General features: G+C 46.3%; 3 protein-coding genes and 1 long non-coding RNA gene across 18 annotated transcripts in view; 2 read left to right on the top strand and 2 right to left on the bottom strand.

Moving 5' to 3' along the window:
* The window catches only part of SAP130 (Sin3A associated protein 130), an 86380-nt gene extending 61753 nt beyond the window's left edge, over positions 1-24627 (bottom strand). For 6 of the 13 annotated variants that reach the window (XM_003909275.2, XM_009185136.2, XM_009185139.2 and 3 more), the window contains exons 1-7: positions 23616-23819; positions 22704-22821; positions 13569-13804; positions 12285-12443; positions 10691-10802; positions 9023-9147; positions 6548-6672 (exon numbers count right to left, since the gene is read on the bottom strand). In XM_003909275.2, coding sequence (XP_003909324.1) covers positions 6548-6672; positions 9023-9147; positions 10691-10802; positions 12285-12443; positions 13569-13804; positions 22704-22821; positions 23616-23687 — 947 coding nt within the window. In that variant the 5' untranslated portion in view covers positions 23688-23819. Of the gene's footprint in view, positions 1-6547; positions 6673-9022; positions 9148-10690; positions 10803-12284; positions 12444-13568; positions 13805-22703; positions 22822-23615; positions 23851-24451 lie in introns of those variants that run through there. The other 7 variants (XM_017947987.3, XM_021923446.2, XM_021923445.2 and 4 more) reach the window with 3 other exon arrangements.
* A 51144-nt stretch (positions 24628-75771) lies between these two features.
* Positions 75772-182647, top strand: UGGT1 (UDP-glucose glycoprotein glucosyltransferase 1). Of its 3 annotated transcripts, none has more exons than XM_021923442.2 (41): positions 75772-75997; positions 81170-81305; positions 87984-88066; positions 92416-92546; positions 94458-94570; positions 97927-98101; positions 99757-99853; positions 100890-100968; positions 105793-105893; positions 106632-106731; positions 108651-108711; positions 113457-113548; positions 115253-115403; positions 119711-119830; positions 121421-121506; positions 125260-125395; positions 129612-129743; positions 135330-135494; positions 142073-142193; positions 144755-144853; positions 145662-145685; positions 146524-146618; positions 148964-149170; positions 149925-150056; positions 150680-150810; positions 153929-154024; positions 159436-159538; positions 160357-160436; positions 161932-162121; positions 163134-163292; positions 164123-164208; positions 166143-166227; positions 167156-167244; positions 167800-167904; positions 169135-169219; positions 170238-170420; positions 171466-171626; positions 172998-173112; positions 176589-176705; positions 177343-177508; positions 179878-182647. In XM_021923442.2, the coding sequence occupies exons 2-41, from the start codon at positions 81184-81186 to the stop codon at positions 179901-179903; spliced, it is 4599 nt and encodes a 1532-aa protein (XP_021779134.2). In that variant the 5' UTR covers positions 75772-75997; positions 81170-81183; the 3' UTR covers positions 179904-182647. The 3 variants fall into 3 exon arrangements, with proteins under 3 accessions (XP_021779134.2, XP_021779136.2, XP_021779135.2); XM_021923444.2 differs by having other exon boundaries at positions 75857-75964; positions 179878-180732; XM_021923443.2 differs by lacking the exon at positions 75772-75997 and adding an exon at positions 79565-79690 and having other exon boundaries at positions 179878-180732.
* An 18785-nt stretch (positions 182648-201432) lies between these two features.
* LOC108581775 lies at positions 201433-208923 on the top strand. Its single transcript, XR_001894555.3, has 3 exons — positions 201433-201638; positions 205378-205468; positions 207918-208923. It is a non-coding gene; the product is annotated as an uncharacterized LOC108581775 (long non-coding RNA).
* A 35423-nt stretch (positions 208924-244346) lies between these two features.
* On the bottom strand, positions 244347-268236 carry LOC116269135 (heparan-sulfate 6-O-sulfotransferase 1-like). The gene is made up of 2 exons (XM_031651156.1): positions 267299-268236; positions 244347-247714 (listed from the first exon to the last, which is right to left on the bottom strand). The coding sequence occupies exon 2, from the start codon at positions 247612-247614 to the stop codon at positions 247006-247008; it is 609 nt and encodes a 202-aa protein (XP_031507016.1). The 5' UTR covers positions 247615-247714; positions 267299-268236; the 3' UTR covers positions 244347-247005.
* Positions 268237-287078: the final 18842 nt, after the last annotated feature.

The raw sequence follows: 287078 nt of genomic DNA, 5'->3' as shown, positions 1-287078 counted from the left end.
CCATTCTCCGGCCTCAGCCTCCCGAGTAGCTGGGACTACAGGCGCCCGCCACCTCGCCCGGCTAGTTTTTTGTATTTCTTAATAGAGACGGGGTTTCACCGTGTTAGCCAGGATGGTCTTGATCTCCTGACCTCGTGATCCGCCCGTCTCGGCCTCCCTAAGTGCTGGGATTACAGGCTTGAGCCACCGCGCCCGGCCAGCTTTTTTTTTTTTTTTTTTTTTTTGTTAACAGTCTGAAAGGCAACTCCAAGGATAGAGCCCCAATTCAGTGATCTGACATCTACAGAAAATATGGGGGTTAAATGATAAATGGACTTGTGATTATCCTCCAGTGTTCAGATAGGTCCTTGTATGACTGGCTTATTTGGAGGACAAGGGTATCGTAGGCAGAGACTGCCAGTGTGGTATTTTCTCCTTCTCCTCTCAGAACAGTAAAGAAAACAAAAAAGAGAAATATAGAATCCTCCTTTTGCAAAATTAGGAGACATCTGAAATCTCAAACCACAGGACAGAAGAATTGCCAAAGGTAGGGATAACCAGAGACTCAGGAGCCAATGAAGGAAGGATTGCTTTCTTTTTTTCTTTTTTTTTTTTAAAAAAGAGATAGAGTCTCACTATGTTCTCACTATGTTGCTCAGGCTGGTCTTCAACTCCTGGGGCTCAGACGATCCTCCTGCCTCAGCCTCCCAAAGTGCTAGGATTACAGACATAAGCCACCCTCCCCAGCCTGAAGAGAGAATTTCTGGGGCTATAACTCTGGGGATAAAATCCAGTAATGAAGTATAATGCTCCAAAATGAGGAGCACAAACTGACAGAGAAAACCAGAATCTTCGTGTAACAGCGGGAATGGAGCTGGCAGCGGAGCAGCATTTAGAACAGTTCCAAGGGTTAAAAAGCAAAGGATCTAGGGTTAAACCAGGAATCACATAGACACAGAAAAGTCCCATCTATGGGGAATTGCGTGCGGGGGACCTAGGGAAGAGAGGCTTTGCCACTTTAAGTGGTCTATCTGCACTGACAGGAATGAAGTAATGGCCAACAAATTTCAAACGCAGGACACTGAGTCATTTGGAAAATTTCTCCAAACCCGGTAAATAGTTCAGGCTACAGTAAGAACCAATTACAAATAAGGGATCCAGAATAAAGTCAATCCAATCAAAGATGAATACTCAGAAAAGATCCAAAACAGGATCTATTTAAAGATGCTAAAAGACAAAAGGTGGAACGAAACACACCAGAAGTGCTTTTACTACGCAGATGAACACTGTACCATGAATTTAAAACCTTAATGAAGTAACCACTTCTATGAAATAGAAACACAAAGCAAAGACTAAGAGCTCAGTGGAAATGATGAGAGAACAACAGAAGAAGACAAAATATATAGGCAGAGCTCGAGAGGGAAACAGAAGGCAACTGTTCAGCAGTTTCAAGAATGAAGGCAAAATTAGAAGTGGAACATGAGAGACAATGCTGAAAATGCAGTCAAGGATGGAGAAGACTATGAAAACAACGTTAAAGGGAACAGTTAAAAAAATTACATAGGAGTGCAAAAAGATTCAACACTTAGGAATCGCCCGTAATCCCAACACTTTGGGAGGCTGAGGCGTGCAAATCACCTGAGGTCAAGAGTTCGAGACCAGCCTGGCCAACATGGCAAACCTCCGTCTCTACCAAAAATACAAAACTTAGCCGGGGGTGGTGGTGGGTGCCTGTAATCCCAGCTACTCGGGAGGCTGAGGTGCAAGAAACGCTTGAACCCGGGAGGGGGGCGGAGATTGCAGTGGCCGAGACTGTGCCACTGCACTCCAGCCTGGACAACAGAGCAAGACTAGGTCCCAAAAGAAAAAAAAAACATATAACTCACAAAAACTGTTCATAATTACAGTTTTTTTCTTTTTTTCTTTTGAGACGGTGTCTCGCTCTGTTGCCCAGGTTGGAGTGCAGTGGCATGATCTTGGCTCACTGCAACCTCTGCCTCTCGTGTTCAAGTGATTCTCCCGCCTCAGCCTTCCAAGTAGCTGGGATTAAAGGCGTCCGGCCCCATGCCCAGCTGACAGATAAGGTTTCACCATGTTGGCCAGGTTGATCTCAAACTCCTGACCTCAAGTGATCTGCCTGCCTCAGCCTCCCAGAGTGCTGGGATTACAGGCATGAGCCACTGCGCCCGGTCAATAGATACAGTTTTATGCTACAGATTGAAAAGGCACACCATGTTTAGAACAAAACCATAAATAATGGTCATTACAAAATAAATGCCATTAAATTTGCTGATATTCAACGAAAAGAATCAGGCAATGAGGCAAAAAGACTAAGGCCTTTGTAAGGGGTTAAGAAAAAAAAAACAGACTCTGTGTAGTAACATCCAGATCTAGAAGACACGGGAAAAACGACCCCTCAAGTAGTCATGGAAAGAATATAGAAACAATAAAACACTTAATCAGCCAGACTATTGCCTAAGTATAAATGGGAAATGATTCTCAGCATGTAAAATTTCAAAATATTGGTGCTTTAAGATACGCCCTTTTTGAAGAAAGTGATAGAAAATACATTTCTTTCAACCAAGTAATGACTGAAAAGACAAGGGTCAGAGAACTGACAGAATGAATGTATTTAGCAGAAAAATTAAGATATGACTTATATTTTTCTGGAAGTTTACTATTTTCTCTATACCTTGAACCAATTTCTTTATTGCTGGTTTATCTGGCCCTTTGAAGGTTTGGTAGAATTCTATGAAACCAAGGCTGGGTGTGGTGGCTCACAATTGTAATCCCAGCACTTTGGGAGGCCGAGGCAGGTGGATCGCTTGAGCCCAGGAGTTTGATACCAGCCTGGGCAACATAGGGAGACCCTGTCTCTACAAAACATTTTAAAATTTGCCAGGCATGGTGCATGGTGGCACGTGCCCGTAGTCGCAGCTTTGGGAGGCTGAGGTAGAAGGATCACTTGGGCCTAGGAGGTTGAGGCTGCAGTGAGCCGTGACTGAGCCACTGTTCTCCAACCTGGCTGGCAGAGCAAGACCCTGTCTCAAAAAAGAATTCTATGAAACCAGCTGGATCTGGTGCTTCTGTGAGAGACAGTGCTTAAAATTTTTTCTATTTCTTCTATGGAAATTGGTCTGTTGAAAAATTTCTATCTGCAGAATTCAAAAAAAGTTAGACATTAGGAATTTATTGTAATTGTAGATATAAAGAGAAAAATCACCTGATTAGGGTTTTTGTTTTCACTACTTGCAGTATATTGCTAGTGTTATATGAGTGAATGCTAAAAATGCATTCAACAAAATTCAATATCCAGCTTTCTATTAAAACATTCAACACAATGGAAAAGATACTTTGACAATATGATTAAAAATAAAAAGCCAAAAAATAAAAATAAAAAGCCTACCCCTAGTTTTCATCATACAGTTGGCCCTCAGTACCCCCAGGTGCCACATCTATGGATTCAACCAAGCATGGACTGAAAATATTCAAGGGGGAAAACAATTTCCCCAAATTCCAAAAAGCAAAACTTGAATTAGCTGAGCACCAAGTGCTACACAGAATCCACATGAATGAAGTGATGTGTAGGCATCATAATAGGCACTCTAAGTAACCTGGAGATGATTTAATCATCTCCAGGTTACTTAGAGTGCCAGAGTACATGGGAGGAGGTGCGTAGGTTATATGCAAATACTATGCTACTTTATATGAAGGAACTTGAGCATCCTTGGATTTCAGTATCTGCAGGGGCTCCTGGAGCCAAGACCCCATGGATAGAGATGACTGTATATCCATTTATACCTTGTGAATTTCCTCATACCACCTGAATATATTAACTTTTATAAAGTTAAAATGAGCAACAACAAGTAGTCTATTTTATGTTGGGCGGTTCTGTCTCTTTGTACCTCAGGTAATACATTTATTAATAACTGCCACAAAGTAAAGTATCCCTTTTATTGAAGAGAGAACAAAGGATCAGGGGAATTGAAAACCTGCTTAATGTCATACAAGTAAATAATAGAGCTAATGGCTAAAGATAAGTTCCAGGCATTGCTGTTCATTTAAATATAATTTTCTTCAGAATTCTGTTCTAGGTTCTCTTCTCACTCTCTAGTACCCTTGGATAGACACCTGAAGGCTTTCATTGTGGCCCACGCACTGATCACTCCCAAACCCATTATCTCTAGCACAGACCCCTCTTCAACCACATGCTGACAACAGCCACTTGGCTGTTCCACAGATACACTCAGTATCCCAAAGTTCAATCTTTTCTAAAACCTGCTTTCCTTCCCTTGTTTTCCTTTTCATTTACTAGGACAGGTAAGGAGGAAACCAAAGAGGCATCTCCAATTCCTCTTTCTTCCTCACCACTCTGCCCAGCTTCCAGCTGACAGGTCCCAGTGGTGCCTCCCTAGCTTCTAACGGCTCCTCTCTCCAACCTATCCTTGCTTTGATTCAGTGAATCCCTTCTTGTCTGCGCTATTGCCAAAGACTCCCTTCCCTCAATATAACCCATGGCAAGGACCAACTGCTCTCCCCAGCCTCCCTGTAATGTGACTTGGCGATCATGAGGAAAAACAGCATCATGTCATCCCTGATTGTGTCACTCACAAAAAGCCTTTAAGATCATCCCTCACCAACCAGACTTCATTCCTGTATGGCTCTGCAAATCTTTTTTGCTTCTTTTTTTTTAGAGACAGGATCTTGCTCTGTCGCCCAGGCTAGAGAGTAGTGGCACAATCATAGCTCATGTGGTCTCAAACTCCTGTGGTCATATGATCCTCCCACCTCAGCCTCCAAGTACCTAGGGCTAGAGGTACATGCCACCACGCTTATCTTTTTTTTTTTTTTTTTTTTTAATTTGTTGAAATGGGATACCGGTATGTTGCTGAGGCTGGTCTTGAACTCCTGGCCTCAAGTGATTCTCCCACCTTGGCCTCCAAGAGCACCAGCGTTACAGGCACGAGCCACTGCACCCAGCCTAAATCCTTTTTTTTTTTTTTTTTTTTTTGGTGGAGATGGGGTCTCGCTCTGTTGCCCCAGCTGGAATGCAGTGACACGATCACAGCTTGCTATAGACTCAACCTCCAGGGCTTAAGCGATCCTCCCACCTCAGCTTCCCGTGTAGCTGGGACTACAGGTACACACCACCATGCCTGGCTACTTTCTTATTTTTTATAGAGATGGGATCTCCCTATATTGCCCAGACTGGTCTCAAACTCCTGGACTCCAGTGATCCTCCTGCCTCAACCTCCCAAAGTGCTAAGATTACATGCACGAGCCACTATATCTTGCCATCACAACCTTAAAATGCCTAAAATCAAAGTATAAAACTCCTTTTCCAAAAATCCCACTCTCCTCCACCCTGTTAGGTGTATAGGCCAACTAGTACTGGCAAATAAATAATCCTGACTCCCCTCCTTCTCACACTCCCATACCCCCGCCCCCTGCTCCAGTGATTCTCAGAAATCTTCCTGACTCTATCCTTCAAAATCCACCCAGGGCCAGGCATGGTGGCTCATGCTGTAGTCCCAGCACTTATGGAGACAGGAGGATCACTTGAGCTCAGGAGTTCGTGACCAATCTGGGCAACAAAGTGAGAACCTGTCTCTACAAGAAAATAAAAAAATTAGGCATGGTGGTGCACATCTGGAGTTCCAGCTACTTGGGAGGCTGAGGCAAGAGGATCACTTGAGGCTGAGAGTTTAAGGCTGCAGTGAGCCATGATCATGCCACTGTACTCCAGCCTGGATGACAGAGCGAGACCCTCCCTCCAAAAAATATAATCTATCCAGAATCTAACCATGTCTTTCTACATCCATCTTCATCTCTCCTACATGCTGGCTATACCCTTCTACCCAACCTCTGCTTCTAACTTGGCCTCTCCATAGCCTATTCTATCCAGCAACCAGGCTGAACCAAATGAAACTTCAGATCATTGCATTGCTCTGCTGAAAATTCTGCTAAGGCTTTCCATCATGCCCCAGCCGAGTCCATGTCCTTAGCGTGGCTCCTAAGGACCTATGTGATCTGGAGACCCTGCTACCTCCCCAAACCTAACTCTTGCCACCTTGGCCTCATCGGTGCTCCTTGTAAGTGGCAAACAGAATCCTGTCTCGGAGCCTTGCACTTACTAGTATTGCCACTGCCTAGAATACTCTTCTCTCAGATAACCACATAGCTCACTCATTTCATTGTATCTTTTCATTTTCTACTCAAATGTATTATCAACAAAGCTCTCTCCGACCACATTACATGAAACTGTAAGTCCCCTGCACCACCCACCCTGTCACTCCCAATCCCTTTTACCCTTATTTTTTCCAAAGCACTTTTCACCATCTAAAAACCTACATATTTATTGTGTCTCCAGCCCCTAAAAACAGAAGCTCTGTGTGGGCAGGAATTTCTTTGTTCACAGCTTTAGCCCCAGGATTTAGAACACTACATAGCTCATTAAAGAAAAAGCCACTCAACAAATATTCACTTAAATGAAGGAATGAAAGAAAAAAGAGTGGAGGAGGCGGAGGAGGAGGCAGGAAGGTTCAAACTTCATCCTCCCCGTGTATACCTAAGTGCTGAGTCAGTAGCATGTGCCGCTGTCGTAGTGATGACTGGAGACTGAGCTCTGGTGGCTGAGACGGTTGCTACCACAGCAGGAGGGATGGCATTGGAGGTGGTCACAGGTGGCCGAGACTACCAAAAGAGAAAAAACAGTTCATTTAAAACAAAAATAAAATAAAATATAGGAAGCCAAATACTAAATGTGTAATTTGAAACGAGCCTACAGATAAGTATGTTTCTGCCCAAATAAAAATAAATTCTCACCATTCCAATTAAGGAATTCTCTTTTCAGATAGGTTGTCATAAGACCAAGCGCCAGGCCAAGCGCGGTGGCTCACACCTGTAATCCCAGCACTTTGGGACAGTGAGGTGGGCGGATCACCTGAGGTCAGGTGATCCCTTATTAAGACAACATTGACAAATGTTTTGGAAAAAAAATCTCATTTTGATTGAACAGTACATGAGTCCCTCCCGTGCAAATGTGATTGGAGTCAAAATTCTGCCCTACTACTGGTACTACTGGGACCTCACCCTTCAATCTAGAGTTGCCACAGGTCTGTTGTTGGTCCTGGTGTAGACAACTTATGCTGCCATCCAACCCAACACCTCCACAGAGGGCCTACTCAGGTGCTGAATAGAGCTGTTGGCTCTCAGGCCATCTACGTTAGCGAGTACAAGGGCAACTCAGAGTAACAGTATTCTTTTCTAGGTAATGGTTCAGGGTGCCCACATGCTTTCTGGATGTTTTCACATGGACAGAGTGCCCTTATCACACTTATGTGTGAAATCTTCCTCTGAAAAATGAGCTCCACACTGGGCTTCATCCACGTATCCACCATTATTCTTCGAATCACCTGAGTTCTGATTCTTCCCTCGCTCTTAACCCTGAAACATGCATCTAAATGGCCGAGCTCTGCAGCCCTTTTACCTGCTGCTCCTACCAAGTGCAGGTGCGTGTCTTACACTAAGGCTACAGCACCAGCTTCCTCACTCGGGAGCTCCTTGTCTTGATTCTCGTCTCCCTCTATCCCTTCATATGTATCACGTATACTACTAGATGCCTAATACTCCTCCGACTCTGTTTTCTTGACCAGAAAGGTCTTTTATTTTATCTTGAAAGCTGTAGGCTAGAGAGATACTACCCAGTGTCATAATCAAGACTCTTCCTTATTATCTTAAACCCAGTTGTTTCATACATGTGTCTCTCCCCTGAAAGTGCTTAAGGGGACAGACCTCCTGTATGTGATTCAGCTAGATTCATCTTATCTTTCTTCTTTTTTGTGAGATGGAGTCTCACTCTGTCGCCCCAGATGGAGTGCAGTGGCACGATCTTGGCCCACCGCAACCTCTGCCTCTCGGACTCAAGCAATTCTCCCACCTCAGCCTCCCAGGTAGCCAGGATTACAGGCGCGCACCACCATGCCCAGCTAATTTTTTGACATTTTAGTAGAGACGGGGTTTTACCATGTTGTCCAAGGTGGTTTCAAACTCCTGATCTCAGACAATCCGCCCGCCTTGGCCTCCCAAAATACTGGGATTACAGGCATGAGCCACTGTGTCCAGCCTAATCTCATCTTTCAACAATACTACTTCAATGATACACAAAGCCATTGTGTTTAAAAAAAAAAAATGATTTTTGGCCGAGCACAGTGCCTCATGCCTATAATCCCAGCACTTTGGGAGGCCAAGGCAGGCAGATCACTTGAGGCCAGGAGTTTGAGACCAGCCTGGCCCACAGGGTAAAACCCTGTCTCTACTAAAAGTATAAAAATTAGCCGGGCATGGTGGTACACACCTGTAGTCCCAAGCACTTGGGAGGCTAAGGCAGGAGAATCACTTGAACCCAGGAAGCAGAGGTTGCAGTGAGCTGGGATCATACCACTGCACTTCAGCCTGGGCAACAGAGTGAGACTCTGTCTCAAAAAAACAAAAACAAACAAAAAAACGCAGTGGCTCTCTACTGTATATAAAAAGTCTAGTTTATATTCCATATTCTAGAGCACCCAAATTATAGATACTATATTTCCTGCAAATATATTATACTTCAGTAGTAATGAAGCCATAGATTTCCTTAAAAAAAAAAGCTGAACGGCATGGACCACGTTCTTGGAACAAACATACATATATGCATAACTTTTAGGAGTCCACAGATCCCCCCAATCCAAGTTAAAATCCCTCAATCCTAGCCAGCCTTTACTAACTGCCGTCTACAACCATCACTGCCTCCTTGCTGCTGTTCATCTCCCCCTTCACTTCCTCTTCACTTCTCTGATTCCTCATTAGCACAGCCTTTCCAACAGGAAGCCTTCCCACCACCTCTCCTTTGCGTTCTTACAGCTTGCCACATGATACTGTGCATCTTTCAAACTTCCCTATGTCTTGGCAACTCGATGGGAAGTCCCTGAGGTCAAGGATGTGCCTAGTGCCTGGTGGCGTGAATAATTCCCATGCCGCCCTTCATGCACCCCGGGCTCCGACGTGCCTGGATTGGTTGGTGAATGATGTGCTGCACTGCTGGCTGAGCAGTAGCAGCATTTGGCAGCTGCGAGGTCGGCCTCAGGACTGTGGTTACTTTAGAACTGGACATCACGGCAGCAGCAGCTGCACCTGAAAAACAAAAGTGTTTATTATATTTATTCTAGTTATACTCCCTAGGAAAATAATCAATATATTTCCTAAAACTCAGATAGTAAATCAGTAGGGAGCTGAAGAATGGTATGTATACTTCCCATTTCATCACAGAGAAAACAAAGAAAATGTGTATTCAAAAGATTTAATAATTTATATTGCCTCTTCACAGACAATCTTAAGTGAAACCGCTGCTGCTTTTTGTTTCTGGTAACTGCAAGTGTGCACAGCGGTAAAGCACACAGTGAACAGCAGCGTGATGCCACCGCCTCAGCTCTGACGAGGGCTCGGGTACTTTGCCTTCCACTGTCTTTGTTCCATTAGAGCAGACGTCAACATTGCGAAAGGGACACATTATGAACCCTAACCTCAACCCTAACCCGAACCCTGCAGTTTTCACCCAGCAGACCCCCTGTGGGTCTGTGGACCACATTTGGAGAAACACTGAGTTATGCTATAACCAAGCAAACCTGGTCTTGTGTGTGCTAACTTGATTTTGCCAACCATCTCCAACTGTTTCACACTCTCCAATAAAAGGTAAAATTTTCTAGTCAAAACTCATTTATTACCTCACAACCTACTAGAACTTAAGTGTAAAAATAAATTACTCTTAGCCAGTGTGGTGGCTCACACCTGTAGTCCCAGCCACTCAGGAGGCTAAAGCGGGAAGATCGCTTGTGCCCAAGAAGTTTGAGACCAGCCTGGGTAACACAGTGAGACTCCGTCTCAAAAAATAACCATCATCATCATCTTATTGTTACGTAAGTTAAAAAACTTGGTAAAGATCATCTTTGAACTTAAAAAATATTCAGTATTAGTATTTGTGACTTATGTATTAAAAATGAAGACCATGTTGCAGATAAGCAGTCTAATAATAATAAAGACCATGTTGAGATTATCAAAGCTTGGGGAGTTCCTCAATATAAAGGACAATTTTAGACCTTATTAAACATTTTAATTGCCTAAGTATACATACTTGTAATGCAACTATAATAAGCACATATTAAACCATGCTAAAAACATGGATTGCTCTAAGTTTATTTCCACTGTCTTGCAATTTTTTTTTCTTCTTCTTGAGACAGATTCTCACTCTGTCACCCAGGCTGGAGTGCAGCGGCGCAATCTCAACTCATTTCAACCTCTGCCTCCCAGGCTCAAGCCATCCTTCCATCTCAGCCTCCTGATAGCTGGGACTACAGACACTTGCCACCACACCTGGCTAATTTTTTGTATCTTTGCAGAGACAGGGTTTCACCATGTTGCCCAGGCTGGTCTCGAACTCCCGGATTCAAGTGAACCTACCACCTCAGCCTCCCAAAGTGTTGGGTTTATAGACATGAACCACAGCACCTGGCCTTTTTTTCTTTTTAAATAAAAGAGGTTTACTTGGTTCACGATTCTGCAGACTATTGTCCTGCAACTTTAACAAGCTGATTCTAGACACATTCTGTGTGATATATTTTACCAAATGGATATCTGCTACGGCATTTTGAGAGTTTGAACAAAACTTGCAAGTCATTACCTCGAGGTAAATGAGAAGCTCCAATGTGAAGAGGGGGCCCAGGAGCATTGCTGCGGATGATAGACATCTGCACGTTTGTAGTCATGATGTGGTGCAGGTTACTGGGATGTCCCTGAAAGAAAGAGGATAGAATGTTATTTTCACATGTTTGGTCTTAGCCATTGCCTCTAGGAAGTCACCTGCCTCCAAATGTGGGTCAGGTTTTTTCTTTTAGATAGTGAGTATCCCAAGGGAAAGGGCTAAGGACATTTAGCTTGAGCTACTTTTACATGCTGTACTGTATAATGAACTGTGCTAACAGGCATGTGAGAAGTATGAGGACCCCACAACTGCTGCAGGCCCAAATAATAACAGATAACATACTTTGAGGTCTACTTTTAGAAACTCTCATCTGCGATATTACCTTTCACACTTGTTTTTTCTGTCCTGGCCAAATGCTTATTTTTTCCCATTCTCACAATTTCCTTTACATACCACTGCATCCATCCATTCTTTAAGCTTTGTGTTTCTAAGTAAATGTCAGTTAGCATCCAACAGGTGCTCCCCTACCAGTTCTTCAGCTCAACCCTGAAATGTCCCTTACTCACATTCTCCCAAACCACAGAGAACAGTGCTTCTCAGCTTAGGGTTCTGGTACTTCTGAGAGTACTCAGCGTATGACAAAAGGAAAAAACACAGTACACCTCTTTGGAATATAAATTTTTCTTGAAAACGTGAAGGGAAAGTTTTTAGATTTATTTTTTTTCCCCAGGTAAAAAATTTTAAATATTTAATTAATCAAGTACACAGCAGAATAGGATTGCAACATTTCACAAAAAAACCTTAAAACAGAAGACTTCAAAATAAATGTTCGCAACTAAGGCCAGGTGCAGTGGCTCATGCCTGTAACCCTAGCACTTTGGGAGGCCACAGCGGGCGGATCATTTGAGGTCAGGAGTTGGAGAGCAGCCTGGCCAACATGGTGAAACCCCGTCTCTATTAAAATAAAAAAACTAGCCAGGCGTGGTGACGCACGCTTGTAATCCCAGCCACTTGGGAGGCTGAGACAAGAGAATTGCTTGAACACGGGACGTGGAGGTTGCAGTGAGCCAAGATCGCACCACTGCATTCCAGCCTGGGTGACAGCGTAAGACTTTGTCCCAAAAAAAAAAAAAAAGTTTGCAACTAGAGAGCTGCTTGAGGTAACCTACCAGTACCCCAAAAGAGGCACATCTGCTCTCCTCAGAGAAACCACAGAGAAGCACTGCCCACCACTACCCCTGGGAGGCTGTTCTTGACGCTAAAATCAAACACAAACCACACTCCGGACTCAAGGACACGGACTGTTTTATCCAGATTTATACATCACACTGAGGGTCAAATCGAGCAGCTAGTAGCTGCTCAATAAATTCTAGCTAAATGACCACTATGGATACTGGCTTCTACTCCCCCCAGTTATCCTTCTCTCTCAAACCTACTACCTTCCCCTGCAGGTTATCAGTGAGTGTTTAATCTTTTTTTATTACCGTGCCTAATGTACTGCTAGCATTCAATAAATCATGATCAATAGTTTGGCATTTCAGTTGAAAATCAGCAAATTAAAAGGAAGAAAAACCTGTTGTCCACTGATTGTTGCCACAGGAATGGCTGAAGCTTGAGGGATGCTACTCTCCATGGTAACGGTAACCTGCCCTGGAACCTTGGGCGGAAGTGACAGGGTGGAAGGTGGAGCAGGAGCAATGGGACGGCTAGGCATGGTAGGCTTCGGGGGTGGCTGCAAACAGAAAACCACACAAAACATATCAATGGCCTCATACTGGTGATGCGTCTCAATCCAGAATTAAGAGTACACAAATCGAACCTGGAGAGTGCCAGGAAAGATGCCATAAGCTTTATACATTTTATCTATTAGCATCACAGTGTTTCCACTGAAGTACTAGCATTTCTATTTCACAGATAAAGAAACATACAAAGCAAGGCTAACTGACTTGCTCAAAGCCACACACACAGTAAGAAGAACTGGGAACAAAGCCCAGAGCTGTATGGCTCACAGCCCACACCCTTTCTTCTACATGATGCCGCCTCCCAAGTCTGGGTGGATTGAACAAAACTCCCAGTAACTGAAACAGAACCCCCAGGTAACGCACAGGCGATATTCTCAGAAACCCCCAAATTAACCAGTTGCTAAAACAGACCTTAAGGAAGAGTGCTACTCCAGTTGGTCCCATGATACTGGGTTATCAGAACTTACAACATCACTGTCAGCCAGGTGTGGTGGCTCACACCTGTAATCCCAGCACTCTGGGAAGCTAAGGTGGGCAGATCACTCGAGGCCAGGAGTTTGAGACCAGCCTGGCCAACATGGTGACACCCCGTCTCTACTAAAAATACAAAAATTAGCCAGGCGTGGTGGCGTGTGCCTATAATCCCAGCTACTTGGGAGGCTGAGGCGGGAGAACTGCTTGAACCTGGGAGGTGGAGGTTGCAGTGAGCCAAGATTGCACCACTGCACTCCAGCCTGGATGACAGAGAAAGACCCTGTCTCAAAAAGAAAAAAAAAAAAAAAAATTAGTGTCATTAAGCCCCCACTGCTAAATCTGACTGGCTTAAAAAAAAAAAAAAGAGGGTCCCTTATCTAACTTAACATGCCCATAGGTTGAATAGTATCAGTATCAAAATGGATAACAGCAAAGATTCTGTGATGCCAACGGCCCAGCAGCACAAGACGAGGCACTGCAGAAAATCAGGGCTGAGTTACAGAGAGGTGCTGAACTCATAGGTCATAAAGAAAAAATGAAATACGATCCTAAGATACAGCCTAAGATTTTGTACAAATTGTTATAGAGATGAGCCAGTCTTGAGCTCTGGTTCAGTGTGAAGTTTTAACCCTCTCCATTACCTTCATAAGTCCCTCCGAAAATGAAAGTGGCACTGCTGGCGTCAGGTGTGCTGGCGGGGCTGTCACTGCAACAGGTGTGGCTGATGCGACAGCATGGTGTGTAGACAACATCTGCACCTGTGGATAGGGCCTTACCACGACAGGCTCTTGCTTCTCCTCCCGGGACTGGAGGGAGCTGCTGGAACTCATGTGCTCCCTGGCACCGACTTCAGAATCTCGACCAGATTCATCATTGACTAGTAAAGACATTAAACGTGAGACAGTATGTCACAGTCTCCCAATGTAAGATAGCGGCACAAACAAGAGTGGCACCTGAAGTTAAATCTCAGGACTGACCAAGTGGCCACTTCCTTGTGATGTTTTCTTAACAAGGTCAATTTGGGCACTGGATTCTCCTGATGGACATCAGACAGAAGAGCCACAACTGTGGAATGTAGAATTCATTCTGGATATTGTAGCCTTATGAATAAACTACCTGAAAATCATCTAAAATGAGCTGAAATAGTTAAAAGTACAATACAGAGTATAAGACAATTTCATTTAAAACATCTTCTTAAAAAGTTATAAAAGCCTGACATTAAAAAGATATTTTACGCTGTGCTGGCCAACGTGGCAAAACCCTAACTCTACTAAAAATACAAAAATATAAAAAACAAAAAAAACACAAAAAAACACCTTTTTTTGTAATCCCAGCTACTTGGGAGGCTAAGGTGGGAGGATCGCCTGAGCCCAAAACGCAGAGGTTGCAGTGAGCCAAGACTGCGTCACTGCACTCTAGCCTGGGCGAGAGAGGAAGACTGTCTCCAAAAAAAAACAAAACAAAAAATGTATGGCTGGTGCAGTGGCTCGCATCTGCAATCCTAGCATTTTGAGAGTCCAAGGCAAGCAGATCCTTTGAACCCAGGAGTTCAAGACCAGCCTTCGTAACACAGTAAGACTCCATCTCTGTAAAAAATATAAAAATTAAATGGGCATGGAGGCACGCACCCGTAATCCCAGCTACGCTGGAGGCAGAGGGAGGAGGATCACTTAACCCTGGGAGGTCAAGGCTGCAGTGAGTCAAGCCATGATTGTGCCACTGCACTCCAGCTTGGATGACACAGTGAGACTCTGCCTCAAAAAAAAAAAAAAAAAAGGTGGTGGCGGTCTGGGCACGGCAGCTCACGCCTGTAATCCTAGTACTTTGGAAAGCCAAGACGGGCGGATCATTTGAGGTCAGGAGTTCCAGACCAGTCTGACCAACATGGTGAAACCCCGTCTCTACTAAAAATACAAAAAAATGAGCCAGGCGTGGTGGTACACACCTATAATCTTAGCTACTCGGGAAGATGAGGCAGGAGAATCGCTTGAACCCAGGAGATGGGAGGTTGCAGTGAGCCAAGATTGCGCCACTGCACTCCAGCCTGGGTAACAGAGTGAGACTCCGTCTCAAAAAAAAATTTAAAAAAAGATATTTTAAGTACAGTTCCTAACTTTAAGAACATAGAGTTTTTCAAAACTTAAGGACAGAGATAGGAGACATATTTTCCACTGTATGCTCTTTTTCTTTTGGTGTTTTGGACTATCAGAAGACATAACATATTAAACTTTTTTTTTTTTTAATTTTTTTTTTTAAGACGGAGTCTCGCTCTGTCGCCCAGGCCAGAGTGCAGTGGCCGGATCTCAGCTCACTGCAAGCTCCGCCTCCCGGGTTCACGCCATTCTCCTGCCTCAGCCTCCTGAGTAGCTGGGACTACAGGTGCCCGCCACCTCGCCCGGCTAGTTTTTTTTGTATTTTTTTTAGTAGAGATGGGGTTTCACCGTGTTAGCCAGGATGGTCTCCATCTCCTGACCTTGTGATCCGCCCGTCTCGGCCTCCCAAAGTGCTGGGATTACAGGCTTGAGCCATCACGCCCGGCCTTTTTTTTTAATTTTTAAAAAAATTTTTTTGAGACAAGGTCTCACTCTGTCTCCCAGGCTGGAACACAGTGGATATCAGCTCACTGTAGCTTCAAACTCCTGGACTCAAGTGATCTTCTGCCTCAGCTGCCCAAGCAGCTAGACTACAGGCACACGCCACCACCCCTGGCTAATTCTTTTATTTTTTTATGAAGACAGAGTTCCACTGTGCTGCCCAGTCTGGTCTTGAATACCTGGGATCAAGTGTTCCTCCCACCTCTGGCTTCCCAAAGTGCTGAGATTATAAGTGTGAGCCACCGCACCTGGCCTATTTAAAAATTAAATATTTAAAAATTAAGTGGAGGCCAGGCGTGGTGGCACACGCCTGTAATCCCAGTACTTTGGGAGGCCAAGGTGGGGAGATCATTTGAGGTCAGGAGTTCGAGATCAGCCTGGCCAACATGGTGAAACCCTGTCTCTACTAAAAATATAAAAAATAGCCAGGTGTGGTGGTGCACACCTGTAATCCCAGATACTCAGGAGGCCGAGGCCCGAGAATCGCTTGAGCCCGGGAGGCGGAGGTTGGGGATCCCGCCACCGCACTCCAGCCTGGAGAACAAGAGCAAGACTCTGCGTCAAAAAAAAAAATTAAGTGGAAAAAAATCAGAGAACAATACTAATGTAATAAAAGAAGAGCTTGTGAAAATATTAACTCATATTTGTCTATAATTTTTCCAAAATATTAATATTCTTTTTTTCCTGAGTATAAAGATATTTACTGATGTAGAGAATGTAAATTATTTGGAGTACCATAAACAAAGTAAAGTTGTCCCCAAACTCACCCCACAAAGGCACCAACACTTAAAGTTCTGGTGACAGTTCTCGTCTCTTTTAAATTTTGGGTGGGTTTTTATTCATTTGACTTTTTTCCTTGAAGTATGATCTTCACAAAGGTAAGTGCACAAATGTTAGTTGTGCAACTCAATGGACTTTCATAAACTGAATACACCTGAGTAAATAGCACCCCGCTCAAGACAGAAAACATTATTGGTCTCCCCGAGACCCTTAGTTTGGCCCTATTCTAGCCACTATCCTCCCAAGGAAAGCAATCGTCTACCTTGTAACACTATAGATTAGTATTGTCTGTTTTTGAACTTGATATAAACAGACTCATAACAAATACACCCTATTGTGCTTTGCCTCTTTAACTTACAGGTATGAGATTCATCCACGTTAGTGTACACAGCTATAGCTCTTTCATTCTCAAGGCTGTATATAGTATGACGTGTGAGCAACGTACAAATTATCCATTTTACTCTTAAGAGGCACTTCACATAGTTTTCAGTTTTTTCCTATTTTGAATAGTGCTAGTAATGTTCCTGTACATGTCTTCTGGTAAACACATGTATCACTTCTACTCAATATATACCTAGGAGTGGAACGACTGAGTAGAGAATACTGCATTTTTTAAAGGTGAAATGGGAACAGGCACAGTAGCTCCTGTCTATAATCCTAGCACTTTGGGAGGCCGAGGCAGGTGGATTACCTGAGGTCAGGAGTTCAAGACCATCATCCAACATGGTGAAACCCCGTCTCTACAAAAATAAAAAAATTAGCCGGGCATGATGGCAGTTGCCTGTAATCCCACCTACTCAGGAGGCTGAGGCGGAAGAATCGCTTGAACCCAGGAGGCAGAGGTTGTAGTGAGCCAAGATTGTGCACTCCAGCCTGGGCAACAGAGCAAGACTCCGTCTCAAAAAAAAAAAGGTGAAATGGGATTCTATTGTATAGATGTACTATAGCTTTTAAAATCACTGTATCATTGATGGGCTTTTAGGTTATTTCCAAATTTTTGCTTTTATCAACAATCTTGTCCAGAGATCTCTTCAGGAAAACGTTTCTAAAAGTACAAGTGCTGGATGAAAAGACTGATAAGGCTGGGCGCGGTGGCTCAAGCCTGTAATCCCAGCACTTTGGGAGGCCGAGGCGGGCGGATCCCAAGGTCAGGAGTTTGAGACCAGCCTGGCCAATATGGTGAAACCCTATCTCTACTAAAAATATAAAAATTAGCTGGGTGTGGTGGTGGGCGCCTATAGTCCCAACTAATCGGGAGGCTGAGGCAGGAGAATTGCTTGAAACCGGGAGGTGGAGGTTGCAGTGAGCCGAGATGGCACCACTGCACTGCACCCTGGGCGACACAGCGAGACTCCATCTCAAAAAAAAAAAAAAAAAAAAAAACCGAGAGGAAAGAAAAGACTGATATACATTTTCTTTTTCGCTATATATTGACTTTTCTCCCAGGTCATTCAGAATTTTAAAAATTTTCATCTATAAAACCTCTTCATTGGGGAATAAATTACATAGAATAACACCACCGTTTTACAAGAAAAGTTCAATAATTTTTTTACAAATATCCTCAGTAACACCAAAGAGGAGAATGGTTGGGTCAAATGGTAAGTATATGTTTAACTTTGCCAAAGTAATTTCCAAAGCGACTGTAGCACTGTCTGTTCCCATTAGCAGTATACGCGAGTTCCAGCCGCTCCTCTTCCTTACTCACGTTTGATATACAGCCATTCTAGTGGGTTGTAGTGTGTGTCTCCCTGTAGTTTTAATTAGCATTCCCATGACGACTAGTAATGTTGAACATCTTTTTATGTGATCACAGCCCATTCATATATATCTTCTTTAGTGAAGTGCATGTTTATCTTTTGTCCACTTTAATCAATTAGCTTTACTGAGGTACAATTTACACATAAAATTAACTAATTCTTTGTGTAACATTAGATAAATGTTTGCAAAAGTATACAATGGTATAACACAATCATGACACAGATCATTTCCTGTTACTGCAATAAGTTCATTCATACCTCTTTGTAATCAATTCCCTCTCTGCCACCTCTATTCCCCAGAAACCACTGATCTGCTTTCTGTCACTATGGTATATAATCTTTTCCGGAATTTCATATAACACAGTCATACCATCTGGAGTCCTATGTATCCGGAATCTCTCCTTAGTGTAACGTTACTGAGGTTTATCCATAATGTTGTGTGTGTCGGTAGTCTGGTCCTTTTTAGTGCCAAGTAGTATTCCACTGCATGGATGGATACACAACAATTTGCTCATCCAGTCACCATCTGATACACATTTGGTGAGATTCCTGTTTTGGCTATTATGAATACAGTTTCTATGAACATGTGAGTATAAGTCCTTGTACGAACACACGTTTTCATTTACCTTTGATAAACACCTGTAGAATGAGATTGCTCAGTGCTGCGGTAAGTGTATATTTAACTGCATAAGACATTGCCAAACTGTTTCTGGAAGTGGTTTGCCATTTTGCATTTCCAACAATAAAGCGTGAGTTCTATTTGTGCCACAACCACACCAACGCTTGGTATTGTCAGTCTCTGTAATTTCGGTCTTTCTAATGGATGTGCAGTAGTTTCTCAGCAGTTTTAAATTGCACTGCCCGGAGGATTAATAATGGTGAGCACCTTCTCATGTGCTTCTTTGGCACTTATCTAGCTCTTCTGGTGAAGTATCTACTCAAATACTTTCCCATTTAAAAAAAATCAGGTTGTCTGTCTTTCACTACTGAGTTATGAGTTCTTGTTTTTTTTTTTTTCCCTGAAGACAGGATCTTACTCTGTCACCCAGGCTGGGGTGCAGCAGTAAGATCTCAGGTCACTGCAACCTCCGCTTTCCAGGCTCAAGAGATCCTCCCGCCTCAGCCTGTCAAGAAGCTGGGACCACAGGCATAAGCCACCATACCCGGCTATTTTTTTTTTTTTTTTTGAGACGGAGTCTTGCTCTTGTTGCCCAGGCTGAAGTGTAGTGGCACGATCTTGACTCACTGCAACCTCTGCCTCCCAGGTTCAAGTGATTGTCCTGCCTCAGCCTCCCAAGTAGCTAGAATTACAGGCACCCACCACTACGCCCAGCTAATTTTTATATTTTTAGTAGAGACAGGTTTCACCATGTTGGCCAAGCTGGTCTTGAACTCCTGGCCTCAGGTGATCTACCCATCTCAGCCTCCCAAAGTGCTGGGATTACAGGCATGAGCCACTGTAAAATTAGCCTGGCCCCGGCTAATTTTTGTATTTTTTGTAGAAATGGGGATTTGCCATGTTGCCCAGGCTTATCTCAAACTCCTGAGCTCAAAGCGATCCACCTGCCTTGGACTTCCATGTTGCTGGGATAACATGCATGAGCCACTGTGCCCGGCCTTTATCCTCCCATAATGTTGTTGTGATCTTCCAGCACTATTTCACTGAAAAGACTTACAGGGCACGGTGGCTCATGCCTGTAATCCCAGCACTTTGGGAGGCCAAGGCGGGTGGATCACAAGGTCAGGAGATCGAGACCATCCTGGCTAACACGGTGAAACCTCGTCTCTACTAATAATACAAAAAATTAGCCGGGCGCGGTGGCAGGCGCCTGTAGTCCCAGCTACTTGGGAGGCTGAGGCAGGAGAATGGCGTGAACCCGGGAAGCGGAGCTTGCAGTGAGCTGAGATCGCGCCACTACACTCCAGCCTGGGTGACAGAGCGAGACTCCGTCTCAAAAAAAGAAAAGAAAAGACTATCATTTCCCTATTGAATTACTTAGGCACTTTTATCAAAAATCAATTGGCTATATATGTCTGGTTCTATTTCTAGATCCTCCACCTGAGTTATTGTAGAAGATAAAGTCTCTGTTATGCTACAGAATAATAATGATTTTCTTCTAGAGAAAATAACATCTAAGTTGAAACCTGAAAAAAGAAGGAATTAGCCAAATAAGCAACTATATGGAAAGGAAGAAGACAGACTATGGCAAAAGGAAAAAAATGTGCAAAGTCCCCACGTCATGAAATTGGGAACTTTTTAATCATTTATTTAGAAATATGAGTAGATACCATTGAGCAGGAGTCATAAAGTAGCTTAAAGTCACTTCAAGTCTAAAGAGAAAATAAATTTACAACAAAAACTAAGTTGGCGGCCACGTAAGTAGTTCACACCTGTAATCCCAGACATTTTGGGAGGCCTAGGTGGGAGGATTCCTTGAGGCCAGGAGTTTGAGACACGCCTGGTCAACATAGCAAGACTTCAACTCCATTGGGAAAAAAAAAAACTAAGTTGGCAGGAGGAAGGCAAAATAAGAAATAAGGCTGGAACATCAGACAACGGCAGCAGCTCATAAGAAAACGCAGAGCTAGGCCGGGCGCGGTGGCTCAAGCCTGTAATCCCAGCACTTTGGGAGGCCGAGACGGGCGGATCACGAGGTCAGGAGATCGAGACCATCCTGGCTAACACGGTGAAACCCCATCTCTACTAAAAAAATACAAAAAACTAGCTGGGCGAGGTGACGGGCGCCTGTAGTCCCAGCTACTTGGGAGGCTGAGGCAGGAGAATGGCGTAAACCCGGGAGGCGGAGCTTGCAGTGAGCTGAGATCCGGCCACTGTACTCCAGCCCCGGCGACAGAGCAAGACTCCGTCTCCAAAAAAAAAAAAAGAAAACGCAGAGCAATTAAAGATGCCTCCAGCCCCGCACAGTGCCTCACACCTGTGATCCTAACACTTTGGGAGGCTGACAATGGAGGATTACTTGAGTCCAGGAGTTTGAGACCAGCTTGGGCAACATTGTGAGATCCTCTCTTTACAAAAAAGTTTAAAATTAGCTGAACATGTGGCTGGGTGTGGTGGCTCATGCCTGTAATCCCAGCACTTTGGGAGGCCAAGGAAGGTGGATCATTTGAGGTCTGGAGCTCGAGATCAGCCTGGCCAACATGATAAAACCCTGTCTCTACTAAAAATATAAAAAAGAAAAAAAAAAAAATTACCCAGGCATGGTGGCGCATGCCTGTAATCCCAGCTACTCAGAGGCTGAGGCACGAGAATCGCTTAAACCCAGGAGGCAGAGACCGCAGGGACCTGAGATAGAGCCACTGCACTCCAGCCTGGGCCACAGAGTAACACTTTATCTCAAAAAAATAAAATAAAATAAAATAAAATAAGCTGGGGAGCCCAAAAGATCGAGGCTGCAGTGAGCTGTGATTATGCCACTGTACTCCCGCTTGAATGACCGCATGAGACCCTGTTGCAAAAAAGAAAAAAGCCTCAGCTACTGGTTTAAGCGATGAGTAGACAGTGGTATCATTTACCGTAAGGAACACCAGAATCGAGTGGTGAAGAAAAAGGAATAAAAAATAGTTTATTCCACTTTGCAATGTCATATATTTACTTAATACGTAGAGAAAAAGAGTATTTGAAGGAATTCCTCAACTTCAGCGCTGCTGACTAGACTGGATACCTCTCTGTTGTGGGGGCTTCCTGTTATCTTGTAGGATGTGAAGCAGTATCCCTGGCCTCTACCTACCAGATGCCAATAGCACTGTTGAGTTGTCACAACCAAACTGTCTTTAGATATTGCCAAGTATTCCCCTGCAGGAAAAACCACCTCCCCAAACACCCGTCACTGAGAACCACTGATTTCTACCACTCAAAGGGCACGAGACAAAAAACCAAGTCTTATCTGTGTGTATGCAATCAGCCCTCTGTATCCATGGGTTCCCTGATGTGAATGCAACCAACTTTGGATGTTAAATATTCAGGGGGAAAAATAAAATATGGTTGCATCTGTACTAAGCACATACAGACTTTTTTGTCTTCTCATTGTTCTCTTAGCAATACGGTATAACAATTATTTACATACTATTTACGTTGTAGTGGGCATTACAAGTAATCTAGAGATAATTTAAAGTATACTGGAGGATAGATACAGCTAATATGTAAACACTATACCATTTTACATCACAAAGTGGAGCAACATGGATTTTGGTATCTGAGGTGGGTCCTGGAACCAATCCCCCACAGACACCATAGGGAAACCGCATATCCTTTGTTTTCCACTTCTTTTCCTTGATAATAAACTCCTAAAAGGCAAGATCTGTTCCTTAAACAACTCTGGGCTCCCTCACAGCACTAATGCTATACTCTTGGACATTAATTAAACATGAATATATTAATGCATTTCAAAAACAGTTCTTACAGGCACGCTTTGCTATAAGTTGCATGTGTACACTATGTGAATGAAGTGGTTAAAACAGGAAGAAAAAAAGCCTTGTTTAAATTAGAATAGTAATATACCCTTTCTTCAAATTCAAGAAATAAGAATTTACTAAAATCCTAGAAGGAATCTGCTAATTTTTAAGTTAGAAAACTGGCAATATTCCTAAAGTTGGAAGAAATATATTAGAATATTACATATCTCACCTGTAGCAGCTGGGTTTATCAATCCAGCAGTACCACTGTTTGCAATCTGAGAAGGGGCCTGGCTCAGCCCAGTAGAAGGGGCTCCTAATCGAGGAAACTGTTGAGAACTCATTTCCACCTGTAGTACATACAGTTATATGGTTATTACTAGATTCTGAGATCTGAATCAATATTGAGAAATTAAAGCATCTTTAGTACCTAAGAGACAGTCCCTCGGAAAAGCAAATGTTGCATCATCTATTTAAAAACAATACCTTAGGATCAATATAAATGCAGACATTATCTAAACTACCTAAGTTTTCTACCAATATCGTTTATACGGAGCTGGCGTGTACTATAACCCTCCATAAATACTTGTGGATTGCCATGCTAAAAAAATCACCATTGAATCCTGTACAAGCGTCACATGACAGGTATTACCACAATGCATGTGTATTTCTCTGTGTAAAGTTTTATGGAAAATGGCATGTCTCTTCGAAACACTCAAACCTCACACCAAGGTGAACAGAACTGTGATTAGCATGTCATAGGAACATTCGGAGGAAGATACCCAGCCCTAAGAAAGGATCGGATGTTTTACATTCAGACCTGATGCAAAAGGAATTCTCCAATGCTTTTATGCAAAGGCCTCCATTTACGGATTTCCTTTTCTTTCCCTTTCATAGACCCCCCACAGAGCCAGAGGACCCTATACCTTCTCCATCTTCCCTAAAATCGTCCCCCACTTTTCCCCCAGGAGCCAAGCGATCTCCCCTGATTCGCCCGCAACCCCACCCCACCGCGAAGCCCCCGCTGAGATGGGAGGACGCCGGTTTCCAGACACCTCGGAGTGCGAGACCCCCGTCTCCGGGATAGGGGTGCGGACGGGCGTTCTGGGGACCCGACCACAAGGCAAGCACTGTGCCTCTTTACCTGTAGCCGCCGCCCGCCGCCCGCACCGCCCGCTTCTAGCTCGCCGGCCTGGGGGTGCCGCGGAGGGCCCATCTCGGCGGCGGCGATGCGCTCGGGGGGCGCGGGGAGGGATCGCGGCGGCGGCGCCCGGGGCCCGCCGCTGTCCAGCCCCGCTGGCCCCACTCACCCCCAACACCCGGCCGCCGCTGTGCTCGCAGTCCTCTTCCCCCGAACCTGCCCCTGCCTCCCCCGCCCGCCCATTGGCCCCACGCCCGGCGCGTCAGTGGAGGCCCAGGACCAATCCACAGCGACCTACACGGTCAGGACCCGCCCCACCCTCCCGCCGACCGCCAGCCAATCAGGCGCGAGCCTGGCCGGGGCAGCCCAAACCCCTCGAGGCTGAACCAATGGCAGAGGAAGACAGGCGCCCCCGGCGAGGGGGGCGGGGAGCGGGGAGGCCCCGCCTCGGCCAGGGTCTGAAAGCGGCGGGCGCAGGGCCCGGATGTGGAGAGTCACTTTAAACTGCTCCAGGAGCCAAACTCCCTGGGCCGCCCGCCCGCCCGCGCTCCCCCGACCGCTCTGCTTCCCCGCCAAGGCCCACGTCCGCCACGCCCCCACGCCCGGGTCAGCCCACCCCTCCCGGTGCCTCTCCCTTCCTCGCCACAGGACACCCAGCCCCTGTCGCCGGCCCAACTGCCGTGCCCAGCTCGCCAAAGAGCCGCGGTCCGAGCTACAGGAGACGAGGATCCTCTGCCCTTCCCCGGGGAGGCGCAACGGGACGGACGCTGCAGCCCGGCTCGGCCGCCCCGCCCCCTCATCTCCTCCCCTTCCCTCCCGGGCTCCCGTCCCGCCATTACCTGGGTGCTGCGCCGAGTGGCCGCCGCGCCGCCTTGAGCTCGCTCCCGCGCGCTCTCTGTCTGCGGGGCCGACGTCCCCAGGTTCCGGACCTGCAGCCACCGCCGGGGAGCTAGCACTCTGCCCCCCACCCCTCACTCCAGCGCCGCTGCTTCCGCCGCCGTAACGAGCCTCCCGTCTATTGGCTGGCGCAGGCCCCGCCCCCTGCCGAGTCAGCCAGTCGCCGGTGGTCGTGAGCGGGAGAGCGGACGGGCCCGCCCCTCGGAGCCGCGGCGTCCTCTGGGAAATGTAGTCGCGGGAGCCAAGAGGGCGGGCCGCGAGGGAGGTGGAGAGCGCCGGGGCGGGGCCGCAGGCGACCCGGCCAGGGCAACACACCCCTTTGCTGTCTGAAGTCGGTTCTGTCTTTTCTCTTGGCTAAGTGAGAAGACGGTGGATCCCACCCTGTGTCTCAACCTGAGGGCACTAGGTTTCATTTTCCCTGCGGGGAGGCGCGGCGCGGGAAAGGGTAATGGAGGCCAACTGCGGCGGCCAAGGGATCCGCGGGCCGGACCAGTGTCGTGACGGTGCCCGCCTCCCTACGCCGCGAGTGGGACTCGGTGTCCCCACCGGGGACCGCGGTCGGCACAGCCTACGCGCGGCGGGAGCCGCCAGGCGCGGCGCGGGCGCGGCTCTGTTAAAGCAGGCCGGCAGGATGCAGGACTCCGGGCGGCCGGGGCGCACCTGCGCGCACTTTCCAGATTGTGAAGGCGCTGAAGGGGGCAGTTTTATTTTGTCATTTTGTTTGGGGTTCAGGGTTGGAGTTTATGCGCCTGTAGAAGACATAGCCATATCTTTTGAGGCCACATTTGCATCTGATAAGAGATTAAGTCTCCCTCTTCTCTTACCAGATGGTAGTTTAGGCCTGGAGTTTTGTGATTAGGAAATAAATGGGGCTCAACCCCCTCTCTTGCTGTCATGCACAGCTGTGTAAGACAACTGTTTGGTTAGAAGAGAGTAGCTCCTGGCTATAGCCCAGGGATGAGTCTCAGATACTCCTCCTTTTGAAGCCACTTTCCTTTTCCACCTTCTTCCCTTCATTCTCAAACTTCTAAAGAGTGACTGCTGTGATCAGCCTCGTCTCTGCCTAGGCAGTCCTTATCCCTTTTGGAGTTGCCACTCTTCTCAGACTGCTCCCCAAAAGTGGCCAACACCTACTCAACTTCAGACTCATCGGTCCTCGCTTACAGCTCATCTCATTTACTGACCAGTAGTAACTCCTCCTCTTGTCTTCTCTTGGCCTCTAGAACCAGGGTGTCTCCTGCTTCTACTCCTATCTCAAGCTCCGTTATACCTCCTCTTTCTCATAAATACAGCATTCTTCAGGGCTCCAACACTCAAATGCTATACTGCCTTCCTAAATGGTTTAATGTGTTTCCACAGTTTCAAATGTCTTCCTTTTTGTTTTTTGTGTTTTTTTGAGACAGGGTCTCAGTTCAGCCAAAGCTGAAGTCCAGTGGCGTGATCATAGCTCATTGCAGCCTCGACTTCCTGGCCTCAGCTAACCTATTGCCTCAGCCTCCTGAGTAGCCGGGACTGCAGGCGCATGCCACCACACCGTTAGTTTAAAAAAAATATATATATATATATATATGTGTGTGTATATATATATGGATATATATGGAGATATATATATATATGGATATATATATATGGATATATATGCCGGACGTGTGGCTCACACCTGTAATCCCAGCACTTTGGGAGGCCGAGGCAAGTGGATCACCTGAGGTCGGGAGTTTGAGACCAGCCTGACCAACATGGAGAAACCCTGTCTCTACTAAAAATTCAAAATTAGCTGGGCATGGTGGCACATGCCTGTAATCCCAGCTACTCGGGAGGCTGAGACAGGAAAACCACTTGAACCCGGGAGGTGCAGGTTGCTGTGAGCTCAGATCGAGCCATTGCACTCCAGCCTGGGCAACAAGAGCGAAACGCTGTCTCAAAAATATATATATTATATATATGAATATATTTATAGATATTCATATATAATATATATTATATTTATATATATTCATTATATTTATATATTCATATATATAATATATATGTTTTATGTATATATGTTTCATATATGTTTCATATATAATGTTTCAATATATATTCATTATATTTATATATTCATATATAATATATGTTTTATGTATATATGTTTCATATATGTTATAATATATATTTATATATTCATATATATGTTTCATGTTTCATATATAATATATATGTTATATATTCATTATATTTATATATATTCATATATATAATATATGTATTTTTGAGATAGAGTTGTGTGTGTGTCTGTGTATATATATATGTGTATATATACCTATGTGTGTGTGTGTGTGTGTATATATATATATATATATTTTTTTTTTTTTTGTAGAGACAGGGTTCTACCATATACCCAGGCTGGTCTGGAACTCCTGAGCTTAAGTGATTTGCCCACCTTGGCCTCCCAATGTGCTGGCATTATAGGCATGAGCCACTACACCCAGCCTCAAATATCTTTGAAAATGTTACCTGTGCGTAAGTGACTACTCTGAGTTGTATACCTGTATTTCCACCTCATGGGCCAATCCACACAGAAGTCTTACAAGCCCCTCAAAGTTAATGTATTAAACACTTTTATTGATTTGCCTCACCTATGTACTCCCCTTGATACCTGGGTTTACTTACTGGCATCACCATCCTTTCTGTCTTCGGCTTCGTATATGTCGTTTCACACTCTTCCATCTCCCACAGCTGCCATATTACATTGATATGCACCTCTGCCTCCTTTCCTATTGTTTCCATAGCTGTGGCTCAAGCTGTCACTATTTCTTATCTGAATTGCAGCAATGCTGCTGCCCCCACTGAAATCTCTTCCTACACCCAATATGTCCTCCAGAATTCTTTTTCTAAATCACTAATCTGGATCTATCCTTCCCATCCACAATGCTTCCATATCTTCAGAATATATTCCAAATCCCTATGCCCAGTATCCAAAGGCCTTAATAATTTTGTCCTTCCTACCTCTCCAAAAACTGGATACTCTGCCAACAAGAGTTTCTACTAGTTATCTGCGCAGTTTGGCTTCCAGCATTTTGCTCTGGCTTGAAGTGCCTTCTAATAGGCTAGGATGCTCAGCAATCATCTAGAAGAGTTCTGCCAATTCTATAATGCTCAATCGGAAAGAAAATCGTTTCCCTTCTGCAAGAAGCCTTCCTCCAATTCCTCTCCTTTCCCCACCCTTTAGAATACTTCCATAGAACTTCCTCAGTACCTCTCTTACAGCACTGATCTGTGTCTGCCCATATTCCTCCTGGAGTAGGCGGAGAGAGAAATTATTTGTCTTTATATCTCCTGTCAACAGGGTTTTAGATCCAGGAAGCATTCAATAAATGTTTGCTAAATATAATCACAAATACGTCGGTGCTACTATATGATTGAAATCGGAATTTTCCTGAGTTACTTGGGACAGTAGCTACAGCTTTATTCATCCATGTCTCTAGTCTCACACATAGTGGACACTTAAAGGAAAACAGGTGCTTCACCCACCTTTTATCACTAGGGTTTAGAATTCCCATCAATTGAGCTTGTTGTGCAGAAAACACACCTTGTGCCCCAGCCAGACTGAACCTTCCACACTCCTCAAGTATTGAAGCTCTACGCCAGTTTCAGGAGCTTATTAGTATTTGAAAATGGTTCTTGAAAATTGGCCAAGTGTGGTGGCTCACACCTGTAGTCCCAGCACTTCGGGAGGCTGAGGCGGACGAATCACTTGAGGTCAAGAGTTCGAGACCAGCCTGTCTGACATGGTGAAACCCCATCTCTACTAAAAGTACAAAAATTAGCTGGCTGTGGTGGTACATGCCTGTAATCCCAGCTACGTGGGAGGCTGAGGCAGGAGAATCATTTGAACTCGGGAGGTGGAGGTTGCAGTGAACCAAGATTGCACTAGTACACTCCAGCCTGGGCGACAGAGCAAGACTCAGTCTCAAAAAATAAACATAAAAAAAACTGTTGTCCACCGATGATCTTTTGAATAGATTAAGCAAAGATACCATAGGCATCATATCTGCTCAGTGATTTTCTAGAGAAAAGTAAATAACTACTGTTTTCTGCCAACAAAGCAGACAGGTTCTCCATGTGAGTGTTCTGTGGAAGTCAGTCAGATGTCAGCGAATGGTCCGTGAGACTTGGTGATGTGATTGAAACCACTTTTGCAAAATCATGACAGTGAGAGATATCTAACATGGTTGACTCCATCTTACTTCTGACCTCCAAGCCGTCTTTGGTTATTCCTGGGTATAGACCAAGCTACGTTTCAGAATTTAGTTTATAGTTTAACTTGAAAGCAAGGATGATAATAGTCCCTTTCTAAAACTAACCCCCTCCTTGCTTGGGGACCAAAACCACCTTTATAAACCAACGAAAGGCCACAAGAATAGGATTATGAGAGGGGCCTGAACTCCGCTAAAATGTAGTCAGTTTCTATAATCCCTTACTGCTCAGGAGACATGTGGCCAGAGGTCTCAGATTTGTGACTTTCCCAATTGCTCCTGTAGATAGCATCACTGTTGTAAGGATTGTTTTTTTCTGAGGTATCTTTCATACTGATCCTATTTGAACTTGTGACTCATGGCTCCACTGGTCCTGTGGCCCTACCTAGAGGCCGACTCAGCACATAAGAAATGTTTTCCACACCCCTATGATTTCATCCCCAACCAATCAGTAGCACTCATTCCCTATCCCCCTGCTCCCCAATTTGTTCATAAAAACCTTAAGCTCTAAGCCTTCAGGGAGACTGATTTGAGTGATAACTCTAGTTCTTCCGTGTTGCCCGCCTCCTGTCAATTAAACACTTTCTCTGCTGCAATGCCAAAGTCTCAGTGGATTGAGTTTTGTCTGTGCAGCAGACAGGAAGAACCTACTGGGTGATCCAACACTTTGTTGCATTTTTTTTTCTCTTTAAAAAAAATTATTTTTAAGAATTCAAGGGCAAACTGGTGGCGGTAGCCTGCCACTTTTTATTGAACAGTGCTGCTCCTTGTGGAGCAGGGCTAACTCATAGGCAGTGTGCCCAGAGTCAGCCAGGTGATTACACTTTGGTGGGCCTCTTTACCACTGGGCCCAGATGGTTCTCACTTAGTCACTGCATGAGCAGTCTAATGATATTGACTCTTCGCAGTTGCCCTCTGTCCAAATCCTCCCCTTGACTCAACCTCCCAGTCAGGGAAAGCCTAGTGTCTTCCAGGTCACTCGTGTAACAGGAGCATACCCTTACTTATCTCCAGCTTGTTGTATGGATTAAATGAGCTATGCACATAAAGGATGTGTTGCTTTTGAACTTGCCAATATCCATTGTTTTTATAACTTCCATCTGTTTATTACCCCAGGCAAACTCAGCGTCTCTCTCCTCCTGGTATCCCATTCTATACCGCTGTCCCCACCCCAGCAGCACCTATGCCAGGTGTGGCAGAAGACTCTAGGATGGCCCCCGATGATCTCTTCCCAGTGGTCCTACCCTTATGTAGGAACCAAAGCAAAGAGATCATTCCTTTGCCTTGAGTGTGGGTAGGACCTGTGACTTTCTACTAACCAATGGCAAATGGCGGAGGTGGTGGGATGGCATTTCCTGTGCCATGTTAACTTATACAAGCATGTGGTCCATAGCAATGTTTTGGTCAAGGACAGATTGCATATATGACTAGTTTCATGAGATTATAATGGAGCTGAAAACGTCCTGTCATCTAGTGACCTTCTAGCTGTCATAATGTGTAGTGCAAAGCATTACTCATGTATTTGTGGTAATGTTGGTGTAAACAAAACTACTGAGTCAGGTGCGGTAGCTCATGCCTGGAATCCCAGCACTTTGAGAGGCCGAGGCAAGAGGATCACGTGAGCCAAGGAGTTTGAGACCAGCCTGGGCAGCATGGTGAGATGCCATATCTATTTTAATTTTTTTTTCGAGACACAGTCTTACTCTGTCACCCAGGCTGGAGTGCAGTGGCATAATATCGGCTCAACCTCCGCAACCGCTGCAACCTCCGTCTCCTGGGTTCAAGGGATTCTCCTGTCTCAGCCTCCCGAGTAGCTGAGATTACAGGTGCACACCACCACGCCTGGCTAATTTTTGTATTTTTAATAGAGATGGGTTTCACCATGTTGGCCAGGCTGGTCTTGAACTCTGGACCTCAGGTGATCCGCCTGCCCCAGCTTCCCAAAGTGCTGGGATTATAGGCGTGGGCCAGTGTACCCGGCTGCCATATCTATTTTAAAAGACAAAACAACAAACAAAACTACTGCTCTGCCAGTTGTATAAAAGTATAGAATATACAATTATGTATTGTCCATAATACTTGATAATGGTAATAAATGACTATATTGGCTAGGCGCAGTGGCTCACACCTGTAATCCCAGTACTTCAGGAAGACAAGGCTTGCAGATCATTTGAGGAAAGGAGTTCAAGACCAGCCTGGGCAACGTGACGAAACCCCATCTCTACTAAAAATACAAATATTAGTCGGGCATGGTGGCACAGGCCTGTAATCCCAGCTACTTGGGAGGCTGAGGCACAAGAATTGGTTGAACCCAGGAGGCAGAGGTTGCAGTGAGCTGAGATGGTGCCACTGCACTCCAGCCTGGGCAACAGAGAGAGACTCTGTCTCCAAACAAAACAAAGTAAAACAAAACACACGACTATATTATTGGTTTCTGTATTTACTGCATTATACTTTTTATTGTGACCTTAGAGTGTACTCCTACTTAAAAAAGTTAACTGTAGGCCTGGCACAGTAGCTCACACCTATAATCCCAGCACTTTGGGGGGCCAAGGCCGGCAGATCACTTGAGGTCAGGAGTTTGAGACCAGCCTGGCCAACATGGTGAAACCCCATCTCTACTAAAAACATAAAAAATCAGCCCAGTGTGGTGGTGGCGCCTGCAATTCCAGCTACTCGGGAGGCTAAAGCAGGAAAATCACTTGAACCTGGGAGGTGCAGGTTGCAGTGAGCAGAGATTGCACCACTGCACTCCAGCCTGGGCAACACAGTGAGACTCCCTCTCAAAAAAAAAAAAAAAAAAAAAAGTTAACTGTAAAACAGCCTCAGGCAGGTCTTTCAGGAAGTATTCCAGAAGAAGGCGTTGTTATTATTCCTAAAGACCTTCCAGTGGTACAAGATGTAGAGGTGGAAGACAGTGATGTTGATGATCCTGACCCTGTGTAGGTTTAGGTTAATGTGTGTGTTCATGTCTTCGTTTTTAACAAAAAAAGTTGAAAAAAATTTTTTTAATTGAAAAAAAAAAAGGGCTTAGTGAGGTTTGGACTTAAAAAATAATAAATAAAACATTTTAAAAGCTTATAGGTCAGGCACAGTGGCTCATGGCTATATTCCCAGCAACTTTGGGGGGCCGAAGGGAGCGGATTACCTGAGGTTGAGAGTTCAAGACCAGCCTGGCCAACGTGGTGAGGCTCCACTAAAAAAACAAAACCTTGGTCGAGCACGATGGCTCACACCTCTAATCTCAACAGTTTGGGAGGCCGAGCCAAGTGGATTATGAGGTCAAGAGTTCAAGATTAGCCTGGCCAACATGGTGAAACCCCTGTCTCTACTAAAAATACAAAAATTAGCTGGGTGTGGTGGTGGGCGCCTGTAATCCCAGCTACTTGGGAGGCTGAGGCAGAGAACTGCTTGAACTGCTTGAGCCCGAGAGGCAGAGGTTGCAGTGAGCCAATATCGCACCACTGCACTCCAGCCTGGGTGACAGAGCAAGAGTCCATCTCAAAAAAAAAAAAAAAATCTCATCTGTACTAAAAATATAAGAATTAGCCAGGTATGGTGGCAGGCACCTGTAATCCCAGCTACTTGGGAGGCTGAGGCACGAGAATCTCTTGAACCTGGGAGGCAGAGGTTGCAGTGAGCTGAGATTGCGCCACTGCATTCCAGCCTGGGCAACAGGGAAGACTCTGTCTCAAAAAAAAATTTTTTTTTAAGTTTACAGAATAAGGATATAAAGAAAGATGGCCGGGTGTGGTGGCTCATGCCTATAATCCCAACACTTTGGGAGGCCAAGGTGGGTGGATCGCTTGAGGTCAGGAATTCAAGACCAGCCCGGCCAACAGGGCGAAACCCTGTCTCTACTAAAATACAAAAATTAGCTAGGCATGGTGGCTAGTGCCTGTAATCCCAGCTACTTAGGAGGCTGAGGCAGGAGAATCACTTGAACCTGGGAGGTGGAGTTTGCAGTGAGCCAGGATCGTGCCACTACACTCCAGCCTGGGCGACAGCTTAAGGTTCCATCTCAAAAAAATAAAAGAAATAAAATATTTTTGTCCAGCCATACAATGTGTTTGTGTAAAAAAGTTACAGTGAACCTATATTAATTTATTATTGGAGAAATAAATTTTTTTGTAAATTTAGTGCTAAGTGTACAGTGCTTATAAAGCCTACAGCAGTGTTGGGAGGCCAAAATGGGAGGATCACTTGAGGCCAGGAGTTTGAGACCAGCCTGGTCAACATAGCGAGACCCCCCCATCTCTGTTTGGAAAAAAAAAAAAAGCCTACAGTAGTGTACAGTAATATCCTAGGCCTTCACATTCACTCACCACTCACCCACTGACTCACCCAGAGCAACTACAAGCTCCATTCATGGTAAGCGTCTTGTACGGGTGTACTATTTTAAATCTTTTATACCATGTTTTAACTGTACCTTTTCTATGTTTAGTTATGTTTAGATGCACACTTACCATTGTGTTACCATTGCCTACAGTATTCAGTACAGTAATGTGCCGTACAGGTTTGTAGCCTAGGGACAATCAGCTCTATTACGTAGCTTAAATGTGTAGTAGGCTGTACCAGCTAGGTTTGTGTAAGTATACTCTGTGATGCTAGCGCAATGACAAAATCGCCTAATGATCCATTTCTTAGAATGTACGCCTATGGTTAAGCAATGTGTGACTACACACAACTCTGTCTTGCTACCAGACTCTGTCTAGAGACTGTCCTTGCTGGTCTGATGCAACCATGTGGCCTACCTGGCAGTGAACTGCAGGTAGCCTGCAGGAACTACAGCAACCTCTAGGAACTGAGGGCAGCCTCCAGCCACACACCTACAAGAAGCTGGGGCCCTCAGTTCTACACACCGAGGAAATGAATTCTGCCATAACCTGAATGATCTTGGACGCTGATTCTTCCTTAGTCGAGCTTCCAGATGGTAACACAGCCCAGTGGATACCTTAGTTGCAGCCTCATGAGATCCTAAGCAGAGGACCTGCTAAGACATGCCTGAACTCCTGACCCACAGCAACTGTGACTTAATAAATATGTATTGTTTTAAGCTGTTGTTGGTGGTAACTTGTTACACAGCAATAGAAAACGAATACACCAAGAGGAGGGTAACATCTGATGATAGGGCAGCTGTTCTGTAGGCTGTAGGTGAGGACCCACAAGGCTCCCCATCAGCAACATGGTCTGGGTGAGCTGGCTGTTCTGGCTTACCAAGAGAAGTTCGTCCATCTCCCACCCACCCCCTGGTGACTTGGCCTCTGTGTGTCAGTTGTTGCAGGCTGCCCCTGACCGCTGGTTGTCCCTGGAAACTCTACACTGCACTTCTGCTTCTTATGGCTTCAGCCAATGCATGGCTTAGCTTTCCTATGGCTGTCATGGGGCTCAGGCTTTTCAGCTTTAGCTCCTTCTGTTCTTCTTTCTATATCATTTTCAAATTCTGGAGAAAACTGGGGAGGCTGGCTAATTGCATTCCTCCTAGCTTGAGTAGAACCTTCCTTGTCGTCAGCCTTTTTCTTCCATCTCATTTCTCTTTTTTTTTTTTTTTTTTTGAGATGGAGTCTCACTCTGTCGCTTGGGTTGGAGGGCAGTGGCTGGATCTCAGCTCACTGCAAGCTCCGCCTCCCGGGTTTACGCCATTCTCCTGCCTCAGCCTCCCGAGTAGCTGGGACTACAGGTGCCCGCCACCACGCCTGGCTAGCTTTTTGTATTTTTTAGTAGAGACGGGGTTTCACCGTGTTAGCCAGGATGGTCTCGATCTCCTGACCTCGAGATCTGCCCGTCTCGGCCTCCCAAAGTGCTGGGATTACAGGCTTGAGCCACCGCGCCTGGCCCCACCTCATTTCTCTTACCCAGCCAGGAAAAGTTCTCTACTTTTAGGGACTCATGATTGAATTGGGCCCACCTGGATAACGTAGACTTGTCTTTCTACCTCAAGGTCCATACCTTCATCACATCTGCAGACGCCCTTTTGCCATGGAAGGTAACACCTCCACAGATTCCATCCAGGGGTTAGGCCGTGGGCATCTTTGCAGGGAGTGTTGTTATACCTACACTCTATGTCTGATTAATCCCTGGGAATTTGGGACCTGGTTTCTCTTCTAATTCTGCTACTAGTTAGCTGTCTGACACTGGGCCAGACACGCTCTGTTTTGGAGCTACCAGGTCACATTAAGACTTCATGTCCTGGGAAGCCATGTTTGAAGAGCCTGCCATATAGGTTGACACTGAGGTGGGATTCATGGGCCCAGGGCAGGTGGAACAGGTCAGCTACCTAGAAACATCAGGGTCCACTGAGCCTGTGAATGAAAAGCAAAGCTGTTCCTGAGGAGGTCAGGCTGGAGAAGAACCATTGGCTGTTACGTGATTGGGCCGAGCCTGGGATAACCTAGAGAGGCACAGCAGAAGCACTGAGGTTGGGGATTTCCAGGAAGGCAGGAAAGGCTGGGCTATCAGAGCTCACCATGCTGAGTGCCAGCCACACCGTGAGTGGTACATCAGTTAGCATCAAGACTCAGCACAGCCCAGACAGGCAGCAGGGCTGGGTCTCACACCCATGCCTGTAGATTCCAGGGACCTTCTCAGCTGCTCAGCCTGGTCCCTTTTGACTCTTGGTGGCCTTGTGGCCTCAGGTACACACAACAGTTGGAATGTGATCCCATTCCTGGACACAGAGGCCCTGCAGTCCTATAGAAGCCCTGTGGACACTTTCCCCAGGCTCAGAGACTTACATCAGGCCTATTCCCTGCTCCTCCTACAAGGCTCTGTATGACAAATCCCCTAATGCTCCCTGCAGCCTGGCTGCTTCTACTGACCATACCTGGGGGCAGCAAAGCCATGAGTTGCAGTCCAGCCCCTTCAGGAACAAGGCCATCCAAAAACACGCTCAGGGGCCACTGCAACCTCCTTTGGATGTGGAATAGGAAATGCCCAGGTAGCCAGCCAGACCATTTACCCTGCCCTGACACACGCCTCCCAGGAAGCTGACCTCCTCTCACAATAGGCTGGGGGCAGACGGGCTCTAGAAATGGCAGTACTGCTTTTTAGTATTTGAGTATACTTTGTTATTTCTCTCTCTTTCTTTTCTTTCTTTCTTTCTTTCTTTCTTCCTTCCTTCCTTCCTTCCTTCCTTCCTTCCTTCCTTCCTTTTCTTTCTTCCTTCCTTCCTTTTTCTTTCTCCTTTCCTTCCTTTCCCTCCCTCCCTCCCTCCCTTTCTTCCTTCCTTCCTTCTTTCCTTCCTTCCTTCCTTCCTTCCTTCCTTTTTTCTTTTTTGAGACAAGGTCTCACTCTGCCCAGGCTGGAGTGCAGTGACATGATCATGGCTCACTGCTGGGCTCAGGTGACCCTCCTACCTCAGCCTCCAAGTAACTGGGACTACAGACATGTGCCACCATGCCTGGCTAATTTTTGTATTTTTTGTAGAGATGAGGTCTTGATATGTTGCCCAATCTGGTCTTGAACTTCTATGCTCAATCAGTCTTCCCACCTCAGCTTCCTGAAATGCTGGGATTACAGGCATGAGCCACTGTGCCTGGCTTGTTTTCTTACCATAATATTTTTATATACCCGAGTACCTATGTTGACAAAAAAAGCCAAACTTGGCCAGGCACAGTGGCTCACGCCTGTAATCCCAGCAACTTGGGAGGCTGCGGCTGGCAGATCACTTGAGGTCAGGAGTTCGAGACCAGTCTGGCCAACATGGTAAAACCCCGTCTCTACTAAAAATACAAAAATTAGCCAGATGTGGCAGCATGGACCTGTAGTCCCAGCTACTGGAGAGGCTGAGGCATAAGAATCCCTTGAACCTGTATGGCAGAGGTTGCAGTGACCCGAGATGGTGCCGCTGCACTCCAGCCTGGGCAACAGAGTGAGACTCGATCTCAAAAAAAAAAAAAAGCCAAACTCTGTAAATTTTTTTATTTTTTTATTTTTTGAGACAAAGTCTCCTCTGTCACCCAGGCTGGAGTGCAGTGGTGCCATCTCAGCTCACTGCAACTTTTGCCTCCTGGGTTCAAGTGATTCTCCTGCCTTAGCCTCCCGAGTAGCTGGGATTGCAGGTGCCTGCCACCACGCCTGGCTAATTTTTGTATTTTTATTTTTATTTTTTTGAGACAGAGTCTTGCTCTGTTGCCCAGGTTGGAGGGCAGTGGTGCAATCTTGGCTCACTGCAAGCTCCGCCTCCTGGGTTCACACCATTCTTCTGCCTCAGCCTCCCAAGTAGCTGGGACTATGGGTGCCTGCCACCACGCCCAGCTAATTTTTTTTTTTTTTTTTTTGGTATTTTTAGTAGAGATGGGGTTTCACCATGTTAGCCAGGATGGTCTCAATCTCCTAACCTCATGATCCACCCACCTCAGCCTCCCAAAGTGCTGGGATTATAGGCGTGAGCCACCTCGCCTGGCCTATTTTTGTATTTTTAGTAGAGACGTGGTTTTACCATGTTGGCCAGACTGGTCTCAAACTCCTGACCTCAGGTGATCTGCCTGCCTTGGCCTCCCAAAGTGCTGGGATTACAGGTGTGAGCCATCGCACCTAGCCCAGACTCTGTGAAGTATTTAACAGGTTTATTCTGAGGAAAATATGAGTAACGATGGCCTGAGGCACAGTCTCAAGTGGTCCTGAGAACATGTGCCCAAGGTGGTTGAGCTATAGCTTGGTTGTATATGTTTTAGGGAGACAGATGACATCAATCAGTACATGTGATGTATACATTAGTTCAGTCTGGAAAGGCAGAAAAACTCGAAGCAGGGGAAGGGGTGCTTACAGGTTACAGGTGTATTCAAAGATTTTCTTTTTGTTGTTGTTGAGGCAGGGTCTTACTCCATTGCCCAGGCTGGAGTGCAGTGATATGATGATGGCTCGCTGCAACCTCAATCTCCTGGACTCAGGTGATCCTCCCACCTCCTCCTCTCTAGTAACTGGGACTGCAGGCACGTGTAACCATGCCTGGCTAATTTTTTGTTGTTGTTGTATTTTCAGTAGAGACAAGCTTCCGCCATGTTGCCAGGCTGGTCTTGAACTCCTGGCCTCAAGTAATCCACCTGCCTCAGCCTCCCAAAGTGCTGGGATTACAGGCATTAACCACTGTGTCCAGCCAGAATAAAAGATTTTCTGATTGGCAGTTGGTTGAAAGAGTTAAGTGATTATCTAGCCAGGCATGTTGGCATATGCCTGTAACTCCAGCACTTTGGGATGCCAAGGTGGAAGGATCCCTAAAGCCCAAGAGATTGAGACCAGGCTGGGCAACATGGTGAAACCCTCTCTACTAAAAAAAAAAAAAAAAAAAAAAATTAGCCCAGCATGGTGCATGTCTATAGTCCTAGCTACTCATGAGGCTGGGGGTGGTGGGGGCTCACCAGAGACCAGGAGATTGAGGCTTCAGTGAGCTATGATCATGCCACTGTACTCCAGTGTGGGCAACATAGCGAGACCCTGTTCCCTCCAACCCCTCTTCCCCAGAAAAAGAAGTGATTATCTAAAGACCTGGAATCAATAGAAAGGACTGTTTGGATTAAGATCAGGGATTGTGGAGAACAAGGTTTTTACTATGTAGATGAAGTCTACATAGGTGGTCACCCTTAAAGAGAGATGGCAAATGGTGTTTTTTAATTTGTTTGTTTGATTTTTGTATTTTTAGTAGAGACGGGGTTTTACCATGTTGGCCAGGTTGGTCTCAAACTCCTGACCTCAAGTGATCCACTTGCCTTGGCCTCCCAGAGTGCTGGGATTACAGGCATGAGCCACCGTGCCTGGCCAAATGCTTCTTATTTAGACCTTTAAAGGGTGCTAAACTCTCAGTTACTCTCTTCAGGATTGGGAGGACCTGCAAGGGGAAAAAATTTAGTTATATTAACAGAGATTCTTCACAGATGCAAATTTCTCCCTGCAAAATATGGCTTTGCAGGGTCATCGCAAAGTATGGCAAAGAAATATATTTTGAGGTAAAATACTTTCATTTCCTTCTTTGTCATGTGATGATATACTAGAGTCAGGTTGGAATTTGCTGTCTTCTTGCTACAAATAATCTGTTTTGTCAGTCTTATGATCTGTGTTTCAATGTTAATGCTGGTCAGTTGTGCCTGAATTGGAAGAGAAGGAGAGTATAATGAGGCAAGTTGAAACCTCCTGTTCCTGTCACAGCCTGAACTAGTTTTTCAGATTTCTTTGGGTCCCCTTGGTGGAGAGGGGACTCCCTTCAGTCAGTTGGAGGACTTAGAATTTTATTTTTGATGTACACCCACATTTCTGTTGTAACATCACTAATGCAGACATTGGTCAACTGCCTTTTGACCTTCCTAGTGTCAGAGATGATAAATTCCTCTTCAAAAGTTTTTAATTCCCTGTTCTTCCAGTTCTTTGTTTCTCTAGTTTCTCTAGTTACCCAGGCTATAAATGACCCATCCTGCCCTTGCTGCACTCTGACATGCCCTGACAAGCTTAGACATGCCTTGCATCATAAAGGATAGTCTTCCCCTTCCCACCTAGATAGCTGTGTTCAATTTCAAACACAAGCCAATCAGGTCAGTTTAGACTGTGGGGTCCAACCCCAGCCAATGAAGAAAGGACACAGCAGTAGGAACCAATTGCATTAGGGATAAAAACCCCTGCCCTACCCCACTCGGTGTGCTCTTGCAATCATGATTGGCACAAGCTGCACACTTCTGTGCTGAGAAAATTTCTGTTCAAGCGCTATTTCTTTTGTGGCACTGAAACTTGTTTCTAACAAATCTGGGGGCTCGTCCGGGATTCCCATTCTCCTCTGGGGAAGGGTTCGGTCCTCTCCTGTGAGGATGTGTGCCCTGCTGCCTCATTGAGGTGGCCTCAGGGGTAAGGAATCGAGACCCACCCAGTGTGATGAATCAACCTGGACTCTCAGCAACGCAGGAAAAAACAGACCAACAACTTGGGGGAAAAAATAAAAAATATCATCATATATCATGGCAACCAGGTAACTCTGTGCACAGACCAAGGTAAGAAATGTTGCTGGGGCCAGGCGGTGGCTCATGCCTGTAACCCCAGCACTTTGGGAGGCTGAGATGGGCAGATCATGAGGCCAGGAGATCAAGACCATCCTGGCTAACATGGTGAAACCCCGTCTGTACTAAAAATACAACAATTAGCCAGGCTTGGTGGCGGGCGCCTGTAGTCCCAGCTACTCGGGAGGCTGAGGCAGGAGAATGGTGTGAACCCAGGAGGCGGAGCTTGCAGTGAGCTGAGATTGCACCACTGCACTCCAGCCTGGGTGACAAAGCGAGAATCTGTCTCTAAAAAAAAAAGAGAAACCTCGCTGGGGTGACAAAATATTTCCTTGGTTGTTGGGAGATCTTGGAGTTTGAAAGCTGAAAGTGTGTGAATAAGCACTACTAGTGTGTGGAGTGAGTGAGTTCAATCTGTGGTTCCATGGTCACCTCATCTGGCGACCTTTTGAGGGTCCTGTCAGGGGTTTAAACTGACCTGCCAATGTTAAGAGGGACCCAACATTCCCTTCAGGGAAGTGGCCAGAGAGGGCGAAATGAAAGGAAAAGAGTGCAAGAAGCCCCCCACTAGCGAGGGTTGAGTCTCTTGAGAAAAGAAAGGCAAGAAATTCCTAATATGAGACATTGAGCCTCTGGAAGAAAGGAATGGGGAGAAATATCCAGTAGGGGGCACTGAGCCTCACACAAACCTACAGTAATAGAGAAGGCAAAAAAATGTCCAGTAGGGGAAGTTAAGCCTCACCCCAAAACCATCAAGATGGGAAATACCCCAAGTAAGACAGAGAGTAAAAAGGATAAACCTAACAGCAATGATATTCCCCTTGATAGTCCCCTAGGTCTCATGTTAAAGTATTGGAAAGATAAAAGGACTAAGCCTAAGAAAAAGCAACAAATGATAAAATACGTAGTTTTATTTGGACCCAGGAACCAGTCCTCAAACCCTCAGTTTTCTGGCCAAAATTTGGGTCAAACGAAGATTGAATTTGTCAATTCTAATAGAACATGTTAATAACAAGAGTCCAGTTTCCCAAGAAGAGATAGATTAAGCCTTGTGTTGGTGACAAGGACCTATTCTTCTCTACCCCATAAAAGCACTAAAAGATAAGCATAAGCCAGAGAATGTCTCCCCTAAGGAAACCGAAACTCTTAACCCCAAGCAATCTACACCTTGGGACCTGCTAAATCACCTTCCCCCACTAAACACCCCTAACTTTCCTCCCTCTCAAGCAGCTGCTGACAGACCCTTCTCCTTCCCCCATTGTTCCCCATCCTTTTAACCCTGCCTCTTGGGAATCATCCCAAGAGCCCACTCACTACCAGTCTGAGTACCCTTCCCTAAAGGGACTTCAATGTGAAATAGAGACATGTAAAAAAATGTAAAAAAAACTCCCCCTTCCCCTCTACCTCAAGGGAATCAGCTCCAGTTCTCTTCCCCTTGAAGGAGGTGCCCCAAGGAGGAGGAGGCATTGGCTTTGTAAATGCTCCTTCAACCAGCTCAAAAGTACAAAACCTAAAAAGAGAGCTTACGCCACTATTAGACAACCCTCATGGGGTAGCAAACCAAATTGACCAATTTCTAGGACCACAGTTATGTACTTAGGCTGAGCTAATGTCCGTGCTAGGCAACCTCTTCTCAGCAGAAGAAAGAAGCATCATCGGTAGAGCTGCTATGGTAGCCTGGGAATGTGAACACCCTCCTGGCCAAAGTGTTCCTGTAGCAGATCCAACATTCCCCTCCCAAGACCCCTGGTGGGACAAGAACAATGCAGCCCACCAAGAAAATATACAAGACCTTAGGGAAATGGTAATAAAAGGGATTAAAAACTCAGTACCCTGAACCCAGAATCTTACCCGAGCATTTGATATACAGCAAGGGAAAGATAAAGGGCCATAGAATTTTCAGACGGATTAAAGGAACGAATGAGAAAGTATGCTGGTCTAGATCTTGAGGATCCTCTTGGGCAGGGAATATTAAAACTTCATTTTGTTACTAACAGTTGGACGGATATTTCAAAGAAATTACAAAAGATGGGAAATTGGAAAGACTGTCCCGTGAGTAAACTTCTTAGGGAGGCTCAAAAGTGTATGTAAGAAGGGAAGAAAAAACCATAAAAAACAAAATCAGAAGGCAAAAATTCTGCTGTCCACCATACAGCAAAGTACTCAGGGGGCAAGAACCTATAAAGAGCCTAGGCCCCCACTTTCCAGGCCATATGAAGAGCACCAAAAAGCGAAGCCTGGGAACTTAAAATTAGAAAAGGAAGAAAGAATCTCTTTGAAGGCTATAATGCTTTGAAAACTGTGTTGGCAGTGTGGCATGACTGTTTAAAGTAGATAAAAGCTTGTCATTTTACCCCATCCCGGCTTGACCGTGAAGCTGGAGAGGAAAGAGAAAGAAGGGCACGTTCGGCTGCAAGCTGGGTGGCTGGCACAGGTTGGCCGAGGGACCACTCTGGAGGGCTGTTCTGCCCGGCATTCCCCACTTCAGCCCTTCAGTGTTTACAGCAACCAGAGTCCCTGCAATGGTGTGGCTGGCTGCAGTCAGGGCCTACTAGGACCATCAGCACACTCCCGCCAGCGGCTCAGCTCCTCTCTGCTAGGCCAACCAATAGTGCTTTGTCCTGGGTAGGACATAGGGTCTGAGAGAGATTGGGGAGACATAACACCCAGGAATGAAAATACGGATTTAGAGAAGGAACCAGTAAGTAGGAGACACAAGTGAAATATAAAAACCAATCAGTTAGTATCAAATTTCTGTTAATTCCAGAAGCAGGGACAAATCTATTAGGAAGGGATTTAATGCTAAAATTAGGCTTAGGCCTCCAAATCAATCATGGAAAATTCTTCCCCTCCCTAAACTTGCTCACCACCGCAGACGAAGAACACATTCATCCCAAGGTATGGTCAAAAGATAGGAATCGAGAAAAGTTACAGATTCCTCTGATTCATGTTAAATTAAAAACCCCTGGGGAAGTAGTAAAGAGAAAGCAATACCCAATTCCTTTAGAAGCCAGGGTAAATTTAAAACCTATAATTAAAGGTGTTCTCTGTGATGGGCTTCTTGAACCCTGTATGTCTCCCTATAACACTCCAATACTGCCTGTAAAGAAGCCAGACGGGTCATATCGGTTAGTGCAAGACCTTAGAGCTATTAATCAGATAGTCCAAACTACACACCCTGTTGTTCCCAATCCTTATACTATTATCAGTAGGATACCATACAGCCACCAGTGGTTTACAGTAATAGATTTTAAAGATGCCTGCTGGGCTTGTCCAGTAGCGGAGGACAGCCGAAACCTATTTGCCTTTGAGTAAGAAAACCCTCACTCAGTTTCTCAAAAACTATATATTAGGTCTGTCTTCTGCCACCTCCTCCCTTGAGACTCAAGGCATTCTAGCCCAGACTCCACCTCTTGAATTTCCAGTTCACCAACACCAGCCTAGAGATCACGTCCTCATCAGAAGTTGGAAAGAAGGGAAGCTCGAGTCCACTTGGGAAGGACCTTATTTAATGCTCTTCACAACTGAGACAGCAGTTCAGACCACCGAGAAGGGCTGGACTCATCACACTCAAGTTAAGCGGGCACCACCCTTCCCAGAATCATGGACCATTGTTCCAGGACCAACTCTTTCCAAACTAAGTCTAAAGCGGGTTAAAACACTCTTATTTTGTATTTCTTTCCTCCCCGCCCCACCATCATCGTTAGTCCCATTATCATTAATGTAACCAAGTCAAGCTTACCCCAAACTATTACCTTTGATGCTTGCCTTGTTATACCCGGCAGAGAGTTGTCAAGTCAAAAGCAACTCTCCTCCACCTCAGAAAAGTGTCTCTGTCCTTCCTGGCTCTCCTCAGACTGGGCATTTGTTAACTGGGATAAGTTAGTTTGGGAAGAGTTTGATAAAGATTCCAGTATGAACTGGGAATCTTGTCCTCCTAGAGCAGAGCTTCTCTGCTGAAGTTGGTCTAATGTTCTATGAAATACTAAAGAACAAGCGTGGACCGCCCCAGCTAGCACTTGCAGTTTCTTAAAACCATATACTCATTTTACTAAAGGAATTACCCTTCCCAACTGTCAGCTGAACCAATGTAATCCAGCGCAGATTACCCTCTCTGCTCCCCAGAGTTCTTCCCCTTCATTAAGCCATTTCTATGATATAGGAGCAGAAGTGTTGGGGAAGGACCCCATAGGATCCTTTGAAATGTGCTTCATTGCTTCCCTACCTCCTGCACCCCCTTCTCCCTCTCCTAAGTTCTCTGCTAACCAAACCTTTTCTCATTATATACCCAATGATAAAACCAAAGTAGCTGTTGCAGTGGTTAAAGATTTAAAATAAATTATAGCAATTGAAACAGGGTATCAGGACGCAAATGCTTGGCTGGAATGGATTAAATATTCTGTTCACACACTAAACAAAAGCGACTGTTATGCTTGTGCGACAGGCAGACCAGAGACCCAAATTGTCCCCTTTCCACTTGGGTGGTCCTTTCCCGACCGGGCGTGAGCTGTACGGTAGCTCTCTTCCAGAATCCCACAGCCAGAGGCGATGAGTCATGCAAGACTCTTTCACTGCTGTTCCCTGAGGTCAAGAGCCCTGTGGGTCAGCCCTGAGGGCCAGCCCTGAGGGCCATCAGACCTCCAGCCCCTGACGTTAACTTCACCTCATGCCTTTCACGGCAGGGGGATATGTTAGAATTCCTTGGAGACTTAACAGGGTTCATTGAAACCAAGCCTTTTCAAGAGCTTACCAATCAGTCTGCCTTTGTTCATCCCCAAGAAAATGTGTGGTGGTATTGCGGGGGACTATTGCTGGGTACTCTGCCAAGTAACTGGAGCAGCACTTATGCTCTAATTCAATTGGCTATCCCTTTCACTTTGGCATTTCATCAACCAAGAAAGTTGAAAACAGAATATTGTAAAAAGAGAGATGTTTCTCACAGATCCTTTGATCCTCATGTTTATATAGATCCTATCAGAGTACCATGAGGGATACCAGATGAATTCAAATCCTGAATTCAACAACACTTTGTTAAATTATACTAGAGATGCTATGAAAGGAATAGTTGAACAATTAGGCCTTACCAGCTAAATGGTCTGGGAAAATAGAATAACACTTGACGTGATATCAGCTGAAAAAGGTGGGGTTTGTGTCATGATTGGAGTCCAATGTTGTACTTTTATTCCTAATAACATCATCCCCAATGGAACAATAACAAAAGCCTTATAAGGCCTTACCTCCTTATCAAATTAGTTAGCTAAAAATTCTAGAATAAATGACCCCTTTACAAGCCTCATGGAAAAATGTTAGGAAAATGGAAAAGAATTATGACCTCAGTACTCACCTCCCTTGTAATCGTTATAGGTGTGCTCATTCTTGTAGGATGCTGTATCATATACTGTATTCGTGGTTTAGTGCAAAGATTATAGAAACGGCTCTCACCAAAACCTCCCTTAGTTCACCCCCACCTTATTCAGATAAACTCTTCCTTCTAGATGCCCAAGAAGAACAACAGAGCCGAGATATGCTAAGGCATTTTGAAGAGAAAAAACTATAAAATCTAGAGGGGAAAATTTGCAGAGATGATAAATTCCTCTTCAAAAGGTTTTAATACCCTGTTCTTCCGGTTCTTTGTTTCTCTAGTTTCTATAGTTACCGGTGCTTAACTAACCCTTCCCACCCTTGCCGTGCCCTGACATGCCCTGAGAAGCCTTGATATGCCTTCGGATATGCCTAGACATGCCTAATGGATAGCCTTCCCCTTCCCACCTGGAAAGCTGTGTTCAATTTCAAACATTAGCCAATTGGGTTAGTTTAGACTGTGCAGTCCAACCTCAGTCAACGAAGAAAGAACACAGCAGTAGGAACCTATTTCATTAGGGATAAAAACGCCTGCCCTGTCCTGCTCCATGTGCTCTTGCGATAGTGACCGATGCAAGCTGCACCCTTCTGCAGAAGTAAATTTGCCTTGCTGAGAAAATTTCTGTTCGAGTGCTATTTCTTTTGTGGCACCAAAACTTGTTTCTAACACTAGCTCAGTCTTAGGCCAGCCCTATAAAAAAACAAAAACTAAGGCTAAGCAGGGACACAGCAGAGGAATCCTCTGGGGAAGATGAGGCATCAGAATATGGGAAAAGTGTTCGTATGCAGAAATGCAGAAATGATTCTCTAAAATATGGCACTTGGGCATGCTGAGTATTTCTGAAAATCTAAATGCCTCAGGAATAAGCCCCAGAATCAAAGACCCTCTAATCTTGTCTCATTCTTTCTCCCCTCCCATCCCCCAAAGCGCACAGAGGGATTCTCTCTGAAATTCTCTTATCTAAACTAAGAAAGCTTCTTATCAAAGGAAACACAATTGCCTTCTAAACCCCTTACTGAATCTCATTTCAGACCTAGGGATGTTTGAATCACTAGGTGCAAAAGTAGTTGCAGTTTTTGCATTGTTGGAATTTGCCATTTGATATTGGAATTCATTCTTAAATAAATGTGGTTATGGGTTGGGCATGGTGGCTCAAGCCTGTAATCCCAGCACATTGGGAGGCCGAGGTGGATGGCCTCTGAGAGGCTGCTGAAGAACTCAACGTCAAACATTCTATGGTCATTCGGCATTTGAAGTAAATTGGAAAGGTGAAAAAGCTCAATAAGTGGGTGCCTCTTGAGCTCAGGGAAAATAAAAAAAAAATTGTTGTTTTGAAGTGCCCTCTTTGCTTATTCTATGCAACAGTGGTGAACCATTTCTCAATCAAATTATGACAGTAAAAATTGGATTTTAGATCACTTGAGGTCAGGAGTTCCAGACCAGCCTGACCAAGATGGAGAAACCTTGTCTTTACTAAAAATACAAAATTAGCCAGGCGTGGTGGCTCATGCTTGTAGTCCCAGCTACTCAAGAGACTGAGGCAGGAGAATCACTTGAACCCAGGAGGTGGAGGTTGCAGTGAGCCCAGATCGAGCCATTGCACTCCAGCCAGCCTGGGCAACAAGAGCGAAACTCCATCTTAAAAAAAAAAAAAGAAAAGAAAAGAAAAGAAAAGGAAGAAAAGAAAAAAGAAAAGAAAAGAAAAGAAAAGTGGATTTTATACAATGACTAGTGATAACTAGCTCAGTGGTTGGACCAAGAAGAAGCTCCAAAGCCCTTCTCAAAGCCAAACTTGCACCAAAAAAAAGGTCATGGTCACTGTTTGGTGGTCTGCTGGCAGTCTGATCCACTACAGCTTTCTTTCTTTCTTTTTAATTTTTTTTTTTTATTTCCATAGGTTATTGGGGAACATGTGGTGTTTGGTCACATGAGTAAGTCTTTGGTGGTGATTTGTGAGATTTTGCTGCACCCATCACCCGAGCAGTATACACTGCACCCAATTTGGGGTCTTTTATCCCTCACTCTCTTCCCACCCTGCCCCCCTGAGCCTGCAAAGTCCATTGTGTCTTTCTTTTATGCCTTTGCATCCTCACAGCTTAGTTTCCACATATGAGTGAGAAGACACAATGTTTGATTTTCCATTCCTGAGTTAATTCACTGAGAATAATAGTCTCCAGAGGCCGGGCGCTGTGGCTTATGCCTCTAATCCCAACATTTTGGGAGGCTGAGGTGGGTGGATAACCTGAGGTTGGGAGTTTGAGACCAGCCTGACCAACAGGGAGAAACCCCATCTCTACTAAAAATACAAAATTAGCCAGGCGTGGTGGCACATTCCTGTAATCCCAGCTACTCGGGAGGCTGAGGCAGGAGAATTGCTTGAACCCGGGAGGTGGAGGTTGCAGTGAGCCAAGATCGCACCACTGCACTCTTGCCTGGGCAACAAGAGCAAAACCCTATCTCAAAAAAAAAAGTCTCCAGTCTCGTCCAGGTCACTGCAAATGCCATTAATTCATTCCTCTTTTTTTTTGGAAACAGAGTCTTGTCTTGCTATGTTGCCTAGGCTGGAGTACAGTGGCACAATCTTGTCTCACTGCAACCTCTGTCTCCCAGGTTTAAGCAATTCTCCTGCCTCAGCCTCCTGAGTAGCTGGGACTACAGGCGTGCACCACCACGCCTGGCTAATTTTCTTTTTTTTTCTTTTGAGACAGAGTCTCGCTCTGTCACCCAGGCTAGAGTGCAGTGGTGCAGTCTCGGCTCACTGCAACCTCCGCCTTCTGTGTTCAAGAGTTTCTCCTGTCTCAGCCTCCCAAGTAGCTGGGATTACAGGCATGCAACACCACACCTGGCTAATTTTCGTATTTTTAGTAGAGACGGGGTTTCACCATGTTGGCCAGGCTGGTCTCAAACTCCTGACCTCAGGTGATCCACCCACCTCGGCCTTCCAAAGTGCCAGAAACACAGGTGTGAGCCACCGAGTCCGGCCCTCTTTGTTTCTTTTAACTGCTGTAGCTTTAAAGTTTGTTTTGTCTGATATAAGAATAACTACCCCTGCTCTCTTTTGCTGTCCATTTCCATGAAGTGCCTTTTCCCGCCCCTTTACTTTAAGTTTATGTGAGTCCTTACGTGTTAGGTGAGTCTTCTGAAGAAAGAAGATAGTTGGTTGGTTCGTTCTTAACCATTCTGCTGTTCTGTACCTTTTTTTCTTTCCTTCTTTTTTTTTTTTTTTGAGATGGAGTTTTGCTCTTGTTGCCCAGGCTGGAGTGCAATGGCATGATTTCGGCTCAGTGTAACCTCTGCCTCCTGGGTTCAAGAGATTCTCCTGCCTCAGCCTCCCAAGTAGCTGAGATTGCAGGTGTGTGCCACCAAGCCTGGCTAATTTTTGTATTTTTAGTAGAGATAGGGTTTCACCATGTTGGTCAGGCTGGTCTTGAACTCCTGACCTCAGGTGTTCAACGTTCTCTCTACCCACCTCAGCCTCCCAAACTGCTGGGATTACAGGTGTGAGCCACCATGCCTGGCCATCTGTATCATTTAAGTGGAGCATTTAGGTCATTTACATTCAAGTTAGTATTGCAATGTGAGGTATCATTGCATTCATCATGCTCTTTGTTGGCCTGCGTACTTAGTTTTGTTTTTTGTTTTTGTTTTTTAACTTGTATTTTTGTTTTACAGGTCCTATGTGATGTATGCTTTAAAGAGATTCTGTTTTGATGTGTTTTCAGGACTTGCTTCAAGATTTAGTGCTCCTTTTAGCAGTTCTTGTAGTGGTGGCTTGGTAATGGCGAATTCTCTCTCAGCATTTGTCTGAAAACAATTGTATCTTCCCTTCATATATGATGCTTAGTTTCACTGGATACAAAATTCTTGGCTGGGCCGGGCGCGGTGGCTCAAGCCTGTAATCCCAGCACTTTGGGAGGCCGAGACGGGCGGATCACGAGGTCAGGAGATCGAGACCATCCTGGCTAACACAGTGAAACCCCGTCTCTACTAAAAATACAAAAACTTAGCTGGGCGAGGTGGCGGGCGCCTGTAGTCCCAGCTACTCGGGAGGCTGAGGCAGGAGAATGGCGTGAACCCGGGAGGTGGAGCTTGCAGTGAGCTGAGATTGCGCCACTGCACTCCAGCCTGGGGGACAGAGCAAGACTCCGTCTCAAAAAAAAAAAAAAAAAAGATTCTTTCCTTCATCTTAACTCTGGGTAACCTGATGACAATGTGCATAGGCGAAGATCTTTTTGCGATGAATTTTCCGGGTGTTCTTTGTGCTTCCTGTATGTGGATGTCTAGGTCTATAGCAAGACTGGGAAAGTTTTCCTCGATTATCCCCCCAAATATGTTTTCTAAGCTTTTAGAATTGCCTCCTTCCTGAGGAACATCGATTTTTCTTAGTTTGGTCATTTAACATAATCCCAGACTTCTTGGAGGCTTTGTTTATATTTTCTTATAATTCTTTGTCCTTGTGGGATTGGGTTAATTGGAAGACCTTGTGTTTGAGCTCTGAATTTCTTCCTTCTACTTGTTCAGTTCTATTGCTGAGACTTTGCAGAGCATTTTGCATTTCTAAAAGTGTGTCCAAAGTTTCCTGAATTTTTTATTGTTTTTTCTTTAAGCGATCTATTTCATTGAATATTTCTCCCTTCACTTCTTGTATCAACTTTTGGATTTCCTTGCATAAGGCTTTGCCTTTCTCTGGTCCCTCCCTGATTAGCTTAACAACTAACCTCCTGAATTATTTTTCAGGCAAATCAGGGATTTATTCTTGGTCTGGAGCCACTGCTGGTGAACTAGTGCAATTTTTGGGGGGTGTTGATGAGCCTTGTTTTATCATATTACCAGGGTTGGTTTTCTGGTTCTGTCTCATTTGGGTAGGCTCTGTCAGAGGGAAGGTCTAGGGCTGAAGGCTGTTGTTCAGATTTTTTTGTCCCACGGGGTGTTCCCTTTAGGTAGTACTCTCCCCCTTTTCCTGTGGATGTGGCTTCCTGTAAGCCGAACTGTAGTGATTGTTGTCTCTCTTCGGGGTCTAGCCTCCCGGCGAGTCTACCAGGCTCCTGGCCTGGTACTGGGGAGTGTCTGCACAGAGTCCTGTGATGTGAACCGTCTATGGGTCTCAGCACGGATACTAGCACCTGTTCCAGTGTAGGTGGCGGGGAAGTGCGGTGGACTCCAGGAGGGTCCTTAGCTTTGGTGGTTTCATGCTCTATTTTTGTGCTGGTTGGCCTCCTGCTAGGAGGTGGCGCTTTCCAGAAAGCATCAACTGTAGCAGTGTGGAGACGGACCAGTGGTAGGCAGCGTCCTGGAACTCCCAGTATTATATGCCCTTTGTGTTCTGCCACCAGGGTGGGTAGGGAAGGACCATCAGGTGGGGTCAAGGCTAGGCACTTCTGAGCTCAGACTCTTCTTGGGCGGTTCTTGCTGCAGCTGCTGTAGGGGTTGGAGGTGGAGTTTCCAGGTCACTGGACTTGTGTACCTAGGAGGATTATGGCCATCTCTGCTGAGCCATGCAGATTGTCAGGGAAGTGGGGAAGACGGGCAATCACAGGCCTCACCCAGCTGCCACGCAAACTGAAGGGCCAGTCTCACTCCCACCGTGTCCCCTGCAATAGCCCCAAGTCTGTTTCCAGGTGGAGGGTAAGATGGGCTTGAAAACTTGCCCATGCCTTCCCACCTCCCAGCTGTGAAAGAATTGGGCTTTAGTTCCTCCTCCGCCTGTGAAGTCGGCCAGATTTGCACCCTACCGCCACCGCATCCGGTTCTGGCCAGGAGGCTTCTCGCCCGGTTCAAATTGTTACTAAGTTCAGCTACAGAATCCCTTCTCCCTGTGGAGTTTTACCCCCTGGGTGTCCGGCGTTGGTTCCTTCCAGCAGGTTCTTGGTCTCGCTGACTTCAAGAATGAAGCCACAGACCTTCTCGGTGAGTGTTACAGCTCTTAAAGGTGGCATGGACCCAAAGAGTGAGCAGCAGTAAGATTTATTGTGAGGACACAAAGCTTCTGCAGCTTGGAAGGGGACCGAGGGGGTTGCTGTTGCTGGTTGGGGTGGTGGGACAGCTTTTACTTCCTTATTTGTCCCCACCCACATCCTACTGATTGGTCCATTTTACAGAGCGCTGATTGGTCCATTTTACAGAGTGCTGATTGGTCCATTTTACATACCTATAGCTAGCTACAGAGCGCTGATTGGTGTGTTCTTACAGAGCACTGATTGGTGCATTTTACAATCCTAGCTACAGAGTGCTGATTGGTCCATTTTACAATCCTCTTGTATGACAAAAAAGTTCTCCAAGTCCCCACTTGACCCAGAAGTCCAGCTGGCTTCACCTCTCACCTGCTCCTCTGGCCACCCTCCTAATGGATCCCTATCGTGCCAGGCAGGAATGGGCTGCTTCGGGACCCAGTGAGCTACCAGGGCCTTTCTGCTCCTTCCTCTTCCCCTGTGTTTCACTGGGCTTGGCTCTAACTTGACTCAGCTCCAGGTAAAGTCGGGAACTTCTCCTGTAAACGGACCTTCAGCTTCTCCAGTGGGGGTGTGTGTTCAGGAGAGGGGGGTCTCCCTTTTCCTCTTCTGCAGTTGGGGCACTCACAGTATTTGGGGTGTCTCCCAGGTCCTGCAGGAGCAGTCCACTTCCTTCAGAGGGTCTGTGGGTTCTCTCAGGATTGCTGGTCTGTTCTTGCAGTGGATCTGGAGCTAAACTTCACAGTGCAAGCCTCCGCACACTGCTCTGTTCAGAGCTGCAATCTAGTCCTGCCTCCCATCCACCATGATCCAGCCCCAGTCAAACATCTATTTTTTTAAATTCATTCCAGCTTTCTGAATCCCGGCAAAACTATTACGTCTGGGAAGTATGCTCACAAAATTGATGAACTGCACCAAAAACTGCAACGCCTACAGCCAGCACTGATCAACAGAAAGGGTCCAATTCTCCATGACAATGCCCGACCACACGTCGCACAACGAACGCTTCAAAAGTTGAACAAATTGGGCTATAAAGTTTTGTTGCATTTACCGCATTACCCTGACTTCTTGCCAACTGACCACCACTTCTTAAAGCATCTCGACAACTTTTTGCAGGGAAAATGCTTCCACAACCAGCAGGATGCAGAAAACGCTTTCTAAGAATCATGGACTTTTTTTTTTTTTTTTTTTTTTGAGATGGAGTTTCGCTCTTGTTGCCCAGACTGGAGTGCAATGATGTGATCTCGGCTCACCGCAACCTCTGCCTCCTGGGTTCAAGCGATTCTCCTGCCTCAGCCTCCCAAGTAGCTGGTATTACAGGCATGCGCCACCACGCCAGGTTAATTTTGTATTTTTAGTAGAGACGAGGTTTCTCCATGTTGGTCGGGCTGGTCTCAATCTCCCAACCTCAGGTGATTCACCCACCTCGGCCTCCGAAAGTGCTGAGATGACAGGCATGAGCCACCGCGCCTGGCCCTGAAGCATGGATTTTTATGCTGCGGAAATAAACAAACTTATTTGTCATTGACAAAAATGTGTTGATTGTAATGGTTCCTATTTTGATTAATAAAGATGTGTTTGGGCGTAGGTATAATGATTTAAAGTTCATGGTCCAAAAACGCAATTACTTTTGCACCAACCTATATCTGGATGAACTTTTACACAAGATTAATGCATGCCTCTGAGGCTCATTCAAAATCCAAACAGAATCATTTGCAAATTAATTTTTATTCCCCTTGTCCACTCATTCTCCCTAATCATCATTTACTGCCCTTCAAAAGAATTGTCTACATTCCCATGTCCTCCCTCCCCTATGAAAAAGGGTAGGTACAGCCAGGCACAGTGGCTCCCGCCTGTAATCCCAGCACTTTGGGAGGCCGAGGCGGGCTGATCACCTGAGGTTGAAAGTTTGAGACCAGCCTGACCAACATGGAGAAACCCTGTCTCTACTAAAAATACAAAATTAGCTAGGTGTGATGGCACATGCCTGTAATCCCAGTTTCTTGGGAGGCTGAGGCAGGAGAATCACTTGAACCCAGCAGGCAGAGGTTGCAGTGAGGCGAGATTGTGCCAGTCCACTGCATCCTGGGTGACAGAGCAAGACTCTGTCTCAAAAAAAAAAAAAAAAAAAGAAAGGAAGAAAGGCTGATCAAAGACTCAAAAGGATGCAGGCACTTGCCTTTTACCTATGCACACCCTTTTAAAAATTACTTCTTCTCTTGGCCGGGCGTGGTGGCTCACGCCTGTAATCCCAGCACTCTGGGAGGCAGAGGTGGGCGGATCATGAGGTCAGGAGATCGAGACCATCCTGGCTAACACGGCGAAACTCCGTCTCTACTAAAAATACAAAAAATTAGCCTGGCGTGGTGGCGGGCACCTGTAGTCCCAGCTACTGGGGAAGCTGAGGCAGGAGAATGGCCTGAACCTGAGAGGCGGAGCTTGCAGTGAACTGAGATCGCGCCACTGCACTCCAGCATGGGCGGCAGAGCAAGACTCCGTCTCAAAAAAAAAAAAATTACTTATTCTCTCTCCAATACCCTCCCTTTTCCCTTTAAATATTGAGACCCCTTAGACTCTCTTTGGAAAAAGCATGGACCACAGTTTTTCCTGTGGACCTAAGGTCTTTCCTGGGAGTGTCCTTAACTTTGGCAAGTAAGCCTCCTCAAACATTGAGACTTACCTCCGTCATTTTCTTTGATTTACAAATGGGAGAAAAAGATTTGTGTGACTAGTTGGGTATAGAGACTCTGGATATTTTTGGTATGAATATTCATATTGTCTGACCCCTTTCCTCCCAGAAATAGTCTTGTCATTTGCCACTGTCTTTCTGTGTTGTCCCGTCATAAAGAGAGATACCAGGAGCGGTAGAACCTGGCCTGAAACCCCCGTAAGCCCGTTGTTGCAGTTGGCGCTGCACGCTGGTCACGCTGGTCAGTTTTGTGGTTCTGACCACACTGGCATCCATTTAGATAAACTTCGTTGTCGGTCCCCAAAATAAAAAGCCTCATCTTGTTTTAGGTCCCTGAGAATTTGACTTGTGACCGAGTGGGAACACTCTCTCTCGCTCTCCACCATCTGAAAGGTGTCATTTTTGGGGCATGTCCGGTGGCCAATCTAAAAATGGCTGAGAACCTGGAGACATGTAAGGTTTTAACCAGCACACTCTTTGTTCCAATCCGTAAGAGTCTTTTGTCATCTCAACTCTTATTTCCTGGTTCGCCCTGGGGAAGTCCAAGCCCAGGAGGACCTACCAGGTGTCATAGATTAATGGGTCCCTGACTGGTGGCCCTCCACAAATTTGTGGGATACTAGAGGTATTGTGTGCACAAGCACCATCCTTAACCTTCTGTGGCAACAAGTCTTTTGCCATCTTAGCCTATTCCTGGGAATGAATGTCTTGAAGTGAGGGGGTTCGATCATCAGGACTGCCTCTTCGATTTCCTCTCCAGGAAACACCCAGTTTACATGGTAAAAAGTTTCACTAAACCAGGAAAACTACCTCTAAGTTTTCCATGAAGAAGCTTATTGAATTGAGTCACTATTGGAATGAGTACAGCATGGGAAATTCTAACCATCAGTGGCCAAAAGATGAATCCTATCAATTAGAAAGACCTTTAAATTGAAGAAAAAAAAAAAAAAAAGATTTTAGAGCGATCTCTTGTTCTAAACAATCGCACTTTTGTTTGTTTGTTTTTTTGAGACAGAATGTCACTCTGCTGCCCAGGCTGGAGTGCAGTAGCGCCATCTCAGCTCCCAAAGTGCTGGGATTATAGGTGAGAGCCAATGGCCCAGCCAAGACCCTGTCCTTTTTCTTTTTTTTTTTTTTTTTTGAGACAGAGTCTCGCTCTGTCGCCCAGGCTACAGTGCAGTGGCCCGATCTCAGCTCACTGCAAGCTCCGCCTCCCGGGTTCACGCCATTCTCCTGCCTCAGCCTCCCAAGTAGCTGGGACTACAGGCGCCCGCCACCTCGCCCAGCTAGTTTTTTGTACTTTTTAGTAGAAACGGGGTTTCACCGTGTTAGCCAGGATGGTCTCGATCTCCTGACCTTGTGATCCGCCCGCCTCGGCCTCCCAAAGTGCTGGGATTACAGGCTTGAGCCACCGCGCCCGGCCTTTTTTTTTTTTTTTTTTAAAGTCTGTTTTTTAAGCCACCCAGTCTTTTTAAGCCGCTGCAGCCTCGGCCTCCTGAGTTCAAACGATTCTCTTGCCTCAGCTTCCAGGTAGCTGGGACTACAGGCACACACCATTGCAACATACCACGTAGGGCGGGGAAGCATGATTTTAGCACATTCAGGATATTTAAGGGCTCAAAGGACATTATTTTTACAGTAAGTTAAAAAATAAAAAGGATGATTGCCTTAGCTACAATATGAAGCAACCATTACAGTGAAGATAGGTTGAATAAACAAAATGGGAGGTATTGTTACATCTCACATTATCTGTCTTACTTTAACTTTTGCTCTTGCGATTCCACAAGAAAAATGTGAAACATTAAAGAAAAATATTGAGATAAAAGTATCCATGTGTTGATAATTGAATTAAATGCGGAGCCTGAAGGACAAGCTGATTTCTTATTTACACTAAGGAATGATTATGAAACATTAAGATGAAAAAATGTAACTATTAAGTAGAAAGATTGTAGTGTTATTATTATCACTGTTTCCAGTGACCTTCCAATGTCAAACACAGAGGCAACCCTGACCTGATTAAAGTCAAAAGCGAGTCCTGGCTCTTGTGCCTCGTGTATTGTCCACGTGTTTCAGGCTGTACTGAATTTATCAAGAAGCAAGGACACTCATTACAAAATATATAGAAAATGTAATATATACATTAATATAATATAAAACTATAAAATATATAAGAGATTTTTTTTCCGAGTGGAAGAGAAAGGATTTGTTGATCTGTTTGTTACATACTGAAGGGTTGTGTGTCTCCTCACATTCCTATGTCCCCATTGTGATGGGATTCGGAGGGGGTCCTTTGGCAGATAATGAGGTCATTAGTGCAGAGCTCTTATTATGGGATTAGTTCCCTTATAAAAGAGTCACAAGACGGATGATCCATCTCTCTCTCTTTACCATTTGAGGATACAAGGAGCAGATGGCGTTCGCAAACCAGGAAGAGCGCCCTTAGGAGACACTGCATTTGCTAACGCCTTGATCCTGGACTTCTAGCCTCCAGAACTGTGAGAAATAAATGTCTGTTGTTAGCCACGTGTAGTGGCATGCACCTGTAGTCTCAAGCTACTGCTGGGACAGGAGTCCAGGAGTTCCAGGCTGCGGTGTGTTACGGTCATGCCTGTGAATAGCCACTGTACCCTAGCCTAGGCAATGTAGAGAGAGCCTGTCTCTTTGTTTTTTTGAGACAGGGTCTCACAATATTGCCCAGGCTGGAGTACAGTGGCAGCATCACAGCTCACCGCAGCCTCAACTTCCCAGGTTCAAGTGATCCTCCCCACTCAGCCTAACGAGTAGCTGGGACTACAGGCACATGGCATCAGCCCGGCTAATTTTTTCGTATTTTTTATAGAGATGGGGTTTTGCCATGTTGGCAAGGCTAGTCTTGAACTCCAAACTCCTGACCTCAAGCAATCCACTCACCTTGGCCTCCCAAAGTGCTGGGATTATAGGTGAGAGCCAATGGCCCAGCCAAGACCCTGTCTTTTTTCTTTTTTTTTTTTTGTCTGTTTTTTAAGCCACCCAGTCTATGGCTTTGTTATAGTGGCCCAAATGGACTAAGACACTGCTGTATTTAAAGAATATTTTGGGCCGGGCACGGTGGCTTATGCCTGTAATCCCAGCACTTTGGGAGGCCAAGGCGGGCAGATCATGAGGTCAGGAGATCAAGATCATCCTGGCTAACATGATGAAAACCTGTCTCTACCAAAAATACAAAAAACATTAGCCGGGTGTGGTGGCAGGCACTTGTAGTCCCAGCCACTTGGGAGGCTGAGGCAGGAGAATGGCGTGAACCCGGGAGGCGGAGCTTGCAGTGAGTGGAGATCGTGCCACTGCACTCCAGCTTGGACGACGCCTGTAATCCTAGCACTTTGGGAGGCTGAGGTGGGCAGATTGCCTGAGCTCAAGAGTTCAAGACCAGCCTGGGCAACAAGGTGAAACTTCGTCTCTACTAAAATACAAAAAATTAGATGGACGTGGCAGCGTATGCCTGTAGTACCAGCTACTTGGGAGGCTGAGGCAGGGGAATTGCTTAAACGCGGGAGGTGGAGGTTGCACTGAGCCAAGATCATGCAACTGCACTCTAGCCTGGGTGACAGAATGTGGCCGGATATGGAGTCTCACGCCTGAAATTCTAGCACTTTGGGAGGCCAAGGAGGGCAGATCACTTGAGGTCAGTAGTTCGAGACCAGTGTGGCCAACATGGTGAAACCCCATCTCTACTAAAAACACAAAAAATTAGCCAGGCGTGGTGGTGGGTACCTGTAATCCCAGCTACTCAGGAGGCTGAGGCAGGAGAATTGTTTGAACCCAGGGGGCAGAGGTTGTAGTGAGCCAAGATCATGCCACTGCACGGCAGCTTGGGCGACAGGGCGAGACTTGGTCTAAAAAAAAAACGAAACAAAGAATATGCTTATGTAAATATAATTGTTTTTCCTTACTGTATATTACGGGTAGGATAATGTTCCCCCTAAATTCATATGTTGAAGTCCTAGCCCCAGGACAACAGAATGTGATCGTATTTGGAGGCAGAGCTTTTAGGTGATTAAGTTAAAATGAGGTCATTAGGGCAGGCCCTAATAGAATCTAACCAGTGTCTTTTTTTTTTATTTTTTGAAACAGAGTTTTGCTCTGGTTGCCCAGGCTGGAGTGCAATGGAGCGATCTCGGCTCACCGCAACCTCCGCCTCCTCGGTTTGACCGGTGTATTTATAGGAAGAGGAAGTTTGGACGCAGAGCAACCTCAGGAGCATCCAACTATGTGGAGGAAAGATCATGCAAGGAAGTGGCTACCACAAGGAGAGAGGCCGGAGAAGAAACCAGCTCTGCTGAGACCTTGATCTTGAACTTCCAGCCTGCAGAACTATGAGAAAACAAATTCTGTTGTTTGAGCCCCTCAGTCTGTGGCATTTTGTCATGAAAACACTAGCAAATTAATGCACTATATGGAGTAGAATATTCTTTTCTGAAATTGCAGTTTCAGCTGTGAGTATGTGTACTGGGTGTTAATACAAGATGCATTTCTTTTTTTCTTTTTCTTCTTTTTTTTTTTTTTGAGATGGAGTCTCACTGTGTCACCCAGGCTGGAGTGCAATGAATGGCACGATCTTGGCTCACTGCAACCTCCGCCACCAGGTTCACGTCATTCTCCTGCCTCAGCCTCCCGAGTAGCTGGGACTACAGGCGCCCGCCACCAGCCTGACTAATTTTTGTACTTTTAGTAGAAACAGGGTTTCACTATGTTGGCCAGGCTGGTCTCAAACTTCTGACCCAAATGATCTGCCTGCCTCGGCCTTCCAAAATGCTGGGATTACTAGATGTGAGCCACCGCGCCCAGCCAAGATGCATTTCTTATTATGGGGTGTAGGTCAAAATGTTTGAAAAATACTGAGCTAGAAACAAGGAAAGCTTTTGCCTCTCCCTCTGAAAGAAGACAGTTGAGGTAGAAACTTCCACAAGGCAAACTTAGAGAGACCCTAGTCCCATATTTCCCAGGAAAGGACTAAGAAGAAGAAACGGCCTCTATGGCTTTGGGTTCTGTAGGTAAAAGACTCTAGAGCACTGTTCTAAAGTGGAGGAGTCGAGATAGGATCTAGTGGGTCCGTGAACTTGGATGGGAAAAAAGTGCATATTAATTTTCATCAGTGTCTCTGAAAATTGCCATTTCCTTCCATTATAAATACAAGAACAGATTTTGGTAATATTAGCAGTACCTGTAATTTTGTCACCAATAGAAGTTACATGTATTTTCAAATCACATTGCACAAACTGTATGTCAAAATACAAATTGCAATCATCACTATCTTGAAGGTATATTGGTTATTAGATTCACTGATAGAGGTTGCTCCTTAATACATTGATAAAGAAGCATAGGTATTACTATGCACAGATTTGCCTTGCCTTGACTTGCCTTGCCTTTCCCTTCCTTTCCTTTCTTTTTTCTTTTCTTTTTCCTTCTTTTCTCTTCTCTTCTCTTCTCTCTTTGAGACAGGGGCTCCCTCTGCCACCCAGGCTGGAGTGCAGTGAGGCAAAATTGGCTCACTGCAACCTCCACCTCCCAGACTCAGACAATCCTCCTGCCTCAGCCTCCCAAGTAGCTGGGTCTACAGGTGTGCACCACCACATCCGACTAACTTTTGTATTTTAGTAGAGACAGGGTTTCACCATGTTGGTCAGGCTGGTCTCGAACTCCTGACCTCATGTGATCCACCTGCCTTGGCCTTTCAAAGTGCTGGGATTACTCACAGTGCCCAGCTAATTTTTAAATGTTTTTGTAGAGATAGGGTCTCACCATGTTGCCCAAACTGATCTTGAACTTCTGGACTCAGGAGATCCTCCCACCTCGGCCTCCCAATGTGCTGGGATTTGTTTTTCATACATTTTGGCAATAAACATGTGTGTATATAATTTGTTCCCTTTGGGGCCCTATGTATTTTATCTTACACACTTAAGGACATTTTTCTTTCTTTCTTTTTTCTTTTTTTTTTTAAATTGAGACAGAATCTCGCTCTGTCGCCCAGGCTGGAGTGCAGTGGCTCGATCTCGGCTCACTGCAACCTCCACCTCTGGGGTTCAAGCGATTCTCCTGCCTGAGCCTTGCGAGTCGCTGGAACTACAGGCGCCCTGCTGTAGAGAGGGGGTTTCACCATGTTGGCCAGGCTGGTCTCGAACTCCTGACCTCATGACCCGCCCACCTCGGCCTCCCAAAGTGCTGAGATTATAGGCGTGAGCCACTGCGCTGGGCTGAGGACGTTTGTCTGAGAAGGATGATTGGGCTTCTTAAGACTGTCAGAGGTGGTCTGTGGCAAATAAAAGGTTAAGGACACCCCTACAGCTCTATTCTTAGAGACTCAGGCCCTGCCTCCTCTGCATTTCACCTTGATTCTTGCCTTATCTGTTTCTTTCAACTTCCATCCTTTTGGCGACTAAGAGAACTCTCCTTCTGACCAGTCTCTTTTAACTGAGGATTTCTTTGGTCCTAACATTGACTTGACATCTTCCTGAGGCTGCCTCTTCATTTTCCATCTCTGCTCTGGCAGTGCAGCTCGAGGGTGGCGGTCCTGCTCTGCACCTGGCCCAGGCAATGACCCACAGTGCTGTGACTTCAGGACTGCCATGCACCAGCCAGAAGATGTTAGCCACCCAAGGCTACGAGGCCACTCGAGAAGCCAATCGCCCTTAGAAAAACAGCTAATAGCATCAGGCTGGGAGTGGTAGCTCATGCCTGCAATTTTAGCAATTTGGGAGGTCGAGGCGGGTGGATCACTTGAGGCCGGGAGTTCGAAACCGGCCTGGCCAACATGGTGAAACTCTGTCTTTACTAAAAAAAAATACACAAGAAATTTAGCCAGGCATGGTGGCAAGAGGGAGGCTGAGGTAGGAGAATCGCTTGAACCCAGGAGGCGGAGGTTGCAGTGAGCTGAGATTGTGCCACTGCACTCCAGCTTGGGGGACACAGAGCGACTCTATCTTTTAAAAAAAAAAAAAAAGAAAAGAAAAGAAAGAAAGAAAAAGAAAAACAGCTAATAGCATCAGCAGTACAGAATGGGAATTCCTGCAGTCCCACATCCCGTGGACCTATTCCTGCCTCCTGAGGGTGTTGGCCCTACTTCTGTGGCTTCCCTGACCATGTCATTTCATATTTTGACACCTGGCTCATGACCTGCATTTGTAGTGCCACACATGGCCTTCTAGTTTGAAGACGTCCGCATTTCCATTGCTCACTTAACCCCGTCAGTGGCCATATGGAACATATCCACCTCCCACAGAGCATCCTTGCATAGCCCGTCTGCCAGTTCGCAGTAATTAGGTTCGCCACTCCCTTGGTTTTCCTTAGCATTTCCACTGTGGCACCTGCTCAGCATTTGGAGGAATTCCACGCTCCCATAAGACCAGAATGATGCCTTCAGGTGGCTGGAAAGAACCACTCCTAAATCTCCAACCAACCAACCCCATTTGTAGGAGAGGTCATCCCAGAGAGAACCCTGTGCAGCTCAGCTCCTGCACTCCCCGTGCGTCAGTGGCACACTCTGGCCTCTAGAGGGATCTCCAAGAACAAGGAAGAGAAGGAGGCTCCGCACTGTCACAGAATGGGGGTTCAGGAGCTTACATCACCAGCTGCCCTGGAAAAGGGGGGTCATGTCCTGACCGTGTCTCTAAAGGCACTGATGTCCTTTGGTATCCTTTGGGCAAGCACGTCCTACTTGATTTACCCTGCCTGGTCCGTTTTTTTCTCTCTGGCCGCTGGCAACATTCATCTGTGACTGCTTAGGCTGAGCCTGGCCTTACCCTCAGTACCCAAGCGCTCCCTTAATGGAGACTCCAGAGTTTGGCCAGGCGCAGTGACTCACTCCTGTAATCCCAGCACTTTGGGAGGCCGACGTGAGTGGATCACCTGAGGTCAGGAGTTTGAGACCAGTCTGGCCAACATGGTGAAACCTTGTCTCCACTAAAAGTACAAAAATTAGCCAGGTGTGGTGGTGCGTGCCTGTAACCCCAGCTACTCAGGAGGCTGAGGCAGGAGAATCACTTGAACCTGGGAGGTGGTTGCAGTGAGCTGAGATCACGCCACTGTACTCCAGTCTGGGCAACAGAGCGAGACTGTCTCAAAAAAAAAGAAAAAAAAAAGTCCAGAGTTTGACAGACAGGTACAGTGGATATATCTAGAAAGCAACATGGGCAAATGTACATATCCAGTCTCATCTAGGCATCTGTCTAGGATGAAACAGTATTCTGCATTATGTTTAGTTTTGACTTTGTCCTTTAAGTTTACTGTCTGAAGTACTTAAAAATATGTTTCTTTTTCCATCTTATTTTGAAATTTCCAAACATCACAGAAGAGATGGAAAAAAAGCATAGTGAGCAGCATATGCTTCCAGCCATTTTTTGTTTGTTTGTTTGTTTTTGAGACAGTTTCTGTTACCCAGGCTAGGCTGGAATGCAGTGGTGCAATCACAGCTCACTACAGCCTCAAACTCCTGGGCTCAAAAGATCCTCCTGTCTCAGCCTCCCAAGTAGCTGGGATTACAGGGTGCATGCCACCACACCTGATTATTTGTCTTTTGTTTTTTGTAGAGATGGGGGTCTCACTTTTTTTTTTTTTTTTTTTTGCCTAGGCTGGTCTCAAACTCCTGGCTTCAAGTGATGCTCCTGCCTCGGCCTCCCAGAGTACTGAGATTCCAGGTGTGAGTCACCACGCCTGGCCGATTCAACCATTTTTAACATTTTGGACAACTGCATTTCTTGTGCCTTCAGTCATCCCCCTATACATGTATATAATTGTGTACATTTGTATACACCCACTTTTTTCCCCTGAACTGAATATACGTTCAGTCGTAGTTGCTTCACTATAAAATACTTCAGTAAGCACCCCCTAAGAAGGATAATTCTCCAACACTGACTTGCTACAATGAGCTCCAGGGTCCCCAGAGAAACTGGGTCCTTTATTATTCAGTTATCCCCGCAGGTGGCTTCTCAGCAGGTGGATCAGTAGGGGCAGGCAGGCACCCAGTGCCAGGCTGTTGCCTCCAGCTGTTCCCAAGGGCCAGCCATTGAGCCTCTCTTTTAATGGTTCGGTGGGGCCTAGTCCTGATTCTAATTAAGAGGCCAGTCATTCAGATTCCAGGCTTCCCAGGAACAAAAAACCCAGTAATCCCTTTATTTTATGTTTCACATTTTATTCTTTTTCAACAGGCCTTGCGGCCGGGTGCTGTGGCTCATGCCTATAATCCCAGCACTTTGGGAGGCCGAGGTGGGTGGATCACTTGAGGTCAGAAGTTTGAAACCAGCCTGGCCAACGTGGTAAAACCTCACCTCTACTAAAAATACAAAAATTAGTTGGGCATGGTGGCGCACGCCTGTAATCCCAGCTACTCGGGAGGCTAAGTAAGGAGAATCGCTTGAACCCAGGAGGCAGAGGTTGTAGTGAACTGAGATCATGCCACTGCACTCCAGCCTAGGTGACAGAGCGAGACTCTGCTTCAAAAAAAAAAAAAGAGAAAAGAAAAGAAGAAAAAAAAAAGTCCAGGCATGATGGCTTACACCTGTAATCCCAGCACATTTTGGGAGGCCAAGGTGGGCGGATTGCCTGAGGTGAGGAGTTCAAGTCCAGCCTGGCCAACATGGTGAAACCCGATCTCTACTAAAAAATAAATTAAAAAATTAGCCAGACAGTGGCTTGCGCCTATAGTCCCAGCTACTTGGGGGGCTGAGGCTGGAGAGTCTCTTGAACCAGGGAGGCAGAGGTTGTGGTGAGCCGAGATTGCACCACTGCACTCTAGCCTGGGTGACAGACTGAGACTCTGTCTCAAAACAAAACAAACAAACGAAAAATAGGCCCTGCATTCACACATTTTAAATGTATGTACATGGCAAAGTCTTCCCACTTCTGTCTCTTGCTTGCTCACTTCCCTCTGGAGGAAACCAAACTTACCAGCTCTAGTGTGTCATTCCCAAGGTTGCCGACATGTTTACAAGCAAATCTGTGTATATATATATGGTCCTTTTTTGTTATAGAAACAGTAGCACATTATATATGCTGTTCTGCACGTTTCCAACAATACTTTAAAAGCATGTAACTAGAATGAGGGTCTAAGTCCACGCAGCCAAAGACCATGGTTAGCAAGATAAAGATGTGCAGATGAGCCGGGCGGGGTGGCTCACACCTGTAATCCCAGCACTTTGGGAGGCTGAGGCAGGTGGAGTACCTGAGATCCAGAGTTGGAGACCAGCCTGGCCAACCAATATGGTGAAACTGGCTACTAAAAATACAAAAATTAGCCGGGTGTGGTGGCGGGCACCTGTAATTCCAGCTACTCGGGAGGCTGAGGTGGGAGAATCACTTGAAGCTGGGAAGCGGAGGTTGCAGTGAGTCAAGATCGAGCCACTGCATTCCAGCCTGGGAGACAGAGCAAGACTCCTTTTCAAAAAGAAAAAAAATAAAAATAAGGTCGGGCATGGTGGCTCATGCCTGTAATCCCAGCACTTTGGAAGGCCGAGGTGGGCAGATCACGAAGTCAGGAGATCGAGACCATCCTGGCTAACATGGTGAAATCCCGTCTCTACTAAAAATACAAAAAGTTAGCCGGGCGTAGTGGCACACGTCTGTAGTCTCAGCTACTTGGGAGGCTGAGGCAGTAGAATTGCTTGAACCCAGGAGGCAGAGGTTGCAGTGAGCAAAGATCACGCCATTGCACTCCAGCCTGGGTGACAGAGCAAGACTCTGTCTCAAAATAAATAAATAACTAACTAACTAACTAAATAAATAAATAAATAGCATGTGACCAGAGTGAAGGTCTAAGTCCAGGCCACCAAAGAGTATGGTTAGCAAGATAAAGATGTGCCGATGAGCTGGTGCAGTGGCTCACACCTGTACTACTAGCACTTTCGGAGGACAAGGTAGGCAGTTCACTTGAGGTCAAGAGTTCGAAACCAGCCTGGCCAACATGGTGAACCCTCATCTCTACTAAAAATACAAAAAATTAGCTCGGCGTGGTTGTGGATGCCTGTAATCCCAGGTCCTTGGGAGGCTGAGACAGGAGAATCACTTGAACCTGGGAGGTGGAGGTTGCAGTGAGCCGAGATTGTGCCGTTGTACTCCAGCTTGGGCAACACAGCAAGACTCCATCTCAAAAAAAAAAAAAGATGTGCAGATAAGAGCAGAAATTAACCAAAAGTCGACAGAAACTGCAGAAAGAAAACACCTCAAAGAGTTGCTGAGAGCTAAATTAATTGAATGTGGCTGGAATTGTAAAAGTAGTTAAAGAGAAAGGACTGGAGCACATTACTATTGATGACTTGGTGGTTGAAATCACTCCAAAAGGCAGAGCCCTGGTACCCGACAGTGTAAAGAAGGAGCTCCTGGCCAGGAGCAGTGGCTCATGCCTGTAATCTCAGCACTTTGGAAGGCCGAGTTAGGTGGATGGCTTGAGCCCAGGAGATCAAGACCAGCCTGAGCAGCATAGCAAAACCTTGTCTCCCCCCGCCACAAAAAAAAAATTAGCTTGACATGGTGGCACATGCCTATAAGTCCCATCTACTTGGGAGGCTGAGATGGGAGGATCACTTGAGCCCAAGAGTTTGAGGCTGCAGTGAGCTATGATCACTGCATTCCAGCCTGGGTGATAGGGCAAGACCCTGTCTCAAAAACACATACACGTAAAACAAAGAGGGCGACTGTGGTTTTGACTGCTGCTAGTTAGTTTCCAAAGTGTCAGAGGCCAAGTACAGGCCAAGCACCATTAGAAATAGGGTCATCTTGCTGGTCCAAGTGCAGTGGTGTTTACAAACAATTGATCACAACCAGTTACAGATTTCTTTGTTCCTTCTCCACTCCCACTGCATCTCTTGACTAGCCAAAAAAAGAAAAAAAAAAAAAAAAAAAAAAGAAATAGGGTCAAATAGGGTCATCATTTTTGTAGTGGACAGTAAGTATGGATGGACAATAATCAGAATGGCTTTACTCAAGGTATTTTCCCCGATGTCTCACTGATTGTGATGTCCCTAGGCATAAAATATACGGGAACTGCACTACAGTCTTGCTTGTTTTCTTTTTCTTTTCTTTTTCTTTCTTTCTTTTTTTTTTTTTTTTTTTGAGATGGAGTCTTTCTCTCTCTGGAGTGCAGTGGCATGATCTCGGCTCACTGTAACCTCTGCCTCCTGAGTTCAAGTGATTCTCCAGTCTCAGCCTCCCGAGTATCTGGGATTACATGTGCGTACCACCATGTCTGGCTAACTTTTGTATTTTTAGTAGAGATGGGGTTTCACCATGTTGGCCAGGCTGGTCTCGAACTCCTGACCTCGGGTGACCCTACTGCCTCAGCCTCCCAAAGTGCTGGGATCACAGGTATGAGCCACCGTGCCTGGCCTTACTTGATATTAAGAAGTACAAATGTTCTTCCCCCACCCCTGACTCCCCACCAATACAGGGTCTCGCTCTGTCACCCAGGCTGGAGTGCAGCAGCATGATCTTGGAACCTCTGTCTCCTGGGCCTCAAGCCATCCTCCTGCCTCGGCCTCCAGAGCAGCTGGGATTACAGGCATGTGTCACCACTCTGAGCTAATTTTTCTATTTTTTCAGTAGAGACAGGGTTTTGCCATGTTGCTCAGGCCTGGTCTCTAACTCTTGAGCTCAAGCAATTCACCCAGCTTGACCTCCCAGAGGGCTTAAATTACAGGCATGAGCCACTGCACCTGGCCGAATAAGTACAACGGTTATAATTATGGAGTCCCCAGACCTGATTGTAGGGTCATTATCCCTCATCCAATTCTCACACCTGAGCCAGTTTATAGACTTAGCGCTTCTTGAATAAAGGGGAGGAAAAGCCCCGGGGAGGATGACCCTGCAGCGTGGCCACACAGACATATGCCCTCTTCTTCCTTGCCTTCCCACGGGGGATCTGTGGCCTTTTACCATAGAGATTGTGCATTGTAGAAAGGAAAATACCCAGAATTGTCAGGGATTGCTGGATGCGGTCTCTTAACTGATGCTGTGTCCTGAGGAACTTTTGTGTGGTGGGCTGAATAATAACCCCCCAAAATGTAGTCCACTTCCTAATCCCTGGAGTGGAAACTGGGAATACGTGGCTTGGCAGATGTCATTAAGCTGAGGATCTTTGATGGGGGCATTATCCTGGATTATCCATGTGGAACCAACGTGATGGCAAAGGTCCTTATGAGAGGGAGTCGGGAAGGTCAGAGAGAGAGAAGGACGTGCGACAACAAAGGAGAGGTTGGAGTATGTGGGGCTACGATCCAAGAAACGCGGACAACTTCTAGAGGCTGGAAAAGGCAAGAAAACAGACTCTCCCCTAGAGCCTCCAAAAAGAATGCAGCTGGTCAACCCATTTTAAACTCCTGACCTCCACAACGGTAAGACTTTGAATTCTAATTGTTTCCTGAAAGGGCTGTAGGCACTGTGCATATTGACTCACGCAGGTAATTCTAGTATTTTGGGAGGCCAAGGTGGGATGACTGCTTGAGCCCAGGAATTCGAGACCAGCCTGGGCAACATAATGAGACCCCATCTCTTAAAAAAAAAAAAAAAATCACTGGTTGGCTGGGCGCAGTGGCTCACGCCTGTAATCCCAGCACTTTGGGAGGCTGAGGCGGGTGGATCACCGGAGGTCGGGTGTTCGAGACCAGCCTGACCAACATGGAGAAACCCCATCTCTACTAAAAATACAAAATTAGTCAGGTATGGTGTCATACGCCTGTATTCCCAGCTACTCGGGAGGCTGAGGCAGGAGAATCACTTGAACCGGGGGTGGGGGGCGGCGGTTGCCGTGAGCCGAGATCGCACCACTGCACTCCAGCCTGGGTGACAGAGCGAGACTCCATCTCAAAAAAAAAAAAGTAAAGGATGGTTGAAGGCAACCCTCCAAGGAGAGTACATGAGTCATGGCCTATAATTTGATAACATCAAGGTTGACACGCTCTTACGCTAAAGACCGTAAATAAAGTGGAAATCCTGGAGGTATTCCCAGGACGCGGGTTAATCAGAAGTCAACACGGAAGATTAGCGTCCAAGATGGAGTCACTAGAGTCTCTACACTAGTCAAAGTGGCGACTTTTGGAGTCATGATAAATGGAGTTATCGTCTAAGTTCATCCCACAGTAAGTCTAGTGTTCTGCGAACCCACTGTGTATTTTTTTTCTATACTCAATAACTGGTAAAATCCTCACAATGGCTCTCTGACCCATGGAAGGAAGGCTGCTGTTATGGTAGGAAGTGCCAAGTGGAAGCCCCGAAATTGCCCCCACACCCCTTCAAAAGCAATACAGCATCCCTTGGGAAACTTCAGAGATTAATATCACCATTAAAGAACACAAAGATGTGGAATTAGTGATTCCCCACTTCATTTACCTATTAGTTCTGTGCAAAAAAATGATTTTGAGGAGGACAATGGATTGTTGTAAATTTAAATCCCAATTGTGGCCGGTCGTGGTGGCTCATGCCTGTAATCCCAGCACTTTGGGAGGTCGAGGCGGGCAGATCACAAGGTCAGCAGATCGAGACCATCCTGGCTAACACGGTGAAACCCCATCTCTACCAAATATACAAAAAATTAGCCGGACATGGTGACGGACACCTGTAGTCCCAGCTACTCGGGAGGCTGAGGCAGGAGAATGGTGTGAACCCGGGAGGCGGAGCTTGCAGTGAGCCAAGATCGCGCCACTGCACTCCAGCCTGGGCAACAGAGCGAAACTCCATCTCAAGGAAAAAAAAAAATCCAATTGCTTGCTTTACTTATTTATTTATTTATTTTAAGATGGAGTCTTGCTCTGTTACCCAGGCTGGAGTGCATTAGTGCAATCTTGACTCATGGAAACCTCTGCCTCCCGGATTCAAGGCATTCTCCTGCCTCAGTCTCCCAAGTAGCTGGGATCACAGGTGCCCACCACCACGCCCGGCTCATTATTTTGGTATTTTTAGAAGAGATGAGGTTTCACCATGTTGGCCAGGCTGGTCTTGAACTCCTGACCTCAGGTGATCTGCCCGCCTTGGCCTCCCAAAGTGCTGGAATTACAGGCGTGAGCCACCACGCCCGGCCGCAAATGCTTTTTTCTAACAACCAATTAAGAAAAACCGTAAGGTGTTATTTGTTTTCACCTAGAAAGAATAGTGGTCCTATTTGCTGGAAAGCATTCAGCTCTTCTAAGGGACTCCACTTCACTAAGACAGACTGTTTGGCCATACTTTTCTCCCTCCTGCTCTGAAGTCTAGGAATTAGAAGGAAAACAACCCCCAAATCTTCTTCTTCTTTTTTTTGGCAGGGGGGATAGGGTCTTGCTCTGTTGTTCAGGCTGGAGGGCAGTGGTGCAATCATGGCTCACTGCAGCCTCGACCTCTTCGGGCTCACATGATCCTCCCATCTGGGCATCCTAAGTAGCTGGGACTACAGACACGAGCCACCATGTCTGCCTAATTTTTTTGTATTATTTTGTGGTGGGGGGTGGTTCACCATGTTGCCCAGGCTGGTCATAAATGCCTGGGCTCAAGCGACCCTCCTGCCTCGTCCTCCCAAAGTGCTGGGATTGCAGGTATGAGCCACCTTGCCCAGCCCCCAAATCTTGATCTCAGTGATTTCCCTCCTGTTCCTCTCTGATGAACTAATCTTCCCCCTCTGGGTTACCCTCTGCTTTTCATGGCTGAACAAGTTTCCCCCGGGATGGGTACTCTATGGAGCATAGTATTTTAGTGACCATAACACTTTTTCTGCATTTTGTCTCACCAACTTGGAGTGCAAGTGATGGCCTTCTCATGTGTCACCTTTTGCACATGTGCAGTCCATCACTATAAATTTTTTTTTTTTTTTAGACACGAGTCTTGCTCTGTCATCCAGGATGGAGTGCAGTGGTGTGACCTCGGCTCACCACAACCTCCACCTCCCAGATTCAAGCGATTCTCCTGCCTGTCTCCCAAGTAGCTGAGATTACAGGCACGTACCACCACACCTGGCTAATTTTTGTATTTTTAGTAGAGACAGGGTTTCACCATATTGGCTAGGCTGGTCTCGAACTCCTGACTTTGTGATCTGCCCACCTTGGCCTCCTAAAGTGCTAGGATTAAAGGCATGAGCCACCACACCCGGCCTCATCACTGTAACTCTCATTGAGTTGCACTCCTTTTCCATCTGGAAATCAAACATTAAACGCCAACTTTGCTTTCCACAATCAATTTATTTGGCTATTGCATTAGGCCACTCTTGCATTGCTATAAAGAAATAACTGGGACTGGGTAATTTAAAAAGAAAACAGGTGTAAGTGGCTCACAGTTCTGTTGGCTCTACAGGGACCATGATGCAGGCATCTGCTTGGCTTCTAGGGAGGCCTCAGGAAGCTTACAATCATGACAGAAGGTGAAGGGGGAACAGGCATGTCACATGGTGAAAGCAGGAGCGAGTAACGGGGGGGATAAGGTGCCACCCACTTTTAAATGACCAGATTTTGAGAGAACGCACTCAGTATCAGGAAGATAGCACCAAGCCTTGAAGGATCTGCCCCACCCCAGACCCCTACACCTCCCACAAGGCCCCACCTCCAGTACTGGGAATTATAGTTCAACATGAGGTTTGGGTGGGAGCTTAGAAACCTAGAGGATTCCATGCTGTGTCTCCAGCAGCTCAAGGGGCATTTACTGATTTCAAGGTGTGTCCTTTGCCCATCAGCCACCTGGATGTGAACAGAATAGCCGGCCAGCTCAGTTGAGTGTATCCTCATGGATAGAGAAGGGAGGTGCAGAGAGAAATGTTCATCCAGTATTGGTTGAGCAATGTCCTAGGGGCTAAGGATGTAGCACTGAACTAAATGATGTCCCTGTCCTCATGGAGTGACACCTACGGGGGGATGCAAACTATCAACATACATAAAATGGAAAAAAATTAAAAAGGTGGAGGAGCGATAGTAAGTTTGAGGACTGAACTTCAAAAAGTCAGGAAAGGTCCTTTGTTTTTGTTTGTTTTTTTGAGATGGAGTCTTGCTCTGTCCCCCAGGCTAGAATACAGTGGCATGATCTCAGCTCACTGCAACCTCTGCCTCCCGGGTTCAAGTGATTCTCCTGCCTTAGCCTCCCGAGTAGCTGGGATTACAGGCTTGTGCCACCACGCCCAGCTCATTTTTGCAGTTTTAGTAGAGATGGGGTTTCACTACATTGGCCAGACTGGTCTGGAACTCCTTTGAGATCAGGTGATCCACCCGCCTCGGCCTCCCAAAGTGTTGGGATTACAGGCGTGAGCCACCGCGCCTGGCTCTGGTGAATAGTTCTTAGACATGTCACTAAAAGCAAGATCCATAAGAGAAAAATGGATAGCCTGCACTTCACCAAAATTAAAAACTTTTGCTCTAAGAAAGATCCTGTTAAAGGCATGAGAAAAGTTATACACAGGGAGAAAGTGTTTCCAAACAACATATCTGTATCTAAAATATATAAAGTACCCTCAAAACTCAATAGTGGAAAACCAAATAATTTAATTAGAGAATAAGCTAGGGCATGACGAGGCATTCCACCGAAGGATATACAGATTGCAAATGACCATGTGAAAATATGTTCATCACCACCAGCCATTAGGGAAGTGCAAATTGAAACCATGATGAGGAATTACTATATGCCTATCAAAATAACAAAAATTTTTAAAAAATGACAGTACCAATTGTGGGTAAGAATGCAGAGAAAATGGATCTCTCATACACTGGTGGTGGGAATGTAAAATGGTACAGCCATTCTAGAAAATAGTTTGGCAGTTCCTTACAAGCAAAATGTACATTTACCATATGATCAAGTAATTGCACTCTTGGTCATTCATCTCAGATAAACAAAAACTTAGGTCTAGGCCAGGCATGGTGGCTCATGCCTATAATCCCTGTATTTTGGGAGGCCAAGGCAGGCAGATCACTCGAGGTCAGGGGTTCGAAAACAGCCTAGCCAACATGGCAAAACTCCATCTGTACTAAAAGTAAAAAAAGTAGCTGGGTGTGGTGGCACACACTTGTAATCCCAGGTACTCGGGAGGCTGAAGCAGGAGAATCGCTTGAATCCAGAGGCGGAGCTTGCAGTGAGCTAGATCACGCCACTGCACTCCAGCCTGGGTGACAGAGCAACACTCCATCCCAACAAAAACAAAAACATACAAAAAACTTGTGTCTATGTAAAAAACCTGTACATAAGGCTGGGCATGGTGGCTCACGGCTATAATCCCAGCACTTTGGGAGACCAAGCGGGGAGGACTGCTTGAGCCCAAGAGTTCAAGACCAGCCTGGGTAACATGGTAAGACCTGATTTATTAAATAAATAAATAAATTTTTTTATTTGAGATGGCGTCTTGGTCCTCACCCAGGCTGGAGTGCAGTGGCGCAATCTCTACTCACTGCAACCTACGCCTCCTGGGTGCAAGCAATTCTCTTGCCTCAGCCTCCTAAGTAGCTGGGATTACAGGCGCCCACCACCACGCTCAGCTGATTTTTGTAATTTTAAATAAATACATAAATAAATACATAAATAAAAATACAAATCTGTACATGAATGTTAATAGGAGCTTTATCTGAAATAGTCCTGAACTGGAAAAAACCCAAATGTCCTTCAACAGGTGATGCTAAAATGAATCAGTGTTTGTACCAGGGAATATTACTCAGTAATAAAAAGGAACAAACTATTGATATCTACAACTTGTATGGCTCCACAGGTGGCTATGCTGAGTAAAATAAATAAATAAATAAATAAGCTACACACTAGATGATTCTATTCATATAACATTGTAGAATTGGAAAATCTTATATTTAGTGATCAAAATGATGGTTGCCACAGTCTAGAGGTCTTGGGGGTGGGAAGGTAGTTCTGACTTCATAAAAGGGTGGCACGAGGGAGATCTTTGTGGTGCTGCAATAGTTGTGGGTCTTCATTTTGGCAGTAGTTACAGAAATGTACAGACACATACAAAACTACTGAAATATCCCTGTCTCCCCCACACAATGTACCAAGTCAATTTCTGGTTTTGATACTGTAACATAGATACTTGAAATGTAATCATCGGGGGAATGGGCTTAAGGGTACAAAATACCTCTGTGGGCCTGGCACGGTGGCTCACGCCTGTAATCCCAGCACTTTGGGAGGCCAAGGTGGGCGGATCACAAGGTCAGGAGATCGAGACCACGGTGAAACCCCGTCTCGTCTCTACTAAAAATACAAAAAATTAGCCGGGCGCGGTGGTGGGCACCTGTAGTCCCAGCTACTCAGGAGGCTGAGGCAGGAGAACGGCGTGAACCCGGGAGGCGGAGCTTGCAGTGCAGCCGAGATCGCGCCACTGCACTCCAGCCTGGGCGACAGAGCAAGACTCCGTCTCAAAAAACCAAAAAAAAACCAAAAAAAAAAAAAACCTCTGTGTACTATCTTTGCAACTTCTTGTCAATTTATAATTATTTCTAAATAAAAAGTTTAAGTTTTTTAAAATCTGTTTTTGTTCAAGTAAGATAGCACTTTTCAGAGAAAGGTTTGGAAAAGGTGAAATTCAACTTTCTTAGAAGCTCTGCACTACCACTTAGTTGTATTTTAAAACTAAGCAAACTTTGGTTTTGTTCATGTATCACATAGCAGAAGATCAAGATAAGGCCAAGAAAAAGTATATAATCAACTTTGTAATATGGTGAATTAACAATTTCCTTTTTATGGAAGCATTAGCTGATGTGATTTCAAGAGGGCTAGAAAGCACACTAAGGAAAGCTAACGCAACAGCTCCCTTGTGAAATAAATTTTAAAATGCTCATTGTTTTTTCTTTTTGTGTGTGTACACATTTAGTTTTATTGTAACAAAGCAACTTGTACACTTTTAACCTTTAAAACTGAGCATGAGCTTTCCTTTCCAGTGAAACAAAATTTAAAACAGGAACAAAATTACAATCGAGAATGTCAATTCCAAATAAGATCCTAGGGGTTCTGCTGATTCTCCCACTGAGTGGCAGGGCTGAAGTCATCATTAGGAGACAATTTATTTTAAAAGTGTCATCTTACGCAAGGATGTCTATCAAACATCACAATTAAACATGCCAAAGGAGGAGCCATGTTGTAAAATGTCCACTGAACCCATCCAAACATCTCAGACTCATTCTTTGCTGACTTCTAGAATCCCATTTTAAAATAGTTTTTCTTTCTTTTTTTAAACAAGAGAAAGTAGACAGAAAGATGTTGGTAAATGCTAACTGTCCATATTAACATAGAGACCCAGTGTACTCTCCGAGCCCAACATACAGAGCCAGCAGGAAGAAAGCTAGAATTGAATGCTCTGCTATGCAGGGGCCTAGAGCCCTCCAGCTTCCAGCAGAGCGAAGGAGGTAGGTTTTTCTTTTTTTCCACAGAGCTGGGTGGTGGTGATTCCATACAGTTTTTGCTCAGACAGGAAGGGATAAAAATGAATTTCGAACTGAAAGCGTTAGAGCCTCTTTTCCCATTGTATTCTGCTCAAGGTATTTCCCCCAAAATAAGTTGAGAACCATAGTGTAGAGAAACCTCAAGAACAGGGAGACTGAGCACAAGTGGGGGGCGGGGGGGAAAGACTGCAACTTGCTCCCAGGGACTGGAGAAAATGTAAAAAAAGAAAAGGAAGGCTGGAATCCATCAGTGTTCTATTACTCATCTCCTTCATCCTCCTCTCCTTCCTCCCCTTCATCATCATCTTGGCTCATGTTTATTTCCTAAAATTATCTTGGGCCGGGTGTGGTGGCTCATGCCTGTAATCCCAGCACTGGGGAGGCCGAGGCGGGTGGATCACCTGAGGTCAAGAGTTCGAGACCAGCCTGGCTAACAGAGTGAAACCCCGTCTCTACTAAAAAGACAAAAATCAGCCCGGTGCGGTGGCAGGCGCCTGTAATCCCAGCTACTGGGGAGGCTGAGGCGGGTGGATCACCTGAGGTCAAGAGTTCGAGACCAGCCTGGCTAACAGAGTGAAACCCCGTCTCTACTGAAAAGACAAAAATCAGCCCGGTGCGGTGGCAGGCGCCTGTAATCCTGGGGAGGCTGAGGCGGGAGAATCGCTTGAATCCGGGGGCGGAGGTTGCAGTGAGCCGAGATTGCGCCACAGCACTCCAGCCTGGGAGACAGAGCCAGACTCCAACTCCAAAAAAATACAAAAGTATTTTTGGCTTTTCATTCACTTTGACTTAATATAGTTAAACACATACCCTCCAAAGAGACATTCATTTCTGGGTGGGTTAAATGCTACCTATTGCAAAACAATTTTAAACTGGTTTACATTAGTTAAAAATAAATAAATAAGGCCGGGCGCGGTGGCTCACGCCTGTAATCCCAGCACTTTGGGAGGCCGAGGCGGGCGGATCACGAGGTCAGGAGATCGAGACCATCCTGGCTAACACAGTGAAACCCCGTCTCTACTAAAAATGCAAAAAATTAGCCGGGCGAGGCGGCGGGCGCCTGTAGTCCCAGCTACTCGGGAGGCTGAGGCAGGAGAATGGCGTGAACCCGGGAGGCGGAGCTTGCAGTGAGCCGAGATCGCGCCACTGCACTCCAGCCTGGGCGACAGTGTGAGACTCTGTCTCAAAAAAAAAATAATAATAAAAATAAATAAATAAATAAATAAATAAAAGGACAAAGCAGTCCCTGCAGACTAAGCTGCCGCTGCCCGAATAAGATAAGCTAAATCGGCTCCTAAAATTTAAAAAGTCTTCCTTTCATCATGCCCCCTGGAAGGTAGCTATCAACATTTTAGGGTTTAGTATAAAGTCGAAGATGCTCAGAAACATTAAGACAAGTGTCCTTACTGTGCCACCGAAACGCTAAAGGGAGTCAGCTTTTAACGAACGTTTAACGGAGTAGGTCCCAGAGTCCAAATTGGATTTCATCGACTGTTAACTTTCGGGTCTCAGCTGCTGGCCCAACGAACCTTCCCAAGACCTTGAGGACTGGCAGCCGACCCGCCACCCTGGAGAGCGGAAGTGCGGAGAGACGCCGGGCGCCCCTGCTCGGAGATAAGACGCCGACCGCCTGACGCTCTGGCCTGCTAGGTCGCGACTCGGTAGCCGGAAGTCCTCTAGCGTTCGCCTTTAGGAAGCGGAAGTAAGAGGGCGGCCGGCAGCCGGGCAATTGCCTTGCGAGGCTGGGTGTTGAGCCGAGCCGCGGGAAAGGCGCGTGTCGGCTTCTCACTGGCGCAGCCTGCACCGCCGCTGCAGCCCCGCCCCGCCCTGGCGTTGTCCCTGGCCCTGTGGCGGACTAACCACGGCCCGGGCATAGGCGGCAAGGGAGACGCGAGCGGTGCGTGTGCCGCGGCTGCGCTGCCGGTGACAGGTACCCAGGGGTGGCGTGAGGAGGCCTCATGGACGGAGAGAGGGTTTGGGGCGCAGGGGGACCCTGTGCCCCCGTCACATTGAGCTTTCGCCTCTACCGTGACTCAGTTTCCCCTCTGGTGTCCCATCCCTTCCCCTTTTCGCGAGCGCCCTGAGTTGCCCTCAGTGGTGGTCTTGGCAAGGTATCGCTTCCGCGGGGGTGGCGGCTGGCTCTGTTCAGAGATCTTGAACCTTTTCTGAAGAGCTTTGGATCCTTGTGCCCAAGTGCAGAAGGAAGTGGGGGAAGTGTCCTACCATGAATTTAGACCAAGCTTGATCCTCAGTGAGTTGAGAACCAGCACTTTGCTGGACCCTGATTGCAGAACGACGTGCCTTTTAAAATAGATTTCTATTTTTCCTAAAATGAATTCGGGTTGATGTGCCTTGGTTGCTGTTTTCGTTTAATACTGTGATCTGTTGGCTGGAAATTGGATGATCCGGTTTCACTTTTAGTGTGGGACCTGCCAGATTGAGATCTGCAGCGTCGCCAATAACTTATAGATGTGAACTGTTTTTGTTCCTTGGCCAGAATCTGCAGTTGTTTTGCATTTCTTGCCAGATTTGAGAAGGAGCATATTTTGTTCGTTTGAAGTCCTGGGGTCTTTTGCCTTATTGTGCCACACTAACTGTTTCGGAAACATTCACTGATGCACTTGCCAGCCAATTTTAGTGTAAAGTGCGCTCTTTCTTTCAATAATCTTACACTTGCAAGCGTTTGAAGACCTTTTAAATAGCTATTTAACAGCACCAAAAAACTTGGAATGATTGTAGCCTTTCACTTTGGTTTTTTTTTTTTAAGCAAGTCGAATTTAGCAACACTTGACTTCCTTTTGATAAACTTAGCTGAAGCTTATTTTTAAAAAATTCTTATTTATTTTTTTGTAGAGATGAGGTCTTGTTATGTCCCAGTCTGATCTTGAACTCCTGGCCACATGAAACTTATTAAAGGAAGTGAGCATAATACTTGTATAGTAGCATAGCACATTTATAATGCACATTGAACTTCAGGGGAATATATTAAACTATGAAGAAAATTCTTTTAGAATTTTCCTGCAGCTGTCTGTGAGCATTTTCTTTTTTAAGTTTCCCTGTAACAATACAAGACAATGTGATAATTTTCTTTTTTCTTTTTTTTTTTTTGAGATGGAGTTTCACTCTTGTCTTCCAGGCTGGAGTGCAATAATGAGGCGATCTCGGCTCACTACAACCTCTGCCTCCGGGGTTCAAGTGATTCTCATGCCTCTGCCTCCCACGTAGCTGGGATTACAGGCACGTGCCACCACGCCCAGCAAATTTTTTGTATTTTTTGTAAAGATGGGGTTTTACCATGTTGGCCAGGCTGGCCTCGAATTCTTGACCTCAGGTGATCCACCCGCCTTGGCCTCCCAAAGTGCTAAGATTATAGCAGGACAAGCCACAGACAAAACCCCTCAGACACCGAGTTAAAGAAGGAAAGGTTTTATTTGGCCGGGAGCTTTGGCAAGACTCACATCTCCAACAATGGAGCTCCCCAAGTGAGCAATTGCTGTCCCACTTTAAGGGGGTCCGCGTGAGAGGATCGTGATCAATTGAACAAGCAAGGGGTACATGACTGGGGGCTGCATGCTCCAGTAAGAACAGAAGAGAACAGGACAGGGATTTTCACAGTGCATTTCTGTAGAATGTCTGTAATCTATAGATAACATAACCCATTAAGTCAGGGGTCCATTTTTAACTACCAGGCCCAGGGTGTGGTGCGGGGCTGTCTGCTTGTGGATTTCATTTCTGCATTTTAGTTTTTACTTCTTTCTTTAGAGGCAGAAATTGGGGATAAGACAATATGAGGGGTGATCTCCTCCCTTAGGATTACAGGTGTGAACCACCACGCCCAGCCTGATGTGATCATTTTCATATCAGATGTATAATAACCACTTCTAGCTGAAATTAGATTTATGTGGTTCACAGGAAATGGTTTTGCTAATAGATACATAGTAAATGTGTGTTATGCTTAATAATTTGAGAAGTTAATTTGTTTCTTTAAAAGGATACTTCCTAATATTTTTCCTTGCTACTATCATATATATAGAATCTCAGATGGCCATGTATAAACTTGCAGATTGCATTTTTTTTTTTTTTTTTGAGACAGCTGTCACCCAGGCTGGAGTGCAGTGGCACGTTCTTGGCACACTGCAGCTTCCGCACCCTCCAGGCTTAAGCAACCACCATACCTGGCTACTTTTTGGTATTTTTAGTAGAGACGGGGTCTCCCAGGCTGGTCTCGAACTCCTGAGCTCAAGCGATCCACCTGCTTTGGCCTCCCACAGTGCTGGAATTACAGGCGTGAGCCACCCTGCTGGGCCTGCATATTGTTTTCTAGGAGTCTGTTTTTTTTTTTTTTTTTTAAACTAAAAAAAACTATTAGTTTAAAAAGGGAGAAGAAAAAGTTGGTGATGACTTAGAATTTTCATGCCTCTCCTGTTTTCCAAAAAGTGTAAAGGGTTTTTTTTTTTTTTTTGAGACAAGATCTCACTGCCCAGCTGGAGTACAGTGGTGCTGTCCCTGCTCATTGCAACTTTAAACAATCCTCTGATTTCAGCCTCCCAAGTAACTAGGACCCCTGCCCTGGTAATTTTTAAGTTTTTTGTAGAGGTGGGATCCGTGTCGCTCAGGCTGGTCTTGAACTGACCTCCAGCAATCCTCCTGGGCTGACCTCCCTAAATGCTGGGATTATAGGTGTGAGCCACCATGCCTGGCTCATAATATTTATTAATATTCCCTATATTTTACTGCAGATAAATAAGCAAGAGATAGTGTTTTAATTTTTTTATTTTTATTTTTTGTTCGTGAGACAGAGTCTTGCTCTGTTGCCCAGGCTGGAGTATAGTGGCATGATCTTGCTCATTGCAACCTCCACCTCCTGGCCTCAGGCGATCCTCCCCGCTCAGCCTCCTACAGATGGTTGCTGATAGTTGGGCCTAGAACTTGTTAAAGAGTGTTTTCTGTTTATTCATCATGCCGCAAGTATAATGCCTATGATCATGCAACACCGCATGGCACATTCTGATGGCCATTATCTCAGACTGTTCGTCTTTATAAGCAACATTTAAGGACCCCTAGGGTCAGAGTGATAAGGGAGCCTATAAAATGAAGACATACTCAAACCAGAGACCGCTCCTCTTCCCATTCCTCTTCCCCTTCTCCTCCTCCTCCTTCTTTCTTCTTTCCTCCTCCTCCTGTCCCGCTCTCCTCCTGTCCCGCTCTCCTCCTATCCCGCTCTGTTGCCCAGATGCAGCATGGACCTCCTGGGCCCAAGCTATCTTTCCACCTCGGCCTCCCAAGTAGCTGGGACCATAGGTGCATGCCACCATGCCTGGCTGATTTATTAATTTTTTTTTGTTTCAAAAGAAGCTGGCAGTGCCTAAACTTAAAATGCTTCTAAGAGCCACTTTTCTATTTGGTGTAGTTTATTTTGCTTTTGCCCATCGTTCTTCAGAGATATTGTGTGTTATATGAAGCAGGATGTTAACACGAATGATGCTTTTTATAAAAGGAAGGTATTGACTGGTCCCCAATGTGGACGGCCTCCCTCAATGATAGATTTTATAAGCAGTACGAAGGAACTGGGATGAGACGGAAGTGAACCTTAGCAGAGCGAACATCCTGAAGCCAAGGACAGGTTAGTGCTTCCCACATAGTCATCCCCCTTTAGCTCTCATTCAAATGGGTAGAGCTTGGATACTGACTTTTCTGTGGCTCAGGGGAGGTCTGATTAGGGTTCTGTTAGGTGGACTTTTGGGATGAAAATCAGAGACATCTGCAGCTGGACACCTTTTTCTGAAATTGTCTGGATGCTCTCTGTGAGGATCTTGATAGGCTTGGAGCGGCTACTGAGGGAGTCAGGAGGCCTGCATTCTATGGCCATCCGCTTTGCCAGTGACCCCAGATCCCTCATTTTGTGGATGGGGACAGTTGGCTTGGCAAGCCACTAAAAGTTTACATTTATTTCAGAACCTGTCTGAGTTTACATTTGAGACCCGTTATGTTCGTTTCCTAGGGCTACCACAACAAAGTATCACAAACTGGGTGCCTTAGAACAACAGACATTTACTGTCTCACAGGGCTAGAAATCCTCAATCAAAGTTTCACAGGACCACGTTCCCGCTGAACTCTTCTTAGGAGAATCTGTCTTTGACTCTTCAGCTTCTGGTAGTTTCAGGCATTGCTTAGCTTACAGTATAATTTTAGTGTGTGCCTCTGTCTTCCCCTGGTGGTCCCCTGGGTCTCTACATAGTTGTCCCTCTGTGCTGTCTATTTCTGTCTAGGTTTCTCCTCTTTATAACGTCAGTCATTGGATTCGTGCCCACCTAATAACCTTGTTTTAACTGATGACCTCTGTAAAGACTGTATTTACAAATAAGTTGACATTACGAGGTACTGGGGGATAGGATTTCCATATCTTTTTTGGGGGACACAGTTCAACCCTTAATATCCATCATTTATATTTTCATCTATCTCAGCTTTGCTTTCCTGCTTTATGCAGTATGGTTGTGTGCAAGCTGGTGTGCCACCAACTGATTTTTATACCCCTGTATAGTGTATATTCCTTGGGAAATGAAGCAGAGCCTTTGTAGGAAAGAATATAATAACCTAAATGCCTTCAGTTACAGTATCAGTCACTCAGCAAATATCTGTTGGACTAGCTAGATATTAAGTGCTATTATATGTCAGAAGCATTTCTGTTTTGCTAACTTATGTTATTTTGTGTCTCCAAGTATTAGGATTGTTATTTTGTGTCTCCAAGTATGAGGTTAAAATTACCTTGTAGCAGGCCGGGCCTGGTGGCTCACGCCTGTAATCCCAGCACTTTGGGAGGCTGAGGCCGGCAGATCGCAAGGTCAGGAGTTTGAGACCAGCCTGGCCAACATGGTGAAACCCTGTGTCTACTGAAGATACAAAAAATTAGCAGGGTGTGGTGGTGCGTGCCTGTAATCCCAGCTACTTGGGAGGCTGAGGCAGGAGAATCGCTTGAATCTGGGAGGCGGAGGTTGCATGAGCCGAGATCGCACCACTGCACTCCAGCTTGGGCGACAGAGCGAGACTCCGTCTCAAAAAAAATTTCCTTGTAGCAAAACTTTTTTTCTTTTTTTCCTTTTAGGAGTTTGCTATAAAATGGGAGTTCTGATTGTACTCACTGTTCTGTGGCTGTTCTCCTCAGTAAAGGCCGACTCAAAAGCCATTACAACCTCTCTTACAACAAAATGGTTTTCCACTCCATTGTTGTTAGAAGCCAGGTAAGAGAACGTTTTTTTCCCCTCCACGTATTTGAGTATAAATATAGGCTCTGACAGTGAACATTCAGGAGCTTTTTAAGCAGTGAGATTATCATCAAATGCATTTATGAAGAGCCTCTTTCAGTGTGCACTGTGGTATGTACTGTACAAAGGCTGTTAGGGCATAGCATCATTCAGTAGGACAAGGGCTATGTGAGTTTATAGAGATATGTAGAACTTTAGACAAATAACTGTGTTGGATAAGTTAGTATATTACTTTCCAAAAAGCATAACAAGGGAAGAGAGAGTTGTGTTTATTTATTTATTTATTTTTGGAGACAGGTCTCGCTCTGTTTCCCAGGCTGGAGTGCAGTGATGAGATCTTGGCTCACTGTGACCTCCGCCTCCTGGGTTCAAGGGATTCTCATGCCTCTGCCTCCCGAGTAGCTGGGATTACAGAGATGCTCCACTACACCCTGCTATTCTTTGTATTTTTAGTAGAGATGGGGTTTCACCATGTTGGCCAGGCTGGTCTTGAACTCCTCAGTCTCATGTGATCTGCCCACTTTGGCCTCCCAAAGTGCTGGGATTACAGATGTGAGCCATTGTGCCTGCACAGTTGTATTCGAATTTTCTCCTTATTTGAAGGAAGTTTTAAGAGGTGATTGATAAAAGGAAAAGAAGAGGGCTTAGCAACGTGGGGGAAAGAGGACTTATTTCCCATAAGAACCTGGAAGAAGGCTGGGTGCAGTGACTCACGCCTGTAATCCCAACAGTTTGGAAGGACAAGGTGGGTTGATCACCTGAGGTCAGGAGTTCGAGACTAGCCTAGCAACAATTAGCTGTGCGTGCTGGCGTGTGCCTGAGCATCAGATTAGGAGATTATGCCCATGCAGCTCAGTCTTTCTTTTTAAATGATAAAAACGGTGGCTAGGTACAGTGGCTCATGCCTGTAAATCCCAGCACTTTGGGAGGCTGAGGTGGGTGAACTGCTTGAGTCCAGGAGTTTGAGACCAGCCTGGGCAACATGGGGAAACCCCATCTCTCCAAAAAAAAAAAAAATAGCTGAGTGTGATGGTTCGTACCTGTAGTCCCAGCTACTTGGGAGGCTGAGTGAAAGAATCACTTGAGCCCAGGAGGCGGAGCTTGCGGTGAGCCAAGATCACGCCATTGCACTCCAGCCTGGGCAACAGAGCAAGACTCCGTCCAAAAAAAAAAAAAAAGAGAGAAAGAAATTACCTTCCAATTAAAATGGGTAGAATTTTTCATAAAACAACAGTTGTCTTAAAATTAGTGAAACACAATATAGTAAATAATTTCATGAGAAATTTTGTATTCCAAGTGTGCTTTTCAGCTAGTGTTTGTAAGTAAATATAGTGAGATATCTGTCTGTATAGGTAGGGCTTAAATGCTTATGGATGGAAACTTATTTGATTGTATCTCGAGTAATCTAGAGGTGGAACTAGCAGAGACTATCCAAAGGATAAGTGTGGGTAGACTGAGCAGCAAGCACTTGGTAAGTCTCAGTGTTTGAACGTGCTAGAAATTTGGACTGTCACATCACTTCGATCAGCCTAGTGGTCTGCCTTCTTCATCTTCAATTTAGAATTTTTTTTTTTTTTTTCTTTTTTGAGAGTTTTTGAAACAAGGTCTGTCTCTGTTTTTCAGGCTAGTGTAGTGGTGTGATCTCAGCTTACTGCAGCCTCTGCCTCCTGGGCTCAAGCCATCCTCCCACCTAGGCCTCCCTAGCAGCTGGGACTATAGGCGTAAGCCACCACCCCTGGCTTATTTTTGTATTTTTTATAGAGACGGAGTTTCACCGTGTTGGCCAGGCTGGTCTCGAACTCCTGAGCTCAAGTGATCCACCTGCCTCGGCCTCCCACAGTAGTGGAATTACAGGTGTGAGCCACTGCGCCTGGCCTCTAGAGTTTTGTATTCTAACATTTTCCCCTTAATTCCTAGAAAAATGTGGATGAAGAATTTTGCTATGTTGATTATGTGAACGAATGGTTGCACCTCTTAAAGAGAAAGCCTCATTTGATATTGCCAAAAGGACCAGTGGGAAGGGGCATGCAGCAGCCGGTCTTGACTAGCTCAGGAGCCTAGCAGACTTTCTGCTAAATAGACTTCCTGCCATCGCCTCTCTCTGCCTTTCTTTCTCAGCATGGAAGTGGCAAAACAAAGACAAAACCATTGTATATATTTCATAGTGATCACTAACTTGATAAATGGCTCCAGCTTCTCCAGTGTCTGAACTTTATTAGATACGGCATAGTAGTAAATGTGAAGTGGCTCTTTTTTTAGAGTTCTTATGGTGGGGAAAAAAAGCCCAATAAAGCAAATAACAAACAAAAAAACAGTGACTGAAGATATTTTGAGACTGCCTGAGCTAGACCGCCTGAGCTTGGACCCTAAAAACTAAAGTTTTTCTTTTCCTTTTTGCTAATCTTATTTTGGATGATTTGTTTGGTATAAATCTGTCATTGAGATTTACAACCCCTCCCCCCAGCCCCACTTTGTTTTTGAGACAGAGTCTCATTTTGTCGCCCAGGCTGGAGTTCAGTGGCGCCATCTTGGCTCACTGCAACCTCTGCCTCCCAGGTTCAAGCCCATTCTCATTCTCCTGCCTTAGCCTCCCGAGTAGCTGGGATTACAGGCATGTGCCAGCACGCCTGGCTAATTTTTACATTTTTAGTAGAGACGGGGTTTTACCATGTTGGCCAGGCTGGTCCGAACTCCTGACCTCAGGTGATCTGCCTGCCTCGGCCTCCCAAAGTGCTGGGATTACAGGCGTGAGCCACCGCGCCTGGCCAAGATTTACTATCACTTTCGGATTCATTTTGTAAAATTAACTGTAACAGTTGTTTTTGTGAGATTCTGTTTAACATTCTTTTTTTTTTTTTTTTTGAGGCGGAGTCTCACTCTGTCGCCCAGGCTGGGGTGCAGTGGCGCAATCTTGGCTCACTGCAAGCTCCACCTCCTGGGTTCACGCCATTCTCCTGTCTCAGCCTCCCGAATAGCTGGGACTACAGGCGCCCGCCACCGTGCCCGGCTAATTTTTTGTATTTTTAGTAGAGACGGGGTTTCACCGTGTTGGCAAGGATGGTCTTGATCTCCTGACCTCGTGATCCGCCCGCCTCGGCCTCCCAAAGTGCAGGGATTATAGGCGTGAGCCGCCACGCCCGGCCAACATTCTTTTTTTTAAGATGGAGTTTGCTCTTGTTGCCCAGGCTAGAGTGCAACGGCGTGATCTTGGCTCACCGCAACCTCCGCCTCCCAGGTTCAAGCTATTCTCCTGCCTCAGCCTCCTGAGTAGCTGGGATTACATGCATGCACCACCACACCTGGCTAATTTTGTAATTTTTTTTTTTAGTAGAGACAGGGTTTCTCTATGTTGGTCAGGCTGATCTGGAACTCCCCACCTCAGGTGATCCCGCCTCCTTGGCCTCCCAAAGTGCTGAGATTACAGGTGTGAGCCACCGTGCCCGGCCTCTGTTTAACATTCTTACCCTGAATTACATTTCGTTACTTTCACTTTCATTTACACTAATTTCTTGATATTCGTACATTCTTGATCATTGTACTAGAAGATTCCTATGGCATAAAACTATGGAGTTTTGAGAAAGAATGCTAAATTTGCCAGCCCTAATTGCTTGATATTTTCAGTTTCTTTGGTCACTGTGAGGCGAACTGGGTATACTGTTTTCTTCATCAACTTGCTTATCACAAACATTTCCCCCTTTCATGATATCCCTGGTCATTTGCCATTTTGTTTTATTTTAATTTTTATTAATTTTTTTCCTTGGCATGTGAAGTAAGAGCTACATTGCCATTTTGGTTTACTATTTTTAGGCCCCTTCTCCTGTGGCTGTTGGTATACAGTTTGCCAAGGTAATACGACATGTAGGCAACTCATAGAAATGAACTATGCTTATTTGAATCCACTTAGTATTCACCTCCAGAGCTAGCAGAGCCCACCATTCTTCATTCTTATGTCTGTGGGAGACCCTGATGAAGGATCCAGGTACTCTGTCCATCTGGTTAAGGATGAAGGGTCAGAATCTTTTACTACACTTTATGGCATGCGGCCACCACAGATCTTTTGCCTTCCTTGCGTCTATCCCTCAGGGACTAAAAATATTCCTGTTGTGTATTTTTAGATTGGACCTGATGTTTGTGAAGGAGTTGTAGCTTTGTGGTTGTCAATGAAGTGATACTTATCTTTAATTGAAGTAAAACACTAAGTGTGTTTTCTGCAGCTGTAGCTACAGAAATATTACATAAGCAGGTATTATTAAAATCAAAACTAATAATCATTTATTGAGTGCTAAATTTTGTAATGACCCAGAATGTAGCATGATAGAAGTATAAATTAAATGGACATGAATTTATATTCAGCTTTTCCATTGACTCACTCTTTGTCTGTAAACAAGTTAGTAGCATCTCTGAATTACAGCTTATTTACTTGAAAAACGGTTATATCTGAGGGTGGCTGTGTGGATTTGAGGACACAAGTAAATATGCCAAACTTAGTGACCCTCACGTCATAGACCCTCCTTAAATATTAGTTTCTTCTCTCCTTCTAGTTCTACATAGAAGGAAGACCAATGCTGATCTCCCACAATAGCTTTGGAAATCTAAGAAAACAAGTTGCTACCCTATTTGTACTATCTTGTGGGCATTCATTCTGGTTGTTTGTAGCTTTTTTTGTGTTGTAGATTAAAAACTTGTCCTAGATTATGGCATTTCAAAACATGTACATATGGAGAGAATGGTATAATGTACTCTCTCTGCACCCATCACCCTGTTGTAACAATTATCAATTTAAGTACAATAACCACCATCACCACTACCTTCTCTCCTGCCGCACTGGAATATTTTAAAGCAAATCCCAGACATCATATAATCTGTAAAATCATGATTTTTGGGGGGAGGGGGAGGGAGTTTCACTCTTGTTGCCCAGGTTGGAGTGCAATGGCGCGATCTCGGCTCACTGCAGTCTCCCCCTCCTGGGTTCAAGTGATTCTCCTGCCTCAGCCTCCTGAGTAGCTGGGATTACAGGCGCCCACCACCACCCTCGACTAATTTTTTCTATTTTTAGTGGAGATGGGGTTTCACCATGTTGGCCAGACTGGTCTCGAACTCCTGACCTCAGATGTTCCACCCACCTCTGCCTCCCAAAGTGCTGGGATTACAGGTGTGAACCACCGCGCCCGGCCTGTAAAATCATAATTTATACTCAGTGGAATAAGTTATATAAGAAGCTAAAAAAACAAAAAGCAACAAAAATATGCTTTAAAAAAAGGCAGCATTTCTTTAATAATGTCTTGTATTGTTCTTCTCTCCCCTGGGTGGTTTCAGTGGATCTAGTAAGCAATATTAGGACTGTTCCAAGTTTAGACCTTGTAAGACTTATGTAGGCAGTGGGGTGAAAAGAATGTATGTTTCAAGAAGCTTCCCTGTAATTGTATGAAAAGCATGTATTTGTGTGTGGCCTTTACTGGGAGAGTCTTAGCCTGATTGAATCTTAGTTTTCACCACACTGGTGAGTGTGTCACCTTGCCCTTCTCTGCTTATCTTGTGAATGTGCCCTTAATTAATTAATTTAGTGTTTATTTGCACATCCTGGTGTATCTGTCTTAGTACTTGTTTTCTTAGACTATAAGCTATGCTAAGCTTGGTGTGGTGTCTATGTCAGTTACTAGAAAGCCTAGAAAAATACTACTCTCAAGGAGGCATTAAGAAATTTAATATATTATGATAATGGGTATTTTCAGAAACCTATTTTTAGAGAAGCTGTGCATTACTGGGAAATGTGTCTTATTTTTCCCATATTTCTGTGTCTAGCTGTGGAGTAGAGTGAGATTGTACACCTCAGTGTTGACATGTAATGGGAAGGTCTTCCTTTGGCTAGGTAAGCTGAGATCCAGATCTGTAGTTTGCTTTAAGACAGTGAAAGATCACTACTGCATTAGTATTATGGCTCAGAGGAGAAGATAAGCAGTTGACATGAGTCATTCAATTACTGCATGCATTTCCTTTTAGGGGTTTTAGACTCTTGAATGAAGGGAAATTTAGATTGGCCATTATTTTAGTAGTGTAAAGTTGAAAAAAAATTAAGATGGCATTAAGTTCTTGGATCTGATTTTGTTAGATCAGTGCTAATTTAAAACTAAGTTTGGTGATCTTGAACATTTGGATTTAGGGGTGTTAAAAGATTACAACATGCTGCCTTTAGTCTCCCAGAAATTTTTCTGCGGTTCATATTTTACTGTGGGAGAACTTTAGGCAAAACATATTTTTTGTTCTTTGTACGGCCTTTCAGAAAATAAGTAAACAGAACTAATACTAGAATCATCAGTTCCTAGTTCTGCTTCCACTACTCATAGTATTTTTGTCAGTGGGGTTTCATAAGCTTTCTTTATATTGAGACTTCCGTGTTATGTTTTTATTATTCAAAATTTCTTAAGAAATAGCTATTAGGTGAAAAAGTTCATAGGCCAAGTTATTGATAACTAATACGCTGGTAGGACTTGCTTATCATTAAAAACATATACATAAAGGGGTATTATATATTATAGATTGAAAGTCAAACTACGGACATTTGGAAACTTCAAAACTTATTTTTACTCTCTTTAGTCATATAGCTTATATTAGAAAATTTTATTAAGTTGTTTTATTTCTGATCTTTTCTCCCAGTGAGTTTTTAGCAGAAGACAGTCAAGAGAAATTTTGGAATTTTGTAGAAGCCAGTCAAAATATTGGATCATCAGATCATCACGGTAAAATTGAAGCAAATGCTTCTTTGACTTTGGTGTCTGGGAATATATTAGGAAAAAATGGTCTCTGTATAGTATGTGTGGCATGGCCGTTAATGGAAAACATTGTTGTCTTTAATGATTGGAGTTATGATCGTGGTCAGGAAGAGCCAACACAACACAAATAGTTATTTTTGAAGCAGTTTATAACTTTGGCTATAAGTGGTACCTTTGTTTTTTTCCCCTCTTGTTTTTGTTCTATCATGATCCTTTATTAAAGTGCTATGTGAATATTTTGTGGAAGTACATTTCATTTTAAGTCATTCAGTATTAATAACCATCTAATCTGATTCACTGTTTTTTTTTGTTATGAACTAATTACACAACTGATCTATTATCTGTTAAGTTCATTGTCATTAAGTTAGTATCATCCAGAATGTTTTCCATTATGCCTGCCAGCCACCCACAACTTGAGTGTTAAGGTGTCAAATTAATGGTTTATCCTGTGAAACCTCATTGACAGTTTTTATGATGTGCTTTCACGTTTTTTAAACTTGGTATAAGCTATATAGGGTGTAAACATTAATAGTTGGATATGCTGATATGTGAGTAGTTAAAACCGTGAATATTAATTTACATGGACAGATATAGGTTATTATTTTTTTTTAATTTTTATTTTTTGAGACGAAGTCTTACTTTGTTTCCAAGCTGGAGTGCAGTGGCGTGATCTGGGCTCACTGCAACTTCCATCTCCCAGGTTCAATCATTTCTCCTGGTTCCAAGTTGCTGGGATTACAGGCATTCGCCACTACACCTGGCTAATTTTTGTATTTTTAGTAGAGATGGGGTTTCCCCATGTTGGCCAGGCTGGTCTCGAACTTTTGACCTCAAGTGATCCACCCACCTCAGCCTCCCGAAGTGCCGGTATTACAGGCATGAGCCACCGTACCTGGCCAGATACAGGTTCTTACAGAATAGGAACTGTTTCAAAATTGTGTGATTGCTGTTGATGTTAATGGGTTGGCTTTTTTTCTTCTTTTAAAATTATTTAATTAAAAAAAAAAAATACAATGGAGATGAGGTCTGTCCCATTGTGTTGCCCAGGCTGGTCTCAAACTTCTGGGCTCAAGTGATCCTCCCAGCGCAGCCTCCTAAAGTTCTGGGATTACAGGCATGAACCACTGTACCTGGCCTGTATTGATTTTTTAACTTTTTAATTTTTTATTAAAATAATACATATTTTAAAAGTTGTCTGAATCTTTTTGTTTTGTTTTTATTTTATTTCACTTTTTTCACTCGGTGTGATCTATCCAAATATTTATTTTATTTTATTTATTATTATTTTTTATTTGGGCTAATTAAAATTTTTTTTTTTGTAGAGTCAGGGTCTCGTGTGTTGCCCAGGCTGGTCTTGAACTCCTGAGACTCAAGCGATCCTCCTGTCTCGGCATTCCAAAGTGCTGGGATTACAGGCGTGAGTGACTGCACCCAGCTAGATTTTATTTATTTTTATTTTATTTTATTTTATTTTATTTATTTTTTTGAGACAGAGTCTCGCTCTGTCACCAGGCTGGACTGCAGTGGCGTGATCTCGACTCACTGCAATCTCTGCCTCTTGAGCTCAAGCCATTCTCCTGCATCAGCCTCCTGAGTAGCTGGGATTACAAGTGCCCACCATTGCGCCCAGCTAATTTTTGTATTTTTAGCAGAGATGGGGTTTTGCCATGTTGGCCACGCTGGTCTCAAACTCCTGACGTCAGGCAGTCCACCCGCCTCAGCCTCCCAAAGTGCTAGGATTACAGGTGTGAGCCCCCAAGCCCGGCCTATTTTGATTTTGGAAACAGAGTCTGGCTCTGGAGGCTGGAGTGCAGTGGTGTGATCATAGCTCACTACAATCTTGAACTCCTGAGCTCAAGCAGTCTTCGTGCTTCATCTTCCTTAGTAGCTGGTGTTATAGGTGCGTGCAGCTAGGCCTGCCTAATTTTTACATTTTGTTAAGATGGGTCTTGCTATGTTGCACTTGCTGGTCTCAAACTCCTGGCCTCGAGGCATCCCTGCCCCGCCTCCCACCTTGGCCTCCTAAAGTGATGGGATTACAGGGGTGGGCCACCATGCCCAGCCTGAATCTTTTTTTTTTTTTTTTTTTTTTGGCAATATAGATATGTAAATATTTTAAACAAGCATCTGTAAGTTTTACTAATTTCAAGGCAACTAGAATTAAGTTATCAAAAAATACTTTATTTTTAAGATTTTATAGAACAAATTTATCAAAGTGGATTTATAATCAAATTTGAACTTTGACATTTAAAATGACATTTTTTTCAGTGAAAATGATAATACATATTCATTAAAGCTATAGGAGTATGAGTCCTATGAACAACATAAAAGTGTGTTAAACATTTTATTTGTTTGAAATATTATTTAATTCCTGCCACCCAAGATTGACACCATTAACATTCTGGCATCATTTTGAGATATTTCTTATCTATTTTTTACGTAGAGGATGCTATTGCAGTATAGAACCTTTTATATTCTGCCTCATAAAATGTTAATATTTGTATTTTCTTTTCAAAATGGAACATTTTATTTTCTTTCTTTATTTTTTGAGACAGAGTCTCCTCTTGCTCAGGCTGGAGTGCAGTGGCGCGATCTTAGCTCACTGCAACCTCTGCCTCCCGGATTCAAGTGATTTTCCTGCCTCAGCTGGGATTACAGGCGCTTGCCACCTCCCGTGGCTAATTTTTGTATTTTTAGTAGAGATGGGGTTTCACCATGTTGGCCAGGCTGGTCTAGAACTCCTGACCTCAGGTGATCCACCCACCTCCCCCTTCCAAAGTGCTGGGATTACAGCATGAGCCACCGTGCCCTGCCTATTTTTATTTTTTAAAAAAGAGACACACTATGTTACCAGGGCTGATCTCTTGAGCTCCTGGGCTCGAATAATCCTCCTGCCTCGCCCTCCTAAAGTTTTGGGATTACAAGCGTAAGCCACTGTGCTTGTCCTTTAAAATGCAAAATTTAAGTTTTTGTGCATGGATAACATGTGATTCCCAAGTCAAAGCTATATAAAAGGTTATATGCAAATAACCTTTATATTTATATTTATAAAAATTTGAAATAATCACATTTGAACTTCGACATTTAAGATGACATTTTTTCAGTAAAAAATTATTTGTGCCGGGCGCGGTGGCTCAAGCCTGTAATCCCAGCACTTTGGAAGGCTGAGACGGGCAGATCACGAGGTCAGAAGATCGCGACCATCCTGGCTAACACGGTGAAACCCCGTCTCTACTAAAAAAATACAAAAAAAAACTAGCTGGGTGAGGTGGCGGGCGCCTGTAGTCCCAGCCACTCGGGAGGCTGAGGCAGGAGAATGGCGTGAACCTGGGAGGCGGAGCTTGCAGTGAGCTGAGATCCGGCCACTGCACTCCAGCCTGGGCAACAGAGCGAGACTCTGTCTCAAAAAAAAAAAAAAAAAAATTTTGTACATATAAAAAAAACATTGTTTCCTCCTTGACCCTGTTCCTTCTGTTTCTTTCCTGCTTTTTATAACATTTTAAATTAATTTGTTTAGCCTTCAGTGTTTTTTACAACAAATATATACATATGTATTCTTATTTCTCATTCTTTCTCCTAGTTAAAAAAAAATAAGTTACTATGTACATTGTTTTGTGTCCTTGCTTTTCATTTATCCTGGGGATTTTTTCACGTTAGTATTTGGATTTTTTTTCTTTAAAATAATTTGGTCCAACTTTTTGTTTAAATGCTTCTTTTCAAACTTTAAAATGTCATCAGTATTCTTTAATACTGTAACTTCCTCATCACATGCTTAGTTTTGTTTAGTTTTTGGAATAGTCACCATGTGCTAGGCATCATGGATATAAGGATAAATAGGTCATAGCCTCTGCCTCTGGGGACCAGAAGTCTAGGCGGGGTATAGATAGACAGTGAATAAATAATTTAGTAAATGATATGATAAGTGAAAGAGGTAAACAGAGAAGTGTTCTGGGATTGAGGAAGAGATTTAACTGGTCCATTGAAGCATGGGGTAGGGACTATGGAGACTTCCTGGAGTAGGTGATTTCACAGCTGAATTATTTCTGAGGAAGTACGTAGCTATCAGTCATCCAGGTAAGTGGGAAAATAGTGGTCCAGGGGAGGGAATAGTTTGAAAGGGAAGAGGAGAGGAAGAGCCCAACTGCATTGTGTATTCCAGGGAATTTTAAGCATTTGATGAGAGTTCAAGACAATAAATATACTGGTAAAACTTGCCATCACATACCTTTGTAACACAGCTTTGTGCTTCATGAGCTATCTTCTTTAGATTTCTCTAGTCATATGCAATTACTTTGGTTAATGTTCTTCCTTGACAGGTACTGATTATTCCTATTATCATGCAATACTGGAAGCTGCATTTCAGTTTCTGTCACCTCTCCAGCAGAATTTGTTGAAATTTTGTCTGTCTCTTCGTTCCTACTCAGCTACGATCCAAGCCTTCCAGCAGGTGGGTCCCGTGCTCTTAAAGAACAGCATTTTATGTCATGGTGAATGGATGTCATGATGAATGTATGTCATGATGAATGGATAGACTGCAGTTGTCCTGGAATTGAATTACAGAGCTATCACTTTTTTGCCTGAAATTTTCTAGGATTTATGATTTAAAAAAAGAAATAATAAGCAAAATTGACATTAAGTCTTCAACCCGCAGATTTAAAAAAAAAATAAGAAAAAGAATATCTGTATGGAAAAGAGACAGCAATATTTTATTTATGCATTGCAGCCTGGGAGATGTAATCTTGTTAAACCAATGAACCAGCATCTAATCACAGCCTGTAGTTCTAAAAAGAGTTCACAGGAGATACAGGAGGCAAGAAATGTTTAGCATCGCCCCAGGGATGCAGTCAGGAAAATCAAGAATACAGGAATCATTGTAGTAATCTAGTTTCTTCAATAAATAAATTACGGAAATTTCTATTGTAATTGAAAAGAAAAAGAGGGACAGAGGAACCTCAAGTTAAGAGCGACTTAAGGCCGGGCGTGGTGGCTCACGCCTGTAATCCCAGCACTTTGGAAAGCCGAGGCGGGTGGATCACGAGGTCAGGAGATCGAGACCATCCTGGCTAACACGGTGAAACCCCGTCTCTACTAAAAATATAAAAACTTAGCCAGGCCTGGTGGCAGGCGCCTGTAGTCCCAGCTACTGGGGAGGCTGAGGCAGAAGAATGGCGTGAACCCGGGAGGCGGAGCTTGCAGTGATCCGAGGTCATGCCACCGCACGCCAGCCTGAGCGACAGTGAGACTCCGTCTCAATAAAAAAAAAAAAAAAAGAGAGAGAGACTTAAGAAGAGACAGTCAAAGGTGTCTTCACCAACTATATATTTGATATAAAAGCAAAGTTAATTTTAAAATTATTTTTTATTATAAAATAAAACATAGAAAAACCACTCACAAAAAATATATAGTAATGGATTATTATAATGTGAACATCCTTGTAATTTTCACCCAAGTCAAGAAGCAGGACTTGATCTGGTGCCATGGAAAGCCCTCCACGTACTGTGTCCTGACTGTGGCCACCTTTCGCCCTCTGAAACCAACCACCCTGTTAACTTCTGTTGGAATCACTTGCTGTGTTACTGTATTGTTGTATTGCCCAAGGATACATCGTCATAATATGAAGTGGGTTTTTTTTTTTTCATTTTTCTTTATTTTGGGACAGAGTCTTGCCCTGTCGCCCAGGCTGGAGTGCAGTGGCGCAATCACAGCTCACTGCAACCTCCACCTCCTGCGTTTAAGTGACTCTCCTACCTCAGCTGGGGTAGCCTGCTACCACACCCAGCTAATTTTTGTATTTTTAGTAGAGACAGGGTTTTGCCATGTTGGCTAGGCTGGTGTCGAACTCCCGACCACAGGTGATCCATCCTGCCTCCGCCCCCCAAATTGCTGGGATTACAGGCGTGAGCCACTGTGGCTGGCCTGTTTTTGCCTGTATTGATTTTATTTTTTTGAGACAGGGTCTAGTTCTGTTGCCCAGACTGGAGTGCAGTTCTGTGATTATGGCTCACTGTAGCCTTAGCCTTTCAGGCTCAAGCAATCCTCCTACCTCAGCCTTCTCAGTAGCTGGGACTACAGGCATATGCCACTGTGACTAACTAATTTTTTATTTATTTTATTTTTTGTAGAGATGGGGTCTCAATATGCTGCCCAGGGTTAAGTGGCAGGCTTAACTGCCCAGGTTTGGGCTTAAGTGATCCTCCCACTCTGGCCTCCCAAAGTGCTGGGATTGCAGGCACGAGCTACCGCACTCAGCCACTTTCACCAATGTTGTCTTGTCATAATTTAATCACCTATTTTGATTATACATGTCTTTATCTCATCCTTGGTTAGAACTTTAAACGGTGTGTGTCTTCTGTGACAGATAGCAGCTGATGAACCTCCACCGGAAGGATGTAATTCGTTTTTTTCCGTGCATGGAAAGACGACTTGTGAATCTGATACCCTGGAGACTCTTCTACTGACAGCCTCTGAAAGGTAGATTGTGTTCCTTTGTTTTCATGTCACGCATTTCCAGTGCTGCTTCTGTATGTCATCTACCTTCTGATTTTCTCATCTGTTTTGTACCATTAGGTGTAATGGTTTAGAGTATGGCTTCTGGAACCAGACTGACTAGATTTGAATCTCAGCTCCGTCACTTAAAATCGTTTTGTGAAATGTGGCAAATTAATCTCATTTCAAAATGGAGATAATACAAGTATTTAGTATTAACTGTTATTATTTAGTAATGACTGCATCTGAGCAATGACATAGGCTTTGTCATTAGCTTAGTAAGAAATACTGTGTGTGTTAAAGCCAGTGCCTGAAATAATGACATTAATGATAATATCTCTCAGGATATTATTAGTTTCAGACAAAGGAGGATATTTGAAAGATAATTGCAGGCTTGATTTGAATATTAATTTGGTAACTAATGTACCAGCTTCTTTGCCCAAAGGTAGGTTTCCTGTGGTAGACAACTCGACTGTGTATCATTTTGCTGACTGGCGAGGGCAGCAAACCGCCTGTGCCTCCTCTAATGCTGTTCATAAACACAACAGTGAGCTCTACATGGGGCTGGCCTGCCCTGTCAGCACTGCTAATGGCAGTGAGGTAGTGCAGGTCTTCTTTAGTGAGATTGTCTGCCCAGCACCCATCCTCTGCCCACCAAACGTCAGTAGTGGTTCTTACTCAGAGTGCTAACCAAAAAACACAGCGTGCACTCCAGCCCTCTCAGGGTCAAGACATGGACATTCAGAAACAGCTGCATGTGATACAGTGGTGCTCTCTCGGGGGAAACAACATTGATGGCTTTGTGATTCTTTTAAAAAACTTTATTTAATTTGCTACAACAATAACGCACACCTTTATAAAGAAAAGAATAATAGTGTCTCCTCTCTGAGAGGTGGTAACTACTTTTAATGGTTTGGCATATATACCTTCAGACTTTTTTCTACGGTTTTAAATTTATACATGTAGGTAGTTCTATTTTTATAAAAGGCATCTTTCCATGTAGTACGAGTGGGTGTATCTCATCATTTTTAACACATGCATAACCTATGTAAGACTGCCCCATAATTGATAATTTATCTCTTACTGATGGATTTTTAAGTCATTTTCTTTTTTTACCCCTGTTACAATAAGGTTATATGGAGCATCCTTATTCATGTCTTTACTTTCTGCTGAGTTATAGAGTTTATTGCAATAGAGATTGGTAGGTCATAAAGTTTGCATTAAGATCTGTTAATATCTTGATGCCATCCTTAGATAAGTTTTTTGGGGAGAAGTTTTAAAATTTATGAGGAAAACTGAAATGTTAAGTCCATTAGAGGCACAAGCCTGTAGTCCTAGCACTTTGGGAGGCTGAGGCAGGAGGATTGCTTGACCCCAGGAATTCCAGACCAACCTATGCAACAAAGTGAGACACTGTTTATCCAAAAAGTAGCTGAGCGTGGTGGCAGTAACTGGGCACACGCCTTTGGTCCCAGCTACTGGGCTGTGGTGGGAGGATCACTTTAGCCTGGGAGGTAGAGACTGCAGTGAGCTGTGTTCATGCCACTGCACTGTAGCCTGGGCAACAGAGTGAGACCCTGACTCCAAAATAAAAACAGAAACAAAAACGTCCATTAGGAAGATCATAGTAGTAAAAATAGTAGAGGAGATAGACTTAATATAATTGGCAAGTAATATGCTTAATGTTAGCCTCTGCTTTTTGCATTATTTATACTTACTTTTTTTTTTTTTTGAGACAGAGTCTTGCTCTGTCACCCAGGCTGGAGTGCAGTGGTCGGATCTCTGCTCACTGCAAGCTCCGCCTCCCGGGTTCACGCCATTCTCCTGCCTCAGCCTCCCGAGTAGCTGGGACTATAGGCGACCGCCACCTCGCCTGGCTAGTTTTTTGTATTTTTTAGTAGAGACGGGGTTTCACCGTGTTCGCCAGGATGGTATTGATCTCCTGACCTCGTGATCTGCCTGTCTCGGCCTCCCAAAGTGCTGGGATTACAGGCTTGAGCCACCGCGCCCGGCCTATACTTACATTTTTAAATGAAAAGGTAATCATATTCTATTTATACGGTAGAAAAAAGTACTTGGCCAGCCGTGGTTGCTCACGTCTATAATCCCAGAACTTTGGGAGGCAGAGGCGGGTAGATTGCTTGAGCCAGGAGTTCGAGACCAGCCTGGGCAACATGACAAAACCCCATGTCTACAAAAGATACAAAATTTGGCTGGCATGGTGTCATGCACCTGTAGTCCCTCCTTGAGCCCTGGAGGTCGAGGCTGCAGTGAGTGGAGAGATCATGCGTCTGCACTCCAACCTGAGCGACAGACTGAGGACTTCTTAAAATATAACATAGTATATAACATATTATATTGACCGGGCGTGGTGGCTTATGCCTGTAATTCCAGCAATTTGGGAGGCCGAGGCGGGTGGATCACCTGAGGTCAGCAGTTTGAGACCAGCTTGGCCAACATGGTGAAACGCCATCTCTTACTAAAAATACAAAAATTAGCCGGGTGTGGTGGTAGATGCCTGTAATCTCAGCTACTGAGGAAGCTGAGGCAGGAGAATCACTTGAACCCAGGAGGCAGAGGTTGCAGTGAGCCGAGACCATGTCATTGTACTCCAGCCTGGGCAACAGGAACGAAACTCCATCTCCAAAAAAACAAACAAACAGAAATATTATATTATGTTTTACACACACACACACACACACACACACACACACACAAAAACACATACATACATACTCAAGATTTAGTGGTCATTTGAATATGTGTCCTTTTTTGGCCCTTTTCCTCCCTTTTTAGGAATTGGTAGCTATTATTAATTGAGGTTTATTTTATTCTTTTTTTTTTTTTTTTTTTTTTTTGAGATAGGGTCCTGCTCTGTCACCCAGGCTGGAGTCCAGTGGCATGATCATGGACTATTGCAGCCTCAACCTCTGGGGCTCAGGTGATCCTCTCACCTTAGCCTCCCGGGTAGCTGGGACTACAGGTGAACACCACCATATCCACCTAATTTTCGTTATTTATTATAGAGTCGAGGTTTTGCCATGTTGCCCAGGCTCTTCTTAGTTATGATTACAGGCATCACGCACTGGACCTGTCCAGTGTTTACATTTTATAGTTAGTATTTTGTATAATGTACTTTTGTTATTTTTAATCATGAATAAACAAGACTCATACTTGATAGTAATCTTAGTAAGTGAAAATTATTTAAGATCATGCTGCCCTTCATATTAAGATGCTTATAATCTTTATTTAAATTTTCATAGCTGTACTTTATATTTTGTGATATTTTTAGTGTTTCACAATTATTCTTAAAGTTTTAAGCTTTTATTATTTATTTTCAGACCCAAACCTTTATTGTTCAAAGGAGATCACAGATATCCCTCCTCTAATCCTGAAAGCCCAGTGGTGATTTTCTACTCTGAGATTGGCTCTGAGGAATTTTCTAATTTTCACCGCCAACTTATATCAAAAAGCAATGCAGGCAAAATCAATTATGTATTCAGACATTATATATTTGTAAGTATTGATTTATTTTACACCTGTTTTGAATGTAATTTGCTCAGCATGGCCTTAGAGCATAAGATAATAATCTCCCTCTTTATAAAATATAGTTATTTGAACCCCTTTTTTGAGAAATCCAATAGTTTCATTGAGTTTGTTATTTGCACATAAGATGTGCTTTGCTTCACTTTCTGAAGAAATAAAAAACATACTTAAAAAATGGCTTGATAGTTTACATTTTATTTCAAAGTGAACCATGTAAATAATCTTTTCTAACTTTAATATGGTCATTATACTATGGAACTGATTGTTGAATTCAGTTTCTTTTCCAATCTTTTTTCTTCTGTTTTCTCTTTGCCACCTTTTTATTTGGTGGAAGCGGGAGGATTTTCTAAACAGGTGATTCATAGGTAGACTTGATATAATATTAAGCTTTTAAGACTCTGTGTAATATTTAGTCATTTAAAATATTTATATGTAAAGGTTGTTAGCCCTTTAAAGTTTCTGTGTCATAATAAGCTCCGTACTAAGTTCATGCCAAAAAAATAAAAATTTTATTGATTGATTCATTTATTTTTGAGAGGGAGTCTCGCTCTTGTCACCCAGGCTGGAGTGCAGTGGCACAATTTCAGCTTGCTGCAACCTTTGCCTCCTGAGTTCGACTCTCCTGCTTCAGCCTCCCAGTAGCTGTCATTACAGGCACATGACACCATGCCAGCTAATTTTTTGTATTTTTAGTAGAGATGGGGTTTCACCGTGTTGGCCAGGATGGTCTCGAACTCCTGACCTCAGGTGATCTGACCGCCTCAGCCTCCCAAAGTGCTGGGATTACAGGCGTGAGTCACATTTTATTATTATTATTATTTTCGTAATTATTTTTAATATTTTAATAATTATTTTAAATAATTTATTTTTAATTCAACATTTTTAATGTTTAATTTTAATATTTTTAATAATTATATTATTTTTATAAAATTGTAAATGAAAATTTGTACAAGCAGAAAGTTTTATCGAAGTCCAGTTTTTGACTCTCCCTCTGCCCCCTCTATTGCTGTTAGGATAGATGTTAATATCTGAAGGGCCATCTTCAGTCAGGATGCTGGTGAGTCTGTGACATCTGGTCAGTCCAAGCTCTGCTCAAAGGCATTTAAATTTAATAAAAAGCAGACTCCCATGGGCCTCAGAAACATCTCTGGGATTGAGACCTCACCACCTTTCAACCCTGCTCTGTAGGTTCTGGAACTTCTTCTTTTCTTTCTCCATTTCTTGTGGTTGGGACCTTAGCACTTTCGGCTGTCCATTCTTCTGGTTTTGCATCTACCCTGAATTCCATTCCCACAGTTGTGGCAGCCTACAACATGTAAGGGAGCCTAGGATTTTATAAGGAGAGAGATACAGACTCTGAATTGATTTTTAAAACGTATGATCAATATTTTAATGGTAGATAAGTGCTTTTATTACTCTTGATTTTTTGGTAGATTTTGGACTAAAAATATTTAGTGAACTTTCTTAGCTATATAGCTAATACCCTTAAAAAACGATTTAAAGATATTTTGAGTGCGTAATCCTAGGTAAAGGCTAGTAGATGCAGCATGAACATGGTCATGCTGTGTACACTGTGACGTAGAAAGAGCTAGGTGGTAATGGTGGGATTCTTGCTTTCCTTGCAGAATCCCAGGAAGGAGCCTGTTTACCTCTCTGGCTATGGTGTGGAATTGGCCATTAAGAGCACTGAGTACAAGGCCAAGGATGATACTCAGGTGAAAGGTGAATTGGTAAAAATGGGACCAATGTGCTTTCTTCAAATATGAGTTAAAGGGGAGTTTGTTTCCTTATGAAAAGTTTAGGCGTATGCTGAACCTGTGTTTGCATCCTGGTTCTGTTACATCTGAGTGGGTGACCTTGAAGCAAATTCTCTAGGTCCCAGTTTTCTCTTGTGTAAAATGCAGGTAATGATACATGTCTCTTCCAGTATTGGGGAGGAATAAATAAGATGTGTAAGTAAAGAATTTTTTCATGTACTGAAAAAAAAAAAAAAGAAAACACACCAAGAAAGAACCTGGCACAGTCGTTTGCCCAAAAACGTTCAGCAAGTAGTAGCTATTGTTGTTGATGTTATATGGGGTTTACAAATAGCCATTTATTTGTGACTCCAACGTTAAATCTTAAAGTATCCTATATTTAGCAAATAATTTTGTGTTGTTTATTAGTTCTGTACATGGAACAGTTTACTGTGGATACTTTCTGTTGTAACACTCTAGGGTTTTGAATTTATTATTTTATCTACAAGTTTTAATTGCTGTTTTTTCATTTCTTTCTTTTAAGCTCATTTTAAAGATAAAAAATCCGAGTAGTAAAGCAGGTGGTAAATAAACTACTACCTCATCCTTCTGTTTTCTTCAATAATTGTGTTTAGGGTTAAGTTGACTAATTATAAATTCTTCAGAATTTTGATATTGAAAAATTCTTTGTTCATAGTGTTTAAAACTGTTAATTTCATAGTTGTCCATAATGTTTAAATCTATTAATTTTGAAGATTTTAGCATATAAAATTTTCCAAAGTTTAAGGGAAAAACGCATTCTTTATCCAGGAACACAGGAGATATTAAAATGCATTTATTCTGTTTGTTTAAAGAACCATTGCCAAAGGGTGATTGTGATAGTCAACATTTTAAATGGTATAATTTCAGGGGTTTCTGATTTTTTTCACATTATTCAATTTTATGATGTTTATGAGACTAGTAACATTTTTGCTTCAAATGTGAGCCATTATTATTAATATGTATATTCTGTTCTTTCATAGGAACTGAGGTAAACACCACAGTGATTGGTGAAAATGATCCTATTGATGAGGTTCAGGGATTCTTCTTTGGAAAATTAAGGTATGTATGTTCTGTGTATTTTGGGAAACACCCTCATTTTCCTTAAGCCTCCAGGCTTTCTTGCATTTTAAGCATCATCTTGTTGATTACTGTCTGAGTTACCCATCTCCTAACAGTACTTTATGTATGCAATCCTATGTGGAGAGTCAACCACTTAGTTTATAGTACCGTTTATGATTTCACATTATTCTGAAGCACATTATTCTTTTTCTTTTTTTTTTTTTTTTGGAGTCAGAGTCTCGTTGTGTTGCCCAGGTTGGAGTGCAGTGGCGTGATCTCGACTCACTGCAACCTGCACTTTCCAGGTTCAAGTGATTCTTCTGCCTCAGCCTCCCGAGTAGCTGGGATTACAGGCGTGCACCACCACACCTGGCTAATTTTTGTATTTTTAGCAGAGATAGGGTTTCACCACGTTGGCTAGGCTGATCTCAAACTCCTGGCCTCAAGTGATCCACCTGCCTCAGCCTCCCAAAGTGCTGGGATTACAGGCATGAGCCACTGCGCCCAGCTTGAAGCACATGATTTTTTTTTTTTTTTTTGAGACGGAGTCTCGCTCTGTCGCCCGGGCTGGAGCGCAGTGGCCGGATCTCAGCTCACTGCAAGCTCCGCTTCCCAGGTTTACGCCATTCTCCTGCCTCAGCCTCCCAAGTAACTGGGACTACAGGCGCCCGCCATCTCGCCCGGCTAGTTTTTTGTATTTTTTAGTAGAGACGGGGTTTCACCGTGTTCACCAGGATGGTCTCGATCTTCTGACCTCGTGATCCACCCGTCTCGGCCTCCCAAAGTGCTGGGATTACAGGCTTGAGCCACCGCGCCCGGCCGAAGCACATGATTCTTAATTGATTCTTTGGCTACCTGCCCACAGTTTAAGTGCATTTTTCTTACCTCTCAGTTGATGGCATTAAGTTACATACCATTTTTTGATTGCCATAAGAGGAGAAATTGAATTGTTTCACTTAATATTTTCCCAGGAAAAAAATGTACTTAAAAGTTTTTTTCAAACATAGTCTGAGCAAAAATGCAAAATAGATATAGTAAATTTTATACATGCTCAATGGAGAAAACATTTTACTATTATTATTTTATTTATTTATTAATTTATTTTGAGACCAAGTCTTGCTCTGTTGCCCAGCCTGGAGTGAAATGGTGCAATTTCAGTTCGCTGCAACCTCCACCTCCTGGGTTCAAGTGATTCTCCTGCCTCAGCCCCCTAAGTAACTAGGATTACAGACACCCACCACCATGCGTGGCTAACTTTTGTATTTTTAGTAGAGACAGGATTTCACCATGTTGGCCAGGCTGGTCTTGAACTCCTGGCCTCAAGTGATCTGACCGCCTCACTCTCCCAGAGTACTGGGATTACAGGCATGAGCCATGGCGCCCAGCTCAGAAAAAACCATTTTATTAGAATTTGCTTTATGTGAAAGGAAATGGTATTTTTTAAAATTCCGTAATTACATAATCATTTAATGAAAGCATCATAACCAGTTAATGTAAGTATCATTGTGTTTTATAGCTGGAAAGTCTTCTTAGCTATTATTCTTTTTTTTTTGAGACGGGAGTCTCGCTCTGTTGCCCAGGCTGGAGTGCAGTGGTGCGATCTTGGCTCACTGCAAGCTCCGCCTCCCGGGTTCACGCCATTCTCTTGCCTCAGCCTCCCAAGTAGCTGGGACTACAGGCATCCGCCACCACGCCTGGCTAATTTTTTGTATTTTTTTTTAGTAGAGACAGAGTTTCACTGTGTTGATCAGGATGGTTTTGATCTCCTGACCTCGTGATCCACCCGCCTCGGCTTCCCAAAGTGCTGGGATTATAGGCGTAAGCCTCCGTGCCCGGCCTGGAAAGTCTTCTTAGCTGTTATTCTAAAAGTTGAAGTTATTTCCCTCATGGCTTGATAATTGTTTAGAGCCCTGAATTCTGCTTTATCTGGAAATTTTTATTAGGACATTTTGTGTGTGTATGTATGTGTGTGTGTGTGTGTGTGTGTGTGTGTGTGTGAGAGCGAGAGAGAGAGGGAAAGAGAGAGAAAGTGATCAAATAGAAATAGTATATGCTAGGCTCAGTTTTATATACTTCAGCTCTGAGATTTGGCCAAGTGAAATAACCAGATTAACAATTTAGAAGATGTATCTTAGTTTACATTGAATTACATGTTGAGTTCGTCCTGCACATATATACATTTCTTGTTTAACATCAGTTTTGGCCTCATTAGAATGTAATCATATTGTATTTTTATTTGACTCAGGCTTTCAGAATTCATTTTTAAAAAAAAATTTTTTTTTTTTTTTTTTTTTGAGACGGAGTCTCGCTCTGTCACCCAGGCTGGAGTACAGTGGCCGGATCTCAGCTCACTGCAAGCTCCGCCTCCCGGGTTCACGCCAGTCTCCTGCCTCAGCCTCCCGAGTAGCTGGGAGTACAGGCGCCCGCCACCACGCCTGGCTAATTTTTTGTATTTTTAGTAGAGACGGGGTTTCACCGTGTTAGCCCGGATGGTCTTGATCTCCTGACCTCGTGATCCGCCCGTCTCGGCCTCCCAAAGTGCTGGGATTACAGGCTTGAGCCACCGCGCCCGGCCGAAAAAAAAATTTTTGAGACAGGGCTTTGCTCTGTCATCCAGGTTGGAGAGCGGTGGCACAATCACGGCCCACTGCAGCCTTGACTTCCTGGGCTCAAGGGATCTTCCCACCTCACCCTCTCGAATAGCTGGGACTACAGGTGTGTGCCACCATGCCTGGCTAATTTTTAAATATTTTGTAGAGATAGAGTCTTGCTATGTTGCCCAGGTTGGTCTTGAACTTTGGGTTCAAGTGGTTGTCCTGCCTTGGCTTCCCAAAGTGTTTGAATTACAGGTGTGAGCTACCACTCCCAGCTTCAGAATCTTTTTTTCACATTTATGTTGTTTATGTTTATTTTTTGGGTAGCATTATGATTTTATGCATTCACCCACAAAGGTATTATCGAGAATATTGACGCCAGGCGCGGTGGCTCAAGCCTGTAATCCAAGCACTTTGGGAGGCCGAGACAGGCGGATCACGAGGTCAGGAGATCGAGACCATCCTGGCTAACACGGTGAAACCCCGTCTCTACTAAAAAATACAAAAAACTAGCCGGGCGAGGTGGCGGACACCTGTAGTCCCAGCCACTCGGGAGGCTGAGGCAGGAGAATGGTGTAAACCCGGCAGGCGGAGCTTGCAGTGAGCTGAGATCCGGCCACTGCGCTCCAGCCTGGGTGACAGAGCAAGACTTTGTCTCAGAAAAAAAAAAAAAAAAAAGAATTTTGAGGCTGTTTTACCTTTTGGACATTCAGAATAGTTATTTAGCTATCCAAAGTAATTAGGCCGTTTTTTTTGTTTGTTTGTTTGAGACAGGCTCTCAGCTTGTCACCAAGACTGGAGTGCAGTGGCGCCATCATGGCCTGCTGCAGCCTCCACCTCCCCAGGCTCAGGTGATCCTCTCACTTCAGTTTTTGTATTTGTGGTAGAGATGGAGTTTTGCCGTGTTGCCCAGGCTGGTCTTGAACTCCTGGGCTCAAGGGATCTGCCCACCTTGGCCTCCCAAAGTGCTAGGATTACAGGTGTGAGCCACTGTGCCTGGCCTCATTTTTGGTATTTAAGAGTTTATATAGTTTGAGTGTCTTTTCTGAAATGTTTAAACTAGAAGAGTTTCAGATTTCAATTCTGAAATATTTGCATTATGCTTAGCAGTTGGGCACTCCTAAGTCTGAAAATCTGAAACCTGAAATGCTCCTATGAACATTTCCTTTGATGTCATGTTGACATTTAATGAGTTTTGGATTTTGGAGCATTTTGGATTTCAGAATTTTAGATTTGGGATACTCAGGCTGTAGTAACTGACAGGAAGTGGGTTGGTTGGACAGTGAACGGTCTGAGGGAATTCTAATTTCTGTGTTTTGTATTAAGAAATTTTGAGTTTATAGCATTTAAAAGAAAAAAGTAATGTACTAGCCATCTGTCTATCTGATATAAATGTTGTATTTCTGCCCCAGATCACCTCTCCTTTACTGTAGAGGAATATGCTATATTTAAAGATAAAACTCAGTAACTATGGTTAGCCTAAATTGTATTCATGTGACTGAGAGATTTTTATGAGCATGTAGGCTAAAGGAAACTCATTTTGGGACTGGAAGCAGTTTTTTTTCGCCTCAGTTTTACTTTGAGAAATTAAAATGATTCACAAAAGCATAGAGAAGAATTTATTCCCACATACTTACAACCCAGAATAGATTGCTGTTACCATACTTGCTTTTCTGTCCTATAAAACTATTTATTAAGCTTTCTTTTTTTTCCTGTATAAGCCTTCTTTTACTTTAAGAACAAAAGAAAACAAACAAAAAATAAAACAGCCGTAAACACTGCAGATATAGCTGAAGTCTCCTTTGTTCCTTTCTTTTTTTTTTTTTTTTTTTTAAGAGACAGGGTCTTGCTGTGTTGCACAGGCTGACCTGGAACTCCTTGGCTCAAGTAATCCTCCTGCCTTGGCCTCCTCAGTGACTGGGATATCAGGCGTGAGCCACCACACCTGGCCTGAAAAGTCTCCTTTGTTAACCACTCTCAGTCTCCTTATCTACCTTACAGGGAATCGCTATTCTAGCAATTTTTCGATAAATTTTATGAGTTTTAAACTAACTTCTAGTTTTCTATTTTTTTTAAAGAGGAATAATTATACTTCATTTTTTCCCCCTATATTGTAGAAAATTTCCTAGGGTTGGGAGAGGAAAACCATGAAGATAAAGTTGGTTTACTTCTTCTTGTGTTCTGGGAAGGAAAAAATAATGAAAAGGACTGATTTTTATGTTTCTTTTAGAGATCTGCACCCCGACCTGGAGGGACAGTTGAAAGAGCTCAGAAAGCATCTTGTGGAGAGCACCAATGAAATGGCACCTTTAAAAGTTTGGCAATTGCAAGGTAATGAAAACAGGGAGAGGTCATTGGCCAACTTTTTGGCTAAGTTTTATGGCTTTAAAAAATGCAAAATTTGGGTTTAATTATATGTAGTATGTGATTCTGAGGGTGCCTCTGATTTTAAAGATAAGAATAGTTAATTACGATTAGTCAGGGAAGAAAGGAAATCCTTTTGTAAACAGATAACACTAGGTGGAAGTAATATATATAAACAAGCGGCAAGTCTTTCTGTGTGACCATACATAAACTAGTAATACGAGAAACAGGTCATAGTCCTTAAGTTCCTATATATATATATATATACACACATTTCTTCAGCTGTTTATCTAGAGGGTGTTAAAGGCATGTCATTGTGGCAGGACGTGTGTGTTTTTCTCTGTTCCAAAGAACTATTTTTCAAGTATTTTTCACAGCATCATTTGCTGAAGGTCTCCATGCTGTATTTTGTGATGTGCTGTAAATTTAGGGAAAAGCACTTGGGCCTGATCCAGCCTCTGCCGCATGCGCTAGTGTGTGCCCTAGCGTCTTCTGCAGATTTATCAGAAACGGCTCAACCGAATGCTCCAGGGATCTCTGAAGTGAATACAACCTGAAATGAAATCCTGGGCACTCTCTGGAATGGTTGCATTCTGAGACGCTCTTAATTACCAAGAAAAGAGTGGGAAGTAAATTTGGATTTTGTTTTCTGCTTCTCATTGCGTTAGATTAATCCACTTTTAATTATATTTGACATCATTGCAGATCTCAGTTTCCAGACTGCTGCTCGAATCTTGGCTTCTCCTGTTGAGTTGGCTCTGGTTGTTATGAAGGATCTTAGTCAGAATTTTCCTACCAAAGCCAGGTAATACAGAATAATGCTCCTCTCCTTAACATCATACCCAGTTGTCGTCATGTTCACTTGCCAAATAAGGTAATAAAAATATGAAAATGCTTAGAAAATTAAGATTTTTTTTTTTTTTTGAGACGGAGTCTCGCTCTTCTTGCCCAGGTTGGAGTACAGTGGTGCAATCTCGGCTCACCACAACCTCCGCCTCCCGGGTTCAAGTGATTCTCCTGCCTCAGCCTCCCAAGTAGCTGGGACTACAGACGTGTGCCACTATGCCCGGCTAATTTGTTGTAGTTTTAGTAGAGACAGGGTTTCACTGTGTTGGCCAGGCTGGTCTCAAACGCCTGACCTCAAGTGATCTGCCCACCTCGGCCTCCCAAAGTGCCGGGATTACAAGCGTGAGCCACCGCACCCAGCGAAAATTAAGATTCTTTATGACCACCACCACCACTACTACTGCAGATGGTGCCCTGTGTCTTGAAGATGGCAAGACCATGCATCGTGTGGTTGAAGTGACAGATTTAGGTTATGTTCCTGGCACTTCTGCTTATTAGTTGTGTGACCTTTGCAAATAAACAACCTCTCTTTACCTCAGTTTCCTCAGCAGTGGAATGGGAATAAAAATACCTGCCTTTCAGGCTTGGATGGGTTTTGCTCATGTAACTGACTAATCTAGAGTCTGTCCCAGACCACAGTGGTTTTCTTCACGGAAGGTTTTATATATGTCATCTTATTGAATCTTGAAGACACTGAGCTGTAGAGGCCAAGTGACCTCTAGGCTAAGCTGTAGAGGCTAAGTTCATAGTGACAGAATAAGATTTTGTTTGAGCCGGGCTTGGTGGCTCACGTCTGTAATCCCAGCACTTTGGGAGGCCAAGGCCTGGCTAATTTTTGTATTTTTAGTAGAGACAGGGTTTTGCCCTGTTGGTCAGGCTGGTCTGGAACTCCTGACCTCAGGTGATCCACCCACCTTGTCTGGTACCCAAAAGGGGGAAGTGGACCAGGCGTGGTGGCTCACACCTATAATCCCAGCACTTTGGGAGGCCGAGGTGGGTGGATCACTTGAGGTCAGGAGTTCCAGATCAGCCTGGCCAACATGGCGAAACCCCTTTTCTACTAAAAATACAAAAAATTAGCTGGGTGTGGTGGCAGGGGCCTGTAGTCCCAGTTACTTGGGAGGCTGGTGCAGGAGAATTGCTTGAACCCAGGAGGCGAAGGTTGCAGTGAGCCAAGATCATGCCATTGCACTCCAGCCTGAGCAACAAGAGCGAAACTCCATCTAAAAAAAAAAAAAAAAAGATTTTGTTTGTACATTTTCTGGCATTGCCTTCAATTCTGTAATATTGCTGCACGTCTCATAAATGCAAGGCAAAATTGTTTTACAAGCCAAATCTTTAGAAACTATTGACTTGAATGGTTCCCAGTCATTTTCTTGAGTCACTGAATGAAGTGTTTTGACTTCTGATGTGAGATATTTTGTAACTAAGTTTGTTTATTTGGGACTTAGACATCATGTAGTGAATTCTCATTTAGTCCAGCTGCTACTTGAAGGTATACATGAATGATTCCACCTCCACCATAAGTGCTTAAGTGGGAAGAGCAATCTGCTGCCTTGGTGTATTCGACATTATCCTTTTAGCCTGAGAGTAGTAGAGATCATATATAGAAATGGAGTGCATGTGTTTAAGAACTTGGAAGCAACTGCACCTGTTTTATAATGCTATGGCTGCTACATTTCTTTGATTTTGTATCTTACAAAAAATATACACATCTGAGAAAGGAGAAATGTATTTATCAATTATAAAGATTTAAGGTTTTTCCCATCTAATTTTTTCTAATCTGTTGAATAATGTGTTTCATATTTTAAAATATGGAAATTGAAGACTTTATATCAAATATTAAGCCAAGCACTCATAATGTTTTTATTTCCTTAGAGCAATAACAAAAACAGCTGTGAGCTCAGAACTTAGAACCGAAGTGGAAGAGAATCAGAAGGTATTCACCGATAGAAAATACTGACCTGTTTTGTATTCTGTCTTTCAAGATAAAGAAATCTGAGTTTAATCAGCAGCATTTAACAGTGTCACTCTTCTTTTATCTAAGATTGTGATTTTTTCATTTCTGTGATCTTTGTATTTTTAGTTTTTAATCAAAGTTCAGTATGCATATAACTGAAAGCATGAGATGGTGCTACCATGTTGTTTAGAAAAGCCGCACCCCTAACATGTTTCACTCCATTCCTGAAAACATACACTTTCAACATTTTGCTGATTCTTCTGATATTTCTCTCCAGATTTCTAGCTTACATCGGTACTTTATTTTTCCCGTTCAGACGTTATATATTGGCCTCCTATTTAAACAGTGAGGTTTAACTTTCTTTCAGTTCTCTCCCTCTGTCCCACCACTGTTCCATATTGGCACGGTTCCTGTCTTATCTGTCTTCCCAATATTGGGGGTTTTGATTTTATCTAGTTTTGACGTGGTCTAACATGGACTGGTTGCTCTGTATACCCGGTGCGTGCCGGTCATCCTGGGACCTTCCTTTAACCTCTTTTGTTGGATCCACTGTTGCTTGATTCCACGTCTTCTTTGTTTTTGGTTAATTTCCTTATTTTGGTACAGCTCATCATTCTCTGTGAGAAAAGTTGCCTGGGAGGCAAATTTGAAATTCTGAGAAATCAACTTTCTACTTGTTTTTATTGATAGCTCATTATACAGTATTGGCAGGTTATACAATTCTAGGTTGGAAGTCATTTCGAAATTTTTTTTTTTTTTTTTTTTTTTTTGTTTGAGACGGAGTCTCGCTCTGTCGCCCAGGCTGGAGTGCAGTGGCCGGATCTCAGCTCACTGCAAGCTCCGCCTCCCGGGTTCCCGCCATTCTCCAGCCTCAGCCTCCCCAGTAGCTGGGACTACAGGCGCCGCCACCACGCCCGGCTAGTTTTTTGTATTTTTTAGTAGAGACGGGGTTTCACCGTGTTCTCCAGGATGGTCTCGATCTCCTGACCTCGTGATCCACCCGTCTCGGCCTCCCAAAGTGCTGGGATTACAGGCTTGAGCCACCGCGCCCGGCCTATTTCGAAATTTGAAACAAGACTTCGCCTCTTGGAATTTTAGTTTCCGTTGTGGCTGTTGAGAAGTCTGAAGCCTTTGTATGAGATCTCTCAAGGATCTTTTCTTTGACTCTAGTTATCTGAAATTTCATAATTATATGTGTTTTTTAAAAAAATCTCTCCTGTAGGATGGTTCATGGGCCTTTAAAATCTGAAAAAATCATTGCCTTTAGCTTTGGGAAACTTTCTTGAATTCTTTTTTGTGTTTCTTCTCTCTGGTTTCTCTCTCCTCTTTTCCTAGAAATATTTATTTATTTTTTAAATGTTGCACCTCTTTGACTAGTTTGGCCTTTTAACTTTAAAAGTCTTTTATTTCCTATTCTTTTCTCTTTTTCTTTTTTTTTTTTTTGGAGATGGAGTCTCACTCTGTCCCCCAGGTTGGAGTGCAGTGGCACCATCTCAGTTCACTGCAAGCTCCGCCTCCCAGGTTCACCCCATTCTCCTGCCTCAGCCTCCCAAGTAGCTGGGACTACAGGCGCCCACTACTATGGCCGGCTAATTTTTTTTGTATTTTTAGTAGAGAAGGGGTTTCACCGTGTTGGCCAGGATGATCTCGATCTCCTGACTTCGTGATCCTCCCGTCTCGGCCTCCCAAAGTGCTGGGATTACAGGCTTGAGCCACCGCGCCCAGCCTCTTTTTCCAAAAAAAAAAAAAACAACTTTCTGGTAAGAGTTTTCAACCTGTGTGTGTCTTTTTTCCTTTAGTTGTCAAATATTTAATTTTCAGGTGTTTTTGTTGTTCTTTTTATGGTGTTCCTGTGTATCTCTGAAGACAGTGGTGCTTGTATTTTCTGTCTGCAAAGTCTGTTTCCTCTTAAGCTACGTTTTTGGGTTTTGGTCTCTTTAGTGGTGGAGGCCTTCCTTAGGTGTCTGGCAGTCACACTCAGAGTGAGGCACTAAGGACCTGGTTGGAAGTCCTAATGATTGGCTTTGTGACTGTAAGGTGTTCTGTTGTGACCGTTTCCTAGGGAACCCCAGTGACAGTATCTTTGTTCCTTTTCTTTTGGGTTGGTCAGTCCTTGTCAGTCTCCAGAAAAGGATCCGTTAGTCTTCTGTCTGGAGGGTGAAATCTGTTTGCTAGAGCTGTAGAAGCACAGTAGGGAAGAGCATTTGGTGACTTGCCTTCTCTTCCCCATTTTGTGTGTGGGGGTCCCTGTCCTCCTTGTGCTTGATTTGCTGTTGTCCACAGATGTTCTGTTTTGTTCTTTTCCAGGGAATGAGCCTTCATTTTGCTACAGTAGAGGGTGGCACCGACTGCAGTCACCTGGCTGTGGGAAATCAGTTGGGGGACTGGGGGGTTTTGTCTTAAAGGGCTTTATCTCAGAACTTAGCTAAGAATCACCCCTTGTACACGTCCTGTGTGCTGCCAGTTCCTGAGCCTTTGGTGAGTTCCGCGGGGTGACACAGGTTTCTTGTTGACCTTGCCCATTGTTGGTCTAGCATTCAGCTTTCTCAGGGCTACTGGGACAGTAACTCCTCACCCACCTCTCTTCCAGCTTCCAAAATTTGGTGGCCTTTTTCTTTCCTGTTCTCTCTGTCTTTGTGGATTTATAACTGAAAAAGTTGCTCTACTGACATTGCAGTAGAGTTTCAGGAGGGAAAAAAGTTCTTACGTTCAATTCACTATCTTTACCCCAGATTTCCTTGATCTTCATGTCTGAGATATTAGTGAATTAAGTACATCTGAGGGATAAATAAATGCTTCTCAAATGTTTACTAAATTGAAAAACCTTCTTGGGAGTTTATATTTACTTTTTAATTTCCAAAATTAAAACATCAAATATTATCTTAAATTTAGGGCCTTTTGGGCCGGGCGCGGTGGCTCACACCTGTAATCCCAGCACTTTGGGAGGCCGAGGCGGGCGGATCACAAGGTCAGGAGATCGAGACCATGGTGAAACCCCGTCTCTACTAAAAATACAAAAAATGAGCCGGGCGCAGTGGCGGGCGCCTGTAGTTCCAGCTACTCGGGAGGCTGAGGCAGGAGAATGGCGTGAACCCAGGAGGCGGAGCTTGCAGTGAGCCAGGATCGCGCCACTGCACTCCAGCTTGGGCGACAGAGCGAGACTCCGTCTCAAAAAAAAAAAAAAAAAAAAAAAAAAATTTAGGGCCTTTTTCCCCCCGAGGAAGACAAAATTATTCTATATTGCTGTTTCATGGAGTCTTAATTTTTTTTTGAGTAAAACATTTTATTAAAGCAAAAATATATACTTTGTTTTTGAGATGGAGTCTTGCTCTGTTGCCCAGGGTAGAGTGCAGTGGCATGATCTTGGCTCACTGCAACCTCCACCTCCCGGATTCAAGTGATTCTCTTGCCTCAGCCTCCCAAGTAGCTGGGACTACAGGTGTGCGCCACCACGCCCAGCTAATTTTTTTGTATTTTTAGTAGAGATGGGGTTTCACCATGTTGGCCAGGATGATCTTGAGCTCCTGACCTTGTGATCCACTCACCTTGGCCTCCCAAAGAGGTGGGATTACAGGCATGAGCCACCATGCCTGGCCAAATTTTTTTTTTTTTTTTTTTGAGATGAAGTCTTGCTCTGTCACCCAGGCTGAATGCAGTGGCATGATCTTGGCTCATGGCAACCTCTATCTCCCAGATACAAGCAGTTTTCCTACCTCAGCCTCCTGAATAGCTGGAATTACAGGTTTCTGCCAACCACGCCCAGCTAATTTTTTGTAATTTTAGTAGAGATGGGCTTTCACCATGTTGGTCAGGCTGGTCTCAAACTCCTGACCTCAGGTAATCCACCCACCTCGGCCTCCCAAAGTGCTGGGATTACAGGCATGAGCCACTGTGCCCAGCCCAAAATGTATGTATTTTATATGAAACATAAAGAAAGAAGCACACAAATTCTCATTCATTTGATGAACTTTCCCAAAATGAACCCATGTATATTACCAGTGTCCAGACCTAGAAATAGATAACGACTGTATTCACCAGCTCAGGGTCAGTCTTGTTTTTTTTTCTGGAGACAGCGTCTTGCTCTGTCATTCAAGCTGGAGTGCAGTGGTGCTATCTCAGCTCACTGCAGCCTCTGCCTCCTGGGTTCAAGCGATTCTTGTGCCTCAGCCTCCCAAGCAGCTGGGACTACAGGTGCAGGCCACCATAGCTGGTTAATTTTTGTATTTTTAGTAGAGACGGGGTTTTGCCACATTGTCCAGGCTGGTCTCCAACTCCTGGCCTCCAGTGATCCACCCGCCTTGGCCTCCCAAAGTGCTGGGATGACAGGTGTGAGCCACTGCGCCTGGCCTGGGTCAGCCTTTTTGTATCATCTGCGGGTGCTGTGACGTAGCCGGGGCGTGAGAAGATATGAATTCCTCTCTCCCTGGGAAGAAATTCCAGTTCTCGATTGACACACCTTTCCATGATCTCCTTATTGTTTTTTCTCCTCTTTTTAAAATTAAAAAGTAAAAAATGCATATTTTTGTGGTGTACTACATGTTTTGAAATGTGTATACACTATGGTATCCCCTGTCTTGCTTGCCATTGAATCCCAACAGCATCTTGAAGCAAATCTTAGCCCTGCTTTAGGATGCCAAGATTTGTACAGGTAGTGAAGCCCAGAAACACTGAAATTTTTTTAAACATTCTCTCACAGCTCCCTAATAATCATTAAAATTTTTCAGTATTTCAAGGGAACTTTAGGATTACAACCTGGAGATTCAGCCCTCTTCATCAATGGACTTCACATTGATTTAGATACACAGGATATATTCAGGTAAGGATAATATTTTTCATTCTCTGAAAAGTTTTTGTAACTTGTAGCACCTTGTAACATGTTCATATTGCTGTTCCTTGTTGATACGGCGTAATGCAAAGCCTGATGGCTTACCAGGCCCCACTGGATGGATGTAGGTCGTAGGCACATGCTGTGATGGGTGGGCAGGATGACATGTCTCCATCTTGTGTCACAGTGTATGTTCGGGGCCTGAGTGTTTTCTGAGGCTGTCCTTTTAGAAACGATACTTTTCCACTTAACCATGGGAACATAGAAAAGAACAGGTTCTTTGACTTTTGGAACAGTGTGAAGTAGATTTATTAAGAATACTGCCTCTGGGCTGCGCACGGTGGCTCACGCCTATAATCCCAGCACTTCGGGAGGCTGAGGCCGGCGGATCACTTGAGGTCAGGAGTTCGAGACCAGCCTGGCAAACGTGGTGAAACCCCATCTCTGCTAAAAATACAAAAATTAGCCATGCCTGGTAGTGCGTGCCTGTAGTGCCAACTACTTGGGAGGCTAAGGCAGGAGTATCACTTGAACCTGGGAGGTGGAGGTTGCAGTGAGCCATGCACTCCAGCCTGGGCAACAGAGTGAGACTCCATCTCAAAAACCAAAAAAAAAAAAAAAAAACCTGTTTCTTGTGTCTCAGAAGGTGTTCTGTCTACATATATTTGAATACCACTTTTTGGTAAAATGTGGTTCAGTATTAAATTGCATTTGATTGTCTTCATGATTTTGGGGTGGGTAGCAGACAGTCAGGTAGAATTCAGACTTTATTCATTTGGTTTTTTTTTAAATCACATCTTATTTCTCCTTCCTATCTTTTTTTTTTTTTTGGAGACGGAATGTCACTCTGTTCCCCAGGCTGGAGTCCAGTGGCACGGTCTCGCTCACTGCAACCTCTGCCTCCCAGGTTCAAGCAATTCTCCTGCCTCAGCCTCTTGAGTAGCTGGGATTACGGCACCTGTCACCATGCCCGGCTTTTTTTATTTTTTGTATTTTTAGAGAGATGGAATTTCACCATGTTGGCCAGGCTGGTCTTGAACTACTGACTTTGTGATCTGCCCACCTTGGCCTACCAAATTGCTGGGATTACAGGCGCCTGCCACCATGCCCGGCTATTTTTTCTGTATTTTTAGTAGAGATGGGGTTTCACCATGTTGGCCAGGCTGGTCTCGAACTACTGACCTTGTGATCCACCTGCCTTGGCCTCCCTGAGTGCTGGGATTACAAGGCGTGAGCCACCGCTCCTGGCCCTTCATCTCTATCTTTTCTATCTCTCCCAGCAAACCTCTAAGTTGAGTGTGGATTCTTCCAGGCTTTTTTCTGTGGTCATGTTTGTCTGTATGAACTGGTACTGACATTGAAACATATATTAAGCATATATAATGTAGTATCTCTTTTTAATCTTTATTTTGAGATAATTGTAAATTCACATGCAGTTATAAGAAAGAATACAGAGAGATTAATATACTGTTTTTAAAATCATGTGTAGAAGTACAGATTTGGGGTTTTATGCTCAATTTGTGTGTTTATTCCCTTTTTTAATTTCTCAATTAATTTGGAGAAGAGTTCCCTTTTTAAATTTCTCAATTAATTTGATTTGGCATTGAGGTTGAACTGATACATTTATTTTCATGGTAAGAATTTTTTTTAAAAGTTTTTTTTTCCTAGTAAATGCCTTTTTTTCTTTCCCCCCAGTCTGTTTGATGTGTTGAGGAATGAAGCTCGGGTAATGGAGGGTCTGCATAGATTGGGAATAGAAGGCCTTTCTCTGCATAATGTTCTGAAGCTGAACATCCAGCCCTCTGAGGCAGACTATGCAGTAGACATCCGGAGCCCTGCTATTTCAGTGAGTATTCTGTTAGGGTGATCAAAGGACTTTCTGACCAGGAATCTTTTTTATGGTTTTCTAATTTGTCTGCTGTGAGGGTGAAGTTCCTCCCACCATCTCTTTTGTTGGTGTGAAAGATTTACTGTTGCTTATGGGACTTAGTGAATGTAATAAAGTAGACCCTTAAATGCTTCAAAAAGTTGAGTCATTGTTGCTAGTGTGGTTAAGACAGTGATTTTTTTTTTTTTTTTTTTCTGAGACGCAGTCTCACTCTGTTGTCCTGGCTGGAGTGCAGTGGTGCAATCTTGGCTTACTGCAAACTCTACCTCCCGGGGTAAAGTAATTCTCCTGCCTCAGCCTCCCGAGTAGCTGGGATTACTGGCGCCTGCCACCACGCCTAATTCTTGTATTTTTAGTAGAGGGGGTTTCACAGTGTTGGTCAGCCTGGTCTTGAACTCCTGACCTCAGGTGATCCGTTCACCTCTGCCTCCCAAAGTGCTGGGATTATAGGCATGAACCCACACGCCCAGCCAAGACAGTGATTTTTTTCACTTGAGCATGCCCCTGGGATTCAGCTGAGCATCTCTCGGGAAAAAGTGTTTAGTCTGTATTTTCTCAATGGCATACGATCTGGTGTGATTCTGTGACCTCTGTAAATTAAAGCTACTATTGAAAATGTCACTTTTTAGCTAAGAACCTTCTTTAGTAGGATTTTGATATCTGGGATTTGAAGGATTTATATAGATTTTTGCCTGCTGTATGATCTTTCTGAGCCTTTGTCTCATCATCTGTCAGAGGATGTGGGGTATAGGGTTGGGCATGGTGGCTCGTGCCTGTAATCCCAGCACTTTGGGAGGCCAAGGCGAGTGGATCACCTGAGGTCAGGAGTTCAAGATCAGTCTGACCAACCAACGTGGTGAAACCCCGTCTCTACTTAAAATACAAAAATTAGCCGGATGTGGCATTGTGCACCTCCTAATCTCAGCTATTTGGGAGGCTGAGGCCGGAGAATCACTTGAACCCGGGAGGTGGAAGTTGCAGGCAGCTGAGATCGTGCCACTGCACTCCAGTCTGTGTGACAGAGCAAGACTCCGTCTCAAATAAAAAAAGAGAGAGGATGTGGGGATAGTGCCATCTTGCGCAGTTGTGGTAAAAATAAGATGGGGCGAGAGCTGCTCTTATTTTTTCTTGGTTTCTATACTGCATTCATTTTAGAAAAATTTTATTTAGGAGAAATAATGTAGAATGTAGATAATCATTACTTGAATTCATACTTGGTGATGTGACTTATTTTGATGAAGACATTGTTAATGTCATTTGCTTTTCTGTTAAAAGTACTTATAAAGAGTAAAAGGTAATAACATTAACATGACATATTTATGCAAACATAAAAGGACTAACAACCATACAACCCATCATCATGCTTACTAAATGTTAACATTTAATCATTTTGTGTCAGATTTAGTTGTTTTCTTGGGGAAAAAAAAGGCAGTTTTAGTTGAAGCTCTTCTTTGTCCCTTACCAGCCACCCCTCTCCTTCCTGAAGTTCTTATCTTTTCTCAAGTTGGTGTGCATTCCCTTGTCCCTTATTTTATCCTTTTCTTTTCTTTTTTTTTTTTTTTTTTGAGACAGAGTCTTGCTCTGTTGCCCGGGCTGGAGTGCAGTGGCCGGATCTCAGCTCACTGCAAGCTCCGCCTCCCGGGTTTACGCCATTCTCCTGCCTCAGCCTCCTGAGTAGCTGGGACTACAGACGCCCGCCACCTCACCTGGCTAGTTTTTTGTATTTTTTAGTAGAGACGGGGTTTCACCGTGTTAGCCAGGATGGTCTCGATCTCCTGACCTCGTGATCTGCCCGTCTCGGCCTCCCAAAGTGCTGGGATTACAGGCTTGAGCCACTGCGCCCGGCCTATCCTTTTATTTTCTATCAAATATATTTTTCTTTCTTTCTTCTGTTTTTTTAGAGACAAGCCTCATTATGTTGCACAGGCTGGACTCAAATTCCTGGGGTCAAGCAATCCTTTTGCTTCAGCCTCCTGAGTAGCTGGAACCATAGGCATATACCACCTTGCCTGGCTCCTATCTAATACTCTAAAAATTTGAGGCCAGGCACAGTGGCTCACACCTGTAATCCCAGCACTTTGGGAGGCTGAGGCGGGTGGATCATTCGAGGTGAGGAGTTCGAGACCAGCCTGGCCAACATGGTAAAACCCCGTCTCTACTAAAAATACAAAAATTAGCCTGGCCTGGTGGCGCACGCCTGTAATCCCAGCTACTCAGGAGGCTGAGGCAGGAGAATTGCTTGAATCCAGGAGGCGGAGGTTGCAGTGAGCCGAGATCGTGCCATTGCACTCCAGCCTGGGTGACAGTGAGACTCTGTCTCAAAAAAAAAAAAAAAAAAAAAAATTGGATAATCCAGTCAGGCGCGGTGGCTCACACCAGTAATCCCAGCACTTTGGGAGGCCATGGCGGGCGGATCACTTTAGCTCAGGAGTTCGAGACCTGCCTGACCAACATGACAAAACCCTGATGGAGTGCAGGGATGCAGTCATAGCTCGCTGCAGCCTTAAACTCCTGTGTTCGAGAGGTCCTCCTGTCTCAGCCTCCTGAACCATTGCTCTTTGCGGACATGAAGTTGTTTCTGATTTTTTGCTGTTGTAAACACTATTTTAATTAGGCTCTTTTTTCCTCTCTTTTTGTGTATATACATGTGAATTTATTTGGGGTAGATACCTGGAACTCCTTAGTGGTGCTGCTGTTATGTTGTGTTGTGTTATGTTATGTTATGTTATGTTATGTTATGTTATGTTATGTTATGTTATGTTATTTTTAGATGGAGTCTTGCTCTGTTGCCAGGCTGGAGTGCAGTGGTGTGATCTCAGCTCACTGTAACTTCCGCCTCCCAGGTTCTAGCGATTCTCCTGCCTCAGCCTCCCGAGTAGCTGGGACTACAGGTGTACATGACGATGCCCAGCTAAGTTTTGCATTTTTGGTAGAGACGGGTTTTCACCATGTTGGCCAGGATGGTCTCGATCTCTTGATCTTGTGATCTGCCCGCCTTGGCCTCCCAAAGTGCTGGGATTATAGGCATGAGCCACTGCAGCCAGCAGTACTGCATTCATTTTAGAAAAATTAGTACTAATATAGTCTTCAACTTTATTAGATCCAGTTCTCTGAAGCGATTGTCCACACACCAGCATTTCATGAGAGTTCTCTTTGCTCTGTATCTTTTCCTCTTCTTGGATCTTGACAGACTTTCACTTTTTTTGTCTAGCAGGTATGAAATTTCATTGAGGTCTTAGCTCATGGTTCCTAGATTACAGTTGAGGGTGTACACATTTCTTATGTTTATTGCCCATTTGGGTTTCCTCTATATATTTCTTATTCATATTTTTTTTCCAATTTTTTTTTACTTTTTCTTTTTTCCTTTGTTCTTAAAAAGTTTAGGGCTGGGTGCTGTAGCTCACACCTGTAATCCCAGCACTTTGGGAGGCCAAGGTGGGCACATCACTTGAGGTCAGGAGTTCGAGACCAGCCTGGCCAACATGGCGAAACCCCGCCTCTACTAAAAATACAAAAATTCGCCAGGTGTGGTGGTGGGCGCCTGTAATCCCAGCTACTCGGGGGGCTGAGGCACAAGAATCGCTTGAACTTAGGAGGCGGAGGTTGCAATGAGCCGAGATTGTTCCACTGCACTCCAGCCTGGTCAACAGAGAGAGACTTCATCTCAAAAAAAAAAAATATATATATATATATATATATATATATAGCTTCTTCCTCTTATTTTTATGTATTTCTTCATTCTTGACATTAGTCCTTTATTGGGTTTGTAGGTTACAAATGTCTTTATCTATCCTGTGGCTTGTCTTTTAGTCACTCATTTTTCCACTCAATCTTTTTATCTTTTTTGTTTGTTTTTCTGAGATAGGGTCTTGCTCTGTTGTTCAGGCTGGAGTGCAGTGGCACGATCATGGCTCACTGCAGCCTCGAACCCCTTGGGCTCAGGTGATCCTCCTGCCTCAGCCTCCTGAGTGGCTGGGACAGCAGCCACCATGCCTGGCTAATTTTTATATTGTTTTGCAGAGATGGGTGTCTCATAATATTGCCCAGGCTGGTCTCGAACTCCTGGGCTCAAGTGATCCTCCTGTCTTGTCTTTCCGAAGTGCTAGGATTACAGATGTGAGGCACTGCACCCAATCTTTTTATCTTTGAAAATGGTCTTGTCTCATGTGATTCTTCTTCAAATAATTCAAAGTCTTATTGTTGTTATTGCAGATTTTACACCTGGTGACTAATGTGCATACATCCTGTTGTGTTATTTTTTGTAGTGGGTCAACAACCTGGAGATTGATAGCAGATATAATTCGTGGCCTTCTAGTTTACAAGAGTTGCTTCGACCCACCTTTCCTGGTGTTATTCGGCAGATCAGGAAAAACTTACATAATATGGTAAGTAACTCTTATTGTCTGCCTGCGAATTCTGTTTCTCCCTTGGCCTAGTCCCTCTTTTTTTGTTGTGTAGAATGGTCACGTCTCGCCTTTACTAGCTGCTTCCTCCCCCATCCTCCACCAAATACTCTCCCTGTTCACACTGGGAGGGCTTTGTAGTGTACTGGCCTCTTGTGGGGCTGTGGGATGTAACAGGAGCGTTACAGCCCCCCTCAGAGTGTGGGGAAATGCTCATTTTTAACATGAAGGTTTAGACTGTTGTTTTAGTCTTTTAATTTGTTTTTAATTTTAAAACACTTTTTAGTTTTTAATTTTTATTTTTTCTAATCAGCTTTTCCAGATTGAGTAAGTTTTCATACTCTTCACACCATTCAGTGATGTGTTTGTTTTTAAGACTTTATATTTTTTAGAGCTGTTTTAGGTTCGTAGCAATACTGTTTTATTAGTTTTAAGATAGCTCTTTTTTTACGTAAGAAGGTGCATATTGCTGCTGTTTTTCTTTAATATCGTAATCCCTAAAATTCAGCAGTTTCATTTATTCTCTTAAATAAGGCTGTTTGCCAACTCCTACTTGTTACTCCTTCTTGCGCTGCTTTAGAGAAAGAGAAAGAGGGTTCTTAATTGGCCCACTTTTTCTGTCTCGTTTCTTTCCCTTCCCTCACATAGCTGGGAAAGAGATAGTGGTAGGGTTAGTGCCAAGGTTGGCCTCCTCAGAACTTGCAGGGAAAATTGCCCTCTCTGCCTTTCTTCTTCTCTCTTTTTTTCCCCCAGAAAGAGGCTCGCTCTGTTGCCCAGGCTGGAGTGCAGTGGCAGAATCTTGGCTCACTGCAACCTCCGTCCCCCCAGGTTCAAGCGATTCTCCTGCCTCACCTCCCAAGTAGTAGGAATTACAGGCACATGGCACCACACCTGGCTGATTTTTGTATTTTTAGTAGAGACAGGGTTTCAATACATTGGCGGGGCTGGTTTCAAACTCCTGAACTCAGGTGATCCACCTGCCTTGGCCTCCCAAAGTGCTGGGATTACAGGTGTGAGCCACCACGCCTGGCCACTTTTCTGTCTCTTGAAACCACTTCTTTCCTTTCTGGTCAGAATTTAAATCTCGTTCTGTTTTACCATATGCCTGAACTTTATTAAGTGAGAGAATATGTCTAAGTTGCTTAGCACCTAATACGTGTTTATGTGCTTACCTGACAGCTGTGAGTGTGGTCTAAGAATTAGGTTCTAAGTGAATTCTTAATTCAGAGATCCTCAGAAATGAATATACAAAAAGGCAGGCTCCATTTTTTAAGGTGAGAGAGTTGCTAAACTTGGTTTTTGCTTGGTGTAGTAGAGGAACTGGCATCAGCACTCTGGAGTACAGTTCCCTTGTTATCAGCCTAAGTCCGTGAGAAAATCACCTAGCCCTTCAGTACCACATGTTTTGAACTTAGAGGGAGGTAGCTGCTGTTTGTATAATTCATCTTTTATGTGGTTCAACCGTAGCTCGAAAAAGGTTGACTTCATGTACAGTGACTCATAACATTTTTCTCAGCCCACAGATACTCGAATAAAAGTCATTTCATGTGTTCTTTTCCCTTTCTTCAACAGGTTTTCATAGTTGATCCTGCACATGAGACCACAGCAGAGTTGATTAATATAGCCGAGATGTTCCTTAGTAATCATATACCACTAAGGTAACACTGGTATTGATTTGATGATATATCTAATTTAGCTGAGGTTTTATTTGTCATTTTTAAATGCAAGTGTGGTGCTACTGAGTTGTAGGATAATTAATAGTGCACATCACTAATGGCAATTTTATCTTCTGGTCAGTATGAAGCCAGTGTCTTTTGGGACTGAGAATTTGCTTCTCAATGAATAGAAGCTTACCACCATTGAATTATCAATAAATAGCCCATGTAAAAGTAGTTTCTGGCTGCAGCTTGCTTCCCAATGGAAGGGAATTTTCCTAGGTGAGTGTCCACATCACAAAACCTATTTCCACTTTCAGCAGAGGTACAGAGCATTGCCAATAACTTGTTAGCCTGTCGAGGACTAAACATATACACAACCTTTTGTAGATGCGAACAGTAACAGTTACTTCTCTTGTGTTGCCAGACCTGCCAACAGGGTACTGAATGATTGGATTTCCACTGTCCTTTTAAGAACAGTTTATTTTTATTTTTTATTTTTTTATTTTTTAAAGGTTTTACATATAAATGCTAAGGTATTTTCACCTACATTCTGAATAATTCTGGTAATTTTACATGTTGGTGAAATTTTAATTCTTAGAAAATGTGAAAATAAGAAAACAACTCTTTATTCAATAAATATTACTATGTGTTCCATGATTACTACTGGGCTAAATGCTATAAATATATATGCCTTATTCTACCTTCTTGGAAAAGATCCTCTGTATACTTTCAAACCCTTTAGGGAGATACGTGATCAACCGCTAGGTTATGTCCTACTGGTTAGTTATAAGTGCATTAGAATTTCAGAGAAACAAAAAAATCATTGAGATATTTGGGAAGCACAAAGCTTTATGGAGAAGCTGGATTTCAGATAGGCTTTGAGGAAAACAGAGGGTTCTGATAGTTGGAAATGCAGATATTTTGAGTTTGATGACATTTTTCATATAAAGCATGATACATCTGGTTAGATGGAAGAACCTATTACTGGATCACAACCAGAGCTATGTTTTGATTAAAAGAGGAATATAAGAACACAGAAGAAGTTGGGTCGTGGTCGACAGTTGGCACTAATACAGTATTTCTTGAATTGAGGAACAAGAAGAGGGCATGTGGTCTTCAGATTGCAAAGGCAGATGCGAAGAAGACACTTGAACTCCTAGGCACCTGAGAGATTGTGAATAGCTGGAGAGAGCCGGGTGTGCAGGCTCCTCTTTCCTTCTTTGTAGGAGCTCATGTGGTCCTGCAAGTTGACTACTAAATATTGATACATTATTATTAACTAAACTCTGTAGTTTACATTAAGATTTGTTATTTGTGTTGATGACACAAATGTATGATGTCAAGTATTCATATTACAATACAGTTTAATACAGATTAGTTTCACTGCCCTAAAAATCTCCTGTGCTTCAGTTGTTTATCTCTTCCTCCCTTCCCCTAAATCTTTGGCAACTACTGGTCTTTTTACTGTCTTCATAGTTTTGCATTTTCCAGAACGTTCTAGGTTGCAATCATACGGCATGTAGCCTATTCAGATTGGTGTCTTTCACTGAGCAATGTGCGTTTAAGCTTCTTCCTCTGTGTCTTCTCATGGCTTGATAGCTCATTTCTTTTTATCACTGGATAATAGTCATTATATGGATGTCCCCCATTTATTTATCCATTCACTTAATTGAAAGATACCTTGGTTGCCTACAAGTTTTGGCGGTTATGAATAAACCTGCTGTAAACATCTGGGCGCAGGTATTTGTGTGGACATGTCTTCAGCTTCTTTGGGTAAATACCGAGGAGCGTGATTGCTCTATTGTGTTAAGAGCATGCTTAGTTTTGTAAGAAACTGACGAACTGTGTTCCAAAGTAGTGGCACCATTTTGCATTTCCACCAGCAGTGAATGAGAGATCCTGTTGCTCCACAGCCTTGCAAGCATTTGGTTTTGCCAGCATTTAGGATTTTGGTCATTCTGATAGGTGTGTGGTGGTATGTCGTTGTAGTTTAATTTGCCGTTCCCTAATGATCTATGATGTTCAAGATCTACTTATATTTATCATCTGTCTGTATATCTTGTTTGGTGAAGTGTCTGTTCAGATCTTTTGTCCTTTTTTTTTTTTCCCCCTGCCCTTTTGTCCATTTCTAAAACTTTGGTTGTTTTCTTATTGTTGAGTTTTAAGAGTTCTTTGTAGGCCGGGTGCAATGGCTCACGCCTATAATCCCAGGACTTTGGGAGGCCAAAGTGGGAGGATCGCTTGAGGCCACAATTTGAGATCACTGTGGGCAACATGGGAAGACCTCCAACTCTACAAAGACTTAAGAAAGAGTAGCCATGTGTGGTGGCACACACCTGTAGTCCCAGCTACTTGGGAGGCTGAAGTGGAGGATTGTTTGAGCCCAGAGGTTTGAGGCTGCAGTGAGCTGATCGTACCACTGCACTCTGGCCTTGGCAACAGAGCAAGAACCTGTTGAAAAACAAACAAGAAGAGTTGCATATTTTGTTTACCTGTCCTCTATCAGATGGTGGTTTTGCAAAGATTTTCTGCCACTCTATGGTTTGTCCTTTCATTCTGTTAATAATATCTTTCACAGGGCAGACATTTTTAATTTTAGTGAAGTCCAAATTAACCAGATGTTGTCTTTCATGGATTGTGCTTTTGGATCTAAAATCATTGCCAAGCTCCATACCACCTAAATTTTCTTCTCTGCTGTCGTCTAGGAATTTTAGTTTTTGTGTTTTACATTTAGACCTGTGATCCACTTTGAATTTTTGTGAAAGATATAAAGTCTGTGTCTAGACTAATTTGCATGTACATGTCCAGTTATTCAGCACCATTTATTGCAAAGATGATTCTTTGTCCATTGAACTGCCTTTGCCCCAGTATGGTCAGTGCGATGTCTTTTTTGCCAGCCCATCTATAGATATATAATGGTATGTCTGTGGTTAATTCCTTTATTTTAAAATGTAAAATCTGGTAAACGTTAACCTTGATTATTGCTTTTTGTCGTGGGACAGTTGTAAACCTTTTTTGGCTTTTCTTTTACCAATAATTCTCATACTGCATGTGCTAAATGTCACAATCCCCCCCCTTCTGTTTACTTTGAAAGTGTGGAAATTTTTGTTTCTTCTAATTTTTGTTTAAAAGCAGAAAAAATTTTCTTAAAACTATAGCAACACTCTTCATGTCAGTGAAAGCAATCTTTTCATGACGTGGAAATGGCTTGCTTTAACAGTAGAAAGGCCTAAGCCACATTTGAAAGCCTGCTTTTTTATTAATACTTTGTAAGTGGCCGGGTGGTGGCTTATGTCTGTAATCCTAGCACTTTGGGAGGCCAAGGCTGATGGATCACCTGAGGTCAGGAGTTCGACACCAGCCTGGCCAACATGGTGAAACCCCGTCTCTACTAAAAATACAAAAAATTAGCCGGGAGTAGTGGCCTGTAATCCCAGCTACTTGGGAGGCTGAGGCAGGAGAATTGCTTGAACCTGGGAGATGGAGGTTGCAGTGAGCTGAGATTGCACCATTGCACTCCAGCCTGGGCAACAAGAGTGAAACTCCATCTGAAAAAAAAAAAAAACTTTGTAAGTCGTGTATGTATACCTTTGCCAATCATGTTAGAGTGGAGTGGGCTGTGAACTGTGCTTTTCTCTCAAAGGGTTTTCCTCTGTTAGCTATAATGTATGAGAAGGGTGCAAGGATGTCATGCTTTTTAGCCGTTTGCATTATTTGACATGTTTCTTTTTCTTCTTTTCCCTTCCCCTCCAGAATTGGTTTTATCTTTGTGGTTAATGACTCTGAAGATGTTGATGGGATGCAAGATGCTGGAGTGGCTGTTCTTAGAGCGTATAATTATGTTGCCCGAGAGGTGGACGATTATCATGCCTTCCAGACTCTGACACAAGTACGTTTTTGTTCAGAATGGCAAATAATTTTTTCAGATCCAACTTACTCTTAATAGCAACGTGTGGCCATTGTAGGCTGGATAGCTGCGGCATCTAGAGCTCAGGGGCGGATCCTGAATTTCAAAGTCATGTCTGCTGCAGTGTGTGGGGATGGATCTGAGGAAGGGCAAAGCAAAGTGGCAGGGATGCCAGTTGATGAGCTGTTGCAGTGATCTCCATGAGAAGTCATGGGGAAGGTAGCAGCAGGGCTGTGGAGAATGAAATGGGTTCAAAAGAAGTCACTCAGAGTAGTAAGTATTTTATACTTTGTTATTTTATTCACTTTGTCTGTGCCTAAGGTTTGCTTTTGTTTGTTTGTTTTAATATATCTTCCACAACGGCTACCTTAACATTTTATTTATTTATGTACTTTTTGAGACCAGGTCTTGTGATGTTGCTCAGGCCGGTCTCAAACTCCTAGGCTTAAGGGATCCTCCCATGTCAGTCTCAAATACGTGGGATTACGGCTGGCTGTGCACCACCATGCCCAGAGAATAAGTATTTTAACTCTGCTTTTTAAAGTTTTTATTTATTTATTCATTCATCTATTTTTTATTGTTATAAGTACATGTGTTTGATTGAGGGGGCCGCAGAAGACAGAGAGATGGTACTGTATGCCGCTGGTATAGGCTTGGAGGCCGAATGCCACACAGAGACAGACACAGAAACAGTCCAGCACTCAGCAGGGAAGGCTGGGCATTATTCTGAGGCGTGTAACGCTTGGTTGGCAGGTGACAGTCAGCAGGGGATCTGGCCTAGGACTGAAGGGGCCCAGGCACCCTGGAGGCTCCCAGATCTCAGGTCCCGGGTGGCATCCGCTGTGGCGCCTGGGCTCAGCTCACATTATTCAGGGACTTGCAGACAAATGGGGGCGGTACGAAGGCAGCACTGTACACGTCTGAGCAGCTGCACCTGCTCCACCTGCTGCCGTGTCACTTGTTCCTTGGGCTTCTGGAAGTTGGTGCTCAGGTTTTTGCTGCAGAGCATGAAGCCAGTCTGGCTGCTGGGATAGGTGGGGACAGTGCAGTAGGCGTGTGCCACCATGGGGAAGAGTGACTGGCAGAACCACCGTGTCTCCTTGATGAGGTCCAGGTGCAGCCACTGGTCCTTGCCCTGGCAGCAGAGAATGCTGTCCTCATTGAGGGCCATCTTCATGAGTGGTAATAGGATTCCTTGAAGAGGCTTTCATGGATCCCAGGAGTCAGTGATCATATTGAAGGCATCCTGGTTCTGTTTCATGAAATCAAAATTGTCACCCATATGCAGAGTCAGCTTAGTGCTGGAGTAGCCAATGGCCACACCCGGCAGGAATTTCTTAAGAGACCTGAATGCCATCCTCTTCAGCCTGTCATTGGACCACAGACTCCACAGAGGGGTGCTTCACCACCTTGTGCAGGATGCTGTCTCTGTCCCTGATGATCAGCACCTTTTGTGGGATGGGGTGGTTGCAGAGTGGCAGGTTGATTCTCATCTAGTAGAGAACTTACCCCTGTCCATGCAGGGGATGATGCCATCCAACACCAACACACTGCTGTGGGTCTTACTGTGGGAAACAAGGATGTCCTGGACACGTGAGTGCTGGCAGTGGAGCAGCTGCTCCATCTGTAGGAACAAGGCTTCCTTGGGCCTCAGGCTGCAGGTCTCATGGAACCAGCCCTCCTAAATGGCAGCGTGACCACTGAAGCCGGGCTCCATGTCTTTTGGGTCCTGTGGCCTGAGACTGCAGGCTGTGCAGAGCCACAGCACAACAGGACCAGCTACACCCACCACCCGCTGTTTATTTTATTCTATTAAAAGGGTTGTTGTAGAGACAGGATCTCACTGTTGGCCAGGCTGGAGTACGGCAGCGCAGTCAGGGCTCACTCCCGGCCCTAGGTGATCCTCCCGCCTCAGCTTCCTGGAATAGCTGAGACTACGGGCACGCATCACCATACCCAGCTAATTTTGTTGTTGTCATTTTTAATTTTTGCTGGGGATGATGTCTCACTGTGTTTGCCAGGCTGGCCTCGAATTCCTGAGCTTAAGCAATCTTACTGCCTTGGCCTCCCAAAGTGATGGGATTTTCGGTGTGAGCCACTAGTGCTTGGCTGCTGTTTTTTTATTTCAGAAGTGAAGTAATACTGCTCACTGTAAAAACAGTTCAGGCCGGGCGCAGTGGCTCACACCTGTAATCCTAGCACTTTGGGAGGCCGAGGGAGACAGATCACCTGAGGTCAGGAGTTTGAGACCAGCCTGGCCAACATGGTGACACCCCGTCTCTACTAAAAATACAAAAATTGGCCATGCCTGGTGGCTCATGCCTGTAATTCCAGCACTTTGGGAGGCTGAGGTGGGTGGATCACTTGAGGTCAAGAGTTCAAGACCAGCCTGGCCAACATGGGGAAACCTCATCTTTACTAAAAATACAAAAATTGGGCCAGGCGCGATGGCTCACGCCTGTAATCCCGGCACTTTGGGAGGCCAAGGCGGGCGCATCACGAGATCAGGAGATAAGAGATCAGACCATCCTGGCTTTAACACGGTGAAACCCAATCTCTACTAAAAATAAAAAAAATTAAATGGGCGTGGTGGCGGGTGCCTGTAGTCCCAGCTACTGGGGAGACTGAGGCAGGAGAATGGCATGAACCCAGGAGGCAGGGACTACAGTGAGCCGAGATAGCGCCACTGCACTCCAGCCTGGGCAACGGAGTGAGATTCCATCTCAAACAACAAAACAAAACAAAACAAAAATTAGCCAGATATGGTGGCAGGCACCTGTAATCCCAGCTACTTGGGAGGCTGAGGCTGGAGAGTCTCTTGAACCCGGGAGGCGGAGGTTGCAGTGAGCCAAGATCATGCCATTGCACTCCAGCCTGGGTGATGAGTGAAACTCCGTCTCAAAAAAAAAAAAAAAAAAAAAATTCAAATAGATAATATTCGTGTTGATTTCGATTTCTCCGTCTCTCCCCTCTCCCTTTCCTCATCCCTCCTAAACATCATGTACATAGTTTTTATTTTAATGACTACTTATAAGTGTTCAGATTTCTCTCTCTCTCTCTTTTTTTTTTTTTTTTTTTTGAGACAGCCTCTCTCCATCATCTAGGCTGGAGTGCAGTTGTGTGATCTTGGCCCACAGCAACCTCTGCCTCCTGGGTTTAAGGGATTTGCCTGCCGCAGCCTCCTGAGTAGCTGGAATTACAGGCGTGCACTACCACGGCAGGCTAATTTTTGTATTTTTAGTAGGGTTTCAACATGTTGGCCAAGCTGTTCTCGAGCTCCTGAGCTCAAGTGATTGACCCTCCTCACCCTCCCAAAGTGCTGGGATTACAGGTGTGAGCCACCATGCCTGCCTGGCCTATTTAGATTTTTCTTAACGTATTTTTTCGTTTGAGACTTAACATGACTGAGCTGATTCCAGCCGGGCACGGTGGCTCACGCCTATAATCCCAGCACTTTGGGAGGCTGAAGAGGGCGGATCACAAGGTCAGAAGTTCAAGACTAGCCTGGTCAGTATGGTGAAACCCCATCTCTACTAAAAAATACAAAAATTAGTCGGGCATGGTGGCATGTGCCTGTAGTCCCAGCTACTCAGGAGGCTGAGGCAGGAGAATCCCTTGAACCTGGGAGGCGGAGGTTGTAGTGAGCTGAGATTGCGCCGCTGCACTCCAGCCTGGGTGACAGAGTGAGACTCCATCTCAAAAAAAAAAAAAAGAATATTTAATTTCCAACCTAGAAAGCCATCTTAATAAGGAAAAGGAAGAATTGCTAACATGTCCCAATTTGACCTTTCAAGAAAAGTAATCGGCCAGGCGCAGTGACTCACGCCTGTAATCCCAGCTTGGGAGGTTGAGGTGGGCAGATCACCTGAGGTCAGGAGTTCAAGACCAGCCTGGCCAACATGGTGAAACCTGTCTCTACTAAAAATACAAAAAATTAGCTGGGCGTGGTGGCGGGCTTCTGTAATCCCAGCTACTCTGGAGGCTGAGACGGGAGAATCACACAAATCCAGAAGGCGAAGGTGGAGTGAGCTGAGACTGTGCCACTGCACTCCAACCCGGGTGACAGAGCAAAATTTCGTCTCAAAAAAAAAAAAAGAAAAGTTATCATATTTTCCTCTAAATTCAGAAAAATGTGGAATAAACACTTTGAAATTTGAACTTAAAAGTGTAGTTAACCAACTATTTTTTCTTCCTTCAGATCTATAACAAGGTGAGGACTGGAGAAAAAGTAGAAGTTGAACATGTGGTCAGTGTCCTGGAGAAGAAATACCCGTATGTAAAAGTGAATAGCATTTTGGGGATTGATTCTGCTTATGATCAGAATCGGAAGGTAAAAAATTTCTTTGTGTTTCTTATTTGATTGCAACCCTGTATTGTCGTTAACCCCCTGTTTGGGGGCTTTGGTAAATAATGGTGTTGGTGGTTAAAGTGTTTCAGTACTTAGCGTTTAAAAGTTTAGAAAACAGATCACTTTTTCAGTGTTTGAAAAAGTTATTTCAGTCTTGTGAAGATATGACTGATTTTTAACTTGCTTATTAACTATTACATTGAAAAACAATTTTTTTTTTCATAATGAATGGTAGTACCTCCATGAGGTTTGCTGTGGATAACATCTACTGGCTGTATAGAGCCAGGATATGATGTACAGCTTAATATATATCATACTGGCTTTATTTCGTTATTTAGGCTAAGGATGGAAGTATATTAAGAAATGTAACAGAATGGCAAAGTATTGTAGTAATAAGGATATAATAAGACAGTTTAAAAATTTTTAACTTAAAGATAATTTTTTTTCTTTTGAGGCTTTAGACACAGTCAAGGGTCTTTACCTATTGAAAGCACAAATTGTTGAAAATGTATTAACGAAAGGAATTAATATACATTTTTGAAACATTCTGATTTTATTTTATTTTTTTTTATTTTTTTATTTTTTTTTGAGACGGAGTCTCGCTCTGTCGCCCAGGCTGGAGTGCAGTGGCCAGATCTCAGCTCACTGCAAGCTCCGCCTCCCGGGTTTACGCCATTCTCCTGCCTCAGCCTCCCGAGTAGCTGGGACTACAGGCGCCCGCCACCTCGCCCGGCTAGTTTTTTGTTTTTTTTAGTAGAGACGGGGTTTCACCCGGTTAGCCAGGATGGTCTCGATCTCCTGACCTCGTGATCCGCCCGTCTCGGCCTCCCAAAGTGCTGGGATTACAGGCTTGAGCCACCGCGCCCGGCCAACATTCTGATTTTAAACATATCAAAATGCATTTATTTACTAGTGTTTCAATGTTTTTTCTCCTTTTTTAAGGGAGGATTTTTTTTTCCCCCAAATGAAAAACAGCCTGTGATTCCTGTTTTAAGATCTGAGCTATCATCCGTTTATAAATGATATTCAGCATGAATTGTTTATGAGTCCTGTTTCATCTGATACAGAATCCTTGTAGAGTTTTATAATCTCCCTCCCAAGTCTTTATGCTAGTTGTTTGACAGACACCCAGTTCAACATCATTTGGTTTTAGCCTCTCATCTTTATGAGTTTTCTAGTCATTCAATTCGTTTTGGTGGGAAGAGTAACCTTCTTTTTGTACTCATATTTTATTGGTTTACATACTATTAAATCATTTCACTAACAGGAATAGTCGGTTTGGGAACAGACACAGCTAATCCTTGGTAAGCAGATAGCTCAACTGGGAGGAGCAAAAGGATGTGGGCATCCTATTCCCTGTATCTAAAATGCTGCCTTTTCCTTGTTGAGAGGCATTTTAGTGTGGTTTCTGTGTCATACCAAAGAAAGAATATTGGACACCTCTCACATTTTATAGATGATCTTTAAGGTCAGATGTTTTTAAAGGTCAGTGTGACAAAAATAGTAGCAAGTTAAACTTTCGAGTTACTAAGTTAGACTAGTTTATACTTTAGGATTGTCTTCAAACAACTATTGAAAAACACGTAGAACCCTGGCACTGCTGCGTATGTGTGCTTGTTAATGGCGCTTTTGCCACCTCACTGGAAAGTTTTAAGTGGAGGAGATAAACAGTTAAAAATTATGTGTGATCATAAGGCTTAAGATAATTACAAACAAAATCACAGATCAAAAAAACAAAATATAGGCCAGGTGTGGTGGCTTATGCCTGTAATCCGATCACTTTGAGAGTCTAAGGTGGGAGTTTGAGACCAGCCTGGCTAACATGGTGAAACCCCATCTCTACTAAAAAATAAAAAATAAATAAAATAAAAATAAAAACGTATGTGGGCGTTCTAGAGAGTAGCTCACCAGTGTAAGTGTTCAGCATACTTTAATAGCTGGTATTTGTTAATCAGATAAATTTGTTAATTGGGATTGGTTGAGAGATCTGCTCCTGTAAGTCGATTCAGGTTTTAGAGGGAGAGAACAAAATCATCTTTAGCAAGATCAAAACACAAGAATTTAACAACTAGAGAAATTTCTGAATTGCTTTAGAATAAGTAACAGAGTTTCAGTTTTAAAATGGTAGTATTGAGTCATCGTGCCAGTCCTAAGACTAGAAAGTTGAACAAGATGTGGTATGAACTTGGGCAGTTCACACAGCCTCGCTGGGGGAGACAACTCATGACAGCAGTGTGGCTTTGGTGATGGTGAGGTTCTGAGTGTTTACACTTTGTATGTGGAGGCTCAGTGGCCGCTGAGCTAGATGGCAGCTAAGCTGGATGGGCAGCTCTGCTAGTTTGGGACAAGGTGATTATGGAAGGCTTCCTAGGTATAGCGACAGCTGCCTGCTCTGTGAATTCAAGTTCATAGAGGAACACGTGTTTATTGTGTGTGTAAGCTAATGTTGAATACAAGGCGGATTAAAATACTAGCTCTGTGCCAGCTCTTTTACAAAGGTAAACTCATGCCAGGAGCTGGACGGTCTTTGAGCATGCCAGTCTGCCTCTCTTCTTTCTCTTTTCTGTTTTTGATTCTGTGCGTTAGTATTGTATCTGCTCACTTTAAGGTATATCCAGTCAAGCTTGGAATTGAAGCTGGAAGTGACATCTACTCAGTATAGCCTGAGAAGGGTTACTATTATTATTATTTATTATTTATTTTTTATTTTTTGAAATGGAGTCTCGCTTTTGTCTTCCAGGCTGGAGTGCAGTGGCGTCATCTTGGCTCACTGCAGCCTCTGCCTCCCGGGTTCAAGCCATTCTCCTGCCTCAGCCTCCTGAGTAGCTGGGATTACAGGCGCTCACCATCGTACCTGGCTAATTTTTGTACTTTTAGTAGAGATGGGGTTTCACCATGTTGGGCAGGCTGGTCTTGAACTCTTGACCTCAGGTGATCCACCTGCCTCGACCTCCCAAAGTGCTGGGATTACAGGCATGAGCCACCGTGCCCGACCGATTACCATTATTTTATTGTAGCCATCTGTCCAGTCACTTATCTTTTCTGGGTTTTTAAGTAAAATAATATTGCTGTGGGTCCCTAGTAACTATTTTTCTCCCAGATAGACACAAACAGCAATAATAGTAGTCTGTAGAAAAAGAATTTAAGTGAAGTAAAAGAAAAAGGCCACTTTGAGAATATGAAAGTTTTGAGGGACTTTGTGGAATTTTTTTTTTATATTTCATATTTAGAAACTGTTTAAGTCTCATTTTCTCTTACCCTGCCGAAGAAAAAGTACCAGTAGCTTTTTATTGTGGATGATTACGATATCAAAAGTATTTACCCGAAAAATATTGAATAGAGTGGGCAAACTGGGGAAAGGGGTATTTTTATATCTTTACCTGTGTTGAAATCTTGATTGTGCTGAAAAATTGAATGAGAGTATCACACACCATGCTCCTTGGTTTCCTAGACGTGGCCATCTGTACTGATTAGAGGCTCTTCTGTATGCAAACAGGTCATATTATTTATATTTCATCCATTTAATTGTCTAGCTGTTTGAATAGAAGTACTCCCAAGGCAGGGATGTGGAGAGTATCGCAGAAGTCCTAACAATCTAATGATTCATGAGATTTTCTTTTTTTAAACTACAGGAGCTTTACCCCTATACAAAAACTCCAATGGAATGGATTCTTTTGAAATGGTTAATTTTAGGAAAAATGACTGCTTCTAATAAATGTCATTGCACTTGTAAATCTGTTCCTTTTGTTACAGTGAAGCTATGATATCTTCTGTGTCTGAAAGAAGTAATTATTTTAAAAAGTAGGCAATGCAATTAAAGTTGAAATTTTAAACAGGCGAGAATATAGTCTGATAGGTGTATATTTATATCTTTCAAAGCCGGTAAGATAATGACATTAGGAAAAGTTCTAGCCTGCACATGCAAACACTTTATCTTTAGAATATTATCTTTGAGTCCTTACTAATCTCAGTTGCATGTGAGTGGCTCAGTATACAACTACCAAAAATTAATGTTTGTTAATTATTTATCATTATTGAATATTTTTAGTTAGCTGTTGATAGAAAATTTGTCCATATGAATTTTCAGTTTGGCTGTTTGATAATTGTGCTGCATTCTGTTATTTGGTCTTGTAAACTATTTCTGAGTGGTGAAAAAGGAAGCTACATAGCAAACACCTCCCTCTCACTCCTGACTTCCACTCAGTTATCGTTTGCAGAGAAAACCAATGTTATTTATCTTATTGTCACTTGGAATTATAATGCAAGTTTTCTGGTCTTGTTTTAATTGGTTGACGGGGATGATTTTCAAAACTAAAGTTAGATTAAAATTGAGTTTTAATGGATATCTATGAAATAGTTGAGATGTCAAAGAACAGAATTAACATGGTAAGAGTTTTAGGGGTGTATATTTAAAACATTTAAACTATGATGTAGAGAAATGGCTGAAACCAACCTAGAAGGCTTTTTTGGCTGTGCCATGTTTTAGGCTGTCCGTTTCTGTGCCGTTATCTGTTACCGTACTAGTCTGATGAGAAAGTAAGCAGTCTGTTACCGATGGCTCGGATTAGTTACCCGATGGGAGTACTTTTCTATTGGTGCTATCTAAAATGGTTATAAATAATTACATTCTGCTGTTTTCAGAAAACGGCAATTACAGGGTGTGCGATAGGCATTTGTAAAGTGGCCCACTTTACAGCTTGGGTGGTAATAGTTTTTACTCCGGAAAGCTCGTCTGAGGGATGAGCGCCTGTGTTGACAGTCAGGAAGAATGTCCGTCTTGGATACATTTGCCGTTTTGTTGCTCCAATATTTTCTGGCCAGTGAACCTCTTTTGTCCTGGAGAAGGGAAAAGATTGGGTGTATTGTGTCTTAGAGCAGTTGTTGAGCACTGTTTCCCCACAAACCTTGTTTTGTTTTCTGCAGGTGCAATTTCTTTGTTAGTGATATGGACCCTTATTTAGAATTGGGTGCAAATATTTCCCTCAGGCTTTTTGCATAGAGCGCTTATAATTTATGGTAGTCAAAACCTGTGTACTTCATTTGGGCAGCCCATGGTCACATGTAGATTTTTAAATGGAAATTAACTAAAATTAAAGATTTAGTTACTTGGTCATAGTTGGCAGGTTTCAGGTGCTCAGTAGTTACATGTAGTTAGTAGTGGCCACTGCATTGTACAGCACAGACAAGCACAGATAGAATATTTCCATCACTGCAGAAAGTTCTGTTGTGTAGTGCTGACTGTAGTATATGTAGTTCAGTTTTGATAGCCTATGCTACACACAGACACACAGACACACACACACACACACAGACACACTCTTCATAATCTGCAAGCTTTTGTGGTTTTGTAAAAACTCCAACTCAGTAGTTCAATCTCAGATTTACATAGTAGGATATTAACTGTGATGTCATTTTTCATTGTTTTAAAAAGAAGTATCTTGAGTTATTTTTTCTTTACAATATTTCTGTTGATTGTTGTTAGAACAGTCATGTAAGAAAAATATGCTCTGTTCCATTTGTCTCACAAAAGGCAAAAATCTGCTGTTTTTCTTGTTCCTTCTGTTTCAGGAAGCAAGAGGCTACTATGAGCAGACTGGGGTTGGACCCCTGCCCGTTGTGCTGTTCAATGGAATGCCCTTTGAAAGGGAACAGCTAGACCCTGATGAGTTAGAAACCATCACAATGCATAAAATCCTGGAGACCACCACCTTCTTCCAAAGAGCGGTGTACTTGGTGAGTCACGTTTCAAGGTGGGATTTTTAGAGAGAACAGTTGGCTTACATTTTTTATTGCCTCTATAGTAGGCAGTAAAATTCTTAGTATCACTATTTGGGAGGCTGAGGTGAGAGGATGGTTTGAGGGTGGGAAGTCTGAGATCAACCTGGGCAATATGGCAAGACCCCATTTCTAAAAAATAAATGAAAAAATTAGTTGGGCTTGGTGGTGTGCACCTGTAGTCGTAGCTACTCAGGAAACTGAAGTGGGAGGGTCGCTTGAGCCCAGGAGTTTGAGGTTGCAGTGGGCTGTGATTGCCCCGCTGTACCCCAGCCTGGGTGACAAAGTGAGACCCTGTCCCGTTAAAAAAAAAACAAACAAAAAAACTATTTTCTATATGTCACTAGTAATTGGTTTGCAAACTCTTGGCAAGTCCTGCTATGATGAAAATATTCATAAATCTTCTGTATATGGTAGTTGAAATAATTAGTATTACTGATTTCAGGATTAAATGTTTATTTTAAAAATTGCAAGCAGTTCTAAGAAACGTTTATTCTATTTGTAGGAAATTTTGACTTTGGAGAGACTCAATATTATTTTTCATTTATATATAAATATTAATATGTATAGTTCTTGAGCTATAATTCAGACAGCATAAAAGTCAGCCTTTTAAAGGGCACAATTCAGTAGTTTTTATTCTCTCTACACAGTTATGTAACTACCACCTCTAATTTCAGAACGTTATCTTCACCCCCAGAAGAAACCCCATATCCAGTAGCAAGGACTCCTCTCCATTTTGCCCGTTTTGTCCTACTCCCCGCCGCCCTGCCACTAGCAAACACAGACCTACTTTCTGCTTCATGAATTTGCTTGTTCTGGACATTTTATCCAAATCAAATTTTCAGAGAACAGGATGTTATTGGACAGATAGCCTGTTGCTCAGAACCCCAACTCTCTAATCATGGTTGGTCTTTCTGGTGTTACCAGCCCCCAGTCTGAGTCATGGCATTAGCACAGTCTCTCGGGGCCCCACTGTGCATCACCCCGGAGTAGAAACCATCATGTGTGATCTGAGGGGCTCACCATGAATCACTGGGTTTACAGTTTACATCCCAGGAACCAGGGCCAGCCAGATTATTTACCACACACTGTCCTTTTCTCTTCCCTCCTCTCATTCTGGAAATATGCATATGTTGGTACTCTCTCATGTCCCATAGATCTCTTTCTTTATGTCCCTCAGACTGGATAATCTCAGTTTATCTTCAAATTCACTTATTCTTTCTTCTGTCAACTAAAATCTGCTATTGAGCCTCTCTAGTGAATGCTTCATTTCAGTTAGTATAAATCCAAATTTCTAGTTGGTTCTTTTTGATAATTTCCTTAGGTTTATAGATATTATTTCGTGCGATGTAGGTCTTAAACTTTACTTTGGTAGACTTCGTTTCTTTTAGTTCTTGAGTATATTTGAAATCATTTATTTAAATTATTTGTCTAATTAAGTCCAATGTTTGGACTTACTCAGAATAATATGTGAACATAATGTAAGAATATACATTATACATTTTACTTATATAATAATAAGAATAGTATGTCTTGGCTCCTACTCTTCCTGAGTATACACCATACTTTTTTCTTTCTGCATGTCTTTTTTTTTTTTGGATACAGGGTCTTGCTCTGTCACCCAGGTTGGAGTACAGTGACATGATCTTAGCTCACTGTGGCCTCCAACTCCTGGACTTAAATGATCTTCCCACCTCAGCCTCCCAAGTAGCTGGGACTACAGGTGCATGCAACCATACGTGACTAATTTTTGTATCTTTTTGTGGAGACGAGATCTTGCTGTGTTGCCCAGGCAGGTCTCAGGTCTCGAACTCCAGGGCTCGAGCGACCTTTCTGCCTTGGCTGCCCACAGTGCTGGGATTACAGGCATGAGCCACAATTTCTGCATATTTAATAATTTTGCTTTTGATAACTAGGAATTTGAAATAATGTGACACTTCTTCACCGCACCAGGGTTTGTTTGTGTTGTTCTTTGTTGTTGTTGCGACTGTTATTTGTTTAGTGACTTTCCTGAACCAATTCTTTCTTTTATTTTCTTTCCTTTTTTTGAGACAGAGTTTCGCTGTATTGCCCAGGCTGGAGTGCAGTGGTGCCATCTCGGCTCACTGCAACCTCCGCCTCCTGGGTTCAAGTGATTCTTGTGCCTTAGCCTCCCAAGTAGCTGGGATTACAGGAGCACACCACCACGCCCAACTAATATTTGTATTTTTAGTAGAGATGGGGTTTCACCACATTGGCCAGGCTCTAATTTCAGAACATCGGTCTCGAACTCCTGGCCTCAAGTGGTCCACTCTCCTCGGCCTTCCAAAGTGCTGTGATTACAGGCATGTGCCACCGTGCTCGGCCCTGAACCAGTTCCTTAACATCTGTATTCTTTTTCATGTGTGGCTTCTGAAGTTTCAGCTTGTTTAACTTACTGGTCAGCTGATGAATGAACAGAGATTTCCTTTGACGCATGAATTCAAAAATCCCCCAGTTTTCCCAAGGGTCTCTGTGTTGCGTTGGGGCACACTTTCCACACTCATTCAGGCAGTTGGCAACTCTGCCTTAGTCTTCTGTTTTTGCTTGCACAGAGCCCCAAGGTTAGAGGCAAGGGTTTAAGGCCTTCTGAGATTTTTCCTGGTCATTCACATACCCCTGGGCATGATGCTTATGGTCGTTCAGATTCCAAGAAGTTTGTCAGAGCTTTTCTTTTTTTTTTTTTTTTTGAGAAGGATTCTCGCTCTGTTGCCCAGACTGGAGTACAGTGGCGCGATCTCGGCTCACTGCAAGCTCTGCCTCCTGGGTTCACGCCATTCTCCTGCCTCAGCCTCCCGAGTAGCTGGGACTACAGGCGCCCGCCACCACACCCAGCTAATTTTTTGCATTCTTAGTAGAGACGGGGTTTTACCCTGTTAGCCAGGATGGTCTCCATCTCCTGACCTCATGATCCACCTGCCTCGGCCTCCCAAAGTGCTGGGATTACAGGCATGAGCCACCGCGCCCGGCCTGTCAGAGCTTTTCAAAGTCCCTTATGGACATCCCATTCCCCAGCCTTTTTTTTTCTTTGTTTTTTGACTAGCTTCATGTTAGCCCATGTGTTATCTGCCACCTCGGGCAGCTGAGATGTTAAACCATTGACCAGTTGTGTTTGACAGATACCCCCAGGGAAAAGGCTGTTGGCGCTGAGTGAGGTCTGCTTCAGCCCAAATAAAGAGAAACCCTGAGAATTATCTAGTGTCCTAGTTGTTTTATTTTGGGGCCATTGATTTTCAAGGCTTTGTGCAGCTGGGGAGATGTACATAGTGGGGCAAATCAATTGTCACAAAGGTCACTTTCCTTACCAAAACTTTTTTGAGACAGGGTCTCTCTGTCACCCAGGCTGGAGTGTAGGGAGTATGATCATAGCTCACTGCAGCCTTGAACTTCTGGGCTCAAGCAATCCTCCTGCCTCAGCCTCCCAAGTAGCTGGGACCATAGGTGTGTGCCACCACACGAGGCTAATTTTTGTATGTTTTGGAGAGTTGGGGTTTTGCCAGGTTGCCCAGGCCGGTCTCCAACTCTTGGGCTCAAGCAATTTGTCTACCTCGGACTCCCAAATTGCTGGGATTATAGGTGTGAGCCACTGTGCCTGGCTAATATTCCATTATAAAAAATAAATAGCTGGGCGTGGTGGTGCATGCCTGTAATCCCAGCTATTCGGGAGGCTGAGGCAGGAGAATCGCTTGAACCCAGGAGGCCGAGGTTTCAGTGAGCCAAGATTGTGACATTGCACTCCATCCTGGGTGACAAGAGCGAAACTGTCTCAAAAAATATATAAATAAAGTAAAATAAACATTTACTTCATTCCCTAGTATTGGACATTACTTCTACATTTTCACTAGTTACAAACAGTGCTACAGTGAATATTCTAATATGTATATACCTTTGTACATTGTCTTGAAAAATACCAAGTACTAGAAAATTTGAACTAAATACACTACAGAAAGATGTGTTACCAGCCAGTTGTGGTGGCTGACGCCTGTAATACAACACTTTTGAGAGGCCGAGGCTAGAGGATTAGTTGAGGCCAGGCATTGTGGCATGTACCTGTAGTCTGAGCTACTTCGGGAGGCTAAGGCAGGAAGGTTGCTTGAGAATTGAAGCTGTAGTGGGCTATAATCATGCCACTGCACTGAGCCTGTGCGACAGAGCATGACCTTGTTCCTTTAAAAAGAATTAAGAGATACGCTATGCCAATGGTATGAAATTCAAAACATAGAGATGTAAATGAAGAGAAACTTTTAGCTATACACTCCTGTCCTGTACTACTGATTATTTCTTCCTCAAGATAACTACCGTGTGTCTGTGTGTGTGTGCACTCATGTGTGCATGTGTGTGTATACAAGAGCTGGTTAGAAGGTATTACATTTACAATTATTTAATAACTTTTTTAAACAAATGTTTATTCTTATATGTACAACAGGCTTCAAAACACTTCATTCCAGCTATAGATGGCAAAAGGTGCTATGGCAGAGAATACAGATGTTTAAATAGGAATGAAATCAAGGGTCACCATCTCCTCAAGGCACAAGGCACAGCTTACTTCTTGCCAGATTTTTTTTTCTTCTCTTTTTTTGAGACGGAGCCTCGCTTTGTCACCCAGGCTGGAGTGCAGTGGTGTGATCTTGGCTCACTGCAACTTCTGCATCCCAGATTCAGGCGATTCTCCTGCCTCAGCCTCCTGAGTAGCTGGGATTATAGGCGCCCGCCACCACGCCTGGCTAATTTTTGTATTTTTAGTAGAGACAGGGTTTTGCCATGTTGGCTAGGCTGGTCTTGAACTCCTGACCTCGGGTGATCCACCCGCCTCAGCCTCCCAAAGTGCTGGGATTACAGGCATGAGCCACTGCACGCGGCCCAGATTTCTTAATTTCACTTGCGGCCAGGGGCCCCTCCCCCACAGACTTCAATTTTAGCTTCTGTTTTTGTTTATTCTGCTCCTTTTTGTTTCTGCTTGAAAGTCTTACCTTCCTCGTCCATCTCTTTGGCCTGCTTCTTGGGCTGTTTCGGCAGCACCTTCACAGCCAGACATGGCTCCTGCCATGCCTTCCCCAGGCCCTGCCCCCCTACATTTAAAATTTTTGTAGACTTCGGCAAATTCCCCTCCTTGAACTAGATAGGCTTCTAATTGGAGTCAAGTCGATTTGTAATCTTGACCAAAGTTGTGTACATGGGCCAACATGGACAGTGAGCCATCTAATACCTTTGTCTTTTGATTTCTATGGTTGGTTCATATGCTCCTTATTAAATAGCTACAAACAATGTCTAATTAGAATTATTTAGACTTAAATGTGTATATTTGATTCACATCTTTATCTTGAAAATGACTTTAGGTGGGGCACAGTGAGAGAGGATCTCTTGAGCCCAGGAGTTTGAGACTGGTGTGGGCAGTGTGGTGAAACCCCATCTGTACAAAAATGCAAAGGTCAGCTGGGCGTGGTGGCACATGCCTGTAGTCCCAGCTATTTGGGAGGTTAAGGTGGAAGGATCCCTTGAGCCCTGGAAGTTGAGGCTGCAGTGAGCTGTGGTTCTGATTATACTGCTGCACTCCAGCCTGGGTGACAGAGCAAGACCTTGTCTCAAAGGAAAAAAAAGAAAATGGCTTTAAAGTGTGTTTGTATGTTAAATATTTTAAGTGTGATAAATCTGCACATTTGCATAGTTGTTGACACGTGGCTCTGAGATCACCCTCAAGAAGTGTGACTATTTCTGTAATATGAGCTGTGCGAAAGGGAAGAATGAATAACGAATGATCTCTCATCCTCTCATTGTAATTCTGACTCCGGAGATGTAGGGTTACTTGGATGGCTGAGATTGAACGAAGATGGGAGTATTTTTATTACAAAGTATATTAACTGCTTGAGAGAAGACCTTTGGCTTTCTCTTTTTTTTTCCTTCCTTGAGACGGAGTTTCGCTCTGTAGCCCAGTGCAGTGGCGTGATCCTGGCTCACCGCAACCTCCGCCTCCCAAGTTCAAGTGATTCTCCTGCCTCAGCTTCCCGAGTCGTTGGGATTATAGGCACCCGCCACCACGCCTGGCTACTTTTGTATTTTTAGTAAAGATGGGGTTTCATGGGGTTTCACCATGTTGGCCAGGCTGGTCTTGAACTCATGACCTCAAGTGATCTGCCTGCCTCAGCTTCCCAAAGTGCTGGGATTACAGGCGTGAGCCACCACTCCCGGCCTGGGTTTGCATTTCATAATCACTTTGCATTGGCTTTGTGGGGTTTGAGTAAGTTATTTAACCTTCTGTGCCTTAGCTTCCTCATCTTTGCAATGAATGTCAACAACAATATCTGCCTCACGTTGTTGATAGAGGTAGAGATGCTGTAGGTGACGTGCCCAGGTATGCTTGGCAGTGACAGGGACCAATAACATACTAACTTCTGTCTTAACTATTATTAGCACAGAGGAAGCAGTTTATAAAGTTAATAATTTTTTAGTTCCTAATGAATTATTATTGCTAACATTTGCTTTACACTCCCCCCTCAACCTCCTATTTTTTTTTCTTGCAGGGTGAAGTGCCCCCTGATCAAGACGTGGTAGAGTATATCATGAATCAGCCAAACGTTGTTCCACGAATCAATTCTAGGATTTTGACAGCTGAACGAGACTACCTGGATTTAACAGCGAGTAGTAAGGAGCATTTCAGGAACAACCTTACACTTTTTTTGACTTGTGCTTCAGAGTCTTTACAGTTTTCAGATTTTAATCCAGTTATCTTCTGCAGTGTTCAGAGGATAGCCCAAGATTGTGAAAAAATTTTATGTGTAAACTCTTTGCACCTTTAGTTCATGGTATGAGCTTCTAAATTCACAAGAGTTTCCTCCTAAAGAAGAAAACATCTTCCTGGGCAAAAGTCTGTGAACTTTGAAACATATTTAGTGCCATTTAAATGCCAACTGTACAGACAATAGATGATGAGAATGGGCCTGGATTGTTGGCTCCCCTCGTCAAAAAGAGTTCTCTTCCTTCATCCTCATTCTAGAATCAGTCAACAAATATCTCACTGAATTTCACTGTGAGAACTTAGGAAGGCCTTTAGCAGCTTCCTCAAGATATAATGTATATGCCGTAGAACTCAACCTTTTAGAGTATACAATTCCGTGGTTTTTTAATGAAAAAAACCCCACAAAGTTTGTGCAGTCATCACCACTGTCTAATTTTATATCATTATCATCACCCCCCAAAACTCCCCAAAATTCCATATACCTATTAGTAGTCACTCTCTGTCCTCCCTTCCCCTATCCCCTGGCAAGAACTAATCTCCTTTCTGTCTCTATGGCTTTGCCCATTCTAGACATTTCATATAATTGGAAGCCTTTTGTGCCTGGCTTCCTTAATTTAACGTGTTGTTAAGGCTTATGCATGTTGTTGTGTATGTCAGCATTTCATTCCTTTTTATAGCCCACTTTATGGATAGTCCACGTGTATCTGTTCCTCAGTTGGTGGACACTTGGGTGTTTTGTGCTAGAATACCTTACAAGGGCCAAATATGTTAAGCCCAGGTGCAATTTGTTCCTTGTGCCTTCCTCGAGACTCTGAGGCCTCTTCAGCAAACACCTGGAAATAGATGGAGCTGTCATCACTAGCCCATGAAATCTCACTGGGGAAGGAAAGATGTGTATAATGAAGTCATAACCAGCTATTTATTGTTATAGTTGAGTATAATGAACATATCAATCTATTTATGGTTGTTAACTTAATGCATTATCTCTAATATACTTGAAACTGAAAGTTTCTTTTAGGTAGAGGAAAAATACATATATATACACACACACACACACACACATACCCTTACACACCTCTATACATAAGCACACACACACTGAGGAAAAAGTATAAATGTAGGCTTATATTTGAGAAAGAAACTACCCAGAAAGTGAGCTTTTTCTTCACAGCTGGGTTTTCCTTTCTTTCCTGAAGTTTCAGTAGAGCAAGGTGAGCGTGTTGTGGCTCTTTGTCCTGTTTGTTGTTTTCAACATGTTTATTCAAGTTTAAGACAACCTTTAAACTTGAAGGGTTGTCTCTGGAATACACATGAATTAGGAACATAATAGTGGTTTTATTTTAGAATTTCCTTTTCCATTGAGTGTTGCAGCAGTGAGCTATGAAACAGCGCTAGTCCGCAGTGGCAAAGATGCCACCTGTCAGCTGAACCCAGTGCAGACATCAATTAGGAGGCACTGGCATCCTCCTGACCTGGTGGTGGTGGCACTATCACCCAGGTTTCTTTGGCTTTTGGTGTCCTGGAACCTTTTTAGTAGGATACTAATTTTTACTGGCATGGTGTTCTCTCCCTTCCCCCGCATGATATCATGGACCGTGTGTGACTTATTTTCTACTGTTTTCCTGAATAGTATGCTGTGGATAGTAGGTGTTCAGCGTGCATTGTCGAGTAACAGTGTAGATGGATGAGCGTGTGCACAGATGAATAGATGGGTGGGTAGGCAGGCAGGGTGTGTGTGGCAGACTGTGATGAGAAGGCTGACATTTGTATAGGGTGCAATAATGTTTAAGACTGGGGAGATTGTTAGAGGGTTTACACTACTAGGCTGGAGACCATTTTGTAGCCTGTAAGAAATTACTGGGTGGTTTAGAGCAAGAGAATGACTTGATGAAACTGGAATTCTAGGAATAATAATCTGAGGGGAAATGAATAATGAGGATTGCCCTTTGACACTAATTGGAGAAGGGACATATCTAAAAAGAGTGGAAATGACCTTTTATTTCTGTTAAGGGTCTAAAAGGTGATATTTTGTTAGACCTGAAAAGTAAAAATCAGTTTTCTTATGTATTTTCTCTTTAACCCCTGCTTCCTCCATAGGAGCAGGAAGAGCTTACTCTACTGGTTGGACTAGGGAAGGGAGAAATGAGTTAAGGGGATCTCTTTGAGACTGTTCTCCAGTTGACAAGTGACAGGAATGGGAATGGGATGAATTTCAACCATTAAACTGACACGTACTTATATGATAGCTGTGTGAGATATGTATGTTTTCATCAGCCTTGTGTCTTTGATGTGCGACTTCAATAGGGATAGGGGCCATGCTGTGAAGTTGTTCAGTAAACATGGAACTTAATATACTTCACTCACGCATTTCTATAAATCTTATATGATGATCAAGTCGGTTATCAGTTGAATATTAAGAATAGATTGGACTGGAACTAATATATATGTATTTCATTTTTTCTCCCAGATAACTTCTTTGTGGATGATTATGCTAGATTTACTATCTTGGATTCCCCAGGCAAGACTGCTGCTGTAGCCAATAGTATGAACTATCTGACAAAGAAAGGTAATCCATTTGAGGCTTATTATCTTGCATTCAACATTTTTTTGAAAGTATTTGCATATTCATCTTAGTGTGCAAATCAAGAGAAAAAAGGGAGAGACTTCATAATTTTTGTTATTATTTCTTATAGTGCTTTGAGTCTAGAAAATATCTATTTAAAATTTAATTCTTTGTATATTTGTTGAAAATATACGTTTGTTTAAAACTTCAAATGTCTTCATAAATTTCGTATTACCTATTTTGCGTTTTGACTTTAGTCAAAAGGAAAATATTTCATAGTTCAAATGGAAAAACATTTGTGATATAAAAGTGGGTTAATGGATTAAAAATGACAGTACAGGGTTAATATTATTTTGGGGTTTGTAAGATAAAGTTGGTTTTAGAAAGCCTTGTATAATCTTTGAAGCTGATTTTAGGTAGAGGTATTTATTTAGGCTAAGATTGTGTAAAATGACGCCCCGTTAGTGGCGGACAGATTCTGTCCCCTTTGGGTCAGTGCTTCAAAAAAGCACTGGCTGTCTTTTAAGGCAGCTATTTTTACCGCCTTTTTAAATCCCCGCTGTGATTTCTCCCTGAGAGAAGTTCTGGTTTCCCAGCTATATGTAAAGTACAAGCAATTACTCCATTTGGTTCTTTAAAGAAACTGTTTCTTAGGGTACTGGGACAGCACCATGATGCCGACAGGACTAAGCAGCAGGAAGAACCATAGACCATGTTAGCCATTGTTTAGACTTTTGACTGTTACAGTAGGCATTCATTACAGAAATGATACTTTCTTTTTTTCTACTCTCTTCTCTTTACCTTTGTCCAGGAATGTCTTCCAAGGAAATCTATGGTAACTTAAAACTTCAAAATGTTCTATTTCTTAATTTTCTTCTTTGATTTCTGCGACCATTGTAATTTAGAATTTATCAACACTTAATTGTACTGTTTCTGGAATCTGTGGGTAACAGGAAGCTATATCAATGTAGATTATTATTATTATTATTATTATTATTATTTTTTGAGACGGAGTCTTGCTCCATCACCCAGGCTGGAGTGCAGTACCATGATCTCGGCTCACTGCAAGCTCCACCTTCTGGGTTCAGGTGATTTCAAGTGATTCTCCTGCCTCAGCCTTCCAAGTAGCTGGGATTACAGGCGCCTGCCACCATGCCCAGCTAAATTTTTTGTATTTTTAGTAGGGACGGGGTTTCACCATGTTGGCCAGGCTGGTTTTGAACTCCTGACCTCAAGTGATCCACCCACCTCGGCCTCCTGAAGTGCTAGGATTACAGGCATGAGTCACCGCACCTGGCCAATGTAGATACATTCTGTATAAACATTTGCGAAGAATTATTTTCAGAAAATAACAAATTAATATGATTAAAAATGACAATATGTTACCCACATGTTCAAAGGCTGTTTTTCATTTTACATGCTAACAGATGCCCAGACCACAGTAGAATTAATCAGTGCATGTTCCTAGTCTGTAACTAAATTCTGTGGGAAGATTCCCCTGCTTTCATTATAGTAAAGGTTTACCAGTTTTTCTTCTATCTTTATTAAGCTTGTCATTTTCTTCTTTTTGCATGGTTCTCACAAATTATTTGGTCAATTTCATTTTCAGAATGTTGAAACACAGAATGTGCTTTTCTCCTCCAACTCAATGAACTGTTTTTGTTTTTCTACAGATGATTCTTTTATTAGGCCAGTCACTTTTTGGATTGTTGGGGATTTTGATAGCCCTTCTGGACGGCAGTTACTGTATGATGCCATCAAACATCAGGCAAGTATCTGTGACTTCATTTTATGTTTTCCTTTGCAGCTGTAGCTGTCCTCATGGGCGTCGCTGTGCGGCTTGGGTTGTTCAGTGGGAGTTCGGAGTCCTGCTTTCTTAATGCTCGAGAGAACGGAGCATCGTATCTATAGAGCTCTGCCAGCCCTCAAGAAAAGAGATCTAAGACTACAGTATCCAGGCTTTGTTGAACGGGGTAGATTCTTACAGAGAAAAAAATAAATAGCGAGATCCTCATCATAGACAAGTTTTATCACATGCCTGTTCATGTTCTTGGAGCAGAGTTGCTCCAACAATTGTGTTGTCTGCTGTATCGGGGAGATGGGGTCCTTACCATGACAGAGGTCTGGACGTGGGGGTAGTAGCACACAGGAATGGTAGTGTGTGTGTTTAGTAGAAGTAGATCCAGATGTACTGAGGGATGCACACATAGACGTTCTGAAAAGATACGCTGCCGTGAATAGCTGGGCTTGAGTGAGTGGCAGTGGCAGGTGGTTGGGAAGCAGCTGATTGTTCTGGAGAGTGTCATTGTTGGAGGATGAGATGGCAAAATTCTTCTTCCTGAGCTGTTTCAGTTTGCGTCTTCATCCATGCCTCACAACCCTCCTCATGGTCCCCCTTCCACCCTATACCTGGGGAGGCTTACTGAAATAAGGAACTATCCAGGTGGTTTCAGTTTCCCTCATGTGCCGAGTGCCTTTATTGTTCAAGGAGTGAACCAAATGCTGTGGTCAATTCGAAGTTAGATCAGGGCAGTTCTAGCTAAGGGCAGTAGTTATATGTGAAAGGCACTCTAACACAAATGCATAAATCTTCACATGGTGGTAAGGTGGGAGAATGGGGAAGGAGAGTTGCATTTTTTAATAACTATTTTAATTGAAGTAAAATGTAGGTTCACAAGAAGTGCTCAAATCATAGGATACACAGTGTCACAAAGAGAACACACTTTTGTGACCACCACTCAGGTCAAAAAATAGAGAATTCTCAAATTCCTGAAAGCCCTCCCACACTTGTGCCTAGACACTACCCCTCTTCCCTCTTCTCATATTAGCGAATAGGTTTGCCTATCTTTGAGTTTAGTAAAATGGAATCTTATGCAATTTCATTTGTGTTTGTCGTCTTTCCCCAATCTTTTGTGAGATTTATTCATGTTGTTACAGGTAGGTGTATATAATAATCCTTTTTCATTCTGTAGTATTATATCGTATGGCTGTACCACAAAGTTTTGTTTGTTGAAGTTATTTGAAGGACAGCTGGGTTTTTAGCTTGGTGCTATTCTAAGACTGCTGCGACGAATATTCTTGTATGTCTTTTGGTACACCCAAATATAAATTTCTGTTGCTTACGTTATTGGTCGAGCCCTGTTTTGGGAAGGCCATGTGATGAAGAAGGGTTCGAGCAGAGCACTGAAAACACTTCTAACACAAGTGTGTTAGAAGAATACAAAATGTGTTGGGTAGAGACGGGACTCTGAGGGTCTGTAATTTATGCTATGTTTACAGGGGTGGTAAGAAATGAAGTTGGAAAGGTGGGCTGGGGGCCACTTCATGTAAGGTTTTGAGTGCTTGATGATGGCATTTTAATTTTATTTTGAATGCAGAGAACTGCTTGAGACTTTTTTTTTTTTTTTTTTTTTGAGACAGATTCTTGCTCTGTCGCCCAGGCTGGAATGCGGTGGCGTGATCTCGGCTCACTGCAAGCTCCACCTCCCAGGTTCCCGCCATTCTCCTGCCTCAGCCTCCCGAGTAGCTGGGACTACAGGCGTCCACCACCGCTTTCAGCTAATATTTTTGTATTTTTAGTGGAGACAGGGTTTCACCATGTTAGCCAGGATGGTCTCGATCTCCTGACCTCGTGATCTGCCTGCTTCGGCTTTCCAAAGTGCTGGGATTACAGGCATGAGCCACTGTGCCTGGGCGAGACTGTTTTTTCTTTTTTTTGAGATGGAGTCTTGCTTTGTCACCCAGGCTGGAGTGCAGTGGCGCAATCTCAGCTCACTGCAACCTCCACGTCCCAGGTTCATGCGATTCTCCTGCCACAGCTTCCCGAGTAGCTGGAATTACAGGCGCCCGCCACCACGCCCGGCTAATTTTTTATATTTTTAGTAGAGACGGGGTTTCACCCTATTAACCAGGCTGGTCTTGAATTCCTGACCTCGTAATCTGCCCGCTTCGGCCTCCCAAAGTGCTGGGATTACAGGCGTGAGCCATTGCGCCCGGCCTGAGACTTTTAAGAGAGATATTATTTGCTACTTATTGAACATGACCGATGTTAATGCTGCTTTTTAAGTTCAAAAATATCTACAATATGACTCCCATTTCCCATTTTGTGAACAGAAATCCAGTAACAATGTTAGAATAAGCATGATCAATAATCCTGCCAAAGAGATAAGCTACGAGAACACTCAGATCTCCAGAGCAATCTGGGCAGCTCTCCAAACTCAGACTTCCAACGCTGCTAAGAACTTCATCACCAAAATGGCCAAGGAGGGGGCTGCAGAGGCCCTGGCTGCAGGAGCTGACATTGCGGAGTTCTCTGTTGGGGTAAGGCTCCGAGCCTCTCATGAGGCTGACCCATTCTGTCTGCCGCGGAAGCAGACAGAACAGACAGAACCCACTACAGCTTCCATGGTCCATTCATGATCGTGATTTGTCATTTTAGTCCTGAGTCTCAGGGAATTCTTTTTTAATTTGGAAGAATATTTCCAAGAAATAATTCTGTCACGTTCCCTTTATTACTTTTAACCTTGCCTGGCTTTCGTGTGGTGCATGATTTGAGCTTTTGTGAGTTTTAAGTATGGGGCCATTTGTTATGTACAATTTTTAAAAGAGACAATATGGCTTATTTATAGAGCAACTTGTGAGCCAGTTATGGGTTCAAGGCTTATATGTTCTTGATGTGTTTCCAGAATAAGCCTGTGTTTATTCATTTATATTTTGTTACTTATCACAGTTTTGTAGTTTTTAAATTTTTTACAGAATGATGAGTATACACTATTTGACGTTTCAGTTAGAAAAAGAGGCTGTCACTGGAAATTAGCAAGATTTAAAAATGCAGAGCGAAGGAATGATGAATAGTCTGCCAGTCGAACAAATCACAGGAAAAGATAAGGAAATAGCAGTTACTCTAAGTAGTAGGGAGATGGCGGGGAGACTGGAGAATTGACACATCTTAATTATGAAAATTAGTTATTACTTCCCAGGGAAAGAAAATTTTGTGGTTTATTCACTGTGTTTATTTGTTTATATGATTTGCTTAATAACGACTATTTTTCCTTAATAATGATTACTTTCCTAGGGAATGGATTTCAGTCTTTTTAAAGAGGTCTTTGAGTCTTCCAAAATGGATTTCATTTTGTCTCATGCCGTGTACTGCAGGGATGTTCTGAAGCTGAAGAAGGGACAGAGGGCAGTGATCAGCAATGGAAGGGTGAGGATTTGTCAAGCTTGACTTCACATTAGATCCGTGAACAGTCTTTGCAGCATTCTCCTCTGAAGCTAGTAAACTCTTCAAACAGAGCCACTCTTTTTTCAAAGGTGATTGGGGTTTATGAAGTGCCGTTGATGTTTCTGCCTCCTATTTCCAAGGAGCTGTGCTTTTTGACACAGACGAATATCCCCGTATGATAGAGCCTTCCTGCTGTGGATTTGTGTCCTGCGATTGTGTGAGGCGGTGAGAGTGTGGTGGCTCTCAGAAAGTCAGTCCATACGGCCTTTGTACATAAAGTAGTCTTTGTTGTTTTTATTCAGGGAGAATTAATGAAAACTACGTTACGATTTTATTTTACTTTGGAGTTTGCTTACTGTAACATACTGTGATGCACACAGGTTTACACTGTGTCCTTGAGGAATTGATAAGTAAATAACTACAAGTATTTGTTTTGGGCTTCACTTTCTATTATTTCACTGATTTTATCTAGACATGTACCTGTCTCAGGTCTTTAGGGTGATCTGGTATATGAGATAGCCTGAGGACGCCAGAGGGTTCCTTACCAGCTTGCTGAGTGCAGGCAGCCTTCCAGCTCTGAGCGCCCGCTCTTCTCTCCTTCACAGATCATTGGGCCTCTGGAGGATAGTGAGCTCTTTAATCAAGACGATTTCCACCTCCTCGAAAATATCATCTTAAAAACCTCAGGACAGAAAATAAAATCTCACATTCAACAGCTTCGGGTAGAAGAAGATGTGTAAGTTTTGCCGTACGAGGAATTACGGGGTTATATAATTGGACTTTCCTCATTGATCAGTTAGGATTGTATGTTGTTTCTCATACTACATATCCCAAGGTGTTTTATTTCCAGTTTTAAAATCTAACAGTACTCTTCAATTCCAGTTTTAATGTATGCTTCTGTTGAAACAAGATAATTTATTTTGTAGGGTACTCTTTAAAAATGGAATTAGTTCTCTCTGTTTTTATTTTTATGATTTTTGGTTGTGGAAAATTTCAAATATATGCAGAAGTAAAGAGGCTAGTTTATTACCTGGAATACTTATGTAAAATGATACTTTTCCTCATTATCTATTTGGTTACCCTTCAGTTTTATTGTGTTCAGGAAAGGAAAGGCAGTTTAAATCTTTCTTTTATTTACCAGTGCAGAATACTGAGTTGTTTCCCTTGTATCTTCAAAGCTGTGATGAATTGGTGGTTGTTGGTTTTTTAATTTTAATTCTGTCAGTATTATTATAAGCTGATTATTTTAGTGTGTTATTTCTCTTAATGGAAGAAAATGAATTGTTTGGATGAACCCTGGAGTCCATAGTTATATATACGTAGATTCTGCGTTAAACATCAAATAACTGGGTAGTTGGAAGATCTATTTCTGTGTTTAATTTTTGAGGAGCCCCAATACCTTTCCCACAGTGGCTGTACATTTTACATTCCTGTTGACAATGCTCAGGGTTCCGGTTTCTCCACATCCTCACAGCACTTGTAATTTTCTGGTGGGGGGAGGGGTTGGTTTGTTTGTTTGCTTTTCATAATAGCCACCCTCGTGGGTATGAAGTGCTGTCTCCTTGTGGTTTGATTCACGTTTCCCTAATGATTGGTGATGCTGAGCATCTTGTCATGTGCAGATTGGCCGTTTATATATCTTTGGGAAAATGTCTATTCAAGTCCTTTGCCCATTTTTAATTGTGTTGTTTTTCGTTGTTGAGATGCGGCAGTTCTTCATACATTCTGGATGTCACTTTCTTACCAGATACATGATTTGTAAACATTTTCTCCCGTTCTGTGGAGATGTGTTCTTTGATGCATCGTTGGAGGACATAAAAGTTAAAAGTTCTGCTCGGGAGGTTGCAGTGAGCCGAGATTGCGCCACTGCACTCCAGCCTGGGTACAGAGTGAGACTCTGTCTCAAAAAAAAAAAAAAAAAGTTCTGCTGAGTTTTTTTCTTACGTCCTCATACTACAGAGTTCAAGAGAAGTGTTGACTTGGATAGCTGTCAGAATCAGCTGTTGCCGTGTCTTGTATGACCTGGGAAGAAATCTTTTCTCATTTTGGCCAGTACTGGGGCTACAGATAAGGAGGATCCCTCTTACCTCAGTGACTCCTGAGTGATGCCCCTTGTCCCGACCTGTGAAACGCTTCCCTTGATGTAGGCCAGGAGGTACTCGTGACTCGAAGCAGCCATGTCACAGGCATAGGCTTGGTGTGGCGTGCTGTTGGACCATTGCAGGGAGCTCCTTGGAGTCTTTTTGGGTGATGTAATTGCCAGACTGTGCTTTGAAGACTTGCCTTTTGCCAACGAGAGATGGCTGTCTATCTTTCCTGGGTGAATTTAGGGAAATCAGGTAGTCATGGGGCCAAAAGACGAACGCTAAAACTCTTAGGCTTCCCAAAATTACCTTGTCTGCGTCGGGTTTTCATTAGTGCCAGAGCTGCTCCACCTTGGAGTGGCCCCTTCCCCGTGACAGCCACAGCTTTCATTCATGACCCAGTCTGCATCCCCATGGCTGCCCTGAAGCTTAGCTCTGTACACTTTGATCATTGTACTTCATCAGCCTTCAGGGAGTTTCTTGTTGGCCTGCTCACCCCAGTCCACGTAACCAAGTGCCCCTTGACATGTTTTGTAACCCTGTGACCCATCACAGCAAGAGAATGGCCTGTATTGTATATATTTGGCATCTATATTGAGAAGTTGAACCAAAATAGTTAATTTGATGTATTTGCTGGGTTCAAAGAAAATGTATGGGCTTAATTACAATTCAAATACATTTCGCAAGTGCTCTTTTAAAATTCTTATTCAGGATTTAGTCTTTGGTTCAGCAAGTTGGAGTTTTTTTTTTTCAGGTTTAGTTCGAGATCTTTTTCAGTTGGAAATCAGTTTTAGAAGGGGCAGGGACAATAGTGGTTTACTGCAGTGTTGATTATAATAGTGAAATTAGAAACAACATAGATGTTCAATAGTTGGTTGGTTGAATATTTAGATTATTTTGTGTCCATAAATATAACATTATGCAGTCATAAATATATTGAAATAGGCCGGGCACGGTGGCTCACGCCTGTAATCCCAGCACTTTGGGTCAAGGCAGGCAGATTGCATGAGCCCAGGAGTCCAAGACCAGCCTGGGAAACATGACAAAACCCTGTCTGTACTAAAAATACATGAAAATTAGCTGGGCCTGGTGGTGCACGCCTGTAGTCCCAGACACTCGGGAGGCTGAGGTGGGAGAATCACCTGAGCCTGGAAGCTCGAGGATGCTGAGATCGAGCCCTGGGCAACTAGAGTGAGACCCTGACTAAAACAAGCAAGCAAAAATATTGAAATCCCACTGTATTTATTAACCAAGGAAAGGATTTTTATAATATGTTTTAAGTGAAAAAGCAGGCCGTCGGTTAGTATAATTTGTTTATGTTTTTAAAACTATAGAATTATAAGCCAAAATATCGGAGCTTATTTCTTGATATTATGTGTAATTTCAGTTTTTGCCTTTGTGTTTATTTTCCAGTGAATTATTACTCTAATAGTCATAAAAAGTAATAGTTTTAAAAGGACAAGGGAGAATGTAAATAATAGTGACAGCCTGTAATGGGCCAGGGCCTCAGCTAGGTGCCTTACAGAGTTTTATGCAGTTTTACTGGAGTCATGCAGAGTGGGTGCTGTCTCCATCTCACATGTGGGAAAATGAGTAACTTCTCCAAGGTTATGCTACTAATCACTCTTTCTTAGTCCTGTCAGTACAGACTTTATACCTGGTTCAAACCATCTTGTTAGCATTCAGTATTTGGGCTGATGATATGTTTGGCAATAATTGGAAAACTTTCGGTTAAAAAGATGCTAAGATTTCTCTGACCCCTTCTTTCAGGGCAAGTGACTTGGTAATGAAGGTGGATGCTCTCCTGTCAGCACAACCCAAAGGAGATGCAAGAATCGAGTACCAGTTTTTTGAAGACAGACACAGGTATAGAATTAATGTTGATTTTGTGCATGTTCTTGAATATTAAACTCTTACATTTGCCTTTACCTCAGCTCCTTCATTTTACCATATAAGATTTATATGTAAGTTCTTGTAGGAATCGAACATTTGTTTGGTGTGCAGTTTATAATACATATATTTGCATTCATAGATAAAATTCATATGCAAATCTCGTTGCATGAAAACTGACATTAATTTCTAACTAAATCTGAAATAACTCTTAGTGCACCCTTGCAGTAGAAAACAGACTGCATTTATTAAACAGAGCAGTTGTACTTTTCTTAAATTCAAGTATATACAAAGGCAGGTCAGGGTAGCTCATGCTTGTAATTCCAGCACTTTGGGAGGCTAACGTGGGAGGATTGCTTGAGCCCAGAAGCTCGAGACCAGCAAACAAAGGGAGACCTATCTCTACAAAAACATTTTAAAACATTAACTGGGTGTGGTGGCATGAGCATGTTGTCCCAGCTACTCTGGAGGTAGAGGCTGCAGTGAGCCATGATCACATCACTGCACTTCCAGCCTGAACAACAGAGTGAGACCCTGTCTCACAAAAAAATAGATTGGCTGGGCATGGAGGCTCATGCCTGTAATCCCAGCACTTTGGGAGACTGAGGCCGGCAGATCACCTGAGGTCAGGAGTTTGAGACCAGCCTGGCCAACATGGTGAAACCCCATCTCTACAAAAATACAAAAATTAGCCAGTCGTGGTGGCAGATGCCTGTAATCCCAGCTACACGGGAGACAGACAGGAGAATAGCTTGAACCCAGGAGGTGGAGGTTGCAGTGAGCAGAGATTGTGCCTAGGAGACAGAGCAAGACTCTGTCTCAAAATAATAATAATAATAAAATAAACAGATTATTAAAGTACTTGTCTCGTTCATCTTTTATTGAAAACTTTTTTTTAATAAAAAACAGGGTTTTAATCTGTCCTCTGCGCTAAGATGCGTGATCTCAGCTGACTGCACCCTCCGCCTTCTGTGCTCAGGTGATCTTCCTACCTCAGCCTCCTGTGTAGAAGGGACCACAGGTGCTTGCCACCATGCCTGGCTAATTTTTGTATTTTTTATAGAGATGGGGTCTCACTGTGGTGCCCAGGCTGGTCTCAAACTCCTAGGCTCAAGTTATTCACCTGCCTCAGCCTCCCAAGGTGCTGGGATTATAGGCGTGAGCCAAGGTGCTTGGCCGAAAACTTTTGTTTTAAATAAGCTTAGCATAATGAAGGAGTTTGCCTTTTTGTTCTTCACTTGTTTGTTTTGAAAAGTTTAAAACCTAGAAATAGTTGAAAGACTAATATAATGAGCATCCAAATGCCCTTCACTTAGATTCACCAGTTGTTAGTGTGTCACATTTGCTTTATCTCCATCATCTGCACGTGTGCATGGTGTGTGTGTGTGTCTGCATGTGTGTGTTTGTGTAGTACTTATAGTAACTACATTAGTAGTTTATTTGTATGTTTGCATACACACATGGTCATACTTTTTCCTGCGCCATTTGGAAATACATTGCAGACATCCTGACATAACATGTCTGACGTTTCCCGCATGTGTATCCTGAGTGCTAGGACTTCTCCACAGTACTGTTAGCTGACCTCAGAAATGTAACCTTGATATAGTAATATTAAAAACAATTTCTATTCACATGTCTCTGGTGTCTTTGTAATGACCTTCTACAACTGTTTTTTGTATTTGTTTTGGTCCAGATTACATATTACAGAGTTGTGTCTCTTTGGTCTCCTTTAATCTGGAAGAGTTCTCTGCCATTTTTTTTTCTAGTCTTTTGTCTTTTACGATGACATTTTTTAAGAGTCCAGGACAGTTGTCTTATGGGATATCTCACAGTCTGAGTTGCTTCTTCATGATTAGATTTAATTGTTTCTAGGAGAGAGCCCTGCACAGTAATGTATGTAGCCTTTGCCGTAGCTGGCAAGTATATACATGTACACTGATTGTGCCTTGGAATCCCCAGGGAGGCTTTAGATATAGAGGCCTGTGTCCTACTTGTCTGTGATTCTGACCTGATTAGTCTGGCATGGATTGGACTTTGGTTTAGTGGACCTGTGTTTTCTCATGACCAATCCTTGTGGGGATGAGGTTTGTGTGGTCAGATCATTTGATGATTGTAGGCTGGAATGGAGGCCCTCTGTTTGCTCTAGTTGTGTGTCCTAGTTTTTTGTGTCAGCAGTGGGTGAAGATTCTTATGGCTCCTGGATAATCCTTGTGGAATTTGGCCATTAGCACCCAGATTGCACCCATTTTCTCAAGGTTTTGTGAACTCTCAGGTAGTAACTCATTAGTCACCAGCGGGAGGAAACCTTTCCGAATCAACCTGCCGTCTTGTTTACCCTTCTTGTCAGAGGTAGTGAGTCCTGAGCAAAGACCTCTTCCCTTTATAGAAATCTTCTTCTCCATGGGTCTCCATGTTTTGTATAATTAAAATACCTTAATTATAAATTCTATTATGAGACAAATTATAATTACTATTAGAGAAATTCCTCTTACTGGGAGTTGTGTCAGTTAAATTAATGTTTATTACATTTAACTCAGGAGTTTCTCATTTATGCTAGAAATAGAAAGATCTGAACTGTCAGTTATGTATATTCTTGCCCTCAAAGTGTGGTCCATGGAGCAGCAGCAAGACATTGTCTGGGAGCCTGTTGGAAATGTGGGCTTTGGACCCACACCAGTCCTGAGGAACGAGCGTCTGCGTTTTAACAGGTTGCTCCTGGGGGATTCCCGTGTGCATTAATGCTAGTGAGCACAGTGTTCTTCGACATTTACTCTACGCACCCTAGGCAAATGTGTGTAATCTCCAAATCTCGTTCCTGTCTTTGTCACTTTCAGTTTTATTCTGGTCTTTGATCAATATAGTGAATACACTTAAACATAATGTTGTTCATATTGTTTCCATTTCCACACAAATACTCCTCGTTCCTTGCTTTTTTTCTAGTCCCTTTTTCTTGCTCTAGAGATGTGGGGTGAGTAAAGGAGCTCACAGGGTCAATTTCTGGTGTGCCTGTTGCTGATCACCTAGAACACTGCTGGCTCGGAATGTGAACATGTGTGAAACTCTACCCCAAACCTGGTGTGGGCAGGCGTGACTTGAGGTTACCCTCTTGTGTAGAGTCCTGTTTGAGACTCTCTGGTTCCCTTGTGAGCCTTTGTAGAATGCTATTTTCTAATGAGCTTTTCCTTCTAGAATTCTAGAATAACAGAGAGGTGCAAATTATATTAGGGCAGTGGCTCTCAAAATGTGGGTTTTACTTAGAGAACTTGTTAAAATGCAGATTGCTGGACCCGTCCCCAGAGTTTCTGATTCAGTAAGTCTGGGTTGGATCCTGTCTTGCTGCTCACCGATGCCCAGGGGAAGCTGATGCCGCTGCTCTGGAGCCGCACGGTGAGAACAGTTGTGTTAGAGTAACAGAAGTTTCGTTGTATTGGAAGAATAATCACCGGCAGTGGATTTAATCTGAAATTGTTAATAACACCAGAGATTGAAAGCACCCACCTCAACACGGTCCCAAAGCTATTCTGATGGTTATTTCCAAAGCAGTTAAGATGTGAAATAACCTTCATGAGCATGTAAATTGTTTCCAGTTTTCTTGGTTATGCTGTTTTGTGGTATTCTTTTGTATTCATTCCACTTAGGTAAATGTTGTTTGGTAAAAATATAAAAGTAGTGGTTAGTATCGTAACCACATTATAGTATTGTTCAGAGCAAACAAACTATAATGGTTTAAACAGTTAACGGTTTTCAAAAATTGGGTATAATTTTAAATCCTTTCAAACTGAGTCCTTTTAAACGTTCATTAGAGGTCCCTGCTCCTTTTAAGTCACCAAAGTCAGTGTGACTTCACAGGGAGTCCATGCAACAGGAAGTTACCGTTCAGTTAAGAACAGACAAGGGGGCTGGGCATGATGACTCACGCCTGTAATCCCAGTGCTTTGGGAGGCCAAGGCAGGCAGATCACTTGAGGCCAGGAGTTCAAGACCAGCCTGGCAAACATGGCAAAACACCGTCTCTACTGACGATACGCAGATTAGCTGGGCATGGTGCCATGTGCCTGTAATCCCAGCTACTTTGGTGGCTGGGGCACGAGGATTGCTTGAGCCTGGGAGGTGGAGGTTGCAGTGAACTGAGGTCATGCCACTGTACTCCCAGCCTGTGTGAATGAGCGAGACTCTGTCTTTAAAAACAAAACAAAAAAGAGACAAGGACCAGGTGTGGTGGCTTATGCCAGCGCTTTGAGAAGCCAAGGCAGGAGGATCACTTGAGGCCAGGAGTTTGAGACTAGTCTGGTCAATATAGTGAGACTCCCATCTCTACAAAAAAATATAAATTAGCCCGGCATGGTGGCATGTGCCTGTAGTCCTAGCTACTTAGGAGGCTAAGTTGAGAGGATCATTTGAACCCAGACATTAGAGGCTTCAGTGAACCACGATCATACCACTGCACTCCAGCCTGGGCCACAGAGTGAGACCTTGTCTCTAAAAAAGTAAATAAGGAAAAGAACAGGCAAAATATCTATAACTTAATGCTGACAAAGGATATGGTGAAATTTATTTTTTGGCCTTGTAAATTTGTTTAGTTCTTCAGGAAATGTGCTTGACAATACTTATTAGCCACAAAAGTATTTGTATCCTTTGACTCTGTCATCTCATGTCTAGCACTTCCTTGACTCTAAAGAAATTTCCAAATGTGGAGAAAGTTGGTCGTACAAATTGTTTACAGGTTGGAAGCCATCTGTATGTCCAGCAGTAAAGAAAAGCTGGAGTAAACTCTGACAGCTTCATTTGGAAAATAGCGTATTATTTCTTACTCAGGGTGCTTGTTGTGTAATAGCATGTGGAAATCTTTATGCTGCAGTAGTGGGAGATGGAAGGAAACTTTTGAAATTGCTAATCTGTATCTACAACTAATGTTTATACAGGGATCTAGAAAGGATTACATAGAGATGCAGCTAAGTGGGCTGAGATAGTGAATATTTTGTGATTATATTTTTCCTTTTTCTTTGCTTTGCAGGTTTTCTGGAATGCTCTTTTATTATTTTTTAAAAATTGATTTATTCCTTTTCTCTTCGTACTCTTCTTGCCAAGAAGTAAAAATTGGCATAATGTTTAATGACTATCACAAGCTAACTTCAGTAGCTTTTCTCAGTTTTTGGTTAAATAAAATTTCAAGCTGTTCTTCCTCTCTTTCAATCCATTTCAGATCCATTATTAAGATTTTGCAATCTTTGGGATAGACAGAATCATATAGTTGGCCATTATCAAGGTCTAGTCTTTCTAGATCTAAAGTTCTTTGAAATGCTAAGAAGGTTGAAGGTTATATTGTACAAAAAAAGCTTTTGTTTCCTGTGTCCTCCAGGTTAATGTTTTATCCTTTTGATCTTTCAGTGCAATTAAACTGAGGCCGAAGGAAGGGGAGACGTACTTTGATGTCGTGGCTGTCGTTGACCCTGTCACCAGAGAAGCACAGAGACTTGCTCCCTTGCTCTTGGTAGGAACGCTGTGCAGGCAGTGCACATCACCTTTGTTTGAAGTTGTCACATGCTCTGAAATTCACTGAGAGCTTCATTTTCCTTGAGTTACCTTCAGCAGGCACTGGACAATGCTATATGGGGTTCTAGGGCAGAGCAGTCTTCACAAAGATTGACAGTGGCTCTGAAACAGCTTCACAGCCCTGGAACGTTGGTGCAAATGTGGGTGGCTGCCTCATGTAATTTAAAAAAGTGATTAACATCCTCATTTACAGTAAAACATCCTGGAATTAAGTTATGCTGTATTTTAATTTATAATGGCAAAGAGGTAAAATAAATATGCTTTTTCATTTTTCCTTTTTTATAACTGCCATGGATTATTTGTTTTGGCATGTGTTTTAGACATGTATAGTGTGTTACAATTTTAGGACATTTAAAAGAGCTTTGACAAAGACAGTCAGTCCAACATTCATTGCTGAATAAATCCCTAACCTTTTTTGTGAGTGTTGGTATCTCTGTTTTTTCATCGTTTGGCATGTCAGTGGTGACTCTGAGACCTGTGGTTTTTCCACGATCTGCCTGCTGCTTCCCCGCAGGAACTGCCTTTGTGTGAGGAGCAGTGAGCTGCAGCAGCCTACTTCCCATTATTTTTGGCTACGTCCTATGTATGTGTGATGTAGATTGTGCAGTAGAGTTGTGTTTTCCAGAAGTTTCTCCAGTGCAGACTCTATGGCTGTTATCTTTATATCTTTTCTTGAGATACTAATATCTCAGTGTCAAATAATAAATTTCTGAAGAAACAAATCCTAAGTATTTTGTCATCTGGTTTTCCTTCTAGGTTTTGGCTCAGCTGATAAACATGAATCTGAGAGTATTTATGAACTGCCAATCCAAACTTTCCGACATGCCTTTAAAAAGGTAAAACATGCTATGTAAGAAAACAGTTGAAGAATAGTACTGAATCCAAGGTCTGATTGCATGTCGGAGGATCAGATGGATTTATAGGTGGACATCATGTTTGAAATGGTCATTTACTAAATGTTCAGTTTTGCCAGATTTCACTGTAATCAGAAGTTCTAGGAACATAGTGTGTTTGTAGCATTTAGGTGGCATTAATCCAGGCTGTTTGCATTTGTGCCTTTTCTTTTTTTTTTTTTTTCCCCCCGAGATGGAGTCTTGCTCTGTCACCCAGACCGGAGTGCAGTGGCATGATCTTGGCTCACTGCAGCCTCTGCCTCCTGGGTTCAAGCGATTCTCCTGCTTCAGCCTCCTTACTAGCTGGGATTACAGGTGCACACTATAACGCCCAGCTAGTTTTTGTATTGTTAGTAGAGACGGGGTTTCACCATGTTGACCAGGCTGGTCTCGAACTCTTGACCTCAGGTGATCCATCTGCCTCACTTCCGAAAGTGCTGGGTTTACAGGTATGAGCCACCACGCCTGGCCCCATTTGTGCTTTTCATCTTAAAAGAAGAATATTGGCCAAGCGCGGTGGCTCACGCCTGTAATCCCAGCACTTTGGGAGGCCGAGACGGGCGGATCACGAGGTCAGGAGATCGAGACCATCCTGGCGAACACGGTGAAACTCCGTCTCTACTAAAAATCCAAAAGAAAACTAGCCGGGCGTAGTGGCGGGCGTCTGTAGTCCCAGCTACTCAGGAGGCTGAGGCAGGAGAACCTGGGAGGCGGGGAACCCTGGAGGCGGAGCTTGCAGTGAGCCGAGATTGCGCCACTACACTCCAGCCTGGGCGACTGAGCAAGACTCCGTCTCAAAAAAAAAAAAGAAGAAGAAGAAGAATATTCATTTCAAGTTGGAATATACATGTTAGAGGAAGCTTGCTTAGCTGTATATTGTCATGAGTTTAGGAATGGCTGTTTATGAAAAAAGTGATACAAAAAGCACTTAGTGTTGTGGCTGTGGGAAATTTCTAACTTGCCAGTGTGCTGTGTTTTATAGGTTAGCTTCTAGGTGGATTGAAACAGCATTTGCAAGTAACCAAAGGGTTCCCAGCTTCCACCGTTATTCTTGTACAGGGGAAACGTTTAAATTATTAGTGTTTTCAGGACTAGCCTGGGAGTCCAATCAGCTTTTAGGAATTGGTTTTAAAGAGAAAAATGAATCCTCCCTGAAGGGAGGAAAATGCCCAGGACCTAATTGTGACCCTGACGGCCATCCATGTGAAAGAGTGGCCTCCTCCTCAGTGCTGTCCTTGTTTGCCTTTTCTTGCATCTATAGCAACCACAGGAGGCATCATTAGGTCAAAGATAGTTTTGGAAACACGTTTCCCAATCTGGAAGGGTACTCCTCCAAATCGAATTTGTTTTAACCAGTTGTTTACCTGTGTAAGGGCTTGTACACTCAAGTACCGTTGTCACATAGAAAAATATCTAACACTTTCCTTTTCAATTTCAGCTTTTACCGTTATGTCTTAGAACCAGAGATTTCTTTCACTTCAGACAATAGTTTTGCTAAGGGTCCAATAGCAAAATTTTTGGATATGCCTCAGTCTCCATTGTTCACTCTGAATTTGAACACACCTGAAAGCTGGATGGTAGAATCTGTCAGAACACCATATGATCTTGATAATATTTATTTAGAAGAGGTAAGACTATCATTGCTTCCAAATACCTAATCATGTGTAATAGAGCAGATTGAATCCCAGTCTAGGGGGCCTCTGAGACATCAGTGTTTAGGGATGATATTTTTTAAAACAACAGCTTTGTTCACATGGAACTCATGTACCATAAGCTTTTCCTCATTAACGTGTACAGTTGAGAAGTGTTAGTGTCCTCACAGAGTTGTGCAGCCATCACCACTATGTAATTTTAAAATGTTTTCAGCATCCCCAGCAAAGGCCCCATACTCATTAGCAGTCACTCTCCATTTCCCCAGCCCCTGGCAACTGCTAATCTACTTTCTATCTCTATGGATTTGCGTGTTCTGACATTTTGTCTCAATAGAATCAAATGTGGTCTTCTGTAGCTGGCTGCTCTCACGTAACAGATTGTTTTCAAGATCCATCCATGTTGTAGTATGTATCGATGCTTCATTCTTTTTAACTTGCTAGATAATATTTCATTTATGGACATATCACATTTTATTTATCCTTTCACAAATGGACATTTGGGTTGTTTTTACTTTTTGGCTGTTGTAAATAATGCTGCTATGAATGTTGTGTGCAAGTTTTTCTACTGATATGTGACTATAGGATGTCTTTGCATATAGGTCTTTAATTTTTTTCAACGTTTAGTGTCTTATCCTCATTCATATTTTTAGAGTAACTTTGTTATTTTTTTTTCTCCTTTCTCTTTCCAACCCAGTTTTTATAATTGTATGCAGTCATTAACTACCACCATAGCCAAGATGCAGAACATTTCCATTACCCCAAAAGTTATTTTATACCCCTTTGCAGACATTAGCCTCCTCTCGCCTGGTTTCAGGCAGCAACTGATCTGCTTTCTGTCATTATAGTTTTGTCTTTTCTTGAATTTCTTAAAATATGATCATATATTATGTAAGTCCTTTTTGTCTGCTTCCTTTACGTTGCATAATGCATTTCAGATTTATTCATGTTGTCTCTGAGTGCATTCAAGTGATTGGATTTTGGCTTGCAGGTGGACAGTATAGTGGCTGCTGAGTATGAGCTGGAGTACCTATTACTGGAAGGTCATTGCTACGACATCACCACAGGCCAGCCTCCACGGGGACTGCAGTTTACCTTAGGAACTTCAGCCAACCCGGTCATCGTGGACACCATTGTTATGGCCAATCTGGTAAATAATCTATTCATCAGATAGCGATATTGTAGTTACGTTAATTTGGGCCCTGTAATTTACGATGGAGCAGTTAGCATTCTTAACCACAGAGTGAGATTAAAATTCATTATGGGGTGAATTTGGTCAATATAGAAATCATTAGTTCAGCTAAATTTGTAGGTTGGAATTACATGTCGAAAGAAAAAACATGCTGGAATACTATAACTGAATTGGCTCCTGAAAATAGATTGCTCACGAGCTGACAGCCTTCTTCTTTTCTTTGGAAGTGCGACACTTAAATTCATGCATCACACGTTGATTCTTCCCTGAAGCACAGCTAAAGAGCAGACGATTTCTTGGTGCGACTGGCCTTTATTGTACCAGATTTTTGTTGTTGTTTTTGAGACTCCTGCCCAGGCTGGAGTTCCGTGGTGTGATCTCGGCTCACTACAACCCCCACCTCCCAGGTTCAAGCGATTCTCCTGCCCCAGCCTCCTGAGTAGCTGGGATTATAGGCACCCACCACCACGCCCAGCTAATTTTTGTACTTTTTTAGTAGAGATAGGGTTTCACTATGTTAGCCAGGCTGGTCTCGAACTGCTGACGTCAAGTGGTCCACCTGCCGTGGCCTCCCAAAGTGCTGGGATTACAGGCGTGAGCCACCGCGCCTGGCCTGTGCTAGAGGTTTTAATGTGTAGTTTTGGTTTTTTAAGAGTTACATTGATTTGTTTACTGTGTTATTCACATTATAGTTGATTGATATTTCAGAGATAGAAGTAACTGTTCCTCAGAAATAGCATTTTGGTGTTTTGAAGAGAGCTAACATTGAACTTTTCTTCTTGTCCTAGGGCTACTTTCAGCTGAAAGCCAACCCAGGAGCTTGGATCCTCAGACTTAGGAAGGGACGCTCTGAAGATATTTATAGAATTTACAGGTAGGAGTAAGTGATGCAGGTACATTTTCCCAGAACATTTAGAAATGAGCAGTAGCTCTAATTGAATTCTACCCTGGCAGTCAGGCAACCTGAATTTAATTTGCAGTTGTATGTGTGATGAAACCATGGTTTTCCCAGGAAATTAAATAGAGAAGAATTGTTAGAGTAGAATTAGATAATAAGAGGTATAGATGCTAATGAGTATAGTGAGGCTTTATTCTTTAATTATTCCTTTGTGCTAACAATATCCCAGAATCTAATCATTCTATCACTGTGATGCAGCTCATAGATAGGCAGATGAGAAACTTGAAGAAAGGAGAAAAGAAAGAAAGAACAGCCAAACTTTTCTGCCCAGGGAGTGTGTGTGTTGACCCTGAGTGATGTGCAAATGCACCGTACATGGAAACTTCGTGCTGTTCGTGTGGTCTTCCTTGGTCTGTGGTGGTATAGTAAGAACATTCCCTCTGTGGCCAGCTTTTACCTTAAGGTGTACTGCACATATTTATTAGTTTAAAAATAATTATGTTGCCTTTAAAAGAGTTTGATATAAATTCTGCTTAACACAATTTAAATTAGTTTTAAGCTGTGTGAAAAGACCTCCTGCCAGTTTGTTTAGGTGATGATTTCCATTAGGGCACATTTGAAGCACCCTATAGTATATCCTTGCCTTAATTAGCTCCATAGTGACACACATGAAACAGTGGATTGGTGCCTGGTTCTTACCTAGGAAAGAGAAGAATTCTGTGTTATAATAACACCATTGTAAACAGTAGAAGGTTTTTTTTCCAAATAACATTTTCTTCAGATAAGGTTTTACAAAATTTTGGATGCACTTCCAAACTCCTTCCCTTTTGGATGCCGTGGCCCTTGCCAGCCCTCCCCTTCCCAGGAGCGTGGTGCCCCCTCTTCCTAGCTGTTCAGGGCTCCCCCCCGCAGGATCTTCCTTTGTCTGAGAACCCCACTCTCTGCTAGCTGACAGCAAATGCAGTGAGTTCATGTTGGAATTATCACCTTCCGCACCTTGAAATTTGGTGACTGGAAATTTTAGGCATTGCTGTTGATTAATAGAGAAACATAAATTTAATTTTTCTTCCTCTGCTCCTGTCTGCCTGCAAATAGAGTTTGTTGTAGTTCTTCTCATAGCGTATAGACACTGAGTTGAGTACAGGGCCTGTTGTTGACTGATTGTTGCCTCCAGGCAGAAATAGCAAGCAGATTTTCTTTACAACACTGTTCCAGTTAAAGAGTAGTGGCCGGATGTGATGGCTCATGCCTGTAATCCCAACACTTTGGGAGGCCGAGGAGGGTGGATCACTTGAGGTCAGGAGTTTGAGACCAGCCTAGCCAATATGGTGAAACCCTGTCTCTACTAGAATACAGAAATTAGCCAGATGTGGTGGTGGGCGCCTGTAAACTCAGCTACCTGAAGGCTGAAGCAGGAGAATCACTTGAACCTGGGAGGTGGAGGTTGCATTGAGCTGAGGTTGCTCCACTTGCACTCCAGGGTGACAGAGCAAGACTCTGTCTCAAAAAACAAACAAACAAACAAAAAAACGGAAGCAGTGTGGTTCCAGTAATGGTTCAGGGGTCCTGTTCCCCCTGCACTCCTTTACCAAAGACACTGCTTGGCTCAGAGCTTCTGAACACAGGTGTTTGTTTAGTACTCACCATGTGGTTACCACACATCGGTTCCTCTCACTGCGTGATGGGTAATTTTGAAAGAGGACTCACGAAGGAGGTTTGGGCATGCACCTTATATAAAGAGAGATTTCAACACGTGCTTCTGTGCAGCTTGAAGGAGCTTAAGGAGCAAGAAGATAGTTGGATCTGGAAAACTCCTTTATGAGAAGGATGATGGACTCAGATGCTCTGAGAGCATTTGCTGCCTTTTGAGAATTGTACCTTGTAATATTGACCTTTCTTTTCTCGCAAAGCCATGATGGCACCGATTCTCCCCCTGATGCTGATGATGTGGTTATCGTCCTCAACAACTTCAAAAGCAAAATTATTAAAGTGAAGGTGAGTTTGGTAAAAGTAGTGGTGTTCTGTTATTGGACAGCTGTCATGTAAAAATATGTATCTTGGAACCAGCCCAAGAGTGTCTTTGGAATTTGCTATGGCAGTTACAGGGATACTGCTTTAAGGCAAAATGTCTTGGTAAGTGTGAGTTTGTGGCTTTCCTCAACTGGAAGATTGTACCTTTTGGGTAATCTCAGTGTGCAGAACATGCCCCATTTTCTATAAAATATTCTCACAGATGCTATGTTGTTTATATAGCCACAATTCATAGTATTGTTGATGATTCTCTTCTCAGAATATTGGGAGAAATGGCCATGAAAATTTTCAATAATAAAATGATAGTCCTGTTTAATTTATTTTGACTTCTACTTTCCGTTCTCTGAATGTTGAAGCGTTTAGTACCTTAAATTCAAGTACAGTGTATTCTGGAATAAATGATCATTACACACAGTGAAACCTAGAATAGGCCATGCATAGTCGAGCAGAAAAATGGTCACTGTGCTGCCAAGAAGAAACCCCTGTTTGTGCCAGTGAATCTGAAAACTGGTCATAGCATGGAATACCTCCCTCCCAACAGATAGCGCCCCAGCACCACACTCTTCCCTGGAACTAGCTGTTGGTTCAGTGAATCGTGCTTCTGATTTCACTGCACAGTTGCGTTTGCGGCTCTCTGCCTATGTTGCAAGCTGAAAATGGGGTTCGTCTCATTAAAAGTGGTTGCTGTCTCCTCACATAAGGTTTGATGTGAATGTCCTGGTGGAGATACTTCTGTTGAATCCTTCTAGACTCTGGGTGGGGTCGTGCCTGTTTGTGAGAGAATTGATTGATAATTCCCTGTTGATGACAGGCTCACAGCGTACGTCCAGTGAGAGGCAGTTTTATGCCTATGAGACATACTGGGAGTAAGGTTTATCACGTTTGATTGCAGGTTCAGAAGAAGGCAGATATGGTGAACGAAGACTTGCTGAGTGATGGAACGAGTGAGAATGAATCTGGATTTTGGGATTCTTTCAAATGGTAAATTGACATTATAAAGAGTTATGTTTTTAAGGAAAAACTGAGATATTAGCATCGTCCATCCCTTCTTTTTGCATCTTGGAATCCCGTCTGGGCCTTTCACATTCTACTTCGTGCAGCTACATCTCACACTTATATTTGGCATAGATGAGTATTTTCACTTGATTAATCCAAAAGAGGTTCGTGTCTCCTAATGGGGAAGTTACTTCTGCTCCATACTTTGTGACTCTCATTACCTGTTCCTGCTCTTTGGAAATTTGACTGCTCCCTGCTCAGTTGACTTCCCGTTGTGTAAGTTGTATTCTGGTGCAGCCTGTGTTCAGTCTCTTCCTAAAGCAACACTGTCAGGGAGTGAACATTCTTTTTGTTTTCCCATAGGTTGGTTTTGTCGGTCTCGTGCTCTCTCCAGGATGTGAGGGAAGCTTCATAACCGCTCCTGCTGCAGCTCACCTGCTAGGGAAAGATGGGAAGCGCCATCTCTTTCCTCTTACTTTAAAAGGCTGTGTGTCTGTACCAGTATTTCAAGTAGTCTTGTTTTTACTCTTATTGTTATAGGGGCTTTACAGGAGGACAGAAGGCTGAGGAAATGAAGCAAGATAAAGATGACATAATTAATATTTTCTCCGTTGCATCTGGTCATCTCTACGAAAGATTTCTTCGGTCAGTCTTGTTGATGATTTCATTATGTATGAATGAATTTGTCAGTGTTCTTATTTAGAGAGGAAAGGTTTTATGGGATTCTGCTCATACTTCTGTGTCTTTGAAGCACTCTGAGCATTGTGACTGGCTTGCCATTTATAATTGGATTTGTTTCGATCCCGTCATCTCTGTGAAGTTGAGCTATGTAGTGAGTGCCTCTGGATATTACAAGGCTGTAGCCTTTTAACATCACTGTACACCTTCATAGACTGTGCTAATGTTTACTGCCTGCCAAACATTGCTTAACCCAGAGATTAGGAGGTTGACATAGAGAATAGAATGAGAACAGAACCATGGTACTTCGCTGCCTTCTAAAGATTCACAGGATTTTAGAGCCAGGAGGGACCTTAGTTCTTACATACGAACACTTCTATTTTATAAACAGGTTGAGGCCTCAAGTGTGAAGGGACTTTTCTAAGGTCACACAGCTAGAGGCAGAAGAGGCCACAGGCCAGGGCTGACTGATGTAGTGGTGACCAGAGGCACTCGGGAGTGCCTTGTTACAGTGTCAGGAAGGCCTGAGAGTCACTTTTCTCATTGCCAGGGCTCTGTTCACTCTTAATTTTTCACTACAGATCTAGTATAGAAAATCAAAATGTCATTTTTCATATTTTTAGCCCTCTTATTTCCAAGAAATAATAGCCTACCTAAAATAGTGACACTAATAACAACTGAATTTGATTAAATTCCTCGGTTCATTATTGTGGTTTTGTTTTCTGAGTAAGGAGGCGGGAGCTGGTAGCCTTCCTCTCTGAAGCAGGACCTCTGTGTAGGCTGCAGGAGGCGCTGTGGTTACACATTCTTCCCTCAGCACCAGATGCTGCTGTGTGTGACAGGGGTTTTGGAGAGTGATGTCAGTTACCCCCATCTCCAGTGTTTATCTGGACCATAACCAACATATCAGTTCATGAAGCAGTTTATTTAGAGGTGTAACAGAATTAAAACATTTGCCTCTGTCAGTTAAGTGTAGTTTTGTAGGTGAGGAATGCCCCTTCTTTTCAGTGATAACTTCATAAGCTGGAGTAAGTACAATTTTTCATTTTCCATCACTGAGCATCTCCCTCTGCCTAATTGAGCCATTAGTTAGCTCTGCCATAAAGAGCATTTAGGTGTCTCGTGATTGACTCTACATCATGTGGAGGTTAAATCCCATTGGAAAACTATTATTAATTTTCTGCTTTTGTTTGGCAGCATAATGATGCTATCCGTGCTGAAGAATACCAAGACTCCTGTGAAATTCTGGTTCTTGAAGAATTACTTGTCCCCCACATTTAAGGTTTGTTTCGCAGAGGAAGGGAAAACATTCTTATTAAGGAGATATTTACTGTATATGTTTCATGACTTTTGTTTTATCTGTATACTTTAGCAAATTTTCCATTTACTAAGATACCCTAATTTGGTTGCATATTTCTATTTTGGTTATTCTTCCAGATTGGTCTGTTTGAGGGAAACAGTTAAATTGTGTTTAAAAACGTGGATAATATAGTAGGAGAGCGTGTTGTTGTTGTTATTAGGAGCGGTGTCTTATGAGATAACGTTTCCTTCCTCGGAAGCCTGCGTGCTTGCTTTCAGTTAGAAAGCACAGCAATGGTTTACATTCAGGAGCATGACTGGTGTGAGCATGAACCACTCCCAGATGATGTATGGAAGTCATGCTTCCTCTGTGCCAAACAAAACACGTCCTTGGAATGCGTTCTGCATTATTTATATCAGCCAGTATTTGTCATCTAAGTTGATTTATTTGCATCCTTTTTTTTCCTGTAGAATTTACTAAATGACTTTTAATATATTCAATAACCATTCTCCTTGATAAGCACTTTCCTGCTGGCCCCCTAAAGGTGCTTGTACTTAGAATCTGAAAGACTTATTCGTAAAGGGCAACATATTTGTCCAGAGTTCTGGCTTTGCAGTGTTATTCCCCGGATTAGATCTGGCCTTGAGGAAGGCTTGTCATCAAGCTCGGTAAATGCCTTACTGAAGTCAAGTTCAGACAAATGGACTTAAAGTTCATGTGCGGTAAAAACACACACAAAGGGATGCACATCTAAAATCCTTCTCTTGAACATTCTCTGATTTCATGTGGTGACCAGAAGTCATAAAGAAATGGGGATTTCACACAGGTTTATATCTGTTCTTGTCTATAGTCATGAGTGGGTCAGGGCCAGTCTTTGTAAGACCACTGTTTTGGTAAATGTGTTTTATTTGTCCCGTATCATGGTGGTTGGCTTACATTATGAAAGCAGTTTTCTTAATCAGAAGAAATGATTATTTGTTGTTCCCATGTCTCAAAACAGGAGTTTATACCTTACATGGCAAACGAATACAATTTTCAGTATGAGCTTGTTCAGTACAAATGGCCCCGGTGGCTTCATCAACAGACTGAAAAACAGCGTATCATCTGGGGTTACAAGATCCTCTTCCTGGATGTGCTTTTCCCACTAGTTGTTGACAAGTTCCTGTTTGTGGATGCTGATCAGGTAGGCCCTTAAAGGCCAAGTTTTGACAGTTTGTATTAAAAGCAACAAATTGCTTCTTTTTAAATGCTATTTTTTTCCAGTTATGGAAAAGGACATGCTTATTTTACATTTAGAAAATATGGAAATATGTATCACACAGATGTGATCACTTTTTAAACATTTAGCTTATCTCCTTTACATCTTTTTCTCTGTCTTTTTAACATCATTGTGATAACATGATGTGTGCAATTTTGTATCTGACTTAATTCATTTAACTTGAAAAGTAAAAATTAGAAAATTAACGTTTAGCAGTGCTTGCCATCATCTCTAATTATCTGCCCAAAAGGTAGGAGTTATTGTCATGGGTAATAGACGAAACTTAAGTGGATGCATGGCTTTGGCAATAGGGAACCTCCGGATATTCTTCCAGCTGTCAGGGTTTGACTTAATGAAAGGGAACATGTGATTTTAGAGCGTACAAACTCCAACAGCATAAATGTATTTCTGCCCACAGCCTTCCACTTCAGCCCAAGCGGGCGGAAACCTGAGTCAGCCACCTGAGTGGAAGGATGTAATGTGTGTGAAAGTCACCGGGACGGAGACTTCACTCACCTCTTTGGAATTCTCTTCCACTGGCTCAGCCTGAAGTGTGCCTTCCTGATTCTAACATAGCCACATTTAATCCTTGTTGAGTACTTAAGATGGGCAAGGCATTATTCTACATCTGTCCATCCATGTGTTAACGTACATAATCCTCCCAACAACCCCATGACATAGGTACTGTCATTATCTCCATTTTATAGATGAAGAAACTGAGGCACAGAAAGCCTAAGCAATTGAAATTTGTTTTATTCCTACCCCCACACACCTTGCTAAGCGTCTTATATGTTAGTGAGTCAACCTACTAACAAGTGGAGGAAGCAAAGTCCATCTGCCGGTAGTGCCTGTGCCACTCACCACTGAGCAGCCTTCCATGCTGCCTTAAGCGAGCCACTCTGTATCTTAAGGAAACAGCATTAGAGCTGTCTGCATGGTTGCTTAACGAATGACTCTCGATATCCTCCAGATTGTCCGAACAGATCTGAAAGAGTTGAGAGATTTCAGTTTGGATGGTGCTCCTTACGGTTACACTCCCTTCTGTGACAGCCGAAGAGAAATGGACGGCTACAGGTTCTGGAAGTCAGGGTACTGGGCCAGTCATTTAGCTGGGCGAAAGTATCATATCAGGTACTGAAAAGAAGCACTCCTAACACCGTGATGGGGTTTTCCTAAAATTGATTTTGTGTGGTTAAAATTGTGAATAGGTAATACATTGGTATGGTTGAAAAATAAAAATTATAAAAAATACACAGTGGCTGGGCGCAGTGGCTCATGCCTGTAATCCCAGCAGTTTGCGATGCCTAGGCAGGCAGATCACCTGAGGTCAGGAGTTCAAGACCAGCCTGGCCAACAGGGCAAAACCCTGTCTCTATTAAAAATACAAAAATTAGCTGGGCGTGGTGATGGGCGCCTGTAATTCCAGCTACTCGGGAGGCTAAGGCAGGAGAACTGCTTGTACCTGGGAGGCTGAGGTTGCAGTGAGCTGAGATCACGCCACTGTACTCCAGCCTGGGTGATGGAGAGAGACTCCATCTCAAAAAAATAAAAATAAAATAAAATACACAGTGTAAAAAAAAGTCCTAATCCTGTCTCTCTCTTTCCTACTCAGTTCCTGTTCTCACAACAGATAACCTCCCAACTTTTGACTGTCTGTCTTTCCAGATTTTCTTAATTCTTACAGAAATAGCTGTGAATGTGTATTCTTTTTTCACACAAAATATGCTACCTATTTATACATTTTGTAACTTGGCTTTTTTTTTTTTAACTTAATGTCATATACATCTTCTCAGTGAATAGAAAGAGACCTGATTCCTTTTCATAGCTGCATATTATTCCAGTGCATGAGTGTTATTTATAGTTTTTTCCTATGACCTACCATGTTGCAGTGAATAAATAAATTATTTTTCATATCTCAGATATGTTTGTGGGATAAATTCCTCGAAGTAGACCTTTTAGGTCGAACTGTGTGCGTTGTGACATTTCTAATGAGCACTCCATTCTCTTCTCTGCGAGAAGTGTGATTTGAAGACGTGCAGGGAAGAGGAGCCTGTAGAAAGCGGCTCGTGCATTACTGCTGGGGTGTAGTGATGGCGGCTTCATTCTTTACAGTCCTGGTCCAAAAGAACTGTAAGGACTGAAACACTCTGGGATTTTTTCCCCCTTGTAACATTGAAGACATCATCAGGATATCATTGAATAATAGTTACCAGTTACTATGACTTTTATTACTGCCGCATTTGCTAGAAATCTTTTGTCTGAGATTACTTCTTTTGGATGGCAAATACGGAACAGTAACAAAAGCATGGCACAGGATAGATTTTGCAGTGACTTTCTTAGAGATCTTAAAGCAGCACAGTTTAACTCCACTGTAGGGCTGCAGCATACCTTTTCAACAAAAAGCTGGAATATTTGGCTAGTGGCCTATTCCATGATTCATTGGGTTTAGTTTTCCTGTTGTATTCCGTGGTTGGTTGTAACAAGTGGGTCTTCTTTGTTCAGTGCACTATATGTTGTGGATCTGAAGAAGTTTAGGAAAATAGCTGCTGGTGACAGACTCAGGGGACAGTACCAAGGTCTGAGTCAGGACCCTAACAGCCTTTCAAATCTTGATCAAGTAAGTGTCCATTTTTTATGGTTAACTGTGAGTGGCGGGTATACAGAGTTGCATCAGAAAATGAAGTATTATTTGTGTCCTCAATCCTCTCCTCTCAAGACGGTGTCTTGTTTTTTCATGGTGTGTGTGTGCGTGTGTGTGTGAGAGAGATTTTTATCTGCCCTCAAGAGAAGACGTATCAGCATGAAAAATGTCATAGATCTGATGCTGGCTGGGGAGAGAGATGGAAGGAGGATGCTGCCTCTCTGAACCATTAGCATATCTTTGTATTTTGTACTCAAACTAACCTCGTAGGTTTGTTTTTCCGCCAGCTCGGGTCAGTTTGTTTTTCTGCTGTAGGAACTAAATAGCTCAGGGTTCGTAGTAGAGAATCACAGTATAGTCTCACAACTTCCCCTTTTTCTGTGTCAGAAACCATGATGTGTTTCAAGGCTAGCTAAATTACTGTTTGTTAATGTGAAGCATTTTTCAGAGGTGAGATTGTAGTTTAAGGGTTTTGGATACATATTTCACATATTTTAAGCATTTTGTTTTGCTTAAGTCTACTTAAATTTTTTTAAACCTTTATTGTGATATGTAACATCCATAAAGAAAAGTATACAAAAAACATGCACACATATTCACATACATCCAGGAATTATTGTGGAGCAAATACCCAGATACCACAACCTAGTTCAAGAACTAGAGCATTATCAGCATCCCAGAAGCCACCCTTCCTCCCTAACAAAAGTGTCTAGCATCACGACTTTTATGGTAATCATTTGCTTTTCTTTATAGATTTACTGTTAAAGCCTGTATCTGTAAACACGAGTTTAATTTGTTCATTTTCTTCTCTTCTATCACCATGGAATAGTAAAAGATAAACTTTTTTTTTTTTTTTTTGAGACAGAATCTCACTCTGTCCCAGGCTGGAGTGCAGTGGCATGCTCTGGGTGGCACTCACTGCAGCCTCCACCTCCCGAGCTCAAGTGATTCTCCTGCCTCAGCCTCCTGAGTAACTAGGATTACAGGCGTGTGCCACCGCGCCCGGCTAATTTTTGTATTTTTAGTAGAGACGGGGTTTCACCATGTTGGCCAGGCTGGTCTCAATCTCCTGACCTTGTGATCCACCCGCTTCGGCCTCCCAAAGTGCTGGGATTACAGGCATGAGCCACAGTGCCCGGCTCTACTTACTTTAAAATTTGTGTGATACCTGGTATCTTCTAATTTATGGAGCTACTGTGGATCTGATTCTGTTGTATTATTTCTGTTATTCTTTTGTTCATACTATCTATCACATATCTGTTTATCTTCTGTAGTGTGTCAGGCATTGTTTTTGCAGAATTATTTTGGGAAATAATTTGAGTTCAAAAATGGTATCACCTAACAGTTTTTGTTTCTCTCTCTCTTTTTTTTTTTTTTTTGAGATGGAGCTTTGTTCTCGTTGCCCAGGCTGGAGTGCAGTGGCACAGTCTCCGCTCACTGCAACCTCAGCCTCCCAAAGTAGCTGGGATTACAGGCGTGTGCCACCACGCCCCGCTAATTTTTTAATATTTTTAGTTGAGACAGGGTTTCACCATGTTGGCCAGGCTGGTCTTGAACTCCTGACCTCAGGTGATCCACCCGTCTCGGCCTCCCAAAGTGCTGGGATTACAGACGTGAGCCACCGCGCCTGGCCTGTTTGTTTCTTTTTGTCACACTTTTTGTCAGAAACTTGGCAATGGCTATCCAGGAGTGTTTTAATCCGTTTTAAAGATTCTGATGATTGGAATTTGAGCTGCATTCTTCTCGGGCGTTTTCTGGCTCACTCGAAATCCGAGTGTATGTTCTTTTGGTATGCCAACCCAAAGCAAAGGGTTTCGCTAGAACTCCCCTCAACCACCACAGATCTTCCATACAAAGCTTTGTTACCTCAGGCCTGAGTAGCTGTCGAAAGCCTCAGAAAGCCTCACCAAGCAGCATAGATCCTGAGGGAAAAACCTGATTCCAGAGTTATCTTTTCTGGCCGTTTTTCTCCCCCGGACCAGTAATTACTGTCTTGTAGTTCTCTGGTGCCTTCAAAAGGTGTGTGCTTTTTGTAATTCATTCAGCTCTTCTAGTTTTCCTCAGGAGGTGAGCCAGTCTCATTTACCTAAGTCCACCAATGCTGGAAGTAGAGTTCTGCTCTTTTTCAAGCAGAGTACAGAGTTGGAACTCATACTGTGTTCTTGATTCAGCTTTCTATAGCAGTGCCACACAAGGTCAACAGTGTGTAAGACTTTAAGTGAAATTAAGATAAATCAAGATGAGTATTTGATACCTTAATCCAGCTTTCTTTTTTTTTAAGACAAGGTCTCAGTCTGTCACCCAGGCTGGAGTGCAGTGATGCGATCATGGCTCAGTGCAGCCTCGAACTCCCAGGCAAAGGCGATCCTCCCACCTCAGCCTCCTAAGTAGCTGGGACGACAGGCCTGCACCACCAGGCCTGGCTAACTTTTTGTAGAGATGGGGTTTTGCCATGTTGCCCTGGCCAGTCTTGGAACTCCTGGGCTCAAGCGATCTACCCACTTCAGCAGGTATTTTTAAATTTTAGTTTGTTGACCGGGTTTTGTAGAGAAGTATCTATTTATTTTTGTACCATCATGGAACATTCTTTACAAGTATGGCAGTCAATCATTTCTGTACATTTCCTTGTTCCACGTAAGTCTTAGGACAGTGGAACATTTTATTGTGGCAAAGTCAGAAGGTCTCCTCAGAAAAAAGGTTTAAAGCATAGAGTAGAATTGGCTAGAAAATATGTCACCTATTTGGGAGCAAGTCTCAAAAGACGAGGTAGATTCAGAACTTCCTTGACAGAAACCTGTAAAATTTATGAACCACCACTCTAGTTGACGTTCAGAAGTCAGTAGGAGTATTTTTCTTAGGATTGCCCTAATGAAGGGAGGGTTAGGTGCAGGCTATTTGTAAGTTTTAAGCCAGAGCTTTTCAGTTGCTTATTATGGGCGGATGTTTTATGGATCCTCTAAAATTTGTAGTTTTGAATAATTTCTCTAAGGCATTGGTAAGGACCTTTTCCATTTTAAACATTTGTGATTGGCATGTGATCCGTAACGAGCAGGTGTACACATCACTGATGTTCTGTGCATTTCAGCTCCCCATGAACTAGCTGGGCGCAGTGGCTCACGCCTGTAATCTCAGAACTTTGTGAGGCTAAGGTGGGTGGATTGCCTAAGCTCAGCAGTTTGAGAGCAACCTGGGCCGCATGGCAAAACCCCGTCTCTAGTAAAAATACAAAAATTGGCCAGGCGTGGTGGCGGGCCCCTGTAGTCCCAGCTACTCAGGAGGCTGAGGAACAAGAATCTCTTGAATCTGGGAGGTGGAGGTTGCAGTGAGCTGAGATCGTACTACTGCCCTCCAACGTGGGTAACAGAGTGAGACCCCATCTCTCAATAAATAAATAAATAAGTACCACCAGAACTTTAAATACATGTGTTTTATTTTTATTTTTAACCAAACAGGATCTGCCCAATAACATGATCCATCAGGTGCCAATTAAATCCCTCCCTCAAGAATGGCTTTGGTGTGAAACGTGGTGTGATGACGCCTCTAAGAAAAGGGCAAAAACCATTGATTTGGTAAGTGTGTGCAGTGCTTCTGCATGTTCATCCAGTGGGTGTATAAACGAATCATGATTAATGATTTTTATTTAGATTCTTAAATTTCAGAATTTCCTAGATTCTTATTTAGACTTTCTCTGTAATTGTATAGTTTTTGTCAGGGCTATAATTATCTTAGAGAATATTCTTATAAATATTCTTACCTTATAGAATAAGTATAGTTTGTTGTATAGTAAGTATAAGTATTTGGTTTTTCAGGGCTATTCTTACAGAATATTCTTACCTTATAGAATACTTCAGTGGTTTTATTTCCCCACGTACGTTAGGAAACCAAACCCCTGAGCACTTAATGGGACTGTTCCCACGATTTACAATCTGCTGAGCCACTCCTTGGCTTCCAGTTGATCTCTGCGCCTTGTAATTTTTCCAAATGGACTTTTACTTTTTCTGCCTTCCAGTAGCCACTCACGCATTCTTTGCAGATGTAAATACAGCTTTACATAGCGCACTACCATATTGCTTCCGGTAGTGTATCATTTGGTTCCTTACAATTGTGTTTTTGTCTAGTTAGGACTTGTAACCCAAGAACCTTTGAATTCTCTATGATGTGGCCTTTCTTCAACTCAGCTGAAGTGTGTTCTTTTGGTTTTCACAGTGTAATAATCCGATGACCAAAGAGCCCAAACTGGAAGCAGCCGTGCGAATTGTCCCAGAGTGGCAGGACTACGACCAAGAGATCAAACAGCTCCAGCTCCGCTTTCAGAAGGAGAAGGAAACGGGAACGCTGTACAAAGAGAAGACAGAAGAACCCAGCCGAGAAGGTAAACACAAACCGCTGGCTTTGGGACAGTACTTCTTTCCATTTATGATTTGTTCGTTGTAAAGACAATAGAATAATGGATAAAAGGAAGAGAAAAATCTCCTATTGATTCTTCCATTCTGACATCGACCGCTGTATATTTTTCATTTTCCTTTTATGTTGGTCTTCTAAACGGTATTTAGTAATGCAATTGCTTTTTTTTTTTTTTCATTTTTCTGGTGAGGAGGAGAAAGGGATTTTAATTATGATTATAGTTATTTAAGTTCATGAGTTTTGTGATACATAAACCAAACCTTTTGTGGAGTTCTTGTCAGATTCCTTGTTTTTTTCATTAAATCTGTCAGTGTACTAGTGAATGAATAAATTTAGATCAAGACAAATATGTATTTGAAAAAACTATTCTTTTTTTTTTAAGACAGAGTCTCACTCTGTTGCCCAGGCTGGAGTGCAGTGGCATGATCTTGGCTCACTGCAACCTCCACCTCCCAGGTTCACGCACTTCTCATGCCTCAGCCTCCCAAGTAGCTGGAATTATAGGCATGCACCACCATGCCCAGCTAACTTTTTATTTATTTTTTATTTTTTGTATTTTTAGTAGAGACAGGGTTTCACCATGTTGCCCAGGCTGGTCTTGAACTCCTGACTCAAGTGATCCACCCGCCTCAGCCTCCCAAAGTGCTGGGATTACAGACGTGAGCTACTGCGCCTGGCCGAAAAAAGTATTCTTTAAAACAAGCATGTTGGGATGGAGATGGAATGCTTGTATTTAATTTAGCGTTAAGTCTTTTAATGTTTTCCCTGTTGTGTGTGTCTTGAATAATAGCTACTTGAAAAAATCATTAGAATACAAAAGTGACTTAAAATATTAATAAGCTGGGCTCTAGATTTAAGAAAAAATTTAAACGTATTTACTTTTAAACTGTCACATAATAATTGTACATATTTGTGGAGTCCATAGTGATGTTTTGATATGTAGATGGGCTCTGGATTTTTTAGATTTATTCTGCTTTAGACGAATTCTAAAAAAGTGCTGGGCACAGTGGCTCATGCCTATAATCCTAGTCTCTCAGGAGGCTGAGGTGGGAGGATTGCTTGAGCCTGGGAGGTCAGGGTTGCAGTGAGCGACTGCACTCCAGCCTAGGTAACAGAGAGAGAACCTGTGACCGAGCAAGACCCTGTCTCAAAATAAAAATATCCAGAACATGGATCTTGAGTGATTTGCCTGTATATCCCTCACACTGTACTATGATACTAAATATCACAGCTGGAAGGTTATATAGTAACCATAACAATAATTAATTCAGATTCATCAGTAAAACCCTAAGAATTTCCATAGATAAATGGGCAAAGAATGTGGACACACTGTTCAAGTAAGAGGAAACACAAATCATAAATGAATTTGAGGAAACTAATCAAATTAAAGCGCTCTGTCACTAGTATCTGCGACGTGGAAGAAAACAGACATAGTGATAATGCCATTTGTTTGGGAGATGGTGACGAAACTGTTGTGGATCTACCTTGATGAAGCTTTGTGCATTCGAATCGCCCTTGTTGAAAAGCAGTACACCTACCATTAGAAGCCTTCAAGGCGTTATACCCTCAGTAATTACTCTCTTGAGAATATATCTTAAAGAAATAATCAAGTTATATACATGAAAAAAATTTATTTTACTATTACTTGTAAGCCAAAAGCATTAAAAACAGTTTAAACATCCAAGAATGAGCTACACTGATACACAGAAAATGTTTAGATGCTATTAAATGATAAAAGAAAAATCCCGACTAAAAAAATGCATGCATGTTTACTGAAAGTAAATACTGTATTTGTAAAAACAAGTCAGTTGGCCGGGCGCGGTGGCTCACGCTTGTAATCCCAGCACTTTGGGAGGCCGAGACAGGCGGATCACGAGGTCAGGAGATCGAGATCATCCTGGCTAACACGGTGAAACCCCGTCTCTACTAAAAAAATACAAAAAAAAAAAAAAAACTAGCCGGGCGAGGTGGCGGCACCTGTAGTCCCAGGTACTCGGGAGGCTGAGGCAGGAGAAATGGCGTGAACCCGGGAGGCGGAGCTTGCAGTGAGCTGAGATCCGGCCACTGCACTCCAGTCTGGGCGACTCCGTCTCAAAAAAAAAAAAAAAATTCAGTTGGAGTGGGGTTTACAGATAGTTTCCATTTTTTAAAAATCCTTAATTTAGTTTTTGCTTTCAAAATACAGTACAAAAACACAAATCCCAAAGATGTAGTAAGTGAGATAAGATGGAGGTGGAGGTACAAAGAGTAGGTTGCGGCGATGAAAAATGCCCACTCAGTGGTGTTTGTAATTTGAAGATCATCTGTTTTCTTTTCTGTGGTTCTCCTTTTCCTTAGGTCCTCAGAAACATGAAGAATTATGATCTCTGGAGAAGGACAGGAAATTACCCCATTTGAAAAACAGTTTTTATACTAAATATTAGTTTTTTCTGATCTGTCTATACAACTGCTGATAAACTGGCTGGGCAAGAGTGCCACACCTTTTGATTCTGAGCATTTGATTCTGACTTCTGCACTCTGGTGGCCGCTGGATCTTTGGGATTAAAGCCCTATTGGAATTGTACCTCAGAGGAAGACCAAGTGGCTGATCTTCTGGACTCTGTAAAGAGCATTCTTCTAGCCAGAGGGTGGAACGGCAGCAGCAACTGGAAGAAAATGGATTTTTTGGTGCCCACACCCAAGAGCACACACATGCTGCGGTGTCTCAGAAAGCAGGGCCAGCTAAAGCCGCCATGTTCTTCCTTACCTCAGTTTACCTGCAGCCTGCGCTGCACTGCAGATGCCCATCCTCCCCAGGGTCTGGCCAGCAGAAGCTCTGTCCAAGGTCCACACATCTCCAGGTTGATGCCAACATGCTCCTTGTGCCCTCCCCACTTTCTCTTCCCACGCATTAGGTGCATTGTTTAACTGAAATCCAACTGACAATTGTGTGTCAAGGCTGGTTCGGTGCAGCGGCAAATTAATTTTGGGCCGGGATGGTGGTGGGTTGCAGTGAGGGTAGGGAAAATATCAGGAGTAGGAACGTTCCAGGGGTTATGGGAAGGGAAGGAAGACCAGAACTGGCCATCCTCTTTTATAATCCATTAGTAGCACCATGGCTCATTTGAAATGAAAATGTTACACTTATTCCCCACCCAACCACAGTGAACTTTCTAGGAAATTGTTTTGAAAACAAATTTTATATCTGTGAAAGTCTTTGCTTTTTCTTTCCACTTTCTGGAGAAGTCTGTTACCAGTTTCCTTACTGGATACAGCCATACTCAACCTCCCTCGTATCCAGCCTGTCAGGATCAGGGTCAGGCTCCCTCGAGACGAGCATCGCATTGTCTGCCCTCTCCTGCGCGGGATTTTCTCTCAGACCCAGGGGACATTGCCTTGGACTTTCCTCTACAAATGCCCTCAGATCTAAGACCAGGACTGATTCTGCTTGTGGAACGTGTGGCTTTCTGTCCTGTTTTCCTTTTATTTGAGCACTGCAGGTTGCCTTTGGCGCCCACAGCAGTTCTGTCTTCATGTCTCTGCGTCATGAAGCCCCATTTGCCTTTAGTCCCTGCTTTGTGTGTCTTCACTTCCACAGCCAGTGTTGCCCCTCGGGGCAGCCTGTGCTGGTGAACGGGCTGTCGAGTCTTGGGTATGTTGTTGGCCTGAGTGGGCGTGAGGCCCCAGCATCTGACTCCATCTGCCAGGCTGCAAGGCACAGCAGCACTGGCATAGACAGGCACGCTCTGTCTTCCAATGTGCACCAGCCTTTTCTTACATATTTTGCCTGTTTTTAAAAAATAGGAGAGGGTGCAGATGGATAGCTGTGCCCTCACCCTTCTAAGCCAGGTAATATATTGATGTGCAGACTTTTTAAGAAATCTTAAGTTTTATCACAAATATCAAGTAATTTATTTTTTCCATTTTCAAATACAAAAGTTAGCCTAGGAAGCCTCCCAGTCATCCCGAAGGACCTTTTGACTTTGCTTTTATAATTCAAGAAAAAATTGAGGGGATTAATGGGTACAATGAAAACAAAACAAAACAAAAATTAAGGAGAGGAGAGCTCAAAAAAGGATAAGAGACTGAAAAGGCACCTCAGAATGGCTGCTGTGGGCAGAGTCTGTGGCATGACTTTTCCCGCCCTGCCCCTCTGGTCAGAGCAGCTGAGAGAGGGAATCAGTGAGATTAAAAAACTTTTGTTTGGCCAGGCGCGGTGGCTCACGCCTGTAATCCCAGCACTTTGGGAGGCCGAGGCTGGTGGATCATGAGGTCAGGAGTTCAAGACCAGCTTGGCCAATATGGTGAAACACCCTCTCTACTAAAAATACAAAAATTAGCCGGGTGTGGTGGCTCACGCCTGTATTCCCAGCTACTCAGGAGGCAGAGACAGGAGAATCGCTTGAACCCAGGAGGCAGAGGTCGCAGTGAGCTGAGATCGCACCACTGCATTCCAGTCTGGGTGACAGAACAAAACTCCGTCTCAGAAAACAAACAAAAAAAAACTTTTGTTCAAGCTGCATCTTCACATTGAATGAAGCATTCAGAGAGGTGGCTGCTGCTGTCCACATCTGTGGGCAGAAGGGTGCCTTTTCCCGGTTTATCGTCCAGGAGGTTGAACGGGAAATACTCAAATCGCTGAGGTGTATGTTTTCCAGATGCTGGCCCCCATGGCACCTTTCCCCGTGTCTTTCTACCAAGCCGCTTATGTTTGTTCTATGCAAGGAAGACAAAGAGTAGACCATGCTCTCTGTGTGCTGTGTGTGTCCTGGTGTCACTCATTGCCTCTTCTCTGTCACCACCCTGACAAAAGTCAGCTGAATAGTTGACTCTGAATAATGCAAGACCCAGCTTACTTCCAGAATGGTCCAGGACCCTCCTCCTCCTGCCAGTTCCTTTTTTGGTTCATGTGGCATGGTCATCTTTCAGAATTAACTGAATGCCCCAGAAAATGATGTTACCACTAAAATATTGTCTCCAAGAAGGCATACTGTAACGGAAAAGATAGGTAAGAGATTTCTTCCCCAAGAAGTAAGAACTGATTGTGTTGAATGTTCAAAGTCTGGAAACTGTTCACAGTATGTTGTTCTTAGCTATTATTTATATATAATGAATTATTTTCTCTCAATCATGCCATAGTGGAGACTTTTGTTTCTGAGTAAGTGACAGAGTAATATGAAATACTGTGATACGTCAGAGTGACATGCAGCACCATGAGCCTGTTTTTGTGTTCTGTGAGCAGTGGCATTTGGTTGAGATCAAAGCCTGTCACAGCTGCTGCTGGGGGTGTGGGGATACGCCAGAGTCCTGTGTTTGGTTTTAGAAGTTTACCGAATGTTTCCCACATGGAGAGTAATGGATGGCATGTTAGTTTCTGTAAGAGTGATAAAGTTGTACATCTGTCATTGTTGCATTTCAAATTGAACACATAGATGCTTGCCTGTCTACTTGGGTGAATGCCTCTTGGGAGAGCACAGATTACATGCATGATGTATGTTAAGAAACAGATTCCGACGCCGGGCGCGGTGGCTCAAGCCTGTAATCCCAGCACTTTGGGAGGCCGAGATGGGCGGATCACGAGGTCAGGAGATCGAGACCATCCTGGCTAACACGGTGAAACCCCATCTCTACTAAGAAATATAAAAAAATAGCCGGGCGAGGTGGCGGCGCTCTGTAGTCCCAGCTACTCGGGAGGCTGAGGCCGGAGAATGCATGCGTGAACCCAGGAGGCGGAGCTTGCAGTGAGCTGAGATCCGCCACTGCACTCCAGCAAAAAAAAAAAAAAAAAAAAAAAAAAAAAAAAAAGAAACAGATTCTGGCCAGGCACGGTGGCTTAAACCTGTAATCCCAGCACTTTGGGAAGCTGAGGCGGGCAGATTATGAGGTCAGGAGATTGAGACCATCCTGGCTAACATGGTGAAACCCCGTCTCTATTAAAGAGGTGAAAATTAGCTGGGCATGGTGGCTACTCTTCCGTAGCCCTAGCTATTCGGGAGGCTGAGGCAGGAGAATCACTTGAACCCAGGGAAGCAGAGGCTGCAGTGAGCCAAGATCAAGGCCACTGCACTCCAGCCTGGTGATAGAGCCGAGACTCCGGCCTAAAAAACAAATTAAAAACCGGCCGGAAGGGTTTCACGCCAGACCGCACTTTGGGAGGCCGAGGGAGGATCACGAGAAACAGAGAGATCGGTGACTATCCTGGTCAACACGGTGAAATCTCGCCTCTACTAAAAATACAATTGCTACGCTGTATGGCGCTGGTTCCAGCAGGCCCGGAGGCAGGCAGGAGAATGGCGAACCCGGGATGGAGCTTGTAGTGAGCCGAGATTGCTTTACCGCACTCCAGCCTGGGAGATGAGCGAGACTCCGCCTCAGAAAAAAAAAAAAAAAAAAACCGGTTTCCATAAATGGAGCTTGATTTGCTTGGCTGTCCTTAAGCCCTCATGGGGCTTTTTGTTTGTTTGTTTGTTTGTTTGTTTGTTTTAAAGAATCTCATTCCGTCACCCAGGCTGGAGTGCAGTGGTGCGATCTTGGCTCACTGCAACCTCTGCCTCCCAAGTTCAAACAATTCTCCCGCCTCAGCCTCCCGAGTAGCTGGGATTACAGGTGCCTGCCACCATGCCCGGTTAATTTTTGTGTTTTTAGTAGAGATGGGTTTTACCATGTTGGTTGGCCAGGCTGGTCTCGAACTCCTGACCTCGGGTGATCTGCCCACCTTGGCCTCCCAAAGTGTTGGGATTACAGGCGTGAGCCACTACATCTGGCCAAGCCCTCGTGTTCTGAACCTTGTCAAGGCTCTGCCTGAATGAGTTTTCATCTGATTGTGGGGACCAAGTCCCTGAGTAGAGGGCCAAGAGCTAGGGACAGGGGGAAGATCCTGGCCCAGGTGGTAGAGAGGAAAGAACTCCCAGAGTTTCCTTTAGCCAGGAAACCTACTCCACTGACCCCGTGACCTGGACAGTCAGACGCCACCCTGATAGTGACAAGTGTAAAATGACCCCCTTCCTCCCCCACCCTCCGGAAGTATAGTTAGATACTTGAAAGCAATCCTTTTCTAAAATTGCCATACCTAATTTGGCCTGAATGATTAAAAGAAATAACTCAAGAGTTACAAGGGAAAAAAGAAAAAGCATTACAAGGGCATTCTAGTCTTTTCCTGAATAGAATATTAGTACCGTGGTATTGCATTTCATGGGAGGGGAAATGTGCTGGTAAAGCCACCTGATGGAAGCCTTCTCTTGGTAACAAAAATGGAGGGTGTATTATGTGCAGTTATTTAAATACTTGTATTCTGTTGTTGAGTGTGTTTTTTTCCCCCCCGAGACAGAGATTTGCTCCTGTTGCCCAGGCTGGAGTACAATGGTGTGATCTCGGCTCACTGCAACCTCTGCCTCCTGGGTTCAAGTGATCCTCCTGCCTCCACCTCCCAAGTGTAGCTGGGATTACAGGTGTGCGCCACCACGCCCGGCTAATTTTTACTTTTTTTTTTTTTTTTTTGAGACGGAGTCTTGCTGTGTTGCCCAGGCTGGAGTGCAGTGGCAAGATCTTAGCTCACTGCAGCCTCTGCCTCCTGGGATCAAGCGATTCTCCTGACTCAGCCTCCTGAGTAGCTGGGATTACAGGTGTCTGCCACCCGCCTGGCTAATTTTTGTATTTTTAGTAGAGACAAGGTTTTGCCGTGTTGACCAGGGTGGTCTCAAACTCCTGACCTCAAGTGATCCACCCACATTGCTCCCAAAGTGCTGGGATTTCGAGATGGATTAATGCTCGGCCCATTGTTGTGTAATTTTAATAATTAGTTTTTTAAGTACTTGATTTTATGGGCACATTTTTGTGGGATGATTGGAGTTAATCAAATATAGCTTGTCATGTGTGTAGTTTGGTAAGATGACTTTTTTAAATTCATGTTTTCTCTGCCTTGAGGTAGCGAGGGAAAGATCTTTTTTTTTTTTTTTTTTGAGACTGAGTCTGGCTCTGTCAGCCCAGGTTGGAGTGCCGGCCGATCTCAGCTCACTGCAAGTCTCTCCCGGTTCACCATTTCTGCCTCAGCTCCCTGAGTAGCTGGGACTACAGGCTGCCCGGCCACCACCCGGCTAGTTTTTTGTATTTTTAGTAGACGTGTCACCTTGTTAGCCAGATGGTCTCGATCTCTCGGACTGCGGATCCACTCGCCTCGGCCTCCCAAAGTGCTGGGATTACAGGCTTGAGCCATCACTCGCCAATGCAGGGAAAGATCTTAATCAGGATTTTGGTAATTACCTGAATTCAAACAAATGAGACATCATGAAGTTCAGTGGTGGTTGGTATTTCAGGGTATACATCTGTGCCTGGAGGATACAGATTTTTCGTTCATTCTTCGGTCTTTCATTTCTCTGTATACAGAAATGACACTTCTGGGAGGCAGTAGTAGCAGGAAGTCTATGAATTGAGTAGAGGGTCCCTTCCCTCAGGCTCTCATTGATCAGTGACAATTTATAAAAACAAACCACAAGTCTGCGTGCGGCAAGCAGCCACCTGCTTCCTAGAAGGAGCCCATGAAGGTTAAACTCCATGGTCAGTGTTCGCAAGCGCCGGGCATGGTGGCTCACGCCTGTAATCCTAGCACCTTGGGAAGCCTAGGCGGGCAGATCACCCGAGGCCAGGGGTTTGAGGATTTTCAAATGGTCCTCTCCTGAGTCTTTCACAGATACTCAGCAGTGCAGGGGCCGGCCGGGGAAGGTTGCAGTGGGACAGGAGTGTACTGTGCGCCTTGCCTTACTTGTCACCTTTGAGATTTCCAGAGAAATGGGCATAACAATTCTTAACAACAACAACAAAAAGCAAAACACATTCACCTAAGGTTGACAACAAAAGATGATCTCAAGTACCATGTTTTCCAGCCAACCAGTTATTCATGGTAATAACAAAAGAAAGGTGTTCTCACAGGAATTTTTAAGGAGTTCACGATTTCTTATGAATATCCAAATTTACTGTAATCCTGCTCCATTAAATGCAACATTGTTGTCAGGTGCTGCCCTTGCTTGGGAACAGCATTGGGCTTTTAAATGTCTGCAGAATCTCTGCACTGGAAGGGAACTGAGAAGGAACTTCGTGGTACTGTAATGAAAATAAGATCTACCTGTACACAAACTTTTTCCTCTTCTCTACACCTGCGCAGTCATCCGCCGTTTGTGTTTAGGGAGAGCAGATTGGTAGACTGCAGAGTCCGACCCGTTCATCTAGCGGAAGCTGCAAACCCAATGGAGGAATGAGCGCTTTACCTGAGTCTTGTCTGCTGCTGGGGCTGGCTTCGGGTGGCAGCCAGTTCTTTGGAATCTGAGGATAGCACCCAGGTCTCCTCCAGGTCCTCAGCCTCTGGGAGCTGCTGCAGGCAGAACTCGGCAGGCTGGCATAACGGGTGGGTTGGGAGCGGGAACCTCAAGGCAAGAAGGTGTCATGAGACCCCTGGGCCCGTGGAGTTCCTTAGGCGGGTGGCATGGACTTTGCATTTTGCCAGTTCTCTGAGCTCCTACTCCAGGGTGGATATGCATGGAGGATGTAGGCTCTGTGTGATGATGGGGAGGGCGGGGAGGGGCGCCTGGCCTGTGAGGGCACAAGAGAGGGCCCTAAGGTGTAGGAGCAGGGACTTGCTGCTCAGGAAAACCTGCTACAAGGAGGTGGTGCTCAGGTTGCAGCCTGAGGACTAAGTAGGGCGATCCCTGTGGGCGAGGGGTGGGCAGAGAGGAGGAGCTTGAGCTAGTGTCATCCAGGGAGTTGCATGGAAGCCTGCTCATGGCCAGGAGAGGGGGAATGGGTTTGATCCTGGGGGCACAAGAAGGCCCCTGAGGGGTTTAAACTGGGTGCTGGCACGAAATGGGTTTCTTCTTGTAGTAAACTTTGTATTGAGGTCTGTAGCACATGTTGAAAAGGACATAAACATACACCTTGATTGATTTTCACAAAGTGAAAGCACTAGCGTATCTATCATCCAGATAAAGAAAAGGAAGTTGGAGTTTATTTAACATTTAAACATCTGATTACAGTCTGACTTCCAGAAGGGCACAGCAGCTTGTATCAGACCAGCCTACGCCTGATCGTTACACGCACTATTGAAATGCACTGGAGCCTGCCGAGATACAGGCAAGAGGGAGGGGACCAGCCATCAGAAGAAGGGAAGCACATTGGGTCAGAGCCACATCTGAGGCACTGTTCCTCATGTGGCTCACAGGGAATGAAACAGAAGGTGGCAGTCTTACTAGGCCCAGGAGCCAAGTCACTTCAGGACATTCTTGGCAGCTGCACACTGGTGTGGGGGCACATCCCAGAAAGGAGGAAACCACAGAAGCCCCCTAACTTCTGCTCTTGTATGGGGCCCTGGCCAGGTTCTTGGCGGGTTCCTGTGTTGTACATAAACAGGGTAGAATTCCAAACGGAAAGCAACACTTGGAAGGCTGGAAAAGCTGAGCAGAGATTTCAGAAGATGTGCTGGGGAGAAGAAGTTTAGAGTTCATGTTTCATCAAATTAGAGGAATTTGGTAACTATTTCAGACTTTCCATTGAAAACCCAGGTTGGGCCGGGCGCGGTGGCTCAAGCCTGTAATCCCAGCACTTTGGGAGGCCGAGACGGCTGATCACGCAGGTCAGGATCGAGACCATCCTACAAATGTGGGCGGTGAAACCCGCCTCTCTACTAAAAATACAAAAACTAGTCACAAGTGGCGGCTCTTGCAGTCCAGCCACTCGGCTTGAGGCAGGAGAATGGCGAACCCGAGGCGGAGCTTGCGCAGCCAGGTCCCACCCCACCGCCTCGGCTACACAGAGCCAGACTCAGTCTCAAAAAAAAAAAAAAAAAAAAAAAAAAAAAAAAAAAAGCCCAGGTTGTAGGCCTTAGGATTAGACCACATCACAGAACTGGAAATCTAGGGTCTAGGACAGAGCAAAAGTATAAAATAGACCTACCTTCATAAAGCCTAAAATGAAGGCTTAACAGAACTCTACTGAAACAAAACAGTTTTTGTGGAAAAAACTGAATCTAGAGTCTCTATATGTCTTGGCGTCCGGGTGGTGAAGAGACCACCTAACAGGTTTCTTTGTGTGTGAGCCATCCATGGCTGCTTATTCACCTGGGTGCAGGTAATGTCCTAAAAAGAGCCAGTGAAGGGAGATGAGGGTGGGGCCGCTTTTATAGGATTTGGGTAGTAAAGGAAAATTATGGTCAAAGGGGGTTCTCTATGGCAGAGGGGGTCACAAGGTGCTCAGTGGGGAGCTTTTGAGCCAGGAAAAGGAATTTCACAAGATAATATCATCGCCATGCAAGGACCGACATTTTCACTTCTTTTGTGGTGGAATATCATCGGTTAAGGCCAGGCAGGGCATTTGCACTTCTTTATTCTTTCAGTTACTTCTGGCCATCTGGGCGTACACGTGCAAGTCACAGGGGATGCGATGGCTTGGCTTGGGCTCGGAGGCCTGACAGTGTATTATTCAGAATGTCCAGTATATAACCACATCAGTAGGCATGAGAGGAAGTGGGAATATATGACATGTAATCAAGAAAAGAAATCAGGCTGGTGTGGTGGCACACACCTGTGACCCCAGGACTTTGGGAAGCCAAGGTGGATGGATCACTGGGGCCCAGGAGTTCGAGACCAGTCTGGGCAACATGGTGAAACCCCATCTCTACAAAAAACACAAAAAATTAGGCAGGCATGGTGGTGTGTGCCTGTAGTCGTAGCTACTCAGAAGGCTGAGGTGGGAAGATTATCTGAGCCTGGGAGGTTGAGGCTGCAGTGAGCTGTCATTGCACTCTAGCCTGGGTGACAGAGGGAGACCCTGTCCCAAAAAAACAACAAAATCGAACCACCCATAAATCAAGGTGTTGAAACCATTCAATAAAAATGTTAAAATAATTATAAACATTTTTCTTAGACATAAGTGGATGCTTTTTTTTATTGTCTTTACTTTTGATATGTCCTGAGTTTGTGTGTGTGTGTATATGTGTATATATATATGTGTATTAATTGATGAAGATTGTGTATATTCAAGCTGTACAGTGTGATGATTTGCTACACATGTGCATTGTGTGATTATCACCACTGAGTTAGGACCCCATCCCCACCTGTGCTGCACATTAGATTTCCCAGAATTGATCTTTTTGAGATGGGAGTTCCGCTTCTCTGTCACTTCCAGGCTGGAGTGCAGTGGTATGATCTTGGCTCACTGCAACCTCCGCCTCCCAGATTCAAGCAATTCTCCTGCCTCAGCCTCCTGAGTAGCTGGGATTATGGGTATGTGCCACCATGCCCGGCTAATTTTTGTGTTTTTAGTAGAGACGGGGTTTCACCATGTTGTTCAGGCTGGTCTCAAACTGCTGACCTCGTGATCTGCCTGCCTCAGCCTCCCAAAGTGCTAGGGTTTAGAGGCATTAGCCTCCACGCCTGGCCTGTTGCTCAGGCTTAAGTGCAATGTTGCAATCTGGCCTCACTGCAACCTCTACTTCCTGGGTTCAAGCAATTCTCCTGCCTCAGCCTCCCGAGTAGCTGGGATTACAGGCACCTGCCACTGCACCTGGCTAATTTTTGTATTTTTAGTAGAGATTCACCATGTTGGTCAGGCTGATCTGAAACTCCTGACCTCAGGCAGTCCGCCCACCTTGACCTCCCAAAGTGCGAGGATTACAGGCATGAACCACCACGCCCAGTCCCCACAGAACTTGTCTTTAAACGGAGAGTTTGTGCTCTTTGATCAGCATCTCCTCATTTCCCCATTTGCAGAAGAAAAGTCAGTGAACTTGAAGACGGGTTAATAGAAAGTATCTGAATTGAAAAACAAAGAGGAAGAAGAGATTGAAAAAGAGTAAGTGAGCAGAGACTCAATAAACTGTGAGACAGTATAACAAATGCGTAATTAGAATCCCAGGAGAGGAGAGAAAAATGTGGCAGAAAAGAAAAAAAAAATACGGAGAAATATTGGCCAAAATTCTGTTTTTTAAAAATGTGGTTTTGACCCAGTTTTGAGGCCCTAGCTTTGAGGTCTTGGCTAGAGGCCAGTCAGTCCTCTAGAGCAGCCAATCAGGTTTACGCCCTGAACTACCTCCCTTCCTCAGGTCAAGCTCCAGGCCAGCACCCTGACACCCCCGGGCGGTGCCAGTCAACCTGCAACAGTCCGTGTGGCCCAGCCCCGCTGAGATTATTCCAGTCCGCCTCAGTCTGCTGCCCCTGCCTCACCTGCTCCTTCCTGGGAAACCACAATCAGGGGTCTTGCCCACATTCCCCTGGTCCCGGTGCCCCATAACCAGTGGTCGCTTCCCCTGAGTGGCCCTGCGTGGAGTGCTGTTTCTCCCCAGGGAACTGAGCGTGCCATGTCAAATTTACCGTTTCTCTCTTGATCTGCATCTGGCCTCATCGGAATCACCAGCCCCTCCCCTCAAAAGCAGGATGACTATAAAGAAGACCACGCCTAGGTGCATCATAGTCAAAAACTGAAAACTATGGTCAAGCAGCTCAAGCCTGTAAATCCCAGCACTTTGGGAGGCCGAGATGGGCGATCAATGCAGGTCAGGAGATCGAGACCATCCTGGTGGAACACAGGAACCCCGCCTCTACTAAGAAATACAAAAATAGCCGCACAGATGGGCGCATGCCTGTAGTCCCAGCTACCGAGGCTGGAGGCCGGAGAATGCATGGAACCCGAGGCGGAGCTTGCAGTGAGCTGAGATCCCCGCCACTGCACTCCAGCCTGGGCTACATGAGCCGCAGACTCCGCCTCAAAAAAAAACTGAAAAAACTAAAGATAAAATCGTGAAAAAGCAGTAGCCGGGGGAAAAAACACCTGATGTGTAGGGGAAAATGACAGCTGACTTTCCATCAGGAACGGGGGAGTGACATCATAGAAGGCTGAAAGAAGAGCTAACATCCTACGTGCAGGGAAAATATTCCTCAAAAATGAACTTGGGGCCAGGCGCGGTGGCTCACATCTGTAATCCCAGCACTTTGGGAGGCCAAGGTGGATGGATCGCCTGAGGTCAGGAGTTTGAGACCAACCTGGCCAACATTGTGAAACCCCATCTGTACCAAAAGTACAAAAATTAATCAGGTGTGGTGGCAGGAACCTGTAATCTCAGCTACTCGGGAGGCTGAGGCAGGAGAAACGCTGGAACCCAGGAGGCGGAGGTTGCAGTGAGCTAAGATCATGCCATTGCACTGCAGCCTGGGTGACCGAGGGAGACTCCGTCTCAAAAAAAAAAAAAAAAAAAAAAAAGTTGGAATAAAAACATTTTGGAGTAACTGAATGCTGACAGAGTTCATTGTAGGAGGCAAGTACTACAAAAAAGTGCTTAAAAAAAAAAAAAAAAAGGCTCCCAGCGGGGGTGGTCCCAAGAGTTGGGGTTCAGTGTCCTCCAAGCCCTGGTCCTCTCCAATGGGCCTGGGTTCCACCCTGCCTGACCCGTTGTCCCCACCCTGAGGTTGGCTTCAATGCTAAGGAAGCCCACAGTATTGTCGAAGAGTGTGTAGATGGGGTTTCAGCTGGTGAAGATTATAATCATAACAGTATCAACCAAGCATAGTGGAACAATCCTTAACACATCTGGTTAAGTTGGGAAAAGCTTGTAAATATATTGTGACCTGTGCAGTGGTCCAGAAGAGCACACATGGCTTTCAAACAGCCAGCTCCTGTTTTTGGAATACCACATCTGATGGAACCTGTACCATAAGATGGGAGAACCAGACCATGAACTGTATTGTCAACATTTTTGCCATTGCTATTGTTCTGTAACTGACTAAAAATGTTGGGCTAAAGCCATTAATTTAAGAATTAGTGTATCCTGGCCGGGCGCCGTGGCTCAAGCCTGTAATCCCAGTACCTTTGGGAGGCCTCAGCGGTGACCACGAGGTCAGGAGATCAGACCATCCTGGCTAACACGGGTGAAACCCCGCCCTACTAAAAATACAAAAAATTAGCTGGGCAAGGTGAAGGGCGCCTGTGTCTCCAGCTACCGGGAGGCTGAGGCAGGAGAATGGCGTGTGAACTCCGGGAGGCGGAGCTTGCAGAGCCCACACGCCAGCCACTGCACTCCAGCCTGGTGATACAGCCAGACCCTCAAAAAAGAATTATTAGTGTATCCTTTCAAAAAAAGAGTAATATTTATTAGTGTGCTAGATGACAAGCATGCAATTTGTGCTAAAATGCTAATCCCAGCACTTTGGGAGGCTGAGACAGCATGGATCACGAGGTCAGGACACGGAGAATTCATCCTGGCTAACACAGGAACCGCCTCTACTAAAAAATACAAAAAACTAGCCGGATGCAGGAAGGGTTTCAGAAACCGCTACTTGGGAGGCTGGAGGCAGGAGAATGGGCGAACCGGGAGGCGGAGCTTGCAGTGAGCTGGAGATCCGCCACTGCACTCCAGCCTGGGCGACAGAGACCTGGGCCTCAAAAAAAAAAAAAAAAAAAAAAAAGAAAAAAAGAAAAGCCTGCTATCAGCGATTACTACTATTAACATTCACATATTTGCATCTATATCCACATATACATCTATATTAAAAGTAGGACATATTGTATCTACTACTTTTCATTTAAATTTATTTATTTTTGAGACAGAGTCTTGCCCTGTTGCCCAGGCTGGAGTGCAGTGGACGATCTCAGCTCACTGCAACCTCCGCCTCCCGGGCTCAAACGATTCTCCTGCTTCAGCCTCCCAAGTAGCTGGGATTACAGGCACCCGCCACTGCACCTAGCTAAATTTTGTATTTTTAGTATAGACAGGGTTTCACCATGTTGGCCAGGCTGGTCTCGAACTCCTGACCTCAAATGATCCCCCCGCCTCAGCCTCCCAAAGGGCTGGGATTAAAGACATGAGCCACTGCGTCTAGCCTTGTATCTACCACTTTTTAAAAGACAGTTTTACGTAGCAATTTTGCATATGAATGCAGTTGTATGTCTCTTCAGGTGCTTTAAGCTGCGTGTAAGAGAAAGCCCTGCTCGGGCTGGCATACCCACTCAGAAAATATTCTAATGCTAACACATCAGAAGCCAGAGCGGGGATGGTCGTCTGTCTGAAAGGTTCAGGTGTTCCGAGATGTCCTTAGGTCTCAGGTTCTTCCTGCCTCCCTGCCCCGTCATCCATAGCATCAGCTCTGTGTTAGGATGGCTGCCTGCAGCATGCGGCGCTACATGCTCGCTTGTCCGCATGGTGGGAGGACCTGGCTTCCCACAGTGATGACCCTGGATTTAGTGTCAGGAGAGACCTTTCCCAAAGACTGGGCAAACCTCTCCTGTTCCAGAGCCCGCCACTGGGCACAAACCAAGCCTGCCCCTTGAACTGAGGCTAATTACTCAGCCTCATTACTGCTATTTCAGGTGGGCTGGGAGAGGGGTGTGGCTTTAGCATGTCCATCACAGTGTGCACCACCAAAGTTCAAAAAGTCAAGTAGTGCTTAAAAATATCAATGAGCCAGCCAGGCGCGGTGGCTCATGCCTGTAATCCCAGCACTTTGGGAGGCCGAGGTGGGTGGATCACTTGAGGTCAGGAGTTCCAGACCAGTGTGGCCAACATGGTGAAACCTCATCTCTACTAAAAATACACAATTTAGCCAGGCTTGGTGGCGTGCGCCTATAGTCCCAGCTACTTGGTAGGCTAAGGCAGGAGAATTAATTGGACCCGGGAGGCGGAGGTTGCACTGAGCCGAGATCACGCCTTTGCACTCCAGCCTGGGCAACAAGAGCGAAACTCCATCTCAAAAAAAAAAAAAAAAAAGAAAGAAAGAAGGAAAGAAAAAAATACATATATCTCAATGAGTCTGGGCGCTGTGGCTCACACCTGCAATCCCAGCATTTTGGGAGGCCAGGGAGAGCAGATCAGTAAAGCCCAGAAGTTTGAGACCAACCTGGGCAACAAAGCAAGACCCTGTCTCTATTTTTTAAAAGTTACACACACACACACACACACACACACATACCCCAGCAAATTGCTGACCCACTGTGTTTCATCTAGAGGCAAATATTTTTCAACTCTTTATGCTATTTTTCCCAGGATTCCCCTCCAAGTTTCTCAAGCATATCCTCCTATCCTCCTGCACTACCACTGCTTGATACCTAGTGTGGAGACTGAGGACTCCCTCCGCTCCCCTACAGCTGCATCTCCCGCTTCCCCACTTCCCCCTCCTACGGCATCAAGCTTAGGAGCCATTATGACTGGGATTGTGTTCCCCTACATATGTTGAAGCCCCAAGCCCCCATGTGACTGTATTCAGGGGTAGGGCTTTTAAAGAGGTAGTTACACTTAAATAAAGTCATAAGGGACCATATGAGAGGAAGAGACACTGGGCGTGGGTGTACACAGAGAAGGGCCACGTCAGGATACAGGGAGAAGACAGAAGATGGCCGGCTGCAAGTCAAGGAGAGCAGCCCCAGGGGAAAACAACCCTGCCAGCACATTGATTGTGGGCCTCCAGCCTCCAGAACTGTGCGCAAGTCAACGTCTGCTGTTTACGCCTCCCCGTCTGTGGTATTTTGTTATGGCAGTCCTAGGAGACTAATACAGTGTTAATCATTAGTAATTATTAGACAAATACAGTATCAATTTGGCTAAATCAAGAGTGATTTAATAATTCTAATTATGCAAATGTTGTTTGCTGCTGAAACAAGCTGTATGCTGCAACTTTTTTCCTTTCTGGAATAACTTATTTTGTTTTAACCAGAGGGTAAAATCTCTCTGTCTTTGTCTCTCTCTCTTTTGTGTCTAGTTTTCTTTTTTTCTTCTTTTTTTATTTTGAGACAGAGTCTCACTCTGTTGCCCAGGCTGGAGTGCAATGGCACAATCTCAGCTCACTGCAACCTCCGCCTCCTGAGTTCAAGCGATTCTCCTGTCTCAGCCTCCCAAGAAGCTGGGATTACAGGCGCGTGCCATCATACCCAGCTAATTTTTATATTTTTAGTAGAGACGGGGTTTCACCATGTTAGTCAGGCTGGTCTCAAACTCCTGATCTCAAGTGATCCACCCGCCTTGGACTCCCAAAGTGCTGGGATTACAGGAGTGAGCCACCACACAGGGCCTCACGTCCAGTTTTCTATACATCAGTTTTTCCCCCAAGAGGTCCAACAGAAAATGCCTTTCTATCTTCTTTTCTAGGATAAAGTCCTAAATGGGTCAAAGGTTGACACATTTTTAAAGGTTTAAAACAATACATGTTGCATGATGCCTTCCAGCACCACCCTATTTGAGTGCCTTTGTTTTGTGCTGTTTTTGTATTTTCATCAGACCTGAATATCAACACTTTAAAAAGTTGTTCGCCAGCTTGATGACGAAAATGCTGTTTAGAGAGCTGGCTCTAGGAGGGTGGGAGGTGCCGTTGTAGCAGGACGAGCCGTAGACAAAACTCCTCAGACACCGGATTAAAGAAGGAAGAGGTTTCTTATTCGGCCGGGAGCATTGGCAGACTCACATCTTAAGAACCGAGCTCCCCGAGAAAGAAATACTTGGCCTTTTTAAAGGCTTACAACTTTAAGGGATCCACGTGAAAGGGTCGTGACAAATCGAGCAAGCGTGGGAAACGTGACTGGGGGCTACATGCATCAGCTAACAGAAAGTTTTACAATGCTTTTTTCATACAGTGTCTGGAATTTACAGATAACACAAGTAGTTTAGGCCAGGGGTTGATGTTATTCTTATTACTTTGTTTAACTCCTAGGGCCGGGTGGTGGTGCCAAGGTTGTCTGGCTATTTATCTTACTTTTGTTTCTTTCTCACTTTTCTCCTGTCTTTGAACTAGGCAAGGTGGGGGGATGAGGGCAGCAGGAGTAGTACTGGTCTCCTTCCTTACCGTGAGGTATGAGGCAGTACCTGGGCCTGCTCCCACCTTCCTTGCCAGCTCCAGGAGATGGACGCCGGCCCGCCCGTCTCTGCTGTGCTCCCAGGGCTGGCGGGAGGATAAAGCAGGGCAGGTGCTGGAGGCAGTCTCTCCTCAGGGGTCCCCGGCATGCTCTGCTTCCTGTTATCGCTCTGTGAAAGTATACTTACCAACATGAAGATGGGCGTAAACCTAAGCTCTACACATGACCCCAGAGGGAATTCCAGGGTGAAAATGTAGCTCACCCCGCCCTGGCCATGGAACCCTGGATAAGTCACGGTGGCAGCCAGGTATTACAATAAAGCTGTCGCCGGCCGCGGTGGCTCAAGCCTGTAATCCCAGCACTTTGAGAGGCCGAGGCCGGTGGATCACGAGGTCAGGAGATCGAGACCAGCCTGGCTAACACGGTGAAACCCGCTCTAATACTAAAAATGCTAAAAACTAGTCACAGGTGGCGGCTTCGTAGTCCCAGCTACTCGGGGAGGCTGAGGCAGGAGAATGCATGTGAACCTGGGAGGAGGCGGAGGTTGCAGTGAGCTGAAATCCGCCACTGCACTCCAGTCTGGCGACAGAGCAAGACTCCGCCTCAAAAAAAAAAAAAAAAAAAAAAAAAAAAGCTGTCACATATTCCCATGCTTCCTGCATGATGCGGATTTTCATTCCTCCTGGATACATATTTAGGAATGGGAAGGTGGGATTATATGAAAGGTAAATGTTTAACTTTTTAAAAGACTGCCCAGCTGATTTCCAAAAATAATTTTACCATTTTTCATTTCCACCAGCAAGGTATGAGACTCACTGTTTTGCTGCACTTTTGCTTTTACAATTTTAGCTATTCTGGGGCTCGGCATGATGGCTCATGCCCGTAATCTCAGTGCCTGGGAGGCCAAGATGGGAGAATCCTTGAGGCCAGGAGTTGGAGAACAACCTGGGCAACATAGCGACACCCTGTCTCTACAAAACAAAAATAAGTAAATAAAATAAAATGAAAAATTAGCCCACACAACTGTAGTCCTAGTGAGAGGAGAAGCCAGCTGGACTTCCTGGGTCGAGTGGGGACTTGGAGAACTTTTCTGTCTTATAAGAGGATTGTAAAATGCACCAACCAGCACTCTGTAGCTAGGATTGCAAAACACACCAATCAGTGCTCTGTAGCTAGCAAGAGGATTGTAAAATGCACCAATCAGTGCTCTGTAAAACACACCAATCAGCAGGATCCTAAAAGTAGCCAATCGCAGGGAGGGATTGAAAAAAGGACATTCGGATAGGACAGAAACGGAACATGGGTGGGGACAAATAAGAATAAAAGCTGGCCACCCCCCAAGCCAGCAGCAGCAACCTGCTCGGGTCCCCTGCCATGTTGTCGAAGATTTGTTCTTTTGCTCTTCGCAATAAATCTTGCTGCTGCTCACTTTTTGGGTCCATGCCACTTTTAAGAGCTGTTCTGTAACACTCAGGGCGAATACTGTGAAGATCTGCAGCTTCATTCTTAAAGTCAGCAAGACCATGAACCCCCAGTGGCAGGAACCAAACTCCGGATACCCTAGCTCCTCTGGAAGCTGAGGCGAGAGGATCACTTGAAACCAGAAGTTACAGGTTACCGCAAGTTTCTGTCACTGCACTCTAGCCTGGGCCACACAGTAAAACCCTGTCTCTCAAAATGAAAATTAGCCTTTCTAGTGGAGTATGCGTATCTTATAGAAGTTTTGTTTTCATTGAAGTTTTAATCTGCATTCCCTAATGATATGAGACTATTTTTTCACCGCCCCTCATTTACATCTGTAGAGCATCTCTGGTGAAGCTCTGTTCAAAATTTTGTCCTTTTAAAAAAAATTGAGATACAGTGGTATCTTATAGAAGTTTTTGTTTTCATTGAAGTTTTAATCTGCATTTCCCTAATGATAGTGAGACTATTTTTTCACGTCCTCATTTGCCATCTGTAGAGCATCTCTGGTGAAGTCTCTGTTCAAAATTTTGTCCTTTTAAAAAAATTGAACTGGCCGGGCTTGGTGGCTCACGTTTGTAATCCCAGGACTTTGGGAGGCCAAGGTGGGTGGATCACTTGAGGTCAGAAGTTTGAGACCAGCCTGGCCAACATGATGAAACCCCATCTCTACTAAAAATACAAAAATCGGCCAGGTGTGGTGACACGTACCTGTAATCCCAGCTACTTGGGGGGCTTAGGCAGGAGAATCGCTTGAACCTGGGAGGCAAGGAGGTTGCAGTGAGCCAAGATGGCACCACTGCACTCCAGCCTGAGTAACAGAGAGAAACTCTTTCAAAAAACAAAAAAAAATTGAACTGTTTGTCTTACTATGTTATAATAGCTGTATATATGTATTCTAGATACAAGTATATGTTTTGGAAATAATTTCCATTTGTGGCTTGCTTTTTCATTTTTGTAATTTATTATTATTTTTTTTGAGACGGAGTCTCACTGTGTCGCCCAGGCTGGAGTGCAGTGGCACAATCTCTGCTCACTGCAAGCTCCGCCTCCCAGGTTCACGCCATTCTCCTGCCTCAGCCTCCCGAGTAGCTGGGACTACAGGTACCCGCCACCACGCCTGGCTAATTTTTTGTATTTTTATAGAGACGGGGTTTCACTGTATTAGCGAGGGTGGTCTCGATTTCCTGACCTCGTGATCCGCCTGCCTCGGCCTCCCAAAGTGCTGGGATTACAGGCTTGAGCCACCGCGCCCGGCCAACTAGTTGTTGGTCTGTAATCCCAGCACTTTGGGAGACTGAGGTGAATGAATCACCTGAGGTCAGGAGTTCGAGACCAGCCTGATCAATGTGGTGAAACCCCGTCTCTACTAAAAATACAAAAATTAACCGGCCATGGTGGCGTATGCCTGTAATCCCAGCTACTCGGGAGGCTGAGACAAGAGAATCGCTTGAACCTGGGAGGTGGAGGTTGCAGTGAGCTGAGATCGTGCCATAGCACTCCAGCCTGGGCAACAAGAGTGAAACTCTGTCTCAAAAAGATAAAGTAACTGTAACTTTTTCGGATGGCACCATCTTCCAGTAATTCTCCAAAATGACTAACACAGAAGGGAAGAAGAGAGGCCCCCGATATATTTTCTCTACACCTCTTGGAAAACATGGAGTTGTTCCTTTGGTCACATGTATGTGAATCTATAAGAAAGGTGATATTGTAGACATGGAGGGAAGGTACTGTTCAAAAAGGAATGCCCACAAGTGTTACCATGGCAAAACTGGAAGAGTTTACAGTGTTACCCAGCATGCTGTTGGCATTGTTGTAAACAAACACATTCGGGGCAAGATTCTTGCCAAGAGAATTAATGTGCAGCCGAGATAACTTCCTGAAATGCATGAAGGAAAATGATCAGAAAAAGAAAGAAGCCAAAGAGAAAGGTGCCTGGGTTCAACTGAAGTGCCAGCCTGTTCCACCCAGAGAAGCACACTGTGTGAGAACCAGTGGGAAGGAGTCTGAGCCGCTGGAACCTATTCCCTATGGATTCAGGGCATCATAGGTGTTAACGAAACAAAAAGACCTCTGGACTGTGAAAATGTTTCTCTTCATCGAGTCAAAGTGTGGTATCCTTTCCCCCAAAGAAATATTTAAAGCAAATTTTAATTGGATCCTAATTCATTCTGTAATGTCTTTACTCTCCAAATTTAATGTATTTCTTGCTGAAAGATGTGAGGTAGCTTATTGTGCAACAAATTACTCGACTGGTTAGAAAACGGCCAGACACCAGGCGCAGGGCGCAGTGGCCCACGCCTGTAGTCCCAGCACTTTGGGAGGCTGAGGTGGGTGGATCACATGGTGAAACCCCTGTCTCTACAAAAAGTACAAAATTAGCCGGGTGTGGTGGTGGGCGCCTGTAACCCCAGCTGCTTGGGAGGCTGAGGCAGGAGAATCACTTGAACTGGAGAGACGGAGGTTGCAGTGAGCTAAGACTGCACTCCAGCCTGGGTGACAGTGCAAGACTCCGTCTCAAAAACAAAAGAAAAAAAAAGAAAATGGCCAGATATTATTTATGAAACATTTTTACTGGTTTGAAAATAGTCCCTCATGGGTTCTATCATGGAAGAAATAATTTATAAAAATAAAATAACTATAGACTCACATGAAGTTGCAACATCAGTACATAGAGTGCCATTACCCTTCCTCATCTTCCCTCAAGTGTGACTACTTATGTAACCGTAGTACAATAGCTAACTCAGGAAACTGACAGGCTACCATCCTGGTAATTAGACTTCAGGCCTCATTCAGCTTTCATCAGTTTTGATATGTACTCATTTGTGTGTGTGGTTCTCTGTGATTTAATCTCACGTATAGAATGACCGGACTGCCGCCACAATCAATATGGAAGTATTTCATCACCATGAAGAAATTCCCTGGGCTGCCCTTTATAGTTGCACTCACCTCCTGCACCCCGCCCCTGTCTCTCAGCAACTATTAATCTGTACTTTATTTCTATAGTTTGATCATTTTCAAAATGTTATCATACAATATATGAACTATACTACAGTATGTAACCTTTTGCTACTGACTTTCTTCCTGTAAACACGGTTGCCTTGAGATCCGTCTAAGTGGTTGAGTGGATCAATAGCTGCTACTTCGTATTGCTGAGTAGCATTCCACTGGATGGATGTACACTCCATCCAGAGTGTGTATCCAGAGTATCCAGAGGTGTTTTTTTGTTTTGTTTTTTTTTTTTTTGAGACAGGGTGTCACTCTGTTGCTCAGGCTGGAGTGCAGTGGTACGATCTTTAGGTAGGCTCACTGCAGCCTCTACCTTCAGGCTCAAGGGATCCTCCCACTCCAGCCTCCTGAGTAGCTGGGACCACAGGGGCATGCCACTGTTACAGGTAATTAGACAGGCACGGGTGGGGCAGGAGAGGACTCTTCCCCCACCCGCTAGAAATGTCAGGTGATGGTTTGACAATATTCACATTGCCTTTCTCAAAATGGTAATTCGGCAGCCGGCACCAAAACGAGACAAGCTCCTGCTGATCCACAGCTGTTAACATTAAAGTGTGAATTGAATGCAGGCAGGTGGGAGAAGCACAAAGGGCTTCCAATGAAGTCTCAGGGATTGGGCGAGTGCGCCTGGGCATGCGCATTAAGAGACAAGATGGCTGAGTGTGATTTTCCAGGGGCCCTCCGCCAGAAAAGGGAAGAAAGCCTCAGAGGGACACGCATGCAACTTGCTACTAAACCCACTGTGCGTGCTCGCCTCCCACGGGTGAGGAGGGCACTGCAGGCGGGCAGCCCGCCCTGAGGGAAGAATCATGGGAAAGGAGCGCAGGATGCTGGAGGTGGGTCAGCCTGTAAAGTCCCAGGTGCAAGGTTCAGCACTGCACTTGTTCTTCAAGCTGCCTGCCTGGGCCCCTTCCAAGTGCACCTTCCTTTCTCTCCTGTTCTAAAGCCTTTTCAATAAGCTTCCACTCCTGCTCTGAAACTTGCCTCGGTCTCTTTTTCTGCCTTATGCCCCTCAGTTGAATTCTTTCTTCTGAGGAGGCAAGAATTGAGGTTGCTGCAGACCCGTCAGGATTCGCCACTGGTAACTCAGCTGCCGGTCACCGGTAACACCACCACACCTGGCTAATTTTTGGTCTTTTTTTTGTAGAGTTGGGGTTTTGCATGTTGCCCAGGCTGGTTTCCAATCCCTGAGCTCAAGCGATCCTCCCGCCTCGGCCTCCCAAAGTGCTGGATTACAGGCAGGAGCTACTGTGCCTAGCCTTATCCAGAGAGTTTTAAACCATTCACCCACTGAAGGAAATTTTGGTTTGTTTTTTTTTTTTTGGCTTCTGAATATTATTGTTGACAAAGAAAGTCGAACTCTGTAAAGTATTTGAAGACATTTATTCTGAGCCGAATGTGAGTGACCATGGTCTGCAGCACAGCTGCAGGAGATCCTGAGAACATGGTCAGGCTACAGGTTGGTTTTATACGTTTTAGGGAGACTTAAGACATCAATCAGTACGTGTAAGATGTACATTGGTTGGGAAAGACGGGACAACTGGAAGTGGAGGTGGGTGGGATGGGGTGGGGTTCTAGGTCATAGGTTGATTGAAGGATTTTCTGATTGGCAATTGGTTGAGAGTTTATCTAAAGCCTTGGAATCAGTAGAAGGGAGTGACCATCCCACTTCCATGATGGCCTGAGCTAGTGTTTCAGGTTTATTTTAGAAAGCCCTTGGCTGAGAGGAGGGGTCCATTCAGTTGGTTGAGGGGCTTAGAATTTTATTTTTGGTTTACATTATGAATAAGTTTGGAAGAACATTTGTGCACAGGTTTTTTGTTTGTTTGTTTGAGACAGGTTCTGGCTCTGTGGCCCAGGCTGGAGCACAAAGGCACGATCACAACTCACTGCAACCTCCGCCTCCCGGGCTCAAGCAATCCTCCCACCTCAGCCTCCTAAGAGCTGGGATTACAGGTGTGTGCCACCGTGCCTGGCTAAGGTTTTTTTTTTTTTTTTGTATTTTTAGTAGAGATGGGGTTTCACCATGTTGACCAGGCTGGTCTCAAACTCCTGAGCTCAAAGCGATCTGCCTGCCTCAGCCTCCCAAAGTGTTGGGATTACAGGTGTGAGCCAGCACACCTGGCCCTGTGCACAGGTTTTTGTGTGAGCATGAGTTTTCATTTCTTTAGGATAAATGTCCAAGAGTGTTAGTGCTGGTTGTTTTATAGGTACATGTGTAGTTTATAATGTAAATCAAAAATAATATTCTAAGGCCCCCAATCATCGAATAGACTTCCTCCTCAGCCAGAGTACTCTAAAATTTAATCTGAGAGACTGGTCAGGTCATGATAGGAAGTGGGGGTCAGACATGCTTCATTATACGTCTCTGGCATTCACATCAACACAGACCTTAAGTCTGATGAGAAACATTTACAATGTATTCTCTCTGAAGCCTGTTACCTAGAGACCTCATCTGTGCGATAACACCTTGGTCTCCACAACTCCTTATCTCAACCCAGGCATTCTTTTCTATTGATAACTCTTTCACCCAATTGCTAATTAGAAAAATTTTAAATTTACCTATAACCTGCAATTCCACTCTCACACTTCAATTTGTCCTGCCTTTCTGGATCGAACCAATGTTATTTCCTAAATGTATTTGATTGAAATTTCATGTCTCCCTAAAATGTATAAAACCAACCTATATCCCGACTCCCTTAGGCAATATGTTCAGGACCTCCTGAGGCCCGTGTCATGGGCCATGGTCACTCATATTTGGCTCAGAATAAATCTCTTCAAATATTTTACAGTTTGACTCTTTGTCGACAATAAGAAACCATTGAATTATTTTGCAGACTGGCTATACCATTTTCCAGTCCAGTTTATTTGCTTCTGTGCCAGCATTTGGTATTATCCCGATTTTTTATTTGAACATTCTAATAAATGTGTAGTGACATTTTATTCTGGTCTCCATTTGCATTTTTCTTTCTTTCTTTGTTTTTTGAGAAGAATTTCACTCTGTCACCCAGGCTGGAGTGCAGTGACTCGATCTCGGCTCACTGCAACCTCTGCCTCCCAGGTTCAAGCGATTCTCCTGCCTCAGCCTCCCGAGTAGCTGGGATTACAGGTATGCACCACCGTGCCTGGCTACTTTTTGTATTTTTAGTAGAGACTGGGTTTCACCATGTTGGCCAGGCTGGTCTTGAATTCCTGACCTCAGGTGATCTGCCCGCCTCTGTCTCCCAAAGTGCTGGGATTACAGGCAGGAGCCACCGCGCTTGGCCCGTTTGCATTTTTCTAATGGCCGATGGTGTTGAACATCTTTTCATCATGTGCTTATTTTCCATCTCTGTCTCCCAGACTAGCCCATTTTCTGTTGCTTTAACAGTGTAGGGGAACCCAGGGGAAACATCCCCTTTGCCCTCTGAAGGTTTGCTGAACAATCACTGACATGAGGCAGATTAATGGGAGAAAAGGCACACACATTTAGGAGAAAAGGCATACACATTGGTGTATCCATGGGAGCCTTCAGAACGAAGACTCCACCTCCCAATAAGGTATAGAAGCTTCCATACCATCTTGCAGTTATAATAAGAAAGGGAGCAGGCTGGGCGCGGTGGCTCAAGCCTGTAATCCCAGCACTTTGGGAGGCCGAGACGGGCGGATCACGAGGTCAGGAGATTGAGACCATCCTGGCTAACACGGTGAAACCCCGTCTCTACTAAAAAATACAAAAAACTAGCCGGGCGAAGTGGCGGGCGCCTGTAGTCCCAGCCACTCGGGAGGCTGAGGCAGGAGAATGGCGTAAACCCAGGAGGCGGAGGTTGCAGTGAGCTGAGATCCGGCCACTGCACTCCAGCCTGGGTGACAGAGCGAGACTCCGTCTCAAAAAAAAAAAAAAAAAAAAAAAAAAAAAGAGGGGGCTTGGATCTTGGCAAAAACAGGTCCTGGGAGGGAGAAAGGAAGCGGCCTGGCTGGCAGAGGTGGGCTTGTTATGCAGATGAAGCCTTACAGGTAGCAGAACTCAGAGAGAATAGATGGTAAATGGCTCTATTCAGACCTTTAAAAGTGTCAGAGTGCGTTAATCTCTCTGCGATCCAGGAAAGGGCTAGAAAGGGAAGGCCTGGCATTTAGGAAGATTTTCTTTTCTTTCCTTTTCTTTTGAGATAGAGTTTCGCTCTTGTTGCCCAGGCTGGAGTGCAGTGGCGCAAACTCGGCTCACTGCAACCTCTGCCTCCTGGGTTTAAGCGATTCTCCTATCTCAGGAGTAGCTGAGATTACAGGTGCATGCCACCACGTCTGGCTAATTTTAGTATTTTTAGTAGAGACGGGATTTTATCATATTGGTCAGGCTGGTCTCGAACTCCTGACCTCAGGTGATCCGCCCACCTCGGCCTCCCAAAGTGCTGGGATTACAGGCGTGAGTCACTGCACCTGGCCTTAGGGAGATTTTCTACAGATGCAAGAGTTGCCCCCAAAAGACAGTTTTGCAAGGCTACCTCAGCCTGCTGGCCCTGAGGCAGCCATTTCAAAATACGTCAAACAAATACATCTAATATATCTGGGGTAAAATATTTTGATTTCCTTCTACAGAATCCCTGAAACTGGGTAATTTATGAAGAAAAGGAACTTGTATCTTACGTTTATGGAGACTGAGAAGTCCAAGTTGGAGGGGTTGCATTTGGTAAGACTCTTCTGGCTGGTGGGGGAGTTTTGTGTCTTAGTTTATAAGATATTGGCTCATAGTTTTATTTTTATTTATTTATGTTTTGGTACTGTCTTTGTCTGTTCATGATTTCGGGGTTTCATAAAATGAGTTTGGAAGTGTCCCCAACTCTTCTGTTTTCTGGAAGAAATCGTATAAAATTGGTGTTAATTCTTTAAATGTTTTGGAGAACACTCTAGTGAACCTATCTAACTATCTGGGCATGGAGACTGTTTTTTTTTTTTTTTTTGGACAAGATTTTGCTCTGTCACCCAGGCTTGAGTGCTGTGGAATGATCTTGGCTCACTGCAGCCTTGACCGCCTGGGTTCAAGTGATCCTCCCTCCTCAGCCTCCCGAGTAGTTGGGACTACAGGCACATGCCATCATGTGCAGCTAAGTTTTGTATTTTTTATAGAGATGGGGTTTTGCCATGTTGCCTAGGCTGGTCTTGGACTCTTGGGCTCAAGTGATCCACCTGCCTTGACCTTCCAAAGTGCTGGGATTATGAGCATAAGCTCATGGTGCCTGGCCCCCTTTTCAATTTCATTGAATTCTGCTTTTTTTTTTTTTTTTTTTAACTTTTGAGACAGAGTCTCTCTTTGTCACTGAGGCTGGAGTACAGTGGCGTTATCTTGGCTCTGCCTTGGCCTCCCAAAGTGCTGGGTTTACAGGCGGGAGCCACCATGTCCCCGCCTCTGCTCTTATTCTTATTTCCTTCTTTCTTCTTGCTTTGAGATTATTTTGCTCTTCTTCTCCTGGTTTCTTGAGGTCAGAGCTTAGATTATTGATATAAATCTTATCATGCTTTCTAATGTAAGCATTTAATGCTATAACTTTTCTTCTCAGCTGGGCGCAGTGGTTCATGCCTGTAATCCCAGCACTTTGGGAGGCTGAGGCAGGCGGATTGCCTGGGCTCAGGAGTTTGAAACCAGAGTGGGCAATATTCTCTACTAAAAATACAAAAAATTAGCTGGGCGTGGTGGTTGGAGCCTGTAGTCCTAGCTACTCAGGAGGCTGAGGCAGGAGAATCACTTGAACCCAACAGGTGGAGGTTGCAGTGAGCCGAGATCACGCCACTGCACTCCAGCCTGGGCGATAGAGTGAGACTCCATCTAAAAAATAAAAATAAAAATTTCTTCTCAGCAGTGCTTTAGAGGTATCCCACCAATTTTGACATGTTGTATTTTCATTTGAATTTAGCTCTATATACTTTTTTTTTTTTTTTTTTCGAGACAGAGTCTTGCTCTGTCACCCAGGCTGGAGTGCAATGGCATGATCTTGGCTCACTGCAATCTTTGCCTCCTGGGTTGAAGTGATTCTCCTACCTCAGCCTCCTGAGTAGCTGGGATTACAGGGGCTGCCACCATGCCCAGCTAATTTTTGTATTTTTAGTAGAGACAGGGTTTCACCATGTTGGCCAGGCTGGTCTCCAACTCCTGACCTCAGGTGATCCACCTGCCTTGGCCTCCCAAAGTGTTGGGGTTACAGGTGTGAGCTACCGCGCCTGGCTATGTATGTTTTACTTTATTTAAGGCTTTGTTTTTTACTCATGAATTATTTAGAAGTGTGTTGGTTAATTCCCAAGCATTTGGAGATTTTTCCTGTTGTCTTTCTGTTATTGATTTCTAGTTTAAGTCCATTATGGTCAAGGAATATACTCTACATGATTTTAATTATTTTAAGTTTGTTAAGGTTTGCTTTATGACCCAAGATATGGTCTGTCTTGATTCATATTATATAGGCACTTGAAAAGACTGCATTCTGCTGTTGTTGGCTATAGGCTGTTTGATAAACATCAATTAAATCCTGTTTGATAGTGTTGCTCAGTTCTTCCATGTCTGATATTGTTTGGATGTTTGTCCCCACCAAATCTCATGCTGAAATGTAATTTCCAATGTTGGAAGTGGGGTCTGGTGGGAGGTGAATTGGATCATGGGAGCAGATCCCTCATGAATGGTTTAGCACAATCCCCTTGGTGATGAGTGAGTTCTCAGTTCACATGAAATCTAGTTATTTAAAAGTTTGTGGCATTGGCTGGACATGGTGGTTCATGCCTATATTCCCAGCACTTTGGGAGGCTGAGGCAGGAGGATCACTTGAGCTCAGGAGTTTGAGACCCAGCCTGGGCAACATGCTGAGACCTCGTCTCCACTAGAAATCGAAAACATTTGCTGGGCGTGGTGGCATGCGCTTATAGTCCCAGCCACTTGGGAGGCAAAGGTGGGAGAATTACTTGAGCCCAGGAGGTAGAGGCTGCAGTGATCTGTGACCACGCCAATGCACTCCAGCCTAGGCAACAGAATGAGACCCTGTCTCAAAAAAAAAAAAAAAAAAAAGAAAAAGAAAAAAGCCTATGTGTCATCTCCCTCCTCTCTCTCTTGCTCCTCCTCTCTCACTGGCTCCTCCTTTGCCTTCGGCCATGATTAGAAGCCTCCTAAGGCCCTTACCACAAGTAGATGCTGGCACCATGTTTCCTGTACAGCCTGCAGAACTGTGAGCCAATTAAACCTTTTTTCTTTATAAATTACATAGTCTCAGCTATTTCTTTACAGCAATACAAAAATGGCCTAATAAATGTCCTTACTGATTTTCTATCTAATTTCTATGTATTTCCAACTGCAACTGTGGATTTGTCTACTTCTCCTTTCAGCTCAGTTTTTGCTTCATGTATTTTGGGGCTCTGTTGTTTGGTGCATATATATTTGGGATTGTTATCTTCCTGGTGGATTGATTCTTTTATCATTATACAATATCTCTTTTTTTCTAGTAATTTTTTTTCTGAAGTCTACTTTATGTGATATTAAGATAGTGACTCCTGATTTTTAAAAAATCAATGTTTGTTTGCTATTGTGATTTGAATGTCTCCTTCAAAACTGATGTTGAAATGTAATTCCCAATGTGGCAGTATTGAGTGGTGGGACCGTTCAGAGGTGACTGGCTCATGAGGCCTCTGCCCTAGTGAATGGATCAATGGGTTAATGGATTAACGGGTTATCATGGGAGGGAAACTGGTGGCTTTACAGGAAGAGGTGGAGAAACCTAAGCAAGCACATTCGCACTTCAGCCCCTCACCTTGTGATATACTGCATTGCCTTGGGGCTCTCTAGAGTGTCCCCACCAGCCAGAACATTCTCACCAGATGAGTCCTCTTGACCTTGGGCTTCCCAGCCTCCAGAGCTATAAGAAATAAGTTTTATTTCTTATAAATTAGTCGGTTTTAGATATCCCATTATAAGCAACAGAAAATGAACCAAGACGCATATATCTTTTTTCATCCTTTTTCAACCTACCTATGTTGTTATGTTTGAAGTCAGTGTTCTGTAGATAGCACATAGTTGGTTTGTGTTTTAAAAATCCCCTTTGCCAATCTGTCTTAATTGGTGTATTTAAACTATTTACACTTAAAAAAATTACTAATATGATTTTTTTTTTTTTTTTTGAGACAGAGTCTTGTTCTGTCGCCTAGGCTGGAGTGCAGTGGTACAATCTCGGCTCACTGCAACCTCCACCTCCCAGGTTCAGGCAGTTCTCTTGCCTCAGCCTCCCGAGTAGCTGAGATTATAGGTGTGCACCACCACACCAAGTTAATTTTTGTATTTTTAGTAGAGAAAGGGGTTTCACCATGTTGGCCAGGGTGGTCTCGAACTCCTGACCTCAGGTGATTCACCTGCCTTGGCCTCCCAAAGTGCTGAAATTCCAGCTACTTGGGAGGCTGAGGCATGATAATCGCTTGAACCCAGGATACAGAGGTTGCAGTGAGCCGAGATCATGCCACTGCACTCCAGCCTAAGCAACAAAGCCAGATTCCGTCTCAAAAAAATAAAAAATAAAAATAAATAAATGAAGTTTAGTGGTCAAGAAGCTTGTCCCAAAAGACGCTATTATTATGTGTATATTCAGATAAGAGAGTTAGGGATCATCTATATTTCTAATATTTCAATATTTCCAATATTTTTGTATTTTTTTTCCTGTTTCCTTTTCTTTTTTTTTTTTTTTTCTTTTTTTTTTTTGAGACGGAGTCTCGCTCTGTCGCCCAGGCTGGAGTGCAGTGGCGCGATCTCCGCTCACTGCAAGCTCCGCCTCCCGGGTTCACGCCATTCTCCTGCCTCAGCCTCCTGGGTAGCTGGGACTACAGGCGCCCGCCACCTTGCCCGGCTAATTTTTTTGTATTTTTAGTAGAGACGGAGTTTCACCATGTTCGCCAGGATGGTCTCGATCTCCTGACCTTGTGATCCGCCCGCCTCGGCCTCCCAAAGTGCTGGGATTACAGGCGTGAGCCACAGCGCCCGGCCTCCTGTTTCCTTTTCTTGCTCTCCTCTGGGCTACTTAGAGGAGTGGTCTACATTACAATTTCCCTCTTTATTTCTTTTTCTTTTCTTTCTTTTTTTTTGTTTAAGGAGTTTGGGAGTGGAGGTTTAATAGGCGAGAGAGAGAGAAAGAAAGAGAAAGGAAAGAGAGGGAGGGGACTTCCAAGAGAAAAGGGCCATATAGTTTTTTTTAATTAGCTTTCTATGTATACTTTTTGTGTATGTGGTTGCTCTGGGTATGACAGTATACATGTACAACTTATCACAGTCTATTGGTACTGATAGTTCACCACTGCAAGTAAAACGTGGAAAACTTATTCCCATTTAGGTCCTTTTTTCCTCCCCACTTAAAAAATATAATTGTCTTAGTGTCACATAATGATACTTAGGTCAACAACGGACCACATATAAGATAGCTGTCCCATAAGATTATAGTACCTCTTCTGTGTTTAGATATGTTTACATAAGCAAATACTGACCGTTGTGCCACAATTGCCTATAACATTCAGTATAATCACATGCCATTACACTCTACGATGTTTGCACAATGACAGAATTGCCTAATGACTCATTTCTGAGAATGTATCCCTGTCATTAAGTGACACATGACTGTGTTTCCTGTACATATATTGAGTATCACATTAGACTGTAAGTTTTGCTTCAGCCATCAAACATGATATTAAAAACTATAAGGACAGCTTATTTTCTTAACCCTATTTTTAAAACCAATTTATTTGTTCTTTCTTTTCTTTTTCTTTTTCTTTTTTTTTTTGAGACAGGGTCTTACTCTGTCACCCAGTTTGGAGTACAGTGATGCAATCTCGGCTCATTGTAACCTCTAGGGCTCAAGCGATCCTCCCACTTCAGCCTCCCGAGTAGCTGGACTATAGGCATGTGCCACCACGTGTGGCTAACTTTTTTTTTTTTTTTTTTTGAGATGGAGTCTCGCTCTGTTGCCCAGACTGGAGTGCAGTGGCATGATCTCGGCTCACTACAACCTCTGCCTCCCAGGTTCAAGCAATTCTCCTGCCTCAGTCTCCCATGTAGCTGGGACTACAGGAGCCAGCCACCACACATGGCTAATTTTTGTATTTTTGGTAGAGACAGGGTTTCACCATGTTGGTCAGTCTGGTCTCAAACTCCCAACCTTAGATAATCCACCCGCCTCAGCCTCCCAAAGTGCTGAGATTATAGGCGTCAGCCACCACGCCTGGCTACGTCTGGATAACTTATGTATTTTTTGTAGAGGTAGGGTTTGCCAAATTCCCCAGTCTGGTCTCAAATTCCTGACCTCAAGTGATCTACCAGCCTTGACTTCCCAAAGTACTGGGATTACAGGTGTGAGCCACTACACCCCACCTTTCTTTTATTTTTGATGTTCCAGGGTTCCTTTTGTTATCATTTCCTTTTTGTTTAGGGAATAGCATTTTGTTGTTGTTGTTTTGAGGTGGAGCCTTGCTCTGTCGGCCAGGCTGGAGTACAGTGGCACAATCTTGTCTCACTGCAAGCTCCGCCTCCCGGATTCATGCCATTCTCCTGCCTCAGCCTCCCAAGTAGCTGGAACTACAGGCACCCGCCACCACACCCGGCTAATTTTTTTTCTGTTTTTTAGTAGAGACGGGGTTTCACCATGTTAGCCAGGATGGTCTCGATCTCCTGACCTTGTGATCTGCCTGCCTCGGCCTCCCAAAGTGCTGGGATTACAGGCGTGAGCCACCGCGCCCAGTCTTTTCTTTCTTTCTTTTTGAGACAAGCCTCTCTCTGTGGCCAGGTTGGAGTGCAGTGCCACCATCTCGGCTCACTGCCACTTCCGCCTCCCAGGTTCAAGCTATTCTTCTGCCTCAGCCTCCCAAGTAGCTGGGACTACATGCGCGCGCCACTAACCCCGGCTAATTCTTGTATTTTTTAACAGAGACCGGATTTCACCATCTTGGCCAGGCTGGTCTCTAACTCCTAATCGAGTGATCCTCCCGCCTCAGCCTCCCTAAGTGCTGGGATTACAGGTGTACGCCACCGCGCCCGGCCCTGTGGTGTCTTTTTAAAGAACAGAACTTGGGGCCAGGTGCGGTGGCTCGCGCTTGTAATCTCAGCACTTCGTGGGGCCGGGGACAGGAGGAGTGCTTGAGCCCAGGAGTTGGAGACCAGCCTGGGCTCTCTCACAGCTCACTACAGCTTCGACCTCCTGGGCTCAAGCAATCCTCCCGCCACAGCGCCTCCGAAAATGCTGGGATTGCAGGCGTGGGCCACCGCGCCCGACTGAAAATCAGTCTTTTCCTTTGGCTTCTGGTCTCTTCGCTCGTTTAAGAACCCCTAGCTGCGGCCGTCCGGACTTTCCCTGGTGCTGGTGGACGTTTCTGGGGCGCACTCCCATGTTGCTGCCTGGGGAGTTTTGCACCCCGCAAGTGCGCCCCTCCCCTCCCCCGTGTGGCTGCGGGGGCCGGCTTGGTTGTGCAGGGGAGAGGAGGCCCGAGGGGCCGCGCCCTGTCACCCGGGCAACCACCGCGGGCCGAGGCGGGAGCGCTGCGGCGGCTGTGGTGGAGTCACCTAGCGCTCCGCCTCCCTGCTCCTCCCTTCCAGGCTCGCCTGGGGACAAGGACGGCCGAGCCCCGCGGCGCGGCTCCGAGCGCCCGCTTCCTCACAAGCCGCGGGTTCCCGGAGAGGCTGCCCCGCCCGCGCCCGCCTCGGCAGCCTCCAGCCCTCCCGGGGAGCACAGGGGGTCGCTGGGGGCCCCACTGCCTTAGGAGGCCGTTCTTGGGAGGGCCGCCCGGGTTGGAAGATGGGAAAGGTGCAGAAACAGAAGACCGGTAGACGCTGTCCCCACTCGCACACAGCGCCAGGGTCCCTGCCCGCCCTGCCCTTCGCGCGCCCGCGAGGCGACGGCCGCGCGACCTTTCCCGGGACGGTCTCGGGAGTGCCGTGGGGTCCCTGGGGCTCGGATCCGGGCGCCTGCGCCTCCGCCAGGGGCGACCCCACAGCCAGGCTCCTGCTTCGGCACAGGACCCGCCTCGGCCTCCAGCCCCCTTTCTAAATCCCTGAGGGCCTCGGGGTTCGGGGACAGGGCCCGGGGACTGGGGGGCGGGGAGAGAGGCCGCGCGGGGTGGCGCGGCTGCGCGAGGGGCTCTGTTTGGAGGGCAGGGCGGAGCCCTCTGCTGGCCGCGGTGGGGACGGCGGGCTCCCCTGCAGTCTTCAGGCTGTAGCCAGCCCTTCCTCGTCCTCCCTCCTTCCTCGTCCTCCTTCCTCCTTGTGCAAAGGTGCGCTCAGTACCACGTGGAAATCACCGTGGGACAGGCACCAGGTGGGTGGGTTTGAGAAGCTGCGCAGTGTCCAACATCCTGTTACAAAGGAATTGCAGGTATTTAAGAATTAAAGAAAAACAATTCTCTTTTCTACTTATGTGGATCACTTTCTCAAACGCCAGCTAAGTCATTAGCATACACGTGCTTGTTGGGTGGCTTGACCTAACTACTTAATAAACGCACCTGCCAGGTGTTGCCTGCCCCTAGGAGGCCCTGAACATTTTCAGATACCCAGGGCTCCATGAACTGAACTTGGGAACTGGAGGCTCCCAAATATAAAAATTAACATCTTCCTCAGGAGGGTGGCCACAGGTGCGTTTTGGCAGTTCCGTGTGGTCAAGTGGGACACCAGCGGGGCCTGATGTCAGGCAGGAACTGGCAGGGGTGGATGTCTAAGCTACCCTTGCCCTGCTGAACCCTGATGGGCAGCATTTCTTTTCTGAAAGCAAAACTCAAAAGAAGAATTCAGGCGGGGTGTGAGCTCACCCCTGTAATCCCAACACTTTGGGAGGCCGATGCAGGCAGATCATCTGAGGTCAGGAGTTCAAGACCAGCCTGGCCAACATGGTGAAACCCCGTCTCTACAAAAATACAAAAATTAGCCAGGCATGATGGCGGGTGCCTGTAGTCCCAGCCACTCGGTAGGCTGTGGCAGGAGAATCGCTGGAACCCAGGAGGCGGAGGTGGCAGTGAGCTGAGATCGTGCCATTGCCCTCTAGTCTGGGCAACAGAGACTCTGTTTCCAAAAAAAAAAAAAAAAGAGAAATTCAGGTGTGCATTTTTTCTATACCCACGTGGTATTGACCAGCCTGTGAAGTTTAGTTGGGCCTGAGAAAAATTGGAGAAACAACAGGACATGGATTTGCTGAAGGCTTCACACTGAGCTGTGGTGATTGTATGGGGACTCCATGCGGCCGGTGATAGCCTGGCACAGCTGGAAGGCCCTGTGTCCACGGCACAAAAAAGCTCAGGTCTTCCCAGGGTTGGACATCAGGCCATGTGGAAAGCAGTCGGGCAGCATCTGTTAAAATTTAACATGCCTCTGTCTTTGGGCCAGCAACCCCACTCTGAGCAACCAGACCTAGAAATGAAGCACAAGTGGGTGGGGCTGTGTGCAGGGACATTACCATGGGGCCCCAAATTGGTAGCAAAGTGACTGCCTGTCACCCAGGGCTGGGTGAGTAAATTACAGTCACCCACAGCATGGAATATTATGCAGCCACAAAAAGGACCCAGTGAGGAAGCTGTGAGCAGTAGATTTCACAGGGATTTCTACAAGGCATCATTGACTGAGAACATCATGATACAGAAAAATGTGTGAAACAGGATGCCACTGTGTAATGAATTAACTGAATACCTCTATGGATGCACATGTGTAGAGGTATATACACATCGATATGCACATGTGTGCTTGATTATTATATATAAGGATAAAGGAAATATACAGAGAATCGATGGAATACAAATTAGGTTATTGACATAGGGTATGTGGTGGTAAGACAGAGATGGGAGAGGAAAGGGAAGTATACAGCCAAGAAAAGAAGGAAAAGAAGACTAATTAAAGTAAATTAAAGCAAAATTCTTGCTTATGTATTTCTATAAGGTGTTACACACGTCCACATATATATGTACACATACACACTTAAATGTGTATACAGATATGTTTATGACAGAGGGAGATTACACACAGTTCTGCGGCAAGATATAGTGGCATGAGAAGAAAAACCATTATTTTTGTTTCAAAATAAATGTATGATGGCCATGGAGTCTGTGGGTCAGGCACTGGGGAAAGGTGCAGCTGGAGTTTCCACTTGGCGTCAGATGCCATCTAAAGGCTCATCTGTGCTGGGGACCCCCTTTCCAAGGTGGAGCCTCACACAGCTGGCAGCGTGGTGTTAACTGCTAGCCTCTTCGTGGGGTTACTTGATGTCTTCATGGCAGTGTCGGGCAGCTGCAGGTGAACTGTGGTAAACAGATAGTAGCCATAGATAGGGCAATCGAATGCAGGTGGCTGTGGGCTGTAGTTTGCTGACCCCGACGTAGCATTGGAGCCATGGTTAAAGCTTTGACCTTTTCTCTGAGAGACATGGAGAGGCGCTGGGGGACTTGAGCAAGAAATAACCTGGCCTGGCTCAGTTGTTTTTTTTTTTTTTTTGAGACAGAGTTTCACTCTTGTTGCCTAGGCTGGAGTACAATAGCATGATCCTGGCTCAGTTTTTTTTTTTTTTTTTTTTCTGAGACAGAGTTTCACTCTTGTTGCCTAGGCTGGAGTACAATAGCATGATCTCAACTCACTGCAAACTCTGCCTCCTGGGTTCAAGCGATTCTCTTGCCTCAGCCTCCCGAGTAGCTGGGATTACAAGCATGCACCACCATGCCCAGATAATTTTGTATTTTTAGTAGAGACAGGGTTTCTTCATGTCGGTCAGGTTGGTCTCGAACTCCTGACCTCAGGTGATTCACTTGCCTCAGCCTCCCAAAGTGCTGGGATTACAGGCGTGAGCCACTGCACCTAGGCCTGGCTCAGTTTTAAGAGGGGCACTCTGGCTGCTGTGTGGGAGTCACACAGAGGGGTCAAGAGGGGAGCCAGAAGACTGGAGCAGGTGTGATCTTGGGGGACAAGGGTGGTGAATGTGGGGTGAGAAGGGGCTCCTGGATGTACTTTGAGGGTAGAGTCGGATTGGTTGATTAATTCATTTACTCAGGAAGAAACACAAATCAAAATGCTCTGTTACAGTTGGCCCCATGTCGTCATCCTGAGCTCAGCGCAGATGGCCAAGAAACGCAGGGGGTGAGTGTGAGGTGGCTGTTGGCGAGTGGGGCAGGGCAGCTGCAGCCAGAGGAGATGGAGTTAGGTGGAGCAATTCTACCCAACAGGGAGGCCGGTGTCTGGAAAGAGGGCCTGGGGCCAGGCTGCCCTAGTGCTGAGGGCTGGTTTGCCAGCTGTGTGGGGTCCAAGGAGCGGGCAGCCATTCTGGCAAGGGCTGGCCATCTGTGGTCCTGGAGCACAGTGGCAGGGCTGTCCAGCTTGGACAAGCCACAACTGGCCGATCCCCGACTCTTGGGCACTGCTCTGTACAAAGAAATATGTAGATACATAAATCAAAATGAAGCTGTGGGTTTTGTGATTCAAGCTGGTGATTCATATTCTGCAACTGCTGGTCAGTGCTGTGTTTAAGTAAAAATGCAGGTCCAGCATTTTTCCCCAACTTCTTATCCTGACAATTTTCTGACATGGATAAAAGTTGAGAAAATAGTTTAACACCCATACACCCACCACCTGGATTCAGCACCTAACTTTTGCCATATTTGATTCATCTTTGTATTTTTTTACCCAATCCCAGATATAATGAGGAGGTTGAACAAGAACGATTGCTCAACAAATGTCAGCTTTCCTCCAGTTATCTAATAAAAAAAGTTATTGGTGAAAATAAGATGTGACATAGTTACTTTAGGATTTTGCTCTTGGTATTTATATAACAATCTGAGGCCTTGATTGGAACCTTCCTGGTGAGAGATTGAATGAATATACAAACAGACAATAGCCAGAGCATGTATAAAACTAGAACTCAGACCCGCAATCTGCAGCAACCAGGCCAGGAAATTGACCCGTTACCTGCCAGAACTAGCCCAGGAAGGCAGCCTGCTGCCTATATATCAGGCTGATAGAAAGTTGGCCCACCATCTCCAGCACGCTAAACAATGACACCTGTGACAATCAGCCCCAAATGTCCAGGATTAATGACTGCCTGCCTTTGTAATTTAAAATTTTTTTTTTTTTTTTTTTTTGAGATGGAGTCTCATTCCAGCACCCAGGCTGTAGTGCGGTGGCATGATCTTGGCTTATTGTAACCTCGACCTCCTGGGTTCAAGCAGTTTTTCTGTCTCAGCCTCCCAAGTAGCTGGGATTACAGGCACGCGCCACCACACCTGGTGAATTTTTGTTTTTTGTTTTTGTTTTTTTTTTTGAGACGGAGTCTTGCTCTGTCACCCAGGCTGGAGTGCAGTGGCCGGATCTCAGCTCACTGCAAGCTCCTCCTCTCGGGTTCACGCCATTCTCCTGCCTCAGCCTCCTGAGTAGCTGGGACTACAGGCACCCGCCACCTTGCCCGGCCAGTTTTTTTTTTTTGTATTTTTTAGTAGAGACGGGGTTTCACCGTGTTAGCCAGGATGGTCTCGATCTCCTGACCTCATGATCCGCCCGTCTTGGCCTCCCAAAGTGCTGGGATTACAGGCTTGAGCCACCGCGCCCGGCCGAATTTTTGTATTTTTAATAGAGAAAGGGTTTCGCCATGTTGGCCAGGCTGATCTTAAACTCCTGACCTCAAGTGATCCGCCCACCTTGGCCTCCCAGTGCTGGGATTACAGGTGTGTGCCACCACACCTGGCTAATTTTTGTATTTTTAGTAGAGACAGGGTTTTGCCATGTTGGCCAGGCGGCTTCAGCCTCTAACTTTTGGACCAACCCTTTTAACTTAGGACCAACCAAAGAAAACCAAATATTTGCCCCTAACCAATCCCATAAAATGCCCTCTTCTAGTTAGCTGCCTCCAGTTTCTCCATGACGGCAGCCTCCATCAGGGCACCCCTGAAGCCTCCCGTTTTCCCCAATGAGGCTTCCCCTCCTCAGCCTGCCTTTGAGTCTCTGCCAAACAAAAGTGAGGATGGCCAACTCCCTTGCTAGAGCAAGCTCTGAATCAATAGCCTTGCTGTTCTCATTTGGCTGGTCTTTGTTTATTTCCACAATGGGATTATAATTTTCTTCTGCATGAAATTTTCTGAGTAAATCTACCTTTTAAAGCCAGGGAAAAAAGTGGTGGTTTCCAAATTGGATCCAGAAGCCGGAAGATGAGCAGATGTTGTGGGCAGGGTGGGGTGGGAAGGAACTTGATTTGGAGGTGGGGGTTCAGGAGGGACCCTACTCTCCCAGGCCAGGGGCAGAGGGACGACCTCGCTAAGAGGAACATGGAACATAGAGCCAGGTGGGGGAGGCCGTGCCCTGTGGACACAACACTGTCCTGCATTCCAGCCTCCCACTCCCGATCCCAGCCGTTCAGAACAAACCTCAGACTGAGTGGACACTGAGTCTGCTCAGGCTGCCAGAACTGAGACCATAGACTGGGCGGCTTCAACAACAGGAGTTTATTTCCCCAAAGTTCTGGCATCTGGAAGTCCAAGATCAAGGTGTGAGCAGGTTGGTTTCTCCGGAGCCCTCCTTCCTTGGCTGGTAGACAGCCATCGTCCAGCTGTGTCCACACATGCGCACGTGGTCTTTTCTCTGTGCACATCCCTCCCTGCTGTCTCTTTCTCTTCTTATAAGGACATCAGTCCTGTTGAATTAGGGCCCCATCTTATGACTTCATTTAACCTTAATTACCTCTTTTTTTTTTTTTTTTTGAGACGGAGTCTCGCTCTGTCACCCAGGCTGGAGTGCAGTGGCTGGATCTTAGCTCACCACAACCTCCGCCTCCTGGGTTCAAGCGATTCTTCTACCTCAGCCTCCTTACAGGCACCCACCACCACACCCGGCTAATTTTAATTATCTCTTTAAATGCTCTATCTTTGAATACTGTTACCTTTTAAAATACTGGGGGATAGAGCTTCACCACAGGAATTTGGGGGAACAGAATTCAGTCCATAACAGGTGGTCAGAGACATATGCCCAAGGTGTCCATGAGCAATCCAGTTCCTTTTTTATTTTTATTTTGAGACAGGATCTCACTCTTTCACTCAAGTGGAGCGCCGCGGTTCAATCAGGGCTCACAGCAGCCTTTAATTCCTGGGTTCGAGTGATCCTCTAGCCTCAGTCTCCTGAGTAGCTGGGACTACAGGCGCACGCCACCACACCTGGCTAATTTTCAAATTTTTTTTTGTAGAGATAAGGCCTCTCTATGTTCCTCACGCTGGTCTTGAATTCCTGGTCAAAAGTGATCCTCCCACCTTGGCCTCCCAAAGTGTCAGGATTATAAACGTGAGCTACCATGCCTAGCTAGCAGTCCCAGTTCTGAGGACTTGACACTCACGGGTTTATGCTCTGTCCCCTTCTAGTTAGCAGATTGTCCCACTGCCTGGAGTGGCTGCTCTCTCTCTGGTCCTAGTGGAGTGGTATACTATAGAACCAGGTGGTATACTATAGGAACTTTAGGTCCCTAGCGGGCTTCCTGACTATAGTGAACCCCAGGCTGTGGCATATTTTGTGGACAAGTGAGTCTATGCCTTTTGCACTTTTCAGGGAGAAGGTGAACGATGTTCACTTTATTCTCCAAGGGAAAATCGATAAGGACCATTGCTCCAGGTGGCTGGGGCCAGTGAGTCCACATGAAGCCCCGGAAGGAGTAAGGTTGTGCATGTGGCCCTTTAGAATAGTACGTGGAGGAGGACAGAATCTCTGACATGCCTGTGGTACGGAGATGTCAGAAACGTACCTGGGCGTTATACACAAGGCACTTTAAAACACTTTATTTTAGGCTGGGCACAGTGGCTCACACCTGTAATCCCAGTACTTTGGGAGGCCAAGGCGGGCAGATCACTTGAGGTCAGGAGTTTAAGACCAGCCTGACCAACATGGTGAAACCCCGTCTCTACTAAAAATACAAAGATGAGCCGGGCGGGGCTGACTCAAGCCTGTAGTCCCAGATACTTGGGAGGCTGAGGCTGGAGAATTGCTTGAACCTGGGAGGTGGAGGTTGCAGCGAGGTGAGATGGTGCCATTGCACTCCAGCCTGGGTGAGAAGAGCGAAACTCTGTCTCAAAAAAAAAAAATCCATTACTTTATATGATCCTCACAACAATCCAGGGTGAGGCAGGCAGCTGTTGTTATTGATAGATCCCTGAGACACCTATTTCAAAGGAGGAATTGGCTCGCAGAGGTTATAATTGGCCCAGGGTCATCCCACCAGGAGCCTAGAGCTGCTGGCTCCCGATCCCAGGGCTCCACGGCCTCACACCGCCTGTGCACTCTAAGTAAGTTGTGCTTGTGTGGCTGGCTCACGCCTATATTTCAAGGCGTAAGTTAGGACCCATGAGTTCAGTTCTATTTGTATTTCGTAAATCTCTGTATGTTGGTTCATTTCCCACCAGAGGCCAAAGCACAGCCACCTAGACCACTGTGCTCACACTTCCATGCCAAGAGCAAAGCACTGACTCAAAGCACCAGTTCTCAACCTTGATAATCCATGTAGGGTCCCCCTGGGGAGACTTTGAAAACGAGGAAGCCTGGGCCTCCTCACTCAGGCCCAACCTGACTCAGGGCTTTCCCCCCATCATTTTTTTTTTCTTTTTTTGAGATGGAGTTTCGCTCACAGGTGTGAGCCACTGCGCCCGGCCACTTTTCCACTTTTTATAGGCTCACTAGGTAACTGTGATGGTTATGGAGGATTAAGACCCACTAATTTAGAGAAAGTTTTGGAACTGAAGTGGAAACAGAAGGGTCACTAGTGAGTTTGCTAACTGATCTTTCTTTATACATCAGTTTATGATTAGGTTCAGCTGTGAAGAACAAAGTCCTGAATAATAGAGGTTTACACAAGATAGAAGTTTATTCTGGTGGGGCACGGTGGCTCACACCTGTAATCCCAGCACTTTGGGAGACTGAGTCAGGCAGATCACCTGAGGTCGGGAGTTCCAGACCAGCTTGACCAATATGGTGAAACCCCGTCTCTACTAAAAATAAAAAAATTAGCTGGGCATGGTGGTGTGTACCTGTAATTCCGGCTACTCAGGAGGCTGAGGCAGGAGAATCTTTTGAACCTGGGAGGCAGAGGTTGCATTGAGCCGAGATCGAGCCACTGCACTCCAGCTTGGGTGACAGAAGGAGACCTTGTCTCAAAAAAAAAAAAAAAAAAAAAGTAAAAGAAAGAAGTTTATTATGTCCCATATAAATGAAGTCTGGAAGTAGACAGTTTCAGGGGTACAATAGCATCTTCATGATGTCTTAGGCTTCTTTGATCTTGTGACTTCTGTTCCCAAGATCACCTCATTCTCAAGGTCTAAATGGGAGCTAGTGCTCCAGTCATCACATGTGTGTTCCAGGCAGCAGGACAGGGGAAAGAAGGATGAAGGGCATGCCTTTTTTTTTTTTTTTTAAGGAGGCTTCCTAGAAGTATTATATAACATTTATGTTTACATTTCTTCAGCCAAAAAGACACAAAAAGCACTAACCATAAAACAAACAAAAATTAATAGACTATTAAAATGGAAAACTTCACTTTATCAGGAGTTCATGAAAAGAGTAGACAATCAAGTCAAGGACTAGAAGAAGACATTCAGAAAACATGTATCTGGCAAAGTATTCTTAGTAAAAATGTTTAAAGAATTCCTACAAATGAATAAGAAAAAGCCAAATGATTCCATTTTTAAAAATGAGCAGAAGAGGAAATGGGGACTTTTTATTTCCAGTTCTAAGCTCCTTCTAAGGAGCTTAGAAGCCACCACTCCATCCTAACAACAAGTACACAGTTGAACATACTGAAGAATCAAAGAGCTCTTCTTGGATCCTTCAGAGAGGTGAGGACACAGGGTAGACCATCGTCCCCAGCACTGGAGGGACTGACAGGCAGACACAGGGAGTCGCAGCTGACTGAAGCAGAGACCGTGGGCAGAAACCACCACAGGAACAAATGCCGGGAGGAAACCTCAACTGCCAGTGGCCAGTTGCTGGAGGCTAGTGGGGATGAGTCTGGGAGTTCGAAACTCCAGGGCACCCATTCACAGGATGAGGGGAAGAATATTGTGAGATTTACCTCCAGGACCTTGAACAGATTTCCACAGTGGATATTGGAGGAAAATCTTGTGTTTCTAGCAGGAGGAGGGGAAAAGGAACTATTTTGAAATAAGCCATAGCATTCTGTTCTTAATAGACCTGCCCTCAGGAGAACTAGTTAGTCAGAGTCTACCTGCAGGGATATTTTATTTTCAAATTTTTTTTGAGACAAGGTCTTGCTCTGTTGTACAGGCTAGAGTGCAGTGGCATAATCATGGTTCATTGCAGCCTTGGCCTCCCAGACTCAAGCAATCCCTCCATCTCAGCCTCCCTCGTAGCTGTGACTACAGGTCACGCTTCCACACTGGACTAATTAAAAAACAAATTATTGTAGAGATATGGTCTCACTGTGTTGCCCAGGCTGGTCTCAAACTCTTGTGCTCAAGTGATCCTCCTGCCTTGACTTCCCAAAGTGCTAAGATTACAGGCATGAGGCACCACGCCCGGCCCTAATGTTTTCTTTGAATGATACCTTATATTTGTACATATTTAAGTGGTATATGTGATATTTTATTACATGCATAGAATGTGTAATGATCAAGTCAGCGTATTTGGGGTGCGCATCACCTGGAATATTTATCATTTCTTTGTGTTGGGAACATTTCTAGCTGTTTTGAAACATGCAACACACTGTTGTTGACTATAGTCACTCTACTCTGCTATTGAACATTGAGACTTATTCCTTCTATGTAACTGTATGTTTACATGCATTGATCAACCTTTCTTCATCCCCCTCACCCCCGGCCACACACACCTTCACCTGCTGGAGTATTATTAGAGCTTAACTGACTTGGAGGAAGGGAAGTGGCAACTCCAGCACACAGTAGCTATTCTGCTCCACCTAAGGGGGAAAACAAGGATCCGTGAAGTTCATGGTACAGAGCGATAGGCTCACAAGAAGTCCTAATCATAGCAGGACACGTCCTCTCCCCCCAGCATTACCACATCGCTAAAGGCTGAGCAGTTCCTTTTACTCAGCACACCATGTACACCATCAAGAAAACTATATACAAGGCATAACACAAGGCAAAAAACACAATTTGAAGAGACAGAGCATTAGAATGAGACGCGGCAGGAATGTTAGAATTATCAGACTGGGAATTTAAAACAACTATGATTGATATGCTAAGGGCTCTAATGGATAAAGCAGACAGCGTGCAAGCACAGATGAGTAATATAAGTAGAGAGATGAAAATCCTACATAAGAACCAAAAAGAAATGCTATAGATTAAAAAAAAACAAAAAAACAAAACACCATTGTAACAGGAATGAAGAATGCCTTGATAAGCTCATTAGTAGACCGGACACAGCTGAGGAGAGAATCTCTCAGCTTAAGGATATATCAATAGAAACTTTCAAAACTGCGAAGCAAAGGGAACAAAGACTGAAAAAAAGAAAAAAACAAAACAAAACAAAAAAACACGCCCAAAACCAAATCAGAATAGAATATCCAAGGACTATGGGGCCAACTATAGAAAGGTGTAACCTATGTGTAATGAGAATACTGGAAAGAGAAGACAGAAGAAATATTTGAAACAATAATGACAGGATTTCCCCCAGATTAATGTCAGACATCAAACCACAGATCCAGGAAGCTCCGAGAACACCAGCCAGGATAAATGCCCCCCAAACCCCCAGACCTAGGCGTATCATTTAGAACCCACAGAAAATCAAAGATAGAGGAAAATTCTTGAAAGAAGCCAAAGGAAAAAAGCGCCGTACCTACAAGGAACAAAGATAATAATTATATCTGACTTTTCTTTAAAGACAGTGCAAGCAAGAAGAGAGTGGAGTGAAATATTTAAAATATTGGGAGGAAAAAAAGCACCAACCTAGAATTCTACATGCTGTGAAATTATCCTTCAAAAGTGAAGGAAAAATGAAAACTTTCTCAGACAAACAAAAAGCGAAGGGCTATGTTGCTGGCAGAACTGCCTTGCAGCAATGTTAAAAGAAGTCTTAAGAAGAAAAATAATATAGGTCAGAAACTCAAGCTCTACATAAAGAAAGGAAGAGGGCTGGGCGCAGTGGCTCATGCCTGTAATCCCAGCACTTTGGGAGGCCAAGGCAGGCAGAGCACCGGAGGTCAGGAGTTCGAGACCAGCCTGGCCAACATGGCAAAACCCAGCCTGGGTGACAGAGCGAGATTCTATCTTAAAACAAAAAACAAAAAACAAAAAACTTTTAATTTTTCTTATTCTTAATGGATCTAACAGATCAATACAGCTACATACTGTAAGTTTATATGCATAAGTAAAATGAATGACAGCAATAAGACAAAGCACAGGAGAGAAGAGTTAGTATCATTTTGTTACAAGGTACTCATCTCATGCTGACTGTGAGGTGGTATAGTGTTATTTGAAGGTAGACTTGGAGTAGTTGTAAATGTATATTGCAAACTCTAGGGCAACCACTAAAAAAGTTTAAAAAGGAGATAACTGATATGCTAATGGTCTAGAGAAAACAGAATCATATATGATCTCTTTTGTTTTTTGAGATGGAGTCTTGCTCTGTTGCCCAGGCTGGAGTGCAATGGCGCAATCTCAGCTCACTGCAGCCTCTGCCTCCCGAGTTCAAGGGATTCTCCTGCCTCAGCCTCCTGAGTAGCTGGGATTACAGGCACCTGCCATCATGCCTGGCTAATTTTTGTATTTTTGTAGAGATGGGGTTTCAACATGTTGGTCAGGCTGGTCTTGAACTCCTGACCTCATGTGATCCACCCACCTCGGCCTCCCAAAGTGCTGGGATTACAGGTGTGGGTCACTGCACCCAGCCTACAATCTCAATTAAAACTTCAAAAGGCAGAAAAAGAATGGAAGACAAAAATAGGAATAAAGAACAAGGGCAACTAATAGAAAATAGTAAAAAAAATTGGTAAATATTAATCTAGTTACATCAATATTCACTTTGAACATCAGTGGTTTAAATACACCAATTAAAAATATATATAGAGAGAGATGGAGTTTCGCTCTTGTTGCCCAGGCTGGAGTGCAATGGCACGATCTCAGCTCACTGCAACCTTCACCTCCCAGGTTTCTCTCTATATATATATCTATCTATATATCTATCTATATATCTACCTATATCTATAGCTATATCTATATATATAGAGAGAAATTGTCAGAGTGGATCAAGGAACAAAGAACAGTGGATTAAGGAACAAGATCCAGCTATATGTCGTCTACAAGAAACTCACTTAAAATATAAAGACACATATAGATTAAAAGTAAATGGATGAAGAGAAATACACCATGCTAACACTGATCAAAAGAGATCAGTAGTAGGTCTCTTAATTTGAGACAGAGCAGACTTCAAAGCAAGGAAAGTTATCAAGGATAAAGAAGGGCAATACCTAGGCCGGGCATGGTGGCTCACACCTGTAATCCCAGCACTTTGGGAGGCCAAGGAGGGTGGATCACGAGGTCAGGAGATCGAGACCATTCTGGCTAACACGGTGAAACCCCGTCTCTACTAAAAATACAAAAAATTAGCTGGGCATGGTGGCGGGCGCCTGTGGTCCCAGCTACTCTGGAGGCCGAGGCAGGAGAATGGCGGGAACCCGGGAGGCGGAGCTTGCAGTGAGCTGAGATTGTGCCACTGCACTCCAGCCTGGGTGACAGAGCGAGACTCCGTCTCAAAAAAAAAAAACAAAAACCAGAAGGGCAATGCATAATGACAAAGGGGGTCATTTGTCCCTTGGTCATTATGTAATGCCCTCTTTTATCCACTGAGGTTCTCCAATCCTTAACATGTATACAAAACTAATAAAACTGAAAGGAAAATTGATAAAGCCATGAACATAGTTGAACACTTTAACCACATTTTATCAGAAATGGTCAGATCCAGCAGGCAGAAAATCAGTAAAAGTGTAGTTGAACTCAAAACACCATCAATCATTAGATATAATTAACATCTCTAAACTACTTCCTTCAACAACAGCAAAATACTCTCAAGCTCACACAGAATATTCACCAAGATAAACCACATTTCAGGCCATAAAGCATTCCTTAACAACTTTAAAAGAATAGAAATCATGCAGTATTTGCTTTCAGACCACAATGGAATCAAACTACAAATCTGTAACAGAAAGATAACTGGAAAATGCCAAAATACATGGAAATTAAACAAGATGCTTCCTTAGGAAAAAAACCAACAAACACGTGGATTAAAGGAGAAATCTCAAGATAAGTTTGAAAATATTTTGAGCCAAATGAAAATGAAAATACAACATGTCTTAGCCTATTTTATGTTGCTATTATAGAATACCACAGACTGGGTAATTTATAATGAACAGAAATGTATTTGACTCACAATTCTGGAGGCTCAGAAATCCAAGAGTATGGTGATGGCATCTGGCAAAGGCCTTTGTGCTGCGTCATCCCATGGCAGAAGGTAGAAGGGCAAGAGAGGGTGAGAGCAAGAGCAAGAAAGCAAGAGGGGAGCCGAACTCACTTTTATGACAAACCTACTTTTGAGATAACTGCTAGCCCATGCCCGTGATCATGACATTAATCCATTAATGAGAGCAGAGCCCTCAGGACCAAATCATCTCTTATTAGGGCCCAGCTCCCAAAACTGTTACATTGGGGATTGTTTCCAACACATGAACTTTGAAGGGTATATTCCAACCATAGCACAATTTATCCAAGATCGTGGGATGCAGCAAAAGCAGTACATGAAGGGAATTTATCGCACTGAATGCATACATCAGAAAAGAAGAAAAATCTAAAATCCAAAATCTAAATTTCCACAGTAGAAAACTAGAGAAAGAAGAGCCAATTAATTCCAAAGTAATCAGAAGAAAAGAAATAAAATAATTAGAGCAGAAAGCAATCAAACTGAACACAGGAAATCAGTAGAGGAAATCCACAAAAGCAAAAGCAGTGCTTTGAAAAGATTAATAATATCAGTAAGTCTCTAGCAGGGCTAAGAAAAAAAGAGAGAATGTAAATTACTAACATCAGAAATGAAAGATGCTATGGACATTGTAAGGTGAATAAAGGAATACTATGAAGAACTCTGTCCACAAATTTGATAACACAGATGAAATGAACCAGTTTATTGAAAGACACAATCTGCTAAAACTCACCAAAGAAAAAAAATAGACATTCTGAATAGGCCTATAGGTATTCAAGTAATTGAATAAATAATTAATAACCTTCTAAAAAATAAAGCACTAGGCCCAGATAAGTGCAACTTCTACCAAACTTTTTTCTTTCTTTTTTTTTAAAGACAGAGTCTTGCTCTGTCACCCAGGCTGGAGTGCAGTGGCATGATCTCAGTTCACTGCAACCTCCACCTCCCGGATTCAAATGATTCTCATGCCTCAGCCTCCTGCTAGCTGGGACTACAGGCTTGTGCCACCACACCTGGTTAATATTTGTATTTGTTTTTTTTAGATGGAGCTTTGCTCTTGTTGCCCAGGCTGGAGTGCAATAGTGCGATGTCGGCTCACTGCAACCTCTGCCTCCTGGGTTCAAGTGATTCTCCTGCCTCAACCACCCAAGTAGCTGGGATTACAGGCATGTGCCACCATGCCCGGCAAATTTTGTATTTTTAGTAGAGACGGGGTTTCTCCATGTTGGTCAGGCTAGTCTCTAACTCCTGACCTCAGGTAATCCACTGCCTCAGCCTCCCAAAGTGCTAGGATTACAGGTGTGAGCCACCACGCCTGGCCTTAATATTTGTATTTTTAGTAGAGATGGGGTTCTGCCATGTTGGCCAGGTTGGTCTCAAACTCCTGGCCTCAACTGATCTGCCCACCTCAGCCACCCAAAGTACTGGGACGACAGGCATGAGCCACGTCACCCAGCCTCACACACATTTAAGGAAGAAATTCTACAAATTGTCTACAATGTCTTTCAAAGAGTAGAAACAGAGAGAATACTTCCTAACTCTTTCTGTGAGGACAGCATTACCACAATATCAAAACCAGACAAAGATAACACAAGAAAAGAAAACTGATATCCCTCATTAGCAAAGAGGCAAAAACTCTCAACAAAATATTAGTAAATTAAATCCAACCATGTATACAAAGAATTATTTGCCAAGACCCACTGAGGTTTATCCTAGGTATACAAGGCTGGTTCAACATTTGAAAAGTAATTAAAGTAATCCATCATATCAGCAGGCTAAGAAAAAAAATTATGATCCTATCTATACAGAAAAAACATTTGACAAAATGCTGTTTATAGTAGCTTTACCCACAATTACTAAAACCTGGAAGCAGCCAAGATGTCTTTCAGTAGGTGATTGGATAACATGGTGGTTCATGCATAATAATGGAACGTTATTTAGCACTGAAAAGATCTGAGCTATCAAGCCACAAAAGCACACAGAGGATCCTTTTTTTTTTTTTTTTTTGAGATGGAGTCTGCCTCTGTTATTAAGGCTGGAATCTCAGCTCACTGCAACCTCTGCCTTCTGGGTTCAAGCGATTCTCCTACCTCAGCCTCCCAAGTAGCTGCAATTACAGGTGCCCACCACCATGCCCAGCTAATTTTTGTATTATTAGTAGAGACGGGGGTTTCACCATGTTGGGCAGGCTAGTCTCGAACTCCTGACCTCCGGTGATCCACCCACCTCAGCCTACCAAAGCGCTGGGATTACAGGCATGAGCCACCGCGCCTGGCCGAGGATCCTTAAATGCATCTTACTAAGTGAAAGAAACCAATTTGAAAAGGCTGCCGAGTGTATGATTCCAACACCCTGGAGAAGGCAGAGCCATGGAGACAGTGAAAAGAGCAGTGGTTGTCAGGCGTTCGTGGGGAGGGAAGGATGAGTAGGCAGAGCAGAGAGGGTTTTTAGGGCAATGAAAATCTTCTGTGTGATGCTGTGATGGTGGATCCATGCCATTATGCATTTTGTCCAACCCATAGAATGTCCAACACCGAGAGTGAGTCCTCAGGTAAACCGTGAACTTTGGAGGCTAATGATGTCACTGTAGGGTCATCAACGGTAACAAATGTACCACACTGTTTGGAGATGTGGATAATGGCCAGCGTGGTGGCAGGGGTTATATGAGAAATCTCTGTACCTCCCTCTTAATTTTGCTATGATATCCAAAGATATCCAGATGGCCCACAGCATATGAAAAAGTGTTCAACATCATTACTTGAGTAATAAAAATTACAAACTAGAATGAAATGCCACTATGCAATTAGAATGACTAAAATGGAAAAGATTGGCATCAACAAAGGTTGGCAAGGATGTGGAGCCATGGAAATTCTCATCCACTGTCTACACAGGTAAATCAGTTCCAGCACTTTGGAAAACTGCAAATTTGCTATAAAGTTAAAATTCACTTTTTATGGCCCAGAAATTACATTCTCTGGTATTTACACAAGAGGAATAAAAAGATAGGTCTACAGAGAGAATTTAGTGTCAACCTTTTTTTTTTTTTTTTTGGAGACAGAGTCTCGCTCTGTCGCCCAGGCTGGAGTGCAGTGGCCGGATCTCAGCTCACTGCAAGCTCCGGCTCCTGGGTTTACGCCATTCTCCTGCCTCAGCCTCCCGAGTAGCTGGGACTACAGGCGCCCGCCACCTCGCCCAGCTAGTTTTTTGTATTTTTTAGTAGAGATGGGGTTTCACCGTGTTAGCCAGGATGGTCTCGATCTCCTGACCTCGTGATCCGCCCATCTCGGCCTCCCAAAGTGCTGGGATTACAGGCTTGAGCCACCGCGCCCGGCCAACTTTATTTATAAATAGGTAAAAACTCAAAACAACCCTAGGTCCAATAACGGGAGAATGGATAAACAAATTATGGTACATTCATATGACACAAAAAACAGCAAAGGTCCCTTGCCGCTAGCCAGGCCTGGCCAGGTCCAGCTAGTAGCATCCGCTGTCCTGAACCCTGAAAGGCTCTGGGCCTGGCCTAGGATCTTGTAGCAGCATCTTGGCAGGCAGAGAGCCCAGAGGGAGCTCAGAGTTGGAGATGGTGCAGCCTGTAGCAGCCAGTGGCATCTCTTCTAGGGAGACTGGACTTAGCCAGCCAGCGTCTGTGAGGAGTCACATGTAACACACATGGTGCCCAACGTGAATAGCATGAAACATATATAGCATGTAATATATACTGCATATAACATACATAGCATGCATGCATGCATAGCTTGTAACACACATATGTGTGCAACACATGTAGTACACAATATGCACAGCATATATAACACAAGCTGCATGACATGTAACAGCATGTGCACATGTATGGCATGCAACATGCATAGCAACATGTGCACTACATAATTCATAGCATACATAAAGAATGCATAACACACATGCATGTTTAACATATAACACACACGCATATATGTATAGCAAGTAATATACATACTGCATAATAGGTATCACGTGTAACATATATAGCATGCACCACATGCAGCAGATACCATGTATAGCATGTCACAGATATAGCATGTATGCATGCATGGCACCTTGGCCTGTGGTTTGTCTTTCTGTGAGGAACGTCCTCTCCCCTGGTTGGACTGGCCTGAGGGTGGGAATAGCTCTTCCCAGCAGGCCTAATTAGGCTTGTTTTGCCTCACCCTTCACCCTCTACCCTTTATTTCCTTCTTGGGACATGGCCCAAATAAGCTGGGATAAAGAAGGGGCCTTTTGTAATGTGGCCCCTTTTCTGTACTGGTCCCTGGAGTCACTAGAAGAGGTCACTTGGCTGCACCAGGACTCTGGCTGCCTTGCGACCGGGCCCCCAGGCTGCGGGTGTGAAGAAGGCTGACTTCCTTCTCCTCAGTCCCGCCATGCTTCTCTCAAGGGAGAAGCAACTTGGCAAGAGGGCTTCTGGTGACTGCCCTGAAATCAGGGTGTCTTGGTTTGTGTTCCCCCAGGAGCGGACTCAGCAAGGCTTCAATTGCAGGTGGCTTATTCAGGAGGTCATCTCAGGAACCTCCAGTGTGCAAACGGGGAAGTGAGGGAGGATAGAGCAGGCGTCTTATCACACAGGCTCCACTGGGCAAGTGGGGCCAATCCCTATGGGGATCCTGGAGACTTATCCTTGTCTGTTGTGGAACCACCAGTTCTCAAGGAGTGATCTACTCCCAGCTCTCATTTTACAGTAGAAACTTTTGACGAAAAGAGCCAAACTCGGCTGGGCGCAGTGGCTCATGCCTGTAATCTCAGCACTTTGGGAGGCCAAGGCAGGTGGATCACCTGAGGTCAGGAGTTCAAGACCAGCCTGGCCAACATGGTGAAACCTCATCTCTATTAAAAATACAAAAATTAGCTGGGCGTGATGGCGGGCACCTGTAATCCCAGCTACTCGGGAGCCTGAGGCAGGAGAATCACTTGAACCCAGGAGGCGGAAGTTGCAGTGAGCCAAGATCACGCCATTGTACTCCAGCCCAAATGACAAGAGCAAAACTCCATCTCAAAAAAAAAAAAAAAAGTCAAACTGTGTAAAATATTTGAAGAGACTTATGCAGAGCCAAATATGAGTGACCACGGCCCATGACACAGCCCTCAGGAGGTCCTGAGGAAATTCTCCTTGCTGGGGAAAATCAGACACGGTCAGCATGTCAGGAGGACCCAGCCAGACAGTGGGATGCTGCAGCCAGTGGTTGCTGCACGTGCTGACCTGAGGCAGGGTTTGTTGGCTGAAGGTGGGAGCAGCAAAGACTTGGTCATTATTTATGGCCGCACAGCCACTTTCTCAATGACCGTGAGAAAGGGCCTTCTGAGTGGAGCCTCCCTGAATTGACCGAAGGAAATGTGGATGCCTGTCCTGGGGTAAGAATAACCATGTCCCAGGCTGGGTGCGTTGGCTCATGCCTATAATCCCAGCACTTTGGGAGGCCGAGGCGGGCAGATCACCTGAGGCCAAGAGTTTGAGACCAGCCTGGCCAATGTGGTAACACCCCGTCTCTACTAAAAATACAAAAAAATTAGCCAGATGCGGTAGTGCTTGCCTGTAATCCCAGCTACTTAGGAGGCTGTGGAAGGAGAATTCCTTGAACCTGGGAGACAGAGGCTGCAGTGAGCCGAGATCACACTCCAGCCTGGGCAACAAGAGCGAGACTCCATCTCAAAAAAACAAAAAACAAACCAAAAAAACCCAACCATGTCCTAAAGGTGAGTTGATTAAAATAAAAGTCTTCTAGATGGGAAACTTACACCTCTGGTAATATGGGAACGTGGAGTAGACATGCTTTTCCCTCCTCCTGCTACGTAAAACTAAAAACTCTGTCCATCATGTATATACTCTGAAAGGTGGAGAGAAGACAGACCAGCTAGGGACCTTGAGACCCAAGGAATGATGTATTAATCCATTGTCATGCTGCTAATAAAGATATACCGAAGATTTACAAAGGAAAGAGGTTTAATTGACTCAGTTCTTCAGGGCTGGGGAGGCCTCAGGAAACTTACAGTCATGGCAGAAGGGGTAGCAGACACATCCTTCTTCACATGATGGCAGGAAGAAGTGCCGAGTAAAAGCGGAAAAGCCCCATATATCCATATATATATGTGTGTATATATATGTGTGTATGTGTGTGTATATATATAATCTATCTATATATAATTATATATATATATGTATTTTTGAGATGGAGTTTCACTCTTGTTGCCCAGGCTGGAGTGCAATGACGCAATCTTGGCTCACCGCAACCTCTGCCTCCCTTGTTCAAGCGATTCTCCTGCCTCAGCCACCCAAGTAGCTGGGATTACAGGCATGTGCCACCATGCCCGGTTAATTTTGTATTTTTAGTAGAGACGGGGTTTCTCCATGTTGGTCAGGCTGGTCTCGAACTCCCGACCTCAGGTGATCTCCCTGCCTAGGCCTCCCAAAGTGCTGGAATTACAGGCATGAGCCACCACGCCTGGCCAAGGAAAAGCCCCTTATATTAATAAAACCATCAGATCTCATGAGAACTCACTATCACAAGAACAGCATGATGGTAACGGCCCTCATGATTAAGTTACCTTCCACTGGGTCCCTCCTGTGACACATGGGGATTATGGGAACTGCAATTCAAGGTGAGATTTGATGTGGACACAGAGTCAAATCATATCCAATGAAATAGTGGTGAGTCCCTGGGTTTTCTTTTTGGCCTCATGTGTCCCAGACTTGGAGGAGAAGCAGCTGGCAACCCAGAAATGCTCATGGACATAGGAAAAACAAAAGCCCCAAGAAAGTCTGCTATATATATATATATATTTTTTGAGACGGAGTCTCTCTCTGTCGCCCAGGCTGAAGTGCAGTGGCCAGATCTCAGCTCACTGCAAGCTCCACCTCCCGGGTTCCCGCCATTCTCCTGCCTCAGCCTCCCGAGTAGCTGGGACTACAGGCACCGCCACCACGCCCGGCTAGTTTTTTGTATTTTTTAGTAGAGACGGGGTTTCACCATATTAGCCAGGATGGTCTCGATCTCCTGACCTCGTGATCCGCCCGTCTCGGCCTCCCAGAGTGCTGGGATTACAGGCTTGAGCCACCGCGCCCGGCCGAAAGTCTGCTATCTTAGTCCAAAGACCAGGAAAGGTGTCGCCTACCAGAACAGAAAAGTCTCAGGCAGTAACCATTCTAACCCCGCTGAACACCACAGAAAAATCTGTAGTCCCCCGAACCCCCCCCAGCAAAGGCCAGGGTGAGATCCTAAACTATAACAAAGCACCCCAACGTCTGCTGGGATGCTGTCAGAGAAGGCCAAGCAGGGGACTGGGACTTCTATCCCCAGTGGCTGGTTATGGGCCCCTCCCAGGTTTCAGTAACATTGAGCCCCTCACCTCAGGTGTCGGGAGAGCCAAGCGAGGAACCTGCATCTACACCTGGAAGTGCTGGGACAGCATCAGCGCCTCCCCTGTTTCACCTCCACAGCCATGCCAGTGACTGGAAGCTGAAACAGAAGGATTCAATAAGATCCAGAGTCTTACACAGGAAAAATGTCCATATTTAAACAGAAAATCACTCATCATATCAAGAACCAGGAACATCTCAAGCGGAATGAAAAAAGACAATCAGTAGACGCCAATACCAAGATGACAGGGATGTCAGAATTATTTGAGAAGTTTGACAATAATTCTTAAAACAGCCATGATAAAAATGCCCCAATGAATAATTATGAGCACTCTGGAAACACAGGATAAAATAGAACGTCTCAGCAAAGAAATAGAAGCTATAAAGAAGAACCAGGCTGGGTGCAGTGGCTCACGTCTGTAATCCCAGTGCTTTGGGAGGCCAAGGCAGGTGGATCGCTTGAGGCCAGGAGTTTGAGACCAGCCTGGGAAATACAGCAAGACCCTGTCTCTTCTAAAAATACAAAAATGAACCAGGTGTGGTGGCACACACCTGTAGTCCCAGCTACTTGGGAGGCATGAGAATTGCTTGAAGCTGGGAGACAGGGGTTGCAGGAGCCAAGATCATACCACTGCACTCCAGCTTGAGCAACAGAGCAAGACTGTCTTTCAAAAAGCAAAAACAAGCAAACAAACAAGAACCAAATGGAAATTTCAGAATTGAAAACACAATAACTGAAGTCAAAATCTCAGCAGATGGTCTCAATAGCAAATGGAGGGGACAGAAGAAAGAACTAATGAACTGATGAACCGGAAGACAGAACAAAACGAATTACCCAATCTGAAAACAGGGATTAACAGCAGAGCTTTAAAAAATGAGCAGAACCTTGTGGGCCTATAACAAGATCTTACGTTAATGCCATCCAACTCCTGTAAGGAGAGAAGAAAGAGGGTGGAGTTGGCAAAGTATGTGATGAAATAATGGCTGAAAACGTCTCAAATTTGGCAAGAGACATAAACTTATGTATTCAAGAAGCTGAATGAAGGCCCAACAGGATAAGTTCAGAGAAATCCACTCCAAGATACATCATAATTAAACTTCTGAACACGTAAGATAAAAAAAAAAATCTTAATAAGTAGCCAGAGAAAACGACACATTACCCCTAGAGGAAGAAAACATTGAAATGACAGTGTATTTCTCATCAGAAATCATGGAAGCCAGGAGAAAGTGGCATCATTTTTTTTTTTTCAAGTGCTGAAAGAAAGGAATTGTCAACCCAAAATCTCATTACTACCCCCGCTCCCCAAATCTTTCAGGAATAAACCAAGACATTCTCAGATGAAGGAAAACCAAGAGAGGTGGTCATGAGCACACCTACCCTAAAAGAGTGGCTAAAGGAAAATCTCTAAACAGAAAGGAAACAATAGAATAAGGAACCCCGAAACACCAGGAAAGAATAAAGAACATGGTAAGCAGAAATATGGGTGACTACAATAGGCTTTTCTCTTCTTGAGTTTTCCAAATTGTATCTGATGGTTGAAGCAAAAATTGTAACATTGATGTGGTTCTAAGTGTATGTAGAAGAAGTATTTATTAAGATAATTATAAATGGGGGAGAAAAAAGGGAGGTAAGGTTTCTATACTGTATGCAAACTGGTAAAATGATGACACTAGTAGACTGTGATAAATTGTGTATACTTAGGTAATACTAGAGCAACCACTAAAAAAGCTATATCTAGAGATACACTAAAAAACACTACAGATAAATGAAAATAGAATTCTAAAGAATTGTTCAGCCAAGCCACACCAAGGCAAGAAAAAGAAAATAGAAAAATGAAAAAAGAGGACGAACAGAAAACAAAATATAAAATGTTAGACTTAAGCCCTACCTAACATTATCAATAATTATATTAAGTGTAAGCAGTATAACTATACCAATTAAAAGACAAAGGAAATGTGGATGAAAAAACATCCCCCAATTCTGTGTTGCTTACAAGAAACTAACTTCAAATAAAACAATAAAGCTGGCCGGGTGTGGTAGCTTACACCTGTAATCACCGCACTTTGGGAGGCTGAGGCAAGGAGGATTGTTTGAGGCCAGGAGTTTGAGACCAGCCTGGGCAACATGGTGAAACCCCATCTCTACAAAAAATGCCAAAATTAGCCAGGGGTAGCAGCATATGCCTGTGGTCCCATGTACTTGGGAGGCTGAGGTGGGAGGATCACTTGAGCCCTGGAGGTGGAGGCTGCGGTGAGCCGTGATTGTGCCACTGCACTCCAGCCTGGGTGAGGAAACAACACCATGTCTTAAAAAGCAAAAAACCAAACAAAACCAACCAACCAAACAAAACACCCCAAAACAGCAACAACAAAACAATATAGGCAAGTTGAGAGTAAAAGGATGAAAAAAGATATATCATGTAAAGATTAATCAAAAGAAAGCAGGAGTGACAATATTAATATCAGAAGGCAAACTTCAGAGCACAGACAATTACCAGAGATAGTGTGGGACAGTATATAATGCTAAACCGGTCAGAATCCACCAGGAAGGCATTGTGATTTTAAATGTGTATGCACCAGACAAGACAGTTATAAAATACGTGAAACAAAACTGAGAAAAGAGAAATAGATAAATCCACAATTATAGTTAGAATCTTTAATGTCCCTCTCTCAAAAATTGATAGAACAGCTAGACAGAAATTGGCAAGCATGTAGAAGAATTCAACAACAAACAGACTTAATTGGCATTTATAAAACAACAGCAGTATATACCTTCTTTTCAAGTGTCCATGGAACATATACCAAGACAGACCATATACTGGGTGATAAATCTCAACAAGTTTAAAAGAATTGAAATCATGCAGAGCATGTTCTCTGACCACAATGGAATAAAACTAGAAATCAATAACAGAAAGATAACAGAAAAATCTCCCAATATTTGAGAACTAAACAATGTCGTTCTGAGTAATCCATGAGTTAAAGAGGAAGGTTTAAAATGAAACTTAAAATTTAAATGAAATTTAAACATTGAACTAAGAATAAAAATGTAACAGTAAAATTTATAGAAGGCAGCTTAAGCAGTGTTGAGAGGCAAATGTACAGCAAGAAATGTTTCCATTAGAGAAGAGGAAAAGATTCAAATCAAGAATCTAAACTCCCAGGTCAGGCCCGGTGGCTCATGCCTGTAATCCCAGCACTTTGGGAGGCCAAGGTGGGTGGATCACCTGAGGTCAGTGGTTCGAGACCAGCCTGGCCAACATAGCCAAACTTTATCTCTACTAAAAATACAAAAAAAAAAAAAAAAAAATTAGCTGGGCTTGGTAGCGCACCTGTAATCCCAGCTACTTGGGAGGCTGAGGCATGAGAATTGCTTGAACCCAGGTGGTGGAGGTAGCAGTGAGCCGATATCATGCTACAGCACTCCAGCCTGGGGGCAGACCAAGACTCCATCTGAAAAAAAAAAAAAAAAAAAAAGAAATCCTGGGCAGTGATCTGATTGGTTCTGCTTGTGTCATGTGACCACAACACGGCCAATCCCTGTGGCTGGGAGGCAGGGCCCTTTCCACCAAGGTGTGAGCCTCTGCGTTGCTGGCTCAGTGGACTTCCCCTCACCCAGGCAACGCTGTGTGTGGTGGGGCTGTGGCAGCCGGTCTTGGGGGCTCTTGTGAAAGGGGACAAAACAGATGTGTGGGGGAAGGTGGGCCCACCCTGGGGGAACCAGGACCGGTGTCACCATTGCTCTATGATTAATCCGGCAACATGATGTGCAACGGCTTAAAGCCCGTGTCCCTGGTCTCCCCTGCCTTCATGGCACCTGGCCACCCAGGAGGTGCCAACCAGCCTGGCCTCTGTCCATGTCCTGGGAGTGCTTGGACCTGGCTGTGGGTGCCAGATCCCTTTCTGTTTTGGGAGCCGGGAGCTTGAGGTAGCCCAGGCTTGTGCACTGGCCTCACAGGCAGGTTTATTCAAATTATGACTTTATTTTGAGACACATAACCACACAGGAAAGTCCAAAGAACAACATGTATCCTTAGTACGTATTTATACTTTATTATATGTATTTATATTGTTAATATATACTATTGTTATATAAGAGATATACATATTTATGATTCCAATATTTATACTTATTGATTAATAGATTTATAAATTTATAAATTTTTATAAATTTATAAAATCACTCAGAGGTGATGATTGCTGTCCTTATTTGTCTTATTTTCTAATGAAAATATGTAAACTGTTACAGATAAAGTTGATGTTCCCTTATTCCTCCAACCTGAGAAGTCCCCATTTTGCAATTTTGAGAAAATTCCTGTCACGAATTTAGTGTTTATCTTCCCTTCCATTTTGCATTTGCTTTTATTTCCAGCGATTTATGTTTTGAATGGGTAATTCAAACATAACGTCATTGTCTTCATCTTCTCTTTCCCTCCCTCCCTCCCTCCCTCCCTCCCTCCCTCCCTCCCTCCCTCCTTCCTTCCTTCCTTCCTTCCTTCCTTCCTTCCTTTCTCTTTCTTTCTCTCTCTCTTTTCTTTTTTTTCTTTTCTTTCTCCTCTCCCTCCCCCCACTTCCCCTCCCGTTGCTTTCCCTTCCTTTCTTTTTTGTGAGGCAGGGTCTCATTCTGTCGCCCAGGCTGGAATGAAGTGGCTCAATCTCAGCTCACGACAACCTCCAACTCCTCAGCTCAAGTGATCCTCCTGCCTCAGCTTCCCAAGTAGCTGGGATTACAGGCATGCATCACCACTGCTGTCTAATTTTATTTTATTTTTTTGTAGAGATGAGGTCTTGCTATGTTGCCCAGGTTGGTCTGGAACTCTTGGCCTCAGCAATCCTCTCAAGCCTCCCAAAGTGCAGGGATTATAGGTGTGGGCCACTCCATCTGGCCTCATTCACATGTTTCAAAAATCAAAAGGTACAAAAGGAAAAAGCTGCTTTCCCCTCTCTGGGCCTTTTAACACTTGCACATAAATGAAGCCAGGAACAGCAGCAGTGTCTTGAGTAGTTGGTGGAAAGAAGGTGTAATTACATGGGCTGCAGCCTCCAGCTATGCTCTTTTTTTTTTTTTTTTTTTTTGAGACGGAGTCTCGCTCTGTCACCCAGGCTGGAGTGCAGTGGCCGGATCTCGGCTCACTGCAAGCTCCGCCTCCCGGGTTTACGCCATTCTCCTGCCTCAGCCTCCCGAGTAGCTGGGACTACAGGCGCCCGCCACCTCGCCCGGCTAAGTTTTTGTATTTTTAGTAGAGACGGGGTTTCACTGTGTTAGCCAGGATGGTCTCGATCTCCTGACCTCGTGATCCGCCCGTCTCGGCCTCCCAAAGTGCTGGGATTACAGGCTTGAGCCACCGCGCCCGGCCCAGCTATGCTCTTTGTAGGAATTTGATCTTTAGTGGTTCAGTTGAGAGGGACAGAAACCCCAAGCGACACTGGCCTTAACAAGGTACACATTTCTTTCTTTCTTTCTTTTGTTTTTTCAGACAGAGTCTCACTCTCTTACCCAGGCTGGAGTGCAGTGGCATGATCTCCGTTAACTGCAACCTCTACCTCCCAAGTTCAAGCGATTCTCCTGCCTCAGCCTCCTGAGTAGCTGGGATTACAGGTGCGCACCACCATGCCCAGCTAATTTTTGTATTTTTAGTAGAGACGGGGTTTCACCATATTGGTCAGGCTGGTCTTGAACTCCTGACCTCAGGTGATCCACCTGCCTTGGCATCCCAAAGTGCTGGGATTACAGATGTGAGCCACTGCACCTGGCCAGAACACACATTTCTATTTGACATGGATAAAGTCTTAAGGTAGGCATCCCACAGCTATTAGGGTGGTTCCACAATCATCAAGGACCTATCTTGTTGCTCGAGCACCCTCACCACATGGCATCTACTTCATGGTCCAACATGGCTGCTTGAGCTCCAGTCATCACATCCTCATTGTAGCCATTCAGTAGGAGAAAGGGAGGAAGTTACTTCTGTTTCAGGATTGTCTCCCAAAGCGGCAAGGAACATTTCCTCTTGCACACTGTTGGCCACCGGGTGTAGTGACAACACATGTCATTGGAAAGGGGGCTGGGAAGTGTAGTCTTGATCCCGACTGGCTGTGTCACCGCTGATACGTAGTGGTTCTCCTGCTAAGAAAGGAGGGAAGAACGCCTACCAAGGCATAGCTAGCAGGCTCTGCCACCATGCCTGAGTTTCAGATATTCCAGGTTGAAAAACCCCTGCCTTCATGGAGTGCCCGCCGGAAAGGGACCGACTTCAGGCCACTTCCTGAGCGGCACCTCTCGGTGAATCCCAGAAGCAGCAGCCAGGCTGCACAGGGCCACTTCCTAAGCAAGCGCATGAGTCACACAGGCGGCCTTTGTTAGCTCAGCCAGCTCTCCTGGAAGTCCTCCTCCCGGAGCCGAGGGCCCCTTCCAGCTTTTCCTGCGCCCGAGGCAGAGGACGCGGTGCAGCAGTGAGCCCAGCCGCTCAGCCTCATGAACCACATTGCCTAGTGCTCCCCAGCCTGGGACCCGGCCTTTGCGGCTTCTGGGCTGGGCGGGCACCGCGGGGAACAAAGAGGCGTTCCTGAGCCTGAGCCACGCGGCTCCAGGCCGACTCCCTGGAGTCTTGGAGACGCTTGTCTTGAATGCCTGGCTTTTTGTTTGAGAAAGAAAAGTGTTTTCCAAAGTCCCCGGGCTTCCTCTTGCATAGAAATCACAGAGTTCCGAGGAGCCACAGAGTGGGGTGGGTGCACAGGGCAGTGAGGACGCCCTGTCGCAGGGGACAGTGAGAATGTGCAAGGGGTGGGGAAGTCTGGGGGCACAGGTGAAAGGGAAGACACCCCACCTCAGCCCTCCACGGCTGTGGCCTCTGCCAGGGCCGGGCGCTGGGAGGTGGGCCGTGGCACCCACCTGGAATCCTGCGAGGGGCGTCTGGCAGGCCTGGCGGGGTGCAGTGCAGTAGACACGGCTGTGGGCACTCAGACACGGCTGAGGTGCAAGGGGGACCTGGGGCTGAGGTGGTGGCTCAGAGCAGGGCATCAGAGGGGACAGACTGGGTCCCAGAAGGGGTCTCTGTCTCACCCGAGCCAAGAGACTAGACTCCGAGTTCTGGCCGCCCTGGACACGCCTGCAGTGGAGCTGCTGAGGGCAGTGGCTGGCGGTCCTGGCGAGACCAATGACCCCTCTACAAGGCGGGGTGAGGGAGACCTTGTGTGAATGCCCTGTCCCTGCTAGGAGGACGACTGACTTAACAGGATGTAGGTAGTTTTTTTTTTTTTTTTTTGAGATGGAGTCTGGCTCTGTCGTCCAGGCTGGAGTGCAGTGGCGCGATCTCGGCTCACTGCAAACTCCGCCTCCCGGGTTCACACCATTCTCCTGCCTCAGCCTCCCGAGTAGCTGGGATTACAGGTGCCCGTCACCATGCCCGGCTAAGTTTTTGTATTTTTAGTAGAGAATTCAGTAGTGAATTTTAGTAGTGAATTCAGACCCTCCTCTGGATCTGCCCCAGGAGCCCAGGTCCCACCTGAAGCCCGAGGCCCGGGGCTGAGCTGGGAGTGTTCGTGCAGACAGAGCTGGAGGCCAGTGAGAGGCAGCAGGGAGCAGGGCTGGCAGGAGGGAGGCAGACAGGCATCCTCTCAGCGTGGGGCTGGGAGCAGGATGGCAGGGCCAGGCAGGGTTGCGTGGAAAACTGTCATGGCCCTTTCAGGGAAAGAAAGGGGGGAGAGAGGGACAGTGCGTGGGTGTGCCCACAGGAGAGGCTGGGCCCACGTGGTTTTGCGTGGCAGCTGCAAGGCAGTGTGGGTGGGGCCAGGATTCTGTGCTTTCAACAAGCCCTCCAGGTGGCTCATTTGTGGTCCGCGTTTAGTCCGCCTTTGTGGGCAGGTGTGGGGCCAGGCCTGGCTCCCCTGATGCAGCTGGATCCACACGGCAGCCTTCCCCCTTTTTTTTTTTTTTTTTTTGAGATGAAGCCTGTTGCCCAGCTGGAGTGCAGTGGCATGATCTTGGCTCACTGCAACCTCTGCCTCCTGGGTTCAAGTGATTCTCCTGCCTCAGTCTCCTGAGTAGCTGGTATGACAGGCGCCCACCACCACTAGTTGGCTAATTTTTTATATTTTTAGTAGAGATGGGGTTTTGCCATGTTGGCCAGGCTGGTCTCAAACTCCTGGCCTCAGGTGACCTGCCTGCCTACGCCTCCCAAAGTGCTGAGATTACAGGCGTGAGCCACTGCGCCTGGCCCAGCTTTCCCATTTCACAGAGAAGGAAATGGAGGCGCAGGAGCGAACAGCAGCCAGCGGTCCACTTGGAACCTAAGACCTGATCTGACAAAGAGACTCCTGCAGGCTTCTCTGCTGCTGCCGCTACATGTCAGGGGAGCCAGACCCAGGCTCTCCCTGCAGGGCTGTCCTTGGAGCCCTGAGGTGAGGCCCTCCTAGGAAGGCGTTCTCATGTCATGAATACACTGTGTACCCCCCTCGTCCTCCTAGTCTGGAAGCTCCCCAAGTCCAGGTGTACATTCCCAGGAGAGGTCTTGGGGCTCCCACCTTTGCGAGGGTGGCCTGAGGATGGGCTCCTCTCTGTGCCACAATGAAGGGGACCAGGGACCCCAAGCCAGGCACCTGGGAGACCACACCTAGGTAGGGGTCGTGGGGGCCCAGCTTCCCCGAGGAAGAGAACCCAGCACTGTGTGCAGAGGTGCCCCCAGCTGAGCAGGGTGTGAGGACTGATACTGGCCTGATGGCTTTGGCATGAAGCCCAAGGGGAGCAGTGGGGAGCAGGCCCAGTAGGCCCGTCCAGGGATGGGGCCGTGGCTGGCCATGGCTGGAGCCTCTTGTGTGAAGACGGAATGCCGGGGCAGGAGGGATGAGACGTGTGGTGCTGGCCACGAGGCTGGGTGGTGGAGGCGCTGCCTTTGTCCAAACCCAGAGGCCCAGGAGCAAGGACAGATGTGGGCTTCCCTGGCAGGATAGAAGGGGGTAGGGGACCTCAGAGGATCGGGTGAGCCTGACACTCACGGGACTCTGTGGCAGTGGACAGGAAGTGGGGATGAGGGCTGGGCAGGGGGCAGACCCGAGCCTCCTGGGTCTTTGGCTCAGGTGGACTTCATTTATTTATTTTGGAGATGGAGCCTCGCTCTGTTGCCCAGGCTGGAGTGCAGTGGCACGATCTCGGCTCACTGCAACCTCCGCCTCCCGGGTTCAAGCCATTCTCCTGCCTCAGCCTCTCCAGTAGCTAGGATTACAGGCACGTGCCACCACGCCTGGATGATTTTTTATGTTTTTGGTAGAGACAGGGTTTTACCATGTTGGCCAGGCTGGTCTTGAACTCCTGACCTCCAGTGATCTGCCTGCCTCAGCCTCCCAAAGTGCTGGGTGTGAGCCACTGTGCCCAGCCTCCTTCTGGCTCGTTCTGACTCCTGCCCTACTTCTGCCGTGACCCTCCCAGAAACACCTTGGTGACCTTTGTCACTGGGATGGTGGCGGGTACAAGCCTTGACCCTCCTAGAAACACCACGGTGACCTTTGTCACTGGGATGGTGGCAGATACGAGCTGGCAGGTGACCATTATGGCTGGGTTTCCCCAGGGCCCCAGCGGGGAGGCTGGACTTCCCTCATCCAGGGAACAGAGCCACAAGACACCTGGGCTGACGGAAGGTGCCTCGCCCGAGGGCCTTCCTGCCCAATGTCACCAAATCTGACCACTGGGAAACTTGCATCTGCAGACCTTTTAAGACAACTGGCCCATATTAGTCAAATAAGTCAATCCTAAGAAAGATAGGAAATAAGAAGGGGTGGCCGAGACTCACTCCTCCATTCAAGGAGACAGGAGAGGCACACAGAGGATCATGGTCCTGGGGCTACGAAATGCTCTGAAAACATCTCTAGGACAAGCGGAAGATCTGGATATTGGAAAATATTGTATTGTTAGAAAATCTGGGGGCTGGGATAACAGGGTTGAGTTTTGTGGCAGAATGTCCTTAGGAGACACGAGCTGAGGGATTTAGAAGTGCGGTATTCTGATGATCACAGTCTACTTTCAGATGTTTCAGACAGGCGTGCGCATGTGTGCGTGTATGAGAAAGTGTGGGCACAGGATAAAAGAAGGTGAAGAATTTAGGCTAAGAGCATGTGGGTGTCCATCAACTATTCCTCCACCCTCTTTGTCATTTGAAATCTTTCAAAATTTCAAAAGACAGGGAGGGAAGAGGTTAATGAGAATGTAACTCAGTGGCGCCTGCCTCCCCCTCAGCTGGGTGTTCTTCCCAAATACTGTCACTGATGATGAATAAATGGTTACTCTTTATGGTTATGACAAAGTCCCATTTTTTCTTTCAGAATGCCTTATTTTATTTTTTTGAGGCGGAGTCTCACTCTGTCGCCCAGGCTGGAGTGCAGTGGCCGGATCTCAGTTCACTGCAATTTCCGCCTCCCGGGTTCACGCCATTCTCCTGCCTCAGCCTCCCGAGTAGCTGGAACTACAGGCGCCTGCCACCTTGCCCGGCTATTGTTTTTTTTTTGTATTTTTTAGTAGAGATGGGGTTTCACCGTGTTAGCCAGGATGGTCTCGATCTCCTGACCTCGTGATCCGCCCACCTCAGCCTCCCAAAGTGCTGGGATTACAGGCTTGAGCCACCGCGCCCGACCTCAGAATGCCTTCATGTGACTGTCCTCACTGAGCCCCCTGCACCTGTGCCACGCACCCCGCCCTTGGGACTCGGCGTGAGACCCCCACTGGGAGGGGCAGCTATGCCGCAGAGACCACAGCACGCCCACCACTCCTTGTCAGAGTTTATTTCATCGGCTAACATTCATTCTCGACCTAGACAAAAACAATTAGATGATTATGACTTGCTTTTCCATCATCAACTCATTTTTTTTTGTTATGAATAACCAAAACATTTCTTCTCAACACTTTTTTTTTAAGAAGAAGCTATAAATAAATAAAGCTTTAAACGATCCTGGGTTCAAGTTAAACAGTTCCAGTTCCCGAAAAGTTCACAGCCTTGTTTCATGGGCAGTTCTGCTGTTCCTGGCTTCCCCCTCCAGGAAGGGACGTTTGCAGGCCTGGGGGTCCTGGTGACTAAGCTGTTAGCTCCACTGCCTGCCTGCTTCCGTCCTTGCAGCCCTGGGAGGGCCCTGGGTGGACAGAGTTCTTACAATTTAGGAGATGCTGCTGGCCAAGGAACCGTTGACCCAAAGCAGGTGGCCTGAATGGGAAGTGCCAGGCTGGAGACTCGGGGGCTGAGGGCACTGCCAGTTGCCACCACCTCGGGACACCTCAGCCTGGCGCGGGCCCAAGACTGCTTTCCAAATGCAGCGGAGAGACTGAGATGAGACCCGTGCTTCCGTGTGATTTGGGCTGCGGGGCATAAGTTAACACATACTCCAATATGTACAAAACAACCTGCGCTCGGGCCTGTGCACCCAGGACGCCCGTGGCCAGGTGAGGCCACCTTGAGCCAGGCCTCTGGCTGGGTGTCCACCTCCTGCCAGGAGGCCAAGGTGCCCCATGTGGCTTGTGCAAGACCCCAGGCTCCCCTGAACATGCTCCTCCTCCTCCCAGGAGTGCACCCACCCCAGTGTCGAGTGTCCGAGCAGATTCCCATTGACCCTGACCTCCCTTTGAAAGAACCACACCGCTACATCCCCTTGGCACTCACTTCCTTCGTGCGATGCATCCACCCAGAGAGGTGTCCCTGCGCTAGCACGCTGCCCACCCTACCCTGTTGACCGCCCTGTCCTTGGACCCCAAAGCAAAATGGGGCCAGTGTAGGAGGCCTGAGGGTGGGGCCGTATGCCACACCTCCAGGGGTAGCAACCTCACCTGACCACACCTTCGCCTTCCTGTGCTGCAGAAGGCGCTTGCTCCCAAGCCCGTGGTGACCCACATCTCCACCCCACAGTGGGGCAGCTGCGGTGGCTGAGTGAAAGCTGGGGCAGGAGAGAGGGCCCCTGCCAACCCCAGCCAGGCGGCTTGCAGAGCCCACTGCCCTGCATCGGAGTCAGCCTGCGGCCTGAGCACACCCGTCTGCCCTCTGGGGGACCCAGGGCGCCTGTGGGGGCCCTCCTAGAGACACCAGCCTGGCCTCCTAGGCATAAGGGATGGGGACAGGGCACAGGGCACGTGCTTACAGCAGATATGCAACATGGCTTTTACTAGGGCCACTGCAGCCAGTGGGGAAACCTGCGGGGCTGCTGGGAACAGAGCTTGGCCAGCCTTTTGCCAGGGGGTGGGCAGCGCGGGGAAACGCAAGGAGAGCCAGGGTGGGGAGGGTTGAGTATCTGGTGTCAGGGAGGCCACCTACAGCTGTTTTGTCAAGGCTAGTTGAGAATCTGAACGCTCAAGTCCCCATTCCTGGCCATCCAGAGCCACTGTGGTCCGAGGGTATGGCTCCTGGGCAGGGACTACGGTCCTACGCTCCAGCCGATGGAGGCCTGATGAACTTAATCCGCACGCTGGTGGCAGCAGTGGTATTTGAGCTCTTGAGTACGTGTCTCGGTGATGGGGCTGGGCAGCCTGCTAGCAAATCCCAGTGGGTCAGAAAGGAGAACAGAGGCAGCGGAGCGCTCGGTCCCCAGCCCTTCCAGTCTGAGCCACGTCTGCCAGGGTGGTCACCTCCAAAGGCCAGCCAGGGACTCAGGCACAAGTGGCAGCATCTCCGGCCAAAGCCTCCCCACTCCTGGGCTGCCAGTCGGCCCACAGAGGGCCGGCAATGCAGCTTGGGCCCACTCCCCAAACCCCTCCTTGGTCTGAGGACTGTGGGGAGTGGGTGGGGCCTGAACATCAGCTTTGGCCTCCTGACCGAAAGCATGGAGCAGGACCGTGGGCGGGAGCGGAGTGGGCTTTTGGGGACTTGAGTCTTCTCTGCCTCAGATGGGCTGGGCCCTGACCTTGAGGGAGCTACAGATGGGTGAGCTGGGGGCTCCCCAGGCCTTGGGGCATCGGGGGCAGCCAGAAGGGGAGGGCCTATGGGATGGCCTGGAGCCGGGGCAGTTGCCAGAAGCCGGTCTCACTCCTAGTAGCCTGGACAGAGGAGCTAAGAGCGAGTGCCGTGTGTATAGCTGGTGAGGGGCACACTCCTGGCCTGGCAGGTCCATGTTCTGCTGTCCTTGTCTCTTGTGCAAACCTTCAGTTTTCGTGATAAATCCAAGGGAGCCAGGAGAGCAAGCACAACCCCTGCTCCGGAGGCCCTGCCCTGCCCGTGGCATCCTCCGAGCATGCTTTCCTCTGACCCGCTGGCTGCACCTGTCGATTCCTCAAGCCGCCATCCCCGCCCAGCCCCACTATGTCCCTGTTCTGTTTATTTCAGGACGCAGCTATCTCTGTGGAGCAGGTGTGGGACACTCTCCCCGTGACAGTCTTGGGTGGACCTGTTGTCTGTCCTGTTTTACCCCCCACACCCCCCAAGAGGCCTCCCCGTGGCCACCACCGCCACTACCACTTCTCAATGATGTGGCTCATGTAGTCCTCGGTGGGCACGCGGCCCGGCTCGTCAGCGTCCTCCCGCGGCAGCGCCTCCTTGGCCCGGTGCAGCAGGCGCTCCTCGCGGCTCCTCAGGCGCTGCTCCCTGCGCTCCAGCTGCCGCTTGTACTGGTAGCGCTGCTGGAAGAGGTCCTTGGCGTAGTCGTACAGCTGCATGTCCAGGTCGTTGAGCTCCTCGATGCGCCGGATGGTGTCCTCGTCCACCTCCACGCCGCCCGCCCGCGTGCTGTTGTACTGCATGAAGGGCCGGATGAACTTGAGGTTGAACGTCCGCTCGAACAGGTACTGCGTCTTGCGCTGGAACTCGGTCAGGCCGAAGAAGGCCATGCCCCGCAGGTTCTTCTTGGCGCTCTCAAGCAGCAGCTGGGCCCGCTTGCCCTCGGGGATGAAGGACAGGTTGTAGCAGCCCACCAGGCTCAGGTCGGCCAGCATGCGCACCTGGCGGTTGTTGGCCAGGTTGTACGGGCAGTCCATGAACTCCTGCAGCGTGCAGCCCGACCAGTCCGTGCCCTCGTAGCAGGGCGGCAGCTCCTCGGGCGTGGGCGTGCGTCCGTCACACATGTGCAACGACGTCTTCCACGTGGCACCCCTCTGCACGTGCCGCCACTCACTCAGGTAGCGGGACACGGGGTCTCGTAGCAGGGTGATGTAGTAGAACTTCCTGCAAGGAGACAGGGAGAGGAGGTGAGGGCTGTGGCAGCATGAGGGGTGCTACCAGGGCCGCTCGGAGTCAAAGTCCCCACTACAGGGGTTTGGGCTTCACCTCTGAGGCCAACCAACGCCTGCATTTAGCTCTCCAACAGCCGTTTCAAAACCTGGTATCAGAGATGCCAAGGAGCGTGCCACGGTCACACGGCTACCCAGGGTGACCACCACGGCGCCCTGCAGTGCCTGGCCTGGCTCCTCTGGAGGGACAACCTGACTTTTCCTGCTGGTGGGTGAAGCCGCCAATACCTCATCCAGGGAGGTCCCAGAGCCACAGCCCCCTGAGACCAGCAGTGTTCGCCAGCTGTTTACAGCCTGGGCACGGTGCCACCCAAGGAGCCACTCAGCAGAAGCAGAGGGTGGGCAGGGGTCAGGGAGGGTCACCTCCAGTCCCAGCAGGGGCGAGAGCAGGCCTCAGCTTCCCTGCTCCAGGCTCCCACTTCACGCGCCCCAAGGCACACCTGGCCCTCCCCGAGCACCCTGCACCCATTGCCTGCCTGGTACCACCCATCTGTGCTGATGGCAGCAGCTCCTGGGCACTCAGGGCCTCAAGGGCCAGAGGGTGGGACATTCTTCAGGTAGCAGGTGAGACAAACGCTTTAGAACCAAAAATGACCGAGGGCCAGGGACTAAGGGCCCGAGGCGGCCGGGGCAGGCTTCTGTCTCCCACCTCGGGCTCACAAGGCCCTAACCGCTCAGAAGAGAGACCATCCATGCCTTCCTAGCTGACCCTGTGTCCACGGGAGGCATAGGGCTGCATGGACTTCCGCTCCCCACCCTGTGGGGCCCTGACCAAACGAATGGAGACAGGGCAGCGTGAGGGGTTTCTTCTGAACACAGAAAACCAGTGTGATGCGCCAACCAACAGAGAGGCTTGCCCTCCCAGCCCCAGTCAATGACCCTGTGAGTGACGGCCACACGGACCCCTGAGGGCTTTCCCCCTCCGGGGAGGAACTCACTCCTCAGCTGCACACGGTCTGACCACACCGTGGGTCTTGGCAGCCAAGCTCGAGCAGCTGCCACTAGGGCACATGACTGCAAATGCCAGGTCAGCACATACCCAGGTCCCCTGGGGGTTCAGGTGGTCCCTGGCCACTCAAAGACAGGAGCCTGGTGGTGAGGGCAGCATGGGCCACAGCCACAGGCTCCCTTCTCTGAGTCCCTTCTCCCTGGCAGCGACCTTTCTGAATGACAGCCTCCTCACCCCTGCGAAGCTTGGGGCTTCTGCTGTGGAGAGGCTGGAGCACCCACCTGCCACCCGCGCAGTGTGGCCTGCGGCCCTCCCCTCCCCAGCCCCGTCGTGGTCTGCAGGCAGGAGCACACAGGTACATCACCCCTGGTCTCTGCATGGGCCATGCCCTCCGTTGGAATGCCAGTGTGAGTGACCGCCCCTTGGTCAGACCTCTCCACCTTTAAGACCCAGCTCAAGAAGATAAGCGGTTGCCAGTGCAGGAGTGCAGGAAGAGCCCAGAGCACCCAGCGGGCACGTGTGGTGTACACAGTGGGCCGGCTCTAGTAGCCCCAGATGGCACACGACCTACTGACCATCGTGGGTTAGGGTGGCAGCCGGCTCAGTTATCACGTGTCCGATGGTGGCATCCTCTCTACGGGACACAGCTGAGGGGAACAAAGGCCTCCCTGCAGGGGCAGTGTCTTGAGGGGACAGTGAGACCCCAGTACAACTGAGGCAGAGCTGGGGGCCAGAGACAGGGAGGAGGAGAGGAGAGGGCTCGGTTTTCTGGGCCCAGCCATTGAAATGACTTAGGTTTTTCGTGTGCGAGCCACTTAGAGAAGCCGTGAGCAATTTACTCTTTGGTTTCTGAAAAAGCTGGGAGGGTGAGCTGCTGAAGACAGACACTCATTTGAAAGCCATCTAAGTCTGGGGCCCTCACAGCACTGGAGGTGACACTTTCTCCTTGACCGCCCCAGGCCTGGCTCTCTCCTTTGCCAAGGACTTCTGTGCACAGAAGGCCCAGCAGGCACCAACAGGGGCAACGGTGGGGGCAAGGGGCACCTGAGCCAGCCGAAACTCTCATGGTCCCTAGAATGACCGAGCCTGTCAGCCTCACCTGTCCTTCCTGCGTCCATTTCCCAAATAACCCTCTGGACCAAAGGCCTCCCGCTGCAGGGACAGCTGCTGGGGACCCACACCAGGGAGGCAGGTGTGTGCAAAGACACGCATGTTCTCATTAGCAGTGCCGGTCCAGCAGCTCTGCATCTTGCAACAAAATGATGCAACGGACACTGCGCCTGGGGGACCCTGAGGAGCTGACCGAGGCCCCCGTCCTAAGGCCCAGGGGCTTACACTGTCCCCACGGCTCCCTGTGCACCTTCCCTGCTCAGAACATTGCCATGCCCTGGGTCCCCTGGTTCTGTCCCCCAGACACGGCCTGTGGTATAGACAAACGGCCACGCAGACTCTAGAAGTTGCCTGTGAGGCCAGTAGCCAAATGTGTGTGCTCCTGTCCCTTTCTGCAGATGTGACAGCTGAGCCAGGGAGGGTGACCTGCCCTTGGCCACCATCTAGTTCCTTCCTACCCCTGCCTGAAAGGCATGGAAGCCCCTACCTGGCACACCCTCCAGAGCCGGTGGCACTCTTTACGAGCCAGAGGCGTCCAGTCCCATGCCCACCACACAGAGCCCTCCCCTCCCCTCTGCCTTGTCCCCTTCCCTCTGCCGAACACTGCAGGCACTGCTGGCCACAGGCATGTCCTGGCTGTCCACTGCCTCAGTGCCCCAGCTCCACCTCGCCCTGTCCCACCTCCCGTGCTCTGCCCTCTTTCCTCCACTGCATGCATTGCCAGATGCATCTGCTGTTTACTCTCCAGTCTGTCATCTGCCAAAACGTGGGGTGGTGTCGTCGAACAGAAGTGGGAAGAGGGCGGGGTGTGGTGAGGTGCAGAGGACTCCCCAAATGGCCCACCCCGGATCTAGTCAGCTCTCTGACATGTGCTCTCTGGAGGTGCCAAGGGGGCGGCTCACGGCTCAGAGGTTTGAGGAATGGTCTGCACACTCAAGGTGGTCCCCAGCCCCTGCCCTCAGGAGCCCAGGCTCATCTAATCCCGGCCCTGCACCCCCTGCTGAAGGGTCTGCGCCCCAGACCAGTCTTCCCTGCAGTGACACCTGGGACCCCACAAAGCAGGGGGCTTTGTGCCTACCACTATCCAGCAGGGTCTATCCATCCAAGTGCTCCAAGTGCCTGCCAGCAAGGCTTCCGGAAAGAGGGAAGAGAGAAAATAGAGGAGAGGAGATGATGAGAAAATAACCAGAATTGGAGTCCATCATTCACTGAGACTGAAATGGCTCACCAAGTGCCGAGAAAATGAATGTGGGGACTGAGCAGATGACTAAAAAGTTGACCCTTGAAGCATCTGAACAGAAAAAACAATACATAAAGGGCATACTTCTCCATGGCAATGCCGTATGTTAGAAACCAATGGAGCAAGGTCTTCAAAAGGCAGAGGGAAAATGACCAATGCGATCTCATACCCAGCCAAACTATCAATCAAGTGTGGGCAGTAGCGACGTCTTCAGACATACAAAGACTTAGGAAATTCACCTTCTGTGAATCTTATTTTAGGAAGATCCTGGAGTAGGTATCTAATTTAGCAAAAAAGGAAAAGAAACAAAACAAAACAAAACAAAAAAAAGCAAACTTGGGAGCCGGGAGCTCCAACCCAGGGGCAGTTCCAGGATGTCAGCAACACATCCCACTGGGCCTGACAGGAGCAAGGGAACAGAAGCTCTAGGTAAAAAGGGGCAAAGGCCGGGCGTGGTGGCTCACCCCTGTAATCCCAGCACTTTGGGAGGCCGAGGTGGGTGGGTCACTTGAGGTCAGGAGTTCGAGACTAGCCTGGCCAATGTGGTAAAACCATGTCTCTACTAAAAATACAAAAATTAGCTGGGTGTGGTGGCACATGTCTGTGTTCCCAGCTACTTGGGAGGTTGAGGCAGGAGAATCACTTGAATGCAGTAGGCGGAGACTACAGTCGACCAAGATCACACCTGGGTGACAGAGACTCAGTCTCAAAAAAAGGGGGTGGGGTGGGGGATGGACAGATGGCCTGACACAACTGAGTAGTTGGTGGGAAAAAACGAATGGTAGGTGTGTGGCAGATTCTGGAATCATTTGGAAAAAATTGATCCATGAAGATAGAAAATAAGGCAAGTAAAAATACAAGGCAATCATGAATTCCAGGAAAAACAAAAAGCTACATAGAAAAGAAAATGAAGTATACTACTTGCCTCAGAGGTAAATGATGGTTTTGAAGGCATCATCATGTAAACAGTGATTACTGTAACAGTGAATACTGATTTAATAAAACGTGAGCTTTAACTGTATGTGGATGATGAGTGGGGTGAGGACAGACTGTGTGAGGGTGTAAGAACGCTTCACCATCTATTGAAACAAAGTAAACAGAGACTATCTAAATCAATAAATTAAGAAATGGCACTATACGTTATTTAGAAATATGAAGGTAAACACCAGAAGTACGTTGAGAAACCTGCAAATGGTTCTCTGGAGCGGCTGGAAAGAGAAAGCAGATCTGCTGGTTTTCATCATAAGCCAATTGGAACTATCTGTTTTTAAGTACGTATATGAATTACTTAAAAAAATTAAAAGTAAAAGAAAATGAGGAAACCGACCAACAAAGCGTATGGAAAGAGGCTCCCGTGCGTCAGTTACCAAGGCAGTGGCACAGGAAGCCACAGGCAATACCAGGAGAGTGGTGGGAAGGCAAAGCCGGGCAGCGGCAAAGAGTAGGCACGAATACAGGGTGACCCTCCTGCCATCTGCTTGCGGATGTGAATGAGACAGTGAGAACAGCCATCTCCAAGTGTCTTCACTGGAAAGCAGAAGGTACATATACCCCAAGATGCAGCGAGTCCTCTCCCAGATGCACATCCCAGAGAAACCTTGTTGTGTACACAGGAGGTATGGGGGAGGCTGCAGTGGCGTTCTGGTAACAGCTCCAAATGCCCACCATGGTGGCGCGCTCACCTCCACGGTGGCATACTCCACTCAGCAATAAAAATGAACAAACGGCAGCTACTCACACCACCATGGGAAACGTGACGAAGAAGGCTCTGCACATCAAGACTGGATTAGGATGGTAACGTGTATTTTATCAAGTTCTCAAAAATAAATCCCCAGAAAACACTATTCAGGGATATATATATATATATCTGTTGAAATTATTATTATTACTGAGATAGTCTCGCTCTGTCACCCAGGCTGGAGTGCAGTGGCGTGATCTGGGCTCACTGCAACCTCCGTTTCCTGGGTTCAAGCAATTCTCCTGCCTCAGCCTCCTGAGTAGCTGGGATTACAGGTGTGTGCTAATTTTTTGGTATTTTTAGTAGAGATGGGATTTTGCCATGTTGCCCAGGCTGGTCTCGAACTCCTGATTAGCCTGCCTCGGCCTCCCAGAGTGCTGAGATGACAGGCGTGAGCCACTGAGCCCAGTCTGTTTTTTTAAAAAAGTGATGAGCTGAAACAGGAAAATTCAAGTCAGAGGCTAGCCCTGGGGTGTGGGGCTGGGGTGGCACCGGGTGCTCACAGTGCCTTACGTGGTGCTGATCATGTTCTCGTGCCTCCGGTGAGCAGCTGGGGGTACAGGTGTTCACTGTGACCATTTATTTCCTATGTACATTATGAAGTTCTTTTGTATGTCCCAAACACTTCGTGTGAATCAAAGTTTAAAGAAAGGAAGAAAAGGCCGGGCGCGGTGGCTCAAGCCTGTAATCCCAGCACTTTGGGAGGCCGAGACGGGCGGATCACGAGTTCAGGAGATCGAGACCATCCTGGCTAACACGGTGAAACCCCGTCTCTACTAAAATACAAAAAAAAAAAATTAGCCGGGCGAGGGGGCAGCCGCCCGGGGTCCAAGGACCCAGCCCCCTTCCAAAAAAAAAAAAAAAAAAAGAAAGGAAGAAAGACAAAAGTGAGACCCAAGAAGGCAGCCTGAGAGGCCCAGCTGGCCTTCCAGGCGAACCAGTCTCGTCAAGCCAGAGCCTCCGTCCCCAGAGCGCCCCGCCCCGTCTCTACCCTTTGCTCTGCTTGCAACCCCCTGCTACCTCCATGCCCAACAAATCCCAGGCGTCTTCAGCACTTCCTCTCCCCTCTCCTCTCCTCCTATGAACTACGCTGCTGTGGTGAGCAAGACAGGCTCCACAAAAGGGGTGGAGGGCCCCTGTGGGTATCAGTGAAGGCGGACCACCTCAAGGGTGGCCAGGTTCCAAGGCAGTGGGGGTTGCCCTGAGGTTTAGTAACTAACCATGCATTAATGAGTCTGAATGCTCCGTGGCCACTCTGGGAAGGAACCACAGGTCCTGCCCAGCCCAAGCATCCGGCTGGTGGTTGGTTCACCGTCCAGGAGTGCCCTGGGGATGCAAACAGGGCCATTTCTCTCCTTAGGTATCTCCCTCATTGCTGCCAACCTGATGCGGGAGGCTGGGGACCCTGCCCAGTGACTTTGCTGGCAAATGATGTTCTTTCAGGGTGACAAACCTCTGGCATCTTCTGTGAGCACAGCCCCAAGCTGTGGTCCGGCTGCATGGCACTCACAGCACCCTGGCCGCCAGAGCAGATCTCTGTGGACACCTATGCATGCCATGTACTGGGACAGACCAGGGCTCCCAGCGTTCACTCCTGAATGGGGCACACACTGGTCACTCGAGGGTGATGGGGAGACCCTGTCCGCACCACTGGCTGCTCACTACCACCGTCCAGTCAGTGGGCAGCAGCTGTGACGTGTGGCCATCCCCGAGGCGCCACATCAGCAGCTGGGGTTGCCTGTGTCTGTGCTGCTGGCCGACGTCCCTCCCTCTCACAAGTGGCAGGAGGGGCCGGCCCCTGAGACCCTCTGCGGGTAACAGGGCAGCTTCTCCGAGGCGGGTGAGGTGAGGGCATGGCCAGTGAGGCTAAGGCACACAGGCAGGGCCAGACCAAGGAGGGTCTGGTTCACTCTATAGGAAAACGAGGTTGGATGAGTAATGGCCCTGAGTGCAAAACTCACATGGATTTCAAAGATGAAGCACGAAACGTCAACTTGAAATGCACTATGAAATAATTCTAGTCTGCACAAATTGCAGCTTCTTGTGACAGAACACACAATGATCGCCTGGATCATGCACTTTGGCATTTAATTATGCTTGGTTTAATGCCCTCTGCGACCTGAAGCTGTTCTGACATTTTTCTGGGCACTGGTTTAGTGCGTCCCACAATCGGGTAAGATCTAGACACTGCTGTCAGGGCGTGGCGAGTTCTAAAGTCCAGAGTCTGGATTCTTACAGGACAAACTTAGACCTGGCCTGGGAGCCCCAACTCAAACACAGAACACCCCAGGGAAATCCTGCGGGAACAGCCCATGCGCTCTGAGTGTCTTCCAGGCAGGAGGGCGGGGCAGGCAGGTAACAGCTGAGGCCAGCATCAACCAGGCCGGGCCCTGCAGCCCATGGTACTTGTCCCTCGCTCCTCCAGTGGCTCACGCCCATGGCTGCAGGGGGCTTCATTTTGTCTCTTCTGCCTTCGAGTGCTGCTCTGACCCAAACTCACGCCTGCATCTTCTTATTGCTGACTCTGCCTTCCGGAAGCTCAGGACTCCAGCCAGAAATGAGCCTTCAAACCTGGTTCAGGGCATGTGGGAAGTCCAGAGCTGGGCTGGGGAAGGAGGGGCACAGGAGACTGGAGCCTGGTGAGGGGCTGGTGCAGTAACTCCACCTGTAGGAAGGTGCTGGCCCTGGCGGGAAGGGCTGAGACATGGCAGGGCCGCCTCAGAGGGTGTGCACTGGAGTGTGAGCTGCCACAGGGAGTCATGGCCATGCAGGTGGAGGCTGAGGGCAGGCACACAGTGGACGGTCCTGCAGCCCACGGCGGGGGTGCCAGCAAGACCTGAAGACATGGAGAAATGCCTGCACCAGCCCTGGAGCTGACCATGGGGTTCCACGAGCAAAGGTCTATCCCCTTCCAACGTGTAGGACAACAGCACGCTGTGGTCATGGTTTTGTAAGATACATATATGCTCAGAAAAAACACCACCCAGACAGGAATGGACTATTCAGTGGCTGTCTCAGCAGTGAGATAATGAACTTTTTCCAGCATTTTATGATAAAAATGTTTAAACTGACAGGAGGTAAGAGTTCAGTGAAAACCCATAAGCCCAAATGTGACCATAACGTTTTCTTAATCTATTTCTATATTGTCTGTAATTAAACATTACATAAACAACCTAATAGGAAATTTGGCCCAAGAAGGAATGATGTACATGAAATAATGAAGATCATGAAAGCCTCCCTGCTGCCTGGGACAGGGTGCAGGGTGCAAAGGGGCCATCACACGGGGCCAGCCGCGCCAGTCCTGCTTGCATTGCATTTGTCCAGGGTGTGCCCCTCCCCTCCCATGCCCGAAGCTGATGGCGGTGCGGGGGTGGGTTCCATGAAACAAGGGTCTAACCCGCACGTTTCTAAACTCAGATCCTGAAACAATGGCAATTTTTCTACCAGTGCCAGCAGAGGGGAAGCTCCCTAATTGTGGGTGAGGATGCTGCCATTTAGAGTCAGAATGACAGAACTTTTTTGTTTTTTTCCTAAGAAATATTGTTGCATTTCTTCTGACTCAGTTACTGGAAGAAAATGGTTTTGTGTGGCTCAGAGGAAGAGTCCTTGGAGGGCCGGCTTCAGTGAAGCCACAAGCATGCCTGTCACATTCCAGCCCCCAAGGACAAGGACATGGTGTGGTGAGGGTAGCTCTGAGACGGTCTCCGAAAGTCCTCTCTCCCAATGGTGCGCTTGGATCTCCCAGGGACCAGGGGTCCCACTATGAGGACAGAGGCCATTACCATGAAGGTCGCATTTCAGTGATTAGTTTTAAAAACCCTACTCCAGGCAAGGCATGGTGACGCGCACCTCCGGGCAGTCCGAGCTACCTGCAGGCTGACGTGGGAGGATCACTTGAGCCCAGGAGTTCAAGGCTGCAGTGAGCTGTGATTGCCACTGCACTCCAGCCTGGGCAACAGAACGAGACTCTGTCTCTAAACAAAACCAAACCTGGACTCCAAGGGGCATCAGAAATTCAGAGAGGCAACCTGGGAGAACATTCCTCCGAGGACTGCGTGAGCACCTGGCAGCACTCAGCAACGGCACCTGCTACCCCAGCCTACCCTGACTGCCAGCCTTGCCCCAGGCCCATGGGACACCACAGGGCACCAGGATGGTTCTCTCCGGAAAGCGACCAGGCCTCCCTGAGGCCTGGGTCCTCATCACAGGAAGGAAATGACAACCTCTAGGAGGATGCCAAAACTGGGAGCTCACGGCATAACACACCACCGTCACCCTCATCGGCACTGTCTGCTGCCAACCCCACCAGGGGCCCCTGGTGCCTATGCCTCTGACAGCACCAAGCAGCGCAGCTTCTGCTCAGTTTGTTAGAAAAAGTGGGCCGGGCGCGGTGGCTCAAGCCTGTAATCCCAGCACTTTGGGAGGCCGAGACGGGCGGATCACGAGGTCAGGAGATCAAGACCATCCTGGCTAACCCGGTGAAACCCCGTCTCTAGTAAAAAATACAAAAAATTAGCCGGGCGAGGTGGCGGGCGTCTGTAGTCCCAGCTACTCGGGAGGCTGAGGCAGGAGAATGGCGTAAACCCGGGAGGCGGAGCTTGCAGTGAGCCGAGATCCGGCCACTGCACTCCAGTCTCGGCGACAGAGCGAGACTCCGTCTCAAAAAAAAAAAAAAAAAAGAAAAAGTGGAAGTCTGATTTTGGCTCCAAGTCCCACTGCGGGGTGGAGGCCGCTGAGCACCCCACGTGGGGCGGGTGGCCGCCTCCTCTTTCCTGTGGCAGGAAGGGGCCCTCAGGCACGGCTCTCCAGGGCCACAAGGCCGGGCTGGCTGTCCGCGGTGTCATTCCCTCTGAGAGGGGGCAGCTGCAGGTCCAGGAGGGTGAGGGTGGGGAGACAGCCCCGAGGAGACGACCCGCTACCAGGAGGCACAGGCATGTGAGCCACGGCCTGAGAGGGAACGGCTTCCCCATCGCTCTGGTGTGACCCTGCGCGGGTGTGCCTGCACCTGACCCAGTGCCGCAGCACAGGCCTGGCCTGGCCGGAGGGCCCCTCCCCTCTGCCTGCAGAAAAACCCAGATCATCAAGTTCTGAGCTGGCAGCAGCAGGCTGGGGAGCCCCTCTCCAAATGCAGCACAGAAAATGCTGGGCTAAGGCTGTCCCTTCTTGGTAACGTCTGCAGAAGAGTAGTGAGGTTTTTTTTTTCATTAACTCAATCTGCTTCCAAACATACCCAGGTCTGGAGAGAGGCCCCATGACATCGGTGGTCAGGTGCTGTGTGGACACGGGGCAGTCCTCGCTGCCCACACCCCTTCCAGAGAGCCCCCTCTCGCCTCAGGACCCGCGCAGGGCAGGCGAGTCTGACCCAACCCCAGGGAGCCCCACGCCAGTGACCTGACAGCCTGGGCGTGTCCCAGCTGGAGAGATGAGGAAGCAACACCAGAGGCCAAGGCCACCCAGCCCCTCAAGCGTGGGCTGGGCTTGGAGCTGGGTCAGCTGAGGTCCAGCCTCAGCCCAGTCCCTTGGCAGGAAGGGAGCAGCAGGACTGAGGCGCATCTCCCTGCCCTGCCCCCTCTGGCAGACAGAGGCACCTGGGTCTGGAGAGGACTGGCCAGCTGGTGCCCGCTGGCCTCATGACGCTGCTCCTGCCCTGCCTACCTCCAGCAAAGTGCGGCATGGGGGGCGGGGGCGCCTCCTTGGCTCACCCAGGGGAGCTGAATTCTTACGGATGGGTGGGAAGGGAGTCCAGGTGGTACAGGGCTCTGTGCTCACGTGGCCCTCAAGAGACAGGCCTAGAAAACTGCAGAAAGTCCCTGAGGAGGAAGACGCCCAGGAGATGATGTGCAGCCAGGTGTGGCTGTGTGACTGGCCATCACGATGTCCTTAGAGACAGCCTTCTCTGCCCTGTTTTCCTCCTGCTGACTGGAAAGCGGACGTGACTGCTGAGCACCAGCAGTCCCCTTGGACCGTGAGGCAGGAGCTTCACTTTGCAGAGTGAAGAGAAAGAGCCTGGGTTCCTGGTGCTTCCTTGGCTTTCCACCAGCCTGGTCTGCTTATGCTGGGCTCCCTTCCAAAGGGACGGAAATGAAAAATAAACTGCTGCCCCGTTTTGGCCTCTGAACCTAATCCATCTATTCAGGGAGATACACCAAGGACCTGAATGAGAGGAGAGGCTGGGCTCCCGGGCGAGGCCAGGGGGCCCTGGCAGCAGCCTGGGCTCAGGAGTAACTGAATTATTAATTTACTGAACTCTTGGCGCTTTACCCAGTAACCCCGTAGGATGAATTATTCTCATGTTGCAGATGAGGAAACTGAGACCTGGAGAGGTTCAACAACTGGCCCAGGACACACGGCTGGTCAGGGCGGCACTGGGATTGGAGCCCACACCCACCTGGACCCAGGCTGTGACTGACTGAAGAGAACCATTCGCCTGCTGAGCCACCGCCTCCGGGCTGGGAAGGGCAGGCTGACCTCGCCAGTTCCGGAGGCGACGCGGATACGACGGTCCAGCAATGCTGCTCAGGACGCCCTGCTGACCAATGCCCAAACCTGACCAGGAACAGAAAACACAGCCCGTAGAGCACAGTGAATCAGTGAAGACTCAGAGTGGTCGCATAAAGAAAAAACCACCTTCGGCCCCGCAGTGAAGACGCAGCAGGAGCGGGCTGAACCACTTTAAACATAAGGAGCCGCGGCTGTGCAGCGGCACCGGAGGGACAGAGCTGAAGCCCTGGACTCTGCCCCAACCCGGTGGTACCTCGCTGTGGCTCGCTGGGGGGCCTCCCTCCAGCCTCCCGGACAGGGTCTCTCTGATCCCTCACAGCCCCCCAGCCCCCACCGGCCCGCGGCAGATGGCTGAAAACGCTGCCGGTGCAGAGCTGGGCTGTGGCCCGAGGAGCTGAGGGCAGCTTGGCCAGCGTCCTCACAGCACTGCCAGCCCCTGCTGGGAAGCCAGATGGGCAGAGACCCCGAGGCAGGAGGGCATGTCGGGGGCAGGTCTGTGTGTCCCTGCAAGGCAGGATGTGGCAGGGCAGGGACAAGGCTGCTTGAACCCCACCTCTGTGCCTCTGCAACTGCCCCGGTCCCTTCCAACTCCCGCTAGCCGGTGAGGCCTGGAATCCAGGGGAGACAGCTGTGCCTGCCAGGAGCTCCTACCCGGAGGGGAGCCGGGCACTGCGGAGAAGCAGAGGGCCCAGCCCGGAAGCCTGAGCGTGCCCAGGATGCACAGCCCAGCCCTGCATGTTGGGCTCCAAGTGCTGCAGGCCACAGCTCCTAACACAGGCAGTGCTGACTGCCCCACATCGGGGGCCTCTGGACCTCAGGGGACCAGACACCCTGGGGAGGGGCTCACTGACTCCGTCCTCACTGCTAGGGGCTCTCATCTCCACTTTGACCCACTCAGTTCCACCTCCAAAGTCACCTCTCCAGCAAGTAAAAACCAGCTGTCCTATCAGATTTAAGCACCTGGCTCCAGGCCCACAGCTGTGTGTCCTGGGCAGGCCACCCCTGTGAGCCCACTTTCCTGCAGGTGAAAAACGCCAGGACTCTCCGGCTCCCCAACACAGAGCTCGGGCAGTGTCCCCAGAGCCCCTGGGCGACTGCTTAGGAGCTCCGGGGCACTGCACAGGAATCCGCTCATAGCCGCGGGCACCGCAGGCCTCTGTCACTGCAGCAGCTCCCTGTCTGGACAGAAGGGGCCCTGGTAGGTTTCCAGCCCTAGGGCTTAGCAGTGCTCACATCTCTGTCTCCCCACTGGCCTAGTTCTTCCCTGGTGGCAGGGACCCCACATGATGGGGGGCAATCCCAGTGACCCCCCGCAGAGGACATGGTGGTTTAGGAGTCACTGTGCAGCTACGCCGTGAGACGGTCTGCTCCGCTCGGAGCAGCCAGGGAGAGGTCCATGGCGGAAGTGACCCCGGGCCAGGTCTCAGGTGAGGGGGTGGCCTCCAGCAGTGCCACTTACACCTGGAACTGTGTGAGAGCTGGAGGGTGCTGGGCCCCATGGCCTGGTCCTCACGAGCATGCCTTCTGCAGCCTCGGCCTCACCCCTCCCTCCCCCATTATAGGGGTGACAGGGGTGGGCTTTGGCCAGGCTGCCGGGGTGTGGGTCAACCCCTGTGTGAGGTGCCTGCTGGCAGGAAGACCTCGGCTCCTTCCTGAGGAAGATGCAGGGAGCTCTTGGTGGCTTCCTGAGTTCCAGAGCTATCGCCACTCCTGCCGAAGCACCTCTCCCACTGCAAGCCTGGGTTACAATGCAACGGACTCCCGGGACTGTGGAGATTTGGATATAAAAATGGCAAAACCCGACCCCACAGCTGTAAATCCCACGTTCTAGGTCAAGAAATGGAGGCTGGGTGGCCCTCTCGCCTGCCGAGGGACACAGGCCTGGACGGAGCTGGAGCAGGGCTGAGTTACACCCATGGGGCAGTCCCACAGCCTCGCCCCACTTCCAGGGCCCCGCAGCCATCCTCCTGCCTGCCCTCTTCCTGGGGGCTTTCCTGCAAGGGTGTAGGCTTCCTGGCTGGACTCTGCTCTCAGGCTTCTGCAGCCATGTCTGCAACTAGGTGCTCAGCAAGGGCAGGGGCACCCGGCTTAGGCATCTCGGCTCCACCCTCCAATGGCCTCTGTGCCCAGGTTGCCAACACAGGCACCTGGTCCCCTCATCCCCAGGCAGTCCCCCACCCTAGGGGCCTTCTCTTGCCTCCCTCCCACCTGTTGCCACCTGTCCTCAGTCACACAAGGCCCCAAGTGTCTGCCATCCCTCCCACATTATACCCACGGGCACACACCAGCCTGTGCCCCAGTCACTCATCCCTGTGCCCCAGGTGCTGTGCACACAGCAGCACCTACCACACTGTGGAGGTACCATCTCTTTTTTTGTTTTTTGAAACGGAGTCTTACTCTGTCACCCAGGCTGGAGTGCAGTGGCGTGATCTTGGTCACTGCAACCTCTGCCTCCCGGGCTCAAGCGATTCTCCTGCCTCAGCCTTCCGAGTAGCTGGAACTACAAGCCCGTGCCACGACACCTGGCTAGTTTTTGTATTTTTAGCAGAGATGGGTTTTTGCCACGTTGGCCCGGTTGGTCTTGAACTCCTGACTTCAGGTGATCCACCTGCCTCAGCCTCCCAAAGTGCTGGGATTACAGGCATGAGCCACTGTGCCCGGCCCCATTGTCCCTCTTAACAGTGGGGCTGACTGAGCCCCTGAGAGGCTGTGAGTTTCCCAGGGCCACAGCCAGAAAGGGAGAGGCACCCCATGGCTGCAGTCCCCCATCCCGCACCCGGTGGTTTGGGCCTAAATGCTGAGCTCAGCTTTTCTGGACCCGCCAGTGCTCCTGCTAACCACTCCTCCCTGGATGCCACCACCGCGGCCCCGCCGGCAAGCCTGGTGCCCGGGCCTCACCAGAACACCCTGTGCTGTGACCCGACCTCTGGCCTCCAGGAAACAGGCGGCATGCCAGAGAACACGCACTGATGGAGTGCCTACTGCATGCTTTAGGTCACCGACCGCCAGCCAGGCCCCGGGGCCGCAGTCCCCATCTAGCCTGTTTCCCAGAGTCAGGGAGCTGCGTGTTCCCCGCTCTCTGGGCTCTCCCCTTCTTCTCTGTGGCCTCCCGGCCAGGGGTCTGGTGGAAGTGTGACCCCTCTGTCCCATGCCCTTGAATGTGGTATGGAGGTGGGGAGAACGAGGCAGCCCCCGGGTTCTGGGCACTCCCCACTCCCCTCATGGGCAGGGCAGGTGGCTCTCTCTCCGGCCTGCCCTGGCGGCAGCGTCCACAGACCCCACTGGGGCCCAGCAGCGTGAGGCCCTGCCTTGCCCTGCACTGGGCGCCTGTGCACCCAGTCTCCCAAGGCCTCATCCCACCTCACAGTCAAGCTGCTAACCTGGACGCCTGCCGCTACGGCCCAGCGCTGCTACCCTGAGGGCCCGGCTGCACTGTGCAGGGAAGGTTCCAGGACCAGGGCGGTCTTGGGGGATAGGCAGGGCTCTCTGACCAGCACCTGGGCCAGTGAGGCTCGAGGGAAGGCCCGTCTGCGGCACCCCTGCCTCTGCCTCCACCCTGCCAGGCTGACTCTTGCCTGGGGGTCCATACACTGTCTCCCTGCCCGTGGTGGGTGTCCCTGCCTGCCAGTTACTGCTTCCCACCGGCTTGGGCAACCATCCCCATGGGCCAGGGCCTTTCTTCACTGATGGGTGGTGCTAGGAGCTGGGAGCTGAGGGCCTCCACCCCACCCTCAGGCCGGCAGTGGGACGGGTGCCGTCTGCCCCAAAATAGCTCTGTCCAGCAAGGGGGCTGAGGAAGCGGATGAGACAGTCAGAGGGGACACAGGTCCCAGTGTCAGACGGATGAACAGGTGGGATTCCTGCTCTGCCAGCTATCCCCTGTGTGGCCTAGGGACAGTCACCTGGCCCCTCTGAGCCCCAGGGACTGTTTCCATAAAACAGGTAGACAGAAACCCACTTCCAAGGCTGGCAAGGATCTGGTGGGTGGCATATGTAGAGAGCATTATAGCCTACAACAACCTGCAGGGGTGAGGGCTCATCCAGCCCAGGACAGGCGTGGGGGCCCCCAGCAGGTGCAACAGGTGTGAACTGTGTGACCTCACCGCGTCACAGTCCCTGCCCCCAGCAGGTGCACCAGGTGTGAACTGTGTGACCTCACCGCGTCACAGTCCCTGCCCCCAGGAGGTGCAGCAGGTGTGAACTGTGTGACCCTCACACAGTCCCTGCCCCCAGCTGGTGCAGCAGGTGTGAACTGTGTGACCCTCACCTCGTCACAGTCCCTGTCCCCAGCAGGTGCAGCAGGTGTGAACTGTGTGACCCTCACCTCGTCACAGTCCCTGTCCCCAGCAGGTGTGAACTGTGTGACCCTCACCTCATCACAGTCCCTGTCCCAGTCCCATCCCATCTGCCATTCCTATTCCTCCCTCCCAGGGGGATCTATCGCGGCCGAGGTCTGCAGGCTGGAGTCAGGGTCCTGCCCTCACAGCATCCTGGAGGGACGGGAACATGGTCACTAAAGACCTAGGCAAGCAAGTGCCAGGGAGAGGGGGGTCGGGGCCTCATCAGACTCCAGGTCAGGAGCCTGGAGGACGAGGAGGAGCAGGCTTGGCAAGGGGGCCGGGGGTTGAATTCAGACAGACCTGCAGAGCAGCAGAGGACATGCAGGAAGCCGGGGAGGGCCCCTGGGAGCTTGCACTGCACGCCCAGGCTTTGCAGGCCATCCAAGTGCACGGGTCGGTCAGAAGAGGAAATGAGTTCATGGTTTCAAGGACAGGACCCTGCTATTAAACGGTGGGAAAACGGAAAACTTCTGACCTTGTTTAAAAATACTGACTTGTCAAAAAATAAAACACAAAAGGCTTTATTAGTGTAGGTTTAGGAAATACCTTCTCAGCCCCTCCCTCACAATGTCTGCAGGCGGGTGAAAATCTGTGCAGGCTTTCCAAACAAGGTCAGCAAAGGTTTCAGAAAACAGAGCAGGCTGCTGGCCACAATACGCCTTGCCCCCTGTCAAGCTGAGCCCTCCCAGATAGAGGAACCAAAGCCCCACCTGGCTGCCTGGGGAACAGCATTCCCCAAGGCAGGGGGCCCCCCGAATGCCTCCTAAGAGCCTGAAACTCCCATCTTCCCCTTGGGGTGGTGGGGGAGCAAGTGACCAGGAAGCAGAGGCCCCACACTGGGGGAAGCCCAGAGGTTTTCCTTCAAAGCCCCCTGACCTGCACGATCTCATTGGGCCCTGACAAGGAACCCTCTGGGGCAGGGGGTGGCTGAGCCATAAGGTGGACACACACTGTGGGGTGCTGCGCAGGCCACACCCACCACACCTCCACAAAGGCACAGATGGGAAGGAAGCGCCCAACCTCCTGGCCCCAGGAATGGTCACTGCCATTCCTAACCAGGGCAGTCCCCCGGCAAGAGCCACCTCTGTGGATATACCCAGGGCCCGGGGCACTCCCCAGAGAAGGTGCAGGCGAGGCCTCTTCCCCTGAGATGCAGTCCCAAGCTGTGGGCAGGGACAGCTGCCCCCCGACTCAGTGAGGGTGAACAAGACCCCAGCAGGCCCCCGATGGGCTGCTTCTCCGACAGCACTGAAGTGGGGTGCACAGAGAACTGGGCAGAGGGCTGGGATGTGAGGCTTAGGACCGCCCCCACCTGGCAGGTGTCAGGTAAGGCTGTGACTGCTGGAGGTCCTAGAAGTCACCCCCAGCGTAAGGACCACAAGAGAAGGTGCTGGCAACGTCCCCCTAGCAGGGCCAGCTAGAGACGCCGGGTCCAGGGGTGCTCTCCACCAGCCCTCTTCAATGAGGGAAGAACAGGCGGATCGGATGGCTTTCTGGGAGCCTGACCCCTGTCAAAAAGCCCAGGTGGCTGTGGGCAGTCTAGCCCCAGATGCTGCTGACTGGACACCTGGAATGGGGCTCTGCTGAGGTCTTCCATGAGCAGAAGGGGTGAGGACCACCTCCTCACCTGTGTCCCACTGCCCTTCAGATTCTCCTGCCTGCTGCTCCAAGGCAGGGCTCCAGCAAGGGCGTGAGGGTCCTGCGGGGCTGCTCGTTGGGCATGAAGGCTGCCCATTCATATTGCACACCTGCCCGCCTGGCACTTTCTGGCTTCTGACGCCGGCAGGTGAGATGTCCCTTTTGCCTGAACGCACACACTCATACCTCTGGGTCACGGGAAGGTGACGGTGCCCTGCTTCTTCCCCGGGCGCGCAGTCGAGCAGCAGGGCAGCCGGCTAGGGGCGGGCTGGCTCGGCCTGAGACCTGTCTCCAGAGCTGCGGCCTCCTGTTGCCCTGGCCAAGAGCTCTGGGGCTCACTCCTCACTCCTTCTGCTTCCAGGCCTTTTGCTGAGGCTACTGCGGGGACTCACATGGCCCTTCCCCTTCCTCACAGCCTGTAACTACACATCCACCATGGCTGTTTGGGCCCAGAGAGAGAGACGCGGAGGCCCGAGACGGAGGCTGGAGGCAGTGTCAGGTCCTGCCGGGGTGTGCAGTATTCATACCCAGCTAAGAAACTGTCCCTGCCAGGTGAGAAAGAGCTCAGGGCCCTGAGACCAGCCGGCACGACTTGATACCTACGCCCGGTGACTCCATGGCGGTAGAAACGCACAGCCCTTTCCGGGGCGGGGACTCTGCATTAACACAGGAGCTCATTTCTGCACGCGCAGTGAGCAAAAGAGCCACATCAAAGCTTGTGGGTACAGCCTGATGCCAACTCTGGAAAACACATGAACTGCAGAGACGGAGCAGAAATGCAACCCGCGCCAGGTGTGAAGACGGCTTCTCCCTGGGCCATTTTTTCTTTTGCTGTATTTTTCCAGTTTTATATAACCAATCATGTATTAGAAAACAAACAAACAACAAAAGGATAATGTACACGATCGAACCGGACTTTCTCACAGGAGGCAGGAGAGTCAAGGAGGCCTGGGAGGCTCAGGGCCTCCCCAGCAGCCTCTCAGGACATCTCCAAAGCCACAGGACCATCACCAGTCATCAGCCTGTCTCGGGGACAAGAGGGCGAGAGCTCATATAAGGATCACTGGGGGTGTCCCTGGGACCCTTCCAGGCTCCACCTCCTGCTGAGCCCACAGCTGGTGGCAGGCGCCATGCCCTACAGCAACTCGTCTCAGGGTCCCAGGCAAAGCCCTGGTGGTTCTCACCCGCATGACCCCACAGAGCCTCTCTGCAGAGAAGAGGGGCCGACGCCTGCCCCCTCAACCCCCGAGTCCAGATAAACACAGAGGCGGCTGGGGAGAGATGGCCTTGCACGCTCTTTAATGTAGACTGTTTTTCCCCAGACAGAGAAATTCAGAGCCTCAACAGCGTACCGCAGAGATAAGCCATTCTGTGCCCAAGTGAACTGCAGCATCCAACTCTACACTCCCGTGGCCCTGCTGATCTGGCTTTACTTACAGGAAGGGCGACAGCTCTGGGTGATGCACTGAGAAAGCTGTCACCTGAGCAGTGACCCGGGGGACTCGGGAATGCCGACTCTTCCAGAACCAGGACTCCCCCAGCCATTTTATGGCCCCCCATCAAGCACTTTGCTCATTTTATTCCTGCAACCCCGGTATGGTCGCCACTATCAGATCCCCGCTGCAGACGGGCAAATGGAGACTCAGAGATCCTTCTGCAGCCAAAGTCTCCCAGACACCAGAGGTGTCTGACTCCATAGGCCACAAGGCATGTCTGCCGCTCACCCACGTGCACGGTCCCTGAGATGAGCAGCACGTGGCTCCCAGGGGAACCCGGTGTGCCGCTGGCACCACCAACAAACAGGTCTCCAGCTTGCTAAGGGATCTGCCACCCAACAGCTGTGTGGCCCTGACGAGTTCCCCAAGGAGTGCATCTGGCATCTGTTTCCTCCTTGCACAACACAAGACAATATGTCTCCTGGAGGTCACAGCATGACGCCCGGTGTGAGGATGGGCCCACCCCAGCTGGCAGGGAAAGAGAGGAAGCTGCTGGAACAGACTTACCTGCTTTCACCAACCACAGGTCAGAGGCACCAGGAGAACATGTAAGAGACAGAGAGAGGATAACTGTCAAATTATTTGTGTAAAATGTCCAAATATAAAAGTCACAAATAGCCCAACAGTCTCAAAAAGCAAAAATCAAAGCAGTAGTTTAAAATCTTCCTAAAATATTGAGGAAATGTCTGCAGCTTACTTTCCAATGTTTCTACTAAAATGCAAAAGCATGTATATAACTACATATATACATACACATGTAAGTACACCTGTATCTACAGATACACATGTATGTAAACAGCAAGCGAGAGCACCCACTCACAAGCACAAATACTGCAAAATGTTAACAAGCAGTGGGTCTCCGTGAAAGGTATGAGGTTCATTTTGCTACTATTTCAATGACTTTGTAAGTCTAACATTTTTCAAGACAAAGAGTTAGGGGGAAAATTCCTACAAAGAAAATGCCAGGCTCTTTCTACCAAGTTTTAAAAGAACCAGATTTTTGTAAGCAAACCCTCCTAGACAACAGTAAAGCAGTGGACACTCCCAATTCATTCTATGAGGCCAACATAATCCCAAGACCAAAGTTGGAAAAACGCAAAAGAGAGGAAAACTGCAGCCTGGTGGACAGATCTGCTAAGCTCACTGAGTTCAAATATAGATACACAAATTCCTGAACAAAAATGTTATCAAATCCAACCCAACTGAGCATATGAAACATATTACACTACGACCATACTTAGTAACCCCAGGTATGCAAGGATGGCTTAACAGGAGAAAATCCACACATGTGACTCATCACGGCAACAGACTATACATCTCAGTAAATGTGTAAGAAGCATCTGCTAAAAACACTATTCATAATAAAAACTCTCAGGAAACTAGGAATAGAAGTCCCTTAATTTGGCCGGGCGTGGTAGCTCACACTTGTAATCCCAGCACTCTGGGAGGCTGAGGGGGGCAGATCACTTGAGGTCAGGAGTTCGAGACCAGCCTGGCCAACATGGCGAAACACCGTTTCTACTAAAAATACAAAAAAAAAAAAAAAAAAATCCATGCATGGTGGCACACACCTATAAAGAGGTTGAGGCACAAGAATCGCTTGAACCCAGGAGGTGGAGGTTGCAGTGAATGCAGATCACGCCACTGCACTCCAGCCTGGGCAAAAGGATGAAACTATCTCAAAGAAAAAAAAATTCCTTAATTTGATAAAGTATCCCCAAAACCTAGAGCAGACACGGTCCCCATGAGGAAGAGTCAGATGCATTCCCTTTAAGATCACGAATAGGACAAAGATGTCTGCTCTGTCTGAGGCAATTCTGCACATACTGGGGATCTCAGCTGACACAATAAAACAAGGAGGAACTAGGGACCTAACTCCCAGTAGAGTCCCCTTGTCTGTCCTTCTTGTCTTTACCGAGCACCCCGGGAAGGCATTACCAGGTTGGGGGCTTCACACACCCTCTCAGACAGCCGGAGTCCTGGCATGGGGGAGGGCTACTTTTCTTGCCCACTGCCCTTGCCCTGGGTCCAGAGCACCCCATAGTTAGGGCTATGGGTTTGCGCTCAGTGAGATGTGAGTCCTGGAGGTTTGGGGTGGCCATGGCACCGGAGCGGCAGGAGGAAGCAGTGGTCTCCTCAGTCTGGATCCTCACTGTGTCTCCTGGGCGCTAGACCTCCGGCAGGGAGGGCCCCAGGCACTGGGTGAGCTCAGCAGGTGCGTCAGCGGGAGCAGCTGGCTTCTAAATGGGCTCAGCAGGCCTGAGGGAGAGCCCCTGAGGGAGAGCCCCTGGCTGCAGGACCTGGCCCTCCACAGGCTGACGCTCTGCCTGGGCAAGGTGGAGCTCGAGGGAGCCCAGGCACAGGCTGTGTGCCTCACCTGGCATGGCTTCTCCAGCCTGGGGCTCTTGCTGCTTCATACCAGTCCTGCTGCTTTCCGTCACTTGGCCCCTCCTCCTTCCACGGGGAGGCCCTGGACAGACCTCACGGAGGCAACGCAGCAAGGACGTGGCTAACAGCTGTGCAGGGGCGCTGGCCCTGTAGCCTGCCAGGCGTCTCTCCACAGGCTCTTCCCCAAGAGCCTACACACACTTCCCCATAGGTGCTTCTTGCCCTCTGTTCCTTCCGTCCCACACCCTCCCTGCTCAGGGCTGGCAGGCTCCTCTGAATGCACACTCTTCTCGAGGCCCATCCAGGGGAGACCCTGACAAGCTCCTCCATCCCAGGGTGGCTGTGTGGGGAAGGGTCTGGCTCAGGAGAAGGCCCCTGGATGCCAGAAGAGGGGCCTGGATGGAGCCGGCAGGGGAGGTGGCACAGGGCAACAGTGAGGAGGCTGAATTGAGGCCAGGGGGCTGGGCCCAGAGAGTGCCAGGGATTCCTGGCCCTGCCCAGCTCTAGGCCCTCCCAGTGCCACAGAGACCACCTGGTGAAGGTCTGGGGAGAGGAGTGCCCAGAGGGTCCATGCCAGGCACTCTGGGCCTGCTCACACCATGTGTGCCCTTCCATGGTGCCCATGCCTGGCAGGATCTTGGCCTGGAGCGGCTCTAACTGTGGCTGGGCTCCTGATGAGGTGAGGTGGGCCCTGTGCTCCAGGCCCAGCTATCTACCCAACACTTTCTCAGGGCAGGGATGCCCACACCAGTCTGGACACAGAACAACCTGGGGCGAGACACGTACTGGAGAAGACGGTGCTCCTCACCCCGGCGCTCTGGGACCTCACTTCCCAGGAGCTGGAAGGGACCAGCCAGGCATCCCGGCGAGGATGTGCAGGGTGGTGGAGGACCCACCCCTGCATTGGGGAGGGCGGCCAGGCTCACAGGGAGGCCGTGGCATGCGGGCATGTGAGTGGGCAGGGACAGCCCAGCAAAGGCTGCGGGAAGCAGGGAGGTCAGTGCCCCGTGCAGAGGCTCCAGATCGAGGGCATTCAGTGTGCCACAGGCCAGGGCAAATGGCACAGGGGGAAGGGGCGGAGGGGAGAGGGCATGACTCACAAGGCCACGGGGTGGGCAGAGGAACAAGGGCAGCAGGAAGGGCAGGCGGGGGTGCTATCAGCTGACGGGCTCCTGCTGGAAAAGGCGGCTCGACTCACAGGAGGGCACCTGAGACATGGGGTATGGGGGAGGGCAGCGGGCAGGGCGAGCCCAGGCAGGCCTCCCACTTGGCCGCCTCTCCAACTCTGTTGCCACTCCTACTGCAAAAGGGCCCTGGAGACCACCCTGGGTCTGGGGTCCTTGGCGTGGCTGCGGCCCCCACCTGCCCGCAGCCTGTGTGGTTCCACCCACGGGCCCGGTGGAGCTGGTCCCTGCTCTGCCCCTCCACTCCGGGCCTCCCTCCCAAAGGCCAGGCCTTGCTCTGCACACAGGGGGACCCACACTAGCCAGGCACTCCAGTGCCCCACCCGCACACCCCGTCTCCCGTGGAAGCACACCGCTCCCAGGCACAGCCCGCTCTGAGCCACAGGCGTGTCACACAATATGATGCTTTTCTCCTCTTCTGGCCTGGCTCCCCATTAACCTGCCCGAGGGCCAGCCTGGGCCTGGGCAGAGCAAGGCCTGGGAATGGCTAAGGCTTTGAGGCCTGGAATGAAGCATGATGTCACTCGCTAAAGCCATGAGTAAAGCTAGTCTGAGGGGTGGTGGTGGCTGCCGCCAGCTGCTGGGCACTTTCCTTTCGAACACTGGGGTGGCTCCAGATTTCCCAGAAACCACCGTTCCTCGTACCCCAGGAGGGGAGGGGACCTCCGAAGCTGGAGGGAGAGCAGCAGCAGACCATGGTCCTGAGGGGCGCTTCCCGGGGCCACAGCCTTGGGGGATGTTTGGCAAAAGCAGGGGGCTGGTATGGACGGCGTTCAGGCCTGGGGGGCTGGAGCCAGAGGAGGAGCATGCTCCCAGACTCTCTGGGGCCCACGGGGACAGAGGGCAAAGAGAGGCCAGCAGGTGGCCTCAGGTCACCAGTGCCTTCACCGGAAGGCGAGTTCCATTTATACCAAGCACCTGTTTTGGGGGTCCTCTGGGGGTTAAGGAAGGCGGGATTAACCACCAGCTCAAGAGGCCAGTGCTATGTGAGCAGGGTCTGTGGCCACATGGGATCCAGTTAGTCCTGTGGTCAGCCTCTAGGTGCGGAATGGCCATGCTGAGCCAGGCAGAAGCTGACCCAGGCCTGCTGAACATCCCAGGGCAATGGTCTGGCCACAGGGTGGGGGTCCATGCTGAGACCACACTGCAGGGACACAGACAGGGGCACCATGATGGCACTATTCCTGGGCCCCGAAGCCAGTAGGCTTGGCTCTGGGCCTCCTTGAGGGCAGGGCCCTGCCTTCTCCTCTCTGCACCTGCCCTGCTGGCCCACACCCTCTGCTGGAAACCTGCCCCAAACTCCATGAAGCACTGTCCTTCACATCACAGCCTCTGGGCCCATGGAACCTGAGCCTGGACTTGACAGCCTCCTTCTGAGACCCCACGTGGCTCTTCTGTCATACACGCCCTGTGCCCAGCCCCGGCACTGTGCTCTGAATGGCCTGCACCAGGCCAGTAACAACTCACTGACTCTACTGCATCAGACGGGGCACAGGGCGGGATGGGCTGTGATCAAGGGCCCAGCGCCCCGCCCATGAAGTGCCACAGCCCCGGAGGGAGGGGAGGGCTCTCCCTAGCTAGTGCTCGGGTCCCTCTTTGTTCTCAGCCTGTCTACTGGCCGGGTGGGACCTGCCACCTTTAAAAACTTGTTCACCCTGGGGCAGCCTGTCAGAGTCAAGAGGCACTGGCTGTCCTTAAGATAACACCAGTTTCAATAGGTTGGTGGCCCAGGCAGGACAGAGACACGTCACACTCCCACCTGGGAGCTGCGGCCCCTCTGAGGACAAGTGCTCTGGGGCCTGGAGAGCTGGGAGAAGAGGGCGGGCTACTGGGCAGTAGAGAGGCTCCACCATGAAGAAGGGAGGCTTGTGGGTGTGCCTGTGTGTGGGTGTGTGGGTGTGTGTGTGTGTGGGTGTGTGGGTGTGTGTGTGTGGAGGGGGAGACAAAAGAGGTCTTCGGACCACCCCCCCATACTCAGGCTCTGGGATTCCCTGGCTGTGGCCCACAAGGTACAGGGGTGTCAGCCTGGGTGGGCAGGCCCTGGAGCCTCCTGCTTCCTGAAACTACTTCCTTCAGGCACATTTGTGCTGATTCTCCATGGACACAGCCCTGGCCTCCCCAGACAGGCTCCAAGAGGAACAAGGAAAATAAGAGGCAGTTGCCAGGATACCCAAGGCTCAGTGGGCCCCATGACCTACTCCAACCCACCTCCCCTTCTTGGCTTTCCTATGTGGCAAGGCAGAAATGCAGGATTCTGAAGGCAGACGGGTCTGGATGTGCCCAGTGAGGAACCAGCAGCCAAGTGACCATGTGCAGATTCAGTGCCCTCTGGGCCCTGGGTCCCTCTGTCCTCAAGGGCTACTGTGGACACCGTGAAATGTTGCCAGCTGATGGCACAGGCAGCATCCTTGCTGCCTCCCCTGTCCTCATTTGGTCCTCTCCTCACTCCAGGGCAATGGGTACCATTCTTCTCTCCACTTCAGGGCAGGGGGTACCATTCCTCTCTGTTTACAGTTGAGGAATCAGGCACAGTGAGGCCTTGCTCAGGGTCACACAGCCAGGCAGCTGCCTGGGTGTCCACACCCTTGACTGCAAGGCATTGTGACTAGGCTCCCAGCACACACTGAGACCCGAGAGGCTCTCCTGGGACTAACACAAATCTTTCCCAAACTTTTCCAAAAAAAATGAAGTGAAAAGAATACTTCCTAACTCATTCTATAAGGTCAGCATTATCCTGATAGCAAAGTCAGACAAAGATAGGACAAGAAAACTACACACCAATATCCCTTATAAATTCTGATGAAAACATCCTCAGTAAAATACTTGCAAATTGAATTGAACAGCATATAAAAATGATTATGTATCATGACCAAGTGAGATTTATCCCCAGAATGCAAGGATGGTTCAACATATGAAAATCAATGTAGTATGCCACAATAACAGAATGAAGGAAAAAAGCCATATGATCATCTCACCTGATGCAGAAACATCATTTGACAAAATTCAATGCACCTGCATAATAAAAACTTTCAACAAACTAGAACCAGAAGGAAACTACCTCAATGTAATAAAGGCCATTTATATGGACTGAATGTGTGTGTTTCACCGAAACTCATGTTGAAGTCCTAATCTCCAACATGATGGCATTTGGAGGTGGGGACTCTGGGAGGTAATTAGGTCATGAGGGTGGAGTCGTAATGAATGGGACTGGTGGCCTCATAAGAAAAGACATGAGAGATGATTTTCTCTCTCTTGGCCATGGGAAATACAGAGGATACACAAGCCAGGAAACAAGCCCTCAACAGTTCCAAATCTGCTGGCTCCTTTATCTTGGACTTGGATCTCAAGAACTGTGAGAAATAAATGCTTGCTGCTTGAGCCACCCAGGCTATAGTGTTTGTTATAGAGGCTGAACTAAGACAGCCAGATATGAAAAACTCACAGTTAACATCACATTCAATGGTGAAACACTGAAAGCTTTCCTCTACATTGGGAACAAGGCAAAGAAGCCTACTTTTGCCACAGCTATTCATCAGAGTACTGGAAGTTCTAGCTTGAGCAATTGGGTAAGAAAAATAAGTAAAAGGTATTTAGATTGCAAAGAAAAAAGGAAAGTTACCTCTCTTCTCAGATGACATAATCTTATATGTAGATAACCCTAAAGAATCCACCCCCACACACAAAAACCTGTTAGAAGTAATAAACTAACTTAACAGTGTTGTTAAGAAAATAAAAATTAAAAGAAATCAGTTGTATTTCTATTCACTAGCAACAAACAATACAAGAAGGAAATTAACAAAACAATCATGTTTTTGATGGCATCAAAAACTATAAAATATTTAGGAGGAGACTTAACAAATGAAGTGAAATACTTGTATACTAAAAACTACAAAACACCGATGGAAGAAATTAAAGACAACACCAATAAATGGAAAATCATCCCATGTCCATGAACTGAAAGACCTGCTATCATTAAGATATAAATACTGCTCACGTAATCTATGGATTTAATGAAATCCCTATCACAACCCCAACAGTATTTGCTACATAAACAGAATAACTTAACCTAAAATTCATATGAAATTTCAAGGGATCTTGAATAGCCAAAGTACTTGACAAAAAAAGGGTGGCTCATGTCTGTAATCCCAGCACTTTGGGAGGCCGATGAGGGAGGACTACTTGAGCCCAGGAGTTCGAGGCCAGCCTTGCCACCAGTGCGATGCTGTTTCTACAAAAAATTACTCAGGCGTGGTGGAGTGCCTATAGTCCCAGCTGCTGTGGTGGCTGAAGTGGGAGGATCGCTTGAGCCCGTGAGGTCAAGGTCAAGGCTGCAGTGAGCCATGTTCACATCACTGTACTCCAGCCTGGATGACAAAGCGAGACCGCGTCTCAAACACAAACAAACAAAAAAAACCCCAAACCAAAACAAATACGAAACAAAGTTGGACTTCCATTTCCTGATTTCAAAACTTAACTACAAAGCTACACTAGTCAAATCAGTGTGGTACTGTTATAAAGATAGACATACAGACCAATGGAATACAATAAAGAGCCCTCAGAAATCAACCCTTGCATATACGGTCACATGGTGTCAAGAATACTCAATGGGGAAACACAGTCTTTTCAACAAATGGTGCTGGGGAAACTGGATTTCCACATGTAAAAGAATGAAATTGGACCCTTATCTAATAGTATACACAGAAATTAACTCAAAATGGATTAATGACTAATGATAAGACCTAAAACTGTCAACTCTTAGAACATAGGAGAAAAGCTTTATGATACTGGATTTGGCAATGATTTCTTGCATATGACAGCAAAACACAGGCAACAAAAGAAAAATTAGATTAATTGGGCTTCATCAAAATTAAAAACGTTTAGGCTAGGCGCAGTGGCTCATGCCTGTAATTCCAGCACTTTGGGAAGCTAAGGTGGGCGGATCATCTGTGGTCAGGAGTTCGAGACCAGCCTGACCAACATGGAGAAACCCCGTCTCTACTAAAAATACAAAAATTAGCAGGGCATGGTGGCACATGCCTGTAACCCCAGCTACTCAGGAGGCTGAGGCAGGAGAATCGCTTGAACCTGGGAGGCGGAGGTTGCGGTGAGCCGAGATTGCGCCATTGTACTCCAGTCTGGGCAACAAGAGTGAAACTCTGTTTCAAAAACAAACAAAAACAAACAACAACAACAACAACAAAAAAACAAGTTAAAAACATTTGTGCATTAAAGGATTGTATCAACAAAGTGAAAGGCAACCCACAGAATGGAAGAAAATATTTGTAAATCATATATCTGATAAGAGATTAATATCCAGAATATATAAAGAACTCCCATAACTTAACAACCCAATTAAAAAATGTGCAACAGACATTTGAGTAGACATCTCCCCAAAGAAGACAGACCAACGGCCAATAAGCACACAAAAGATGAACATTGCTAGCCATTAGGGAAATGCAAATCAATACCACAATGAGATTCCACTTCACATCCATCAGACTGGCTATTATCAAAAAACAGGAAGAAATGTTAGCAAGGACGTAGAGAAACTGGGATCCTTCTGCAGTGTTGGTGGGAAGGTAAAATGGTACAGCTACTGTGGAAAGCAGTATGGTGGTTTCTCAAAAAAAAAAAAAGAGAGATACAGAATTACCATACGATCTAGAAATTCCTCTTTTAGATATATTCCCAAACAATCTAAAAGCAGGACTTAAACAGATATTTGTACACCCATGTTCCCAGTAGCATCATTCACAATAGCAAGAAGGGAGCTGCCCAAGTGTCCATCGACAGATGAAGGGATGATGAGCAAAATATGGTACATACAGACGATGGAATATTATTCAGCCCTAAAAAGGAAGGCGATTCTGACACAGGATAAAATATGGATGAACCTTAAAGACATTATGCTAAGCCAGTTGTGAAAAGACAGTATCATATAATTCCACTTAGATCTGCTATTTAGAGCAGCCAAATTCGTAGTCAGGAAGTAGGACGGAGGGCATGAGGGGCTGGAGAGAGGGGAATGGGAAGTTCGTGTTTAATGGGGTCAGAGCTCAGTTTGGGAAGATGAAAAAGTCATCACGGATGATGGTGATGACTGTACGGTGTGAATGTACTTCATACCACCGAACTGTACACTTAAGAATGGTTAGAACGGTAAATTTTATGTTATGTATACTTCACCACAATAAAAAACAAAAAAACCCTTTCCCACGACGAGTGTCCTCAACAGCCAAGTCCCTGCAGCTTCTCAGGAAGGAAAAGAGCACTTCCCTGGGCGCTGCCACCCCAGGTCCACCAGTGGGGTTGGCCCAGGCCTAACCCACCCCTTACCTCCTCTCCTTCCTGCACAAGTGCGTGGGGTACTCCTAGGCTCTCGGAATGAGAGGACCAGAGGCTAAGGATGCCAGAATCAGCCTCAGACGGGGCAGAAACACACCTGGATGTGGCCCAGGGCTCAGGTGGGACCTAGGACCCAGTTTCTGTCCTTTGGAGGGACAGAGCAGGCTCCACAAGTGCCTGCCTCCTGCCATGCAGCAGGGAGCTCACAGCTCCCTCCTTGCTCTGCACCATGCCTCCCGACGCACCCCAACAGCATGGGAGGTGGTGTCCTGCTCTCCCGTCCAGAGCAAACTGAGGCTGCAGCTGTGCCCTCGGCCGCGGGCCCACCAGCAGGAGCAAACCCTCCGCCCTGGCCGGCCCAATCTTAGCAAACTATAAGAGGTCAACACAACGTAGACTGCAAATTATGCTGCTGAGGCTCTGCTGGCCCCAGTCTCAGTGTGACATGTGGGGAGACTGAGTGGATGGCGGGCTGTGCCCTGTCCTCCAGACTCCTACCCTGGACACCCCAGGCCCAGCGAGGAAGAGCCACAGCAGCAGCAGAAGGCACGCTGAGGCCCAGCCCCATGCGGTGGACGAGGAAACTGAAGCAGAGAGCTCACATGCCGGTGAGGAGCACAGCGGGGCCTGGGCTGCCTGTCTCTGTCTTTGAAGGCCACGCGTGACCTGCACCAGGGCCCTGGCAGAGAGCTGGGGCGCAGAGGGTAATCACAGTGGTCCGGGCCTCCCTGGAGGGAACCCAGCTGGTGGAGAGACAGAGGCACATAGGGTAGGAAGCTGTGGCCGGGAGGCTCATAACCCTTCACTCATCCCGGCCCGGCTAACACAGCCCATCTGCCAGGCGGAGGTTAGGGGTGCAGGCGAGGGCAGCAGACCCCGGGCTCTGAGCAGACGGAGGAAACCCGGCTTGCAGCAGCACAAACACCCAGCAACGCAGGGTGGCTCTGGGTGGGCAGAGGGCTATACCCCACCTCCAAGTTGGGGTCTCGCCAGCCCCCTCCCATCAGCACTCAGGTTGTCTTGTGAAACCCAGGCTGGGGCAGCATGGGAGAGTCAGACCTCGGCCTGGGTAACGCTCTGCTTCTACTGCTGAATTCACCAAACCAAGGACCCCAGCGGCTTCGTCTGTAAAATGGGGGGCTTCTCCATAGTCCCAAGCAGACTTCAAACTCCTGAAACCAGAACTACAGGCCCAGCCCCAACCCACGGCATAAGCTGAAGGCAGAGCTGGCATGGACGAGGCTGTGCAGGAGGCCCACGCAGGGGGGCCTGCCCTCCTCCAGGACCCAGCTACCATCCCTACCTGGACCCTGGAAGGGATGGGACACTGCAGAAGACGGAGGGACCACCCACCCTCTCCCAAACCAGCGTTACCTTGGGCCGTGCTGGTGACCAGGTGGGGCTTCCAGGGTACGCCTGCCCCCAGCCCTGCACCTGGGCCACGCCAAGGGGGCTGTGTGTTCGCGGAGGTGTCTACTCGGGGTGCTGTGTACACGGGGGTTTCTCTGGGTTCTTGGTCCCTGAAGCTGAGCCGCTCCAGTCCCTCTCCCAGCAAGTAGGGAAGGACAGCTGGGACCCCCACAGGACTGTCTGTCTAGCACCTGTTGGTAATTAATTTCTTCGGCTGAGACTGAAAAAACTGAAAAACCTTGAGTGACGCAGGTGGAGGACGGGGATGCCCAGGACTGGGCCCAGCTCCTGCCCGGCATCATCATCTGGCCACACCCAGGGCCCCTGCCGTGCCAGCTGCCCCCATAGTCAATCCATGAGTCCCACAAAGTGGAGGTGCCTGGCGCAGACCCTCCTCCCAGTTGCTCAGGGTGTGTCTCGCCCTCCAGAGCAGCTAGTCCCACACCCGTCCTAGCCTTGGCCAGAGAGAGCTGCCACCGTGTGCTGCCTGTGGTGGGGGTGGGTGCAATGGCATGTGCCTGACAAGAAATGAGTGTCTCTGTCATTGTCATTAGCTGGGGAGGGCAAAAGAAAGGAACGGGAGCCCTGGATCACAATGTTTGACAAGTCTGGGCTTTTGGGTGCTTGGACACACGCAGTGACAGCCTCCTGAATGATCTATAGAAACCAGCCTTCCCTCCCTCTGTATGGGGCGGGGTCCCTGGGGGCTGCATGGTTCCTGCGCCCCTGTGTGGGGCAGACATCCCCAGGGGCTCCATGGCTCCTGTGCCCTGTGTGCCAGGCAGGGGTTCCTAGGGGCGTGTGGCTCCAGGCCACCCTTCCTGTGTCTGCAGTGACAGCAGATCTTCTTTGGAAAAGAATCTCCTCTAATATCCTTGGACCATTCCAAAGACTTCTGAGGGCTCGGGATGGAAGAGCAGCCCCGCTCAGAGTGGAAAATTGCTCAGCTCTTCAAGGGACCAGTGGGAAGGAATTTCAAACACGAGGAAACGTCCCCAAGTGCCAACCACTTGTAAGGAAAAGAGGAATTCTTGTTCCAGAATGTTTCTGAGTCACCACCGGCACCAAAGCATGAGCTGCTGCGGGGGGTGTGTGCACATGAGTGTGCGCGTGCGTGTGTGTGTGTGTGAGGGCATGCCTGCTTTGTCAGCTGCTGCTCAGCCCTGGGAGTCCTCCAGCCTCTCACCCTCAGGGGTACATGTGTGCTGGTCTGAAGCCTGCAGCCGATCCTGCCCGCTGGGCCCAGCCTCCACGGGGTCTCCTGCACTCATGGACACTGGGCAGCAAGCGTCCCTGGGCCCCACTGGCTCACGCAGGCATCAGGGCTGCCAGGCAGTCAGGGACACCGTGCTGGCTGGTGTCTCCCTGATGGGAACAGCTCAGAGGCTCCAGCTTGGCCTGAGGGGAGGGAAGGCAGAGGACTGGGCTCTCCACGGTGCCGCCAGCTCCTCTCCCTGGATAAAGTCATGCTCCAATCAGAAGATATTCTCACCAGAGTCCTGAAGCCAGTCCCATCCCTTAGGACATCCTGAGGCAGTGGGTGTCGCCGCTCAGTGTGACCAGAGTGGAGGCTGTGCCTGGGGACTTCTGACCAGGTGCTGTGCTCCGGGCTGGCGCTGCTGCTTCAGGGGGTCTGAGAGGCATAGCTAGGGGAGGACACCTGGTCTCAGGCCCCATGACTCACTGGCCACCTGCTAAACTGGGGACCCTGAGGTCAAAGAATGCCACCGGCAGCACACACGGGTCAGGCTGAGCTGGGGCTGTACAGCCAAGGCTGGGGGTGCGTGTGTGTCTGCATGTTTACTGATGTATGCTTGGTGTGTTCACTTGTGGGAGTGCGTGTGGGGGGCTCTCTCACTAAGCATCCAGCTGAGGACACTCCCATCTGATCCATTCCCTCCCAGCGCCGGCCCTGTGACCATCTGCAGCTCCTCTAGGTGTAGGGCTAGCGGTTCCCCAAGGGTGCACCCAGTCCTCTCTTGGGGCCCAGGAATGGCTCTGCACACAGGAGCGGCTCCTGGACACAGTGGCTCCCTCTGCAAACCCCCCGCTACTCCTGTGCCTGGTGGTTGGCTCCCCTCCCCTCACTCCTTCAAGCTGCACATGGGATCCTCCCCACCAAGCCCCTGCCACGCTTGGGCTTCAAGGCATTTCCTGATTCAGGCATTTCCTGATTCCGGGCCCTAGCAGCTAGCTCTCCCATTGCAACGGCTCTGTGGTCGGGCCTCTTCTGCACTGGCCCCCATCTCAGTCCACCCTCCCAAGGCCTCTTCTGGGAAGACAGCCGGCCAGTTCCCTGCTCTGCACAGGGCAAGGCCTGGCCTCTCACCAGCTCCAGCCTCTTCTCCCCTGACGGCCTTGCTCACAGCACCTTCTGCCTGCAACGCCCTCCTGTCCTCACCCCTCCCTGTGTGCTCCTCCAAAGTGCTGACCACAGGTTTCTCTAGTCCCCCACAGTGTAAACCCTGGGAGCCGGGCCCACACACGTCCGACCTGCTGCCCATTCCTGGGAGGAAATGCCAGGCTCTTCCGGGGCCTGGCCTGCCCCACCCTGATGCTCAAGGGCGAGGCACACACCCAGGACACCTCCACTCCCCATGTTCTCTGAAAGGGCGCCCCAAGATGCAGACCAAACATGCAGCCAAGGCGTGCTTTGCAGCATCCCAGAGAACAGTAAAGGCAGGGCCAGGAGGGTGTGTGAAGTGCCCAGGGACACGGGGCCACGTGGAGAAGTTGGGAGCGGGTTGACCTTGACCCTAACAGCACAACACTCACGGGGCCGCCTGAGGGCTGGGGACAGCTCTATGTAGTGCCTCTGTGCTTGCGAACAAGTTCTAGAATCAACATGCATTACTGTTACAGTAAGAACAAAACCGAAGTATCTAAAACGTAGTTTCCAGGTCCAGCACCCAATCACGCAAAACCCTGAGCTTCAAGTCCCACCTGCACATGCACCTGTCTGGCCCAGATGCTCCTGCGTACACGGTGGGGGGACACCGCTGGGCAGCCCCGTCAAGTGGGCACGTGCCACCAGCTGGCCCTGCCAACGTCCTTCTGCTTCATGATATCTAGCCTGCCTGCTAAAGGCGACATCTGGGAGGTGCCTAGAAATAAATGGCTGAGGCTCCCTTGGGAGAATGCCACTGCAGCCCAGTGTGGGTGCTCAGTTCCTCACTCAAAGGCCACTGTGGTGGCTTTTAGGTGTCAACTTCACTGGGTTAAGAGACACCAAGACTGCTGGTAAAGCTTTGTTTCTGGGTGTGTCTGTGATTGGCATTTCAATTGGTGGATTGAGAAAGAAAGACCGCCTTCTCCAGCGTGAGCAGGATCTTCCCATCTACCACGCGCCTCGGCAGAACAGGAAGGTGGAGGAAGGGCGAATCTCCTCTCTCTTCTGGAGCTGGGACACCCATCTTCTGCCCTCGGACATGAGAACTCCACGTTCTCAGGCCTCTGGGCTCTGGGACCCAACACTGCAGCCCCCAGGTTCTCAGGCCTTTGGCCTTGGACTAAGCCTCCTTGCTGGCTTCCCTGGTTCTCCAGCTTGCAGATGGCAGATCTCGGGTCATCTTAGTCTCCCTAATTGCATAAGCCAATTCCCCTAACAAATCCTCTGTCACCTGCCTCTATATATCCTGTAAGTTCTGTCCCTCTGGAGAACCCGAATACAGCTCCCCTCCCTGACCCCTACCCCAGGGGATGCTGCCAGCCATGTTCATCCTCTGGAGGTGTGTCCGAGCCTTCAGAAACTGGGTCTTCCCCGTGTGGGTGTTCCCCAGGGACGGAGATGGTGCGTGGTACAGGCCTGGTGAGAGGAGGGCCTCTAGCCCCTCAGGACAAGGACCACTGCCTGGGTGCTAAGTTGTCTTTGGTTAAGGGGCAGGAGGACGAAACAAGTACCTGTCACAGACTGCAAGGCCCTGGCATCCCTTGGAGGCTGCCTTGCTAACGGACAGCTGCAAAGGACTCCAGAAAGGTCCCTGGGCTGGCTGGTTCAAACCCTGGCCCTGCCCATCTGGCTGGTGACCTCTGCCCGCGGGTCCCCTCGGGAGAGGAGCCCAGCACTGCAGCAATGCACACAGTCACTGCAGTCAGATGCTGCCCAAAACCCCTCTGCCACTGGGAAGATATGGAGGCACCAGGTACCAGAGGACAGGGACAGGGACACGGTTCCATCAGAGAGCTCACGGCAGCGTTGCACAGCGGTGGCAGCCCTCACGGGGTCAGTGAGAGGACCCACCCTGGAGCACTCAGCATCTCACGACACTCAGGAGTGGCTGCCTTCCTCTCCTGCACCCGGGCTGGGCTGGGCTGCACTGGGGAGGACGGGTGACTGGGCAGCCACACACACTTGCAGGCCATCATCCCCTGGCTCTGTGGCAAACCATGGAACGTGGTCCCCAGGGTCTTCCTGGTGGCCCAGGGCAGCACCTGTGATCTGTGTGGAATGCACAGGGTCAATGTCACGCAGGAGGCGGCTCCCTGCGATGAGGGCCTCCTAAGCTCTCCATTCTGGGATTCTCCAGCCTTTGCTGGCCTGACTCATTGCCTGCCTGGGTCCCCATCTGACCCACTTGCTTAAGGATGGGGGTTTGCTCCTGTCCTGGAACAGCCATACCAGTCCCACTACCTGCCTTTTACCCACGGGGTGAAAGCTGACACCCCTCCACTTTATAAGAACAATGCTCTCTGCTGGGAAGGTTGCCAGCCCAGCTTCCAGGAAAGCAGAGGAACAAACCCCTCCTTGCCTGGCTTGGCTTCCCGACGGGCCTGCTTGGATGGTGAAAGCATGACTCGGGAGGCCTATACTTTCGCAGGGTTCAGGATGTGGGCCGACAAGCAGCCCTGTCTGGACTTGCGTGAGCAAAACCAACTGCTCAGACCTGCTCACCTTCCTGCCTGCCAGGAGGGAACAGAGGCAGGAGAGGAGGGGCCTGGAGCCCTGGGGGCTGCGGTGGGCGGGAAGGAAGGAGGCTGTGGCAAGGGTTGGAGTCTGGCCCATTGAGGCCCTTGTTCTCCAGGCAGAGCTGGAACCCGCTCTCACTCCGGGGCCCACCTTCTCCGCGGCTTAGTGACGGGGCAGGGCCTCTCCTTACAGGTGACATCACAACCCTCTCAACTCCCCGGGAGACCATCTGCTCTGCCTGCCCTTGATCCTCTCAGGGGAGCTGACGCATCACACCTGGTGACAGCTGCTTCCAGCAGGTGGCCACTCATTCTGCTGGACCTTGAGGAGGGTGGACCGGCGGTCCCCTGGGACCTGCCCAGGGTCCCTGCACCATCCTGGGCTCCCTGGAGAGCCCACCACTCACAGAACAGCTGCGTTACCCTCCCAGAGGCAGGGACCGTGGTGGACATGAGCCCCATGCCTGGCTGACGCCTGGCCCCCACTCTGGGGAGTGACCTGCCTGCACCTTGTCACTGGGAGGAGTTTGGGGGAAATCCAGGAGGCACGGGCCTGTGTGTGAATCCCAGCTCTGCCACCGGTGGCCTTAGGTGATGAGTGAGTTAGGCTCTTTGAGTCTCAGTTTACTCATCTGCAAAACGGGGCCCCTGACAGTGAGGCCTGAATGAGACTGGCCTGGCCTGGAGTGGGTGGCAGTCGGTCACAGCCCCTCTCCACTCCCCGACTGCACCCTTGGGACAGGAATACCCTCCTTTGTGCCTCCGCTCCTCAGCAGTGCCACCACGCTGGCATCACCCCACAGCACAGCACCTTCCCTGGCCTTCCCTCCATCAGCTGCGGTCGGGCTGGAGGACGTGGCTGCACCGCTGCGAAGGTTTCCCTGCCAGGGAATGTGGACCAGGATTCCAGGGAGAGTGCAGCTGCACGCTCCGCAGCCCGGCGGCTCCCTGCTCCAGGATGACACCCCCACCCCACCCTGGCCACGATGACGCAAACACAAAACCTCAGTGCTTACAGATCCCGATCTCCCAAGGTCACCAATGCTCCAGAGAGGTAAATATTTACACAGGAGCCTCCAAAGCTCATAACTCAGAGGGGAGATGCTACCCCTGCTGTGTAGGGGCTGCAAACCTTTGTTCCTGCAGGCCCTCCAGCAGAAGGCGCTTTCTAATTCTCAGGTGGACGGTGAGGTGTAGGCCCTTCTGTCCGAGGCCAGTAGGGGCACGGCAGCAGGGGTGCCGCAAATATGGGGCTGCGGCCACGTGGGGCGGGGGCACATTCCAAGGCTGGGATGATGGGGGGGCTGCCACCCCCCCGCTCCTTTCCGAGGGGGTGCGAGAAGCTTCATCTACAGAGCAGTGTCCTGCAGGGGCAGCCCTGGGTGCTCCTGCAGCAGACAGTGCCCAAGGGGCCTGGGGACTGAGGGCAGGGCCAGGCACCAGGCTGGAGGCACAGACAGCAGTGTCGTCAGTGTCATGGAGGGAGGCTGAGGCACAGGGTGTGGACATCCAGCTCCTTGGCAGGGCTGGGGGGTGACACAGGCAGGCTTCACTCTGGGAAAGGCCCACCTAGATTTTCACTGGGAGTTGGGGTGACTTCAGAGCTGTGGGTTCCAGGCTCTGGTTTTAGCTGGTTTTAGTTGGGGTTCCTTCCAACTCAATCTCAAAGGGACCCCAAAACATGGGGCAAAATCGCTGTGAGGGGGCCCTGGCACAGGAAGAACTACCTGCTTGTCTGGTCTTCCTGGGCTCGGGGCCGTGCAGGTGCCACTGTGGGCACTACTGAGGATCTCCAGGGAAAGCCCTGGAGGGTGCGTGCTGCAGGGAGGATGCTGGTCAGCTGCCGTCTGTCCACCCGCTCACACTGAGTCCCCGGCTGAGCTCTCACCGCCAGCAGGGTCCCATGGGGTTCAGAGGTCAGCAGGCATACCTCTTCTTGGCATCTGCCTCAGCTGCAGGATGGGATGTGCCTGGGCCAGCCTGGCCCTACCTGGTGCAGGCACCGGGATGCCACAGGCCCGAGCCCACACACGGAGAAACAATGAACAGGAGGAGAGAAGCGGACAGCATGCTACCCACAGAACCCTTACAGACCGATACGCAAAGAACAAACAACGCTGCAGGGAAAACAGGCCAAAGACATGAACAGCCTGGTGGAGGAGACCTCAGTGGCCAATAAATACATGGTGAGACGCCGTCTCTCCGCCAAGGGGAGACACGCACTAAGAGCACAGAGGTCCCATTTCCCGGCTCCTGGCCTGGCAGAAATGAGCCAAGGGTGCCCGCCCAAACAATGGGGAACCACAGGCACAGCATGGTGGTGAGGAGAACCTCCCTCTGACACACTTCTAGGGACACGTAAGGACGGTGAGCAAGCACCGTGGCCGCACCTGGACTGTGACAGCCGAAGTGAAATGCTCCCCGCGGCTGCATTAGAACCGAGCACAGATCCGTCCGGACTACCTTGATGTTAAGTCCAGCAGTCAATGAATTAAACATGCATGTCAGGGACCAACAGGGATAGATCTCAAAACAAGGCTGAGTGAAGACAGCAAGTTGCAGAAGGTCAAGCAGAGTTTGATAAGGGTTCTGGAAAATTAGTAACATCAAAATGGCAGTGTGTATCGTTTAAGGAATACACACATCTACAGCGAAAGCATAAACACAAGGGCAGGAAACACGTGAAACGCAGGACAGCGGTGCTGAGCGAGGCTGCAGGGAGGCAGGGGAGGGTGGAGCACAGTGCGTGGGGTCTTCACCTGCGAGCCGCACCCAGCTCTGAGGCTGCAGTGGGAACGGAGGTGAAACTCCACAGGGCTCCCCAGTTACACCCCCGGAGATGCCATGTAGGGGGCGATGGCAGCTGGTGGGGTCCAGGGAAGGGAGGAACCACTGCATCTGAGGAACAAGGCCTGGGCCCCCAGCCAGGCGGGCCTCTGCGCAGGGCCAGCATCACGCGGCACCCACCCCTTCCTCCTCTTGACCCTGAGTTCCTCTTGGTTGGGTCTCCAGGTTCTCAGATGGCTGGGGGTGGGGTCGGGCTGCCACCCACAGGGTCTCACGACCTGGGCAGCAGGACAGACGTGCACAGTCTCTATACCCTGGCAGCTGGCCAGGGAGGGCCAGAGCTTTCAGGAGATCCTGGTAGAGACAGCCTTTTGTCAAGTGGGCACAGTCAGGAAGGCACTGGACGGTCCCAAGGCCATAGCCGAAGGTAATCAGGAGACCCCCACAGCCAAAGCACAACATGCTCCAGGTCATCACCTTGGAAGGCCAGTGATGACGCTTGGTGATGTCCCAGATCACAGGACCCAACCTGCACAGACCAGCTGCTCTGCGGGAAGCTCCCTCCGATTCCTGGAGAGAGAACAGGGCTGACTTCCTAGCTGGCTCCGGAGGTCTCCTCCCTGTCTCCGGGAGAGACGGGCCACATTACAGCCTCTTACAGTACAAAGGCCACAGTGAAACTGTGGGTGCAACTCCAAGTGCCTATGCACCGCACAGGGACTATCAGTGTGCCCATTTTACAGATGGGGAACCTGAGCTGCAGAAGCCTATGAGATGCAAAGCCAGGATTTGGCCCAGCTGGTCTGGCTGCAAGCCTGGGGCCTCTCTTTTGCTCTGCTGCCACCCCTGGTATGGTCCCAGGTTCCCCAGCCCCGAGGTGGGTCCCGGCCAGCCTTGCCTGCCCTCCTTGTTGCTGGGTTACCCATAGAACCTCTGTCCCTGTTTGCTGTGGAGGGTGATGGCGTGGAGCTTACAGAGTGGACTCTCATCTCCCACCACTCCATGAGGCAGGACAAGAAAACAAGGCTGAGTATTCCCAACTTCTCTAGGCGGGAAAGGGGCCAGAGCTAGAATGCAAACTGGGCTGGCCCCAGAGATCGGACGTTCCAATGTCCACCTGACACAACTTCTGAGCAGCGGCCTGGGCTGACCAGTGGAGAGCCACTCCCAGGGGACAACTGGGATCCTGGACAAGGACCAGGCCTGCCTCAGCAGGAGGCCCTGTCACAGGGAGATAACAGGTCCCTGCCCCTGCCGATGACCAGCGG

The sequence above is a fragment of the Papio anubis genome, chromosome 10 (genome assembly GCF_008728515.1).
Source record: "Papio anubis isolate 15944 chromosome 10, Panubis1.0, whole genome shotgun sequence".
In the NCBI taxonomy this organism is placed as follows: Eukaryota; Metazoa; Chordata; class Mammalia; order Primates; family Cercopithecidae; genus Papio; species Papio anubis.
The sequence above is the reverse complement of the archived record's forward strand: the minus strand, read 5'-3'. Positions and strand labels throughout refer to the sequence as shown.

What these genes read in the sequence shown, in the direction of transcription:
- LOC116269135 (XM_031651156.1), bottom strand. Translation starts at nt 247,614, where the DNA reads ATGTGTGACGGACGCACGCCCACGCCCGAGGAGCTGCCGCCCTGCTAC.
- UGGT1 (XM_021923442.2), top strand. Translation starts at nt 81,184, where the DNA reads ATGGGAGTTCTGATTGTACTCACTGTTCTGTGGCTGTTCTCCTCAGTA. An exon ending in CCTTCCAGACTCTGACACAA is followed by an intron (nt 125,396 to 129,611) that starts GTACGTTTTTGT and finishes TTCTTCCTTCAG; the next exon opens with ATCTATAACAAGGTGAGGAC. An exon ending in CTTATGATCAGAATCGGAAG is followed by an intron (nt 129,744 to 135,329) that starts GTAAAAAATTTC and finishes CTTCTGTTTCAG; the next exon opens with GAAGCAAGAGGCTACTATGA.